The 211,565-nt window shown below is 38.5% G+C and overlaps 1 protein-coding gene and 1 long non-coding RNA gene across 7 annotated transcripts; one reads left to right on the forward strand and one right to left on the reverse strand.

The window, feature by feature from the left end:
• The first annotated feature begins 13,424 nt into the window (after positions 1-13,424).
• On the forward strand, positions 13,425-177,422 carry scfd1 (sec1 family domain containing 1). 3 transcript variants are annotated; one of them, XM_069916714.1, is made up of 25 exons: positions 13,425-13,578; positions 33,916-33,986; positions 36,751-36,839; positions 37,516-37,606; positions 37,732-37,854; positions 48,709-48,796; positions 51,086-51,175; positions 52,502-52,557; positions 56,206-56,291; positions 58,504-58,603; positions 82,107-82,246; positions 85,925-86,015; positions 89,424-89,497; positions 93,564-93,645; positions 97,315-97,411; positions 97,746-97,816; positions 103,663-103,742; positions 104,378-104,440; positions 113,353-113,428; positions 143,846-143,899; positions 159,646-159,698; positions 161,899-161,932; positions 172,012-172,077; positions 175,847-175,915; positions 177,157-177,422. In XM_069916714.1, the coding sequence occupies exons 1-25, from the start codon at positions 13,548-13,550 to the stop codon at positions 177,181-177,183; spliced, it is 1,902 nt and encodes a 633-aa protein (XP_069772815.1). In that variant the 5' UTR covers positions 13,425-13,547; the 3' UTR covers positions 177,184-177,422. The 3 variants fall into 3 exon arrangements, with proteins under 3 accessions (XP_069772815.1, XP_069772817.1, XP_069772816.1); XM_069916716.1 differs by lacking the exon at positions 13,425-13,578 and adding an exon at positions 13,715-13,934; XM_069916715.1 differs by lacking the exon at positions 13,425-13,578 and adding an exon at positions 32,838-32,956.
• LOC138753561 (uncharacterized) lies at positions 159,028-194,381 on the reverse strand. Of its 4 annotated transcripts, none has more exons than XR_011351253.1 (5): positions 194,269-194,381; positions 193,136-193,267; positions 180,955-181,072; positions 178,165-178,352; positions 159,028-160,485 (listed from the first exon to the last, which is right to left on the reverse strand). It is a non-coding gene; the product is annotated as an uncharacterized lncRNA (long non-coding RNA). The 4 variants fall into 4 exon arrangements; XR_011351254.1 differs by lacking the exon at positions 159,028-160,485 and adding an exon at positions 161,312-161,370; XR_011351255.1 differs by lacking the exon at positions 178,165-178,352.
• Between the last annotated feature and the right edge of the window lie 17,184 nt (positions 194,382-211,565).

The raw sequence follows: 211,565 nt of genomic DNA on the forward strand, positions 1-211,565 counted from the left end.
GCAGCCTGCAATAAATTCGTTTTTGCTCACTGAACTCAACCAGTCTGGTTGTGCAATCCTTCAGTTAGCAGTGTAGCTGCCGCTACAATTGGTGACCCTGACAGGTTCAAACGTCTTTGAATCCCACATGAACGACCCTTCGATCAACGCTATAGCCATTAAGCTTCCTGACTTCTGGGTTCAGGAGCCGGAGACCTCGTTCAGCCACGCAGAGGCTCCGTTTCACTTCCACCAGATTTCATCGGATTCGACCAAGTTTTACCGTGTGGTCGCCGCCCTGGACCAGGCCACTGCCAAACGACTGCTGCACCTCGTTCAGCACCCACCCGTGGAAGGTAAGTATGGGACCATCAAGCGGATGCTCACCTGTTTCCTCGGCCTCTCCAGGTGCTAGCGTGCCGCTCAGATGCTGCGCCTCAATGCTTTGGGGAACAACTGTAATTGAGTTGATGGATGAGATGCTCGTGTTCATGGATGATCACACCAACTGCCCACTCTTTGAGCGCATCTTCCTTAACCATCTGCCTGAAGACATCCGACTGTTACTCTCCCAGGAGAGCTTCGTCGACCCTAGGAAGATCGCTCAAAAGGCTCAGGAGCTATTGCTCGAACAATTCCCGGAGGGCTCAGCAGTCCAGCAGGTTATGAGTCACGGGCATGACCACCCCAAGCCTTCCTCTAGTGCTGCAGTGGAATACCCGGTCCCTGCAGGGGCCTCAAAGAGCATAGCCAGAAGCAAGTCATCCACTTCCGGCCTCTGCTTCTTCCATCAGTGCTGGGGAGCCAAGGCTTGGAAGTGTCAATCAGCCCTGCTCGTTCCAGGGAAACTAGCAGGCCAGCCACTGTAAATGGCTGTGGCGGCTGGCCAAGAACACATCCTTCTCTACCCTTGGGATTCAGTCAGGGACTGAAGCTTCCTCGTCGACACCAGGGCCCAGATCAGCGGCATCGTGCCCTCAGCCGTCGAGTCCCAGAACCAGCCAATTTGACGGAGATCTGAACGTATGGAGACCAGACCGTTCACTTCCAGATCAGCCAGCGGAAGTTCTCATGGAGGTTCACCGTTTTGTTCCTTCTAACTGCCATCCTGGATGTCAACTTCCTCCTCGCCCACAGACTCCTGGTCGACATTCGAGGTAGATGACTGGTAGATGCCCGTACCTTCCAATCCATTTGCCTCAATGCCTCCTGCACAGAGCAGCCACAGATTGACATGGTCAGCACGCCAAAGGATGAGTTTTAGCGTATCCTGGATGAGTTCCCATTCCTCCTCAAGCCACAGTTCTCTGCCACCTCACCACACCACGGGGTGTTTCATTACATCCCCACCCAAGGCATGCCAGTCCACGTCATGCCATGCAGGCTCCTGCCAAATAAGCTCCAGATAGCGAAGAAAGAGTTCTGACAGTCCTTGGGCCTCACCACTCCACCTGGTCCCAAAAGCCTCCGGCAGCTGGCACCCCTGCGGAGATTATCAACAACTTAATAACGCGACGGTACCTGACCGTTAACCGATCCTTCTCATCCAGGACTTTACGGCCAACCTGCATGGCGCAAGGGTATTCTCCAAGGTCAATCTGGTGTGCGGATATCACCAAATCCCGGTGCACCCAAAACGACCATCACCACCCCCTTCGGCTTGTTCGATTCCTATGCATGCCGTTCGGGCTCAAGAACGCCGCCCAAACCTTCCAGCGCCTAATGGGCACAGTGGGTAGGGATTTGAATTTCTTATTCATTTACCTGGATGACATTCTTGTCTCCAGCAGAGAACGGGCACAGCACAAGGCTCACCTGCGCACCCTCTTCTCCCGAATGGACGACTTCGGCTTAATGATCAATCCATCCAAATGCCAGTTCGGGAAAGAGTCCATACAGTTCCTGGGCCATACCATCACGGCTGAAGGAGCCATACCTGCCACTACGAAGGTCGCTGTAATCAGGGAGTTCCCATGCACAGACAACCTCAAGGGGCTACAGGAGTTTGTGGGTATGGTCAATTTCTATTACTGATTCATTCCAGGCACTGCCCGCATCATGCAGCCGCTCCTCGCCCTCATCACGGCCAAACACAAGACAGTCGCCTGGACTCCAGAGGCCAGCAGGGCATTCTAAGCCACGAAATATGCCCTCGCGAAGGCTACCCTGCTTGTCACCCATGCACCCACCTGTATTTGGCGCTCTCCGTCGATGCCTCTGCCACGGCAGTCGGCGCCGTCCTGGAGCAGCAGGTGAACGGACAGTGGAAACCACTGGCATACTTAAGCCGACTTCTTCACCGGCCAGAGCGCAAGTATAGCGCTTTCGATCGTGAGTTGCTGGGCATGTACCTGGCGGTGCGGCATTTCCACTATTTCTTGGAGGGGAGACCTTTCACCATTTTTACAGACCACAAACCCCTCACTCAGGCATTCATTATGGCAAGAAATCCCTGGTCGGCCCGCCAACAGCGTCACCTCTCCTTCACGTCAGAGTTCACTGACATTCGGCACAAGGCGGGAAAAGACAACGTGGTTGCCGACGCACTCTCACGACTGGCCATTTGTGCGCTAACTCCCGGACTCTACTTTGACCAGCTCGCCCGGGACCAGAAGTCCGACGAGGAGACGCGGGCCTTCAGGACTGCCATCATGGGCCTGTGGTTCCAGGACCTCCCAACCCCTCAAGGTGAGGGCACTGATCTGTGCGATGTCTCCATGGGCACCCCATGACCTGTGTTTTCCCAGCCGTGGCGCAGGTAAGTCTTCCACCATATCCATGACCTTTCCCACCTTTCGATCAGGACCACGGTCCGTATGGTGGCAGAACGTTTCGTCTGGCACGGGTTTCGGAGGCAGATTGCGGACTGGGCCAGAACCTGCACCCATTGCCAGCTTTCCAAGGTACAGAGGCACACCAGAGCACCCGTACAAGATTTCGAACACGTCCAGAACTGGTTTAGCCACATATATGTGGACATCGTCGGACCTTTACCTTTTTCCCGAGGTAACCGTTACCTTTTCACAGTGGTAGACCGCACCATTCGGCCCGAGGCCATCCAGATTCCTCCACAGACTCCTGCTCCCGAGCGCTTTTGAGCGGTTGGGTTGCCCGGTTTGGCGTCCTGAACCACCTCACCAGCGTTCAGGACGCCCAGTTCACCTCTGTGCTCTGGGCACAGCTCTGCAACAGGCTATGGATCGAGCTACGTCACACCATGGCCTATCACCCACAGGCCAGTGGGCTTGTTGAGCGATTGCACCATCACCTTATGTCGGCATTTATGGCCAGCCTCACCGGCCCCGACTGGGTGGACAAGCTGCCTTGGGTGCTCCTGGGCATCTGCTCGACAACCAAAGAAGACCTACAGGCGTCATCAGGTGAGCTGGTCTACTGTGCACAGCTAATCCTACCCAGTGAGTTTGTCAACACACCTCAATCCCCAGCAGTCACCGCACGGTCTACTTCCCTGCCTCCGGGCCCTGATGGACTTCTTCACACCTCCACCGCCGCTCAGATACTGCACATGGGCCTCTTGCGACCCAGCGAGCTGTAGTCCACAAAATACATTTTTATCAGGCCACAGCACCTCTACAAAGACCATACGAAGGGCCGTACAAAGTTGTCCAGCATTCAGGATCCACTTTCACACTGGACATCGGTGGTAAGGGGGAACTGTTTACGGTGGACAGATGAAAGTCAGCCCACCTCAACCCCACCGAACCAGTAGTTGTGGCCCAACCCAAGAAGCAAGGCCGCCCGGCAAAAAAGGACATTTTTGCGGTTCTGGGGGGTACTGTGTGGCAATACGCCATTAGGCAGGCGAACCGACCCTGCTTGTCACCCACACAGTGGGGCAGCTGGCCAAAATGGGGGTTTCATCCCAACCTTGGCACCGGGCTCGGAAGCCCATACTTAGGGACCCATGTGACGTCCCGGTGATGTCGGGGGGGCCCCCCAGCATGGTTCTCAGCCAGGTCTGGGCTGGAAGTATAAGACCAGCCAGGCAGCCTGCAATAAACAGCTTTTGCTCACTGAACTCAACCCATCTGGTTGTGCGATCCTTCAGTTAGCAGTGTAGCCGCCGCTACACAACCATACAGGTCCATATCAGTTAAATATAATGTACATTTGGATTAGTATGTCATAATAATAATAAATTGAATTATATTCCAATGTAAACATAGTGAAGAGTAAAAAAGAAAAAAAATAAAGATCTAACCCATCCACCAATCAAGGTTCAAATTGATATTCAAGCAGATTTAAAATCAAGCAATGGCCCTCGGAGATCCAATGAAACATACCCATTTACTGCATCCCCACACCTTGATCATTCCAAATATAAAAGTAAGCAATAAATCGACCCCAAGTCTTTTTGAAAGAGATCTTAATATAATGACTGATTTTTTTTAACTTAAAAAGGACATAATATCCAGTAACCATTGTATATGGGTATATCTCCATTTAAGCAATATTCCTTTTCTAGTAAGTAATGTAGAAAATGCTAAGACCTGTTTTTGGTTCGATGTTAAATATACGTTTACATCACCATAGAAGCCAAACATTGCAATCAACAGACATGATTCAAGATTGATCCCAAAAATGTTCTGAAAATAGCTGTCCAATATTCTGCTAAATTGGGACAAAACCAAAACATATTTATCAGAGGCTTCAAATCTTTTACATTTGTAACACGATGAGTTGATATCTGGATAGATTCGAGCGAGCTTAACTTTAGAAAAATGTACTCTATGACTCTATGAATCAAACCGCCTAATGAATCAAACCGCCTAATGAATCAAACCGCCTAATGAATCAAACCGCCTAATGCATAGAGATTAGTCGTGGATAAGAGCCAAAATTGAAATCCAATCTTCTTCTGAAATAGACATATTAAAATTGTTCACCCATTCAGTTTTGGTGCTAATTAAAGAATGTTTTTTCAATTCAATATTTTATAATATAAGGCAGATATTATACCTTTATGTACAAATTGTAATTCAAAACATTTGTATATGAAATTCATATCTGGAAGATATGGAAATACTGAACGTTTCAAAGGAATAAAATGTCTTATTTGATAATATCTAAATAAAAGTATCTGGCAGATTAAATTTCATCATCAATTGTAAAAATGCAAACTTTTGTTGGATAAAAAGATCATTAAAACTTTTAATTCCTAGACAATTCCATTCTTCATTGTTTACATCTAAAATGGCGGGTTGGATTAAATGGTCGAGAAGAATAGGACTAGTAAATATAAATCCCATAATTCCAAAGAAATTCCCAAATTGACTCCAAATTTTTAATTTATGTCTCATTTTTAAATTCTTTGTTAGTTTTGGAAATAGAAAGAGGTAAAGGTGAGCCCAATACAACCTGTAAGGAAGTATTCTTAAGGGATTTCTATTCTATTTTCATCCAAACGAGGCAGTAATCTCTTATCAAACTGTAAGAACAACAACATATTCCTCATGTTCACTGCCCAATAATTAAATCTAAAGTTAGGTAATGACAGTCCGCCATCATTTGTTGTGTTCTGAAGATAACTTACTGATGGTTTCTTTCCTTACCCTATGACATAATAAATGATTCCAATGTGTCAAAAAAGACTTAGAAATAACAATTGGTAATGATTGAAATAAATATAAAAATTTTGATAGGCCATATTAATTCAATTAAAATGAATAGCTTATCATAATTAGAGAACATGGTGACCATCCAGAAAGAATTGTTTTAGATTAAATAAAACTGAAATATTTTCTTTAGAGGTTTTTTAAATTCTTAGTTATCATAATACCTATGTATTTAAAATGATCTTTCACTATTTTAAAAGGTTAATTAGAATATAGAGTAAATGGGCCTTTAAATGGTCATCGTTCGCTCTTATGCAGATTAAGTTAATAGCGCGCGAATTTAATAAAGCATGTAAGTAAAGACAATATATTTAGAGTGGATACTTCTGGAGTGGACACAAAAAGTAAAAGGTCATCTGCATATACAGATGACCTATGTTCAATAGGCCCTCTAAACAAACCTCTAAAATATTAATTTGCTTATATAGCAACAGCTAGCAGCTCAACCACTAAATCAAAAAGCAGAAGACTTGTGGAGCATCCCTGTCATATGACTAGTAATTTAAAAAAACTTTAATTGTTGAGAATTAGTGAAAATTTATGGAATTGAAGACGCATATAAAAGTTTTTCCATTGAATAAAATCTAGTCCAAAATCAAATTTTACTGAAGTGGCAAATAGGTATTGTGACAGTTTGTTATATTTTATATTGTATATAGATATGTTTTAAAGGGAGATAAATTGTGGCAGGTTTTTTAGTGTAGGTCACATACAAACACTTCCAAACAGATCTCATTTAAAATGCCAGAGCTCTGCTCAAGCCACAGTCCATGCCTTTGCAAAAACTTTGAAGAATCCCTATAAGAACTTCACAAGTAGGTGTTACTTGGACATGCTGTGAAGTAATGCATTATTGTGCTGAAAGCAACAGATGAATGAACTCGGAAGATTATGTCCGGGAACTGCAGTCTGAGTGCAGTGGGCTGTTCTAAGAGGGTCATATGGTTTTTCTCTGTGACAGAGAGAATTCAGTTCAGCAGCAGCAACTGGGACTGGAACATGACAAGCTGGCAAGATTGTGGAAAGACCCATTAGTTCAGCCCTGTCAAAGCCCTTGTCCATACAAGAGGAGAGGACTGGCTGTATAATGTTTCCCTTGAAATAAGGGAAACAAAAAGGAACAATGGCGACCTGAAAGAAAGAGGTTATCATCAGGAGAACCCTGAAGGGAGCAAGTTTCATCAGCAAGACATTGGAGTGGCTGATTAAAAAGGAATCTGTTGTGTATGTCCTAGAACAACAAATCTCTCTCTGAAAACCGACAAGAACCTTCCTGAGCGGTAACCATTTACCTTTCAAGCACCAAAGCTTGGTGAACTTCATAAATATTAAATTCTGCGCACTGTATAAAAATTGCCTGCGACCAGTGAACTTGGAGGAATGAGAAATGAGATTGGACTGAAGCAAAGAACTTTTCTGAACATACATACACATGTGCTTAGAATTAGAAGGGGGTTAAGTTAATAGCAATAAGTTAAAGTTTGATCCTATTTTCATGTTTAAAGATCATTAAAAGTAACTTGTTTAAGTAACCATTTGTCTTTGTGAATTTTTATTGCATCTGGGTTTTGGGATCCTCTGGGCTCTTAACAGTATTCCCATTCTACTCTTTTAAACATTTTTTTCAGCGTCTAAGGAAATAATATTGTAGCGTGGTGCAATGAATAAAGAGCAACAAAACTGTTTAATGGAATCTTTGCAGGAGTTAAAATAATTACAGTTGGCACGCTATCACAATCACCCAACCTCTGAAGTCGCACACCTCCCGAGTCCTTTGTGCCCCCCTGCCACCAGGAACTCCTGGTCCTGCAGGGAGCCACAACTACGGATGCTGGTTTGATAATGGAATGGCACAGTTTACCACAATACATTAATTAGGGTGAGTAGGGGGAGAATGTATAATATTCATTAATCTAAGACTATTATAAGAATATCTATTTTTAATAAAACTTGTTTGGTTTAAATTTATTCTTGGTAAAACATTCTCTAATCTGTGCTAAAATTTTTGATAAAATCTTCATGTCCGCATTAAGTAAAGAAATTGTTCTGTTGGACGCATAATTATCAGGATCTTTCCCTTTTTTTAAATCACAGAATTGACAGCCGTGATATAAGGAGGTAATTTCTCTTTTTGAAATGAATCATTCAGTGCTAGGTTTAGTTGTGGAATAAGTTTCGAGAATCATTTCTAAAACACTGGAAATCCATTTGGACTGGTTATTTGCTGATTGTAGAGAGGCTATTGCTTTATGCAGTTCTTGTGAAATTTGAGCTTCCAAACTCTTGATTTTCCTGGGAAATCATTGGTATATCCACATGATCTTATAAAAAAAATCATTCATCAGATCATATTCATTGTTAAATTCAGAAGAGTGAAGCTTAAAATAGAAACCTAAAGATGTCATTTATTTTAGAATAGTCAGTGGTTATTGAACCATCATGGAGAGAAATCCTATTAATTTTTAAAAATCAAAATAGTTTTCAGTTGATTGGCTAGTAATTTGTCTAATTTCACTCCATAGATTTAAAAAAACAACCCTTAGTTCTCAATATCTGTTGTTCAATTGGACAAGTGGAAAGTAGATCAAATTTGGTTTTGAGTTTCCTTCTCTTAAATAACTCCAGGTCTCTATTCTGGGCAAATAGTAGGTTAATCTGATTGATCAAATCCATTCTTTCTCTCCTGGTCTTTTTGTTTATACCAAATGTATATGAAATAATTTGACCATGTAAGTAGGCTTTCAGGAATTTTTTTCTGCAAAACAATTGTCAAGAACTGGATGAGCTGACCTATTAAGAAGTAAAGCATGAAAATCTGCAGAGACTGTTGAAGTTAAAACAATGCTGGGGAAACTCAGCCAGTCAAGTAGAGTCCTTTACATAGTAAAGGCAAAAAGACATATCTGATGTTTCAGGCAAGAGTCCTTCATCAATACCTTGATAAAGCTGTTACAGAATGGGTTAATAAAATTATGATAAAATATATCTTAAAGGTGTTAAGATGGTGAGGTTTAGTTAGATCACATTTCACAAACAAACATCTCAGTGCCATGCAGGGATAAACTTCATGTTTCCAATGGGCTTTGCTGAGACAATGGGAGAGGACTTGAGATTTGCAAGGAAGTGTTAATGGACCAACAGGGGCCCAGGCTCAAGAACCGAACATGTTTTGCTATAAGACTAGTGACTGAAGTTTAAATGGCTGGTTGAAGGTTGCTGTTCCAAGAGGGGACATGTGGTTTTGCAGAGAGAAAACATTCATTCTTTGGGAGAGAGAGATTCAACAGCAGTTGGTGCAGACCTGCTACAAGTCTGGTTTTGAGTTCCAAGTTCAGCCTATTCTAAATCTCTATAGTCAATTTGCAGAGGCGGTTGCTGGTTAATGGGTTTCTCCTGAAATAGGAGACAAAGGACTATTTGTGGTAAACTGGAAGAAGAGATCTTTTGGAAAAACCCAAGGGGGGGGGGGAGGGGGAAAAGTTTCATAAGCAAGACACTTCAGTAGCTAATTGAAGGGGATCAGTTTGTGTATGTCCAACAAACAATTATTATCTCTGAAACCAACAGACCTTCCTCAGCAGTAATAATGCACCAGAGCCTGGCGAAGATAATAAATATTTAATTCTGCACACGGTATAGAAGATTGCCTGAAACCAGTGAACTTGGAATACACATGCACACAAATTAGGAGGAGTAAAGTAACAGTGGTAATTTAAATATTGATCTTATTATTCTGTGTTAAAATAAAACCAATTTTGTTTAAGTAGCCATTACCTTGGTGAATTTCTGTTGCTGCTGGTGTTGAGTCCTTGGGTCTCATAACAAAGGGGTCTTGCCCAAAATGTCACTTATGTATTTTTACCTTGGCTATATAAAGGACTCCGAATCATGGTTCCTCTACCGGCATCACCTACGGCTCCTAGAACGCTTCCATCAGCGCTGTCTCCGCTCCATCCTCAACATTCATTGGAATGACTTCATCAACATCGAAGTACTTGAGCTGGCAGAGTCCGCAAGCATCAAATCCACGCTGCTGAAGACCCAAATGCACTGGGTGGGTCAGGTCTCCAGAATGGAGGACCATCGCCTTCCCAAGATCGTGTTCTATGGCGAGCTCTCCACTGGACACCGGACAGAGGTGCACCAAAGAAGAGGTACAAGGACTGGTTAAAGAAATCTCTTGGTGCCTGCCACATTGACCACCGTCAGTGGGCTGATCTCACCTCCAACCATGCATCTTGGCGCCTCACAGTTCGGCGGGCTGCAACCTCCTTTGAAAAAGACCGCAGAGCCCATCTCACTGACAAAAGACAAAGGAGGAAAAACCCAACCCCAACCCACCAATTTTCCCTTGCAACCACTGCAACCATGCCTGCCTGTCCCGCATCGGACTTGTCAGTCACCAACGAGCCTGCAGCAGACATGGACATATCCCTCCATAAATCTTCGTCCGTGAAACCAAGCCAAAGAAAGAAAGATAAAGGACACTGCTTGACCTGCAAAGTTTCTCCAGCTTTGTGTTTTTACATCATCCCTTTAATGTTCAAATTATAAAGACATTTGTAATCTGTGATGCAATTTTTTTTAGTTATAGCTGGATGGAGTCTATTTACATCTGGATGTTGACCTAAATAATAAATGTAAAGAAATTGGATTTTTTTATTATACACCTGTTTTTCATGTTTCTTGCAAGATGATTTGAAGCTGGTTTCAGGAGTACAAATGGAAAGTCCAGAAGGATATTACATGTGCCACACTGAAATTTTACTTTCAACAGACATTTGTAAAGTAAAATAAGTAAATTCTGAAAATTTAAAATAAAATTAGAAAATGCTGGAGGTTAGAGAACATTTTTAAAAAAAAACCCAAGATAATGACTTAGATTGATGATCATTCATCAGAATTGAGAAAACAAGATTGTTTAAATTGCATTGAGGGAAGGGATGGTGGGAACAGTTGTTTTCAGTGTCATCTAAGAGAGGCAAATGAATGCTGATCAGTCAAGTTTTAAATGCATGAGGTCAAATGAGAGCAATGGTGTTTGAGGAACTAAATACTGAAACTGAGATGCAGAATACAACAGCTGCTGCAAATACTTAGCAGACTGGGCAGCATCTTAAAAGAGGAAAAAGTGAGTTAATGCCTTTGAACGTGGATGGTTTTGAAACAGCAAAGGAGTTGAAGACAAGTCAGAGTTGAAGTTCCTTTGCAGGACAAACAAAGGAATATAACTTTGTAAACATAACAAAAAAAGAATTTTGACAATGTCAAAATTTTAAGTGACAAGTTAGAAGGCTAAGGTCACCTTTTGGAAGAACTAGTTTTGTGTAGTTATGGAAGAGGCAGCAATCTATTTATTTTGAATATAGAGGAGAATGATGAAATGTAGATTCTCTTTATATTTAAGAAGACATCTCCAATACTGCCAGAACTCTGATTCATTGTCACTATAATTGTAGTATGGAAAGTGGCCATTTTGCCTATTGGATCTTTACTGATTCCTTGCAAAACCGTTCAAATTGGTTCTATTTCACTTGCTCACCATAGACTTGAAAATTCTTATTTTTCAGAACATATCAAGCTACCTTTTGATTGCTAAAATTAATATTTTCTCCACTTCTGACCATAGAAATGCATTCCACCTTCCAACATTTTGTTGTGTGTATTTTTTAATTTTTTGTGTCACTTGGTTTGGTTTTCCATTGTCATTTTTGTGCTTCATTCTTTGCCCTCTCCTTTGTCCATACTCAAATGACTTAGAACAGGAACAATGAAGGCTTTTCAAAGGGGAACTTCACTTGTTCAATCTACCCAGAAAATACAACTCTTGTCCTTGGATTGATCCTTCTGTGCATGCTTGCTAATGTCATTACATTTCATAAAGTGTGTCTCTCAACTATATTTCCTGTTGCAGCAGGAGGGTTTGAGTCAGTGGTGGGGGTAATAAGCAAGTAAGGTGATGGCCCTGGAGATAATGTCCTAGGGCCCCTAGAATGAGTTGATGCTCATTTTAAATTATTCATGACACACATTTTTGTGTAGTTTCTGGGAGGGTGAGGGTGGAACAGATGTTAAAGTGAATGGAAGCTGAGTTCAAGTTCAAGTACTTTTATTTGTTGCTTTAAAACCACAGCATAAATTGAACTAGTTCTCTTACACTTACAAACTACAATTACAAAAACTCCTTTTGATATATTAAAAAAAGTGTTACAATCCATTAATAGAGACTAGGCATGTTGCAATATCAATTAGACTTTTAGATCTTAAAATGTCCTCTAGCTCAAATTGTAGTTAATGATCACTCTGATCCAAAGAAGCCGCTGTGGCCTACTGCTGTGCCACCATCTAAAGCCAGGATTTCTGGCATCCACTGGACTTCCGATGTAAAAAGAGTCCTCCAACTTGTAGTGAAACCTCTGCCCAATTCAGGGATCCTCAGGACTATGAAGAGACTGAACCAGCACACGACCCGTCGCCAACTCCACCGCCAACTCTGACACTGAAGACTGTAGGCCCACAGCATCACACCAGTGGCTCTGTCTCCTCAGCTGTCCAGGCTGCAACAGATGCTCCACTCCCACATCCTGCTCAGCATCTTCTGGAGGTCTGCTTCTTGTTTGGTGATCTCTGACTTGCCTCACCTCTCTTATGAGCACCCCATTGTGAATTGAATGGAGACATTCTGCTCAGTAGTCACTAAATTCCTCATCGTGAAGGAGAGGACATCGTTAATGCTAAATGCCCTCCTTTCAACTGGAAGTACAAGTTAATTAGTGAAAACACAATGCTGGAGAAACTCAGGTCAAGCAGTTTCCTTTACACAGCAAAGGTAAAAATATATAAATTTTGGGCTGGAGCTCTTCATCAAGGAATGGAAAAATGTCGACAGGCATCCGAACAAAAATGATTGGTGGAGGAGGGAGGGGACAGCAGCGACCAACACTCTGTTTGCTCTAGACATAATTCCAAGACAAAACCAAGCTGTTGGGCACAATGCTGCAAATTCTGACTTCTAAAATGGAAACTCATCGTGTAGCGAATCTGAGGGAAACTAGTGGGCAGGGTTGGCCTTCCGCGTGAAGGAAAAGAAAACCTGTACATCACCCTATTTTTTGAACGTTGGGTACCCCCCCCCCCCCCCCAGCACTGTCTGGTTCAACTTGTTCCACCCCTTTTACCCCTCCCTTTCCTCTTTAGCCGCTTTCAGGTGCTCGGACGCAGATAATGCGCTGGCAGATGCGGCTGGGATGTTCAGGTGGCCGTGGAGAAGACGCCTTTCCGTCACCTGGACGTGCCAGCTGAAGGAGAGCCGCATCCGAGCGAACGCCGGCTCCTGTGGCTTTCAGGTGCTACCTGGTTTGGGTGGGTGGGGGGGGATTCTCCGAGCCGGAGATTATACCCACAGGAGGAGGGTTAGGTAAGTGCTCACCTGGCCGGGTTCTCCACTTTCAGGTGGCTCCCGAGAGCCGCATAGGGGTAGAATTATGTGGCTTTCCATCGGGGTGTTTTGGCCTTTTTAACTCTCCTCACTTTCCCCAACTCATCCACTCCCATGGTTTCTCCCTGCACCTTCTCCCACCTTTTGTCCAAAGCCAACCCTTGTTCCCTGTCGAGAAAGGGTCCCAAAGCGTGTCCCCCAGCATCCCGCTGCCCGAGTTCCCACTGCCTGTCGATGTCCCTCTCGAAATACTTCTGTCGCCCATTCAATCAGTTAAAGAGCGTCGGGCTGCTCTTACTTATTCCTTAAAGGGCTGTGATTTGTTATTTTAGTCGACATTGTTCGTGCTCCTCTCGTTGGCCAAGTTTCCATGATCTTCCCGTGACGACCCCGACACCGTTGGAGCCATCCCACCTTCCGCAGGTGCAGCGGAGCGCCGACCCCGCGGCTGCCACGTCATCTCGGACGACGTCAGACCCCGGGCTGGAGGCAAGATGGCGGCGTCCGTGCGGGAGAAGCAGATCGGTAAGTAGCCGCCTCATCAGCTCAAGGAGGGGTCTCGACCCCGGACTCTGACAATCTCAGCCGCGTTAACAGGTCACGCAGCGGTTCGGCGTGAGGAGGCAGTCCGCAGAGGGCGGGCTTTGATGTGCCTTCGGCTGCGGGGTCAGGCCCGAGGCTCTGCTGGTGTCGGGATGTGCGTGTATTTGGGGCAGAACTGCCCAGAGTTTCAAACTTTGAGATCGTTCCGTCTTGTGTTTGCCGTTGGTATCTCATCTCCGAAGGCAATTCTTCAGGAAGAGGCATCGTTTTCCCTAGAAGGCCGGTGTTTGTGTGGCAGTCGGAGCAACAAAATTGTCTCGCCTAGTTTCTGTATAAAAGTGAGTGTTGAAGGCACCAAAACGGACATTCGGCCACATTCTATCAATTTCGCAAAGAATTAGATTCAGTGACTTTTGAATAGGGTCTACTTAATCAATAAATATTGTACAAGGCTCACTCCGTTAAAAGTTCTGTTACACTAATTTTGGTAATAGGGTTTGGAGAAGGTCTCATCGAGTGTTTTTTTTTGGTCTGCCTGGTCACCAATGATGTTGGGGATGATGCACAATTGAAGAAAATTGCAGTCGAATGTTGACATTCAGTGTGTTAACAATGATGTCTGTGTTCTTCTCAGGCGAGATCGAGGATCATTTATTTTCCACGAAGGTCTTTTGCACTCTAGTTGGATAATCAGGCGAGCGTGGTACTAGATGATTGGCTCTCTGAAGTAAAAACACAAATCTACTGGAGGAACCCGGCAGGTCTCAAAACATCCACGGGACATAAAGATATGTAACCGATGTTTTGGGTCTGAGCCCTTCTTCGAAGTAGAGTAAAAATCAGGTAGGCGCCTGAATTAAAAGTGAATCACGAAAAACCGCAGAAGCTGCTATTGTAGTAAAAACACACCAAAATGCTGGAGGAGAAACTCATCTGGTCTTTCATCATCCTGAACCCTTTAAGGAATAAGCAAAGAAATACAGGAAATTTCAGAATTGAGACAGTGCTGTTGGGGAAGGAGTCCAGACGTGTTTATTGGATATAAGAGAAGTGAGAATTGATTGTCTGTGTGAAAGAAGACAGGGAAAAGGGAGCGAGACAAAACTGGGGGAGGGGGAGATGTGAGGTTTAATGAAAGCCAGAGAAGTCAATATTAATGCCATCTGGTTGGAGGGTGTCCATTTGGAAGATGAGGTGTTGTTCCTCCAATTTGCAAGTGCTGTTAGTCTGGCAGTGCATGAGACCATAGACAGATGTGGCCACCCATTTCAATTCCCCATCCTATTTCCTTTGCTGACATGTCTATCCATGGTCTCATGCACTACCAGACTGAGACAACCCACTAAATGAACACCATTTGTTTTGTTTGTCTGGACTCTTTCCTCCCCCCCCCCCCACCCCCCCCCCCCCCGCCACTGTTTCTTTTATGAGAGTTCCTGTCTTTCACTCATTCTGCGTATTCTTTGCTTATACTTTAAAGAAGAGCTCAGGCCCAAAACATCGACAATATATTTTGTACCCTATGGATGATGAAAGACTGGCTGAGTTCTTCCAGCTTTTTAGGGTGTTTTTGCCTGAATTAAAAGGCGGGGGAGAAGGGAAGAATAGACAGGAGCAGGAGTGCAGATGTTAATTGAATATGGATAGGAGGACAGGAGAGAGGAAATGTGAAAATTGATTGGAGGAGCAGGTGTTTTTGGCTCTCTGAAAGTAGAGCTGGAGACATCCGAAAAGATGAGGGATGTGTTTAATGGAAAATTGATGTTAATGCCATCCGTTTGGAGGGTGCCCAGATGAAATATGATGTTTTGCTCCTCCAGTTTGCAGATGGTCTCAGTCTGGCAGTGCATGAAACCATGGACAGATATGTCGTTAAAGGAATGGGGCAAGGAATTGAAATGGTGGCCACTGAGAGATCCACGCTATTGCGCTGGACAGAGCCGAGGTGTCAATAAAGTGGTCTCCCAGTCAGCATCCAGTATCTCCAATGTAGAAGAGACTACAATGGGAGCACTAGTTGCAGTAGATGACCCCTGCATGGATTGGTCCACATAGCCAATAGAAAGCCAGGCATAGCTGGGGCCTATGTTGGTACTCATGGGTACCCCTTGGATGTGGAAAATGCAGGATGAGTCAAAGGAGTTTATTGAAGGTGAGGGCAGGTTCTGTCAGCTAGATGGGGTGGTGGTAGAGGAGGATGTTTGAATTTGTTGTCAGGAAAGAAATAAAGGGCGATGGAGGTGTGCTGAGATTGGATGTCCATGGTAAAAATGAGGCAGTCAGGTTTAGGGAACTGTAAGTTGTTGAAGTGATGAAGGGCACATGAAATGTCAAGGATTTAGTTGGGGAAGGATTGGACCAGAATGGCAAAACTGAGTCGAGGTAAGTAGATACCAGTTTGGTGGGGCAGGAGCATGTGGAACCAATGAGTTTGTTGGGACAGTTGGGTTTGTGGATCTTGGGTAGAATCAGGCAGTGCATGGTTTGGAAACGTTGAGGTTAGACGCCAAGCGAGGGAGATGACCATAAGTGACGAGTTCAGAGAGCATATGTAAGACAGCGGTGTGATGAGATTTGGTGGGGTCCTCTTGGAGGGGTAAGAAAGAGCTGTCTGAGAGTATTTTTCTGGCTTCGGCCAGATAACATCGCACCAGACCACAACAGCACTAACCTTGTCTGTGAGTTTGATGGTGTGGTTGGAGTAGTTAGTGGAAAGAGAGTGGGGGGGGGGGGGGCTAGGTTTTTCGAGGGACTGAGATTGGACTGGATGAGAGGAATGATGAAGTTGATGTCTCTGCGACAATTGGAAATATAAAGATCCAGAGGAGGCATGAGGTTTCCAGAGAATGAAGATGCTTCAAAATAGGAAAAGGGGTCTGTAGTGAGGGGAGGGGGGGTAGGTGGAGAATCTTGGTTGTAGAAGTGGGCAAGGGGACAGAGCTGAAGGAAGATTTCATCTTCATGACAGGCATGGAACTGAGAATCAGAACTTATTATCTTGAAATTCAGAGTTTTGTAGGAGCATCATAGTGCAAACATTCATATTATCGCCATCTCAAGACATGACTATATAAAAAAAAATTAAAGTAATAATGAACAAAAAATAAGGCATTGTCTTTGGTTTATTGATTATTCATGAATCTGATGGCAGCGGGTAAGGATCTGCCCTTGTGCCATTGAATGCTTGTCTTTAGGTTCCTGTACCTTTTTTCCAATGGTGGCAGAATGAAGAGTGCATGGCCTGAGTGGTGGAGATCCTTGAGGATAGAGGCTGCTTTTTTAAGACATCACCTCTTATAGATGTCCTTGATGGAGCAAAGGCTTGTGCCTTTGATGCCGCAGGCTGAGATAACAACCCTCTGGAGTTTGTTTTTGTCCTGAAAGTTGTCGCCTCCATACCAGGCAGTGATGCAACCTAGCCAGAGTGCTCTCCGTGGTACACCTGTGATGTACCAAACTGCCTCAGTCACCTCACAAAGTATAGCCGCAGTGAGCCGCCTTTGTGATTGCTTCAATGTGGATGCTCTAGGACAGATCCTCGGAGATGTAGACACCATGAATTTGAAGTTCTTGATTCTCTCCACTACTGACCCCTCGATCAGGTCTGGCTGGTGTTCTCCTAACTTCTTCTTGAAGTCCACAATCAATCTTCTTGGTTTTGCTGACATTGAGTGTAAGGTTGTTGTCGCTACACCATTTAACGAGCTGATCTATCTCCCTCCTGGGCGCTTCCTTGTTGCCGTTTGTGATCCTGCCGACAACTGCGGTGTGGGCATAAGGAGTAGAGTAGTGGGCTAAGCACTTGGGGTGCGCCTGTGTTGATAATCAGTGAAGAGGAGATGTTTCCAATCCATACTGACTGTGGTCTTCTAATGGGGAAAGTTAAAAATCCTGTTGCATTGTGGGGTACAGAAGCCTAGAGTTTGTAGCTTCTTGACCGGGACTGAGGGAGTAATGGTATCGAAGGCTGAGCTGTAGTCTGTGAAGAGCAGCTGTATGTTTTAGTTGCTGTTTTTGAGGTGATCCAGAGTTGAGTGGAGAGCCACGGAGCAATTGTGACAATGGGCGAATTGTAGTGGGTCCAGATCTTTGTTTAAGGTATGTGTTAATTCTGGCCATGATCAGCCTCTCAAAGCATTTCATCACAGTAGAAGTTAGTTGTTGAGGCAGCCCACACTACTCTTCTTGGTACTGGGATGATTAATGCCCTTTTGAAGCTGGTTGGACCCTCTGACTGCCACAATGAGAGATGAAGATGCCCCTGAACACTCTAGTTAGTTGCTTGGCTGTCAGGGCCAAACACCTTGTGAGGGTTCACCTTCTTGAGTGATGTTTTTTTTTAAACTTCATTTATTCGTTCAAAAAACAAATAATATATGACATATATCAGCAATTAAACATGAACATTTTTTTTAATATAAAGAAAAAAAAGAAAAGAACCCCCCCTTCAGCCAATTCTCCTAAGGAGAGCCATAAAAAAAGAAAAAGGAAATAATATTAAAAAAAAGTTAAATATACATATTAAAATCTAATCAATATAAATTGAAATGTAAATATTCTGAGTATAACAACCACTTATTAATAAAAAATTATAATTATCATGCGAAACATACATAATTTTTCCATTATTAAACAATATTTCATCTTATTATGCCATCTATTAATATCAATCATATTTGTATCTTTCCACGTACTAGCAATACATTTTTTCGCTACAGATAAAGCTAAATATACAAAAGCAAGCTGGAATTTATCTAATCCCAAGCCTTTCAAAGGTTGCAAACTACCCATTAAAAATACTGTTGGATCTAAAACTATTTTAATCTTAAACAGATATTCTAAAAACGATTGAATTTTCTTCCAAAAAGATTGTATCTTCTTTCTTCTTCTTTGGCTTGGCTTCGCGGACGAAGATTTATGGAGGGGGTAAATGTCCACGTCAGCTGCAGGCTCGTTTGTGGCTGATAAGTCCGATGCGGGACAGGCAGACACGGTTGCAGGGGAAAATTGGTTGGTTGGGGTTGGGTGTTGGGTTTTTCCTCCTTTGTCTTTTGTCAGTGAGGTGGGCTCTGTGGTCTTCTTCAAAGGAGGTTGCTGCCCGCCGAACTGTGAGACGACAAGATGTACGGTTTGAGGCGATATCAGCCCACTGGCGGTGGTCAATGTGGCAGGCACCAAGAGGTTTCTTTAGGCGGTCCTTGTACCTCTTCTTTGGTGCACCTCTGTCACGGTGGCCAGTGGAGAGCTCGCCATATAACACGATCTTGGGAAGGCGATGGTCCTCCATTCTGGAGACGTGACCCACCCAGTGCAGCTGGATCTTCAGCAGCGTGGACTCGATGCTGTCGGCCTCTGCCATCTCGAGTACTTCGATGTTAGGGATGAAGGCGCTCCAATGAATGTTGAGGATGGAGCGAAGACAACGCTGGTGGAAGCGTTCTAGGAGCCGTAGGTGATGCCGGTAGAGGACCCATGATTCAGAGCCGAACAGGAGTGTGGGTATGACAACGGCTCTGTATACGCTTATCTTTGTGAGGTTTTTCAGTTGGTTGTTTTTCCAGACTCTTTTGTGTAGTCTTCCAAAGGCGCTATTTGCCTTGGCGAGTCTGTTGTCTATCTCGTTGTCGATCCTTGCATCTGATGAAATGGTGCAGCCGAGATAGGTAAACTGGTTGACCGTTTTCAGTTTTGTGTGCCCGATGGAGATGTGGGGGAGCTGGTAGTCATGGTGGGGAGCTGGCTGATGGAGGACCTCCGTTTTCTTCAGGCTGACTTCCAGGCCAAACATTTTGGCAGTTTCCGCAAAACAGGACGTCAAGCGCTGAAGAGCTGGCTCTGAATGGGCAACTATTGTATATGTATATATAACCAAACAGCATGAAAAAAAAGTTCCAACTGTATCACCACATCTAAAACACAAATCTGAATCATTAAAACCATATTTTAAAAATTTTTCAGGCGTCAAATATAATTAATGTACAAAATTGTAATTAATCATTGCACAACTTGCATTTATTAATCTAGTTACACTATCATAACAGATATCTACCAATCCTCTTCAGAAAAAGTAAAACCAATATCCGCTTCCCATTTAATTTTAGATCTATCCCAACCCTTTTTATCTATACTATCCTGTAATATTTGATACATAAATGAAATATAACCCTTCTCTGGTACCTTCATAAGAGAAGTCTCAAATTTAGTCATTTTAGGTAGAATCATATCTCTACCAAACGTACATTTTACCAAAGATCGAATTTGATAATAAAGAAATAACTTGTCAATACCAAAATCTTCCCTCATCTGATTAAAAGATAAAAACTTACCCTCTTTAAACAATCTCCCAAATTTTTCACACTTTTAAATCTCCAATGCAATAAACTTTGATTATGTATTGAAAAAGAAATAAGTTGATTATTATATAACGGAGTCAAAGCCAATAATTTACCCCTAGAACCTATCATTTTATTTTTATTTTTCCATAACTTAATTAAATGTTTTAGTAAAGGCACATTATATTGTTGTAACAAATTTATATTCCACCTAAACAAAAATTGATGTATTTCAAATTCAGAAATACTTGCCATCTCAATTTTAGCCCAACTAGGAGCCTGTACCAAATCCATCAATGAACTAATAAATTTAAGTTGAACTGCCTCATATTAATTTTGAAAATGTGGTAAACGTAATCCCCCTAACTCATATTTCTAAGTTAATTTATTCAAAGCTACTCTCGCAAATTTACCCCTCCATAAAAACTCCCTAACCATTTTATTTAAATCTCAAAAAAAAATTTGATCAAGTCAATACGGAATAGATTGAAACAAATATTGTATACGCGGAAAGATATTCATCTTAATTGTATTTATCCTTCCCATTAAATTAATAGGTAAATCTTTCCATTTAATCAAATCAGTTTTAATTTTTTTCATTAATGGAGCATAATTTAATTTATATAAAGATTGATAATTAACATTCAAAATTATACCCAGATATTTAATTCGATCAGTCCACTTCAAATTAATAATATTCTTATAAACTGAATAATCTCCTTCACTTACCAGTAATATTTCACTTTTTTCCCAATTAACTTTATATCCAGAAAGACATCCATATTGTATTAAACATTCCTTCAAATGCAAAAGTGACTGAGCTGGGTTTATTAAATACACCAATACGTCATCAGCAAATAAATTAATTTTATACTCCTCATCTAAAACTTTCATACCTTGTATCTGTGTATTTTGTCTTATCAACTGTGCTAAAGGTTCAATCACTAACGCAAACAAAGCTGGTGATAAAGGACAACCTTGACGAGTTGATCGAGTTAACTTAAAAGATTCCAAAATCAAGCCATTCATCAATACTCTTGAATGATGTTCTGACCCTCAGAGACAGATATCACAGGGTCCTCAGCTTTTTCAGATATTCTAATAAGCATTGTTTGGTTCTTCTTCTCAAAGCGGACATAGGTGTTCAGGTCATCAGGTAGTGAAGCATCACATTCATCTATAGTGTTCACCTTCAATTTGTAGGCTGTAATGACCTGCACTCCCTGCCATAGCTGGTGTGTATCTGCCTCTGTCTCTAGCTTCCTCCGGGATTGCTGCTTTGCTTCGGAGATGGCCTTCCGCAGGTTATACCTGAACTTCTTGTAAAGATCTCGATCCCCAGCCTTAAACACCCTTGTTCTTGCCCTCAACAGTTTGCAGATTCTCTGATTCATCCAGGGCTTCTGGTTGGGGAACACCCAGTATTTGTGCATGGACACACACTCATCCACGCAGGTCTTGATAAAGTTGGTGACATCTGTTCCATATTCATTCAAGTCTATGGATGAGTTCTTGAATATGTTCCAGTCCACTGATTCAAAGCAGTCCTGCAGACACTCCTTCACTTCCCTTTGGCCACACCTTCGCTGTCTTCACTACTGGTGCTATGGTCTTCAGACTCTACTTGTATGGTAGAGTACAAGTACAACTAGGTGATCAGACTTTCTGAAGTGTGGTCGTGGATTTTATTAAAAGTGGAAGAAAGGAAAAGAACTGAGTGGTTCCCAGAGATCAGATCTGAATATCAACACACAAGTGCTGGAAGAACTCAGCAGGTCTCCATTGTCCATAGGAGGTAAAGGTATATAACCGACTTTTTGTGCCTGAGCCCTTCTTCAGGGTATGAGTGGAAAACAGGCAGGTGTCTGAATTAAAAGTCTGGGGAGAAGGCTTGGGTGGCAGGAGGGTGGGGGAGCGACCGGGGTTCAAATCCATCACTGTCTGTAAGGAGTTTGTACATCCCCCCCGTGTCTGCGTGGGTTTCCTCTGGGTATTCCCGTTTTCCCGCCCACTGTTCAAAACTTACCAGGTGTATAGGTTAATTGGGCGACCCAGGCTCGTGAGGCAAACAGGCCTGTTACTGTTCTGTCTGTCTAAACTTAAGGGAAGAAAGGGCAAGGGAGGAGTACAGACCAAAAGACAAAAGGTGTTAATTGGATATGGATGGGACTTAGGCGAAAGGAAAGGTGAGAATTGTCCTGGATTGTCTTTGGCAAAGTTGGGGGAAAGGAGATACAGGTAGACCCCCCTACTTTCGATGGAGTTCCATTCCAGGACTTGCATCGTAAATTGAAATTATTGTAAGTTGAAACAATAGTGTCTCCTAACGGTTTTTTTAAAATTTAAATGTAAACACTGAAAACCTTTTATACAACACAATTTAAACTGGAAAAAAAAATTACTGCAATGCATACTACCAGTTTTTTAAATTTAAATTTTATTTAAACACTGAAAACTCAGATGCGCGGCCGGCCGGGGAGAAGATCTGCGGACGTAGGTTTGACACGTGGGTGGCCTGTCGAAGGATCTGGGGTTGGGAGCACAGATGGGTGGGTGGCCTGGGCGTTGGGTGGTTGGATGCGCAGGCGAGTGGTGCAAGGATCTGCAGTTGGGAGTTTGGAGGTGGGGGTGGCAGGGAAAGCGTCACTGCGTCGCATCACTCCGTCACGAATTGCAAGTAGGAAAAACATCAGAACTCGAAATCGATGGTACGGATTGTGATCACCATAACTTAGAAATATAAATCCGAACATTATAAGTCGGGGTCTATCTGTAGAAGGAAAAGAGAGAGAGAAACAGAACTAGAGGAAAGGAGACATGCCCTCCGTCAATAACTTCCAGTTCTCTGAACTCAACCGCCTCACTTTTACCAAGAACATTCAATCACTAAGCATCTTCATCCTCATAAAAAAGGCCTCAAATCCCTTTGTTTCTTTCTTGTCAATCGACTCAACTAGTCCCTCTCTACCACTATCCTCCTCCAGCTGACAGAACTTGTCCTCACCCTCAATAACTTTTCCTTTGACTCATCCCACTTTCTCCCAATCATAGAGCTAACTATGGGTACAAGCATGGGTCCCAGCTATCTCTACCTTTTTGTTTGCTACGTGGGCAGTCCATGCTACAAACCAACATAGGCAAGGCCCCTCAGCTCTTCCTCTGCTACATCAACGTCTACTTTGGTGCTGCCTCATGCAGCAATGATGAGCTCGTCAACTTCACCCACTTTGCTGCCAACTTGTACCCTGACCTCAAATTCACTTGGTCCATCTCGAGAAACACTCTCTATTTTCTCGATTTCACGGTGTCTTCATCTCAGGGAACAAGCTCTCAATAGACATCTTCAACAAATCCACAAACTCCCACAGCTACCTTGACTTCACCTCTTCACACCTTGTCCCCTGTAAGGATTTCACTCTTTTCTCTCAATTCCTCCATCTCTGTTGCATCTGCTCCTTGGACGAAATCTTCAATGCCAGATCATCAGAGATGTCGTCCTCCAAAAAACAGCTTCCCCTCTAACACCATCAACTTGGCTCTCACCCACACATCATCCATTACCCACACATTATCCATCTCCTACACATCATCCATTACCTACACAGCTTAACTGGCCCCGTCCGCCCCCCCACGTGAAAAAAAACAGGATTCCTCTTTTCCTCACCTACCACCCCACCAGCCTCCACATCCAGCACATTATCCTCAGCCATTTTACCACCTACTATGTTATCCCACCACCAGACACATCTTCTCCCGCTCCGCCTTTCACAGGGACCACTCCCTCCGTGACCGCAAGAAATGCTCCACTTGCACGCACATCTCCTCCGTCACCACCATTCGAGTCCAAATTCCCGTGCCGACACATCTGTCCTCCAACCAGAAGGAATTAACATTGACTTCTCTGGTTTCCATTAGCCCCCACCCAATCATCCATCCATCGGTCTCTCTCTCTCAGTCTCCTTTCCACCAGCTCTACTTCCACAGAACTAAAAACAACTCTCCCCCCCCCCCACCAGTCAATTCTCAACTTTTCTCTCGCGTCCCATCCATATTTGTTGGTCTGTACTCCTCCACTGCCCATTCTTCCCTTCATTTGCCTGCCTGTTTTTTCCTCATGTTGAAGAAGGGGTCAGGACTGAAATGCCGGTTATCTATTGTATCTTTACCTCCTATGGATGCTGTGAGACCTGCTGAGTTCCTCCAGAATTTGTATTGTTACTAGAATAAATATGTTTACAGATTTTCATGTTTCAGATGTCAGAATATGCCTGGAATAAAATATCTCCTTTCTATGCTATATATTTACACTGTGCAGACTCTGGATTGCGTCAAGCACTACTTTTGATGAATAACTTGTAAGAGTTGCTTGCACCAAGTTTGAATCAACTCCAAGTTATTTTGAACACTGAAGACTTAATTGAACAAACCTTGCAGGAGTTTTTAGTGATTGTGAGCAATATATTTCATTGAAAATTATAAATATAGATCAGGTCATTTTGAAAGGAATTAAATCATCAGTTTAATACAAAGTCCAGAGAAATTCAAATGGTGCCATGTTTCATGATTCTTTTTTTTTTTTGAAGACTTTATTTAAAATTTTATAACATGAATACAATAAAGAATTACATTTAAAGAAAAATAGAAAAAAAAAATTAAAAAAGGTATGATTACAATATTACATCAGAAAACTACACAAAATAACCCCCCCCCCCCGTTAATTGTAACACAATATTAATGGTCTAACTTAAAATTAGTCCAACCCTCCCCCCAAATAAAGAATGAAGAGTTAATAAAATTGACAATATTATATATGAAAAAAAATACCCACTTACAAAAAAGAGATAAAACTTAACCTAAAAAAAATTCTAACAACAACAAAAAAAAATTGTCACTACTAAAATATCACACTTAAACATATATTTAAATCAAACTTAAATGCATATAATTAGCAAACGGAGTCCACTTTAACTTATAAAAATAAATCTTATCCTGAATTGAAAAAGTTATCCTTTCCATAGTCAAACAAAATTTCATTTCCAAATACCACTTATCTAAAGTTAGTATATTTCTATCTTTCCAAGTAAGTGCTATACATTTCTTAGCCACAACTAAAGCTAAATAAATAAATGAAATCTGATAATCCTCTAAACCTAAATTGATTAATGATTCCATGTTCCCTAATAAAAATATATCGGGATCTAATACAAGATGGATATTATATAAACTGTTAAAAACAGATTGAATACCTTTCCAAAACTGTTGCAATCGATCACAAAGCCAAACAGTATGCAAAAAAGTATTGGCCATCTGATCACATTGAAAACAAGAATCCAAGTTACTAAAACCAAATTTTTTTAATTTCTCCAGCGTTAAATATAGCTGATGAATAAAATTATAATTAATCATCGCTAGTCTAGCATTAATTAATTTCCAAATACTATTCTGACAAATTTCCATCCAAGCTTCTTCAGCTATTTTGTGTCCTAAATCTTTTTCCCATTTCAACTTATCTTTATCCCAGTCTTTTTTACTATCAATTTCTTGTAAAATACAATACAAATCAGATATATATCCCTTTTTTGGTATTGAAAGTACATATTCTTCAAAACTAGATTCAGGCAATAAAATCATATGTCGACCACATAACTGTTTTACAAAAGATCTTAATTGATAATATACAAATATAGAATTTGCACTAATACCATATTTCCTTTGTAATTCGTCAAAGGAACAAAAACAACCCTCAGAAAAACAATCAGATACATTTTTTATTCCCTTCTTTTCCCATTGTTTCAAAGTGGCATTGGAGACCGTAAAAGGAACAAGTTGATTATTATATAATGGCAATCTTCCAGAATATATATTTTTAAGTCCCAATTTTTTAAGTTTACTTGTCCATAAATTCAATAAATGTTTCAATATTGGCACATCATAAGTTTGTAATAAATTTTTATTCCATCGAAACAAAAACTCATGAGGAATTTTTTCTAAAATAACCGCCATTTCTATCTTTACCCAACTAGGTGGGTCGTCCATATTCATTTGCACTAAGAAATTTGAATTGAGCTGCTTCATAATAATGCTGAAAATTCGGTAATCTTAAACCTCCAAATTGAAAATCCCACATCAATTTTCTCATTGCTACTCTCGGAAATTTTCCCTTCCATAAGAATTCTCTAATCGCTTTATATAAATCCTTAAAAAAACTTTTCTTAAAAAAAATAACGAATTGATTGAAACAAATATTGTATTCTAGGAAAAATATTCATTTTTATGGTATTAATCCTCCCTAGTAAACCCAAAGGTAGATCCCTCCACCTAATCAAATCTAATTTAATCCTTTTTATTAAAGGAAAATAATTAATTAAATATAATTCTTGAAATTCCGTATTAACATTAATTCCTAAATATTTAATTTGTGTAGTCCACTTCAAATTTGTAATATTTTTATATACTGAATAATCACCTTTACAAATTAGTAAAATTTCACTTTTAGCCCAATTTACTTTATAGCCAGATAATTGGCCATAAATTTCTAAACATTCTTGAATTGCAGGTAAAGAAATATCCGGATCCACCAAATATAATAAAACATCATCAGCAAATAAATTAATCTTATATTCCTCATTCAGAACTCTCATACCTTTAACATTTTCATTTTGACGTATTAATTGTGCTAAAGGTTCAATAACTATAGCAAATAAAGCAGGTGACAACAGACATCCTTGTCTAGTAGATCTTGTCAAACTAAAAGATTCTGAAATTTGGCCATTAACAGCAATTCTAGCCTTCGGGCTATTATATAAAGCCTTTATCAACCCAATAAATGAAGAACCAAAACAAAATTTCTCAAGTACTTTGAACAGAAACTTCCATTCCACTCTATCAAAAGCCTTTTCTGCATCCAATGAAACCACTATTGGATAATTCAACTGAAATTTAGATTTATTTATCAAGGTTATTAACTGTAAAATATTATCTGACGCATACCTGTTTTTTATAAATCCCCTGTGATCACCATGTATAATTTTAGGCAGATATTGAGCTAATCTATTAGCCATAATTTTAGCTACAATTTTATAATCTACATTTAACAACAAAATTGGTCTATAAGAAGAAACCTGTAAAGGGTCTTTATCTTTTTTTTGTATAACCGTAATTGTTACATTAGAATAAGACTCAGGTAATTGAAAAGTATTGTAAGTTTGTTGTAATACATCCTTATAAATAGAAGATACATCAGCATAAAAAACTTTATAAAACTCTATAGAAAACCCATCTTCACCAGGTGCCTTTCCATTCGGCATGTCTCTTATTGCCCTTTCTATTTCATCTTCTGTAAAAGGTTTATCTAACTCTTGTCTGTCTTCTTGATTCAATTGTGGCAAGTTAATATTTTCCAAGAAAGAATCTATTGCGTCTCCAGTTACATCTTTACATTCCGAAGTATACAATTGTTTATAGAAATTACAAAATTCCTCATTAATCTCCTTTTGATTAAAAGTAATACCTGATTTCTTTCTAATCGCTGGTACAATCCTAGATAATTGTTCCTTTTTTAATTGCCATGACAAAACTTTATGAGCTTTCTCACCCCATTCATAAAACTTATGCTTAGTTCGATTCATTAAACATTCAAACCGATATGTTTGTAATTCATTATATTTAAATTTTAAATTAGTTAACTGATTCTTTTGCGTTTTGGTAGCATGTTTTTGAAATTCTTTTTCAGTAGCAGTTATCTTTTCCTCTAAGTCTTCAATCTCTTTAATTCTCTCCTTCTTTACTTTAGAGGCATAACTGATAATTTGGCCTCGCAAAAAAGCTTTCATTGCATCCCATAAAACAAAATGACTAGAAACAGAATTACAGTTAATACCAATAAAAATTTCAATTTGCTGTTTTAAAAAACTAATAAATTCTGGTTTTTGCAATAGCATAGTATTAAATCTCCATCTTGAAGCTTTCTGAACATCTTGTGAACTCAAATATTCTAATAATAATAGTGAATGATCCAAACCCAATCTAGTCTTATACTCCACAGATGTAACCCTATCCTGCAAATGTGCTGATATTAAAAAATAATCAATTCTAGAAAAAGAATTATGTCGCGAGGAATAAAAAGAAAAATCTTTCTCTGTAGGATTAACTCTTCGCCAAATATCAATTAAATTCAAATCTGCCATCATATTAATCACTTGGATTGCCATCTTAGACTTCTTAATTACTCTTGGGTACTTATCCAATAAAGGCTCCAACACCACATTCAAATCTCCCCCAATCATCACATTAGAGTTCGATTGTCCAAGTAATAAAGACATATCCACAACAAAAGCTGTATCCTCAACATTAGGAGCATAAACATCAAGCAAAGTCCATGCCTCATTAAAGATTGTACAATTTAATTTTAATAATCTTCCACCATTTTTCTCTTCATTCTGTAACTGAAATGGTAGATTCTTATGTACCAAAATTGCCACACTTTTTGCCTTAGAATTAAACGAAGAATAAAAAACTTGCCCAACCCATTCACGTTTGAGTTTCAAATGTTCCTTATCTGTTAAATGAGTTTCCTGTAAAAAAGCAACATCAACTTTTAATTTTTTTAAATAAGCAAGTACTTTCTTATGCTTAATAGGATTATTTAAACCCTGAACATTAAGAGAAGCAAACTTCAATTTAGACATTTCTTACACTCAATAAAACACAACAAGAAACAAACAAAAAAAAGGAAAAAAAAGAGAGAAAAAGAAGAAAAAAAAAGAAACCCCCCAAAAAAGAAAAAAAAACCTTAATTCCCCTTTGAAATTACAAGCAAAAACTAAAAAAAAGTAAAAAAAAGTTATATATAAAAAAATTTAATTATTTAAAAAAAGATAATAAAAAAAGCTTCACTCCCGAACCCAAAAATTAAAAAGAAAAAAAAAACAAGTCGGAGGTCACAATTATCTCCTCCTGTTTAAATATTGGGTGTGAGATAACTCACACGCAGCTGATGACTTCTGGAAATTGGTGCCCACCCAGTTCCCTCTCCCAACTCCCATCACTATTTAAAATCTTCTCAACAAAAAATAATTAATCAACTTTGCCATTGCGACCACCGTTTCTTCCATTTCTTCCAGAAATCAGATTCCCTTCTTGCAGCTCTGCCCTCTTTGGAGACCGTGGAGGACTACGTCGTTCCTGGAATTGCGTAATTGAGAAAAATCCATAGCTTCTTTAGGATTATCAAAGAACTTTGATTGATATCCATCCTGAAAAATCTTCAGTACAACAGGGTATCTAAATGTTGCCTTATATCCTTTTTTCCACAATAATTCTTTCACAGAATTAAATTCATGTCGTTGAAACATAATTTCCTGACTCAAATCCGGATAGAAGAAAACACGATTACTCTGAACCATCAAAGGAGATCTGTTTTGCTGTGCATTTCTAATAGCCATACGTAAAATAGTCTCTCTATCACAGTAATTTAAACAGCGAACCAAAACAGGTCTTGGATTCTGTCCTGAAAAAGGTCTCCTTCTCAAAGCTCTATGAGCCCGTTCCAATATTAAACCTTCAGGAAACTTGTCTTGTCCCAACACTTGTGGAATCCATTCAGTAAAAAATTTTCTTGGATCTAGCCCTTCTATGCCTTCTGGCAAGCCAACAATTTTCACATTATTCCGTCTAGATTGGTTCTCCAAATAATCAACCTTTTTTACTAAATTTTTATTCTGAATCTGTAGCGTTTCAATTGTTTTATTCACAGCTTGCAATTGATCTTGTACATCAGATAATCCTTGATCACACATCTCAAGTCTTTCAATAATTTCGACTTTAAAAGCTCCATAATCAGCCATCTGTTGAGTATTGACATCCACCAATGCATTAATCTTAGAAATAAGATTATTCATAGAATCACCTAAATGCATCATTGAAGAAAATATCTTATGTTCAAGACTCTTGAAAAGTATATCAACATCAGTAGATCCAAACATAGTGGGATCCTGCTGTTCTTGTGGAATCAGAGGACCTTCTATCCCTTCTTTTAATTTAGTAGCTTTTCTTGCAGTTTGACTCCGTGTAAGAACCCCTGCCACAGACCCCCCCAGAAGTGTCAGGAGGCTGATGATCAGGGTTATCTTTGATCCAAGCCTCCTTTAAAAGCTTCGTTATGTCAGTATCTGGAAGAGCTGTTGTAACTGATGGTATAGCAGTCAAATAACAACTCTTTAACTCTCCAACTGGTGGCGCCCCAGCTAATTCAGCAGTCAAAGTCTCAGTAACAGTAGACGTTGTTTGAAATACTGGCATCCGGCCAGCCCTTTGTTCTAAAGACTGTTGAAAACGACCTTCAGAAAGACTTACGGATTCAGAGCGGAGCTCCAAGGCCAAATTCTTCGCTTTTCCTGGTTCCATTTCACGCTGAGTCGTGGCTTTTTGTAAACAAGCAGGCTCAGATAATTTCGGAAAATATAATTTTTTAACAATCTGTTGATGTTTCCATTTACTTTTTTTTAAAACAAATGTACCATTAGGTATTAATTCAACACCTCATACTATTTATAAACTTTTTTTTAAAGTTTTAACGGGCACTTAAAGACAAAACAATAAGTTAGAGTCAGGAGAGGACTGGAAGGCACGTCTGTTCCTTACGCCATCTTGCCACGCCCCCCCCCCTTTCATGACTCTTTAAGATCATAAGATGGCCTATCATGTACGCTATGCAAGGAACACACTTATGAGAGTTATGAACAAGCTATGGTGGTTTTCAAAACTAGCAAATCGGAGCAGACTATTTGCCTCACTCTTTTCTTTCCATACCCTGTTTTGCTCCTGGTTCCTTGAAATTTGCCATGGTCTCACTTGGCAAAGTATCTGAGCTTTGAACAGTGAGGTGCACAGGTGCACGTTGAAGGTAGAGGATTAACGGATTCCTGGAATAACTATTAGTTTATATATCAAATTCATCTTTTAATTTTACAATTTTGAAAAAAAAATCACTAAGCAGTTAATTTCCTGGCCGCATTGTTTTTTTTTAAACTAAGGTATTGGATCTTTATTGTGGTACATGAAAATGTCCATAAACCCTAAAATGGTAGCATGCTCTTCTTGAAAAATGATAAACTTTCCATTATTTTTTTAGAAATTTTCCTGCTGTTTATTATAAATACTGAAGAAATGTGTAATTTTTAAAAACCCTTAACTGCTTTATTTGGTATTGTTGGAGAGAGTGACATAACTTTAGCTGCATCTGATCTGTATGTATTAGCTTTTATTTCTTTTTTTTATACTTTATTTAAGAATTTTTAAACCACATCAAAATGTATAATTGATATTCTTCAGTTTGGCCTTAAAACCTTTAGCTATTGCATTTTGAGAATCTGAGAGCTTTTCTGGAATTTGTAGGAAGGAGACTGTTCATAAAGTCTCTTTTTATGCAGATGATCTTCTGCTTTTCATTTCCAACGCAGAAACTTATATTCCTTACATGTTATTCTTGCTTTTTCAATTTAGTCATTTTTCAGGTTATAAATTAAATCTTCATAAAAGTGAGCTTTTTTCTTTAGCTACCTTAGTACCTACTTATATTGATCTTCCTTTTAAGTTTGTGAGAAATCAATTCACTTGGCATTATAATTACAAAAAAAATTATAAACAACTATTTAAATGTACTTTACTAAAACAGGAGAAACAGTTATTGAAATTGTCACACCTTTCTTTGTCTTTAGTTGGACGAATTAATTCTATTAAAATGAGTATTTTACCTAAATTTTTATCTTTTTCAAGTTATACCAACCTTCATTCCTAATTTTTTTTATTCATTTGATTCAATTTTATTGATATACATAAGTAAGAATAAATGTCTTCATTTAAATAAAACCCAACTTCAAAAATCTAAAAGAAATTGAGGTTTGGCTCTTCCTAATTTCAGCTTCTACTATTGGGCAGTTACCATACATAATATCACATTTTGGACATATAATAATCGACTGGATTGCACAACATGGGTCACACTGGAGTTAAAATTGGCAAGAAAATTCTCTATTACTGCACTTCTTGAATATGCACTAACCTTTTTCTTTAATTAACTTAAATACATTAATTAATAATTGAGCAGTTAATGTGATGGATTATATATATTCTTTCTTTGGCTTCGCTTCGCAGACGAAGATTTATGGAGGGGTAATGTCCACGTCAGCTGTATGCTCGTTTGTGGCTGACAAGTCCGATGCGGGACAGGCAGGCACGGTTGCAGCGGTTGCAAGGGAAAATTGGTTGTTTGGGGTTGGGTGTTGGGTTTTTCCTCCTTTGTCTTTTGTCAGTGAGGTGGGCTCTGCGGTCTTCTTCAAAATATAGATATGTTTTTAAAGGGTATAGATTGTGGGAGTAGAGTAGGTCACAAACAAACACCAACACTTCACAAAACAGATCTCATTTAAAATGCAAGAACCTTGCTCAAACCAGACACTCTGGGACCAGGCCTTTGTAAAGACTATAAAAACTGCTTTGCTAAAGGTTTTCATAAGGAGGTACAAATAGAAGAACCTGAGATCAAGCGACTTCACAAGTAGGTGTTAATTGGTCATGCTGTGGAGTAATGGATTATTGTTTTGAAAGGGCTCAGAAGTTTGGGTCCAATGCTGCAATCTGTCTGGTTGCATTTTGCTGTTCTAAGGTTTTGCAAGCAGGAAGTGAGAAGAAACCAAACAGGCTTTCTCTAAGAGAGAGAGGGAACTGGTTTCTGCAAGCTGGCAGCTTGTTGAAAACCCATTTTGAAGGTGGGTTGTGAGTTCTGAGTTCAGCTTGTTGAAAACCCTTGTGGTCCATACAAGAGGAAATGACTGGCTAGAGTGCTTCACCTGAAATAAGGGAAATAAAAGGAACTCTGTGTTGACCTGCAGACGAAGAGCTTATCATTTGGAAAACACTGATGGGGCAAGTTTCTTTGGGAAGACACTGAAGTGCCAACGAGCAACAAATATCTCTCTGAAACCAACAAGAGCCTTCCTGAGCAGTAACCATTTAAGCACCAGAGCTTGGTAAAAATGAATGAATGTTAAATTCTATGCACAGTATAAGAATTCCCTGATACCGGTGAACTTGGAGGAGTGAGAAATGAGATTGGACTGTGAATCAAAGAACTTTTCTGAACTTGTGCACATTAAATACACGTGCTTAGAATTAGAAGGAGGTTAAGTTAAATTAATAGTAATAAGTTAAATTTTGATCCTGTTTTTATGTTTAAACAAAATTAAAAATGACATTTGTTGAAGTAACTATTTGTCTTGGTAAATTTCTATTGCTGCTGGGTTTTAGGGTCCTCTGGGCCAATAACATTAAACATACAGAATATACTGGATGTAGGCTTTTCAGACTTTATCAATAATTCTTGACTTAAACTTAGATCCTAATCCTTTAGTTGCTCTTTTCACCACTACTGGAGAGAACGGCATGACTTTAATGCCAACTGTACCCCAAATAATAACTTTTACTTCCCTTATGGCAAGACGTGCAATACTACTTAGATGGGAGGATGCTGCTCTGCCGATCTTGCTGAGTGGTTATGTGAAATTATGTCTAGCCTTAATTTAGAGAAAATCTGATGCTCTGTAACTGATAGAATATGAATTTTCAGAACTTCTATAACAGTAACAAATTCAATGATAATTTTATGTTCTCTTTTTGTGCTTCCTTTTTCTGAAGCACAGTACTAATCTTTTCACCTTACAATTCTAGTCGAGGTTGTGGGAATTGATATTATATAATAAAATACTTCATTTCATTCTTTAGTGTTTAGAAGTGATTAAGTGATATAGGTACTGATTATAATAGCTTTGTATAATGTGTTGTTACTTTGTGTACTTATTGTGTATTCCATAAACAGTGTGTTTATGTTTTATTATAAAATCAATAAAAATATTGAAAAAGAAAGAAGAAATTCTTTGAGATTTAGAGATAGTTTTCAGATTTCATTGGATATTTTTATTTTATTTTACAGCTGCTCTGAAACGAATGTTAAACTTTAACGTTATTCCTGTTAAAAACAGCGCCACTGAACCAGTATGGAAGGTGAGGGAATCTTTGGTGTGTCTTGATTACTGGCAAATGTTACAAAATCTAAAACATGCTCATCACTACAACTAGGTTTTCATTTTATTGCATCTTCAAACTCCATTCATGTCATCAGATTGACAAAAACAAAAGATTCAAATCGTGTCAGGTATGAAAAGCTTTGTTGAATGCAATAACCATATTTAATTAAAATTGCTCTTTTTCTAAATTTTAAAACTGTATCACTATAGATTAATAACTTTTTTTGGTGGTGGGAAAATTTTTTAAAAAGTGGTACAGTATATATTGACAATTGACAAAACCAAAACCATCAGTGTTCAAGCGTGTTACACTTTGGATTGCTAATGTTAATTAGTTAAAAAAATGTAAATTCTGGGGCTACTGAGCAGTTCAAAGCAGCCTCTAATTAATGTTTTGGGTAGGTGACTTGTTGTCAGAACTAGAAAACCTTAAAAGACAAAGTACTTTTCCATAGAAAGTGGAGATAGTTTTTTCTGTTTTTACAAGAGAGGATACAAATAACCTCCCAAGGATGTTGGGAAACATAGAGACTAATGCAAGGGAGGAACTGAAAGAAATCAGTATCTCTAAGGACATGGTCTTGGGGAAATTGATGGGATTGAAGGCAGATAAATCCCAAGGGCCTGATAATCTACATCCTATGGTACTTAAGGAAGTGGCCATTCAGATAGCAGATGCTTTAAGAATTATTTTCCAGAACTCAATAGACTCAAGATCAGTACCCATGGATTGGAGGGTAGCTAATGTTACCCCACTATTAAAAAAGGGTGGTAGAGAAAAAGCGGGGAATTATAGGCCGGTGAGCCTTACATCAGTAGTGGGCAAAATGATGGAATCCATTATTAAGGATGTAATAGCGGAGCATATGACTAGCAGAGAAGGGATCGGACGGAGTCAACATGGATTTACAAAAGGTAAATCGTGCTTGACAAATCTATTGGAATTCTTTGAGATGGTGACAGGTAAAATAGATGGGGGAGAGCCAGTGGATGTGGTGTACCTGGACTTCCAAAAGGCCTTCGATAAGGTCCTGCATAAACGACTGGCTTACAAAATCAAGGCTCATGGGATTGGGGGCAAAGTATTGATGTGGATTGAGAACTGGCTGGCAGGTAGAAGACAGGGAGTTGGGATAAATGGCTCATTTTCTGAATGGCAGGCGGTGACCAGTGGGGTGCCACAGGGATCTGTACTGGGACCCCAGCTGTTCACAATTTACATTAATGATCTGGATGAGGGGATTGGATGTAATATCTCCAAATTTGCAGATGACACTAAGCTAGGAGGGGTTGTGTGCACGGAAGAGGGGGTCAGGAAGCTCCAGTGTGATTTGGATAAATTGAGGGACTGGGCAGATACATGGCAAATGCACTACAATGTGGATAAATGTGAGGTTATCCACTTTGGTAATACAAACCGGAGGGCAGATTACTATTTGAATGGCAATAGATTAAGAGATGGGGAAGTGCAGAGAGACCTAGGGGTACTTGTACACCAGTCTCTGAAGGCGAGCATTCAGGTATAGCAGGCAGTTAAAAAGGCAAATGGTATGTTGGCCTTCATATCAAGAGGGTTTGAGTATAGGAACAAGGATACCTTACTGCAGCTGTACAGGGCCTTGGTGAGACCCCACCTGGAGTATTGTGTGCAGTTTAGGTCACCTTATCTAAAGAAGGATGTTCTTGCAATGGAGGGAGTGCAGAGGCGATTCACCAGGCTGATACCTGGAATGGCAGGAATGACTTATGAGGAAAGATTGCGCAAATTGGGATTGTACTCGCTGGAGTTTAGAAGATTGAGAGGGGATCTCATAGAGACCTATAAAATTCTGGCAGGACTGGACAGAATGGATGCAGATGGGATGTTTCCAATGATGGGAAAATCCAGAACCCGGGGCCATGGTTTGAGGATAATAGGCAAACCATTTAGGACCAAGATGAGGAGGAATTTCTTTACCCAGAGGGTGGTGAATCTGTGGAATTCATTGCCACAGAGGGCAGTAGAGGCAGGTTCATTAAATATATTTAAGAGGGAATTAGATATATTTCTTCAGTATAAGGGTATTAAAGGTTATGGAGAGAAGGCGGGGACGGGGTACTGAACTTTAAGATCAGCCATGATCTCGTTGAATGGCGGAGCAGGCTTGAAGGGTCGAATGACTTAATCCTGCTCCTATCTTCTATGTTTTTATGTTTTAAAAGGTTAAAGGGAAGATGTGTGACGACTTGGCAATTATTATGGTGATAGTGCTTCTGGGGTGGGGGGGTGGGGGGTCACCTGTAATCTAAAGTTTCCATCTCATCCCAGCCTGACCCCTGCTTTCAATCGACTGCATTGGTCTCATCTTTCAAAGAAGCACACAATGGCCTTCTGGAATCTCTTTTTTTTTCAGTGATTTGGATAATTATGCTGTTCCCACCTGAATGCTCTCTTGACTGATGTATTTCCATTTGTTTTGGATTATCATCCCACCAACCAAATAATGTTTCATGTTTTGTATCTTCATATTGCCCTTTCCTCCTCTTCCCCTTCTTTACATTTTTAAATTTTTTTATCAGTTGATTGATCTGAAATACTAGCTATTTATTTATCCATAGATGCTGCTTTACCTAGTTTTGGACTTTTTGAAATTCAGAAACTGCAGTCATTTACATTTGTATTAATATTAATTAAAAAGTAATTGCGGGATCCTGAAAGACAAGCCATGGTTTTAGCTCTAATATAATTGTTTCTTCTGTAGATACTGATTTATGACCGATTTGGGCAGGACATCATTTCACCGTTGTTGTCTGTTAAAGAGTTGAGAGACATGGGCATCACTTTGCACCTGTAAGAAAATATTAACCTTGGATATCTGAATTATAAAATAGAACATAATAGAGTGAGATATGTTTTAACAAAGTAATTTCTTTATGCTCAGAAATTTTAAATTAGCCTGCACTGTCCTTGTTCTTGATTCAATTTGTTTTGCAAATAGATCATTATATTTGCTTCAGCAATCGAAAATATTAACTTTTGGTCAGATTTGAATAGTTCTAAAAATGTTTACAGAAATTATATCAACCAGGCTTGGTTTTCCTGAAGCATGGGATGGTAATATTAAAATTAGTAATGTTTTAAGGATTCTCTTTTAATTTGATGTATATTAATCATTAATGTGTTTTGATTTTCTGGTTTGTGAACATAATGCATACACAATTAGAATTTGACATGCCACTTGCCTCCGCTTGGAATTGAATCTTTGCTTCACTACAATACAGACACTGATTACTTCCTGTCTACTGTTATCACTCTTAAACAACTACAAAGGTGTCATGAATCACTTCATTTATCACTGTACTTATAATTCATAAATCATTAGAAAACAGACCATAAACTTCAAACATTTTTGTAATGTTTAAATCAAGTTTGTTTTGTAGTGCTTTGTTTTTAAGAGGCCATGTTTTTTTGCTATATCAAGAAATTTAGCTTTACTTTGGTTTTAAATTGCAGTTATATTTTTCAGGTTGTTACACTCTGACAGAGATCCTATTCCAGATGTTCCAGCAATATACTTTGTAATGCCAACAGAAGAAAATGTTGACAGAGTATGCCAGGTAATTAACAGCTTTTGATTAAATCAGCTTTTATGTATCTTACATGGAAATTTAACTGATGTTAAGAATTTTACCTTTTATTTAAATATTTTTGATTTCAGTTTGTATTTTTTATTTGTTCGTAGGATCTTCGGAACCAGCTTTATGAGTCCTATTACTTAAATTTCATCTCAGCAATTTCAAGGAGTAAACTCGAAGATATTGCTAGTGCGGCTCTGAGTACAAATTCAGTTGCCCAAGTTGCCAAGGTTGGGTTATCTTATTTGCTCAGAAATTCATGCTTTGGTCTGATCTTTTTGCTTTTTATTTGCACTGGATGTAAAAAAAAAATATATATCTATATAGATATATATATAATTTTATGGATTTCAGCATATAAATTTGATTTTTCTATATTCACCCATTAGGATTGGTTATCTCAATATTTTCACTCTTTCAACACTTGGAAGATCTGGAGTCATGATCTGTTGAATTTGCCAAAATGAGAACTTTTTTATACATTTATACACATTTGGATATGACTCATGATCAGTGCATTTCATATAATTAGTTTGTAACTAATTTGATTCTAAGACGATTTTTAAAATGGACATGTGTTCAGTTCATCATTTGACTATATGTACAACCAGATGAAACAATATTTCACCAGACCATGGTGTACATACACATTACGTAAAGATATAATTTTAAGGCAGCTTGCCACATGATGACATGAGGTTAGACTGATAATCCCTGCTTTCCTTGAAAAAGTTGAGAAAAAGTGACAAAAGGTTATAAAAGTTACAGAAAATATATGAAAGAATTGTCTGAAGACACGTAGAAGACATTAACAATGCCGCGAAAGAAGGAGTCGCGCATGTGCAGAGCACAAAAAAAAGGAGGAAATTTTAAAAAAGATTCCAGTGACTAAGAATAAAACCTAGAAAAGCAAAGAACAAGAATGACCTACAATCAAGAAAAAAGTAGAAAAAGGTGCAGAAGCTTCTTTATCTTCTGGTGAATTAAAACCAATGTTAGATTTTTTTTTCCGACAGTCCATGGAAGTGTTAACTGATGAAGTAAGGAAGAATGGTGATAAGATGGAAAGATTTAATGCAACAGGGGGTCACTAGATTTGAAAGAGTGGATGGAAAAACTAAAGGGAATGAATTCGAGATTCAAAATCTGAAAGATCAAGTGAAGAAAACACAAGCAGAAGCTGTTGTAAAGTTAATGCAAATGATAGACATTTTGGAAAATTTCAGTAGATGGAACAATATCAAGATTGTTGGACTTAAAGAAGAAGGTCAAGAGTGGAAGAAGTTTCTGCAATGGTGGATACCGGAATCTTTGGGACAGGCTGCATTTCAAGGGGATTTGGAGATAGAACGAGCCTATAGGGCATTGAGACCTAAACCTCAGCCTGACCAAAGGTCTCGTTCAGTACTTGTCAGATTCCTTCGATATGAAGTAAGAGAGAAGATATTGGAGCTGGCTGCAAAACAAGCTAAAGAGAGACAATCACCTTTGATTTCTAATGGAAATAAGATTTTTAAAAATCCAGATACAAGTTTTGATTTGTTGAAAAAATGAAAGGAGTTCAATCCAGTTAAAGATATATTGTGGAAAAAAGGCTATGTCTTTGTTTTAAGATACCCAGCTGTTCTGAAAGGGAGGAATAGATTTTTTACTGAGCCTAATGAAACAAAAGTATATGCTGATTCACTGCCTGCTAAAGATCAGCAGATGGCTGTAGACCCCTGAATTTATTATATAACTGAGAGGTTTTGCTGTAACTAAAAATAATTATATTTCGAGAGGGTTAAAAAGGGGAGGAAGGTTTAACCTATACTGGGCATGATCTAATATACTGGATAAGATTAATGGATTAAAAGGTATATTGATAAGTTTATAGTAAGGGATGGTATGGTGTTTCGAGCGAGTTAGTGGGGAACGTGATGCTAAACACTATGCTGGGCACTAATGCGACTAGTTTTGCATCCCGTATACATCAGGGTGATAGAGATGGTTTAACATTACGTTTTTTATCTTTTGTTTTCTTTTTTCCTCCTTTCTTTTTTTTTGGTTTCTAGCCTGGGCTGTTTATAGATCCAAGATATTATGTGGCGAGGTTGGGTTGGTCGGGAAAATGGAGGTGGATGCTGGAGAAATATAGGTTTTAATTTGGATGTCTAATGGCAGGGAAATTGTCATTTATTAGCATTAATATTAATGGAATTCAGGTTATTGAATTATATAAAAAAACTAAGTGGATGTGGCTTTTATACAGGAAACTCATTTAACAGAAATAGAGCATACAAAATTAAAGAGAGACAGGGTAGGGGAGGTATTCTTTTCATTCAATTCTAAAGTTAGAGGTGTAGCGATATTAATAAATAAAAGTTTACCAATTGAAATATTGGATGTAATGACTGATAAAGTGGGGAGGTATGTGATGATAAATTGCAAAATATATTCTGAATGTTGGACTTCGATGAATGTATATGCACCAAATGTAGATGAGGGAGAATTTATACGTGATGTTTTTTTGCAGTTAGCTAATGCAAAAAGGAAAATAATTATGGAAGGAGACTTTAATTTTACTTTTAACTCCAAGTTGGAGAGATCAGGAGTAATTATGGTTAAAAATAAGGTGACAAAGGATGTGAAAAATTTTATGAATGAAATGAAACGTTGATAGTTGGTGAAAGATGCATCCTAATATTAGGGATTATTCATTTTATTCTTTATAGGCATAAAACATATTCCAGTAAAGATGTTTTTAATCGCCTCTCAACAACAGTCATAGTATTGAATATCAAGTGAGGATATTGTCTTTTTTTTAAATTATTTCTTGCACTATGATTCATATCAATAACAGCATTCACAAATGATCATCACTAATATATACACAGACATTTCCCCTCCCCCCCCTCCACCCCCCTTCTAAAACCAATAAATAATAAAACACATAAAACAAAGAAATAACAAAAATCAAAGAAGTCGTATTGTCCACTTTCACATATTTAAATCTAATTGTGCTCATAATCATGTAGTTTTAAGAGATGGAGGTTTGTGGTGGTCATTCTCTGACATATTTTATGTATGGTTCCCAAATCTGTTCGAATAATGTATATTTAGGATACTGGATATATTAATGAAACTACCAAACAATAAAACACCAGGTGAAGATGGATTCACTATTGAGTTTTATAAAGTTTTTAGGAATCTATTAATCCCTTCCCTCCTAGAAGTAATGAATCAGGTGGAAGAGACCCAAAACTTACCAGAATCATGTAAAACAGCAATAATCACAGTAATTCCGAAAGAGGGAAAAGACCCGCTATTACCAACGTCATACAGACCAATATCATTATTGAATACAGATTATAAATTAATAGCAAAATTATTAGCAAACAGGCTGAATGACTGTGTACCGAAACTAGTAAGGCAAGACCAAACTAGATTTGTTTAAAAAAAAAGACAGGCGGTTGATAATGTTTCTAAACTTATCAATTTAATTCTTGCAGCACAAATAAATAAAACGCCAATGGTAGTTGTTGCATTAGACGCAGAGAAAGCCTTCGATAGGGTAGAGTGGAATTATTTGTTTAAAGTGTTGCAGAAATTTAAACTACCGGAAAAATTTATTAACTGGATTAGAGCATTATATAATGAACTGTTAGCAAAGATAGTAATAAATGGATATGTATCAGATCACTTTAAATTAAACAGGTCAACAAGTCAGAGATGCCCATTATCCCCTTTACTGTTCGCTTTGGTTATTGAACCTCTGGTGCAGTTGATAAGGAAGGAAACTTTGATAAAAGGAATAAAAATAAAAGAAAGAATATAAAATCAGCTTATTTGCAGACAACATCATAGTATATTTAACAGAACCAGATAGGTCAATTAAAAAAACGACATATGAAACTGGAAGAGTATGGAGAGATATCAGGATAAAAGATTAACACCAATAAAAGCAAAGTGATGCCATTGAACAAATTTGATTATTCAGAATTCAAAAAAGAAACCCCTTTTAAATGGCAATCACAGGTGATACATTGCCTTGGTATCAGAATAGATAACAACCTAAAACATTTATACAAATTAAATTATGAACCATTAATTAAAAAATAATGCAGGAAGATTTAGAAAGTTGGAAAGAACTACCATTAACTTTAATAGGAAGAGTAAACTTTATTAAGATGAATGTGTTCCCACAAGTGCAATATCTATTCCAAATTTTATCAATTCCCCTGACAGAATTTTTTTGCAAATCTGAAGAAAATAGTAAGGAAATATTTATGGAAAGGTAAGAAATCAAAAATAGCACTATAAAAATTAACATGGAGTTACAAACAAGGGGGGGTGGCTACAGCTACCAAACTTCAAAAATTACTACAGGGAAGTGCAGTTATGGTACTTATCAGAGAGGAGAAAAAACAGACTGGACTTAGATAGAATTGGACAAATTGGGAGAAAATATCCCAGAACATATACTTTATAAATGGGATGAACAATTGGTGCAATACAACAATTCACCAGTACTACATCACATACTTAAATTATGGAAAAGAATACACCTGGAATAAAAAAAGATAAATTATCAAATACCAAAAATATTATTGACACAAAACCCAATAATCCCCTTTACAATAGATAATTTTTTTTTTCAAGGTATGGGATAGAAAAGGAATCAAGAAAATAGAAGATTGCTTTTTGGGAAATAATTTATTAACATTTGAGCAATTAAAAGATAAATATGGAATAACACAAGGTACAATGTTTACATATTACCAGTTGAAAACTTATTTTAAAAATAAATTGGGAAATAGCTTGAGATTACCAGAAAGTAGCAGCTATGAATATTTAATCACAGACACAAAGATAATTTAAAAAATTATTAACAACATGTCCATCAAATTGCAATATAAGGAAGAGAATGTGTAAACCGAAACAAAGTTGGGAAAAAGATTTAAACATAGAGATAAAGAACAAATCATGGGAGGAATTATGTATAGGAGCAATGAGGAACACAATAAATACTAGATTACATATGATACAATATAACTGGCTACATAGATTATATATTCTCAGAAATTAAAAGAGTGGTACCCAACAGAATCGGATAGATGCTTTCGCTGTAAACAAGAGACTGGAACAACATTACATGCAATTTGGACATGTTCAAAAGTAAAAACTTTCTGGGAAGAACTAAACCTAATATTAAACAAAATCACAAAAAAATAATATATCAAAAGATTCAAAAAAAATCCTGTTAAATAATATAAAATACAAAAAATTAGGACTAAAATTAGACAGAGCCCAAATTAGATTTATTATTATAGCACTAGCAGTAGCAAAAAAAAATGTATTATGCCAATCTGAAAAATGGAAACAAGCCTTAAAATACAACAGTGATATACAGAAATGAACAAGTGTACATACAATCTGAAATGCAAATATACATTATTCAAGCGAGGATATTGTCTGATCATTCACTTTTAGTTATGTCACTTTTATTGGAGGTTATAGATGGAGGTTTAATGTAGCATTGTTGAAAAGGAAAGATTTTTGTGATTTTGTAAGGCAACAATTTTTTTTGATGGGTCTGAATGAACATTCTGTAACTAATAAGTTTGTGGTATGGGATTCTTTGAAGGCTTATTTAAGAGGACAAATAATAAGTTATACGACCAAGGTTAAAAAATAATATATGTTTGGTTAATTCTTTGGAAAAGGAAATAATAAAGATGGAAGAAGAGTTACAAAATCGAGGGAATGTTGAACAAAGGTTGGATTTAAAGAAATTGAAGCTTAATACAATACAAACATATAGAGTAGAGAGGGATATAAGATAAACCCGACAAAAATAATATGAATTGGGAAATAGAGCACATAAAGTTTTAGCATGGCAAATAAAGGCTGAACAAATATTGAGAATATTAGTAATGGTAAAAGAAGATTACGTTTTGAAATTTTATAAATTATATAAACAGAATCTTTGAAAAATGGGGATAAATAAATGAATATTTGTCCAAAATCACTTTACCACAGTTAAGCATAGAAGAGAAGACAGAATTAACAAATCCATTTACAGAGTCATTTAAAACTGCATTAATAACAGTTATTCCAAAAAAAGGGAAGGACCCTTTGCTTACATCTCCATATAGACCAATCTCATTATTGAATACTGATTATAAAATTTTGTCCAAAGTAATAGCTAAGAGATTAACTAAATGTTTGCCTAAATTGATTAACATGGACCAAACAGGTTTTTATTAAAAATAGAAGATCAGCAGATAATATTGTTAGATTTTTAAGTTTAATAGATATGGCTTAGAAAAGAACAATATCATCAGTGGCCTTTGCTTTCGATGCAGAGAAGGCAATTGATAGATTAGAATGGGATTATTTATTTAAAATAATGAAGGTTTTTGGAATTCTGACAAATTTTATAAATTGGATAAGAGCATTACATAATTGTCCAAAAGCTAAGGTGATAGGCAAATATCAAAATATTTTTTGTTGGAAAGATCATCTAGACAAGGATGTCCATTTATCTCCTTTTTTATTTGCATTAGCTATAGAACCTTTATCCAAGGTGATTAGAAATGATAATGAGATTGAGGGTTATGCTATCGAGCATAAAATTAGTCTTTTTGCAGATGATGTAATATTGTATCTTACAAACCCCGAAGGTTCATTACAAAAGATAATGCAATTAAATATTTAGGGATCAATGTTGATAAGAATTTAAATAATTTATTTAAATTAAATGACATACCTTTATTGAGGAAAATTAAAGAAGATTTATTAAGGTGGAAAGATTTGCCATTTTCTTTAATAGGAAGGGTTAATTGTGTAAAGATGAATATCTTTCCTAGAAAACAATATCTTTTTCGGTCTTTACCAATTTTTGTACCAATAATATTTTTTCAGGATTTAAATAAAAGAGTAAGAAGATTTATTTGGAGGATAAAATGCTTAGGGTGGCATTGGAAAAATTAGCATGGAAATTTGATCAAGGGGGACTTCGAATGTCTAATGTTAAAAATTATTATAAAGGAGCTCAACTTAGATTTTTGTCCTCTTGCTATCATACTGATGAAAAGATTGCATGGGTGAAAATTGAAATGAATAAAATAGGAGAAAGTAATTCTGAGCTTATTTTATATAAATGGCATGAGGGGTTATTAAAAGGAAAATCTGATACACCATTTTTGAAGCATATATTCAAAGTATGGAATGGAGTACATGTAGAAAGGGGAATGAGGAAATATGGCTAAAATTATATTAAATCAAAAGTCTTTAATTCCTTTTACAGTTAATAACCATTATTTTGATGTTTGGTATAATTGTGGAATAAAAATATAAGGGATTGTTTTTTGGGATCTGTTTTTTTAAACTTTTGATCAATTGAAAGATAAGTATAATATACCACATATTACTTTTTTTTAAATTATCAACTTAAATCATTTTTTTTTAAATTGGGAGGAATTTTAAATTGCCAGAACAAAGTCCATTTGAATATCTAATAACGGATACATTTATTGAAAGATTTATTACTAATATGTATGTTAAATTACAAGAGACTACTTGGAAAAAGGATTTATTTAAATCTAAGTCTAGATGGGAAAAAGATTTAAATATGTAGATTCAAGATGAAGCATGGTCAAAATTATGTTATGAAAGTGTAACTAATACAATTAATGTTAGATATTAAATGGTACAATTTAATTTTTTACATCAATTATATTATACTCCATATAAATTACATGCACTTCATTCAAATTGTTCTGATCAATGTTTTAGATGTAATAAAGAAGTAGGATCTTTTTTGCATGCAGTTTGGGACTAGTTTTGAAGATGCAAATTTTGAAGAATCCCAGAATATTTTTATTAGGAGATATTTATCAAAATAAATGTATAGCTGTAACATGGAAATCTGGTGATATAGTGGGGTTGAATAGATGGCGAATGGAACTATTAAATTGTATATCATTAGAGAGAATAACATATAATTTACAAAGACAACCAGAAAAATATGATAATATTTTGAAACCCTACATGGATTTTATTGCTATGACTTTACCTGCAGCATCCACCACGCCCCCATCCAACCCGCCCTATTTAGATATGATTTAAGACTGTTATGTAAATTGTATTGTAATTAACTAAAAGATATAGGTTTATTAGACAGACTTTTTCTTTTCTTTTTTTTTCCTACTTTTTTGGGAGGAGGGGGTGGGTGGGGGGGAGAAAATATATAAAAATTGTATTATTTTTGCGTCGTAATTTTATTATTTTCATGTTATGGATAAATACTGTATATGTTTTGACACAAATGGAAAATAAAATTTTCAAAAAAAGATATAATTTTAAATAAATATTTTAGTGTAATTACTCAGTTGCAGAATACTGTTCATCAATTTCACAGTCTGCAGGAAGGAGCTATTTTGTAGCCTGGCAGTCCTGATTTTGAATCTTCCCAACCCTCTCCTTGATGAAAGTGGGTTAAAGAAGCTGTGTGCTAGATGGAAAGAGTCCTCTACAGTATAATTCTTTGAGTCCCATTTAAGCAGTGCTCCAGGTAAATGTCATCAGTAGAGAAAAGGAATACCCCACTGATCTTCTTGGCCATTTTGATGATCCTCTGTTTTGGATTCTGGTCCAATTCTTTGCAGCTATCATGCCATGCAATAAAGCAGCCAGACCGAACCCTCTCAATAGTGATCTTGTAAAATGTGGTGATCCTGAAAGATGTAAAAAGATAGGGGCACTACTGCGCCTTTCTAACTAATGAGGAGGTCCAATATAGGTCATCCTTACGAAGGAACGTTGTGCTCTCCTCTCTCTCTCCACTATAGAACCATAGATGTGTAATGAAGATGATTGAATTTCGTCCTCCTGAAGTTCACAGCCATCTTCTTTTCATCGCATCAGGATTTTAATTTTATTTAATGCAGCTGAGTTTCTGGTTATAATTGAAAGTTACTTCATGTTTTAAGTTTAGGTTTTTGTGAGATTTGTACAGATTAACCATTTTGATTAATATAACTGCAATCATAAAAACATAAGACATAGGATCAGCATGAGTCATTTGGCCAGTTGAGCATGTTCTGCCATTTAATAAGATCATGGGTGATCTGGCCATAGACTTTGCTCCATCTACCTGCCTTTTCCCTGTAATCCTTAATTCTTCGACTCTGAAAACTCTATCTTAAATATATTTAATAAGACAGCCTCGACTTGAGCAGAGAATTAAAGAGACTTACTGCTCTGGGGAATAACCGTTTGTCCTCATCTCCATCCTAAATCTATATTTTTAGACTGTGTCCCCACTTCCAGTCTTACTTACCTATCATCTGTAAGGTTTTATATGAAAAGAAAATTTTTGGGAACTTTTAAAAATATTTTTATTGATTTTTCACAAACTTGCATATTTAAAACTTTTATGGAATGCATAATAATAATGACAAATTAGGTAACTCTACAAACTATAAAACACATATAGTGCATCCATAATACAAAAATGCATGAAAAAGTAACCCCATCCCCAAACTAACATTGTATACCTAAAGAAAAAATGTACTTCATTCCTGAAATAAAACAGCAAGTATTAAAATTTGGAATTAATATTGTGTCTAGAGGTTATGAAAATAATTCAGGAATGGTCCCCACAGCATTTGAAACCTTATATTTGAGTTATTAATTGAAAAACAGATCTTTTCTAAATTTAAACGACATAATGTCCCTCAGCCATCGAGCATGAGTGGACGGGGCAGCATCCTTCCATCTCAACATTATTGCACGTCTAGCCAAGATAGAGACAAAAGACAGAGTATGACATTTAATTGGAGGTTAAAAATAATATAATCCTCTCCAGTTGTACCTAAAAAGCAACCAAAGGATTAGGGTCTAGATTTACATTAAGAATGAAGCACATCCCTCCAGTAATTTTCAAGGCTAGACCAGATCCAGAGTATATGAATCAAAGAAGCCTCTCCTATATTACATTTATCGCAACAAGAATTTGCATCTGAATAGATATGAGATAATTTGACTTTCCATTTCAATGAAATTGCTTGTCTGGCTATCAGCATGGTGAAGGCTAAAACTTTTTCCTGAGTTGCAGAGAGAAGTACATCTAGCTCATGTGAAAAACCAAACAAAGCAATGAAGGGACATGGTTCTATTTTGATCTTAAAAATCATTGATAAAGTTTGGAAAATGTCTTTACAAAATCTCTCTAAATTTAGCTGATAGCCAGACGAGCAATTTTATGGAAATGGAAAGATGACTCTTCACCTACCCATACACAGTAGTTACATGATGTAATGACCTCTTTAAGCTTGGAGAAAAATTAGATACAACATTAAAGATAGAAACTTTAAATTTGTAAAGATGTGGGCCATTCATAGAATATTATGATTGGAAGAATTACAAATTTTGAATATGCCAGCAATTCTCTGTCCAATCCACAATTTCCCTTTTACAAAGGCAACTTCGCTAGATTTAGTTTTTAGTTTATTTTTGATGAGTTTTTTCCTTTTTATTATTTTTAATTTGGATTAATTTGGCAAATATGGGTTTCAACATGTTTATCCTAGATTAATTCAATAACTTGTTTCTCATGTGAATTAAGGAACTGTCTAATGCAGTTCCATATGTATTTTTTTGTACTTGTATGTAGATGAGATGACTTGTTATGCAAGTTTATGTTAAACTCAATAAAAATATTTTAAAAGATCATTTGACTTTAGACTTACAACTTTAAATTGTAACAAACAATGATGGGCACATAAGGATGTAGTATTAACCATCTTAAAAAAATTAAATCCCAAGCTTCATTCAATAATGAAAGGTATAAATCCTGTTTCCAGGCATTTTTAATTTTAACTAGAGGGGCAGGTCTCAAACCCACCAACTTACCATAAATAATGGATAATAAAGCTTTGTGAGAATGTTATAGTCTAAATATCACATCAACATCAAGGGGAACTTTTTAAAGATTATTATTTTCCTTCTAAATCTTGCAGCGCACAAATTTTGCTAATCTTAATCATTTTTTAATTATGTGATTATGAAATCCTTTTCTGCTTTGTTTATTTTTGCAGTTATTTGATCAGTATTTAAACTTTATCACTTTGGAGGATGACATGTTCGTATTGTGCAATCAGAACAAGGAGCTTATTTCCTATCATGGTACTGTCTCCAACCTCTTGTATCTATATTGATATATGCATCAGATTCGAGCCTGCTTTCAATGATGGTTCAAAGTAATAAAATAATTAAATTATACTTTTAAACTACAGTTCCTATTTTGAAAGTTTACACAGTAGAATCCTTGGTATCTGGCACCTATGAGGATTGGTAGATGCCGGATAAGTGAATTTTCAGGATGCTTGAGATTACGTGCTGTGCAGATTGGCAAACTAACCACTAGGAGGCGTCAAATTTTAAAGTTCTTGTTTATTTTACCTACTATGCTATATGCTTGTGTAATGACCCCCCCCCCCCCAAATTTGGCCCCAAAATTGGAGTTTTTGTATGACCTGTGTAAAAGTCGAACCCCCCCCCCCCCCACCCTTTACTTATGGGCCCAAAGGTCTGCCCATCCAAGATTCCTACATCCTGACAGTGGACCCTCCCCCTGCTCCCCACCGGAGCTCAGGACGCCACGGCTGCCCGCCCATCCAAACTGCCAATTGTAATCCCAGCTACGGCTGTCTGCCCATCCAAACTCCCAATGCCCCAGCCATCCACCTATCCAAGTTCCTGACCGTAGATCCTTTCCCTGGCTCCTGATGCCTTGAATGACACAAGTACCTCCTGAGGTCAAAAGTTTGACTCGTGTATAAGTTGACCCCCCCCCCCACCCCGGCTGGATCAATTTTAGTATGAAAATTGATCCAGCCAATGAACCAATGGTACATTAGTTTGATTAATGAAAATGCTCTGCTATGTATTGACTTTTAAAACATGAAATATTATTGCAAATAATGTTTTTGAATGTTTAAAAAAACAAGCTATAAAATTACTGCCCAAAATTATTAAAATATTTCTATGATTTTGTGAAAAATATTTTGAAATGACCTTTTACACTAAGAGAAAAAGAAATCCCGAATTAAATGAAAATTGAGAATTGAAAAATCAAATCTAGCTTCCTAACATTTCAGTATTGCTCTTCGCTCTCTGGTATCTAAATTTAATCCATACTTATACTTTTCTGGTGCTTTGAAAAAATTAGTTCAATTGTGTGTTGAAATTTGAGCTGAGGGAGTCCAAGTGGAAACTCCAGTGCATTGCTAGGAGCATATTGCCTTTTTGTAGCTGGTAATTTTGGATGCTTTTGAAATTGAGGCCACTAGTCACTTCTTGGATAAATGTAAACCCAAGGGCTTTATTTCAGAGAGGGTGAAGAGAATTATCATAGTGCCATGGCTAATGTTTATTATTTCACCAACATGACTAAAACATTATTTTTCATCACTGTTTATTGCTTGTGGTGTGTATATTGTCCACTACATTTTCAATGATATGCAGTACTGTTCCAATTATCCAAAATGGTCCTATGTTGGATAAATGTTTTTTTCGGAGAACTTGTCATTTTTTTAAAAACAGCTCAGTAGCAACAGCAAATCACTTGTATCAATGTTTAAACAACAACAAACAACAAGGGAAGACTTTTTAAGCATTAAAATAATGTTTAGTTCTCACCAAAAAAATGCTGGCCGCAATGCTGCTGCCAATTCCCAACACATCCCCAATGCTGCCATTGATCCCTGGAGAGGCTTCCCGGGCTGGTGCAACACTCACGGCAAGCTGGCGGGCTCTTGTCTCCTTGGTCACTGGAGTTCCCGACGCTCTGAATCCTCCCCTAGGCCAACTGCGCACGGGGAGTCCAATGTGCGTTTGAGGTGGTAGGCTGAGGGGAAGGTTTGGAGTCGGTGTCAGGAGTTCCAGTGTGCTGAGGAAGAAGGGGAGGGGAGAGAATGCCACTGAGCCCGAGATCTCACTCCTGTCTGGAAGGCCGCTCTCCTTGATGATGCAGGGACACGGGATTCTTCTAACCGCTTGCGGCTGGGAGACAGTGGCACACAGTTTGAGAGGGATAGTTGGAGAGAAAAGTCAATAGGAGAAGGTAAAGAAGAAATGGAAAGAGAGAAGGGAGGGAGTTCTAATTTCTAATTTCAAGCAAAGTGAATTTTTTTCAACCTTTGAGGTCAGTTCAGCTCTGAAAAAATTTCAGGTAAATGAGAAATTCTGATTTGTTTCGGATATCCTCATTTATCCAAAATTTAATATTTTTTTAGGATAAATTAGGTTTTTGTTATGATTTTGATATGAAAAATATGATTTTTGGATAATCAGAGTTGCCCTATAATAGTGACTATATTTTGAAAGTACTTAAGTGATCGTTAAGTGCTTTGGGATTTCTTGTATTATGTAAGATGTGTACAATTTCTATCTTTTTCTTAAATCCTATTTCAGCAATCAATCGCCCTGATATCACAGATACAGAAATGGAAATAATAATGGACACTCTGGTGGATAGCCTTTTCTGCTTTTTTGTTACGATGGGTAAATATAGTTTAGCAATCCTTGTATTTGTTATCGCAAGTGTTGTAAGGCAGAGATGTATGATATTTTCTGAATAATATCTTCTTATGAATATTTTGGGTTGTCTATTGATGTAGTCTATAATCAGATGTATGCTTCATAAAAGGTTTTGCATAGCCTGGTCAGTTTTGAGGAAAAGAGGCCATTTGGAGATGCAATGCATCTTCAATAATAAAACTTACAAATTGCATTAACATATCTATTAATAGGAAGTTTGGACGAGTATTGAGTTAATTAAGGTTGAAGGTGAGCACATAAAGGGTGTACTCTCCAAAATTATCTTTGTGGAGGAAATCAGCATTTGGATACAATTGTCCTGCATAATCATTAGTAAAGCATATCAGTTGGGGGCAGGGGAGGAGAAGAAAACGTCCCCATAGAATCTAGATTCAGGCAAACTGTCCATTCTTGTTTGTATGAGTTATTGAACTTTTTCCCTATTCTATGAGGAAAGATGCAGTGACAATGCAAGACAGTTTGTGATTCTTGAATCAAAGCCTCCCTTAGATTTTGCATACCTAATTAAGGTCACCTCTATACAGTGGTTCTGCTCTCTTCTGTTCAGACCCATGGTCATTCAGCAGATTGATCAGCATTTGCATCAGCTCGAATTAACTCCACAGACTAGAGTCATATTCTTTGGTATTTTGCCCAAATGACTCACTATTCTCTTCAACAAACCTGATGGTGCAGAGAAGCCTCACAACATAGGAGTGGGCCCTTTGGCCCAACTCGTTGATGCCAGCCAAATATCCCATCTGTGTTAGTCCCATTTGCCTGCTTTTGACTCATAACCCTGTCATTTATCTGTCCTCTAAATGTTGTAATTGTGTCCACTTCTTCTAATAGCTTGTTCCATATCAACACTATCTGCTTGTGTGGAAAAGTTGCCCTCGAATCCATTTTCAGTTTTCCTCCTCCTGCCACATAAAACCTATGCTCTCAAGCTTTAGACACTCTGACCCTGGGGAAAGGACTGTGATTATCCACCTTATCCATGCCCCTCATGATTTTTCATACCTAATTAAGGTCACCTCTCAGCCTCCTATGCTTCAAGGAAAAAATGTCCTCGCGTATCCTGCCTATCTAGTTTTGAATATAGGGTGTAAAGGGTGCAGAGAAATATGTATTGATTGTGTAAACTGTATATTTTTGAAATTAAATATTTAAACTTAAGTTAATGATTTGGCCGGGGGTGAGTGGGGGGATGACAAGAACAAGACTCCCCCCTTACAAGTGAGGAAATGTTTTGAAAATCATGTAGTTTGATTGTCTTTCTTAAATTAGGTGCTGTTCCAATTATACGATGCCCTCGAGGGAATGCTGCTGACATGGTAGCAGTGGTAAGAAATATATTTTAATTTATTTTAGTTTACAAAACAAAAAAAAGATTCTTTTTAAAAACGAATGTGATAGGATCCATAGTGTATATCTCTTTAAGACTGTTTACTGTTTAGAAAGCCTTATTTCCTATCATTAAAGCAAATTAATTAATGCAAGCTGTCAAACTAAGGTTCCTCTTGCCACCTCACACTCATCAAATGTCACATGATGTAATAGAAAGTTCTTACAATAATAACATCTTTGCTGCAGCTTTAATTTAGAGTACCAAGTATAATATCATTCGGAATTGAACCACTGTATAGAGCCAAAGGAGGGAGCATTAAGGTCAGTAGCAAAAAAAATAATCGAAAGGGATAGATTCCATTTGGTAGATTTGTTCAAATCCAGTGTTATTTTTATGATCAAACTGTGTCTTGGTGGATAGAAAGCAGCAAATTGCTCTGCAGCTACTAATAAATCAATCACTTCAACAATTATTCTTGAGATTTGATGCCTTGTGTAAAACTGCACCAAGTAGCAGGACTTGCACTGTCACCTAATGCTTTTAAATACTGAGCAGAAAGCAAATCTCTATTTTATCTGGAAGTGGAGCACCTATAATAATGGGTAATAACAAATAATATATTCTCAGTCAATGAGTAGGTCGAGCAGCATCAGTGGGGGTGGGGGGGGGGGAAGAATGATTGATCGGAGCCCTCTTTAAAGATTCATTGGTCGAGAACATCTTATTTGTTCTTGAACAATGTTATCACTGGTACATTTCCAGAAAAAGTAGAGATCTGCTTTCTGCTCAGTATTTAAAAGCATTAGGTGACAGTGCAAGTAGTGCTATCTGGTGCAGTTTTACATAACGCATCAAACCGCAAGAGTACACTTCAAGTTTATTATCATCTGACTGTACGTACACAACCAGACGAAACAACGTTTTTCTGGACCACAGTGAATGCACGCCATACACAGCACAAATCACATATATGCATAAAGATATAATTTTTAAAATACATAAATATTTTGGGATAATTACTTGGTGGCAGTGTACTACTGTTCGTCTATCTCATAGCCCTTGAAAGAAGATATTTTGCAGCTTAGCAGTAATAATTTTGATGTTCCTGTACCTACTTCTTGATGGTAGTGGGTGAAAGGTGCGGTGTGCTGGAAGGAAAGGATCCTCTAAAATTCTTGGAGCCCTATTTAAGCAACATCCTGGTAAAATTATCAAAAGAGAAAAGGGAGACCCTGTGATTATGACTGTTTTGATGATCCTCTTGAAGGACTTAGTGTCTAATGCTGCTTGCAGCTGCAATACCACTCAACGATGCAGCCAGACATGACCCTCTCAATTGTGCTCCTGTAAAATGCCCTGCCCTTCTCAACCTCCTAGGAAAGTGTGGGCACTGCTACACCTTCCTAACTAATGAGATATTTGTGGGTTCAGGATAGGTCATCCTTTATATGCACACAAAGGATCTTATTGCTCACCATGGCAAAACCATTGATGTATAATGGAGAGAGGTGACCTTCGCCTTCCTGAAGCCCACAATCATCTCCTTTGTCTTGTACATGTTGAGACTTGCGTTGTGTACTCACACCATTTTACGAGTCTCCGAGTTCTCCTTTCTGTAAACCATATTGTTGCCAGTGAGGCAGCTACTGCTGTATCATCGGCAAACTTGATGATTGCATTTAAACTGAATCTTGCAGTGCAGTCGTGAATCAGCAGCATGAACAGTAGCATTGCTGAGCACTCTCCTGAGGTGTGCTAGTGCTCAGTGTGAAGGGATAAGATCTTGCCACCAATTTGAACTGACTGATCTTTCAGTCAAGAAGTCCAGAATCTAGTTACAGAGAAGGGTGTTGAGCAGCGAGGTCAGAATATCCACCATTCTCTGTGGTATTATTGTGTCGAACGTCAAGCTAATATCAAAGAGCGACAGTCTGGTGTAGGAGACATCATTTTGTAGGTGGGTCAGGACAGAATGGAAGGTCAAGCCAATAGCATTATTTGTGGACTGGTTTGGACTTTAGACTTTTTAAAAAAAAAAGACCAAAAGTTAGATCAGTTCCTAGATTTTAGCAATTTATAAAGTGCTTTATAGCTGTTGAATTACTTCTGAAAAGTGATTATGTTGTAATAAAGCTTGTTTTTCTGCCATGCATATGGTATGGGATCATTCTTCCTTTCTAATTGATCTTCAGATGTGGTGGGCTACCTCTTTGAACCAGTGTGAATTGTGTGGTGTTAAATTGGGAGTTTCACGTTCACTGAAACAGTGCAAGATTGGTGTTACATTACCAAGCTAGGACTTATGGATGTAAAATTTTGTTTTGCCTGATATAAATGTCCTTGCATTTTGACAGTTGGTTAAGAAATGAAATATTTTCAGATATAGAATGGTACAATATAATTTTAAACACCAGTAATATTTTACACCACAAAAGTTTAATAGATTAAATTCAGACATTCTGGATAAGTGTTTTCGATGTAAACAGGATAGAGGTACTTTTTTACATTTTACATGGACATGTCCCAAATTGAACTTTTTTTGGATTAATTTAATAGACTTTCTTCAACAGGTAATGTGTGTTAGACTCCAGAGAAATCCTATGCTATTTCTTTTGGGGGAAATTTCACGGATTAATCCAGATTTAAAGTTGGATTGGTTTCAAAAGGAATTTTTAAAGATTGCGCTGGCAGTTGCCAGAAAATCTGTAGCTGTTTCATGGAAATTGGACACAGATTTAGTATTAGATAGATGGCATGGTGAAATGTGAAGTTGTATACCTTTGGAAAAGATTACATATAATTTAAAGAATAAATATGAAAACCTTTTTGAGAATTTGGTTTCTATATAAACAAAAAATTGGTGTTATTACTTTATAAATACTTATATTTAGTGAATTGGTCGACTATGATTCGAGTTTTGTCACTCCCCAGCCTTACCTCACCTTAATAATGTTTTAATTTTTTACTTTTATTATTGTTTGATATTTTATATGTATGTATGTATATATATATATGTGTGTGTGTGTGTGTGTGTATATTTGTATGTATATAAATAAATATATATATATATATATATATATATCTATCTATTTATTTATTTATTTATTTATATACATACACTTAGATTTTGACCAAGTACTATATACCCTACGGTAGTCTTTTAGTTCATTATATATTTTGTATTTAGTAGTTATATTTATAGTTGTAGAGTTTAGCATAATTCAGATATAATTTAGTTATAAGGTAATATCCAGTATTGTTTATGCAATTAACCTATTTTATTGTTCTTTCTTTTTTCCCTCTATGAGGGAGGGAGTGGGTGGAGGGGGGGGAGGAAAAAATGATACAACAGCATGTATTGATTTTGATCTATAGTAATTTGGCTATGTTTATACTTTTTACATGTGCCAATAAAATAAAGTTTGGAAAAAAAACTTATTGAGATACAATAGGCCTGCATGATCCAATGTGCAATTTTAATATGCATCTTTATTTCTAATGAGTACACACTGCCCAAGCCTGTATTGCCTTCCTTACTACTAAGAGTAATAGTTTTGCAATGTTTTCCTTGCTTTCTGCTGTGTTTCGACAATTCAACAAAGATGTTACTACAATTCAAAATGACTAAAATTGGTTTTCCTAGAAATTGGATAAGAAGCTGCGGGAAAATCTGCGAGATGCCAGGAATAGTCTCTTCACAGGAGATACTCTTGGTGGAGGGCAATTCAGGTACAGTGTGATCAATTAACTCAATGCAAAATAAAATCCAGGGTTGTAAGAAAGTGCTTCTCTTCGATTTAGCACTGTATTAACAGGTTATGCAAAAGGAACCCTTTTACTGCATGCAGATGAGAACCCAATGCTGGCGCAGACACAGTTGTCAATGCTGTTATCCCACAGCTACAAGAACTCAAATTTGATGCCGACCTCTGGTACTGCTCTATGTGGGGCTTCCTTGTTATCTTAGTGACTACGAGAGTTTTCTGCGTGTGTCAATTTCCTCCTACCTGCCAAAAGCATGCTGTGAGATTAATTGCCTACTATAAATTACTCATTTAATGCATCCTAATGGTACAAGTTTCCCGGCAAGTGTGAGCGAGAATGTTACAATAGTGTAGGGAAATATGGAGAAAGATAATGGAACTAATGGAATTGTTCCCAGGTGAACCTCAATAGATCCATTGAACCAAATGGCTCCCACCTGTGATGATAAAGATCAGGCTGAGAAAATACTTTCAGACTGTCTTTATCAGATATTTCTAACTTATTTGGATTCTGACCAAGCAGCAATTCTTGATTCTGAGCTGTGGTAAAGTTTGATTACTGTATGGTAGATATCATTTATAAATGATATGAAACCTGTGTTTAATGTGAATGTTACAATTGGAAATCAGTATACTAACCCCCCCCCCCCCAAAAAAAAAATCCCACGCCATGCAACAAAGAGTAGTAGTTAAGAGCTGAATGCGACCCTGACCAGGTGTGCATATACTATTATGGTGTCCAATCGTCCCTCTGCATATGAGAGGAATACCTCTTAGAGAATTAGTGTAATAAACTGGAATAAGGACCTGATTTAAATATCTTCAAGTCAAGTTTATTGTCATCTGATTGTACAAGTAAAGCCTAACAAAATGACATTCTTCGATCCTCGGTGGAAAACATTAAGACAAACAATACATATGCAGGATGAGTATTTCATCAATATAAATAAATGTTGTTTCATGAAAATGAGAGTCTTGGATGGTTAGTGTGAGCAGTTCATTTGGTCGTTCAGCATTCCCACTGCCCATGGAAAGAAGCTATTCCTCAGCCTGGTGGTGCTGGCTCTGATACTCCTATATTTTTTCCCCTATGGGAGTAGCTGCTGAAAGATTCTGTGTGGAAGGGGTCCTCAATGATTTTGCACACCCTCTTCAGACAACGATCATTTCGATGGAGGGGCAGGGATACCCCAGTGATCCTCTCTGCCACTATGATAGTCCTGTAGATTAACCATTTCTCTGTAGCAAAAAGCCACTGTGATGAAGCTGGACAAGATGCTCTTGATCGAGCTCCTGTAGAAAGTTGACGTAATAGTGGCCATAAGCCTTTCCCGCCTCAGTCTTCTCAGGAAGTGGAGTCGCTGTTGCGTCTCACTGAGGAAATAATGAGTGTACGCTATAGGTCACGAGTTGATTGAACTCCAAGGAACTTGATGCTCTCCACTCTCTCGACGACAGAGTTGTCTGATATGTAGTGGAGGGTGGTCATTCCTGGTCCTCCTGAAGTCCAGGATCATCTCCTTCGACTTGTCCATGTTGAGACTCAGGTGGTTACTCTCGCACCATTTCAGGAGATTTTCCACTTCTTCTCACCTCTTCAAGACCAGTTCCATAAGGTAAATGGGCCTACTAATCTACTTTGCAGACACGAAGGAGCAGATATGTTCCTTTGGATTCTTTATCAAAGCTAACTAGTCCACTTCATTGGTATTCTGATAACATAAATGTAATTATATTTAATAAAGAATAGCAGGAAGTGCTTGAATAAAACCGAGAACAAACAAATAAATGTGGTTCATTGAATTAACAATTTCTTATGTTCTAGTTCAGCCTAAATTTTAGCTGTAACTTTATTGCACCATTTGTTTTAAGCTAAGTGGTCGGTCAGTCATTTTGTTTTTATTTTGAATACTAAGTGGTTTGTTAGTATAAATGTTAAAATGAGATTTCTCCAGCACAAGTTTAAAAACTAACATTATTAAATTTTGCATTAGATCATCTACAATTGAGAGTTCTCAAAATTTAAGTTTACCTCTGGAAAATGTTTGTACAAGGAATTTTCAAAAATACTGTATTGTGGCACGGAACCTTCGTTGACAAGCGTTGACAGTGGAAAAACTTTTGTTTTAATATAGCAATATCATATTTACTTCTAATATTTTTTGTTTCTGTTATAGTTTTCAAAGACCTTTATTAGTCCTTGTGGACAGGAATATAGATTTAGCTACTCCATTACATCATACATGGACATACCAAGCCCTCGTTCATGATGTCCTGGTAAGAAATTAACTGAAATTGTGCCAACAATTTGATTTGATCCTAATGATGATGCTGTTTAATGACAATTGTAATTCTCAGTTAAAGTTCAATGTTAATATTAACTCAAATCATGTTCAGGTTTTGCTAAAAACCTTGTCTGAAGGGCATATGCTGTGACTAATATGCATACAAGTTGGCAACTTGTACCAAGAGAAACAGCATAAGTTGCAAGTTAATGCATCTTAATGCCTAAAACATTCTGGTCTACTGGTCTCATGTTTAAGGTTCCCATTATTTTGATAATTTTCTCTCCATGGCATGGAGGGTTGTCTGCTATTTGACATTAGGCATGCTTTTAATTAACAAAGGAATCTTACTGGCCTCCAAAATGGACAGGTCAAGTCAAGTTTATTATCATCTCATTGCACAAGTACAATGCGACAAAACAGCTATCTCTGGTCCTCAGTGCAAACATGCAGACACAACACACAAAGACAAATAATACATATGCAGGATAATATAAATATTGTTTTGTGAATATGAGTTTCTTGGATTGTTATTGTGGGAAGAAGCTGCTTCTCAGTCTGGTGGTGCTGGCTGTGATGCTCCTGATGCGAGCAGCTGAATAATGCTGTGTGTGGCAGGGAAGGGGTCCTTAACAATTTTCCTGGTGGATCACATCAGGGGAGGGCAATTCCAGGAATTGTCTCTGCCACTCTTATGGTCTTGTAGATTGATCACCAATCCATTTCTCTGCAGCAACCATACTATACTGTGATGCTGCAGTCCACGATGCTCTCAATAGAGCTCCAACAGAAGTTTGACATAATAGTGGCTGGTAGCCTTTCCTGCTTCAGTCTTCTCAGGAGGCTTAGTTGACTTATATGCCAGTTATAACATAAAACAATTAAAATTAGGCTAAAAAATGGGGGGGGGGGGGGGGTCAACCTATCTGCCAGTCAGCTTGTGCACCAAAATAGACAATAAGGAGTAGAGCAAACACCAGGGCATGAATGACCTTCTCTTGCTTCTGTTCTTGAGTTCTAATAATTATGTTCTTCTGAAAGTCAGTATTATCCTACAATTACCAGTAGATGGTGTGATGCTACAGTGATTTTATTCATTACCGCGACATGCATTGAAAGACAAGTGAAGCATTCTTCGCTGGCTAGAAGACAACTTTTTTGAATTGCAATAGGGATTGTATGAAATTATTGGAAGATTATATATTGAATTGTTGAATTATAGTGGATGGTTGAGATAAGTTTATGGTTTTAAAGCTGATATTTTAAAAATAACTAATTTTCTGGAATAAATTCAGAGCTCTAGTAAGGAATAGGAGGCTGACTAAAACATAATTTTATAATAAATAGGTTCAAAGTGAGGACTTGTGGAGAATCAAGCTTGATCCCTCATTTGCTCAGTTCATGGTTGAACTTCTACCTTTTATGGTTTGCCCATGCCTTGAGAGCCCAAGTGTCTACTGGCCTCCGTCTTGAATTCAAAGTTCCAAGTTCAGATTTTATTGTCTGAATACTAATATGACATCACATACAACCCTGAGATTCTTTTCCTGCGGGTGAGACAGATTTTCTACTTATCAGTAGTGTATAAAATGTACTCAAGGAAGATATATATGCAAAAGAGAGAAATGTAAACAAAGAAAAAATTGTGCAATATAAAAAAATAAATATTTAATAATAATGAGCTGCTTGGTTTGGTGACATTGAGTGCAAAGTTGTTGTTAGTACGTCATTCAGCTAAGTTTTCAAACACCCTCCTGTATGCTAGGTCATTGCCCTTTTTATACTCCCACTACTGTCATCATCAGCAAATTTATGGATGGTGTTATTGTCATACCATGCCTCACAGTCAAACGTGTAAAGTGAGTAAACCAGGGGACTAAGAACATAGCCCTGTGACGCTCGGGCTCTGATGGATTCAAAACCTGATGAGACAAAAACTACTAGCACTTAAATCCCCTTGAAGTATAATTTCCTGTTGTCCTTTGTGGATGATGGATGTGATTGGCAGCTGTGAGAGTCAGTGGTCGGTTTGAAGGAAGCATGACTGAAGAGGTAATTGAGTTGGCGATGGGACAAGTGAAAGGTTGGGATAGGATGGTGCTTTGGCAGTGGCTGGGGAGGTGATAGATGCAGATAGCGATGATTAATTTATTATCGTACACTTAAATGCAATGTACTTTTGCATCAAAACACTTTTCTTGCTGCAGCTAAATAGGTATTTTTTAAAGATAAAATGGGGTAGGAAAGCTGAGCTGGTTTGTTGGGCTTAGAGGAGCACCCATCCTGGCGGATAGGCAGCCCTGATAATGGCATTGAGCTATTCTGTCTGATTTTTCAAAGGCTAAGATATTGGTCATCTACTGTTTAAAAAAAAATGGATGACTTATGCTGCAGCAGAGTTTATTTTTTTTTATACATTGAGTTGCAAGTATCGGTATTAAAGGCAATGCTAAGATAACGCTTTCATATTTGTCCTCAAGAAGATGCTTCAGAAATTTCCTTACATATTTATTTAATTCTTTTTAAAAAATCTTTTGTAGCAGTAATACAGGTAAAGTTTGAAAAACATATTGAATTCATGAAAATTTATTCATCTTTATACAATTAACCCAACTTATTAGTGTTATGGATAAAGTCATCCATTTTTAAAAATCTTCTTCAACTTTTTTAAGTAATGGAAAATAATTCAATTTATATATTTTTTAAAAATTATTAGCTACATGAATCCCTAAATATTTAATACTATCTTTTGGCCATTTAAATTGGGTATTTCTTTGACAATGACTGTAGTCTCCTATGTAAGAGGCATAATTTCACTTTTATCCCCATTTATTTTGTACACAGAAATCCTACCATATTTCTCCAAATTAAAGTGTAATTTCCACAGGGAAGTTTTTGGCTTTGTCAAATATATTAAAACATCTTAATATATTAACAAAGGATCCAAATGTAAACCTGGGAATTATAGGCCCGTGAGTCTGAGTGGTGTGTAAGTTGATGGAAAGTGTTCTGAGGGATGGTATTTACAAATATTTGGAGGTACAGGGATTGATAGGGAGTAATCAGCATGGTTTTGTTAGGGGTAGATCATGCTTGACAAACCTGATAGAGTTTTTTGAGAGGGTTGCAAAAAGGTTGATGAAGGGAAAGCTGTGGATGTTGTCTATTTAGACTTTAGTAAAGCTTTTGACAAAGTTCCCCACAGGAGGTTAGGAAAAAAGGTGGAGGCATTAGGTATAAATAAGGAGGTAGTGAAATGGATTCAGCAATGGTTGGATGGGAGGTGTCAGAGAGTAGTAGTAGAAAATTGTTTGTCCAATTGGAGGCTGGTGACTAGTGGAGTTCCTCAGGGATCGGTCCTGGGTCCACTATTGTTTGTTATATATATTAATGATCTGGAAGTAGGGGTGGAGATTTGGATAAGCAAGTTTGCGGATGATACAAAGATTGGTGATGTTGTGGACAGTGAGGAAGATTACTGTAGATTAAAAGGAGATTTAGGAAGGCTGGATCTTCAGCAGATCCAGCAGCGTGGATGGGTCACGTCTCCAGAATGGAGGACCATCGCCTTCCCAAGATCGTGTTATATGGCGAGCTCTCCACTGGCCACCGTGATAGAGGTGCACCAAAGAAAAGGTACAAGGACTGCCTAAAGAAATCTCTTGGTGCCTGCCACATTGACCACTGCCAGTGGGCTGATAACGCCTCAAACCGTGCATCTTGGCGCCTCACAGTTTGGCGGGCAGCAACCTCCTTTGAAGAACACCGCAGAGCCCACCTCACTGACAAAAGGCAAAGGAGGAAAAACCCAACACCCAACCCCAACCAACCAATTTTCCCCTGCAACCGCTGCAACCGTGTCTGCCTGTCCCGCATCGGACTTGTCAGCCACAAACGAGCCTGCAGCTGACGTGGACTTTTTACCCCCTCCATAAATCTTCGTCCGCGAAGCCAAGCCAAAGAAGGAAGAAGGAAGGCTGGAGGTGTGGGCTGAGAAATGGCTGATGGAATTTAATACAGATAAGTGTGAGGTGTTACATTTTGGAAAGTGTAAGGTAAAAACATCATGAGATGGGACCGGAGAAGGAGTCACCCAGTACTAAGGAGTAACAGAATGCAGATGTGACCTTGTACACTCAAGATAAGCTTTGCACTAACAAGAATGATGTCCAGCAGACTAACAGAGAAGGATAGCAACAGTTTATTCATTGGACAATGTAATGGTATGATAATTTACTAAGTACGTATCCTGAGGTATAAAAAAACACCACTTGCTGATAATGGCAGAATGCACCTTCTCCAACTAACATTGTTAGTTGCAAGTGTTACAATCCGGTAATAAAGAACAAAGAACCTTGATTTCGACTCAGTCTGGTGTCTGACTCACTCATTCATGAACAAAGCAGACCTAACAAAAGGCAAATCTAAATAGGTCATATGCATTAAATGGTTGGCTATTGAGATGTGCAGAGCAACAAAGGGATTTAGGAGTGATGGTAAATAGTACCCTCAAGGCTGATACTCAGGTAGATGGTGTGGTGAAGAAGGCATTTGGAATGTTGGCCTTCATAAATCGGAGTATTGAATTCAAGAGTAGGGAGGTTATGATGAAATTGTACAAGGCATTGGTGAGGGCAAATTTGGAGTACTGTGTACAGTTTTGTTCACCAAATTATAGGAAAGGTATAAACAAAATAGAGAGAGTGCAGAGAAGGTTCACGAGAATGTTGACAGGATTTCAAGGTTTGAGTTACAGGGAAAGGTTGTGCAGACTGGGGCTTTTTTCTCTGCAGCGTAGAAGATTGAGGGGGGACTTGATAGAGGTGTTTAAGATTTTAAAGGGGACAGACAGAGTAAATATGGATAGGCTTTTTCAATTAAGAGTGAGGGAGATTCAAACTAGAGGGCATGGTTTAAGATTGAAGGGGAAAATTATGGGGAACATGAGGGGAAATTTCTTTACGCAAAGGGTGGTAGGGATCTGGAATGAGCTTTCGGAAGACGTGGTTGAGGCGGGATCATTGGTTACATTTAAGGATAGACTGGATAGTTACATGGAGAGGAGAGGACTGGAGGGGTATGGTCAGTGGGACTTGAAGGGACTTGAAGGGTGGTCAGTGCTGGTCAGTGGGACTTGAAGGGTGGGGATTTGTTACGGCATGGACTAGTGGTGCCAAACTGGCATGTTCTGTGCTGTAAGTGGTTATATGGATATATCATATGCAAATAAACTAATTTTGTGCTCTTCTTGACCAACTTTAAATCCCTTGATTTCCAAATCACTCCTAATTACTTCTGCTAGTGACTCTATAGCTAATATAAACAAGTGTGGAGATAGGGGACATCTTTGTTTGCTTGATCTCATCGGTTTAAATAGTACATATTTGTCCATTAGTCACATCTATAGCTTTGGGGTCCTTATGTAGGGTCTTAATCCAATTTATAAACATTTGACTAAATCCAAATTTGTCCAGAACCTTAAATTTAAAAAAAATACAATTCCAATCGCTCAAAAACGTTTTCTGCATCTAAGGCAACAGCAACACTTGAATCTGGTGTGGTAAGGGTATTAGAAATATCGAAGATTGTGATGAACAAGGTCATTTGAACAATTGCATACAATATTGAATACCTAGTAACACATTGCTCTGTTATTTTCAATTGAGAGCATAATTAAGGGAAAAGTTAGGTTTATAAATGCAATTACCTATTTGTTGTGAGTTGGAAACTTATTAGGAGAGGAAATATCAAAAATTTCACTTCTGCAATATGCTTTTTATTGCAAAAAGGAACTATTAAACCAGGAGTGCATAAATTGAGAAAGAAATGGGAGTTAGATCTGAATGTTATAATTAATGAGCAAAGATGGTTAGTTCTTTGTCAAGATAATATGGTAAACATTATCAATGTAAGATATAGATTAGTTCAATATAATTTTTTTTTACATCAACTATATTTAACACCACAAAAATTGAATAGAATGAAATCTGATACATCAGATCAATGTTTTAGTTGTGAAGAGACAGGCATTTTCCTGCATTCAACTTGGTCATGTTCTAAAGTAAAACCTTTTTGGGTGGATCTACGAAATTTCTTAAAACAAGTTAAAGGTAGAGCATTGCCAGATTTATTTTTACTGGGAAATATAGAAGGAACAAGATGCAAATTAAAATGTTCAATATATCAAACGAAATTTGTTAAAATACTATTGGAAGTAGCAAGGAAATGTATGGCAGTGGCTTAGAAATCGAACTCCTATTTAGATATGGGAAGATGGAATGCAGAAATTCAAAGCTATAATTCCTTTAGAGAAAACTGCATACAATTTGAGAAATAAATGTCTTGTATATTTGTGAATTTGGAGCCCATATACATGATTTTTAGATGTAAATATGTTGAAATGTTCTTCCAGATCTGTGTTAACCTTCTTCCTTAAATGGAAAATGATCAGATAAAATCTGCTGAGTTCCAGTGTATTGGGAGTGGTGCTCCAGGAAATCCATGATACTATACTGTTTCTTTCTCTTTTTCATTTTTTTGTATACTAGATATAATTTTCCATATACATATGTATAATCTTTGACGTGGTGAGGGGTTGGGAGAGGGAGAAAAGGGGAGGGGTTATAACCATCATGTAATCAATGAACATTTCTTCAATTTAACCCCTCATTTTATTATATAATGATTTTTAAAAATTAAATAAAAGAGGCATCATCTTGAACTGCTATAGACATTGAACCAAAGGTAATCTCATGAATGAATCAGAAGTTCTAGTGCCTCTCAAGGAATCAAAAACATTTCCAAGATTGAATTGTCTCCTTCAGAATAGACAGTGCAGAATTCATTCTCTGCTGGGCCAGTAGTTAGTTTTGGCAAGTGTAATCGAGGAGCAATTTATAAGTTTCTGCAATGCATTGTGTCAACACAAAATTTTGTGGCCCTGGTGGATTCGTGCATGATGATCTGCTCCTTTGGTGTTTTAGATGCACATGTCCAGGCAAGTACTTTCCTTTCTTCTAATTTTTGCTTTCATAGATTTGGAAGTTTTTGTTTTGAAGTCAGGAAATGAGTTAATCGTCACTTGGATTCCAATTTGTTCTTCTAATATATTGTATTTATGTGGCTAATTCAAGCAAGTTTCTGATCCCAGGATGCTTTTTTGGAACTAAGCAATGATGATGATGTAATGATCATCAAAGGGAATTTTCTTTCATTAACACATGTAATATGCACTTTTTAAAATCATCTCATGAAGTAATTTCCAATTGTCAAAATCAAATGGTGTGGCTTGACAAACTGATTCTGCCTTGTGTTCAAGTAGTCAAATAGAATATTATTGACCTGAACCTTTGCTCCATTGCCCTCATCCCTAAAATTGTTCTTTCTGCTTTGACCTCAAGCTGTTAAAATACCATGACATATAATTTTGTAAGCAGATCTTTTGGTAGAGGAATGTGCTTGGATAAACATGAACTGTCCTTTGCTTGAATTTCTCTGTGCTCTGCTGTTTCTAAACAAAATAAGTACTAATAAGATAAACTACTTAGTAGACCATTCAAATAAATTTTTATAACCTCTGATTCCAAGAGCAAATAATTGTGATGGCAGTGGATGTACTTCATTTAGATTTTCATATGGCCTTTGATAAGCTATCTCATAAAAGTCTAGTTTAAAAGAAAAGTGGGGGGGTGGGTAGATACAGAGTTAGGACACAAGGAGCTGAGTGAATTCATAGCTAACTGCAGGATGGAAAGCAGAGAAACAGGATGAATGTTCACAATGGAAGGAGATGGTGATTTTTCACAAGAATCAATGCTGGATAGTTGCTGCAATTCATATATTATGTTAAGAATTATGTTAAGAAATTAGTGAGTGAAACCAAATTGTGGAATGCAAGGGCTGCTGTTGATAGTCCTTTGGAGGACTGCAGCAAATTGTAGGAGCCTATCAACACATTTAGAGAGTGGAAAAATAATTGAAAATGAAGTTACATACAGATAGAAATTAGAGTATATTTTCATAGGAGGAATTCAGAAACCATTTATTGCTTGAAACTTGAAAATATAGCAGATGAACCAAGAGATCTCAGAATGCCAGTATTCCAAGCACTAAATGTGGTGGCACAAGCAAGTAATCTTATTAAGATGCTTCAACCATTAATGGTGGACAATGAAAAAGTAATGTTTTTCCAGGACTTTAGCCCTGCCTTGGTCAAACAAAAAATATAATTTGATGAGGTAAAGAGACATCTGCAATCCAAAAACTTAAAATACTCAGTGACTTACCCAGTGAAGCTGAGAGTTGATTTCTCAGAAGGTAATCAAAGAATTTTCAAGAATGAAGAAGTGAAAGAATTTTTGTGAAAGCTGTGAAAAGATTAAAGTTACGAGATAAGAAGATAGAAAAGGCCATTTTAAAACAGGACTAACTGAAAAATGTATCTTTTTTCAATCTTGTAGTATTGAACTATGATATTTTTACTGCTGAAAGGGAAAAAAAATCACTGTACATAGAGAGCTCTGGAGAGAAAGGAAAGTGGAGCGGAAAGTGGCAGGGTGGGGACTCTGATCTAAGGGGGAAAATGTTGCAGGGAGAGGAGCAGTTTTTTTAAAATGGCGTTAAAGGGAGGGGTTCTTCAAATAATTCTGCGGGCCTCTTTTTGTGGGCTTCCAGGTTTTACTGCTTACATCACCATCAGAGCAAGTGATGTGTGTGTGTGTTTAAAGGGATAATGTTACTCAAAAGGGAAATGTTTCTTAAAATGGAAATGCTGCAGTATTATTTAAAAAGTCAGAAAGATTTTATTATTGTACAATATTTGAAAAATGGTATGGATAAAACACTGAAGTTTATTGGTCTTAATATTAACAGGTTAAATGGGTCAGTGAAAAGGAAAAGGGTCTTGGCATACTTAAAGAAATTAAAAGTACAGGAAACATATTTTACTAAATTGGAACATGATAAATTGAAAAGCAGATGGGTAGGACAAATAATATCGTCTTTTGGTTCAAAGCCAAGAGGAGTAGTGATTCTATTTAATAGAAGTACACCATATTAATAGAAGGCATGTCGGTTGACCAGGCTGGAAGGAATGTAATGGCACATTGTAAAATTTATTGAAAAGCATGGACACTATAAAAACAGAAAGATACACTAACTTATAAACAAAAGGAAATCAATGATATCTTTAGACAATATTACACAAAATTATACAAATCAGAACTATTAGGAGACGAGAATGAAATGGAAGAATTTCTGTTGAATGTTGAATTTCCAAAACTAGAAGAGAGAGAAAAGATAGAACTAGATACCCCCTTTACAAGAGAAAAAAATTGAAAAAGTCCTGGGTACCCTACAGGCTAATAAATCACAAGGGGAGGATGGATTCCCACCTGAGTTTTACAGACAAATCAAAGAATTACTAATGCCCCTATTAATGGATGTTCTGGACCAAGCAGTAGAGATGCAGACCCTCCCAGAATCATTCTCAAATGCTATTATAACAGCACTACCAATAAAAAAGGATCCATTAAAAATGTTGTCATATAGACCAATTTTGCTGTTAAATGCTGATTATAAGATACTAGCAAAAGTGTTGGCTAATGGATTAGGACAATATATATCAAAACTGATGTATACAGATCAGGTAGGATTTGTTAAAGGAAGACATTCCTCAAATAGTCTAGGAAGGTTATTTAATATAATACTTAAGACAAAATTTGAATAGAATCCAAGTATTATAGTTTGCTTGGATGTGAAAAAGCATTCGACTGTTTGGAATGGTCCGATCTATTTAAATACTAGAAAAAATATTGGCATAGGCAGAACATTTATAAACTGGACAAAAACTTTATATCGTAAACCACATGCTAAAATTTTCACCAATAGCCAGATGTCAGCAGTGTTTCCCATGAGTAGATCGAGTAGACCCCTTTCCCTAGCACTTTTTAAACTAACAAACAAATGAACAAACCGCTAGCAGAGATAATAAGAAGAGATTTGGATATGAAGGGCTTAAAAGTTGGTGAAGAACACAAAATTAGTCTATTTGGTGATGACGTGCTATTGAACCTATCAGATCTGGTTAAATATTTGGAAAAATTACAAGGAACACTAGAAAAATATGCAAGAGTATCTGGCTATAAAATACATATGGACAAAAGTGAGATAAATGTCATTGATGCATTTAAAAAGTGAAAGGTATCAAAAAGGAAGTAAATTTAAATGGAAGACAGATGGAATAAAATATCTTGGAATAGCAAATGACAACAATCTACAGAATTGATATAAACTAAATTGTGTTCTTCTTTTGGGGAAGATAGAAAAAGACCTGCAGAAATGAAGAGATTTACCGATTACTTTCGTGGGAAGGGTTAATTGCGTCAAAATGAAAGTAATGCAAAGACTACAATATTTTTTTGAATCGCTGCCTATTCCGTTACCTAAAAATTTTTAAAAATTATTAAATAATCTTATTAGACAGTTTCTATGGAATAACAAGGTACCAAGAATTATATTGGAAAAACTAATGGGCTGGAAGGACTTAGACTTCTGGATTTTAAAAAAAATACTACCTAGCTGCAGAGGCTAGATTTCTCACAGCTTTCTTTGTGGAAAATATTCCCCCCCCCACCCCAAATTCAAATGGGAATGTGCTCAATGGGGGAGTGGGAAGCAAAGGATTTTATCTATAAACGGAGTCTCAAATCACTAAAAATAAACAAAGATAATCCCATACAAATACATATGATTAGAACATGGCAGGAAATTAATTAATTTATAGGAAGAAAAAGTAGGGATATCAATAAAAGCTTCACTGTGTAAAAATGTGTTATTGCCTATGAACATTCAAGGCAATAGAATATTGAATTTGTGGAATGACAAAGACTGTTAAATTAAAGACTGTTATACAGAAGGAACTCTTATGTCCTTCAAATAACTAAAACATAGAGAGGCCAATAGGACCTTACTATTGTTTTCTCCAGCGAAGATCGTTCCTCAGAGACCAATGCTGACCCCACCTGAAAGTAGTGAAATGAAACGAATGGTATGGATTTATAACAAAAATGTATTATGCTCTCCAAAGCGAAAGTGCAAAACCAGGTTTAGAGGACAAGGGAAAGATGGGAGTCGGTCTTGGGGTAGTAATCTCAGAAAGAAGCTGGTCAGAGCGGCCTTCGTGGGTGACCCAAAGCTATATCTACTAAGCAATTTTATTGAAATAAGCAAATTAATTAAATATCAAATCTTATTTATAAAAATAGCACTGGTGGTAGCAAAAAAATGTATTGTGATCACTTGGGATCCGATTCCCTTCTACTTATAGCATGATGGACTGGTGAAATGAACAGCTATGAAAATACAATCACATATAATTTAAAGAATAAGTGTGACACTTTAGTAAAGATCTGGCAGTCATACCTGATCCACATCGAGGCCCAAATACAGTAACAAAGGAATATACATACCCAAAATATTCTATATAGTTAAAAGATGTGTAAGCTCTGATCTCTATGTGTAGAAGGGGGAAGGGAATGTTTTGTTTTTGTTGTTTGTAAGAAAATTTTAATATATTTGTGTTATTGAAGATTTTATTATGTATAGTTTTGAAAAAATCAAATATTTTAAAAAAAGAAATAAATAATAGATGTGGTCTCTTGTTTTAAATTCTGATTCTGAGAACCATTCCTGTGGCTCCTGAAAGTTCGGCTTTAAAAACAAAACTGTTGCTTTTTTCACTGAGGGCATTGTGCTATTGCAGATTTCTATCATTCTTATAAGCAGGATATGCAAAAATCCTTTTGAAAATATTGGCCTTGGAAACTATTCATCCCTTGAGTACTACATCTGTGAACACAAATATGTCACTTCATTAAAATCGTATGTGATTTGATGTGACTTCCTTTCATAAAACATTCTTTTAGGATATGTGAGTAATATTATCTATCTTTCTAAGCATGTATTTAGAAATTTACGGAGACAAATCTTGAGTTCTTAGCAATTTTAATGCATGTTCTCTCTTGAATTTCACTGATAACAACTAGTTGAAAAAAAGCATTTGTAGATTCTTTCACTGAAGAGATTGTAGGATTTTTCCATAAATACTTTGAGTGAGATAAATATCCAAAATATCTGTTAACTTTTATTTCTAAATAGACTTTATTTGCAAATATAGTGCAAATTTATATTCATAATGTATTGAGTTACTACAGCAGAGTGGAAGAACAGCACACACTTGATGCAGTTATAGACAAGACTGATTTATTGCACTCTTTGCCTTTCCTGCCGCTGGCTTATTTTCCTGTCATTATCAGCGGGAGTGATGTCAGCGGTGTTCTAGTCGCTGATTGGTCAATGTTCACATGTGCAGACAGTTGGCCGAGGAGAAAGGCCATTAGCTTGTGCGGGTCTTGTGCGATCACCGTGTTCGACCGCCATTTTGTGTATTGGGTGGCAAGCCATTACAATGTCATATTTATAAACTCATAAATATTTGTATACAAACAAAGGTAAATAGTGAAAAGACTCTTGATGTTAATGATGTCTATTAATATGTATGTTCAGTATTGTATCTTGTAGTGTTAACCATTTATAGTACCCCAACCTAAGGGTTAATCCCTCTTTCTGTTGTTTGAGGGGCTTCTCCACTGATCTTGGCCATTCAATGTCTGCTAGCAGAAGGATTGTACTCTGTGGTCATATTTTTAACTGCTTAAAACAATGACTTCACTGAGCTGTTAACCTATGATGGAAGTCTTTGTCCAGATAGAAGTCGGTGATTTCCATTGCCAGTAAACCTATGGTGGATATATGACCTATCCCCATCTCCCTTGCATGTCAATCAGTGGTCGTTCAACTGTCATTTTGCCTATAATATATATATAATATATTTATATATAAATTGTTGTTTTGATGCACATGCTGATGATATTGTGACAGATTAAAGATATGTTTTTGGGAGATAAATTGGGGCAGGTTTTTTAGTGTAGGTCACATAAAAACACTTTAAAACAGATCTTATTTAAAATATTAGAGCTCTGCTCATGCTAGACAGGCTGGCTCCAAGAGCCTTTGCAAAACTTTTGGAAAGTGCCCAAGAGACTTCATTAATGGATTGTTGTTTACAAAAAGGCAACAGATGAAAGAACTCATCGGAGCCATAGGCTGTCTGGAGTGGAACTTGCTGTTCCAAGATGGTCATGTGGTTTTGCAAGCGGAGAGAGAGAGAGAGAGAGAGAGAGAGTAAAGCAGGTTTTTCTCAGAGAGAGAGAGAGAGAGAGAGAGAGAGAGAGAGAGAGCATTGAGTTCTGCAGTGGTACAGTCAGTAGCAGCAGCTGGGACTGGAACAGGACAAGCTGGCAAGCTTATGGAAAAACCCCATTTGAAAGATGGGTTGTGAGTGCTTAGTTCAGCCTGGTCAAAGCCGCCCTTGCCGTTCATACAAGAGGAGAGAACTGGCTGCCTAATGTTTCACTTGAAATAAGAGAAACAAAAAGAAACTCTGTGGTGACCTGAAAGAAAGAGGTTATCATCTGGAGAACCCTGATGGGGCAGGTTTCTTTGGCAAGACACTGAAGTGGCTGGTTACAAGAAATCATTTGTAGGTGTCCAGCGAACAACAAATCTCTCTCTGAAAACTGACAAGAACTTTCCTGGGTGGTAGCCATTTACCTTTCAAGCACCAAAGCCTGGTGAAATTCATAAATATTCAATTCTGTGCACAGTATAAGATTGCCTGGAACCAGTAAACTTGGAGGAATGAGGTGAATGATTGGACTATTAAATCAAAGAACTTTACTATACATATACACATTACCTACACATTACATGTGCTTAGAATTAGAAAGGGTTATAACTGAAACATTACTATGATCTGACATTGGTTTTGGGGGTTTTTTGTCTAGAATAGATAACTTGTGCCTTTTACAGCTCTAGTAGAACTACTCTTTGCAGACGATGCCGCTTTAGTTGCCCATTCAGAGCCAGCTCTTCAGCGCTTGACGTCCTGCTTTGCGGAAACTGCCAAAATGTTTGGCCTGGAAGTCAGCCTGAAGAAAACTGAGGTCCTCCATCAGCCAGCTCCCCACCATGATTACCAGCCCCCCCACATCTCCATCGGGCACACAAAACTCAAAACGGTCAACCAGTTTACCTATCTCGGCTGCACCATTTCATCAGATGCAAGGATCGACAATAAGATAGACAACAGACTCGCCAAGGCAAATAGCGCCTTTGGAAGACTACACAAAAGAGTCTGGAAAAACAACCAACTGAAAAACCTCACAAAGATAAGCGTATACAGAGCCGTTGTCATACCCACACTCCTGTTCGACTCCGAATCATGGGTCCTCTACCGGCACCACCTACGGCTCCTAGAACGCTTCCACCAGCGTTGTCTCCGCTCCATGCTCAACATCCATTGGAGCGCTTACATCCCTAACGTCGAAGTACTCGAGATGGCAGAGGTCTCCAGAATGGAGGACCATCGCCTTCCCAAGATCGTGTTATATGGCGAGCTCTCCACTGGCCACCGTGACAGAGGTGCACCAAAGAAAAGGTACAAGGACTGCCTAAAGAAATCTCTTGGTGCCTGCCACATTGACCACCGCCAGTGGGCTGATATCGCCTCAAACCGTGCATCTTGGCGCCTCACAGTTTGGCGGGCAGCAACCTCCTTTGAAGAAGACCGCAGAGCCTACCTCACTGACAAAAGGCAGAGGAGGAAAAACCCAACACCCAACCCCAACCCACCAATTTTCCCCTGCAACCGCTGCAATCATGTCTGCCTGTCCCGCATCGGACTTGTCAGCCACAAACGAGCCTGCAGCTGACGTGGACTTTTTACCCCCTCCATAAATCTTCGTCCGCGAAGCCAAGCCAAAGAAGACATTGTATATTTTGGTTCAACCAAAGAGTATTCTTTCCTTAATATTGTTTCCCAATGTCATAAATAATTAAAGGACTCTACATTTGTTCATGAAATAGATCTCAAAGTAGCATCTGTATCCATGGAGTTATTTCAGATTGAAAATTATTTGAGTTTGTAAATAATTTACCGAGTTCCATTCTTTTCAAAAGTTAGTTGAAAAGTAACTTGGAACTTATATAATTATCCATTTTTCATAATTTGTTGAAGAAAGAGAGCTTGAATGGTCGGCACGCAGTTTAGGAATTCTGCCATATATGATGAGAGGGCTGTCATTCAATACGATTTCCTTGCCATACTCTTCACAAGCTGGAATGACTCAGGTCAGGCACTATCAATGGAGAGAAATGGTCAGTCAGCATCTTGGGTTGGGACTCACAACAGGTGATGATCTCTCATGGCATATCAGATTTTATCCTTCTGCACTAATTTAGATCATTGCAGATTAAAAAGTTCCCACTTACTTTCATCAGTATCGTCACCACTTGTTGCCCCCCCTGTCTCTCTTGTCTTCAACCAAGTTCCATCTGTTCTCCCCATCCTTCCTCCCTTTCTCTGCAAGTGAAAACATATATCCAACTTGCTTCCCTACTGATAAAAGATCATCGACCTAAAGCACTTTCTGAAAAACTTTTTTTTCTCCATTCAGGTGCAGCCTAATGTGACAGATCATAGATATGTTTTCGTGAGATAAATTGGGGCAGATTTTTTAGTGTAGGTCACATACAAACAATTTAAAATAGATCTTATTTAAAATACTGGAGCTCTGCTCATGCTAGACAGGCCGGCTCCAAGAGCCTTTGCAAAAGCTTTGGACGGTGCCCAAGAGACTTCACTAATGAATTGTTGTTTACAAAAAGGCAACAGATGAAATAACTTGTCGGAGCTGCAGGCTGTCTGGAGTGGAACTTGCTGTTCTAAGAGGGTCATGTGGTTTTGAGAGCAGAGAGAGAAACACTGTTTTTTTTCTCAGAGAAAGAGAGAGAGAATTGAGTTCTGCAGTGCTACAGTCAGCAGCAGGAGCTGGGACTGGAACAGGACAAGCTGGCAAGTTTGAGGAAAACCCCATTTGGAAGACTGGTTGTGAGTGCTTAGTTTAGCCTGGTCAAAGTCCTTGTGGCTCATACAAGAGGAGACGACTGGCTACCTAATGTTTCACTTGAAATAAGAGAAACAAAAAGGAACTCTGTGGTGACCTGAAAGAAAGAGGTTATCATCTGGAAAACCCTGAGGGGGCAAGTTTCTCACAAGACACTGAAGTGGCTGGTTACAAGGAATCAGTTGTGGGTGTCCAGCGAACAACAAATCTCTCTGAAAACCGACAAAATCCTTCCTGAGTGGTAACCATTTACCTTTCAAGCACCAAAGCCTGGTGAATTTGATAAATGTTAAATTCTGTGCACAGTATAAGAATTGCCTGCAACCAGTAAACTTGGAGGAATGAGAAGTGAGATTGGACTGTGCATCAAATAACTTTTCTGAACTTACACACACATGCGCTTAGAATTAGGAGGGGGTTAAGTTAGGTTAGTTAAGTTAATAGTAATAAGTTAAAGTTTGATCCTGTTTTCATGTTTAAAGATAATTAAAAGGAACTTTTGTTTAAATAACCATTTGTCTTGTTGAATATCTATTGCTGCTGGGTTTTGGGGTCCTCTTCGCATTACTTAGTCACAGTGTGGGCCACTTATAATACAGGTTTGCCGGTATATGAAGTTGATTCTGTACATCTAAAATAATACTTTATGAATGGACATTTGTGATCCAGAATTGTGAATAAACCACCAGTTGAGTTATAATTATTAATGAACAAGAGATGTTATGCAGTCACGTCATTTTATCTCTGTAGCTCACTTCTAATGAGTACCCAGCTTATCAAATCAGCAACTGTTTTTAAATATATTTGAGAGTGTGGGAAATCTCTGGAGATATGAGACAATCCAGTGAACTATTACAAAAGCACAGCTTTGATATTTAAAGGACTCTATTGAATGAAAGTTGTGTCTCAACATCTGCTAGGAATGTGAAGTGCTTGTCCAGATGAATGCTTAAGAGTAAGAAGACGTGATGTAGAAGATAATGACCAGTACCTTTTGGATAGAATAAAAAGCAGTGCAGTTCGTGAGCCTGGAACAAATGTTATCAATGCTCATTTGAAGGATATTAAAGCATTGAGGAGTGAAATTTAAAGCAAGGGATTATAGTAGCTAATGCAGAGTTATTGAAGACTATTGATAATTAATTTCCCTGGAATTGCTTTATTCTGCCCTCACCCCAACTTCCACCCCCATCCCCAGGCAATACTGGGACAGAGTCCCCTGGTCCCCATTTTCCACCCCACCAGCTACCATATCCTACCCACCTTCCTCTGACACTTTTGCCAATCTCAGAGCAATTGAATGGATGAACCACATAATATGTTTTATTTTCTCCAAAGAAGAGTTTGGCTTGGTGAGCCTTTGAACTTGTTCTTACATTTGCTTATACTGATAGAAAATAATGACACAATTAAATAATGATGAATGATTTGAAAGCCACATATATTGTATCTAAAACAAAAATGTTTTGAATTGATGTTAAAGACATGGTCCAATTATGACTGAAGCTCTTCCCTCCCTTCCCACAGTAACCTGTGGTATATCAGATCTGGTCCAGGGACTATCAATCTTAATGTTTTTAAGAAGATTGAACATTTTCTCTTCCTTAATCTCAACATTGTCCACCACACAAACCTATTCTACTCTCACCTCACCCTGTTCAAGATCCTTTTCTCTTGTGACTATTGAAGCAAAGTACTGTATTCATTTCAGACCTCCCCAACTTCCACCACCTCTAGGCACATATTGTGTCCTTTAACCTTAAGCGGCCCCACCTTCATTCTCATCATCCTTCTGTTCTTCTTTCTTCTTTCTTTCTTTCTTTGGCTTGGCTTCGCGGACGAAGATTTATGGAGGGGGTAAAAAGTCCACGTCAGCTGCAGGCTCGTTTGTGGCTGACAAGTCCGATGCGGGACAGGCAGACACGATTGCAGCGGTTGCAGGGGAAAATTGGTTGGTTGGGGTTGGGTGTTTCCTCCTTTGCCTTTTGTCAGTGAGGTGTGCTCTGCGCTCTTCTTCAAAGGAGGTTGCTGCCCGCCAAACTGTGAGGCGCCAAGATGCACGGTTTGAGGCGATATCAGCCCACTGGCGGTGGTCAATGTGGCAGGCACCAAGAGATTTCTTTAGGCAGTCCTTGTACCTTTTCTTTGGTGCACCTCTGTCACGGTGGCCAGTGGAGAGCTCGCCATATAACACGATCTTGGGAAGGCGATGGTCCTCCATTCTGGAGACGTGACCCATCCAGCGCAGCTGGATCTTCAGCAGCGTGGACTCGATGCTAAAATGCCTTGGGGTTCTTAATACTACTTGCCAAGGCCTTCTCGTGTCCCCGTCGAGCTCTCGTAAGTCCTTTCTTAAGTTCCTTCCTGGCTACCATCTAATTCTCATGAGCCCTTCCTGTTTCCAGTTTTCTAAATCTAGTGTATGCTTCTTTCTTCCTCTTAACTAGCTGCCTCACCTGTTTTGTCAATCTCTGTTCCCTTTTCCTACCCTCATTTCCTTGTCCCAGTGGGGCAAACCTATCCTGAACCCAGTGCAAATAGTTCCCAAACTTCCTTCACATTAGTTCTATGCTTTCTCCCTTCACCATCTATTTCCAATTTACTCTTGCTAGTTTCTGGCTCATTCCATCATTCCCCACTTAAACATTTTCCCATTTTGTCTGACTTCTGTCCTTATAGCTATGCTGAAGCCCAGAGAGTTGTAGTCACTTCCACTGAAATCCTCCCCCACTGAGAGGTCCACCACCTGACCAGGTGATATGCAGTTAATTGCAAATAAATTGCCTGTGAATTTTATACTTTGGCCATAAGACTTAGGAGCAGAATTTGGCCATTCAACCCAATGAATTGACCATTATTGATGGGAACTTATTTTGTTGTGGTTTTTCCTTGCTGCCTAATGCATTTCTGAGTGGAAACTCTGAAGCAAGTTAGCTTTTTAAAACCTGGGATGTTAAGAAATGTCCATTCAAAAATAAGTCATGGTAAAAATGCACTTGTTTTCATGTACAAAACAAACCATATTTGTCAGTCACTGTATTTAACTGGAAAATTAGTCATTTTCATGGACATTTGAAAGAATGTTGTGGTTTGAGCATGAGAGGTGCATCACTAGTTGAATTGCTCAAGGACTATTCTTAGCATTTTCTGACTGGCCATAAATCATTTTTTTTTTCCCGAGGACACGTGGATGATGATCAAAAATGACTAGTGGCAGGCAGCATCCTATCTAAACTGACTGTGGTTTTTGAGTTGAGCAATCAGTAAGTGTCAAATCCAGTACAATGAATGCTCTCAGGGTGGCCAATTTTTTTTTTAAAAAACAGTATTGTATTACAAGTGTTTTGATGTGTGAATCAAATAAGTTGCACTTTTCCAATGGCAACAAGTTAGTATTTTTTTTTAATGTTCCATTGCAAATAAAAGAAAGACTCATTGCCTAAAATCAAAATGGATTTCAGCCGAATACTTTACACTTTTACAGAGTTCAAATAACTGTCTGAAATATTCCCATCTTGGCTTTAATATTAAAAAAAAGATAATTAATGTTGAGTAATTAATCAAAATAGTTAAAGACAGTATATTTCTGCTTCATTCTCTGAATAAATTTAGGATAATTGAATGTCAAATGATTGTAAATCAACATTCTAAGTAGAATTTTTTATGACGTTGATTTGTCTCTGATCAAATTTAACTTGGATTGTAATTCACATGTTCTTGTCTAGAGCTTTGTCTGCAAAACACTTCTTATATCATTGGGCTTCTTCATCCCAAGTTACCTTGAAAAGTGAATGGAGGTCCTTCTGCAGTTGGTTTGTAGTTTCTTCAGGCGACTGCAGAAATCATTTTTTTTATTTTTTGTCATGTTGAATCACATCATTTATTAAATGGAATTTCATATCTTCCCATATATTTTGATTTTTTAACACTGCTACCATAAATTAGATTGATTAGACCTGCAGTGAAAAAAAATTCCATCATGTATTTCACTTTTTTGCGAATTTTTATAAGACGATGTATAATTGATATGTGACTCATATTCTGTATTGCATGATATAAAAGCTATATAATTAATTAATGTGCACTAGTGATCAGGACATAGGTTCAAATCTCCAGCTGTCTGTAAGGAATTTGTATGTTCTCCTGTGTCTGCATGGGTTTTCCCCAGGAGCTCCAGTTTCCCACAGCACTCATGGCATCATGAAGAAAGCCTCTACTTCCTCAGGAGTTTGCGGAGGAGCTAGTGGAGTTGTTCAAGTGAACCGGTACGGACTTGAAGGGCCGACATGGCCTGTTTCCGTGCTGTAAACAGTTATATGGTTAGTTATATGGTTATGTTGGCACTAAAGTAGAAATGTTGGTCGAAGAAGACAGAAGTTAACTGACATTGAAAATGAAGTTCAACTTCAGTAATGGATTTTTGAGATTTTTGCCAAGATGCAATATTTGGTTGTGGAAAATTATGCACTGCATGGATCTGTTAATCCTTCCTAATTTGTTTTAATATATTCAAATAACATGGATTACATTTTCTTTTTTGAGTCAAAACTTTTTTCTATGTTCTCTCTAGTAGAGGCTCTTGGATGAAACTCCTGTCTGCTGATTAAATAAAATGATGATCTGTTCTCAAACTTGTGGCTTATATTCAACGCAAACTAAGTAATCTCCTATAAGATGCACAAAATGATTCATTTTCCTTAGTTGTATGTCTACAGAATGGCAGGTTTTTCATTTCGATATGTAGTTCTTTGTTGGATAGCTAAAGTAAGGAATCTTCATGAGGGGGGAAAAAAAATCACTTTTAGTACCATTAGTCTGCATTGGATTTAAATCTGAATTTAAAGATTAAGCAACTCTTTGAGCTGTTTATTCCATCAAATTACATGTCATACCATTGACTGATTTGTCAAAGAATATCAAGCTGAAATGTGTTTTACAGGTTTTGTCATCCCATCCAAGCCACATGCTGGCTCGTCCACCATGATTGGAATTCCTTTGGGATGTGAAACCTCTGTGTATTCTTGCAACTGACTTCATCAGAGGTGTTGAGAGAAATTTGAAGTGATGGATTCTTACTAACCTTGAAATTTAATTTTCTTTCTGTCACAAATATTACATTGCTTCTACAAATAGTCTGTTGAGCAGTAAAGCAATTCAAATAGAAAGCACATCTTGAGACCCTCCTTCAGTTTTAAATAAAGGTAATTTTGTGATGTGGATTCCTTCATGATTTGTATATATTTTTAATCTTCTCTCCTGAAGAAACTGGTGTAGAATCATAAGTATTTGGTGATTTATTTGCCAATTAAGGTGAATGTCATATTTTGCTCCTGTGCAAACATGCAGAATGACAGTAGGAGTACTAAATTCAGAGAAGAAGCAATTTAACCCAGGGACAGTTTGAACAAATGTTGTATCCTAATCAGTAAACACATCACAAATAAATTAGACCTGTGTGGCAATACACTATCATGCAAATGTTCATACTCACTATATCTGAACTTTTATCTTTCCAAATGTAACTTTAGATTTTACTTGCATACTGAGTTAAGTACAGGTACATACATACCTTTCCAAATCGTAGTGCAGATAAGGTATACCAAATTGTGCCAATAGATTTAAAGAACACAAGAAATAGAAGCAGCATTAGGCCATGGGGTCCCTTGTCCTGCTCCAGGGCTCAATGAGTACAGGCTGATCTCTTTCTTTGACACAAGTTTCTGTATGAAATCTTAGCCACACTATCAATGCAAGGGTGACCCAGAACTAGTTTATTGTCACTTTAATTCTCTGTCCACTCATTCTGATCCCTACCTTCATTGTTCTAATAAAGCTAAAGGAATAGCATTTAATCTTCCATCTAAGTATGTAACCTTCCAGATTTAACAACAAATTCAACATTTTCAGATGTTTGTATTGGCACTGGTAGCTCCAATGCAACATCAATTCATCTTATTTTTCTCTCTCCACATAGACTGTTTGAAGTGTTGGGTACTTAAAATATTATCTTTTCTTCAGATTTCCACCAACAGTTCTGCATCTCACAGTTCCAGTGTGTTCTGTAGATTTTTCTCTCTCTCAAACTACCCTCATTTGTCTATTAAATAACATTCTCTCACCAGGATAATCTTGTTCTGCATCGTTTCAAGGATATTCTCTTTGTTCTCTCTGCAACTTAAACCCGTTTTTTTAAACTTTTCCAGCTGTGATGAAGTACCATGTTAAATCTCTATATATACTGTGATATTTGCTGAGTAAAACAATGCTGTTTTTCAAATTTACAACATATCGCAACATTGGGAAGCACGATTAGTGTAGCAGTTAGTCCATCACTGTTACTGAGCCAACGATTGGGACTTGGGTTTGAATCCTGCCACTGTAAGGAGTTTGTATGTTCTCCCCATGTCTGCATGGGTTTCACCCGGGGTTTCTGGTTTCTTCCCACTGTTTGAAACGTATCTGGGGTTTAGGTTAATTGGGTGTAAATTGGGTGGCACAGACTCGTGGACCAAAATGGACTGTTACCATGTTGTATATCTAAATTTAAAAAAATAAATTTAAACATATGCTGCTTTTATGTATAAAAAAACATTAGCCTCATATATTTGATTTTCATATATCCAAGCATACAAATTTGAAGCAAGAGTAACCACTTCGACTTTCAAGCCTGTTCTGCCATTGAATAAGATTAAAGCTAACTTGAATGTAATCTCAACTTCATGTTCTTGTCCACCTAGTAATATTAACCTTTTTGCTTATCAAATATCTTTGCAATCCTATCTGTGGGTATAGTTGAATCTTGAAACATCTTTTGTACTGTGGGATGCAAGTCTGTAAGTCCTAATGATTTGTCAGCTTGCAATTCTGTTATTTTCTTTTAGCTTCTTTAAATTGTATTTTTATTGGCTTCCCATTTTTTCCAGACCTGTAACTCTCTCTACAGTTTCCACAAGTTTTTTTCACATCTTTTGTAAAGGTAGACATAAAATATTAGTTTCACCTCTTTATTCTGCGATATAATTTCCTGTCTTCATTGAAAGGCCATATTAACTTTAGCTAATCTTTTCCTTTTTGCACATGTATAGATGATTTTGCAATTTATTTTTTCTTCTTCTCTAATTTTGTACATTTTCAGAGCTGTCAATTATCTCACTTTGGAGACTTCTAAAAAGTTCCCATTTCTCAGCCTTGCTCCTTTTGGCAACAAATAAGATTTTTCCTTTGTTCTAATATTACAATTAACTTCTCCTGATTCACTTTTCATTTTGGGTTTCAGTGTCTTGAAAGGGATAAATATTTGTTGTAAACTGTGCTGTCATTGTCATGTATTACCTGCCTGCTGTCATCCCATATAGAAAATGCAATCAAATCATGATCATTTTTCCTTAGTGGAATGCCAGTGGTGTCAGTTCATTCTACAAAGCCGAACCAATCAGCACATTATCCTAAGTGTATATGTTGCTTTTGCAGGACTTTCATTTGAATAGAGTGAATTTGGAAGAAACACAAGGAACAGAAAATTCGTCTGCAGGAACGAGACCAAAGAAAAAAACAAAAAGAACGTATGACCTTACAGCTGTTGATAATTTTTGGCAAAGGCACAAAGGCAGGTAATGCACTTCAGCTACCTATTTTATTTATTTCAGGAAGAAATATTGCCATTAATTTTTGCACTGCATTGCACATCACATAATTTGCATATTCTGTGATGGGCATATATAAACATATGTTATGAGCCCAGAGGACCCCAAAACCCAGCAGCAATAGAAATTCACCAAGACAAATGGTTACTTAAACAAAGGTTGCTTTAATTTTCTTTAAACTTAAAAACAGGATCAAACTTTAACTTATTACTATTAACCTAGCTTAATCCCTTTCTAATTCTAAGCACATGTAATGTGTACGTAATGTGTATATGTACAGTAATAGACTATTAAATTGGATTTAATAGTCCAATCATTCACTTCTTATTTCTCCAAGTTCACTGGTATCAGGCAATTCTTGTACCGTGCACAAAATTTAACATTTATGAACTTTCACCAGGCTCTGGTGCTTAAAGTTAAATAGTTGCTGCTCAGGAAGTTTCTTGTTGGTTTCAGAGAGAGATTTGTTGCTTGTTGGACATACACAAACTGATTTCCTCCAATCAGTCACTTCACTGTCTTGCCAAAGAAACTTGCCCCATCATGGGTTTTCCAAATGATAACCTCTTCTTCCAGTTTTAGTACAGAGTTCCTCTTGTTTCCCTTATTCCAGAAAAAACACTCTAGCCCACCATTTCCTCTTGTAAGGAATACAAGGGTTTTCAACAGGCTGAACTCAGAACTCACAACCCATCTTCAAAATGGGATTTCAACAAGCCTGCCAATTTGCCATGTTGCAGCCTCAAATTGCTACAGCTGAACTCTCTCTCTCTCTCTCTCCCCCTCGTTCTCTCTCTCTCCCTTTCTCTTTCTCTCCTCCCCCCCCCCCCCTCTCCTTGTAAAAGCCAGAACTCCTTGGATGGCTGCAAACACAATCCTTGGAAGATCTTTATCAGCACTTGAGCCAGACTCTTCCATTTGCACCTGCTTTTCAAGTTATTTCCCAAAGCATTTCCATTGTCTTTGCAAAATCGCTGGTGCCTGAATGTCTAGCTTCAGCCAAAGCTCTTGCATTTGAAATGAGATGTGTTTGTGAAGTGATCTCCACTAAATCCCCACAATCTGTCTCTTTTAAATACATATAATATATAATATAATATAACCCATTACACATAGCTGTAGATTTGTGGCCATTCTCATCACGATTTCAATGTTTCCTGTTTTACAAAAATTGGAATCCTTGTAATATTGTGCCCAACATGACGTTTCTGATATTTGAATAATAATTTAATATTTAATGATAACTTATCTAATACATTGGAGTTTATATCTCAAAACTTTTCAATTTACCTGTGAAAATTATAAATTAAATTATGATTATTTTCTTTTATGTTCTTTTATCTTTTACTACTTTGAAAGTTAGAATAATGTTTAGGCCGGTTCAACAATAACATCTTCTACAAATTTTCCGGCGATACCATGGTAGTGGGTTGTATAAAGGAAGGGGATGAGTCTGTGGCTGGTCCATTCATACAGGGCTGGACTGGTGGTTGGTTTAAAATGTTCCTTTGAAGGGTTTTTCTTTATGGGAGGGGCAGTGGGAGAGGGAGGGGGAGACATCACATGTTTGTAATTAGTTGGTGGATATTTGTATATAATTAAAGAAATGTATGATGCTGTTTCTTTTTGATGGAAAGTGATAAATAAAATATTCAAAAAAACAGGAAGGGGATGAGACAGAATACAGGAGGGAGATTGAAAACTGGGCAGAATGGTGAACCAACAACAACCTTACAAAAAAATGTCACCAAAACTAAGGAGCTGATTGTTGACTTCAGGCAAGGAAAGCCAGAGGTGTACAATCCAATGATCAATGGGGGATCAGAGGTGGAGAGGGTGAGCACATTTAGGTTCTTTGGAGTCACTATCTCAGAGGATCTTTCCTGGACCCAACACACCAAAGGCATTGCGAAGAAAGCACATCAGCGCCTCTACTTACTCAGGAATTTGCAGAGTTTGGATATGACATCAGAAACCCTGGAAAATTTCTACAGAGGTGTGGTGAAAAGTATGCTTACTGGTTGCATCATGGTCTGGTATGGGAACACCAATACCTCTGAACGCAAAGCCCTCCAAAAGGTAGTGGACGCAGCCCAGGACATCACAGGTAAAACTCTCCACATGATTGAGTACATCTACAGGGAACTCTGCTGTTGTAGGGCAATAGCAATCGTCAAAGACCCACACCACCCAGTACATGCTCTGTTCTCAATGCTGCTATCAGTAAAGAGGTTTCAGTGCCACAAACCTCACGCTACCAGGTTCAGGAACAGCTGCTACCCCTCCACATTCGACTCCTCAATGACAAACTCAATCATAGACTCATTTAAAGTCTTTTACTTGTGCACTTTATTGATTTACTTTCTCTTTGTATTGCACAGTCAGTTTGTTTACATTTGTTATCTGTTTAAGTTCTTTATTTTTTTACATGTTTACACTGTGTACGGTTTATTTTTTGCACTACCATTTAGTGGTAATTCTGCTGCACCTGCAGGAAAATAGGAATCTCAGGGTTGTATGTAATGTCATATATGTTCTCTGATAATAAATCTGAAATCTAATCTGGCGAGGTGGTCTACATGGAGCCCAAATTATCCATCATATCCTTGTTTGCCAAAGAATTAATTCCCATCCTAATCCCACCTGTTTTCAGATTTATTGTCAGAGTACATACATAATATGACATATAAACCTGAGATTCTTTTTTTCTGTGGGTGAGGCAGAATTACCACCAACTGGTAGTGGGAAAGAATATGTAAATTAAGAACTGCAAACAGATAACGAATGTAAACAGAGAGAATTTTAAAAATCAATAAAGTGCACAAGTAAGAGTCCTTAAATGAGTCTCTGATTGAGATTGTTGTTAAGGAGACTGATGGTGGAGGGATAGCAGCTGTACCTGAACCTGGTGGAGCAAGTCTTGTGGTACCTATACCTCTTTCCTGATGGCAGTAGCGAGAACTGAGTGTGTGCTGGGTGGTGTGGATTCTTGATGATTGCTGATCAGGAACCTAAGAATGCATCCTTGTGGTGCTCCAGTACTGATAGAAATTATGTAAATCTTCTTACCAGTCTTCACTGATTGTGGTTTGGAGATGAGGAAATACATGATCCAATTACACAGTGGAGTGTTGAGCCCCAGGTGTTGGAGTTTGCTGATCAGTTTTGAGGGGATGATGGTGTTGAATGCTGAACTATAGTCAATAAAGAGCATCCTGATATATGCGTCTGTGCTGTCCAGGTGTTCCAGGGCTTTGTGTCGAGCCAGTGAGATGGCATCCACCATGGACCTGTTGCTATGATAGGTGAACTGGAATGTATCCATGTCACCGCTCAGACAGGAGCTGATATGCTTCAACACCAGCTTTTCAATACACTTCATCATTGTTGATGTAAGTGCTACTGGTCGATAGTCATGAAGGCAGGTTACTACACCCTTCTTAGACACAATTGGACACTTAGTAGATTATGACACATCAAGTGCTTTTTAAACATTATATGGATTTTTTCACTATAGCACTTTCAAGCAATGAGTTCAAACCCTCACCACCCTCCTGGTTATTGTCCTAGCACTATTTTCATTCAAATTATAATCTTGTATTTCTAACTGATTGTTCTGTGAATCCTTGATCTTTTCTTATGCAGTCCCTTTCCAGAGGTAGCTGAATCAGTCCAGCAAGAACTAGATTCTTACAGGGCACAAGAGGATGAAGTAAAACACTTAAAGAGCATCATGGTAAGGAATGATACAATAATGTGAGCAGATAAATTAATTTTAAAAATGAAATTTTCTCTGCTGTTATATGCACAGTATTCAAGACAATAATGAGAGAATTAGGCCAAAATTGAAAACACCAAACCATTCATATGACAATAACTCATTTATTGTTGAATGTATAGGACAATGTACATACACACCTATTTTGGAATAACTGAAAAAGTATGCAAGGAGTAGGATTAGCAATTAAATATTACGGCTGATATCACATGAAAAATGTTAAAAGTATGTGAGAGCTTAAGGAAATGAAGAGTGCGAGGATTAAAAAAAAAAGTAACAAACCTAAAATCAAGATAAAACAGGGGCCTTCTGCTGTCTACCTAACAGTGTAATAGAAATAAAATTGGAACTGTGGAAGATGAATTGGAAAATGTATTGAAAGAGCAAATAGCAATGGCAAATTTCCTGAGAAACTAGCTTAATTGGAATTTATTTTGAGAGGCCGGAGACAGATGTCAATCAATTCACAGAGACAACAGTTTTCTGGCAAGGTTGTGTGAGGTAAGTGGAAGGCCATCAAAGGTGAAATTTTGAGATTACAGAGTTTGTATGTTCCTGTCAGTATTAAAGGCAAAGTTAACAGGCATAGGGAACCTTGGTTTTCAGAGATATTAGCGATCTAGTTCGGAAGAAGAGAGAGGTGTATAGGAGGTATAGCCAAAACGGAGCAAATAAGGTACTTGAGTATTAAAAAAAAATGCAAGAAAAAAATTCAAGAAATAAATCAGGAAGGCTAAAAGTAGACATGAGGTTGCTTTGGCAGACAATGTGAAGGAAAATCCTAAGGGGTTCTACAGGTATATTAAAAGGAAAGGGATAGTAAGGGACAAAATTGATCACCTTGAAGATTAGAGTGGCTGGCTATGTATGGAGCCAAAAGAGTTAGAGGAGATCTTGAATGTGTTTTTTGCATTAGTATTTACTCAGGAAACTGACACAGATTCAAGGAAAGTAAGGAAAAAAAAGTGAGGTCATGAAACCTATACAGAAGATGCTTTCTGACTTAAAGCAAATAAAGGTGGTTAAATCCCCAGGGCCTGACAATATATTCCCTCGGGCCTTGAATGGGGGAGGCTAGTGTAGAAATTTCAGGGGTTCCGGCAGAAATATTTAAAATGTCCTTAAGCCACAGATGTGGTGCAGGAGGATTGGAGGGTAGCTCATGTTGTTCCATTGTTTAAAAAAGGTTCCAAAAGTAACACAAGAAATTATAGGCCAGTGAGCCTATGAGATCGGACATACAATAATTTGGATAGCAAAGTCCTGATTTAGGATAATCAACATGGCATTCTGCTGGTAGATCGTGTTTAATCAATCTTATAGAGTTTCAAGAAGGTTACCGGGAAAGTTGATGAAGGAAAGGCTACTGGTTGTTGTCTACATGGACTTTAGTAAGGCCTTTGACAAGGTGCCATGTGGGAGGTTAGTCAAGAAAGTTCATAAGCTCAGTTTTCATAATGTAAACAGGATTTGATGTTGGCTATGCAGGAGAGTGGTGGTGGATGATGCTTCTCTGACTGGAGACCTGTAACGTGTGGTGTACCTCAGGGATCAGTTCTGGGACAATTGTTGTTTGTCACTGATATTAATGATCTGGATTATTAGTGGTAAATTGGATCAGCAAGTTTGCAGATGACACAAAGATTGGAAGTGTTATGAACAGCAAGGAAGGCTTTTAAAGCTTGCAGAAGGATCTTGACCAGCTGGTAAAAAGGGCTGAAAATGGCAGATGAAATTTAATGCAGACTAATGTAAGATGTTGCATCTTGGAAAGACAAACCAAGAAGGGACATGTACAGTAAATGGTAGGGTACTGAGGAGTGCAGTAGAACAGAGGGATCTGGAAATAGATACATAGTTCCATGAAAGTGGCATCACAGGTAGTGTTGTAAAGAGATTTTTTTGCATTTGCATTCATAAATCAATGTATTGAGTATAGGAGTTGGAATGTTATGCTAAAGTTGTACAAGACATTGGTGAAGCCAGATTTGGAGTATTATGTGCTGTTTTGGTCAACTAACTACAGGAAAGATGTTCAATAAGATGGAAAGATGTTCAATAAGATAGAAAGAGTTCAGAGTGAAGATTTGATGGGATGTTGCCCTGACTTCAGGAATTGAGTTACAGCAGTGGTTCTCAACCTTTTTCTTTCCACTCACATACCACTTTAAGCCATCCCTATGCCATGAGATTAGTAAGGGATGGCTTAAAGTGGTATTGGGTATAAACAAAACATTTGAAAACTACTGTTTTAATCATACCTAATTGACTTGTGATGTGCACGGTTTCATAACTCCAAAGGAAATGGGCCAATGACCACATTTCTCAAGCAAAATATTTCAGTAACAATTGGGTCTAGAGTAGTGGTTCTCAACCTTTTTTCCCCATTTACATACCACCTTAAGCAATCCCTTACTAATCACAGAGAACTAATGGCATAGGGATTACTTAAAGTGGTATGTGAGTGGAAAGAAAAAGGTTGAGAACCACTGAGTTACAGGAAAAGATAAAATAGGTTAGGACTTTTTTCCCCTGAATGAGGGGAGATTTGATAGAGGTATTTAAAATTATGAGGGGAATAAACAGAGTAAAAAGAGATAGGCTTTTTTCCACGGAGGGTAATTGAGATACAAACCAAAGAATATGGGTTAAGGGTGAAAGGGGAAAAGTTAAGGGGGATCATTAGGCGAACTTCACCCAGAGAGTGGTGGGAATGTGGAACGAGCCTCCAGCTGAAGTGGTGAATGCAGGTTCAATTTTAACATTTAAGAAAAATTTGAACAGATACATGGATGGTAGAGGTATGGAGGCCTGTGGACTGGGTGCATGTCAGTGGGACTAGGCAGAAAAATAGTTTGGCACAGACTAGAATAGCCAAAGAGCCTGTTTCTGTGCTGTAATCTTCTATGATTCTGATGTCAGTGAATTGTTAAATTTAAGAAAAAAGACTAGGACAGCAAATTTGGAATTTGTGTTACCTTTAGAAAGTTAGCTGAAACTCTTGTATTTACTCTTTGATAAATTAGATTAAAACAGTAGCTTTCAAACATTTTGTTTATACCCAATACCACTTTAAGCCATCCCTTACTAATCTCAGAGCACCTATGGCATCGGGATGGCTTAAAGTGGTATGTGAGTGGAAAGAAAAAGGTTGAGAACCACTGCTATAACTCATTTCCTGAAGTCCAGGCAACATCCCAACAAATCTTCACTCTGAACTCTTTCTATCTTAAGGTGGTCTCTTTTTTGGATGTCACACATTTCTCTTACTGACCTTCTGCCTTTCTTAATGGTTCAAATTTGTGCTGGGCTGCTTTTGATACGACTCTGGATTTATGCTCTCCACATTTGTGACTTTTTCCATAGGGGCTGGAAGGGGAGGATGATGGTGCTATTAGCATGCTTTCCGATAATACTGCAAAACTTACATCAGCAGTAAGGTGGGTATCAACATTGACAAGTATTTTGCAGAGTAATATAAAAAGTAAACTTAAAAAATAGTATGGAATTTATTTATTACTAAATGTGATTAACTTAACACCAGTATTGTAATGTTAAACAAGAGTTCACCATGACCAAGAGTTGGCTAAAATATCTCTATTGATTTCATTTGCTCCAAAAGAAACAATGAAGATCATGATTTTTGTCAGATTGCAACATTTCCTGGAATTCTATGCCCCTCAGTTATTTGCATGGCCAATCTGTTGTTGCAACCCTGCCGTCTATATGGAACATATTTGTTATATTCCAAGAGAGACAAAGAAGGGATGAGGATCCAAATGGAGAGTTCTGTTCTGGCGAGAAAACAATCTATTATTTGATTTGGAATGATAACATTTCCAAACGTAATGTTATTTCATGCTGTGTCAAATTTATTCTTCTCTTTGGTATTGAATGTCAGCTTCTGAGCTGCTGTTCACGTTCTCTGAAGGTTTAAAATCAAAATGAAATTAATTTGGCCAGAACTATCCAGGAAATGCCAACACTTAGACAGTCAATGCTGGCATTTGCAATCCACAAATGTCAGTGGGTTTGGAATTGATTAATGTCTTAAAAGTGCTTGTTGAATTCAACTGGCAGTTTCTTGGCGGTGGATCAAATTTGAATTCCTGTTGAAATCCAGTGCTGAAGCACAGATCTGCTGAATTCCCCAGCCATCTTTCCTGTGAGCTTGCACTGTTTGTGAGTCCAATCATTTGAATGGAGAAGAATGGCTGTGACAGAGAAGATCAAATATAAAGTACTTTACATTTTTTAAATTTACGCTTCCATGTTTTTAATCTTTTGGAAGTTTTTTAGTAATGCTATACTTTTTTACTATTTTTGTAAATAATTTACTGTTTAGTTGTTTTTGGAATCTTCTGCATATCAGAAACAATTGACACCTCAGATAGCTTACAAAGTTGGGAGTACGACTTTGCCAGTTTTGTTTCAGCCATTTTTCCAGCATGATTCATTCTGGCCCACCTATATCTCTGTGGAAAACTCTGCCACGACGTAGATCCAGCCATTTTTTGGGCCAGACCACCTGTCAGAAAGTCCACAAGATCTACAAATATCATTACAAATATTTTACATTTGTCATTTTGCATTTTGTGGTTCCTCACCCTTGGCTGCAAGTTCAGGCCCAATATTAAATTCTGGAATAAATATCCAAACATGAGATCTATTATCCATAGCAAATAATGATTTTCTATAGAATAGAGTGCAATAAATGAGCTTCAGGATCAATGTTGTATTTTTGAATATTTCAGTTTTTCATAAATGTGAATGCCTCTTTCATCTCCCATTCCACTCAAAGCAGTGAAAAGATATTAAAACCTTTTTCAACATGGAAGAAATTGAAATTTGGAAATGCAAGATTATTTTCAAATCAATAAATGTTTAACATAAATACTTAAAACAGTAGAGCTGTTAAAAGGAGGTTTGGTCAATATTGTTTCAAAGTTATCTGATTCAAATCTCAAATGGAGGTAACCAGCAAAAATTAAGTTGCAACAAATTGTCAGAAGCCTAGTGCAAATGAGACTTCAATTGAGTGGTAAAACTGAGGCAGTGAATATCAAAGGGACATTTAAAATAAACAACTTAGTGACCAATGATGTTTTTATTCATGGAGTCCTTCCTTTTTACCTGCATGTATTTGGGAGATGCAGTGAATTTGTAAATGAAAATTGAACAAATTGCATAAAGCTGTGTACAGAGTAAACAAGTGCACATAGCAAATATTGTTGTTTAAAATTAGACACTCTGGTTTTAAGAATGATGGAGTTCACAGAATAAGCTTGAGATGTTAGCGTAATTAGATGCTAAAAAATGGAGGCACTGCTGTAACGGGCAGTGCTGCAGTTGGTGCAGATCCACGTGGGGAGCAGAGACCACAGGATCCAACTGCCAAGTTTGACCACTGTCAGCTCCTTACAAGCTGTATAGGAGCTGATGGTAGTTTTATTTAAAATCCTATGTCTGCAAGGTCTGGACCCAAGATGACGGCACCAATGATTGGCAGCATCCACAAGGGTTTGCAGTCTGCAGGAAACCGGATGACTGGCGCAGGGCACCAGAAAACGGGGAGACATCCCGTTTGAGAAGGAGAAGCCGAAGAGACGATCAATAGAGAGGTGACCACGGTGGCGGATCAGTCAGGGGTTCTGAGGCTGAAGGACTACTGTGGGCTACTGGTGACTCGAGGCAAGGAAACCACAGAGAATGCAGGCTACTGTATACTGCGGTCAAGGTACTCGCACCAGGCTGTGGGCTGCTGGAGACTGGCTGAAATGGTATTGGAACCAGGTTGTGAGAGAGTGCCAAGGGCGTTGAAGGGTTTGTAATGGTATCGGAGCTTCAAATCTGGATAGTTTGGACAGGACTCTGTGTGGCTGTGGGAGCGCTGGAGGCGAATCCACAGACACTTGGTGACTCTGGGGGAACTCTCTTTGCTTCTCTTTCTCTGACTAAGAGGCACTTCAGGCAATTTCTGATGATGGCGAATCTGTCTGCCTTATAGCAGACAAAAGCAATTTCGTGTAATATGACACTTTTTATTACATGACAATAAATTGAATCTTGAACTTTAATTTGGCTTTCATGTTTTCGATGTCTTTGTGTGCCTTTGCAGAGCAAAAAAAGAAAAAAATATATTTGTATACTTTTTGTACATAACATAAGTAGCATCTTGAAACTTGGCTTTAAACTGAAAGGGTAAAATTTAAAATGAGAGGAGAAAGCTTTAAGAGTCCTGAAGGGCAGCTCTATACACAAAGGGTAATGGGTTTCTAAAACGAGCTGCCAGAGTAAGTGGTGGAGAGTACAACTGTGATTTGTAAATGACATTTGTATAATTTAGAAGACATTTAGACAGGTACGTGTTTAGGTAAAGTTCAGAAGGATATTTGTCGAACACAGAGAAATTAAACTAGTTTGAGTAGATGGATTTGCCTGCCTGGTCAAGTTGAGCTGAAGGGCCTGTTTCTGTGCTGTAAAACTCGTGTATGACTGTTTTGTGCATATAATATAAAATATTAATGAACTCAAATCCATAACCTTGCTTTCATAATGAAGCAATTTGAGATCCTGAAGAATATTCCACATAATTTTGAGAATTGTAACTTGTTTTAGAAGCTATTATGAATTTTTTATTGCTGGAGCAGAATATAGATAAATTGATTTGTGAATATTTTAAGACAAAGAATCCAACAAGATTTGAAAATATTTGGGTGATGTAAATGAGTCAATGGAAACTCTCAAAGTTTAGGAGGAAGAGAGAGCCCAACATTCTTAGTGGGAGGTGCAGAGCAAAAATTAATGAATGCCACATGATCATCTGGAACGTTTGCAGATATTAAAAGCCATATCTGAACATAATCATTATTAAACCTCATTGTCCTATCAAACATTTCTTCAACAGTTTATCTCCACGAAAACACATTATCCATCGCTCCCCCAATCACTTAGTTTGAATCATGAATTCCGCTTGTCTTTCTACAAATGTTTCCAAAACTGCATTTTCAGCATCTGCATTTTTTTTGTCTCTCAGAACCATATCTGTGTTTGACCTTTGATTAACTTTTCAACATTGTACATTTCTGCACCCACTCATTCTGCAACCTCAACTACAGATGAACTTTGTGTTATAACTCACTGTATCTCTTTCCTTCCTAAATTGCATAATTTTGGATTTCAAACATGTTGAATAAAATGAATATCTATACCGTCCACCAATATGTAATTTTGAATTTGTTTCATTTGTTCCTAATGCTACTTCTCAAGGCTACATTTTCATTATAATTTTTTATGATTTTGCTAAGGCTACTGTAGTCGGCTTATTAAATCCATTGAAAAATAATAATTGGTGATTTTTTTTGCACATTTCCAAGAAAATCTACATTTTAAGCTCCTGGAAAGAGTTGAATAACTATTATTTGTAGATTTCTTCTATAAAAAGTTGTTATGAGTGGTAATGAAGCTAAATTTTATAATTCCTTAATGTACAAATTTTCCTTAAAGCTCTCTCCCCGAATTGCTGCAGAAAAAAAGACTAATTGATCTTCATACCAATGTGGCAACAGCTGTCTTAGAACATATTAAGGTATGATATGTATTGCAATGTATCATTCAAGTAGTTTTTCACATAATGTCATTTTTAATTCCATCTTTGCTTGAGGTATTGCATCACTGGTTACCATCTGAAACTAAATATTATAGAATTTTAATGTACCTAAATAACCTATTTTAATGGCTATGTGATATATTCATAGAGAAATATTTTTAAAATATTTTGTATTGTTAAATATAAATATGTCAAGCAGAAACTGCTGAAAGTAAATGTATGCAATATTGACTGCCAGAGTACTTTGGAACGTAGTCCTCAAAAACATTTTGATGGTTCCTTATTTAATGTTAAATATGTATGATTTTCATTTTTGGTTCTGTGTGATCATGACACATGATTATGTCTTCGACCTGAACTGGCATTTCAATTCAAAAGGCTGCAAATGACTGGGTGGGCTTGAATCCACTGGCTCATTAAATTGAGGTTGAAGCATCCACTTGGGTGAGAATACAGGGAGATTTGCGTGTCATCCCTTCTCACTCCCAAAAGAATATTTGATATAATTGATCAGCAGTTAAATGATATAAATGAAATGATTATTGCATATCTTGTAAGATCGTAAAAACACAAGATTTAGGAGCAAGAGGAGACCAAACATCCCTTGAGTCTGCATGGTTGCACCACCGATCTACAAGATCATGGCAGACTTTCCAGCATGAAACCCTATCCCCTAATTCTCTGATGCCCAGAAATTTATCAATCTCTGCTTTGGATGGACGCAATAAGCTTCATCTCAAGTAGAAATGGCTCACTACCCCCTGAACAAATAAAATTCTCCTCTTTGTTGTCCAAGTGAGGGAGACTATTTCTGGCAACTGGTATAAGCTTATTTTGCATTGCCTCTGAATAAAAGATTATTTTTTCTTATTTCCCCATCTTCTTTGTACTGAATAACTTTATTGCCTTTGATTCAAACTGTGCAAGTTTTCTTGGCTGTTGCCATGATTACCTTTAAGACAATGAGAAGGAAGTTCATAACTTTGTTTCAATCTATTTTTCTGACGAAATGCCATTTATCATTTCAGTGTCCCACTGATACAAGCAGTTGATATGAGCAAATACGGTAATTTTCTGACTGAACAACAGTGTAGTTCCTTTCAACTGATTAATGCAGCTGTAGTATTAAGAGTACAGAACAGTTCGCATTGTATTAGATCATTTGCCAAGATTTTTCTCAAAAGGAAACAGAAATAAATCAAGTTAGGTTCTTGACAGCAAATTTGACAGAAAGAGTTTGGAAATTCTTTTCAAAACCTGGGAAATACTGAATTTACATGTTCGAGTGTACTGAAAATAAAAGCTGCAGTGTGGAAATATTGAGCAAACATTTCCATTTTGGAAGAAATTCTGAAAATACTCAATGCAAAATTTATGCTTTCAAGATCCAACTTTGAAAACTTGTAGAGACGCACAGGAGACTACGGCTGCTTGAATTTGAAGCTAAATACAAACGGCTAGGAACTCAGCAGGTCAAGCAGCATGAGTGGGGGAAAAATAAAGTTTTGTGCCAATACCCTTCTTCAAGAATATGAATGTGGAGAAGAGATGGTGGTGTAAAGGGGACAGGGTCCCATGTAGGATAGGTAAACCAAGGAAGGGTGAAGCATGAGGGACAGAGGCAGAGCATTGGCAGAAGGGAATGGGAGACAAGAAAAATAAAGGATCAAGTCAAAGAGGTGTGGGTGGATGGAAAAAAAGGGGGGGTGCAAGGAGAAAGGGAGATGAGCACAAGAAGAGTGAGGGCACTTATAATTTGAAATTAGAACATCCTGTGTTTATATATTGGGCTGTAGACTGCCCAGCAATATATGAGGCATTGTTCCTCTAGTCTATGGTAGGCTTCAATCTGGCAGTGAAAAAGATGAAGGGTGACAGGTTGGTATGAGAATGGGAAGGGGAATTGAAATGGTGGTAGCTCAGGAAGGCCATTGCATACAGAGCATCGATGCTTTGAGAAATTGTCCCAAAGACTGCGTTTGGTCTCACCGATTATAGAAGAGACCACCACAGAAGCACCAAACAAATTTTATGAAGTTGGAGACAGTGTATGTGAATCTTTGCCTCACATGGATAGGCTGTTTTGGACTCTGGGTGGTGTTGAGGGGGGAGGTGTAAGTGTTGCATTTCCTACAATTGGAGGGAAAAATATACAGGGTCACTGCTTTACATTAGCTTTTCTTCTCTACATTCCCAGTCTTGATGAAGGACTTCAACTCAAATCATTCACCATTCTTTTTTCTCTCATTGATGCTGCTCGACCTGCTAATTTCTTCCAGCAGATTGTGTTCAATTTGAAAACTACTAGACTATGATGTAACTGGATTATCAAAGAAAATAGTGGACTATGATGAATCTCTAATTCTGTTTTGAAAAATTGTTAAGTTTCCTCTGGGTTGAGTAATTAAAAGAATTTAACTTGTGAAATTTTTATGTTTTGTGATGATCCCTTCCTAACTCAGAACACTGGAACGTGGATAGGTTTAGTTTAGTTTAAGCATAACACCTTGTACAGTGAGAAGGATTATTCTGCGAACTCTCTTACAGGTTAATTCTACCAGTCATACAGTCATATAAAGTAGAAGGTGCAGAGCACAATTACAGAGTGTAGAGTTACAATTAAACAAGAAATATCAATTAGTACCAAGCAAGGGCACTGTTGTGGGGGGTCATTCAGAGCCTGATGGCTGCAGGGAAGAAACTGCTTAAGCCTGTTGTTGGGTGATTTTGTATACCTGATGGGAGGAGGGTGAAAAGAGTGTGTCTGGAAAGCGTTGGGTCCTTCAGAGTGTTGGCTTCCTTTCCTGGACAGCAGGAGTCACAGATGAATCCATGGACAGAAGGCAAGCTAGAGTGATGTTCTGAATCGCAGATGCAGGCAGTTTCCATACCACACTGTGATGCATCCAGCATGCATGCTTTTGACAGTGCAGCTGTCCAAGCTGAACTTCCTTGGTCTTCTAACAAAGTAAAGGCCTTGTGCTTTCTTGACTATTGCATCAACATGGTTTGAGATACTGGTCAGATCATTTGAGATATTGTTCTCAAGAACTTGAAGTTATCTACGGTTTACACTTCAGTGCCCTTGATGCAGACAGGGGTATGGACTCTGCTCCCTCTCCTGAAGTCAGTGATCATCTCTTTCATTTCATTGATGTGAAAATTGCCTTGGCATCTTGTCACTCATCTTTCAATCTCCTTCATCGTTGGAATATTGATTCTGGATGTAATGTATTTTATGTTCTGAACAGACTCAGAATGATATTGAGAAATATTTTACTTCAGGCAGCATGTATAATTTTCAATATCTTTTGAGGTTAACATTTTTGGATAGAGTAAAAACAGCAATGCTGAATTCATTGATTCTTTGAACTTTTTGATGGAAGCTCTATTTTTCTTCCAATTTCCTCATCTGTCTTTTATTCTTTTGTTTATTTTTCCATTACCCAACCATTTAATCAGTTGCATCTGCTGTATTAGATTTCTTTTGAAAAATGTAGTTATCTGCTTCTTGTTATTGGCATCATTTTCATCCATAATGTTGCTCATTTTTAAGTGAAAGTTTATCTGATATATAATTATTCTGACAAAACTACCAAATATGCCCTGTCAAAATTCTAAAGGTACAAATGATTTTATTCCTGTTAGACTCGAAAGCTGGACGTCTATTTTGAATATGAGGAAAAATTGATGAGCAAGTCCGCACTGGATAAATCCCTCCTGGATATGATCTCTGATCCTGACGGTAACTACTCCATTGAGAATTAAAGGCTGATTATCAAATCATGCATAGCTTTGGACAAAGTGTACAAGATATGCACATCAAAGTGCTGCCACATCTTATTGCAAAGTGCCATATATTGTTTTTGTTGATTTTTAACTTAAAATACATATTTATTTAGAAATTAATAACACTGTCTACATCCTATCATTGAGTAAATAAAGCTGAGAAATAAATTTGTCTTAACTTTTGAATCTTCATACTTATTATTTTAATAATAAGTTCTCATTCAAAGTATGTGAAATAGCAATTTATTTGTTCTCATTGTTCTGAAAAGTATTTTGCTTTCATTTTGTAGGAGGTACCCCTGAAGATAAAATGAGATTGTTTATCATTTATTACATCACTTCACCACAACCACCTTCAGAGGCAAGTTGTAACTTCTTGTTCAGTGACTAAAATTATTTTCCACTTTCATTTTGAAGAGTTTCTTAAAAGCTGGCAAATAATTTAGGTACTCCCATCTAATATTAAAATACAGCTTTTCTGTGTTCTTAGGCAAGTCATTCATGAAAAATTTGTTGCATTTTCACATTTAATAAATTATTTATGAAATGTAATTCCTATTGCCATGTAGGGTAACCTCCGTGTCCGATCTCCATTCCACATCACTAAATTAGTTCCACTTTTTAAACTGATTTTGGTGGTGTTGATTGAGAGTTGAATTTTAAGAACATCATCATTCTTCAAATATTGCGATGAGGTATTCATATCCATCAGAACAGAAAAGCAGGATTTTCTATTAATGCCTCATCAGAAAGACAACAGTGCAATGAAACATCAACTTAAACTGTGTGCTGAAGCCCTGGAGGAGGACTTAGTCTACAATATTCCCATTCAGAGGAGGCTGCTATTGTTGAGTGAAGCATAAGGTGATTCAACAGATATAAATAAAATGCCTATATTTATCCATACTTCTGAACCACTTCATTTGAAAATTGGAATCCAAGACCCAATGAGCGAGTTTAAAGATTTTCACCAACATAAGGGTGATTTTTCTATCCTTCTGATTCCATGATATGGTCATAATTCTGCACAAAACTTTTATTTGTTTATCTCTGTCAGATTGAAGAATAAATAAATTCAGGTCTAATTTGTTTGAATTTATATGGAAATAGTACCTATTTGTGTTATGTACCATTGGTTTAGCTAAGCTTTCAACAGAAACTGAGGAAGGTAGAAAGCGATTTTCTTTAACCATGGTGGTCTCAAATTAAGGGGAAAAAAATGCCCTTACACGTGCTAGCAAGTGGTTGTGGTATTTTGATATCATTGAAATATCTTAAAGTTAATGCAGTTCCTTCTATCAGTTTCATTTGTGCCAGATTGAACAAAAATTCCCATCTTAATACACTTATTTTTAAAATTTAGTAATATTTTTATTGAATTTTAAAAGAGTAAATAAAGCATATACAAAAATGTTTTAGAGTATACAACATAGATGTCAAAAATTAAAGAATGCAACAAAATTGTCAGACTTATAGAGCACATCCAAGTTGTAAAAGCACATCTTGTAATTTTATCCCAAGAAGCCCCTCACCTCTTTAGCCCCATCTATAAACTGGAATTCTATATTTAAAAGTGTGTTTTGTTCCTAGAGTAATAAAGTTGATGGAGGTCAGGTTTTATATTTAGAGAAGAGAAGAAAAAAAGGGAAAAGACAAAAAAAATGAATTTAAAAAAATCCTTAGTTTAACTAAGGTTCTGAAAATAATTCAGGATGGGTCCCCACACCATTTGAAACTTTTGGTTGGTATTACTGAATAGCGAATCTTTTCTAGATTTAAACAGGACGTAATATCTCTTGGCCACTGAGCATGGGTAGGTGGGGCAGCATCCCTCCATCTTATTCATACCGCACATCTGGCCAAAAGAGAGGCGAAGGATAGAGTGCAACATTTGACTGGAGTTGAATGAGCGTCCCCTTCTCCATATGGTACCAAAGAGAGCAACCAAAGGGTTGGGTTCTAGATTTAAATTGAGGATTAGGGAAACATCCATCCAGTATTTTTCGAGACTAGGAACGTCTGAATAAGGGAAACCTCACCTCTCCTACATCTGTCACAGCAGGAATCCACATTTGAGTAAATACAAGATAATTTGACTTTGGACATATGAGCATAGCCATTCATACAAGCCAGGGGAACAAAGGAGGCAACCAACCCTCCAAATTCGGTCAAAACAGAAGGGAAAATTTGGGCAAAGCCAGGGAGACAGCTTTGCTCGATCTCAACTTTCCCCTTTCCCTCACAGCCTCAGCCTTACTTGTCGTGCCATCCTGTCCTGCGGTCCTTTGGCTAAGTGGGCTTTATTCTTTAGTGCATGCGCGAGTGCCATCTATCACATGCGCGATGAGTTTGAGTACTGGGTCCGACAGACACATGCATGGTGGGCCTGCAGACGAAATGTTTAACGCAGCTGTGTAGTTGTGGCAGCATCCACAGTGTTTCATTTGACGTGACCCTCCTGCAGAACCTCATCGAGGCAGAGTCCACGAGCTGGCTGACCATCCCCTTGACATGACCACTTGTACCTTCCTGCTCAGTCTGGGGCCCCCACTTAACAAGATCTACATGACTGAGCTCATTAAGACATGCCTGTACAGCATGGTGGTCCTGCAGGCCACAACAGGCGGGCTGGGGACAGCAGAGTAGCAGGTTGGGGACGCTGTATATCAGGAGAACTTGCCTGCTCTCCAGTTCCTGCTGAGCGACATCCTCCTCCGAGAGCCAAGCCCAGCTGGGCTTCAGGCCATCTTCAAGCTTGCCAAGAGTTGGGTCATCTCCCTTAAGGAGTGGGAGCAGACCATAGATTGAAGCTGAGATCATGCCATCTTTTACCTAGATCGAGGACATGTAAATGTCATTTTATATTGCTGTTTCCTATGCAGCCTGATGTATTAGTGAACAAACAAATTGAAGCCACCTGTTTTCAAGAATGATCATGGCTGATTAAGTTGGACCTTGATGATGAGCAGATTGCAGTTACTGATTACTTGAGATGTTTGCAATATGTTTACTTGTTGAGAAAGTGACACAATCTCTCCCCTAAATTTGACCAGAAATAATAATTTATTAAGATAGCATCTCAAAACATTGTTGCAGATTAAAAGTGCTTTGTTATTTTGCATTGTAAAGGCTTTTCTTAATTAAAAGTTCAAATTCTTGATGAAATCAATATTTTAAATCTCTTTTGAAAACAATTTCTCACCTATCTTACCTGTGGAATGCAGATCTTAATTTTGCATCAAACAATTGCCAGTTCTTAATAAAAGTTTCATTGGATAAACGTAAAGCTGCAACTTTGTTCTCAAAATACTTCAATGTTCTATTTAGCATTCTTTTAAAATATCTTAAACTTCAGAACAATTATTTATCTTCATTGCTTTCAATACATGCTGGAGGTGGGAGTGCTTCAGATATTTCCTTTAGCATTATAATTTTCTGTAATATAATTTAAAAGATTTGTAAGTATGTTACTGTTTTGGTATGCCAAGTGAAATAAAGATACCATCACAAAATTGTCAAATTTTGGGATAAAAAATATTTTGCACAAATTTCCTTTTATAGATGTGTATGTGTATTCATGCCTTCTATCTTCCACTCTGCTAACTAATGGACCAGAGTTTTGCTGGTACTTGCTGGTAGCTTCATGTGGAGCCATCAGCATTTCTCAGCACAAATGTTGGTTAGTTTCAGGACTCTTGCTCAAGACACATGAAGGAGATTGCAGATGTTGGAACTTGGAGCCACAATCTTCACGAGAAACTCAGCTGGTTGAGCAGCATCAGTGAGAGAAAAAGAATTGATGATGTTTTGGGCCAGTCTTTATTAAGTCTAGTACTGCAAGGGAGAAATAGCTGGTATAATATGAACAAGGTGAGAGGGGATGGACAGAGAACAGTGGAGGGGTGGGGAAATGATAGAGGCAGGTACCAAGGAAAGGGGCAAATGAAAGGGGATCAGATGATAGATGACTCGTCCAGAATCATGGGTATATACAAAGGTTGTCAATGGTGGGATCTGATAATAAAGAATGTTAATAATGGTATGATGAGAGCTGTGTGTGGTCAGTTGACATCTTTCTGAATGTTTTACTTTACAGATCCATATTGTATTTGGGTCTGCAAGTTGTAGCATTGGTTCTATTAACAGCCAGTTTATAATGCTAATATAACAATAATTTTGTCTTAACTGAGGATATAGAACTTCCTAATACTTGCTTCTTTCCGTTTTCTTATACCATTGTTAGAATTTCTTCCAAATGTAACATGATTCAGCATGAATGTGATAGATACTGTAACTACAATATCAACTTATTGACAACTGATTACCAAAGTAAAATCAAATCTGTGAAATTGTCTTAAATCAGATTTGCAGATGAAAGAAATGGGAATTCCAGCTGGATAGTACTTCTCATGGTTAAGATTCTGACAAAAGTATCCTGGTAGAAAATGTAGTGTTCTTGACTTTGCTGCTGATGTCATAATTTCATCAGTCATTAATGCATTCAAGTCATTTAACTGACTGTGTTTTAATAGGAATATGTCTTCTTAAATATATAAGCAGGTGTTTTTATTTGAAAACTATGCATTTGTGCAAGGTTTTTCATTCATGGCATCATCCTTTTATTTAATGCTAAGAACCTGCTTCTTCTCACCAGAAAATGCAGTTATTATGATTTAACCTATTGTTTATGAACGCAATTAGCTGTTTGTTTGGAAAACAAACTTGCAGATTGCAAGCTCAATTGAAAATAGTTTCCAGAATGAAAGCCAGATGAAAGAAGATGTGTATGGTGCAGCCACACACAAAAATCTGGAATTTTCTATTTTACCAAGCCACTTGCCTGCCCAATGTATCTATTTTATTTTGAAAAATCCCAAACTTAATGCTAGGTCTATGGGATCATCAAGTAAAAACGATACTGTGGTTCATCGGGTTTAACCTTATGGAAAGCCATTTTATTTTGTTTTTACATCTCACCACTAGGGGGAGGTGATAACAATAGAATCACATATCTAAAAGATCTCCTTCCAGTAAGGATCATTTCTCTTTTTCCCCTTGATGTTTTCATTGCTTTGGTAACCAACCAGTGGGCAACTTTATTACATTTACAACCTGAAAGTTGCAAGATATAGAAAATAACTCTGTTTTAGCCATCTTTAGCATTCACCACAAATGATTGGAATGCTTGTGACAGATTGAAGATTTTGATGCTAGTTTTCTTCAGGAACCTTTCTCACTGTCAGCAGAGTTTGGCAAGCAGATTGTGTTTACATAAGAAGCAAATAGACTTCATTTATTCCATCTGGACTCTTCATGACCATATATTTCAAACTCCTTTCTTCCATAGAAGTAGATCCTGGCACATATAAACTTTCCTTATAGCTACAATTTTCTAGTCCTGGCAAAATATATTCATATATCTCTGCATTCTATCCAATGCAACCACATCTTTCCTGTAATAAGGTGGTCAAAATAGTTTATAGTGCTTCATTGTTTCATAGAGTCCAAACGTAAGATTTATGGAATGGCAATTAGAGAAAGATATTCTTTGTGCAGAGAAACTTAAAACAAAAATATTATTCTTATTCAAACTTAGATAGAATCTGTGCTCAGGTTCCAAGTGCATATAACGTCTGCCCACTGTTTCATGGTCGGTACACGACTGAACAAAAATGCTTCAAGATGTTATCTTTGTGTTAGTGAAATACCATAATATTTGTTTAATTGTTGTTAGATTTTGAATTATTAATTTAATAGTTTAAAAATTGATGTCATATTCCCTTTGCTTCTAAATACAGTACAGGTATTTGCAAGTCAATTTGAGTGGCTGCGTCTTGCTAAGTGCAGTTTTTGAAGGTCTCGAGCAGATGTTCTTATGTAAAAGCTCAGTCATTGAAATGTCATGTGACTCCTCCGTAGAGTGAGGAAGGACCTGTACTTGGCAATGGTGGAAATCCTGCCAAAGTCTATTGTAGCCTCCTGACCCACAAAGTTTGAAGGGAAATTGACCTTAATTGTCTGGGGTTCTTCATTGTATTCTTTATAATAATGCCTTTGTTTGGAATATTGCCGGGAAGTTTCAAAATTATTTCTTCCAATTTCCCTTCTCTTTTCAGGATGCTCACAAAATGTATTTGTAAAGTAAATCTGCGATGAATTGGAGTTCATTGTTCTTTGTCTCTTCAGTAATATTATTTATACCAGCAGGTTGACCTAGAGCAATATAAAAAAGTGCTTACTGACGCTGGGTGCAATTTGGCTCCATTAAATTACATCAAAAAATGGAAGTAAGTAAGATCAGCATTGACAATACTTTTATTATCAAGAGAACAAAAAATGTATTGGTAACACATGAAAGAAAACTACTGAAGAAAAATATTAAAAGTGAATGTGTTATAGTTTTAAACATATTCAATCAGTTGATTATCAAATAATTATGTCTGATTAATTATATTAGAATCGAAAACCAGATGAGAACTGAAAAGCTGAATATCAGACTTGAACCATTGGAGAATAAAGCACCAAATGAGTTCAAAGTTTCAAAAATATATTGTAATATTAATTACTCCAGCAAAGAGCAAACTTTAAAAAAACCTCAAAGGCTCATTTCTATGATTGGCAAAGCTGAAAAGAAAAACTTTTGGAAACACATTTTCTATTTAAATACAAAAGAAAAGCAATTTTTTATCTGGCACACTGTAAAATAATCCAATTGATGTGAAGTACAATTGGTTAAAGTTTGAGGCTTGTCTCTCATTAATTCATGTAACTAATGTAATTATCCAGCTTGTTCATAGATAAATCATTATAACAGTATTTGCCTTCTCAAACTACATTTGATTAATTTACAACTACCGGAAATTAGAGGAAAAATATTCTTTATGAGCTTAGATTCACTTCAATTACTTATCTTCATTTACAGAGCATTTACCAAAATGGCATCAACTCCTACTAACTTCGGAGGCAGTGGGCCAAAACCAATAAGGTACGTGCCATAACTACATAACAATTCTGCTGCAATTCTAGTCAATCACAGAGAGAAGTGTTTAAAATATTTTACTCAGGAAATATTGAGCTGATCAGTTTTCAGCTGCTGAAAATCTTAAATAAAAGCAGAAAATGCTGGAGATGGTCAGCAATAACCCCTTGACCTGAAGCATTCATCTGTTTTTGCTCCATTGATGTTGCCTGACTTTTGGGTACCTCCAGTATATTCTGTTTAAACTGTAATTTGATAATATATCTGTTCAAAATAAATGAACTATCCTCCTTACTGCATGGAGCAAATTAAAGAACAGAAATTGCTATTTGTTTTTTAATCTGTTCATTAGTTTGTTTCTCCATGTCTTATTCCATTCTTTATTACCCTTTTTTAAGACATTCAGCATGGTAACAGTTCATTTCAGCCCACAAGCTCATGCCATCCAATTACACCCAATTAACCTACAACCCCTGGCACATTTTGTATGCTGAGAGGAAATTCACGCCGACACAGGGAGAATGTGCAAACTCCTTACAGACAGCACGGGTTTTGAGCCCTGGTCCTGATTGCTGGTGCTTTAATGCCATTGCGCTAACTTCTATGTGAACTGTGCCACCCCTGAAGAATAATTCCTGTAAAATAATTCTACAACTGTGTAAGATTGGGGATTCTACACACAAAGTACCATCCTGTAAGTGTTTTCAGAACCCCTCCTTTGATTCAAAACATTAAAAATATTTTTTGTTACACGCAGGGTAGGGTGCATGGAACAAGTTGTCAGAGAAGGTAGTTGAGGCAGGTACTACTGAAATATTGATGCATGGATTTAAAGGGATATGGGCCAAATGCAGGCAAATGGGACTAATGCAAGTGCTGTTTCTTGGTCGGTGTGGGCAAGTTGGGCTGAAGGGTCCTTTTTCTATAGACGAATGGAAACCTCAAAATCAAGCTGATGGAACTTTTCAAGATAATGACCACGGTATCATGAAGAGCGTGTACACCTTGCTGTGCAAAACAAATACAACTTTTTCTTTCTCCACGATTATCATTGTCACTCTTCGGAACACTTTAATTAAAGTACACAACATTTAATATGTTTCTTGTATATCTTGGGGATAAGGGGATGCCTAAAACTGCATACAAAGCTCCAGACAGGCTCTCGATTTAAAAAAAAATTGCACAGATTAAAATTTAGTGCCTAGTTTGTTTTCTTTCTGCTTTTAACAAAATTATAATCCTAACATAGCACATCAGTTTGCTATTTTGCCACACCTTAATGCAATCTTCATTTTTAGTACCAAGTGAAACTAATACCCAAGTAGATATAAAAAAAAGTTAGTTGCATTTTCTGTCTTTTGAAGAATGGTTTTTTTGACTTTGAAATGAAGCAATGGGATTGAAATCATTAAATAAATTTGCCTTCTGTCTATTTTGATTGTTGCAGATATATTTCCTAAGTCTTGATTATGACTGTAAGAAGCCAAGTTGGAGCAAAGAGTTATCTAATTTTACAAAAACAGAAAAACAACAAAAATTCAAGTTGAACAACTCTGTAGCATAATTAGATTAAAAAAAACATTTTCTAACAGGCAATGCACAACTTATACACTTCAAGAAGTCACTTTGGGGAAGGTTGTTCATAGTTCTCCTATTTTTAGACATGTAAAGGAGCCAATTAAATAATGTGAACCTAATTGAAGTTTATGTGAACCTAATTGAAGTTTTCTTTGCATTATGCATCCAGTCTTGCAACAACAAGAAAACTGCAACCTTACATGTGCAATCTACTGAAAATGTGTATGCTAGGGAACAATTGGATTTGTATAGTATATTTTACCCATGCTGTAATATACTGTTGCTTAGTCTATTATGTTCTGTAGCTACTTAAGAATTTTGAGCAGATAGAAATACAAATACAGTACAACTCCAATTATCCGAATGGTTGGGACTGGGCCTATTTTGGATAAACAATATTTTCGGATAACTGGTCATTTTTTAAAAACCGCCCAGTAGCAACAGCAAATCACATGCAACAGTGTTTAAACAACAACAAACAACAAGGGAAGGCATTTTAAGCATGAAATAATGTTTTTCTCACAGGAAAAAAAACAACCTGAACAAAATAAGATAAATGCAACACCAAAAACTCGAAATTATACTTGGAGGTTTTTCCAGAATTCCAAATTTTTTTTCAACTTGTGTCGTCAATTTGGGAGGAGTCATGTGATGGAGTAGTGGCCAGTAGGGTAAAACCAGCCCTCTCCAGAAAAGAAGAAAAAAAAGTCAAGAAAAGACGAAGTTCAATAAATATAAAATATAAGAAATAAAAGATAAAGTTGCAGAGAAGAGAAAGAAGATGGCACTGAAGAAGGAAAAAGTAAAATCAACAGGAAAAAAAGAAGAAAAGACACCGGAAAAGAAAGGAGAAGGCCTTACCTGCCATGGTGGCGAAGAGTGGCCGATCTCCGAGGTTGGTGCCGGCCCTGCGGAGTCGCGACCTCCCCGATCGATGGACTGCAAAAACGTCTCTCTGAGCCAAACAGAAGTTCACAACTTCCGCAATCTAAGGTAAAGGAAAACACCGATGGGAAGGGGGCTCAGCCGAGGAGCAAGCAACCATGGCGCGACCAGCTGAGGGACACCCGACACCAGGGATCTCAGGTGGAAGATGAGGAAACTGGCAGGAGAGGGAATGAAGTACCAAGTCAGAAAGAAAGTGGACGGAGTGAACGGCAAGAGGAGCAACAGCAGGAGGCTCGACAGATGAGCAGCTCAGAAGGAGAGGACGAACAGCAAGAGGCCAAGCAAGAAGAGACCCGACAAAGTGAGACACACAACTCATCAGAAAAATCAGAAGAGACACAGATACAAAGAAGAGAAGAAGAAGACACAAACACAGGTACAGACACAGAAGAAGAGGAAGAAGACCAAGATCTTCATAGAGAAATAGAAGGTAAAACAGATGGACAGAATAGAGATAAAGCTTTTTTTGAAGAACAAATAAGAGCATTAAAAGAATGGTTGTCATTAGAATTTAGTGCAATTAAAAAAATGAAAAAAAACAGAAGATAAAATGCAAAGATTAGAAGTAGCCATGACAGAAATGGGGAAAAGAGTTGAAAATGTGGAAGAATGAGAAATTGCTGTAGAAATTGAAGTAAATGGCTTAAGATGAAAATTGGAAGAAAGTGATAAAAAAAAATTAAAGAGACACAAGAGTTGTTAGCTCAGAAAATTGATATGTTGGAAAATTATAGTAGGCGAAACAACATAAAAATAGTGGGCCTAAAGGAAGATGAAGAAGGCACAGAAGGAATTTATAAAAGAATGGATCCCGAAGGTCCTGGGAACGACAGAAATGCAGGAAGAAATGGAAATAGAAAGGGCACACAGAACACTAGCTCCGAAACCACAGATACATCAAAAACCAAGATCCATTTTAGTAAAATTTTTGAGATATACGACAAGAGAAAATATACTGGAGTGGGCAAGGAATAAAATTAGAGAAGACAATAAACCATTGGAATACAAGGGTCAAAAAATATTTTTTTACCCAGACCTAAGATTTGAACTCTTAAAGAAGAGGAAGGAGTTTAATACAGCAAAATCGATCCAATGGAAAAAAAGATTATAAATTCATGTTAAGATATCCAGCTGTGCTTAAAATATTTATCCCCAGGGAGCAAAACAGACTGTTCTCAGATCCAGAGGAAGCACAAGAATTTGCAGAACGCTTGCAGGATAGAAGAAGAGATGAAGAGATGTAAAAAGAATGAAGAACGGTGATAAAGTATATATAAAGATGTAAAAACAATGTATATGTAAAGAACTAAAGAAGGGAAGGAAAGAAGTAAGGGGAAAAAAGGGAGAACTTTGTTGTGTTAAAAAAAAAACGTGTTTTCTTGGGGGGTTTGTGGGGGGAGAGAATAACCGTCACTGCGAAATCAGTTGACACTTGCGAGCAGGATCGCAATCCACATGGAAAGGGGAGTTGCGGTTGCCCGGCAAGGGATAAGGGGCAACTCAGAGAGTGGGGGGGGGTGGGTATTTGGGGTTAAGGTAATATTGGATGTGGGAGTTGTTGGAGTATCTTATGTTTTAAATGTGTTGTCATACATTGAGTTTAAACGGGAAAACAGATGAAAATGGGGAAAAGGGGGATGGTGGTGGTAAGGAAGCGGAAATGAGGTGTAAACAGGATATGAGATGGCCACGTTGAACTATATGACTATAAACATTAATGGAATACATAACCAAATTAAAAGGAAGAGCCTATTAAATTTACTGAAAAAAGAAAAGATATAGCATTTGTGCAGGAAACGCATCTAACTGAAGTGCAACATAACAAATTAAAGAGAGACTGGGTAGGACACGTAGCGGCAGCATCATATAATTCAAAAGCTAGAGGTGTAGCTATATTAATTAATAAAAATGTACCAATCAAAATAGAGGAGAAAATAATAGATCCAGCAGGGAGGTATGTAATGATAAAGTGTCAGATATACTCAGAATTTTGGAATTTGCTCAATATATATGCACCTAATGAGGAGGATCAAAAGTTTATGCAGGATAATTTTTTTTTAAGATTGTAGATACACAAGGAAATATATTGATAGGAGGGGATTTTAACCTTAATTTGGATCCAATGTTGGATAAAACTGGACAAAAGACAAGTAAAAAGAATAAAGTGGCCAAATTTATGGTTAAATCAATGCAGGAAATGAAACTTATGGATATATGGAGGAGGCAGCACCCAAGAGGAAAGGAATACTCATATTATTCGAGTAGGTATAAAACGTACTCAAGGATTGATATGTTTTTGTTGTCTGCCCATATTCAAGGGAGAGTTAGGAAAACTGAATATAAAGCTAGATTACTATCTGATCATTCACCCCTGTTATTAGAAATAGAACTGGAGGACATCCCACCAAGAACATATAGATGGAGGTTAAACTCCATGCTACTTAAAAGGCAGGAATTTAGAAAGTTTATTGAATGCCAAATTAAAACATATTTTGAAATAAATATGGAATCAGTGAAAGACAAATTTATATTATGGGACGCAATGAAAGCGTTAGAGGGCAGATAATAAGTTATGTAACTAAGATGAGAAAGGACTACAATCAGGAAATAGAGCAGTTGGAAAGGGAGATAGTAAGTACAGAAAAATAACTAGCAACAAGGGAAGATACAACAAAAAGAAGAGAATTGGCGGACAAAAAAATAAAATTCGAAACATTACAAACGTACAAGGTGGAGAAGAACATAATGAAAATAAAGCAAAAGTATTACGAACTGGGAGAAAAAACACAAAATATTAACCTGGCAAATTAAAACAGAACAAGCTAAAAGAACTGTATTGGCATCAAGGAAAAATGACAAACAAATTACATATAACCCAATAGAGATTAATGAGAACTTTAAAGAATTTTATGAACAATTATACCAGACTGAGAACAAGGGGAAAGATGATAAAATAGAAGAGTTTTAAGCTAAAATTGAACTGCCGAAATTGCAAGAAGAGGAACAAAACAAACTGATAAAACCATTTGAAATAGAGGAAGTACAGGATGTATTAAAAAAGCTACTGAACAATAAAACGACTGGAGAGGATGGATTCCCAATAGAATTCTATAAAACATTTAAAGAGTTATTAATTCCTCCTCTGGAAGTAATGAACCAGATAGAAGAAACACAAAACTTGGCAGATTCATGTAAGACAGCAATAATTACAGTAATACCAAAGACGGGGAAGGATCCATTAACACCAGTATCATATAGACCAATATCATGACTTAATTCAGATGATTGGATAATAGCAAAATTATTAGCATACACATTGGTCAATTGTGTACCAAAAATTGTAAAACAAGATCAAACTGGATTTATTAAGAAAAGACGAACAGCGGATAATGTCTGTAAACTTATTAATCTAATTCATGCAGTTCAAGGAAATAAGAAGCCAACAGTGGCTGTTGCTTTAGACGCAGAAAAAGCCTTTGACAGAGTAGAATGGAATTATTTATTTAAAGTATTACAGAGGTTCAATCTATTAATTGGATTAAAGCATTATATAATGGACCATTGGTGAAGGTAACAATAAATGAATATGTATCAAACCAATTTCAATTAAGTAGGTCAACTAGACAGGGATGTCCATTATCCCCCTCATTGTTCACTTTAGCAATTGAACCATTGGTAGAACTGATAAGAAAAGAAAATAAAAGGGATAAAAATAGAGGCGAAAGAGTATAAAATCAGTTTATTTGCAGATGACATCATAGTATACTTAACAGAACCAGAAATATCAATAAAAGAATTACATAAGAAATTGAAGGAGTATGGAGAAATATCGGGGTACAAGATCAACGCAAATAAAAGTGAAGTGATGCCAATGAGTAACGCGGATTATACAGAATTTAAAAAAGAATCACCATTTAAATGGCAAACACAAACAATCCGATACCTAGGTATTAGGTTAGATAATAACTTAAGCCACCTGTACAAACTAAATTATCAGCCACTAATAAAAAAATTGCAGGAAGACTTAGAACATTGGAAAGAATTACTGCTAATGTTGATAGGGAGGGTAAATTGCATTAAAATGAATGTCTTCCCATGGATACAATACTTATTTCAATCGTTGCCAATTCCCTTAACATAGAAATTCTTTAATGAACTAAAGAGAATAATAAGGAAATTCCTGTGGAAGGGGAGGAAACCGAGGATAGTGTTATATAAATTAACAGAGAGGTACAACCAAGGTGGTTTGCAGTTACCAAACTTTAAAAATTATTATAGAGCAGCACAATTAAGGTATTTATCAAATTTTTACCAGACAAGGGAAAATCCAGATATGGACTAAGTTAGAACTAGATAAAATAGGGGAGAAGGTACCAGAACATATACTTTATAAGTAGGATGAGAAGCTGGTGCAATATAAAAACTCACCAGTACTGCATCATTTACTTAATACATGGAAGAAGATTCACTTAGAAAGGAAAAAAAACAAATTACCAAATACCAAAATTGTTATTGACACAAAACCTTTTACAATAGATAACCTTTAGAGAATGGGAGAGAAAAGGAATCAAAAGAATGGAAAATTGTTTTTTGGGAAATAATTTATTAACATTTGAACTCATGGTACAATGTTTGCATATCATCAACTGAAAGCTTATTTAAAGGATAAATTGGGAAACAGACTGAGATTACCAGAAGGAAGCATCTTTGAAAATGTGATTACAGACAAAAGATTTATAACAAACATCCACATTAAAATGCAAGATAAGGAAAATGATGAAATAAGCTATAAACCCAAACAAAAGTGGGAAAAGGATTTAAACATAAAGATAAAAAATGAAACATGGGAAAAGTTATGTTCTGGAACTATGAAGAATATAATAAGCAGAAGGTTACGCATGATACGGTATAATTGGTTACACAGGTTATATATCACGCCTTAAAAGTTAAAAGAATGGGATCCAACATTATCAGATAGATCTTTTCGCTGTAAGAAGGAAATGGGAACAACAGTACATGCAATTTGGCCATGTAAGAAAGTGAAAATGTTTTGGGAAGATATAAATCAGATATTAAATAAAATCACAAAATATAACATACCAAAAAATTCAGAGATCTTTCTTCTAAGTAATATAAGAAGTAAGGGATTAGGCCTCAAATTGGATAAAGCGCAAAAAAGATTTATTATGATAGCCTTAGCTGTAGCAAAAAAATGTATAATGTCAACTTGGAAAATGGAAGAGAGCCTGAGAATACAGCAATGGTACATGGAAATGAATAAATGTATTCCATTGGAAAAAATAACATATAATTAAAAAAAAATAAAGGCACATTATTTGAACAAATTTGGGAACTATACATGGAACATAACAGAGAGGGCTTGCCTCGGACCTTCACCCCCTAAAATGATAAGTTAAAACGATTTGATCCAGTGTGTAAAAGTAGATGACACATTTTTCTTGTTATTTTTCATTGTGCGATGACATTGTTTAATGGTTTTATTGTATTGTATATGTTGAATGTTTATTGATTTTGGAGGGGGGTGGGAAGGGGGGAGGGAGGGTAGGGGGGGGGGAAAGGGAGAAAATGCCACTGTGTATATTTAATGAGAAACATTTGTATATATTTTGGTTGATATGTTTCAGTGTGAAAAATAAAAAAATTATTTAAAAAAACCTGTGAAGTCAGTTCGGCTCCAAAAATATTTTGGATAACTGAGGATTTCGGATTGTTTTGGATATTCTCGTTTATCTGAAAATTTTCAGATGCAAAATGTTGACATTTTGCCTTCAAAATTTTTCGGATAAATTAGGATTTCTGATTTTCTGAAATCCTCAATTATCCAAAAAAAATTTGGAGATGAACAGAGTTTATTTCTGGATCCAAAAAAATTTGGATAACTGAGGATTTCAGATAATGTAGTGTACATCTATTTCAATATTTGAATTTATCATAACAGACAATTCAATTTTGCACAAAAATATCTAGCAAATTAATTGATTTTAATAAAAGAATATTTTATGATGTGTTCAACTAAATGTAAATTAAGGTTACTTTCAATCCTCTAGGTTATGGCTGCCTTTCAAATATGAGCAAAAAAAACGTTAGTGGAACATTCATACAACTGCAAAAAGAGCAGTCTTTGGGTGTAAGATTTAAAGCAGCTCCTGTGTCGTCACATATCTTTTGTGTTAATAACATTCAACCAAAACAAACTAGGATGTTTCAGAATTTTCTAAACTAACAATTAATTTTTACAAATATAGAAGATCCCAATGTTGTCTGTTATTTTCAGGGAGAAAACTGCAAGTAATAAATTTACTCTGTAATGTATAAAAGGTTTGCTGGGCAAATTGCAGACTAAAAAATGAATGCATGTTTCTTGCTTCCAGCTTGCTTTCACGTGTAATGAATACTGGATCACAGTTTGTGATGGAGGGAGTTAAGAACTTTGTGCTGAAGCAACAAGTGAGTACATTTATTTTAGTTAATCCAAGTGCAAACTGTCATGGTAGAATCAAAGCAATGTTAGGGTGCAGAATAACTAGTGAGACTTGAGTAAATTCTGTATTACACCCTCCACCTTCTGTGCTCAAATAACTGCAGTGTGTCCTATCTAAAGAATATGTAACAACAACTCATGTCTACTTTCAAATGGTTCCAAGACGCAGAATTTCTACTATCAAGAGCAGGAACTTTACAAGAACATCTAAAAGTTTCTCTTATTATTGCCAAGCCAATCTGAGCACTATTTCATATTTCCTATTTAGCAGCTTCATTAGAATGCTAACATCATAAATAAAATGCAAACATAGCTTTTTACCAAATCACTACATCCTGACGATGCAGTCATTCTGAATATGGAATTTTTGTTGCTTTGACACAAGGGTTATCAGGAGCTTTTATATATTTTTTTTAATTCAGCCTGAGTAATAATACTAACAGTGCTATTTGATGAACATGTAACTTTATTTGTCTACCTTAATATCAGTTTGTTCTAAACTTAAGGTTGTGGCACTGCTCAGATAGATAAAGACATCTTCATAGTATTATTAGTTAACATGATTTCTTTCATGGATAAACTACAGTTAAATTTAGATTTTTTTGCAACAACCTGAAAATGCAATAGAACTCCAACACTCCAAAGCTAGATGTGAGTTTGAACAGATTTTAAATCTAATCAAGTTTCTGTTTATTCAATAAAACTGAGAATCTAGCACTGTCTATATGGAGTTTGTACATTCTCCCCATGTTTGCATGGGTTTCCTCCCACCCTCCAAAAACATACAGGATTGTAGGTTAATTGGTATATTTGGGCATCACAAGTTGTTACCATGCTATATGTCTAAATTTATTTTTTTTAAAAGCCTGGATGCAAGGTGCAACCAAACCCTCTGCTCAGTGTGTTCATGTTCTACCTCTGAGTCATTGCTGAGCTCTGCAACACAGTGGAAGCATCTTATCTTAATCTCTGACTTGCACATTGCAAAGCAATCTTAAAGGTTAGAAATGAACAGGCCAGCAAGGATGAAATCATCAACAATTTTCTCTGCAACTGCCATCCAGATGTGAATATAATTTAGCCCAATATTATCACATATGTCCAAGATAGTATTGGGTAATATTACTGTTGTCCATTGTGAAACCTGGACAATATCAGAGGCTAAAGGCAGACCAGTTAGAAGTTCATAAAATTAGATTCAGATTTATTGTCAGAGTACATACATGACATCACATACAGCCCAGAAATACTTACATTTAATTCTATTTATTTATTTAGACATACACCATGGTAACAAGTCATTTCAGCCCACAAGTCTGCGTCATCTAACCTACCCCCAATTAACCTACATCCTTGGTACGATTTTGAATTGGGAGAGATGTGGAGATATCCATATCTAACAGATATGGAGAGGACATACAAACTCCTTACAGACAGTGCGGGTTTTGAACCCGGTCTGCTCCCAATTGCTGGTGCTGTAAAGGCGTGGCGCTAACAGCTGCGCCATCTGCGGGCAAGACAGAATTACCACTGTTTGCAGTGTACACATGTAAATAATGGTGCAATACAGAGAGGAAAGAAAAACAATAAATTTCAAAAGTAAGAGTTCTTAAATGAGTCCGTGATTGAGTTTATTGTTAAGGAGTCTGGTGGGGAGGTAGCAGCTGTTCCTGAACCTGATGATGTGAGTCTTGTGGCTCCTACACCTCTTTCCTGGTGGTAGCAGCGAGAATAGAGCATGTGCTAGGTGGTGTGGATCCTTGATGATTACTGATGCTGTTTGACAGCAGCATTCCCTGTAGATGTTCTTGATGGTGGGGAGGGTTTGCTTTTGATGTCCTGTGTCCACTACCTTTTGCAGGGCTTTATGCTTGGGGGTATTAGTGTCCCCATACCAGACCATGATGCAGCCGATCAACATACTTTCCACCGTAGATCTACAGAAATTTGCCAGGGTTTCTGATGTCCTACCAATCCTCCACAAACTTCTGAGGAAGTAGAGGCACTGACGTGCTTTTTTCACGATGCCAATTAGTTTTTTGGGTCCAGGAATGACTCCAAAGAACTTAAAGAGAGGCATGGATAGGGTACACAGTCATAATCTTTTTCCCAGGGTAAAAAAAAGTCGAAGCACAAGGGGAGATGCATTTAAGTTGAGAGGAAGAAAATGTAAAGATGTGTTGGACAGTTTTTTTTTACACAGAGAATTGTAAATGCCTGGAACAGGCTGCCAATGCTAGTAGTGGAAGGAGATACAGTAATTAGATTTAAGAGGCTTCCAGATGTAAAAATGAATATGCAGAGAATTATCTATCTTATGCTAATAGTAGAAATTTAGCATCATCTTTGAAGAAAATATCTTGGGCCGAAGCGCCTATTCCTGGGCTATATTTTCATGTGTAAACTTCTGGGAACTATGGGGATGCTAAGTGCGCTGCAATTTCTGAAGTTGAATTCTATGCCAGCACAGTTCCCATATATTTCTCATTATTTCTGAATTCCTTTATTGACCTTTGTTTGAAAGTATCACATGTTAGCTTGTTTCCAGCAAATAAGACTTCCTAAATATTTAGTTATTCCTGGACAATAACTGACAATTAACAGCCCTATCCAATACCACTTTGCTTCTTTTGGAATATAGTTCTGTCCATTGGTAAATAAAATGGAAGAGCTGGATATACTATGCTGGTTATGGACAGGAAGGAAGAGTTGTTGCTCTCTCTCGACAGGTACTGCCTGTATTTCCAGCATTTTGTGTTTATATTGGATATTTCAAACATCTGATTTGTTTTAGTGTCAGCCATAGAATGAAATAATAACACTTGTATTTTTTGAAATGTTTGAATAGTATCATAATCTTGTAATGGTATTATTATCAGATGCTAATGTGTATTAAAAGTGAGTGACTGAATGTAAATTAGTGTTAGTTTTATAGTTGATAAACAAAGGAAATGATCAGACCCCACCTGAAGCAGGCAAGCACATTGACTGTCTTGTTATGAAAAAATGTTCTAGCCGTTAAAAGTGGTTAATAAACAATTTTCAAATGATTGCTTTTTGGTTCTGAGTAAAAAATATTACAGTGAAAACTGTTATAAAATGATGGTAAACGTGGAATAAATTACAAATGTAAACGATTTAAATATAGCAATGATATATATGTAAATATAAAATTTTATATGCATATATATTTATCTGTCTGTGTCAATGAGATTAAGTTAATGGTGAAGGTGTGAGACTTTAGAACAGTGGTTCTCAACCTTTTTCTTTCCACTCACATATCACTTTAAGTATTCCCTATTCCATAGGCGCTCTGTGATTAATAAGGGATTGCTTAAGGTGGTATGTGGGTGGAAAGAAAAAGGTTGAAAGCCACTGTTTTAATCATCCCAAATTGACTTGTAATGCGCACGGTTTCATAACTCCAAAGGAATTGGGCCAATGACAATTTTTCTCAAGCAGCTTACTGATCACAGAGCACTTATGGCATAGGGAATACTTATAGTGGTATGTGAGTGGGAAGGAAAAGGTTGAGAACCACTGCTTTGGAACAAGATGATTGAATGTGACTGACCTATTTCTCAAATGCCTTGATTTGTTGTTCCTTATTTGCCCCTTTCTGTTGTATGTGATAAACCATTGTAGTGATAGTTATCTGCTCGTGTGCCCAATAAAGTGTGGGCATTAACACTCCACGCAGCAAAGTCTGCTTTCCAGTTGTATTGGATTCCATTGCCATTGGATCAAGATCTTGCTGTGTGAAGTCTGTTTTTGGTAGCATGCAACAGTTACTCATTGTTAGAAAAATTCACACACTGTCAACTTCCATTCCACAGTGAAAAGTTAAGGACTTGGTATGTCAGGACTCTTGTGGACAACCTGAGTGTCATTCCTCTGTCACAGCTCAGGAGCTCCGATACTTTGATATCAGTATTGTTGTACTGAATAAGATAATACAAGTGATAAAAGATTAGTTTAAAGAACAAGGCTTTGGCTGCAGCTTCTGATGGGGCAAGGAAATATCCATCACAAACATGCTGATCTAGCACCTTAGTGACTCACTCTGCAGAACTAGAAAAAGCCTTTTAACCTACTCGTTTACTCATAAAATCAATGGTCATCCAAGCATACACCCAATGGACAAAGCTAAGTAGAACTTGTAATCTTATCTTGAAAGTATCTTGACCTGCATCACACTGTCTATTCTGCTCTATCGTCTCCATCAACCTGGCCGCAAAATAACAGTGCCATCTCTACAATATGATCAACTTTAAAGGTGCCATGGACCCCACAATGGTAGTTCTTCTCTATTAGTGCCATATCCACATCCTGTCAACTTGCAGCATACAGGAATCTTAAAATGTCCACAAATTATGGTCTACTGTGATCGACTATAATTGATGCATAAAGAGACAAAGAAGAATCAAGATTGCCTTAGAAAAAATTACGGAAGATTGAAGAGCTAATTTAATGTGATCCATTCCTGAGTTCAAAGCTTCACTTTTACTTAAAAGGAAAATAAACTGCTTTGCAGGCCTTTTAAGACGGAGAGAGCGATCAAGCCGATAGCATCTAAGCTAAAGAAAAACTAGTGGATGGAGACAGCAGGGAGACTTGGCAGCAGCTATCTCACACATTTGCTGTTTAGTGCCATAAAAGCTGTCTCCCATGGTCTGACCGCTGAGAACCAGGAAATATGGGTGCATTTATCATTTATTTGGGCAGTCAACACCCATGAGAAGGAACTCTTCAAAGACCTTGTGTGGCTCTGGCTTTGACACAATCGACCTTGACTTCCTTACACCAACCTATTTGATTTGTCCTTGATGGCCCTGCTGACCAACAAAGTCAAGAAGGACACATTCCAACTGAAAAATTAAAAGGCTTTGGGAGCAAACAATATTCCTATTGAAATCTTCAAATTCAATGGTAAAGAGCTACAATCGCAAATTCACAGCCTCATCATCTGCATCTGTGAAGAGGATAAAATATTCCAGGAGACCTCGCAGATGCTGCAATCATGACAACGACTGTGAATTTTACAGAAGGGTCTGCTAGTTGTTCACCACAGAGAAAAATCACTGCTATGGTCTTCCTAAAGTGGCTGAAGAATTGTTCCCCAAATCACCATATGGATCCATGCATCTACAGGCACAGTGAACAACTGAATTGTTTTATTTACCACATGTATCAAAATACAACAGGAGGTTTTGTGGACTATCCAGGCAATCCATCTTGTACAGCAGGCAGTGCAATAGTAGCAACTAAAGAAGTTAATGAACAAATAAGAAAGCAGTGTCGGGAGTAGTCCATCAGTCGTCAAATGGTGAAGGGTATGAAGAAATGTACAAAAGCCATGCAGGGACAGAGAAAAGTGCAATTGTAAAAGATACTGCAAGGGCATCATCTTTTGCCAGTGTGCGATTCAGTCAAGAGTCTGATAACATTAGGAAAGAAGCTGTCTTTGAATACGGAGATTTATGTTCTCAGGTACCTGTATGTCTTATCTGATGGAAAGAAGAAGAGAGTGTGAATGGAGTGAGATGATCCCTTAAATATTTTAGCAGTTCCCTTGAGACAGCAAGAGGTAGGGATGGAGTCTGTGGAGGGGAAGATAGTTTTTGTGATATCCTGATCTACCTTTACCACTCTCTGCAGTTTCTTCTGGTCATGGACAAAACAGTTCCTGCACCAGGCTGTGATGAGTCTGAACAGAATATTTTCTGTGCTGCACCTGTAAAGTTTGGTAAGAAAGTAAAATCTCTGGGATGCTTTGATTGTAACATCAGTGTGGTAACACCACGGCAGGTTATTAGTGATATTCATTCCTAAGAACTTGAAGCTCTTCACCATCAGTACTGTTGAGATATTCTGGGATATGTGCTTCTCTCTGTTTTGAGAAATCAGTGACCAACTCAAGCAAAACCTCAGAGAGCAACATCAAGCAATGGCGAACAACTGTGGAATACACTCCTTAAATTCAGATACCAATAGAAATTAACCTCCATTTTACACTTGCTCGAGGCTAGGATTATGAAGGGTATGGATAGGATAGATGTAGGAAGGTTTTTTGAGCTGGCCGGGGAAACTAAAACGAGAGGACACAGTCTCAAGATTCGGGGGAGTAGATTTAGGACAGAGATGAGGAAAAATAGTTTTTCCCAGAGAGTAGTGAATGTTTGGAATTCTCTAACCAGGGAAGTGGTTGAGGCTGCCTCATTAAACATATTTAAAATTCGGTTAGATAAATTTTTACATGATAGAGGAATTAGGGGATATGGGGAGAAGGCAGGTAGGTGGAGTTAAGTCATAAATTAGATCAGCCATGATCGTATTGAATGGCGGAGCAGGCTCGATGGGCCATTTTTGGCCTACTCCTGTTCCTACTTCCTATGTTCCTATATTTCTAGTGTACAAGCCATGATGTTAAACGATATGTCTATAACTGAATTATTCTGACTGATGACTGGATTCAAATAAACCTGCATTTTTGTCCTAATGCTTAACTCTGTCTTCCTTTCTGCAATATTGCATAAAATAGAGAACAGTACAACACATAATTCCCAATATAGAGGTGTACTATATTTTTGCTACCAGCTCATGATACATATTCCATTATTCCCTGCATATTTAAATGTCTATCCAGAAAATTCTTAAATGCTACTACTAGATCTGCTTCTACCACGACTTCCAACAACCTGTTTCAGGAATTTGCCACTCTGTGTAAAATCTTCAAATGTTCCTCCCTCACTTGAAACACATGTCCTCTACTATGTGACATTTTTACCCTGGTAAAAATATTCCAATTACCCTATCAATACCTCTTATAATTTTATAAATAAAAAAATATATAAATAAATCAGTTTCCCCCCCCCCCCCCTCATTCATTCTGGTTCAAAATTAGTTTTCTAGCAATGAAGGAAAAATATTTCTATCTGCAGTATGTTTCAATAATTCCCATGGATTTCTTCCCAGACATTAATCCATTTGGTCATGTAATTTTACAAATAATTAGTCTCTTGAGAATAATTTGATGAAAGCTGAGACTTTGGAGAAGTGTCTCAATAAATGTTTTCAAAAATCCAAATGTAATCTCATTTAAAATAACTACAATAAGTAACATGAATCCTCAAAATACTTCTCTGAATGAAAATTGAACTTTTGTAAGCTTAAATAACAATAATGATTTTTATTTTGGTCAAATATTTACAATTCCAAACAAGAAGTGGAAATCATTTCAGCTGTGCAATTTATTTTCTAGTGGAGTTTGAATTTAAAAACTTCACAAGACTGCTGATTATGTTCAGGTAGAATTTGGATTTAATGATATAAATTATAAACGTAATTAGTTAAAATGTTTGCTTTAATATCAAAGCTAGATTTTTTAAACCTTTGTATCTGATTGAGCATTTATTCTCAATATTGGCTTCTCAATAAAGAAGCATTTTTGAAATGATATAATGCACTTGACAATGGTGCGTGCGTGTGATGTACTAAGCTGACATTGTCTCAAAATGGACCCGCCATAAACTTCTAATTATATTTCCATTCGTGAAAGTATGTGAATTACGTGTGATGTATTAGCTACTTTTGTCTTTGTACACAATGTGAGTGACAAATTTGGAAGGTGCCTTTGACGAAGCCTTGGTGATCTGCTGCAATAGATCCTACTCGTAGCTGTCATGTGTTGATTATAAAGGGATCACTTATTTCTCCAGTGAAGAAGCTTGTTGCATTCCTGACATAGCTGGAAGAAAGGCATGAGATGTGGGTATGAAGAGAAAATGTTGAGAGCAGAGAGGATAAGGATGGGTATTGCATTGTTAGGAAGTAGGAGAGTTGTTTCCTGGGCATAGAGGAAATGAGTAACCTTTGGCCATCAGGGGATTAAGGAGATGAAGTTATAGGAAATAGACGTTACAGTGGATGTTGGTCAGTCAGGAGAAGGAATGGTATTGCAATTGTTGGGAATGCAGGGTATTGTTGGGTATTGAGCCATCAGGAGATAAATATAGGCTATGAACTATCCTGTATCAATGTCATTACTTCAAATATCTAAAGTGCTCCACAGATTAGTTATGAATTCTTCAGACAGAATTAAAGAAAAGCAAATTAGATTTCTCAGTTACCTTACTATGATTTTATGTGCTAGTATTGGTAATGTGTTTTGTGTTTTAAGAACCTGGCTAATTGTTAACCTTTCACAATTGATGTTTATGTGGGATTTTGAATGTAAAACAAGGCACAGGGGCGTTCGTTCCCAACACCTCTAAATGAATGATACTCCCCACAGATATCTCATTTCCTGTGCAACTGACTTATTTGGGAATCGTACCATCAATCATAATCTGCCTTAATGACTATCGACCAATAACAATTATATCAACAATGATGAAGTGTTTTGAAAGGCTGGTGATGAAGCAGATCAGCTCCTGTCTGAGTGGTGACATGGATACATTCCAGTTCATCTATCGTAGTAACAGGTTTATGTAGATGCCACCTCACTGGCTTTACACAAAGACCTGGAACACCTAGACAGCAAAGATACATACATCAAGATCCTCTTTATCGACTACAGTTCGGCATTTAACGCCATCATTCCCTCAAAACTGATCAGCAAACTCAAAGACCTGGGAGTTAACACCCCACTGTGTAATTGGATCATGGATTTCCTCACCTCCAGCTCACAATCACTAAAGTTTGATAAGAACTTCTCCATCATCTCCAACAGTACCAGAGCACCACAAGGCTGTGTTTTTAGCCCCCTGCTTTATTCACTTTACATCTATGACAGTGTAACTCTTTACGACAATAACACCATCTACAAATTTGTTGATGATACCACGGTAGTGGGTTGTATAAAGGAAGGGGATGAGTCAGCGTACAGGATGGAGATTGAAAACTTGGCTGAATGGTGCACCAACAACAACCTTGTACTCAATGTCACCAAAACTGAGGAGCTGATTGTTGACCTCAGGAAAGGAAAGCCAGAGATATACAATCCATTGATCATTTGGGGATCAGAGATGGATAGGGTGATCAAATTTAAGTTCTTCAGAGTCACTATCTCGGAGGATCTTTCCTGGACCTAACGCACCAATGGCATTGTGAAGAAACCACATCAGCGCCTCTACTTACTCAGCAGTTTGCAGTGGTTTTTAGGAACCCTGGAAAATTTCTGCGGAGGTGTGGTGGAAGGTGTGCTGATCAGCTGCATCGTGGTCTGGTATGGGAACACCAATACCCCTGAGCATAAAGCCCTCCAAAAGGTAGTGACACAGCCCAGAACATCACAGGCAAAACCCTCCCCACTATTGAGTACATCGACAGGGAGCGTTGCTATCGGAGAGTAGTAGCAATCATCAAAGATCCTCACCACCCAGCACATGCTCGGTTCTCGCTGCTACCATTAGGAAATAGGTATAGGCGCCACAAGATTCACACCACCACGTTCCAGAACAGCTGCTACCTCTCCACATCAAACTCCTCAACAACAATCTCAATCGGTGACTCATTTAAGGACCCTTACTTGTGCACGTTATTGATTTTATTTTTGTCCTCTCTGTATTGCACAGTCAGTTTGCTTGCATTTGTTATATGTTTACAGTTCTTTGTTTACATGTTTTGCCCTGGGTACAGTTTATTTTTTGCACTACCAATTAGTGGTAATTTTGCCACATCCACAGCATAAAGAAATCTCAGGGTTGAATGTGATGTCATGTATGTACTCTGACAATAAATCTGAAATCTAAATCTACATTAGAAACCATCTGTGACATATCTGCGTCAGCTAACAATTTATAATAAAGTCTCATCTCATTAACTTTGACTAAAATAATGAAAATCTTCCTAAAATATAAATGTTTATTGGATATTGCAATTTATCAATGGAACAGTAGATTATGTTATCATTTGTATATTTCTTACAATCTTTTTTGACTTTAAGACTCAAATGATATGAATGTGGATTTCCACTAAGACAGTTCTTTGTGGCAACTTAATATTATGTTATGGATATGAAATGCTATTCTTGCCTTTTTTTGGTTCTTTAATGCTACAAGAAATATTACTTTGTCTTACTTCACCCTTGAATTATGAAATCTGAAGTTGATGGACATAAAATTTAATCTTCTGTTCCTTATAGCTATATTAACATAACAGTATTACTGTAACTAGAATGGAGCTAGTAATAAATCAATACATGATTATGTCTTACAGCTAGCCATATTTTTCACTGGTATAACACTCAAGTAATTCTAGATCTTGGTGTGTTGATGCATGAAACACAATATGAGCATGTAGTAAATTAAGCAGTCAGGAAAACAAATGGAATGTTACCTTTAATGTATCCATATTTCATTAAAAGGGATTTGAATGCAAAAGCAAGATACTCCATTTGTTTTCCATTAATCTTGCGAAGTCATCCTCTATTCAAAACAACCAGAACATATAACAACTTAATTTTCCATTTAGAAATTAAAACAATTGTTTTGCTGATGTTTTTGTATTACTAAGAAAGTTTCTTTTATTTAAAGTCCTATTCTTTGCAATTATGAGAATTTGCCAAGTTCCTAGATTGATTCATCCCAACTGGAGAGAAGTAAATAAGTGATCACAGTAAGTTTTGCTGAATATGGATTTAATTGTATTTCAGTCATTTGGTATCATTTTAAACAGAAGACCAAGATGTTTTGCTCTAATTAGAACACATTTGGTAACATGTAATTCAAATAGATAAACAATAATATTATAGTTATAAAATACAATGGAAACCCACATTATTTAAAGCAGTGGTTTTCAAAATGCCCCCCTAAACTCACATTCCATTTTAAGCAATCCCTATACCATAAGTGCTCCGTGATTAGCAAAGGATTGCTTAAGGTGGTATATGAATGGGAAGGGAAGGTTGAGAATCACTGCTCTAGACCCAATTGTTACCGAAATATTTTGCTTGAGAAAAATTGTCAGTGGCCCATTTCCTTTGGAGTTATGAAATTGTGTACATAATGAGTCCATGAGGTACAATTGAAGCAGTGGTTTTCAACCCTTTTTCTTTCCACTCATATACCACCTTAAACAAGTAAACACTTATGGCATAGGTAAAACATAGGATTCTGTTGAAACCGCGGTTAAGTGAAAAAACACAAAAATGCTGGAGAAACTCAGCAGGTCAAACAGTGCCTTTATGTGGTAAAGGTGAAGGTACATCACCAATGAAAATGTATGGCATAGGGATTACTTAAGGTGGAATGTGAGTTTAGTGGGGGGCAGTTTGAAAACCACTGATTTAAAGGGATGCTGTAGGGGTGTGGAGTATTCTTTCAATGTTACGATAAAATTGATTTGAAACATTTTTGTAACTTTATATTTGTAAATATGTAAATATTTAATTATTAAAAAGATCTAAACCGACTACCAAAAATGAGCTGTTTGGCAAGGAGATGTAAAAAGAATTCCTAATCAAATTAATAAATTACCTTATTGGTCGACACTTCTGCATTCATATCAAATCAGAGATTCTGAAAATAATTCATAAAGATCCCCACAGTGTTTGAAAATTTAAATTCAAATCAAAAATTAAGCATCTAATCTTATCTAAATTTAAACATGAAGTGACATCACGTAGCCATTGTGCTTGAGTAGGCAGAGCAACGTCCTTCCATCTGAGCAACATTGCTCACCTAGCGATAAGAGAAGTAAAAGCTAATACATGCAAATCAAATGTTGTTAGAGTTATGCCACTCTCCAACAAAACAAGGCAATTAAAGGATTATGCTTAAAATTAACTGAAATGCACAGAAAAAGTTTGAAATACTTCACTCCAGTATTTTCAAGGCTCTGGCATATGAATTTATGGAACATCTATCACAATGAGGAGATACATCTGCATAAAAACAAGATAATTTGACTTTGGACATGTGAGCTCTATGGACTACTTTAAAATGTAGGAGGAAGTGGCAAGCACATAAAATGAGATATTAACCAATTTAAAAATTGCATTACAAATTATAATAAAATAAATCACAGTGTATGACCAGTTCCTTTGTAAAAAAATTGTGATATGGAATATTATGAGGAGGGTGTTTTTTTTTCCTGGAACAGTATCTTCCAGAGATGTCTGTTGTACTGAAGTTGGTATGAATGCTGAAGGACAAATATAATGCAATTATTCCTAATATATTGATACTTGCAGAATGGCATATATCCCCATGAATAACTGCCTCAAAATTAAAATGACTATGTGTGCATACTTGAATGTGAAGCTCACTAACACAAAAGTCCAATTCACTTTGCCAGCCATTTGCTAACAAGTTTTTTATATTGTAATTCATATGGAGTCAGCAGTGGAGGCCACAGTTGGAGCAATTGTTCAGCATTTGGCATGAGCAATTGCCATAACTGCCTGTGAAGTATGTATTTCTTCAGACCTGATGCAGGAACAGCATTGTCATAATTTAAATGGTGAGGAATATCTATGGGATGCAAAGGTAAATATTGGGCCTTTTAAATTTGAGTTTTGATTTAATTAAATATTAATTTAATTTGCTCCCATTTGTCAATATGAATTTTAAGTTTTATATTTCTGAATGTATGCATATGTCAAACATGCAGAAATATTGTAGGTTTTTGAAAGTAGAAACAGCCAGCTAATCAAGAAAGTGTAAACTTCCCAGCCATTTCATGAATGTGCTTCCTCCCCCCTTTTTTTTCTGATGTGACAGTATTTCCATGCATGGGACTTCTTGTTCTGTAAGGTCTGACAGATGAGTATTGGTATGACTTCAGTCAAGAAATTTCCTCAGATGCCCATAAAAAGTATATTTGTATTTAGTCCATGGCAACCACAGATTTCTCACTGTTGACAGGACATTCTGGACCATTAATGGAGTATTGCTTGTCATAAATGAGCGCATGAACAGTTCTACAAATTAAAAAAAAAAGACATTTTACTTGCTACTTGACTCAACTTGAAAATGAACTTTGAATTTCCATCTTTTGCTTTCTGTTACCATATTTGCATGTTAATGCTTTTAACATTAACATTGTTTTTGTTCCAATGCTACCATTTAATTTTTATTTTAAAAATATTTTAATTGATTTTAATAAAGAACTTATATGAATAATACAGTTCAATAAAATGATAAAGATAATTACACAAAATTAATAAAACATTGTATTTCAAAAGTTTTAAATCATATTCATAATTAGTATTCCAAGTATTATATATTGTTTATATAAAAAAGAGCTAATAACAAAAAGTATAAGAAAAAACAAAGGAAAAAAGAAAAGAGAAAAAAAGGAATAAATAAATAACAAGAAAATAAAAATAATAAAAAGGAGAAAAACTCAAAACCGTGCAGATGCTACATATTAGTAATAAAAGAATAACGAAGGTAGAAAAAAAGTGAAAATGGAAAAGATAGGAGTCAGACAATTTAATTACATTGAAGTGATATTACAGAGTAAGAAAGTGAGTCATAAATGACCCCCATAACATCTGAAATCTTGTATCTGAGTTATTAAATGAATAACAAATCTTTTCCATATTCAAACAAGGAACAATGTCACAACCACTGATCATGAGTAGGCTGTGCAGCATCCTTCCATTTAAGTAAAATTGTGGGGCCACACCAGCAGCTTCACAGGAAGCGAGGGAGCGGAGATGTAGTGCTCCTGTGGGGTCCATCCGCTCAGTTGACTGCTGTCTGCTCCGCACTGGCTTTGAGTGGCCCGTTGAGTGGTTTTAGTTGAATCCCGCGACATAGGGCTGCATCCAAGATGGTGGTGCCTATTAATTGGCAGCAGCCATGAGGGGCTGCAGATTCCGGGGAAGTGAAGGATTGGAGCAGGGCACCAGAGGACGGGAAGATCACGCACCGTCAGAGGGAGAAGTGAAGGAGACGATCCATGGGGATGGTGTCTATGGCAGCGAACCAGTGAGGGGGCTCTGAGGCTGAGGGACCAGTGCTTGCGACGGGCTGTTGGCGACTTGAAACGAGGAACCCGTGGAACCTGAGGGCTGCTGGAGACTGCTTTCGGGAGACTCAGGCCGGGCTGCGGACAGCTGGAGGGTACTAGTATTGGAACCGGGATGCGAGGAGGTGCTGAGGGCACTGGAGGTTCCCTGACTATGTCAGAGGTTTGAATCTGGACCTTGGATCGCCAATGATTTGGACTGGACTCTGTGTGGCTACAGGGTCTGTGGAAACACTGGGGGTGAATCTATGGACACATGATTACTCTGCAGGGGTTCTCTTTTGCTTCTCTCCCTCTGACTGTGTCTGACTGTAGGAGGTGCTTAGGCAATTCCTATCGGTGGCTAATCTGTCTGCCTTACAGCAGGCAAAAAGAAATTTCATTTAATATGACTTATTCTTAGGACAATAATATGAGTCTTGACAATCGCATGCCTCGCCAAAAGAGATAGCATGAATCTGAACCAAAGACAAAGAACAATCCTTCCGTCCCATTATGCCAAAGAGGGTTTCAGTATTAAATCTACATTAAAAATTCTTGACAAAATATGGGAAAACCTTTCTCCAGTATTTTTCTGGACTAGGACAAGTCCAGAACATGTGAATTAATGATGCTTCTCCGCTCTTATACCTGTCACAACAGGGACTCCTATAAGAAATAAAGTGAGACAATTTAGCCTTAGACTTGTGTTATTAGACCTATTTTTGCAATTTGTTAACTATTCTTACAAACCACTTTTTGTTGCTTGTAAATCCATTTGATCATTATATTTGATATTAGATTGTCCACATCTGTGTAAATATGATGTTATCTTCATCAGGCTGCTGGAAACAGTTCATAGGAATGCTGAACAGAAGTATTTTTAGCATACTCTTCCTTTATTTAATGCTTATCTGTTTTCTATCTCTATTTTATTGACTAACTGTATTATGCACCCAAGCTCCTCTTGTGCAGGAAGCCTAGTTCCTGCTCTATTGTCTCTACTTCCAAGAACAGCAGACCACCCAAATTTTTGTGATGATAACTGATGGTGTAAACATTCATTCTCTTTTTATATTCTCTTAAAAATAAACATCTTCAAACCCTTTCATTCTGTAATATTTATATTTATTCTTTTTTATCTCTTGCCCTCGAAGAGTTTGTTGTATTCATAAGACCACCCTCCTGTTGTTTTGCTTATATCCACATTAATCTGCTTCCCTTCCTGGAGCCTGGTTCTAGCCAAGGTTGCAAATGGCTGAAAATCAAAATAAAACCTGCAGATGCCAAAATTGTAAAATAGCAGAAAATTTAAGAATCACTCAGCATATCAAATAGTATACGTGATAGAGAAAAAGAATTACTGTTTCAGATCATGGACTTTTCATCAAATTGCAGGAAGTCAAGGCCATGGTTTCTGAATGATTCCAATGTTTACAGAGCCGTTTGATTAATAGATTAGTGAAGGCTATTGGGGATAAAAAGCAAACAAAGGGCAAGTCAGAGCTGTTGATGAAACCTGAAGCCAAAAGAGATTATTGGAAAGGCCTCCAAATCAGATATTGTCTGTGCAGAGAGAAAACTTTAATTGATATTACATAGAGGATAGATAACCTTACAGCAGAACTCATAATTTCTGCTGCAGGCAGGGAAACGTGTAATCTTAAATTGTTGAATTTAATATTGAGTTTCAAGAACTAAAGTGCCGACGCAAAAGGTAGGAACTTCCTTGAATTTGGAATTTCTATAACAATACAGAGTAGGAACAAGCCTTTAGACCCATGATTTCTGCACTAAATGTGATGCCAAATTAAACTAAATCCATTCAGCCTGCACAATGCATACCTTTTATTACTTCCATATTCACGTTGGAATAAACATATTCATGGGAAGCCACGGGGGTGGGAGGTGGTGTAGAATTAAATCGGTCAGTAACTGGATGCTCTGGGTCATTTTTTGCAGACACAAAAAGGAGACGTAAAGCAATCAATGAATCGGCATTTTGTTTCTCCAGTTGAGAGGACCCATGTTATCAGCGGTGAAGGCAGTGTTGCAAAGAGTGATGTATATGGGTGTAGAAAGAGAGGATGTGGGGACCCTATCCTTGCTCTGTCTAAAAAAAATGGCAGTAGAGGTCAGTGAAATAATGTAATGCACATAATTTGAGTGCTCTGTTAACTATGGTTTGAAAAAGTCAGAGTTGAAGAAAAAGAGGGGATTTTTAAGGCACCTTGTGAACAATCTCATCATAAGATTATGGGAAAATAGAATGATGCTTATCCAGAAAGCAAGGAGGTAGGAAGTATAGTCAAGGTAACTGTGGGAGACTGTAGGCTTGTATTGATTGTGAACCTATCCCTCATGATGGCTACACAGAAATCCAGAAAAGGAAGAATTTGAGAAAGACCACATGAAATTAATGGCAGGATTAAAATTGGCAGCAAAAGTAAGATGATTTTTCTATTTTGTTGAAACACTGTTGCAACAGTCATTAGTGTGCTGGGAAAAGGTGAACAATGTCCCTTTGTCCAAGAAGAAATTCTCTTTTTTGATTTATTATTGTTCAACCTAAGGAAAGACTCCCCTCGAGTGTGACTTCCAGTCTTGCCACAGTACTGAAATGCATCAATCAGGATCTTAATTCCTTTAAGTGCCCCATCTGTTTTTTCCAACCCAGTCTTTCTTCCCAATACCATGTTACTATTCACCTGATGTAATTGCTTTGCCTCTTTTCACCCTTATCCATCAATGACAGCCAGCAAATCTGCCATGGTATTCATTTCTTATCCCTTACCATTACCTCTGCATCTATTGAGGATTTAGATTTAGTTTTCTGTGTCACCTGTATATGACTCCATGACAGAAAAATAATCCACAGGTACTCTGCCAAGACACATTGTTAATTCATCAATTCCAATTGCACCGTTTCAACTGTCATTAGCTAAATTCAAACTGCAATTGGTCTTAGACATTGAACAATGTCTCCTTGACCTGGAAGAAATTCTCTTTTTTGATCTATTATTGCTCAACCTAATTACAATGGACAGACATGTCAGCAACGGGTGGAGACACAGCATGCATGCTCTTCCTATTGGTGCTACGTGACATGCAGAGTTTCTCCAGAACATTTGTGTAATGCACTTGACCTCAGCATCTGCAGATTTCTTAACTGTTTGCAACAGGAGCTAAGATTTCATTCTTTTATCCTTTCAATCATAAGGACTCTGATTTTCCTCCAAATATCACCATTCTCATTCATGGTAACTTAATCGAGAGCATATGTCAAAAGGTAATGCTATTCCAAAGAAGGATCTTTAACTTGAAACATTCACTCAATTTTATTCTTCCACAGATGTCCTGCCTACCTACCTACCTGAGTGTTTCATGCACTTTTATTTAAATGCTATTAGGTCAGATGTCCCCCTCAGGTCTGTGGAATTATTTGATTTGCTTAATGTTCTTATTCCCAGGATGTTTTTACCAACAAGGTTGTAATAGTTTTCATTTCAGTTGTTAGAATGGGTTGGAATAAGACAAGAAAATCTTGTGTCACCAAAACAAACAGATCCATGCTATGACTAAGAGAAAAGAAAAATGTTGTTTGTCAGCTTGCTTACAATCTAACAACAAAAGAAATGAGTTGAAAGCAAACACCATCTTAATTAACTATTTCATGTGCAGACTGGATTTATTTTAAATTTTGTGAAACATGAAACTCTGCAGATGCTGTGGTTGTAATAAAAATACAGAAATGCTGGAGGAACTTAGCAGGTCTTGCAGCGTTCGGAGGAGGTAAAGATATATAACTGATGTTTTGGGCCTGAGCTGCCTTGAAGGTATGAGTAAAAAGCAGCCTGGTGCCTGAATTAAAAGGCTGGAGAGAAGACTGCTCCCTCTGTGACTCCCTCATCCACTCCTCCCTTCCCAGCAATCTCCCCCTTGGCACCCACCCCTGTGACCACTGAAGGTACTCCATGTGCCCACACCTTCTCCCTCACCACCTTCCAAGTGACTGGGAGATCAATTTATTGAGCACCTCAGCAATGTTCATCGCAATGTTGGAGATCTCCCAGTCTCCACCCATTCCCGACATGTCTGTCCATGGTCTCGTGCACTGCCAGACTGCCTGCAGAGTCCACCTGCAAATTGTAGGAATAGCATATCATATTCCATCTGGGCATGCTCCAACCGGATGGCATTCACATTGACTTATCTGTTTTCCATTAGCCTATTCCCCATGTTTCTTTCTTTCTTTCTCTCCCTCCCCTCCACCTGACTCCTTTTCCCTGCTTCCAGAGCTCTAAGCAAACTGTTCCTCCCCCAGTCAGTTCTCACCTTTACTCTCTCCTGTGTCCCATCCATATCCAATTAACACTTTTTGCCTGTTCTCCCCTCCCCAGCCTTTTAATTCTGATTTTTACTCATACCTTGAAGAGTTCAGGCCCGAAATGTTGGTTACATATCTTGGCCTCCAATAGAAGCTGCAAAACCTGCTGAGTTTTTTTCCAGCATTTCTGTGTTTTTATTATTTTAAAAAGTGTTAAGTTCAGGGCAACATTGCAAGTCTATATTTCCTTGGGTCGAAAACCTTGGCTAATTAAGTGTGGGAAGAATATTGTTGTGAAGCTTAAGTATTATCATGGCTCTTAGTTTAAAAAAAAAGGTTTTATTTGGAAAATAAGATTTACACTTGCATGATTATGAAAGGAATTAAATTGATTATTAAATTTGCTAGCTCTAGTGAAGTGCTTGGGTGCAAAAGTAATGTTAAATTAAAGGGATGTTAGGTTGAGTTTTCATGGTACAAGTGGGAATTTCCTGGAAACTTCTAATGTAGTAAGGCCATAAGAGCAGCCTACCGCAAGATTGTTTTACCCTGAAACTGATAACTGAATTTGTATACTGCTTCTGAAATGCCTCCACCAAAACCAATTGTGTAGTTTTATTCATTTAAACTATGTAAAAGGGAAGTCCATGATATTTTTATGAATTTACATCATAAAATCATGCACTTCCATCAATCACCTACCAGCTTCTATACTGCCCATTTTCCCTGCACTGCTGTACACTGGCAATTTTTCTTCCATCTCTTTCTTGATGAAGAGTCGAGTTCCAAAACATCGACCTGCGCCTTTTGTTGCTTGACTCGCTGAGTTCTTCCAGCATTCTTTTTTATTGTTCCTTTTTGTTTTGGCTTATTTGTCTTCAAATTCCATCTGCTATTTCTCTGCCAAAATTTCCAACTGATAAATAATCCTGTTGTATCTTTGGACAAGCTTCCTCACCATCCACAGCTCCTCCAATTTTTTTTTTAAAGTTATCTAGTAAATATATTGTCTTAGTGAAGTCAATCTACTTATAATGACTTTGTGGTTGATCTCAAACTCGCTTTGAATTCCTATCAGATCGCAAAAGTCTTTTATTTTCAGTTAAGTCGATTATCATTTGGACGAGCGACCATGGATTTTTATGGAGCAGAGTTTTTCTGTGTAGAAGTATCTATCTTCAATCCTGTAAAGTTTGAGCCCAGTTTTGGACCCAGGTCAAGCTGGACCAGCTCGTGAGAATAATTTCTCTCTATCCAGCCTTTTGCTTCTCCTCGCAATCTTTGATTAAATTGCCCCTTAACCTTCCAGTTCAAGGACTATTCCCTTGTCTAATAACTTCACCCTTGGAATTTAAATATCATCTTGAGAAGTCCACACTTCACTCGTTCCATGACATGCAAACGATGGCAGAAATGTGCTGAGTGCTTCAGGTGTTGTTTAGGAGAGGCTTTGTAGGGCTACACTGTAACTTGAATCCTTTTATATTTTAATCATCCAAAGTCCTTAATTTCATTGTTTAACTTCCTCTGTAACCAGTGCAACTTTGTGCCTTCATCTATCCTTTTTACAATGCCACATATTCAAGTTTGTTCAAGAGTTATGTGGCTAAACTGTAAGCATTTGATAGTTATTACATCAGATAATTTCTTAAAATTATAATATTGTAGTAATCCTTGAAGAGACTTCAGAGATATGCTGAGAAGGTGCATAACATTTTCTTAGTCAAGAAGAAAGAGATTTTACAAAGTCATAATTTCAAGGCATTAATGCCACGACAACGATCATGGCTAGTTGATCCCCGGTGCTCTTTAACTCGGTAGCCATCCACGCCGAGATCCAGAGCTTCCACAGCATGCACCCCCTCAGCTACGCCATCTACGACCTGGTGAACCAGCTGGAGGACGTGGGGCTGCAGAGCCAGATCCGGGAGCATGTCATCAGCATCGAAGGAGGGCCGGATGGGAGAAGAGGCAGCGCAAACTACTCGGGCCTGAGGCTTCGGGCCTACTCCAGGCCTAGCGCTGAGTTCAGCTGTTGACATCTGTTCACATCTCTTCCTCCTGGATTGCACCGAGTGGCCACGCTTGCAGTCCAGGCCGCTGGAAGGAGAGCGTTTTGGAGCTGGGGAGTGGAACGAGGGCAGGAAGGAGTCGGACCAGGATTCAATTACGGATGGAGCTCCCTCCTCCCAGGGATGCACCTGCTGCCTTGCAGGTTTTGCCTCTTCAGGCAAAGGCTAGGAGAAGGTAACTCTGACTTCAAATCCCCACGCTCAGCTAGCCCAGTCGTTAGTACCTGGAAAGGGCCCTAGCAATGGGCAAATAGGACATGTCAGTCTGGCAGCAGGGGCTGGGAGCTGTGACATAGCATGGGAAACAGTTTCCCTAGCAGTCTGCAACAGCAAACTCAGTGACCACTGCGGACAATCCCGCGTCACTCTGGCTGTTGTGCCTCACACTCTGCCAGGCCCAGTGGTGTGGGACCCAGAGGGATGCATTTATCCTGGGGAAGCACTCGCCTCCAAGTCCTTGCCCTGTCACATGGTGCCTAAAGCTCCATGGAAAATAGAACAAAAATTCTGTGAGGACAGAAGAGCTATAAGGCACCGTGTTCATCTTCGCTTGCGAAGGGATGGGCCATGATGCTGAATGGTACGTAGGGGAAAGTCATAAGAAAATAAAAAATGGCGATTTTTTTTTTAAAAATAAATTGAGGACAGCTATAATGTTAAAATAGTCAAATCAAAACTATTCCAAATAGAGAAAGCTTTGCTATTTATCCTGGAAACAGCTTTCAGGTGCAAGTATTGGGTTGAATGATTATCAAAGAGTAAAAACACAAACATGCTGGAGGAACTTAGCAGGTCTCACAGTGTTCAGAGAAGGTAATGATATATAACCAACGTTTAGTGTTTGGGTCCTTCTTCAAGGTATAAGTGAGTCGAGTGGACATTGGAGAGTTTGAACAAGTTTTCTGTCGAGAGTTTGGCTCCCGAGATGGAAGATGGAAAGAAACCAAGAGATCAAGAAAGGGGAGAGTGTTGCTCGAGATGGACCAAGTAAATTTGAGGTCAGCAGCAAAGTTGATAAAGTCAACGAGCTCATCATGGGTGCAAGAGGCAGCACCCAAAGTAGTAGTTGATGTAGTGGAAAAAGAGTTGAGGAGCCTTGCCTGTGTAGGCTTGTAGCATGGATTGTTCCACGTAGCCAGCGAAAAGACCAGGCAATACCCATGGCTACCCCTTTGACTTGGAGTAAATGGGATGAATCAAGGAAGTTATTGGGGTTGAAGACAAATTCCGCCACTTGGTGGAGGGTTAGGGTGGAAGGGGATTTTTCAAAGAGTATTGTAAATAGGTGTTCTGTAAATTTAGGACTCTTCCAAGCATAAAACTGCATTTGAGAAATTGAGCCCTATCCACTCCCTTAAGTTAATTACAAGTAGTCAGTCTGACACTTAATGTCTAATTTGCAATTGGGATGGCAAGCAAGCGATGAGAAACAAGAAAATTAGATGGGCAGGAGGGAGTCTTAGGTCAAACCAGTACTTGGTGTTTGCTTTTCAAGCTCCTCAACTCAGACACGGCTTTAGTTGTTGCACTGGTGAAAAACTACATCTCAAAAAAAATCTTAAATCAAACCTAACCATGGTTGAAGTCACAACTAATGCAATTCTGTGGGTTTATTGATTGAAACCAATGACTTTACAGCATTGCCACCAAAAGCCAACAGGCGGGCAAGTTTGTAAAGTGCACTGGGGAGAAAAATACCTTATTTGCCTTTCAGACAAGGTCAAAAATGTGTATCTGTTCATCAGCAGTTTGTAGCAGAGTGCATTGGCTGTAACAGTTAATTTCATTGCTGTTTTGACGAAGACTGAATTGAAAGTAAAATTACAGAAATGTGTTGGAGTATTCACAAGCTAATTTGATTGTTAATATGTTGCTTAACTTAAGAGATTGTATCTGGAATTCTAGAAACTCTGAAAAAGGCCATCAGAGCATCTTCTCTTGAAGGAAGTTGAGTGGGTGTCCATTTGGCTAACTGTAGTACATGGTTGTGTACAAGAATTCAGTTCCAAACAATCTCCAAGCAAAACACTTTATTCCAGACCACAGGTCAATAAATGAAATCTGTGAATAACTTCTTAACTTGATCACTTCCATTGATGAATCAAATGCAAATAATATATTTTTAGATTGCTTGCAAGAATGAAAGTGAACAATTTTCACATTTATAAATGAAAATAAATAGGTGTAAAATGTATTCTGTGGTTTGGAATAGGGAAAATCAGATATCGTATATTTCGGCGTACAAGTCAAGTTAAGAAACCCAAAAAAACTCTCAAAAATAGGGATTGACTTAATACACTGGATAGACTTAGAACTGATCAAAATCACTCTTGCTATCATCCTCTGAGGCAAAGATGGCACCAAGCATATCCATAGCATTTAAACCAGTGGTCCCCAAACATTTTAGACCATCAACCCATTCAGGGACCATGTGGTCCCTCATCGACCCTCAGGTATGGAATCCTAGCACTGGTTGGGTTGGTGGCTTTGGATGGGGTGGTTGGTGGCAGTATTGGACAGGACTATGATGGTAGCCCTGGATGGGGAGTGGAGGGAGGGCAGAGCTGGATGGGGGTGGAAGGAGTGGTGGCGCTGAACGGAGGTGGCGGTGCTGGACAGGAGGGGGGTTAGTGGTGGCGCTGGATGGAGTCGGGTGGCGATGCTAGACCGGGATGGGCGGGGTGGTGCTGGCAGCACTGGACGTACCTCACACCTCTTTCTGTTCTCCTGTTTCCTCTCAAATGCAGTCAACTACAGTATAGGGCAAAGCTTGGCTGCCACTGCCATAGGTGCTATATTAAATTGAGCCCCCCCTGACATTTATCGACCCCTTGGATGATCCCACCAATCCCTCGATAGCAACTATTTTGGAAACCCCCTAGTTTAAACAGTACCTGATGAGGCGATTTCAGTTTTGTCATCATGTCCCATAACAAATCATCTTCCGTGCCATCAATTGCACAAGAGATACCGTACTTTTTAAACAATTTTATCACAGTCTCTAACTTTGTCCCATGCCTTGAGCACGAATTTGCACAGAACATCAAGCAATGCAGCACGCATTGCCCCATCTTTAGTTAACAACTTTTCTGCACTCGGCATCCACGTATTCCATTTCTTGCACACATGGTCTTTGAATGGCTTGTTCAAGCAGACATCATGGACGTCAAACCACCCGGGATAACTGTATTTCAGTTAAATGGCTGCAAAATATATCCCAGACCAGCAAACTCTGCTCTTTTAAACTGCCTGGCCATCTGTTCCACACATTGATGATTGTTTAAACTAGTGGGGGGGTCTATCCATAGTTTTACACCATTTTCATCCATCCATCCTTTTTCATGAAAATATTCAAAAATAGCCACAGGAAATTTTATTTTAGGTTTCATTTTCCGTTTGAAGATGACCATGGGTCTTAACTTCTTCCCTTCGGCCATGTATAATAGCACCACAGTAAACCTGGTCCTTTCATGGCCTGTACTTCAGGTTTGCACATTTTTCCATTTTATCAGGTTGAAATTCATGGGGGTTTCATCCATGTTTCTGATATTTCCCAATGCAAATTTGTGTTTATGCCAGTTACGTATAATAAACTGATGAAAACCAAGATCTTTTGGTAGCTTCTGTGCACTTTTTGGTTTTTTGTCATAATACCAGATTTTCCAGTTTATGCACCAGCCTCTACTGTAGTCTCAAAATTTTTGGTGAGGTCTGGATGCGACTTTGTCCACTGCAGTGTAAATGGCCTTATTTTATTTCATGTGACTATGTAGCAACTCGCCTCTGTTCACGTACCTATTCTAAAGCGTGATTTCCAACTCTGGCCAGCGAATGATTCCTTTTTTTAGTGAACATTGCCTTTTTAGTATTTTTCTTTCTTCCTCCAATCTCTTACCAACTTCTCGTATGCATTAAATTTTCTTTCAGCAGCACAGGTTTTCTTGGCCATTTCTATCACTTTTAATTTAAAACTCACTTCATACTTTCGTCACGAGTTGCGTGTTTTGATGGACTCTCCATGATAGCAAGTCTCTCCAGCCAATGCCCAACAGATCAAACTACACAATCTTTGGTGGTCAATTTGTACTCCAGTCAATGGGCCAACTCAAGCATCAAGAAAATTGGGGTCGACTTATAAGATGGATACATCATAAAATCCTTAAAATGAGGCTGAACATGGGGGTTGACTTATATGCCAAAATCTATGGTTCTATACTTGGCACAAATAAGATTACTCTAAACCTCAACAACAAAATCACAAATTATCCATTGAAAAGTGAATGCTTTTGGGTAAAGAAAACATTGAGGTGAAAACTGAGTGAATTAATTTCAGAAGAAATTGATCTTTGATTATTCATGGGTAAATTAACCCATGAATAATCTGAGATAGCTCAAGTATTAGAAGGATTTCTGAAAAAAGAAGTTGCATGATTTTAAAATAAAAGCATTTGTTCATAAAAATAAATAGTATAAGATAACTTTGAGTAATATTATGTTTTGAATGCAGACATTGTTTCACTAGATTTAAAATAAGCAGTTTTTCTGCCAGTGCCGCAAAGACTGGAAAATTTTAGTGTCGTAACTACTGCCAGCATAAAACCAAAGAGGCATGAAACACTGATATCTTTGTAGGTTACTAAAGCACCTCTTTATGATATAATTATACAAGCAAATCCATTTGAGCACTGCATACAGCAGCTTTCCTTTTTATGCTCAAGTTTTAATTTTGAACCCAGTCTTCCAAATATATAAAAGTAACAGAACAGTCCATATATCTTTGAAAAATCTATTCCAGACAAGTAAATAAACTACCTTAATCTGCATATCTCTTAACTTAATCATTTCCATTGCTTAATCAGATGCAAATGATAGATTTTAGGTTTGTTTGCAAGAATGAAAATGGACAATTTTCATATTTAAACATGAAAAAAAATATTGTCAGTAATTATAACTGGTGGCTTGAGATAGAAAGAGTATTTTTTAAATTCTTGTAATAGAATGACTGTGTAGCCATCTATGACACATGAAACAAGGAAATTTGCTTTTAACAGTAATTCACACAATCATACCGATTTGCATGCAAGATGGCATTGTAAAGGGCATTCTGGAGAGCCTTTTAATTAGTAGCTTTAGAGTTGTTTGAGTTCAAGCGATGTTAAACTAAGCAATTGAGCCAATGTTCATTTTATTCTAATTTATTGAGCAAGAAAGGAGTCAGGGCGGTGAATCTGTGGAATTTGTTCCCAGAGACGGCAGTGGAACCCAATTCATTGTGTATACTATTGCAGAGGTTAATAGGATCTTGATAAGAAAGTGTCAAAGGTTATGAGGAGGTCAAGAGAATAGAGTTAAAATGAAAAATACATCCGTGATAATTTGAATGGTTGAGCAGACTCAATGTGTTGAATGGCCTAATTCTGCTCCTGTCTTATTATTTTAGTCTTTTTTGTAGTTAGTAATGTATATGATTTTTTTCCATTGCTATCTGGTTAATTAATTTGGACATTCTTGATTATTGATGTCAGTAAGAAATATCCAAGAAAAAATTGAACTTCGAAGCTATAGTATATATTTTGATCTTTGGGCCCATTCTGTCATTTAGTTGATATATGGTTGATCCTTGTTCTTTGTGCCCGAGGAAACCATCTGGTCTGGTCGGATTACCCAACCGAATATTAAAAATCTGTGCTGATCAACTTACCAATGTATTTACTGATATCTTCAACATCTCACTCTGGCAGAGTGTAGCACCCACTTGTTTCAAATAGACGTCAATTGTACTGGTGCCCAAGAAGTATGGTAACCTGCCTAAATGATTATCAACCAGTGGCACTCACATCAACAGTGTTGAAGTGTTTTGAAAGCCTGGTGTTGAAGCATATCGGCTTCTGTCTGAGTGGCAACATGATCTGTTCCAATTCACCTATCGTAGTAACAGGTCTTCAGTGGATGTCATCTCACTGGCTCTACACAAAGCGCTGGAACACCTGGACATTAAAGAGCATCCTGATGAATGCATCTTTCTCAACTACAGTTCGGCATTTAACAACATCATCCCCTCAAAATTGATCAGCAAGCTCCAAGATCTGAGACTCAACACCCTCCTGTGTAATTGGATCCTGGATTTCCTCCCCTCCAGACACAATCAGTAAGGATTGGTAAGAACATCTCCTCCACAATCTCCATCAGTTCCAGAGCACCACAGGGTTGCGTTCTTACCCCCCTGCTCTACTCACTTTACACCTATGTGTGGCTCGGTACAACAACAACATCTACAAATTTGCATACAGATGGGAGATTGGAAACATGGCTGAATGGTGCACCATCAACAACCTTGCACTCAATGTCACCAAAACTAAGGAGCTAATTGTTGACTTCAGGAAGGGAAAACCAGAGGTGCACAATCCATTGATCATTAGGGGATCAGAGGTGGAGTGGGTGAGCAAATTTAAGTTCCTGGGAGTCACTATTGGAGGATCTTTCCTGTTCCCAACACACTAATGGTATCATGAAGAAAGCATGGCAGCACCTCTACTTTTTCAGGAGTTTACAGAGGTTTGGTATGATATCGACAACCCTGGCAAATTTCTACAGATGTGTGGTGGAAAGTGTGCTGACTGGCAGCATCACAGTCTGATTATGAGTGTAATGCCTTCCAAAAGGTTGTGGACACAGCCCGGGACATCTCAGGAAAAACCCTCCCCACCATCAAGAACACCTACAGGCAACGCTGCTGTTGGAGAGCAACAACAATCATCAAGGAACCTCATCACCCAGCACAAGCCCTGTTCTTACTAATATCATAAGAACAGAGGTAGGTGCCACAACTCACACCACCAAGTTCAGAAACAGCTGCTACGCCTCCACCATAAGAATTTTCAACAATCAACTCAATCATGGACTCATTTAAGGACTTATTTGCACTTTATTTTTTTTCCTCTATGTATTGCATACAGTTTGTTTACGTTTCTTTATATGTTTACATTTTGGGCTGTGTACAGTTTATGTTTGCACTACCAATAAGTGATAATTCTGCCTTGTCCACAGGAAAAAAGATCTCAGGGTTTTATGTGATGTCATGTATGTACTCTGACAATCTTAAATCGAGTCATATTGCATGGAAAGAGTCCCATTTGCTCAAGTCCACAGCAAATAAATTGGCTATCTGAGCTGGCCTCATTTGCTTGTCCTAAGCCCATATCCCTCTTACCCCCTTCCTCAGCATGTATCTGTCCACATGTCTTTTAAATGTACCTGCCTCTACCACTTCCTCTAGCAGCTCCTTCCATGCCCCATACCCTCTGTGCAGAAAATGTTGTCCCTCAGGTCCCTTTTAAATCTTTCCACACTTATCTTAAACCTTTGGCTTCTAGTTTTATACTTTCCTACCATTCATCTTGTTTCTGGCCCTCAATATTTTGTATACCTCGAAATGGTCATTAAATTTTTTTTTAAATTAAATTTAGGCACCTACCTCTAACTGTTCCCACTTTCAGAAAATTGTATGCCAATACTTTTCGGTCTCTCCATTCTACAACCCTCTGCAGGTCCCTTCCATTTACTGTGCAAGTCCTGCCACGCTTTGACTTACCAAAATGCAACACTTCACACTTATCTGAAATAAACTTCATCTGCCATTCCTCGACCAACTGACTCAATGGGATTAAGATCCCATTGTGTTCTTAGAACACATTCATCTCTGTCACCTGTCTGATTATCTCAACAAAACATTCCTCATTGTCCACTAAGCCACCAGTTTTAGTGGCATCTGCAAAGTTACTAACTATGCCACTCACATTCTCATCCAAATTATTAATGTAAATGACAAACAACACCAATTCTTGTGACAGGCCTCCAGTCTTACAAACACAGTTTACCACCGTCCTCTGTCCCTAATATTTTTCAGTTTGATAATTCACCCTGGATCTTGTGAGCTGGCCTTTCACACCATCCCACGACGTAGAGCCTTGTCAAAGGCCTTGCTAAAGTCCGCATAGAAAACATCTAGCTCTCTGGACTCATCAGTCTGTTTGGTTAACTCTTTTATTTAAAAAAAAACTCTATCAAACTCCTGAGGTTAGATTTCTTACACACAAAGCCATGCTGACCTAATCAGTCCTTGCTTTACCAAATGCATGTACGTCCTGCCTCCCAAAATCCCCTTCAGTGTCTTACAACTGATGTTAAATCTGATTGAGCCAGAATTTATGTAGAAAGTTTCAAACTTTCTTTAAAAAATGTAAAGCAACTTTCACAATATTCCATTTCAAAAGCATGTGTTTATCATTTTATCTGTTGTATTAGAGTATTTTGAAAATCATAGTTAACATTCATAAATGAATAAAATAGAAGTTGCTTTATTTTTACACTGATGTTCCCTTCATTACTTTGCTATTATTTAATACAGTTTTGGAAATAAAATCCTGTTTGGGACATTAGAATTTCTTATTAATGTAGGCAGAGGAGGAGCTGGGAGATTCAAAACCAAATTGCTAAAGAGCTATCAATGATAAAATGGTGCAGCTGATGGAGGATATGCTATTATAATGTTATTATAAACTGGTAAAAGTGTGATAATGGTAAGCAAATATCAAAGATCTTTAGTCTACTTCTGATGTCTATATGGAATGAATTCATAAGATCATAAGATCACAAGACAAAGGAACAGAAGGCGGCCACTAGGCCCATCGGGCCTGTTCCGTAAGACTACACTAAGCTACTCTACACTAGTTCCAATTTCCGGCCTTTTTCCCCCATATCCCTTCATGCCCTCACTAATGAGGTACTTGTCTATTTCTTGTTTAAATACTCCCAGTGATCTGGCCTCCATTGCTGTGTGCGACAGCAAGTTCCACAGATCCACGACCCACTGGCTAAAGAAGTTCTTCCTAATCTCTGTTTTATACGGATAACCTCTCATTTTCAGACTATGACCCCTTGTCCTTGATTGTCCCACCAATGAAGCTTTTGAAAATAAAGACAAAGATCTTGATCAAATTTGGCAAAACCTATGAATTATATCACATGGCAGGATTTCGACAGCTAGATTAAAAACCAGGAAACATTGTTGCCTTTTGTTTCTTGAGAATAGAGGTTAATCATGAGTAACAACAGCTATTAGTAGTCAATCTATTCGACAATGACATAGAATGGTATCTACACAGAAGAGTTAACCTGATGTGGTATTACTATGTTTAATGTCAAAATATTTTGCTTCAGGTAGAAGTACCTGATCCAATATAACAGGATGAAGATTGAGAATTTGGTTGGATAGTGCTCGAACAACAATCAATCTCTCTAAGCCACCAAGTAGCTTATTGTTGAGGGAAAACAGACCTATATGTGTTGTTGGGACCAAGGTGAAAAGGTCTGAACTTTTAAGTTCCTAGTAGTCCTTCTTACAGAAGATCTTTCTTGGAGCCAGCACATTGAGGCAACCTTGACGAAGGCACTTGAGCCTCTACTTTCTTAGAGGTCTGAAAAGATTTGGCATGTTGCTGGATGCTCAATGAAAATTATACAGGTGAACCGTGTAAAGTATATTGACTGGTTACATCACAGTCTGGTTTGGAAATTCAAGTGCCCAGGAATACCGAAGGCAGCAAACAGTAGCTCTGACCAATGCAGACTCTCCCATCCATTGCAGACTTGTTTGTGAGGCATTGCCTCAAGAAAGCAGTCAAGGCTATTACCACCATCCTGTCATAACCTCTTCTCACTGCTACCTTTTGGACAGAAAGCACAGAAGCCTGAAGACCAACACCTCTAGGTTCAAGGACCGTTTCTTTCCAACACCGAGCAGACTTTTGAACTTCCCCCTTGTTACTCTCATAGACTGTATTATTTTCCGACCCACAAGTACCTGCTCGGCTGCAGCCAGTAAGAAATTTGGTGCATATATACATTGTACAATGTATAGGACGATAAACATTATTATCTTAGTTTTTGAGGCTTAATGAACTTGATGAATATTTTGCTGCCATTTTTTGTAGGTAATAATGATAAACTTTTGATTATCAACTTTTCAGAATCTGCCAGTGACTCGTATATTGGACAACCTAATAGAGATGAAATCAAATCCTGTGAGTAAACAAATATATTAGCCTTGAACAGAAATGATATGAATATCTGTACTTCAGCAAGAATCAGCACTTTTACGTAAGCTTGTCACATCACTTCTCTAGATTACCGAGACTGTCCAACTCCATGTTCTAACATAACATAACAACAATTACAGCACGGAAACAGGCCATTAGGCACTTCTAGTCCGCACCGAACCAAACACCCCTTTCTAGTCCCACCTCCCTGCACAATGCCCATAACCCTCCATCTTCTTCTCATCCATATACCTGTCCAACCTTTTCTTAAATAATACAATTGACTCCGCCGCCACTATTTCTCCCGGAAGATCATTCCACACAGCTACCACTCTCTGAGTAAAGAAGTTCCCCCTCATGTTACCTCTAAACCTCTGCCCCTTAATTCTTAACTCATGTCCTCTTGTTTTAAACTTTCCTCCTCTTAACGGAAATAGTCTATCCACATCCATTCTGTCTATCCCTTTCATAATCTTAAATACTTCTATCAAATCCCCTCTCAACCTTCTACGCTCCAAAGAATAAAGACCCAATCTGTCAAATCTCTCCCCATACTCCAGATGCTTAAACCCAGGCAACATTCTGGTAAACCTTCTCTGCACTCTCTCCACTCTGTTTATATCCTTCCTATAATTAGGCGACCAGAACTGCACACAGAACTCCAAATTAGGCCGCACCAACGTCTTATACAATCTCAACATCACCTCCCAACTCCTATATTCCATGCAATTTTTGTTTGTTTTTTTCTGACGACTTTTGGCTAACAAAAATCTGTTGAGTTCAATTTTGTAAAATCTGATTGAGCCAGAATTTGAAAATCTATGTAAAAAGTTTCAAACTTTCGACAAAAAAAAATGAGGCAACTTTTGCAATATTCCATTTCAAAAACATGTGTTTTTCATTTTATCTGTTATTAAAATACTTTGAGAATCATAGTTAACATCCATAAATGATTAAAAGCAAAGTTGCTTTATTTTTTCCTTTACAGTGCTTAGCTTTCTTACTTATCATAAGACTGAAGGGTGATATTCACAAAATGTTCGCTCTACAATCACAATTGAAATAATAAGCTTGGGAACCTTCTGTCAGTCCTAACCTATGGCAGGATCTGAGAACAGTTTTCCTGGTATAAACACCAGTGAATTCTATCAAGATCCAGTTGTCTGTCTGGACTTTAAGAGGGGTCCATGATGCAACACAACCAGGAACTGGCTTATGCAGCTTAGCCAGAGAGTTAAAGGCTTATGGATTTCTGCAGAAATCTGAAAACTCATTAGACACTTAGACTGAGAAATGTTGATAATTTGGTGTGGAATTGCCGCCAAGGGCTGGGGCAATGTCTGTAACTTGGGTAATGTTCAGGCTGACTGAGTGAGAAGCAGATTTAGGGTAGAATACTTGTCAGTCTGCAAGCTTTAATATTGAAGCCAAAGTAAAAGATTCTGATATTGGAAATCTGAACAAGAAGTAGAAAATGCTGAAAACACAAAATGAAAATGCAGTCAACATTTTGAGTTGAATTCTTTAGAACTTGGAATGAAGAAAAAATGAGATCATTTTAACTTGGAGATGGCATGCAGAAAGGCAGATGGTCAAAGGAAATATTACTGATAGGGCCAGTCCAGGATTACTGTGATAGTTTTGATGAAGATCCCCATCAGTTGTTTCCTCAACATCCTATCCATCTGTCCTCCACCACGTTCACATTTAAAACAACCTTGTTTCCTTACTTTCCCCGGTTCCGATGGTCTTTGACCTGAAACATTAAATCTGCTTCTTTCCCCCCCCCCCAAAATGCTGCCTAATCTACTGACTTTCCAGCATTTTCTAAAGAATATTGAATGTACCATATATAATTTATTCATTGAAGCATGCTACATTAACAAGGTGTTTTCCACTTGCCCTTGTCAGTTAGTGATGGGTGGATTTTGATTCAGTTATGATGAAGGATTAATAGCACTTTACAGTCAGTGTGATATGGAGAGTGAAGAAGGTTTGGAGATGGTGTCAAGTGGACATGGAGAGTTGCTGCAGTCCATTTTGTAATTAAGGCAATTCAAATCCACAGAGCTATGTGAATGAAATAAATAAATAAAGGGGCTGAATGGTGTCATCCAGGCTTCTTTATCCTTGGGGATTATGAGCTGAAGTCCTAATCATTGAGATAAATGGAGAACATTCACTACTTGTAACTAAATAACAGCTTATAATGTGATTCCATCTGTGAACTGGGAAAGAATAGAATGGCTTGTTTACAATTTGTGATGAAAATTTTGCTCTGAAATGAAATCTAAATTTTATAAATCGCATCCTTTCTTGAATTAGAAAAATAATAATTACAGGCTTATTGAGCAGGTCCTTGGTCAAATAAAAGTTCATTTCCTTTGACAATCAAAAGTAAGTCAAATAGACATCAATTTCCATAATAATAGTTTGGTGAATGTCTTCAAATAGATTAAAAGGAAAATTAATGGCAAATGGTTTATTCTGTGAGCAAGTATTGACTAGATTTGCCGAAATGTTTGCCTACATTGATAGGAAATATGGAATATGTTTTTAATTTGCTGAGGCACTTAACAATGACTTTAAATGTGGAAGTGCTTTCTGTTTCCTTTGAAGATGTAGTGGATTAAGTATATACTTAATTATTATTTTTCTAATTCAAGAAAGGATGCGATTTATAAAATTTAGATTTCAAGATAGAAATTACAAGATGTAGGGACCACCATTTTTCATTCTACCTTGTGTTTGGTGTGGTGACAATGAACTGCCTTGCCCAAAAACAGATAGAAGGATAAAGCAGTAGGTTTAACACAATGGTTCTCAACCTTTTTCTTTCCGCTCACACACCATCTGTGGTTAGAAAGGGATTACTTAAGGTGGTGTGCAAGTGAGGGGAAAAAAGGTTGAGAACCACTGATTTAACATCAGTGCTGAGGTAACTCACATCACCAATTACCTTGGAGAAAATTAAAAAATACTTTGACAAATAATGATGAGTTATCATGGACCAGAACATTTTGTACAGATAAAGAGTGAAAAAACTGTTTTATGTTCAATTAGAGGACAGTACACATTGATAGTCAAAGTTTTTTGACATGTATTGGTAACAATTTAAGGGCATGGAGAACAGTTGGAAGTTGAAATTGAACAAAATGAAGGTATCAAAAGGAGGGTGGTATTCAACATCAAGAGAATCACAGGCAGATGAATGGAAGAGTCCATGGCAGAAGAATTTCACTGTCTGGGCACTCAGCAGTGTTGTTTATTCTCATCTTAATAAAGGAAAGTGTAAAGTAAGACATCAAGTTATGATGTACCTCCATAAATTAATTTTGGGCCGATCTTGAAGCATTGTTTTCAATTTTAGGCACTGTTTTTAGTCAAGATACTGAAGCTTTGGAATAATTTCAGAAATGATTTACTAAGGTGAAAGATTATAGTGTTGGCATAGTTTTCTACTGAGCTTGAGGGCAAAGAGGGGGTTTGATAGATATGTTTTAAATAATGAAGGCTTTCAATTAATTAAATTTGCATAATGTCAATAAGGTCCATATGAGAGGCACAGATTGAAGATGTTCCTCAAAATGTCTCCAAAACCTCACATGCAATCAGTAGTTAGAATTTAGAATGCATAAGAGTTTCAGCCGCAAAAAAATCAATGTGATTTTGGGAAGTTTATCATGAGCGAGGCAAATCTTCTGTACGATAAGTTCTGTGGGGTTTTGCCGGTGGGAAGCTACCTCTGTGCTTTTTATTTATTCTCACCCCATAATTATTTTCTATTGTGCTTTGCTGCTGTTGTCAAAAATAATATGTGAAGCTGAGAAAGAGATACTTTTAGCTCACAACTTGCAGCAAGCATTTAATTGATTGCTAAATTCCATAGTATCCTACCCCTTTCCATCAGCACACAATTGGCAACAAAGGAGAATTGCTCAGTGACCTCCCAGAAACTTGCCCACAAAGCCCCAGTGCACTCTGTGGCCCAGATGTCCCTTTTTCCTAAGATAAGTTGCTATCTTCCATATACTATTGGAAAATTCTGGTTGTTCGGATCAGTAAGGCTGAATAACGAATCCTACTGAAGGATTTTGACAGGCAGCAAATCAGAAAGTAAAAGACTTCAATTTTTATATCTGTTTAAATATTAACCAAGAGAGAAATAGAGGCTGGGATATAAAAAATTTAAGTTTAAAGTTGATGTTCCATCATTGTTATACAAAATAAATGTTTTTTTTTTTAATTTTAAAATGCAGGGAATTTTAAAGTTACACTGGACAACAAAAGATTTTGTTTCCTGAATACTTTTGGATGTATTTTATGGATTTTGGGCTGCTGATCGCAAAACAAACCTATAACATACTTTTTTTAAAAAAAAGATATAACCTATTTTTGGGATTTCTAATCATATTTTGTCTTCTAGTATATTACCCACAAATCAAGCTGCTTTGAATAGTCCAAACATGTCTGGGCATGCACTCAGTGCAAGTGTTATGCAAATGTTGCTTTGTCAGGATAGATGCAGACAGGCTATAAAGGCAATTCACATGTACAGATGCTGTGCATTACAGATTGAATGTAGATGGAATGTTATTCAGGCAATAGCATTGTGAGTGTCCTTAACAATAGCATTTATTGTCTTCAGGAAAATTCAATGCAGCAGAAATGTCTCTTCAATGTTTCAACAGCTCCGATACATTCTGTTACATTTGTGGTTAATATACGCTTAAGGCTCAAAGATTCAGCATGACTGCACTTATTAAGAAAGCCTGTGAGGGGGGGGGGGGGGGGAGAACGTGGTGTGATGGCGTAGGTTGGAGACATGTAAATATGCCTCTCCCAGCAGAATTAATTAAAACCCGAATTTTAAAAACTTTTTGAAAGTTGAGAACTTTGAGATCAATTTGAAATGACATATGATGGCTACAAAGAAGACAGAGACTCAAAAAGGTAAGAAAATGACTATTACATATGTTAGTATAACTGAAGTTGGGCCTACCGTAACGATTCAGCCTCTGGATCAAGCTCCACTCCCTCCGAGGATGACCCAAGAGGCGATGGTGAAGATCCACATGACACCAGTGCCACTTCTCTGGGGAGAGGGGAAGATGGCTTTGGAGTTCAGAAGAAGGCTATTAAACTACAAATTGCTCAGGAACAACTGCACATGCACGGAAGTCCACACATGCGCACAATCGATAAATTGGTGTCTACATGGGGACTTACAGAATCCATTGAGCCCAGGTCTGCTAGCGTTGCTAGTCAGACCCGATTGCAGCCGTGGCCTTATTCAGAACCTGCACCCATTTATCTTCAGAGGAAGAGGATACTGAAAAGAAAGCAAGAATTTATTAAGAATTGGAGGGAGAGGGAGTGGAAGAAGAAGCCCAACTTACTTAAGGTATGGAGGATATAAAATTTGAACACCCTAAAGTTTCAGGGTGAGGAATTTAAAGCTTTGCAAATTTTAATTGTTAGTCTAGTAGAGAATTTGGTCAAACGTATGGATTCATAGTTTGGATCTTCTAAAAACGAATCTAAAATGCATTTTCAACTTTTGAGCAAAATATGCTGAAATTGTGGGGAAAATAAAGTCCAGAAAATTGAAGATGATATTCAAGATTATCAAGATGAAGTGGAACAATGCAAGGATACAGTTAATAAAATGGAAGATTCTTTTATGGCTTGGGAGCTTGAGCAAAGAAATTTTACAAAAAATTGATGTACTGAAGAATCATAGTCACAGAAATAATGTTTTAAGATTGTTGGGTGCCCTGAAGATTTTGAAGACTAATTCAGTACAATTTTTTCAAAGATGGATTCCAGAAATTAAGGTTCATGAAAATTTTTCTAATGGATTAGAATTGAACAGAGCACATAGAGCAAGTAGAAAGAAACCATTTCTGTGTCAAGAGCCAGGCTTGATTTTGATAAGGTTATCAAAATAAAGAAATGATATTAAGGCCCCTTGATAGTGGGAAGTAACTGTTTTCTTAATGTGGATTTAAATGTGTAAATTGTTAAAAGAAGAAAAGAAATCAGTTCTTTGGAAGAAAGGGTGCAAGTTTTCTTTCATTACCTGGCCATACTTAAAATGTTTTCTGGAGAAAATCAATCACAGTTTTTCAGTGATGAAGAAGAGGCTTTGAAATTTGCTAATTCTTTGCCAAATCTGAAACAAGATCAAACTTCAAGTTTCAGTCAGGCTACTCAACAGCTTTCGTTTCATTAAGATGGAAAGGCACAAGATGTGCATCAGTTCCTTAAACATCAAGAATCGGAGATTGATGATGATCAAGTGAAAAAGATCTTGAAAAAGCAGCTTATACTTGAATGAACTATCATTGAAGTTGTGTATAATCTGTTTGCCGGGGGCAGACTTTTTGTCTTCTTCCATAGCTGCATGCCACTTTGTGGTGAAGGCCACTTCCTGCACATTAGAGAGAATTCATACTTTTTTTTAACCGGTACTTTTTGGGTTTTTTTTTATCCTTCCTTTTTTCTTGGAGATGTCAAATTTATTTGCATATGTTTATAGAGTGGGGTTCCAGTGAGACGAGTGGCAAGAGATCTTTGATTCTTGGATTTGAATATGACGGGTAATAACGTATAAAATTTTGTATCTTTTAATATAAATGGGCTTAATAACCCAATTTAAAAGAGAGAATGTTTTGGCTTATATTAAAATACATACATCTCAAAAGAAAGGTGAAATGATGGTGGCGTTAGCTTGAGATGCTGAGAAGGCTTTTGATAGGTTGGAATGGAATTATTTAAGGTTTTAGAAAATTTGGTTTTGGATCCTTGTTTATTAATTTGATTACAACATTATATTAAAATCCTTCTGCCGAGGTTGTAACGAATGGGCAAATTCCTTCAGCTTTTTCATTGTCTTGATCAAGTAAACAAGAATGTCCATTATCCCCAGCTTTGTTTGTATTAGTAATTGAACAATTAGTAGAATTAATAAAACAGGATATTAGTATTAAGGGTATAAAAATAAGATTAATTTATTTGATGATGATATTTTGATTTATATGACAAATCCTATAAATTCTTTGTATTCAAGATTGAAAGAATATGGTGAAATATCAGGTTATAAAATTAATTGGAACAAAAGTGAAATTATGCCCTTGGTAATAATTGGTTCATATTCAGTGTGTAAAAAAAAAAAGTACCCAATTTAAATGGTCAGAAAATGAAAATTTTGGGGATAAGAATTGATAATAATTTAAACAATTTATAAAAATTAAATTATTTACCCTTATTTAATAAAATTAAGGATGATTTAAATAATTTGAATGACTTACCGATAACTTCAATGCGTAGAATAAATTGTATTAAAATAAATATTTTTCCAATGGTTCAATATCTTTTTCAGTCAATTCCTTGTGTTCTATCTCAATTTTTTTTTAAGGTCTTATGTTCAAGTATTAGGATGTTTTTGTTCTCTGATATTTTTGCCAAAGCCCTTTCCTGCTCACGGTGTTGAAGGCTTTGGTGAGGTCAACAAAGCTTGACGTCCTGTTTTGCGGAAACTGCCAAAATGTTTGGCCTGGAAGTCAGCCTGAAGAAAACGGAGGTCCTCCATCAGCCAGCTCCCCACCATGACTACCAGCCCCCCCACATCTCCATCGGGCACACAAAACTCAAAACGGTCAACCAGTTTACCTATCTCGGCTGCACCATTTCATCAAATGCAAGGATCGACAACGAGATAGACAACAGACTCTCCAAGGCAAATAGCGTCTTTGAAAGACTACACAAAAGAGTCTGGAAAAACAACCAACTGAAAAACCTCACAAAGATTAGCGTATACAGAGCCGTTGTCATACCCACACTCCTGTTCGGCTCCGAATCATGGGTCCTCTATCGGCATCACCTACGGCTCCTAGAACGCTTCCACCAGCGTTGTCTCCGCTCCATCCTCAACATTCATTGGAGCGCTTTCATCCCTAACGTCGAAGTACTCGAGATGGCAGAGGCCGACAGCATCGAGTCCACGCTGCTGAAGATCCAGCTGCGCTGGGTGGGTCACGTCTCCAGAATGGAGGACCATCACCTTCCCAAGATCGTGTTATATGGCGAGCTCTCCACTGGCCACCGTGACAGAGGTGCACCAAAGAAGAGGTACAAGGACTGCCTAAAGAAATCTCTTGGTGCCTGCCACATTGACCACCACCAGTGGGCTGATATCGCCTCAAACCGTGCATCTTGGCGCCTCACAGTTCGGCGGGCAGCAACTTCCTTTGAAGAAGACCACAGAGCCCACCTCACTGACAAAAGACAAAGGAGGAAAAACCCAACACCCAATCCCAACCAACCAATTTTCCCCTGCAACCGCTGCAACCGTGTCTGCCTGTCCCGCATTGGACTTGTCAGCCACAATCGAGCCTGCAGCTGACGTGGACATTTACCCCCTCCATAAATCTTCGTCCACGAAGCCAAGCCAAAGAAGGATGTTTTTATGGAAAGGAAAGATGTCTAGAGTTTGTTCAGAGAAATTAACTTGGAAGTTTGAATTAAGAGGTTTACACCTTGCTCATTTTAGGAATTATTGAAAAGCAGCCTAATTTAAATTTATTAATGGAATGTTTGATTGAGAGAAATCTTTAATTTGGGCCAAAGTGGAATTGAGTAAAATAGGTGAAGATCATATGTAGGATTTTATTTATAAATGGAATTCTAAATTATTAATAGGAATTAGAGATATTCCTATTTTGAGACATTTGATTGAATTATAGAATAAAATATAAGATAGGTGGGAAAGGTTTAATTTCCCAAAGAACACCTTTATATCAAAATAGACTTCCTTTTTCGATGAATAGTCGTCTTTTGAAGACTTGGAGTAAAATGGGGATAAAAAGTAGAAAGTTGTTTTGAAGCAGGTGAATTTATTACTTTTCAATGAATGTAGGAAAAATTAAATGTTCCAAATAATACTTTTTTTGTTATTATCAAGTTAAAGCCTTTTTGATTGATAAGTTAAGACATAATTTGAGATTACCTCGACAAAATGAATTAGAATTATTAATAATTAAGTGTGGTATGAATAAATTTATTTCAGAGATGTATAAATTACTTCAGAAAACAGCTCCTAGAATAAGAATTCATAAATCAAGATTATAATGGGAGGTTGATTTAGGTAGACAAATAGATGAAAATGATTGGAAGCAACTTTGTGAGGATAGTATGATGAAAATTATTAATGTAAGATATAAATTAGTTAAATATAATTTTTTACATAAATTATATTTAACTCCCCAAAAATTAAAAAGTTGAATTTATTAGTATCAGATTTATGTTTTAGATGTGATCCAGAAATTGGTTCATTTTGCTCATTCTACTTGGGAGTGTCCTAGACTAAAAGCTTTTTGGTTAGAAGTTATTTTTGTTGGGTGGTATTAAAGTGATTAGTCTTAGATTAAAATTAACTATGTATCAAATTGAATTTTAAGTTCAGCTTTAGCAATTTATAGAAAGTGCATTGCCCTTACTTGGAAATCAAATACATATTTAGGAATGGAGAGATGGCATGCTGAATTGCACCCTTGTATTCCACTTGAGAAAATAACATAATTTATGTAATAAATATAATTTCTTTTTGAGAATATGGAGCCCATACTCACAATGTGTTGGTTTGAAATTTCGAAGGACTCTCTGATACCACACTGGTATCCCTTAGCTCCAATATTATGTGTAGCAAAATGCTTTTTTTCTTGGCATTCTCCTTACCTTTATCTTTTTCTCTTGCGTAAGGATGGGTGGGGCGTATGGAGGGAGGTATTAGGCTTCATTTTTATATATATATATACACACACACACACACACACACACACACACACACACACACACACACACACACACACATCACATTTATATTATTATTACAATCTATGCATTTAATAATTGTAGATGTGGTTTTTAAAATTCTTAAATAAAATATTTAAAAAAAGAAAACCTGTGAGTTCTATTTCAGTTTTACCATTGGTGACAAATATAAATCGGCTCCTTGTAGCAGCATGCCGCTGCTGCAACAATCGGGCCGGCGCTCCAGGCAGCGAGCACAACGGCACTAGCCCCAGCAAGCAAACCGATGGCTAAGGCAGTGTAGGGGCCTGCATCCCCAACATAGTGCTGGCCACACTGCACAGCCAACAGAAAGGGACAGCGCACAGAGAAGAAGGTATTATCATGTAAGAATGTACCTGCGCGCAGGAAACCCACTATTGTTATGTGGGCAGTGACATCAGCAAATTGGGGGGGGGAAACAGCGGAAATGCAAACGGTATAAAAGTCAGGCTTCAGCCCCAATAAACCAGAATTATACTTGACTATACTCGTGTGTGTCTTTACTTCGAGTAGTGTGCGGCTACAATTGGTGACCCCAATGGTTTAGAAGGCTTCTAAACCCCAAAGATGAGTGAGCCGGCAGCAGTCCATGCAGTTGACCTGAAGCTGCCGACAAATCAGCAATGCATATGGTTCGACCAGGCTGAAGCACAGTTTCAGATCCGGCAGATCACAGCAGAATCCACCCGGTACTACCACATGGTGAGTACCCTGGACCAGGACACAGGAAGCCAGGTGGCCAATTTCATCCAGGGACCCCCGTCAGAAGGCACCTACACCACCTTCAAAGACTTACTCATTGAGACCCTTGGGCTCTTGGCACGAGAGAGGGGGCACATCTGCTCCACTTGGACAGGCTGGGGAATAGGCCCCCATCACCCCTGATGAACATTAAGTTGGCCCTCATTGGGAAGCATGAACCCTGCTTAATATTCGAGCAGGTGTTCCTAGAGCAACTACCTGAGGACATCCTATGGAACCAGAGTGCTCGGCATCCATGGGGCTCATCTCCAAACCCAACAGCCAGACCTGGACAGCCCACTGAAGGTACAGCAACCACACTAGGGAATTGAACCCCATGACCAGATGGGCTTCTATCACCAGCGATGGAATACCGGAGCCAACTGATGCTGACTGCTGTGCACTTTCCAGGGAAACACTGGGGCCGGCTGTCGCTGATGACCACGGCACTGGCCAAACGAGACAGCCTCCTGTACATGAGGAACCATCAATCCAGATGGCTATTCCTCGTGGAGTAGAGGTCAGTGACCTGCCCCCAATGGGGCAGGAAACCAGAAACAGGCAAGTGGACCCCATGCTGAGGCCAACAGCAGCACGATCGGGACATATGACACACGCAAGGTCCAGTTGCAGTTGGGAGGCAGCCTCTTCTCGTTGGTGTTCATGTTGGCAGCAGTGGAACAGCCACTCCTCAGACCAGACTTCCTGCGCTCCCACAGCCTGTTGGTGGACCTGAATGGTGGGAGACTGGTCCATGCACAGACTTTCCTTCTCAAGGACGCCAGGCTCTCGACCTGGACTCACTGCAGCAATCCACAGATGAGTACACCAAGATCCTGGCAGAGTTCCTGGCAGTACTTACCCCCAGTTCACCACAGAGATGCCTCGGCACGGAGTGCGGCATCACATCCTCACCCAAGGCTCACTGCTCCTCGCACAAGCTAGATGACTCCCCCCCCCTGGAGAAGCTCCAATTAGCAAAGGAGGAGTTCGAGAAGCTGGAAGAGCTTGGCATATTACAGCGGTCAGACAACACATGGGCTTCTTCCCTGCACGTGGTGCCCAAGGCCACTTGGGATTGGAGACCGTGTGGCGACTACTGCCGTTTCAACGAGACTACAATGCCAGATCATTACCCTGTGCCACACATCCAAACCTTTGCGGCCAACCTGCACGTGGAGAAGAACTTCTCAAAAGTGAAACTTGTGTGGATATACCATCAGATCCCAGTACATCCTGTTGACATCCCCAAGACCGCCGTCATCACCCCGTTCAGCTTGTTCAAATTCTTGCAAATGCCGTTTGGGTTGAAGAATGCTGCACAAACCTTTCAGTGGCTGATGGACGCAGTGGACTGAGATCTGGATAGAACCCCTTTGTCTACCTAGATGACATCCTCATGATGAGCAAAGACCGGCAAAATCACCTGGTGCACCTCCGCAACCTTTACACCCGGCTGAGCGAGTTCGGACTGACGATCAACCCAGCCAAATGCCAGTTCGGGTTGGACATCATAGATTTCCTGGGCCATAGGATAACCAAGGAAGGGGCCACACCACTACCCAGTAAGGTGGAGGCCATCCAAAAGTTTCCTGGCCCAGCATGACCAGGGGACAACAAGAGTACATGGGATTGATCAACTTTTGTCACAGGTTCATCTCCTCATCTGCCAGAATCATGTGTCCCTTGTTCGCCCAGATGGTGAGCAAGGCCAAAGACATAACATGGGACAAAAAGTTGACAGAGACTTTCATGAAGGCCAAGGAAGCCTTGGCAGGCTCCGCTCTTTTGGCACAGCCCAGGGCAGACGCTCCAACAGTCCTGATGGTGGACGCCTTAGGAATGGCAATCAGCAGTGTTCTGGAACAGCAGATTGAAGGGAGTTGGCAACCGCTGCCTTTCTTCACAAACATCTGAGGCCTCCAGAACTGAAGTACAGTGCTTTCGACAGGGAGTTACTGGTGCTGTACTTCAGTTTTGGAGGCCGCAGATGTTTGTTGAAGTGGTGGCATAACATCCACCACTTCTGGTACTTCCTTGAGGGCAGGACATTTGCAATCTTTACTGACCACATTTACAGTCTTTACCTTCGCCCTGGCCAAAATCTCGGACCCCTATTCAGCTCACCAACGTCATCTGTCATACATCTCAGAGTATACCACAGACTTGCGGCATGTCTCGGGCAAGGACAACGTGGTGACGGAAGCACTATCCAGGCAGAACATCCACGCACTATCGAAGGGAGTGGATTTCAAAGCACTAGCAAAGGTGCCGCAAGACAACGCGGAGATGCCCCAGTACAGGACAGCCATATCGGGACTGCAACTCCAGGTAATACCAACCTCCTGTGCAACATGGCTACCAGACAGGCCAGATCTATTGTCCCAATTTGGAGACAAGAAGTTTTCAATTCCATCCATGGCTGGCTCACCCATCCATCAGGACCATGGTCTAACTGGTGGCCAGCAAGTATGTGTGGCATAGTCTCCGGAAACAGGTCAGCAGGTGGGCAAAGGTGTGCATGCAGTACCAAACACCCAAGGTACAGCGGCATACCAAGACCCCACCACAGCTCTTGGAGCCCGTGGAGCGAAACATAGAAGATAGGAGCAGGAGTAGGTCATTCGACCCTTCGAGAAGATTTGACCACATCCACGTAAACATTGTGGGACCTCTACAGCCTATCACCCTCAATCAAATGGGCCGGTGGAGTGCTTCCTCAGGCACCTCAAATCCTCACTCATAACCAGACTACAGGGGCCCAACTGGGTAGATGAGCTACCATGAGCATTGCTGGGGATCAGCACAGCTCCCAAGGAGGACCTCAACACCTCTTCCGCTGAACTCGCTTACAGAGCTCCACTGGTGATTCCCAGGGAATTCGTACCATCTTCAGACAAGCAACAAGACCACACAGCAGCAGCTCCTCTGCAGGCTACAGGAATGAGTCAGCAACCTGGCCCCGTCTCCACCGACCAGGCACGGACAAATAAGAACCAATATACCCAAAGACCTGCAGGATTGTGAGTATGTTTTCATTTGCAGGGGTCCACACTCTCCACCGCTACAGAGGCCGTATGAGGGTCCATTCCGGTTATATGCAACAACGGTGCCACGCCTCGAGCTGGAGGTCTTCACTGCGGACAGGTTAAAGCTGGCACACCTGACCCGACACGCCCAGTCAAGACACCAGCGCCACGCAAGAGAGGCAGGCCACCAAAGCCTATAGAGACACTGCCTTTGGGCACCAAAGACAATACCGCCAGTTCTGGGGGGAGGCATATAGCGACATGCCACCATGGAAATCAGGCTTGTGTTCCGGGCGGCGAGCGAAACCAAGAGCCAGCGGCACTGGCCCCAGCAAGCAAATCAACAGCTACGGCAGCGTATGGGCCAGCATCCCCAACATGGCGCTGGCCCTGCTGCACAGCCAACAGTTGGGGACAGCGCACAGGAAAGAAGGTATTGTCATGCAAGAATGTACCCTCAGGCAGGAAACCCGCTATTGTTATGCAGGTGGTGACGTCAGCAAATGGGACAAACAGTGGGAACACAAACGGTATAAAAGTCAGGCTTCAGCCCCAATAAACCAGAGCTATACCTGGCTACACTCGTGTCTATGTCCTTACTTCGAGTAGGATGTGGCCACATCCTCACATTTGTTTTGCAATATGTGCAGTCAACCTGAGAACTTGGCTGAATATCATGCGCTTAAACATGTTAAAAGCGATAATTAGTTTAATGTGATACAGCAAATCTGAAATTATCTTTGTGTTCAGCTAGAGTTGTCTTTTTTTTTCCAGGAAGTAAATCTTCTGGGGGAAAAAAATTGTTGTCCAATGTTATGACTCAGGAAGAATTTTAGTTTGCTTTTTAGAGCCAGAGAAATGGTTCAATAATTGAACCATTTAGAATTTAGTTTTAGCATACCTTTTGCAAATGGCAGTTATAGTTTTTGGAGCAATATTGGTAAGCATAAAGTTAAAATTCATGTCAATTCACTGAACTTGCCTGGATTGACTTGCTGAGTCTGAAAGCAGCTGACCCTATGGGGAACAATGTATTACTAATAGTTCTGGGTTTCCAAGTTTAACTGCCCATATAAATACTTGGGTAATTGTAATGGTGATTATTGAAACCCACACCATTATTAAAATGAAATTCAGATCGTGAGATGTGCGAGTTAGAATATAATCCTGTATAATATAATTTTGATTTAAGTAAAGTACAAGCCGATTCTAGCTTGAAACCTGCGACACCCAATTAACCTACAACCTTCTATGTTTTTGAGCGTGGGATGAAACCAGATCATCCAGGAAAAATCCCATGCAGGTCACAGATGAATTTGAACCTGTGTCACTGGCACAGTAATAACGACACCTCAATCTTTCTAAGAGTTGGAACAATTGAAAAGTACATCTTTCAGCTTCCTTGAATCTACATTTGCAACATTCTGAGCTGTTCACATTTGAGCTTTGTTCTGGGGAATCTGAGGAAATGAGACAAAGTGAATTAAAATATTCTTTAATAAAACATAGCTAATGCTGATTTTGTCTGTTTAATTTCAGGTATTTATGTCCAACAGTTAGTTAGATGAGACCCATTTTGAATTAACTAACAGATTGGAACAGGTTTTGGATTAATGCTTCAACTTTTGGCGTATTATATAACCAAGGAAGTTTTTCTGAGAATATTATGAATTATTTTAGTTACGGTTTGTCAGTACTTCCATCTGTGGAATGAATTAAACATTGAATGCCAACAGAGTGAATGTGGTGCTTCAATGGGTGGTGACATGTAAATTTTCTTTCTTTAGCCATCTTTACAATTCTAGTTTTAAAGAAAATCTGTTCGTTAAATAGTCGGAAGGTTTAAATTTAATCAAAAAGGAAGCTGTGCTCAGTGATTTAAAACTTAATAATTCATGGTACATATGATTTAAGTGTATTGATAGCAAAATAGATAAGAACACGTCAATAAGCAGTTATTCTTGTCTCAAGGCACAATATTCCCACCTTCACCAGTCAAGATAATACAAAGCATTAATCATGCTTTGAAGTTGGATAAGTTTTTACAGAATTGTCTTGTAAAATAATTCTACTTTGAAACTAAAAGTATCTGTATTGCTTCTGTAGGAAACTGATGACTACAGATACTTTGATCCAAAAATGCTTCGTGGCAGTGAAAGGTAAGTAAGCTCTATGTCATTGTAAACTTAGTGGTTATGAGCTAGAGAGCTCCATGAGCATTAATTTCAAGAGGACTATATAAAAAGAAAAGATGTAATGTTGAGGCTTTATAAGACATTGGTCAGACCTCATTTGGACTTTCGTGAGCAGTTTTGGGCCCCATATCTGAGGAGGGATATGCTGGTGTTGGAGAGGGTCCAGTGGAGGTTTACAGAATGATTCTGGGGATGAGAGGCTACAAGTATGAGGAGTGTTTGGTGGTCTGTACTTGAGTTTAGAAGGATGAGGGGAATCCCATTGAAATCTACCAAATATTGAAAGCCTGAATAGGGAGGATGTTTCCAGTAGTGGGAGAGTTTTAGACCAAAGGGCAAAGAAGGACATCACTTCAAAACAGATGCAGAGGAATTTCCTGAGCCAAAGGTGGTAAATCTGTGGAGTTCTTTGATACAGCTATATAGTTAAGGCCACCATTGGGTAGGCCGTCATTGGGTAGATTTAAAGTGGTTGATAGATTCTTGATTAATAAGGATGTAAAAGGTTATAGGGAGAGGACTAGTGTACAGGGTTGAGGGGGGAAAATAAATCAGCCATGATTGAGTGGAGGAGCAGGCTCGATGGGCCAAAAGGCCAATTTCTGCTCTACTTCTGGCCTTCCAAGAAAGGAGTAGCAATGGAGAGCACTGACGGCGGACCACCACATGCCAAGCCATCTTCGGAATCCTCCTCAATCCCTCTTCCCATTGGTCAAAGTTCTTCTGGAATTATAGTATCAATTCCAATTATCTAGAAATGCAGTGGATATGATTATCACTCTAGGACAGATACAAGGAAGAGCAGCAGCCACTATAAATGAACTATTAAACCTCACTAAAGGTATCCACAAAAAAAAATCATAATCTTGTCCAAGATCATATCCTACAATGAAGTACTACCTTAAGAGAGCTGGAGAATAAACATCGTTGGAGGCAGTGCATTCTTGCTGAGAGACTCACAAAGTATCTTTGGAGGAGTAAAGCCTGCAATCATCAACAATTTATAATAACTGATATCTGTAAATCATTTTAAATGAGTTTTGGTTCAAAATTCTTGTGTATATAAACATATAAAAAATGTTACAATGCATTAAAAAGGATCTAAATTTTTGGCACTGTGCCAATTTAAAGAATTAAAGGAAGCAAATGTGGAGTTTTAAATTGTTTTACACATTTAAATTTATAAATATAGATTTAGGCCATTTTGGCCCACAAATCCATGCTGCCCAATTTACAACCAATTAACCTACATCTCCGGTACGTTTCGAACAGTGGGAGGAAACAAGATCCCCCCCAGGGAAAACCCACTCAGACCATAGGAGAACGCACAAACTCCTTACAGACAGTGCAGGATTCGAACCCCGGTCCCGATCGTTGGTGCTGTAAAAGTATTGCACTAACCACTATGCCAACTGTGCCGCCCTATTTTTGATAATTATGTCTAAAATATTTTAATAAATGAAATCCATCATTCTTCAACTGTTGCCACATGGGAGTATACAAAGGATTTTTTTTTAAGCTAAATGAGATTGGTACATTATTGAAACATGTTTGCTACAGTGCACTTGCTTTATTTTGTTCATTGGGCAAATAAGCTTCAGTATAAAATGTTCATCCGTCATTTATAATTGTATCTCTGGAACAGAAGATAAGCATCATAATTTGCATTCTACAATATGCACAAGAAATTATATTGAAAGCCAAGTGATGAATTAAAGTATAATTTATCTAACTAATTTTGAAAGTGCATATGAATTTAACCTTTTTTGGGCAATATACAAATTGTCTAAATGTTTCAAAATTTGGAAAACTTATGCCCTTCATGACAATTCTGAATATTAAAATTGCTAAGTATATTTCTATCCAATGCATTCCATTAAATATATTCAACTTCATGAAAAACATTTTTGATTTATTAAGATCTTTACTTTTGCTTCATCTTTCATTGAGTAGTGCAACATAAACATCTTCATAAAACAAAATGCTTTGCTCTACAACTACACGAGAAAACTGACAGCCAAAGTAAATATCGATGAAGTTCCATTTTAATGTAGTGTAATCTTGTAAGAATATATCTTCATTGCAACCATTTCATTTTTGATGACTTGGTATTGCCATTAGCCTTGTAGCTTTAGTCAATAACTTTGTTTGCCTTGCTTCACAGCTCTGTTCCAAGAAACAAAAATCCATTCCAAGAGGTATGTTGCTTTCATAGTTTGGACTACTTTTGCAAATAGTCTTAATGAATTCTGACTCAGCACAGAAAATACTGGAGAGGTGTCAGGATAGTTCTAGACAGTAAGTGGGACCACACTAAAGATATTAAGTTTGGATTTGCAGCTGGAAAGCCATTTCCAATGATAAAGTGATATGTTTTAAATCTGTAAATAAATATACTTAGGATATGTCTGTGTGCATAATGGAATATGTTTTTTACTGTCACTAAATATTTCAAAGCGCAGTTTATTTTCATTCTGTCATTGATTAAGGCTGCAATGGAGTTTAGTGCCTCAGTTTGGGATGTACCATCAAATTATTTAGGTGTCAACATTTTGGGGCTTAATTTTTTTCTAAAATAACTTCCAATCTTCTTTCACCTCTGAAATCTTGGATTACAGTAGAGCACAAATTAAATCAAGATGAAACCCAGTTTCTGTAAAGATGTTTTTGATGAGAACAATTTGCTCCAAATCTTTTGAGGAACTGATTCTCCAGTGTTTTCTCTTATCTTTATTTTGTAAAGAATTTGTATGTAGCTTGTTTAGTTCCCGAGAAAACAATAAAGTATATCTAAGATTTTGGCTATGAGACGAAAAAGTCTTCAAATTTTTGCAGAATTATTTCAAAATGCACTTTAGTTGAATTATCCTGGACCTGCCTGCTTCCCAAATGTGTTTCATGGTTCCTGTATACCCACGATGTCATGTGATGGGACAAGATAAACTAAACCCCTGAAGAAATGGGTTCAGAGCACCAACCAGGCATTAATTCCTTGCTCTATTATGCCTAAGCAATTTTGACAAGTTGCCAACAGCAAAAATGTTAATATTATTCAAATAGATATAAAATTTAAAAAATACATCTGTAACATGATTGATAGTACTTGGAAACTTGCGTGGAGCACAAACACGCTTGTATTAGCTTACAACTAACGACTGGTATCTACAATAGTCTTCAAATAAATTGGAGGTAAGGTGGGAAAACAAGGTTTATAGCAGGACTGATGGGGGCGGAGCCAAGAGGAGGGAACCAAGCCAAGAGGAGGGAACCGAGCCAAGAGGAGGGAACCGAGCCAAGAGGAGGGAACCGAGCCAAGAGGAGGGAACCGAGCCAAGAGGAGGGAACCGAGCCAAGAGGAGGGGACCGGTTGACTAATCTACCCATAGACAGTGAATTTCAGTTCACTGTATTCACCCCTTCCTTCAGAAGAGAACCTGCGAGTGAAAACAGAGACCACCTTCAGCAACACGAGCTTTTTACAATGATTTTCAAGTTGAGTCTGTCTGAGGGCATGGTTATTCTGGTTGAGTGCCTTAGAACTTTGCTCTTCCAGGACTTCCTGTGCCTCCTGTGAGTCTTGGATGCTGGGACTCAAAAGGGGACTTGGGATTTCAGGATCTGATGGTTGTGTGGTTGGAACCATGTTGTCCAGAACCCTGCACGGGGAATTTGGAGGTTCTCGGTCCTCGGAACGGATTGGTAGCTTGTGATATGCAGCTTTCAGGTCAATGGTCAATAGACCCAGTACTGCGCAATTTCATTCACTATGTCTGAGATTCAGGGGAGGGGGTATGCATCCAGGAGTGTGAAGCAATTAATAGTTTGGCTGTAGTCAATCACTAGCTTGGCTTTTTCTCCCCCTCTCATGACTACCACTTGGGCTCTCCATGAGCGGTTGTTAGGTTCAATTAATTTTTTTCTTTAAGCAGCCGCTGCGTTTCGGCTCTATTAAATTCTTGGTCCCCTGCACAGTTTCGCCTGCTCTTTGTGGATATCGGCTTGTTGTTGGGGGTTAAGTTCTGAAATGGGGTGGGGGGAGGGTTAAATATTCAGCGTGGAGAGACTACATATAGGTCTGGCATTTGGGAACTTCCGTTCCGCACCGTGATTGGGGTGAATGGCTCTGAGTACTCAATGGTCACGCTTTTCAGGCAACACAGGAAGTCTAGGCCACACAGAAGCACACAAATCCTCCAATACATACAATTGGAACTTACAACCCTGTTTTACAGTTAAGTGTACTGTACAATACCCATGAATAGTCACCGAATACAATTGCGACACTAGATAAATACGGTAATCCATTGGGTAAGCCTTTAAGTTGTACTGCCGAGCAGTCGCAGAGTTTATAGATCTCTCAGTTGAGCCAGTGTCTATTAACCAATCTGTCAGATGGCTGTTTACTCTCACCTACATCATCGAGTTATTCATCTGGTAGGGTTTATCCTGGTCAAGGGCAACTGATGCTAACGCTCCGGAAGCTGGATTGCTCTCCCTGTCGACGTCATCTTGATCTGAGGGCCAGGAAGATGGCCACCGTTCCTGTCATTGCTTCACTTCTGGTAGCGGTTCCCGCCATGAGGCGCAGTGAACAGCATGGAGAGGCAGGGACAGGGCGTACCATGGTTTGGGGGTTTCTCACACAGTCGCCTTCCTGGGATTCCCCTTGGCCCGACAGATTTTCGCACAGTGTCCCTTCTTACTGCATCCTGAACATTCAGTATCCTTCGCAGGGCATCTGGCACAGGGGTGTTTGGCCTGTCCACAAAAGTAGCATCCCTGGTTGTGTGTGGCTGCGATAGTCGGTACGGGTCAGCTGAGCTCTGCTGGCCTGGTCTTCTGATAAGACGCCACTTTCAGTCGAGAGGTCATCCACTCCTGGTTGGGCCTGTTCAAGAGATTCCGCCAGATCAAGGGTGCTGGCAAGGTCCTTCTTCCCCAACTCTAGCAGTCCCTGCCTCACGTACCTCGATCTCACTCCTGCCTTGAGTGTATCCCGAACTTGCTCTTCTTCTCCCACCCGGGCTGAGACCATCTTGTAGTGGCACTTTCTCGTCAGCATCCATAGTTCCAGAACATAGTTGTCCAGTGATTCACCTGGTCGTTGCCAACGTTGAGAGAGTCGGCATATCCCTTGGGACCGACTTGAGAGAGGAAGGCCAATCTCCAGAGGCTGTCGGAGTGGAAGACTTCCTGGGTGGCCGTTAGATAAGACTGGAAGCACTCCAACCAGCAGGTGAATTCTTCTGGGGACCTGGAGGGTTGACCTGGAGCATGCCTGGCTTCAATAGGGCTTTCCAGACATAAGCAAATAAAATTGTAACGTGATTTATAGTCCTTGGAGACTTGTGTGGAGCACAAACAGGCTTTTATTAGCTGACAATTAACGGCTGGTATCTACAATGGTCTTCAGGTAAATTGGAGGCAAGGTAGGAAAACAGGATTTATATTGGGACTGATGGGGGTGAAGCCAAGCGGAGGGGCCGGTCATCTAATCTACCCATAGACAGTGAATTCCAGTTCACTGCAACATCAAAGTAAAAATAAATATTCTGAACTGCTAAGTAAGTAAATACATTAACATGAAGTTAAATAGGTCAAAACTGCTTTCCTCCACAGCATCCGGGACTCTGTTCAAATGAGTGAGGTTTCTGATCCCACCCCTCCATCATAAATGTGTTAGCAGAATGTGAAATAATTCTGCTCCCTTCGATATGTCACTCAATTAAAAAGAGACAATAAATACAAGAAAAGATCAGTAATAAATATTCACAGTTATCCTAGTGCAAAAAAAGTGACGACAATAGTGCAGTGTAATCCTATGTAGTGTTGGAGCAGTCCCTGATTACTGTTGGAAAGAAACAGTTCTTGAACCTGAGGATGCTGGTCTTCAAGCTTCTGTACCTTCACCCGAAGTTGACAGTGAGAAGAGGTTGTGACTAGGGTGATGAGACTCCTTCGTGATGTTGGCTGCCTTCCTGAGGCTAGCACCTCACGTAGTTGTATTCAGTGGATAGATCGGAGCCTGTGATAGGTTTAGATATGTTTGTTATCTTCTAGAGCCATCTGCATTCCTGGGAAATTAAATTCCCAAACCAGGCTGTGATGCAACCTGTCAATATACTTTGCACAGTGCACCTGTAGAAGTTTGATAGAGCATCTTTTAAAAAGTAGAGCTGTGGTGAGCTTTCTTCATGATGTGCTGGATCTAGGAGAGGTCTTCTGACATATGGGCTCCCAGGAATTTAAAAGTTCTGACTATTTCCACAATCTTCCCAACAATGTGGACAGGTATGTGATCCCTCAGTCTCCCCTTGCTAAAAATCAACAATAATCTCCTTGGTCTTGCTGATGTTGAGAGCAAGATTGCTGTTCTGGCGCTGCCCAAGCAGATCCTCGATCTCAATTCTGTACTCTGACTCATTATTTACAGTTACTCAGTGAATGTTATGCACATTTGGATATTGGAGGAACCTGGAGCACATAGGATAAATGTGCCTCCAAGTTGTCGATATGAAACGCGAATGTGGGTTTTAATGTAGTTGAAGTTTGACTGTAGGCTTAAAAAATGAATATTATCAAAATAGTTACACAGGGGTATTGTCCCAAAGGTGAACGCTTCAGTACATCAACAATCCTTCTGAATTTTTCACAAATTGATGCTTAAGCACATTAATTTCCTATTTTGTTTTGAATTCTAATATCTGTAGAATTGTTGAGCCTTCTGTAATGTTTTTCTGAACCTGGTTCTTATCAAATTCCATCCCCAATATTGTTTATCTCCTTCTTTCTAATGATTAATTTGATTGCATTACACAACTTTTTAAATTTTAGTGCACAGAATAAAGCAGGTTCATAGAATGAAATAATACATAGCTTGTAATATTTTCTTTGTAAGGATATGTGTGAGAAGCATAAGACCTGTAAGGAGCTTTCAACGTTAAAATGTAATTCACTATTTGAATCATCTCAAGCCAAAGCTATCAGAGGTGAATGAATGGATTGTTACAGATATTTTTGAAGGAGGAGATAAATTCAGAAAGACTTCCAGAATCAGTTTGAAGTTTTGCAAGGCCAGCAAGGGACAATTGGAGAAATTTCTTCCAGATGTGGTGTACATTTTTGTGGTTACAATAAAGAGATCAAAGTTTGCACAAACAGTATTTCCAACTGTTACAAAATTATGTTAGTGATGAAAATCTCACACTCGAGCCTCAATTCTAAGACAGAATGCTGCAGTTTTGCATTGATCAGGAGAAGGAGGGACTGTGTTAAATCAATGAAAGATTCATGGCTGGGGGAGTTGATCATTTCTTTGCTAATCATAATTGTATTTTGGCTTATCCTTGATTTAATATCAAATATGCAAGATAACTGTTTAAATAGACAGTAGAGGGAAACAATCAAGATTTGGAGCAGGAGATGGCGATGATGCATATGGACTATATGATATACCAAGGAAAAAAACAGATGGACTATATGATATACCAAGGAAAAAACAGATGGACTATATGATATACCAAGGAAAAAAACAGATGGACTATATGATATACCAAGGAAAAAACAGATGGACTATATGATATACCAAGGAAAAAAACAGATGGACTATATGATATACCAAGGAAAAAAACAGATGGACTATATGATATACCAAGGAAAAAACAGATGGGCTATATGATATACCAAGGAAAAAACAGATGGACTATATGATATACCAAGGAAAAAACAGATGGACTATATGATATACCAAGGAAAAAACAGATGGGCTATATGATATACCAAGGAAAAAACAGATGGACTATATGATATACCAAGGAAAAAACAGATGGGCTATATGATATACCAAGGAAAAAACAGATGGACTATATGATATACCAAGGAAAAAACAGATGGACTATATGATATACCAAGGAAAAAACAGATGGGCTATATGATATACCAAGGAAAAAACAGATGGACTATATGATATACCAAGGAAAAAACAGATGGGCTATATGATATACCAAGGAAAAAACAGATGGACTATATGATATACCAAGGAAAAAACAGATGGGCTATATGATATACCAAGGAAAAAACAGATGGGCTATATGATATACCAAGGAAAAAACAGATGGACTATATGATATACCAAGGAAAAAACAGATGGACTATATGATATACCAAGGAAAAAACAGATGGAATATATGATATACCAAGGAAAAAACAGATGAAGAGGAATGGGTTAAAAAATTAATATCTGAGAACTTAGAAAGGAACATAGTTGGAGGATCGGGCAATTGTTGGAGATAATGAAGCTGGATTGGAATTTTTGGAAGTGACTGTTTCAAAATAGCAGGGGTCCACAATACAGTTTATCACTCTCAAGGCATTTAAAACAAAAGCTAATTAATGGAAATTAATTATGTTAGGAAAAAGCAGGCTTATGTTTTCATCCATTTGTTGTGTTATACCAAGCACAGGGAGAAGGGTTATTCTGAGAGCAGTTATCACTAACATTCATATAGCCATGTATAGATCAAATTTGCAGAGCACAGAGTTACAATCAAAAGAAAGATCAATTAGTATCAACCAAAGGCAACGAGATAGCACTGTGTGGAGTTCATTCAGGAGCCTGTCGACTGTGGGGAAGAAACTGTCTTTAGCCTGTTATTGCCTGCTTTTGCCTATTTAAGCCTTCTTCCCAATGGGAAGAAAGAAATGGGAGTATGTATAAAGTGTGATTGGTCCTTTGATATCTTGGGGGAGATGTAGATAGAGTCCATGGAGGAGAGGAAAGTTTGTGTAATGTTCTGAGCTGCATTGACTACCTTCTGTAGCACCATGCAACCTTGAGCGGAGCAGCTCTCATACATATGATACATCCAGTAAGTATGCTTTCTCTGGTGCACCTTTAGAACAATGGCTGAACTTCCTTTGTCTTGTAAGTAAAAGGCATTGGTGCACTTTCTTGACTGTCATATCAACATGCTTGGCCCAAGACAGGTCATTGGAAATGTTTTTTCCTGATGACTTGAAGCTGTTTTCTTTCCATTTCAGTGTCATTGATGTGTGTGGATTCTATCCTCTTTCCTGAAGTCAGCAATCATCTACTTTGTCTTATTGACATTGAGAGAGAGCTTGTTATCTTGGCTCCATGCCACTAGACTTTTAATCTCTTTCCTATATTCTGTCTCTTTGTTTAAAAATGTAGAAAACTAGTACATTATAACTAGATTCCATTCATTCAAAAATTGTCAAGAAACCAATCTTACACCTTTTTCCAGGCTACTAAATTTGCATTTTATTCCCTCACTATCAAAGATAATCCAATATTTTTGATTAGTATTTAACAATATACAGTGTTTTACATTGTGTACTTATTTTTGATGCCTATTTCAAAAAGAGCTTTTGCAATGAATTTGAGATTTAAAAAAATACTTTAAGTAGCTTTATGTAGCCAAGGAGATAAAACTGCTGGTCTGGTATTACTTACTAGAAAGATCTTTACATCCATTGTCTCTAATCTGGGATTATTAATTAATATGGAGATTAATTTGTTTTCTGTGTTAAATTTGAATTAGTTTGAATGCAGCTTTCTTTGTTACCTTTATTCACAATACATCATTAAACCACAAGGTTAAAGAAATATCTGATTAAGATATCAAATGATAGTCCTATCAGTCTTCTGTTTTATTTTCAAGGATTTATCAATCATTAAAGTTGACATCAAAATTCCCAAGTTGTCCAGTGGATAAAAGCATTATTTGCCTGAGTACAAGATGAGTCTCCCAAGTTCAAATTTCTTTGTTGGGTTCAATGACCTCTGTGAGAAGTTTAAATATTTTGCCATTGGCCTTAACATCTTTGACTAAGGAAGGCAACAAATCAGTATGGTTGTAGCTGTTGGTGACAGTTCATTTAATCTGTAGTATTACGAGCCCAGAGGACCCCAAAACCCAGCAGCAATAGATATTCACCAAGATAAAAGTTGCTTTTAATTACCTTTAAACATGAAAATAGAATCAAACTTTAACTTTATCTCTATTGACTTACTTAACCTAACTTAACCCCCTTCTAATTCTAAGCGGACGTGTATGTAATGTGTGTGCAAGTTCAGAAAAGTTTTTTGGTTCACAGTCCAATCTCACTTCTCATTCCTCTAAGTTCACTGGTTGCAGGCAATTCTTTTACTGTGCACAGAATTAAACATTTATAAAGTTCACCAGGCTTTGATGATTGAAAGGTAAATGGTTACCACTCAGGAAGGTTCTTGTCGGTTTTCAGAGAGAGATTTGTTGTTCCTTGTTAATCAACCACTTCAGTCTCTTGCTGATGAAACATGCTTCTTCAGGGTTCTCCAGATGATGACCTCTTTCTTCCAGGTCACCACAGAGCTTTTTGTTTCACTTATTCCAAGTGAAACATTAGACACCCAGTCCTCTCCTCTTGCATGAACCACAAGGGCTTTGACCAGGCTGTCTTACAAAATGGGGCATTCTACAAGCTTGTGAGCTTGTCCTGTTCCAGTCCCAGCTACTGGCTGTAACATCTCTGTTTCTCTCTCTCTCTCTCTCTCTCTGAGAGAAAGCCTGTTTGACTCTTTCTCTGCTTGCAAAACCACATGATCCTCTCAGAACAGCAAGTTCTCTTCCAGACAGCAGCGGCTCTGACATGCTCTTTCATCGGTTGCCTTTTGTAAACAACAATCCATTAGTGAAGTCTCTTTAGCACTGTTCAAAGATCTTACAAAAGCTCTGGAGCCAATACGTCTACCACGGGGCAGAGCTCCAGTATTTTAAATAAGATCTGTTTTAAAGTGTTTGTATGTGACCTACTCTAACAAGCCTTTCCAAATTTATCTCCAAAAAACATATCTATATATCTGTCACAGTAGCAAAATTTCTATACTTAATGTTAGATGAAAAACTGATCTACATTCATTCCATGGACACATTGCCCGTCAGCATTCCCTATTTAATGGAATTACACCCAAGTGTTAGCATTTAAAGGACGTAAATAATTGGAAGGAATAACATTATGTAGGAGGAACTTTAATAAAAATTTGGGGAAATAAGAGTGGCACATTGATTTATCTATTTGACAACATTAACAAAACTTTCATCCTTAAACACATTCCATGCTGACTCCAATTGTTAAAACTAGGAACTTGGGTACTAATAAATTCAGTTTGGAAGATTACAATCTGCTTTTCATTCAGAATGCTACAGTAATCTTTAAGAACAGTAATTCTTATGAAGGTATGAATGATTGAATTTTATCTTCATGACTAAAGTTGTGTATTATTGTTGCAAATTGTGTTGCTCTCAAATTTTTTTCACATTTTATATTTAAGCAATAATTGGAATTAATTGTATGAGTTTAATATAAAAACATATAGTCCTTGAAATATTCTTGCCATATCTGTGGGATGAGAAGAGATTTGTTGTTCCTTGTTAATCAGGTTGAAAAGTTACCATAGAACCATGAGAAGTGCAAGAGGCACTACAGAGGGTGCACAAGGCAAGAGAGACAGATGGAAACTCTGTCAGAGAGCAGAGGAGAACGTCAGGTTAGTTTTTCCTGGAATAGAAAGAAACAGCAGTGAATCCAAAAAAATAATTTTCACTTAAAAGCTGCAGATGCTGGAAACCTAAAACAAAACAGAAGTATTCAGCCGGTCAGGCCACATCATGGGAAGAGAAACAGAGTCAATATTTCAGGTTAAAGTCTCTTGATCAGAACAGCCTTGTCTCTCTTGCCTTGTTCATCCTCTGTGATGTGTCTTTCCCTTCTTGTCTGATAAATGTGTCAGCTTGTCTCTTTGTTCACCTTGATCCTCACATAGCTTTTAGCAATCGGTATAAACTTTATGTCAGGCAAAAGAGACTAGCATTTACAGGTGCTCCTCTAATTACAATGGTCCAACGATTTTTTTTTTCAAAGTTACGATGGTTCAAATCCATACTTTCAATTTCAAATTCCGATTTGTTCCCATTCTTGCAACATGTGATATGATGCTTTGTTTAGCATCCCCACCATTCTCACCATCCAACAATTAATTTTAGTTCAATGCTTCAAACGTTCTTCATGCCCAGTGTGCTTTCACTTGTGTATGTTGATAGATTTTTCAGTGTGGAATAAAGGAATTCAAAATTTAATTATAAAAAATGGTAGGTGCGGTATTCTTTATTGACTTATGGTGGTTTTGCTGGAATGTACCCTATCATAAGTTGAGGAAAACTTGTAAATATTCTGTCATGATCCAAAATTGAGTTTGAATATGTTTATTTTCTAGGCCATTGTCTTTGTTGTTGGTGGTGGAAATTATATTGAGTATCAAAACCTTGTTGACTACACAAAGGTAAGATAATATTTTATATTGGATAAGCATAAAATACTTAAAGATCTATTGTGAGTGAAGGGTTAGTACAGATAATCCTCAGGAGAAGCAATGGACATTGAAAATTCTACTCAAACAGAAGAATAAATTACAAACTGCATATTCATTATTTCCCCCAATGTAGATTAGCTCCGTCTACAAGTGCACTGTGCAGGCTACTCTGACAATGGTTCGTTCCCAAGTTGGAAAACCATACCATGGGGTGGGAGAATGGCACTTCCAAGATGCACCCTATTTCAAGTTGAAATGCATTGACTTTCCTTTATCATCATTGAGCCTTAGATCAATGACATTGTGGGTCAACCATCACGGACAAGCAGTTGGAAATCAAGAAAGTGGTTCATCACTCTCTTCTCAAGAGCATTAAGGAATGGACAATAAATTCTGAACTAGCCAACAATTCTCTGAACCTAAAAAAAATTAAACATAATATTAAAAGTTAGCTCTGATTATGTATTTTGTTTTGAATTATGAGTTCTGGACAAGCAGACAGAGGCAAGAATTGTAACCAATGTCTAAAATAGTCAACTGGTAAAGAATACATAGCTATCAAAGGCTTAGTTAAGTTGTGTTTAATTTTAGTTTGGAGATACAGCGTGCAAGACACGAGGCTGCACAATCCAAAAACACCCATGTGACCAGTTAACTTGCTAACCCCTTAAATATCTGTAATGTGGGAGGAAACCAGAGCACCCAGAAGAAACCCACGCAGACGTGGGGAGAACATATAACTCCTTTCAGACAGCACCGGATTTGAATCTGGGTTGTTGGCGCTGTAATAGCTGTGTGCTAACCACTACTCTCACCGTGCTGCCTTGCTAGATTGACTAAAATTCCAAAAGACCACATTCCCAGAAAATGCTGGAAAGATTTACCAGTTCATGCACTGTTTATGGTGAGAATGAATTAAACAGCATTTAAGGAATAGATCTCCAAAAATTTAAAATATAAATAAAAATGACCATCAATCACAGCAAAGTGAAATTTTAAGGTTTTATCTATGAACAACATGTAGCTTACCCTGAGGTTTTAGTACATTAGAAATATATTAAAAAACTGTTCGTCATGGAACTGATATTCTTCGTATAAATATTCCAGGAATGTCCAAATTACACTGTCTATTGAAGTATAAAACATTTGTATTGCAATTTAGGTTAATTATATTGCCAAAAACAAGCCAATTAAAGATTGACATATATTAGCTTAATCTGAATCATTAATCAATTAAAATAAACACTTTAAAGATTTGTTCATTTATTCCTTTCTCTCGATAATGTTGTTGTCTTTCTTCTGCAAGGTGCTAATTAATAGTGTTATTGACATAAGATGAATAAGTTTGTGGAGAATCATAGAATCAAACTTACAACTTGGTGCATGGTTTTCTGAGAGCTTGAGATTCATCCTGTAGTTATAGATTGAATAAACATTTGTTTTTCTTCGTATAGCATGATTTTGATTTTTTTTCGTATCCTGTGCCACAAAATTGTATCTCGCAGCACAGAAACAATGTGCTCACATGGAAGTGGTCTAGGATGAATCAAGGGCTAATAAGATATGAAGAGGGCTTTTTCAGAACTGATCTATTTAAAGATGGATGGGCAAGATTGTATCTTAAAAGTTTTAAGCCACAGCAAACATATTCACCAGCTTCACTTGAGTGACGATTACAGAACAAGAGTAGATCAATGCAAAATTAACTAACCTCAGTCATTTAATATTTCAAGATTATTTTCCTTTTATTATAATAGATAAAGCAAAAGTCATTAAATGCTTATTTAAATATGATTCTAAACCTCCATAAAAATATTTAAGGACATAAGTTAAGGTTATAAGTATCAGTTGATCTAAACAATCATGGAAAGCAATGTTGAAATCCACTCTTTAATGTTACAATCATGTCCTGAGGAAGAATGAGGAACGCAAATTAAAAAATATATACATGTAATCACAAGAGATCAAATGGAATAATTTAAAAAAAAATTCCAAATACAAAATAGGTAAAACGTGTGAAGAGTTAAACATAAATAAGAAAACCTTGGTTAGGCCGCACTTGAAGTATTATGCACATTACTGGTTCAGTAGCAGTTTTGGAAAGGGTACAGAAGAAAATGCTGTCTAGATTAGACTGCAGTGAGAAGTTGAACAAACTTGGTTTATTTTCTCTGAAGTATTGGATGTTGAGGTGAGATTTTATAGAAGTGCATTGGGTTCTGAGAGGCATGGGCAGCATACACAGTATTTGTCCCAGGTAAAAATATCATATGAGAGGACATGCATTTGAAGTGAAGGGGCATAAGTTTACAAGTGATGTCTGGGTCATTTTATTTTTGCACAAAGAGCAGTAGTTGCCTGGAATGGGTTACAGGAGTAGTGGTGGAAGCAGATATGACACGTAAATATGGAGAATAGAGAGAGGTGTGTCATGTGCAAGCGGGAGAGTTCTTATTTAATTTGAGCATAATCTTTGGTTAGATAGTGGGGGGTTGGGAGGTTGAAGGGCCTGTTCCTGTCTTGTGCTGTTGTAATCTCCTCAGACCTGCCCTGATGTTCGGAATGATCATGCTTTATCTGCCCTAGGCTTCATCGCCTTCTGTGCCAGTAAGCTCAAGCCCTCAATTCTCTGATCTTTCAAAAGCTTGCTCTTTAAATAACTCCAATGATCTACCTGGGTTAGAGATTTCCAGATATTTACCACCTTTGTGAGAAGTTCCTACACAAACATCTCAGTTTTAAATTACTGCACCTTGTTCACAATCCCAAAAGACTTTTGTGTTTTAAAAAGATAACAACCCCTCTCCCCCCCCCCACTACATTTTTCTACATTCCAAAGAATATTTGGTGCCCTGATGGCCAGCATGCTGCTGTTGGGCCGAAAGGCCTATTCCATGCTACCTAAACTCAAATATGGATCTGATTTATTTAGACATTTGTGATAGGACGACCCTCTCCTTAAAAAAAAGCAAGATGAGAAGAATTTAAGCAGTTAAGCTTATATTCAAATTCAGATTTAAAATCTGTTTCAATATTACTGTGGAAAATAAATATGACATTGGAGTTTATCTGTAGGAAAGTGTTTATCAATGTATTTCTCATTATTATTGTCATCCTTAGTTAGTTATGATGAGGTCATATGCTGACAAGCCCATCCCCACAACATTTAAACTCTGTGTAAAAGTGGGACATAGGAATATTGAATAGAAGATCTGGAGTTCAGGGATCGTTTGAAGATACCTGGTTCTGGTAATGTAAACAAGACTGTTGTGAAATCTGTCAACAATGAGATAATGGTAATGGGCTCTGATACAACAATGATTTCCTGAGCTGTGCTTCCCATTGCTACATTCCCACTAATATCTCTCATAAACTCAGTACCCATTTACCAAGTCCAATCCTTCATTGTTTATCTCAGTATCAACATACAGTATAGGATCTTTAGGGAAATGTGATCTCTTTATTAAGTTGTGTGCTTTACACATCAGAAAAAAGCAACTAATTACGCATAGATGCACAAAAAAGTTTTGAATGGCAGCATTGATCTGCAAGATGTGAAGAATTTCTTAATACGTGTCAGATCAATGAAATTCAAAGGGCATTCGTGACATAAAACACATCTAGTGTTTGTACAACAATGTTAACTGATTTTGTTTATTGGTTCTCAGCCATGACCTCATTTCGGATGTAGTTCTCCGCTTTATACTCTGGAATAAACTAGTTTTTTTTATTTATTCAGAATAAACCAGGTAAACATGTATTATATGGCTGCAGTGAGATCTTCAATGCTGGTCAGTTCCTGAAGCAGGTACTGTGTCTTTATTTGAAGCATTGTGTGATTCTCATTAAAAGAGTAGCAATTATGTGGTTGATGTAAACATTTCTCATTCTGAAGCAAAGATTCCAGTCTATGAATTATGCTTTCATAGTTAGACATGGTGACATGAACTGCACTTGAAGTTGATTAATTCTGGTTAATGAACCTGGTAAAATTTTCAACTAGTGTGCTATTATTGATGGTTAGTAGAAAGTTGGAATTCTCTTATTACAACTAATTAATCCTTCCTTGGAACTTACACAGATTTTATTTTGTCAGCCCAAACTTGATATGGTTTATCATAATTCAGCAATGTCTGAATCAAGAGAATTAACTCCATATCTTATTATGAAATGAAATTCTTCAGCCCAGAGATGAATGGGTCAAAATTATGTCACTGAACAAGTCCCTCGCACTGTTCAGGGCCCCAAATACTGGTGCACTACAAGCAGATCAACTTCCATTGTCAGAAGTTATTCCTGCCATTGGAGGCTTTTGCCAGTGATCTTCATTTTGTCCATTTTTTTGCACTATTGGATCACGTGCTACCTTGATGTCCAGTGTTCTTTCACTGCAAATATTGCCTGGTATGCAGAAAGAAAAGATTTAAGGGTAATCCCAAAATCTTCTTGAGAGAGCATAACATCCTCACTGACTCATGGGAATATTTGGCCAGAATACCACTCAAAATGAAGAGAGAAAATGTCAAATCAATTTGTCTGTGCAACCAGTGTCAGCATTTCCTGCTCAATCTATGGCAGAATCTACAGGTCCCACGTTGGCCACTTGGGGAGCTCTCAGAACAGGAAAATCCCTTGATTCCCAAGAAGAGGAGTTGACTTCTTCAGCAATGAAGCTGAGTGGTTTACCAAGATCCATGGCCTTTACTCTGCCTTGTTGATGACATATGAAGCAAACTGAATTGCCTGGACACCGTGCATAAGATATCCTTGGAAATAGGCTGTTTGCATTCAAATTGCTCACATGTATTCCAAGTCATGATGGAGGATGAGGTCATCCATAGATTGGATGTCCAATTATTCAGAATTTATGTTGTGTCTATTAATTGTGGGCTGCTAATTCTTCTTTTCAACTTTTTTTGGTGTTCTACAAGCATAATCTTTCATTCGGCTTAGAGTTGGTTATTCATTGCTAGGTGTGCCTTGGAGATGCTCCTACCAGGACAGTCTACTTTCAATATTCTAACTTAATATCTTTCTTCTTTTCTTCAGCTATCACAACTTGGATCTCAGAGTTAAGACACACCATTGTTTCTCCATATGCATCTTCATTGAAAGGTGGGAGAATGCAGAAGGCAAATTTTAATAAAGCAATGTCACGTCACACTTTATTTACATTATTTCTTATGCTTCTTGATAATCCTGTAATTCCACTTATTTGATCATTCTTTATGCATTTGAATGTGATGTCATTTTTATTATCAACTGTATATCATGTAACTGTGCAAATAATTGAAATAAATTTGAAAATCAAAATATTTAGCGTCAGTAATTGCCATAAATATGATTTGTGTCTGCTGTTTTAATTTGTGTTTTATCACCATTTAGAATGCATACTTTAAAAAATAAATACAGACTATAGGATGATATTGGGAGGGGTTCTTGCCTTGAGTATTTCACTTCCTAGTTTAAAAAAATATCATACTCTTAATGGCTTTCTCAATTGAAAAAGGCTGAACCTGAAAGGATCTTACTTGATTGTGGATCAAGATTTACCTTGCTATTTTTTCATCCACTAGATGGCAATTGCTTTCTCAAGAAGTAAAATACGTAATGCTGGAAAATCAGGCAATTTGGAACATAGATTCTGCACATCATGTCCTGGATACTATATACTAAGTTTTGAAATTGCCCAGGACCCAGGGAATCACCAAGTATTTTAATCTTTTTCTCTTAGTCTGTTTTGATCCATTTAATGAGCTCTTCTTGGTGGAAAAATTGGATACTGCTTCTCCACTTTAATGAGTTTTATACAGCTCATTGTGATGTTTTCACTCAGACTGCCTGAAATTTCCATTGATTTAAATATTTATTTATAAAATAGTCAAATTGTTGAAATAGCATTTATTTTAAAAAAAAATTGTTGGGTAAAATCAGCTGATCCAACAGCTCTGCTCATTTTTAGTCATGTTATTTTCATTGAATTTATTATTTTACAAAATCACATTCATTACCAAAAAGAGCCTTGTATTTCATTTATGGGTCATGGGCAGTACCTACCCTTAAATGGTGTTGAGAAGCCGGTGTTGAGTCACCTTCTCGAACTGCTGCTTTAATTCCTTTTGTGAAGGTGCTTTAGTTGGGATGTCTGGAATTTTGATCCAATACCAAACAATTAATGCTGATTATATTTACAAGTGATGGTGTGTGATTTGGAGGAGGTGGACTTCCCATTCATCCTTATTGTCCTGAGTGACAGAGGATTTAGGAAGTATAATTAAGGAAGCTTTAAGAAATTGCAGCCATTAATATTTTGGTGCAAAACTGTACCCATCCATATAGTTTATTATGACACAGGATATATTTGCCTGACACCCACACACAACACCTGGTTTGCCTACTCCTCCCCCAACTGCTTCGTCCACCCATTATCCTTACCTGGTTCCACGTTACCTTCCTTATCATATTCTGCATCTGCCTCTTCATGTTTTCATTTATCATCCTCCACCTCTGTCTCTACATATGGATCCATCTGCCCAATTTTTCTCTTTCCTTATCTATCCCCACCTATTCACTGTCATTGACTCCTAATTCACCCCTCCCCCACCAAGGGCCATCTGCTTATCTTCCTCCATTCCTGGTTCCATTATCGTTTTACAGCCCTTGATCCGCCCCTCCCTCTCACTTTATTATACAGTAAAACTCCAGTTATCAAGCAACTGGCAAAAAAAATGACATGCTCGTCATTTGTTTGCCAATCATGCAACATGCAATTTCAAGCAACCAGAAAAATCACTTATCTGGTATCTACCAATCCCCATCGATGCCAGATACTGGGGGTTTGCTCTCTTCACTATGCACTCAATTCTGATGCAGGGTCTCAACCCAAAACGTTAATTATTCCTTTGCCTCCACAGATGCTGCCAGGCTCACTGAATTCATACTGCTGATTTTTGCTAAAGGTTTATGGTATTGGATAGGATGTCAATTAAGTGGTCTGCTTTATTTTGGCTGGTGTCAAACTTCAATGCTGTTGAATCATCCATACTTCTGCCTTTGCAATGCAAATTTCTGTATCCCCTGTCCTTGCTGACTTGTATGCTCTCTTTTAAAGCAATTTCTTGATTTATTTTTATTCTAATTTTTTAATCCTCCACAGTCTCCTAGTCTTCATTCTGCTTAAATTATAATATCTCCAACCTCCTGATTGTCTCCAGTTTTGGCATCTTGCTAATTCCCAACTTTAATCTCTGCACCATTGGTCATCCCGCCCCCCTGCTGCCAAATTGTTGATCTGTGAAATTCCCTGCAGAAAGCACTCCATCTTTCTCTTCCTGCTATGATTCTCTTCAAAACTTTGGCCAGGTTTTTCAGTCACCTGCCGTTCTATCTTATCTTCAGTTTTTATTTAATAATATAGATGCCGTAAAGCTATTTTTTCTAGTTATTTAAGGAAAAGGAGAGTATTCCAACACATTCCTGGCTTGTGTTTTAACTTTGCTGGTAAGATGTTTTGAATTCTTGCCCATCTATTTAATGAGGTCACGCCCATAGTGGTTTCAGGTAGGTAGAGCCTGACATTGAACCTTCATGTGAAGTATTGATTGATTGAGATCCTCAGCCACTTTAGCTACTCTGCTGAGATGGGCTGTACATAATAAGGTTGGGGCTGGTGAATTTATAAACTGGGCCGGAGGTATGGATTTGTTTATTTTTTTAAAAGAGGGGTGCAGAGTGCTCTCATGTGGTGAAACTAAATTTAGGAAGACTACTGTAAGAAGCTTGGTAGTTTGACTGAAGGTGATAAGAGTGAGAAAGAAAGTCTGAGGATATGGTACAAATTGGAAAAAACAGGAGGAAGTTCAAATTGATGACATTTTGTTTAAATGCACAAAGCATGCATCTTATGGACAGAGTAAAGTCACAAATGGAAATAAACAGATGTGAGCTAATTGCCATCTTAGAATGTTATTTAAGAGCTTAAGACGTCGGTCAGTTGACCTCTTGCTCCACTTCAAAGGTTCCTTTGCAAAGGTTCTTTTTACTGTAATAGTACATTAAAAATATACATGATATTGTGTGATGCAAAGCAGGTAAAGAATCACCTTGAGTTTTGCCTGAACCCCTAACAATAGGAGAAAGAGAAGCAAAAGAGAACCCCTTCAGAGTCACTGAGTATGGATTCGCCTCCTGCGCTCCCGCAGTCTCTGCAATTGGCAACCCAAACTTCAGATCGAAGCCTCCTATACCATCAGGAAGCCATCATCGCCCAAGGCCCCTTTGGGGGCCCTTCTTGCCCTCAATGCCCTCTCAAATCCTGGTTCCTGCAGCCATTCTGGGTCGAAGAGTCACTGGTCCATTGCCGTGGTCACCATCCTGCAGGGTCGTTCACTGTGCCTCAATGGGGTGGGGGGAGCAGATTGGAGAGGGGGATGTTCTCATTTCTGGTTCCATCCACTGGTGCACTACTAGAGTCTGCTACCCCTTGTGGTTTGCTACCAAGCATAGGATCCACTATCTCGAGCGCAGACCTCTGTTGCAGGATTTTTTTTTAATGTCTCATTTAGCAGGCTTTTTCCCTTGTACTTCCAGTGTTTGTCGCTAGCTTAATTTTGTTTCTGTTCACTCTTTAGTATCAGGCTATTGGCAGGCAATTTGATGAAGTCAGTATCACTCTATGTCTTAGGGGTGTGATTAGACTTTCTAAGAGTTGATCATTATATCCACTTAGGCAGCACATCCTTGCCATTTGTCAACTTAGGACTGGATGTTGCCCATGTCTTGGGATCAGACAATTTAATTACATATGGCTACGCAAATAAAATTGAAAAGCACTTCATCTATTCTAACCTTGCAATGAAAATGTCATTGATTAAAGCAGAGTAAGATGTCTGGGCCTGTAACACTCCTAGGCTACTATTGTATTGCTTCAAATGACCCCAATTTCAATAAATTGTTCAATCAGCATCTGTGGAGAAACAAAAATAGCATATTGAGGTGGTGATCTTCCATCGGAACTAAAACATGAGCTCTGTTTCTTTCACTGCTATACCTGCTGAGTGATCCAGAATTTGAGTTTTTCAATTCAGATTTCCAATATCAATATTTTTATTTTGCTTTTTTTTAAAAAAATTCTCAGTTCTACTGTTTATCTGAAATTGAACGCAACCTTTTTCCTGAGAGACTGCTTATCATTGCTTCTTGGAGATGAGTTCCAAACTTGAATTCCACTGTAACTGGCATTAGAAACAATGGTTTCATGCCAGAAGTAAATCACAAAAATCTGCAGACACTGTGGATGAAGTAAAAACACAAATGCTGGAGAAACTCAGCAGGTCAAACAGTGTCCTTTATGTACCAAAGGTAAAAAATACGTAACAGACGTTTTGGGCTTGAGCCCTTCATCAAAGTATGAGAAAATGCTGCAGCCGTCCGAACAAAAGAGTGGGGGTGGGGGGTTAGCAAAGGCAGGAGAAAAGAGGGAGGGGAAAGCAGCAATGAGGGAGAGGAGGGACGGCTGAGTGAGTGGAATAACTGGAAAGACAGGAAAGGGGGAGGTGAAAGAAAAGGTGAGCAGGTTTAGTGGAAAGCAGTAAAGTCAATGTTCATGCCATCTGGCTGGAGGGTGCCCAGACACCAAAATAAGGTGTTGTTCCTCCAATTTGTGGGTGGTCTTGGTGGGACAGTACACAAGGCCATGGACAGATGTGAGCACGGGAGTGGCACTCAGAATTGAAATGGATGTCCACTGGTAACTTGTTGAGCACAGCGAGAAGGTGCTGAGCGAAGTGATTTCCCAAACTGAGGCAGGTCCCTCCAATGTAGAGAATGCCACAAAGGGACCACTGGATGCAGTAAGTAAGCCCTCTAGATGTACAAGTGAAGTACTGATTCACTTGAAAGGCCTGTTGGGGCCCCCGGATTGTGGTGAGGGAGGAAGTGTGGGCGCAGCTGTTGCACCTTGTGCGGGCATGGGGAAGGTACCAGAGGTGCGATGGGTGGGGATGGATGAGTGCACGAGGGAATCACGGAGGGAGCAGTCCCTGTGGAAGGCCGAGAGGGGAGGAGAAGGAAAAATATGACTGGTGGTGAGATCCTGGGGTAAGTGCCAGAAATTCTGACGGATAATGTGTTGGATGTGGAGGATGGTGGGCTGGTTGATGAGAATGAGGGGATTCTATGTTTGTTGCATCTGGGGCCAGGGCAGATGAGTGGAAAATGGAGGAGATGCAGGTGAGGGCTGAGTTGATAGTGGTGGAGGTGAAGCCATGTTTGTGGAAGAAGGCAGAGACTTTGAAATTGGGAGAAGGAGATGGAATCCTTGTAGGGTTTCAAGGTGTGAGGAAGTGTAGTCAAGGTGTGGGTGTTGGAGGGTTTGTAGTATGTTGGTGGAAATTTGTCTCCTGAGATGGAGAGATCCAGGAAGTGGAGTATGTTATCGGAGATGGACCAGATGAGTTTGAGATCAGGGTGGAAGTTGGACGCGAAGTGGATGAAGTTGACAAGCTCATCGCAGGTGCGTGAGGTAGCCCCGATGCAGTCTTTGATATACTAGTGAAAGAGTTGGGAGAGGTCTTACCTGTGTAGGCTTGCTGAATGGATTGCTTCACAAAGCCCACAAACAGGTAGGCATAGCTGGGACCCATGCAAGTACCCATGGATACTCCTTTGATTTGGAGGAAGTGGTATGAATTAAAGGAGAAGTTACTTAGAAAGAGGACAAGTTCTGCCAGGTGGAGAAGAGTGGTGGTAGAGGGTGACTGGTTAGGTCTTTGTCCAGGAAGAAGTAAAGTGTTTTCAGACCTTCTGTGTGGGGGATAGAGGTATAAAGGGATTGGGCATCCATCGTGAAGATGAGGTGGTCCGGTTTTGGGAATCTGATGTCGTTGAGAAGATAGAGGGCATGTGAAGTGTCATGGATGTATGTGAGAAGGGATTGGACCAGGGAGAAAAGATAGTTCATGTCAAGGTTGAAATAGCTAAACTGGAAATACCACTATCTGTGATGTGTAACATTTGAAAACTTTCTCATGGAAGAATGAGAAACATGGAAAATATGAAGCTTCTTGTGTGAAAAAGAACCAAGATATCACAACATGATGGCTCAGAACTTGTGTGGAGCCTCTTAAATTCAAACTTAGAGCACGTGGAATATAATGCAATGCACTGACATGGACTGAGAATTAATTTGCAAACAGAATAAATGGATCCTTCGAAGGTTAGGATATTGTGACTGGGAGATTACTGCAGGAATCTAATACAGTCCTTGCTATTCAGAATCTATATCAAATATTTGACCAAGGAGATCAAATTTAATATGTCCAAGTGTGATGTTACTAAACTAGTTGGGAATATAATTAAGATGGAAGATGTACAAGCTGAATGAGTGGATGAGAACATGACAGATAGAATACAAGTTGAGAGGAGTGAGGATATCCACTCTGCACATAACAGAAAGACAGCGAGGCACAAAGTAGTGTTGATGGTATATTGACCTTTATTGCAAGAGTTCTCGATTACAGGAGTAAGGGAGCACTATTGCAATGGTGCAGGGCCATGAGACTACATATGGTGTATTGTATACCATTTTGGTCTTCTAACCTAAGTAAAGATATACTTGCCATTGATCAGCAATTCACTCACTAGTCTGGTTCTAGGGATGGTAAGCTTGCCATATGAGGAGAGGTGAAAGTTAGACCTACATTCTCTAGAGATTGAAGACTGGGAGGTCAATGTAAGGCTTAAAAAAAATCCTAAAGTGCTTGACCAGTTGGATGAAGGGAGGCCACAGGCTATTTATAACTTAATTGAGACATTTCTTCACTCAGATTGGTGAAATCTCTGTCCCAGAGAGCTCTGGAAACACAATTCTTGTGTCTATTTGAAATGTACTTGCATGGATTTCTGGGCATAAATCTAGGAATGTGAAGAGAGTGTGAAGATTAGTATGGGGTAGATCAGGGGTGTCAAACTCAAATTCACGGAGGGCCAAAATTAAAAACTTGGACTAAGTCGAGGGACGAACTAAATATTTATTGAAAATTTTCAACAACATCTGCATGTTTTCTCTTCTTTCAACATATGTAATGTTAAACTTTTTCTTATTAAAATAAATGTTTAATAATAGTTTTGGATAAACTCTTTACAGAAGCATTAACAAATGAGAAATAAACTATTCAATAAATAATATTTCTCTATAGAGGATTTGTCAAATGTTGCTAGTGTGCTGTCGAATAGTAAAATCTGAGGGCTATTGAGAATGTGGGAGAAAAACATGATTCCTGAAACAATCAAATGGGTGACTGATTGTGGGCATGAACTCTAGCAGGGTTATTTGCCATGCCCTTTTTCCATTGGTACAGATATCCTTTGATTTACACACTTTTCAAGTTTTATACCTAATGAGCTTGTATCCAGGTGCAGGACCATTTTTAACCAGGAATATATTTATCACTGTGACATGAAACTATTGGAAGATAGTTTTATCCTGAGATTAAAGTTCATAATACTTACTCAGGCCTGTGTGCGGGAGGGCGGGGTTTGCGGGCAATCAGGTTGGACAACGACAGCGCGGGGGCATCGGCTCTCGCTGCAGGGCGGAATCTCGGCAGATCAGCGGCCCCGTCACCGTGAGTCGCGGGTCGGCCTGCAGCAGGGAGGGGGAATGGGCAACGGTCCTAGCGAGGTCAGGCCCCCCCTGAGTTTCTGCCGGACCCCCCTTGACCTGCTGAGTTTCTCCTGGACCCCCCTTGACCTGCTAAGTTTCTGCCGGACCCCACTTGACCTGATGAGTTTCTCCCGGACCTCCCTTGACCTGCTGAGTTTCTCCCAGACCCCCCTTGACCTGCTGTTTCTCCCGGACCCCCTTCCCTTGACCTTCTGAGTTTCTCCTGGACCCCTCCCCCTTGACCTGCTGAGTTTCTCTCAGACCCCCCTTTGACCTGCTGAGTTTCTCCCGGACCCCCCTTGACCTGCTGAGTTTCTGCCGGACCCCCCTTGACCTGCTGAGTTTCTACCGGACCCCCCTTGACCTGCTGAGTTTCTCCCTTCTGGTGTTTTTACAAGAACCACAGACTTTCGCTCATACATTGATGAGGGGGATCAAGGGACAAACATTGTCAGGTACCTCTCTGCTGGATAAAGGATACGGTTTAACCCGCTGAGTTTCTCCAGTGTTGGGTTTTCACGAGGTAGAGTCAAAGGGCCGAAGGGCCTGTTTCTGATCTGTAATGTTCTACGGACCCTGCTCTTCTTTCCGTGCCGGTGTCCCAGGACCTTTCCAAGGCAGTCTCCGCGGTCAGGACCACGCTGGGATCCCGGTCAGCGGTGGAGGAGCAGGTGAGCGTGGCTAATCCCGATCCAGCCCACGCCACTCCCGAGATTGGCGAGGGGTTCCACCCTACCTTCCCGACCAGCCTCGCTCTCCACGTGTACTCCGGGCACCCTCCGGTGGGAAGACGCAGGGCGGCCGGCGCCCCCATCGCCCGGCGGGGAGCCCCAGTCTTCCCTCCGGCGTCCCAACTCCATCTGCAGCTCCAAGAAACGCTGTGCCACCGGGGTTCTGGGCGCTGGGAAGCGGCCTTGGCTTCCCCTGACACCAGCCAGGCCGCGCTGCGGTAGGGGTGTGGGCGGGGGGACACGACAGCGTGTTTATAAAACCACCCACCACTACTTTTCAAGGACCAGGATTTTTCTCTCTCTCTCACCCTGGGACACAGCGGTTACTGTGCATGCGTTATACTGGCGCGGCGGCCAGCGGGCCACCTCTAATACATTTTTGATATGATCTTGTGGGCCAAATATAATTATATCGCGGGCCAGAGTTTGACATGTGTGGGGTAGATGATCAGCCATAATCCCATTGAAAGGTGGAGGAGACTTGAAGTTGGTGATGTACCTCTGCATTCTATTTATTAAAATGATATGTAACTAAAATATCTAGGTCTATTGGCTGTTTGCTGGCTGAAACAATCTGAGGGTTAAGCTATAATGCCCTATATGATGGATGGTCCTCAAAGGATGCAAATGGATTTGAGTGGATGAAAACAAACCCATAGTGTATCTTCTCCAAATCCTTCACAGGCAGTTTGGCACTTTCACCAGTGTTTGGTCTATAATGGCACTAACATTCAATTTTTTTTAAATGATAGCAATTTTAAAATTCTAAAGCAACTTATTTTTAACTTTCTTCATTGCAGTGTACTATCAACATTGGAAATTGAAAAGCTCATGGATCCCATTGGGATTAACCTGGTGCAGAATCTAACAGCAGATGACTCATCAAGTGAAGCTGAAATGTTATCAAATTTGTCCCATTGTCAGATAGAAGTGTCAAGACAGCTGAATAAAAGGTTAAAGTAATAGAATTTCTTTTAAAGAGCATCTCATGGAGAAAAGAGTGAATGTTTAGGAGGGGATTCCAGGCTAAATTAGCTTCCAGGATACTTGAATTACATAGTAAAAATCAGTAGATCCAGATCAAGATGATCCAAATGCAATGTATGCCTACAAATGGTATCGGGGTATACGATAAGATAGGAAAAGTCCGAAATAAATACTTTGCTTCAGCGTTCTCCAAGATGGATCTTGATCAGTGTGAGGTCAGAATAGGACAAGCTTGAAAAGGAGAAACATTCAAATAGTTAGGTCCCCGGGACCAGACGAGATATACCCCAGGAAGTGAGGCAAGTGGTTTCTGTGATGTTGGCAATTATCTTGGCATCATCCCTGGCCACAGGGGAGGTACTGAAGGATTGGAAAATGGCAAATGTGGTTCCCATGTTTAACAAAGGGAGATCCTGGGAATTATAGACTAGTGAATCATACATCAGTAATGGGAAAACTATTGGAGAGGATTCTTGGGGACAGGATTTACGAGCATTTAGAGAGGCATTTTCTTCTCAGGGATAGCCAGCTCTGAGAGGGACACATTATGCCTTTGAAGCCAAAGTGAGTGTTGTTGTGGAAATAACGAAACCAATGATGAAAGCAAAGTGTTAGAGATAACATTGATGGATTTTAGTAAGGCGTTCGACAAGTTTGCCCTTGCTTAGACAATCAGGAAGTAGTGTTCCATGGAATCCATTGAATCTTGGCTGTGTGCATTCAGATATGGCTTGCCTACAGAAAGCAGATGGTAGTGGTAGATGGAATGTTTTCTGCCTGGAGGTCAGTGACTAGTGGAGTTCTACAGGAATCTGTTCTGGGATGCCTACACTTTGTGATTTTTAGAAGTGACCTGCTCGAAGAAGTAGAAGAATGTGTCAGTAAGCTTCCAGATGATATAAAGGTTGGAGGTGTTGTGGATAATGTAGAAGGTTGTCGTGGATTGCCACAGGATATAAGATGCAGAGTAGGGTGGAAAGGGGCCAGATGGAGTACAATCTGTTGAAGTGATGCAGTTTGGAAGATTAAATTTGAGGGTGGTTAATGGCACAAGAACAGGGACCTTGGTGACTAAATCCCTAGATCTCTCAAGTTTGCTGTGCTGGTAGTTTGGGTAAGGTTTGGGGTGTGGTGGCCTTCATTAGTCAGGGGATTGAGTTCAAGAGCCATGAGGTAATGTTGCAACTATCTAAAACTCTGGTTAGATCCCTCTGAGAATATTGTGTTCAGTTCTGGTCGCCTCATTACAGGAAGGATGTGAACATTTGGAGCGGATGCAGAGATGAGATTTACCAGGATGTTGTCTGGATTGGAGAATGTGTTTTCTGAGGCAAGTTTAACAGATCTCTGGCTTTTCTTTTTAGAGAAAGGAACTTTCAATTTAGTCCAGAAAGGTGACTTAATAGAGGTATACAAGGTTCAGAGAGGCATAGATAGGGTGGACATCCAGCAAATTTTTTTCCCCAGGATGACTAGCAAATACCAGAGGACATCAGTATAAGGCAAGCGGAGAAAAATTTAGGTGAGTCGTCAGGAATATGTTTTCTTTTTAATATAGAGTAGTGGGTTCCTGGAATGCATTGTTGAAAGTGATGGTGGAGGCTGGTACAATTGGGACATTTCAAGTACTCTTAGACAAGCACGTGGAGGCAAGGAAAATGAGGTTATGGATATGAGGTGGGGAAGGTTTAGATTGGGGTGGGCAACCTATGGCCAGCAGACTGGCTGGATATGCAGTTTCCCCTCTCTGATGAGGCTCCTTCCCCCCCCCTTTGTGCGGCTCCTCCCACCCTACCCCATGTGTGCCTCCCCCAGTGCACGGATAGTGGCTGGTCATCTTGTTCACATCAGTCTTCTCAGGAAGTGCAGTTGGGCCTTCCTGATAAGTGAAATGTTCAGTATAGATCACTTCTTAAGTGGACTCTGGGGAACTTGGTTCTCTCTTCTCTCTCCATTACTGAGCTATTAATGTGTAGTGGAAAGCAGTTGTCCCTGGACCTCTTGCAGTCCACAATTAACTCCTTTGTCTTGTCTGTGTTGAAACTCAGGTTGTTATTCTCGCACCATTCCACCCATTTTTCCCACCTCTAGAGCAACATCATAGTTGCTGATGAGGCCTTCTACTGTCATCTGCAAACTTGATGACTGTTGGAGCTGCATCTAGTGTTGCATTTGTGAGTCAATAGCGTGAATGAGAGTGGGCTGAGATGCACCAGTGCTCAATATGATGGTGCTCAATGTTCTGCTGCCAACCCACATAGTCTGGTCTTTCTGTTGGGAAGCTCAGAATCCAGTTACTGGATCTTCATACATGGATAAATTTCCAGAAATTAAATTTATATAACTCTTATCCTTTTTTAATGAAAATGCCAAGGTAAATTCTGGAAATCTATAAAGCACTTACAATTATTGTGACTTTAGGGATGTTTAGTTGATGGTATTTAATGGTGTGCATTTAACATCACAAAGAGAAATCATGTCTTTTACCATGATATTAAGAGTTGTTTATTGCCCAATTAATGTTCTTTCATTAGCTTTAGGAACTCTAATTTTCCTAGAGTTCAATTTAATGCTGTAAACCATGAGGGCAAACCAGTATCTGGCACCAAAAACCATTTCCTGTCTGCAATGAAAGAAAACTCACTGGCTTGTTGTCTAACATCAAGGTTAATGAAAGGTTTGCTCTATTAGAATTTTCTGTAAGATCTATGCCCTCTCCATGAGAACCTTAATTTAGTATTAAACAAACTACTGTTACAACTGGGCACATGGCCATATTGTACTGATATATATTTATTCTGGAATACTGCTTTTCAAATGGCAATCTTAATCGGAGGACAGGTTTGTAAACTAAAAACATTGGACATTGATTCTCTTTCCAAGCTGTCTAAATGAGGGCAGAACAAGACCAGATCATTCTAACTTTACCAATGATTCCAATTGGAACTGTACGTGTTCAAACGTTGAAATTGAAATAACTAAATTCTTCACATCCACGCTAGTCTTACTGAGATGCCTCGATATGGGAGTTTCTCTTTGGACCCTGCATCGGATTCTCCTCTGATTCCAGCACTGAATTCGAGACCTCATATACTTCAATGGGGATTGTAAGGCAAAGATTAGGGGGAAAAATTACTTAATTATTTTGTTTTAGTTTGTGTTTCTTCACAATTATTTTTAAACCGTTTTAATTATTTTAATTTGGTTTAAAATCTGAAGAGGATTGAAGAGTTTTACAGCCTGCATTACCCCCCCCCCCCCCCCCCACCAAATCCCTACCTTTTTGCTGGCTGCGAAAAACCTATTGACATCATTTGGAAAGTGGTCCTCAACTCCTCATTATCCAAGGATCAGCTGCTGACCAGAACACATTTAAGTCGGGATTGGGTAGCACTTATGAAATTTGTGCTGTACACCATCAATTCAGGTGTTCCTGGGAGGAAATGAGTGGTGATTCCAGGGGAGTTGAGCCAATGGAAGCATTATTCATTCAATATAAGTTTCACAACTCACTCTCAAGTTCAATCCCTTGCATTCCAACATGTGCAGAGCAATTCATTTTACTAACGGTTGTAAACCTGATAAATCCAACACTACCATGATGACCATAAATCTTTGTTACTTTGGGAATCCACAACCAGGCTGCACAAGAAAAAAAATTGTTTATAATTTTGAATTTTATTAAATGATTTCAATCAGGCATCTGCTGTTCCAGTATCTGCATTTGAGGTAATTCTGAATTGTGAAATATTGTGACAAACCTCTGCTGGTGAATAATCCTTTCAAAAGTTGGGCAATGGCTAAGACTCAGTATCTATAATACCAGAATATTGAAGAGAGCCAAAGAAGAATATCCATGAATATATTGTTGCTTAAAGAGGAGGCAGAAATTACCAACAAAATCTCTTAATTGGAGCGACAGTATATTTGGTCCATTTTAATTCTGTAATATTTTATAAGAATTTTATATAATATTTAAAATGGTTTTATATCCTGGATCTTAGACAAAATATTGATAATGTTCTCTCATTGATTTGATGACATTATTCCCAATTCAATTATAAATAATAGATAATTATCTCCAAGATAGGTAACTTTATCAGTGTTAGGAGGACACTGGTTTAGTGGTCATGTTACTGAGCTAGTAGCCAAACTCCCTGGATCATTGGTCCAGGCAGCATGTTCAAAGCCCACCAAACCAACTGGGAGCATATTTAACTAATTAGACAAATCATACATTAAAACTGTAATGTCAGTAAAAGTGACAATAAAATCTTTTGTAAGACCTCAGATTCCTAGAGCTATTCTGTTCCATTCCATTCTTATAGCTATGCTGATGACCAGACATGCCACACCAATGCTTCTCTCTCTTCCATGGTTGCACAGGTCCCAATGCATCTGCCCCATTTCCTGCTCTCATCCCCTCCCCTCTCTGCCAGAAAAAGGAATTTGTCCAAGAACCATTAGCTTCTGAATACAACAGATCATTTTCTGTAATATTTACCACATTCACTAAGATTTCGGCATCTGTAAAATTCCAGCCCCAGACACATCTTTCCTTTCCCTTTCAGCATTGCAAAGAAACTATACCCTTCATGACTCCCTGGTTCATTCTTCCATCTCTCCCAATCACTTTATCTTACAGAGTGCAGTTGATACAGCACCTTGCCTTATCCCACCATCCAGAGATCAGAAAATCCCTTGCAGGTAAAGCAGCAAATCACCTGCACTTCTTCCAACTTGATACTTCATATTTGGTATGAATTATGTCATTTCCTCGACACAAGAGGAAATACCATTGGTCAGTACGGGCTCGTGGGCCAGAAGGGCCTGCTATAGTGCTGTATCTCTAATAATAATTTTTTAAAACTTAAGTAGATTTGGAAATCATTTTGTTAGACACCATGCTCATTTTCAAGGTTGATTTTGAGCTTCCAGATGCCTGTCACTTTTATTCTCCATCCAACAGCTATTGTGAATTATCTGCCTTTGGCCTTCAACAAAGCGCAATGCAAACTCAAAGAGTAATGCTTCATCTTCTGTTCCAGTGCGTTGCAGCCCTTGAAACTTCATATTGTTTTCAGTAATTTCAGGTAACCATATAACAATTACAGTACGGAAACAGGCCATCTCGGCCACTCTGGTCCGCACCAATTTAAGTGAACTCCACTAGTCCCACCTACCTGCTCCCTCTCCATAACCCTCCAATCCCCTCACATCCATGTACTTATCCAACCTTCTGGAAGGACAGCATGAAGATGCTCATGTGACCGAGCAAACAGAAGTCTTCAGTCAGGTTTCTAATATTACTCAGTCAGTGGAAGATTTCATCACCTCTCCCACCACTTTACATCACAATCTCATTTAAATGGATATGAATAACCTCAGCTGGGGTGACTTACTATTCACACAAACATGTTTAAGTCCCATGAGTTAAAATATTTATCGAATGAGCAGTCATGAATTGTTTTCTTTCCATTTTTATCTTCGCATAATTCAGAGCTCATTTCATTTGTAGACAAGTCTTCCCACTACAGCAGTCAACTGTCCATCGCAGAGGTCACCAACCTAAAAAAACGGACAAAACTCTGCCATTTCTGGGGGGGTGGTGGGGGTGGGGGGGGTTGCGTGTAGCGCCATTATGGCGGCATTGCTACTCCCAAGAGGCATTGAACCGGCCATGTGACATCGGTGCACGATTACAGCGCGTGATTCTGGCTTTTAAAAGGTTGCACGGGTGTTGCAGAGTAGATATGTTCGATTCACTCTTTTAAAAAAAACCCTTTTCTGATTATTTTGTCATGTCCACTGTGATTCCAGTGGCCAGAAACCCTTCAAAAGAACATTGATGGTGTGTGACGGCTTAATATTTGAGGCAGGCAAGAATTATGAGGACTTGTACCTGTCTTAGACATATGATAGGATTCTTGCCTTCTGCCCTCCTACAGAGTTTGTACCCAGTGTGTGATCCTCGACTTAGCTTCTTCTGGCCTTGTGTGGGGAGGCCAGTAGGCACATAAAGAGACACCACTAGCGTAGTCTGGCACCCTCATCATCAAGAAAAACAGAAGCAAGAGTGTCCATTCAAAGACACACAGGAGTAACTAGTCATTCGTGTTTGTGTCAGAACTGACCTGGTTGATACAGTCTGTGACATTAATTCTGTTTTTCTCTCTCTACAGATGGTGCCAGATTGGCTGAATATTTTCAACATTCTTATTACTAGATTAACAGCAACTTTTATGCTTTGGATTTCACTATTTCAGCATGTTTTTACTTGTTTCCATCATTCTACTCCAAATTATACTTGTTCAGACAAGCATTCATCATCTTTTAGACAATATCAACAGAATTCCTGTCACCTGGATGGATGATCTTGGTTTCAGTCCTACCACTGGCATTCACTTTCTGTGTTGAGGTGATCTTCCTTTGATGGCTGGAGTCACAATTTGGCCTGTTTCTCATGTTTCACATGGAACAGGTGGCCACAACTTCTCTGCCTTGTCCTCAAGCTTTTGAGGGTCAGTTCAGGATTGCTGAAGCTGAGATATTTTGCAAAATCCTATTTGCTTCATTTTGTAGATTGTGTTGATCTGTAACAGCACTGATTTACCACAGCATACAAACAAATAAAGAATATACTCACGCAAGCGCACTGTTACTCAAATGCATTGCATCGCTTACGTGGCCAGCACCACTCCCAACAAAGGTAAGTCGACAGCAGCATCCCCCACCTCTCAGTCTCTGAGAATTATGCAGAACCAATATTTTGCATGTCCTGAAGGTAGAGGTGGTTAAAGAAAAATGTATATTTTATAACCAGAAAATAAGGTAAAGGTTCCATTATTATTATGTAATACTATATTTTTTAGAATGTAACGTACATGAAATTCTTTGGCTTTTGTCTACCATAAGGCCACTTTGTCCATCCCTCCAAGTACTGACCAGGTCTGAGCCTGCTTAGCTTCTGAGATCAGACAATCTCATGCACATTCAGGCAATTAGGCAGGGTCATACTCTTGACAGGACAATATTCCCTCTTAATAAAACAGAAATTTGAAGATGTTGAAATGTTTCAATTCATAAACAATTGTGTAGTTTTTAATATATAAAGCATTAAAAAGGATTGCATTGTAGCTTTGATTTTAAATATTTTTCATGGTAAACAAAAGATATTTTCATGTTCTGCGCACTCCACTTTCAGTTTATTCTGTTCTTTTCAGATGTTGCCATTGATATTAAAATCCAGGTGAGAGTAGTTTAAATGCACTAATTGAAAGTTCAAGTTCAAATTTATTGTCAGAGAATATACATGACATCACATACAACCCTGAAATTCTTATTGCCTGCAGGCCAGGCAGAATTTCTACTTATCAGTAGTTCAAACTTTACTCAAGAAAAGGATACCATATTCAAAAGAGAGAAATGTAAACCATGAAAAAAATGTATGTAAACAAACTGGTGGGGAGAGATTTGCCTTTGTACTGGGCTCTACATCTGTCCACTACATTTTTATAGCACTTTCTGCTCTGTGGTATTGATGTTGCCATTCAGCACACTTTCCACTACACATCTGTGGAAGTTTGCCAAGGTTTACAATGTCATATCAAACCCCCGCAAACTCCTGAGGAAGTAGAAGCACTGAACGCTTTCTTCAAGACGCCATTAGTATGTTGGGTCCAACAAAGGTTCTCTGAGATAGTGACTCCCAAAAATGTATATTTTCTGACCACCTCCACCACCCCCTTGATCACTGGATTGTACAACCTTGGTTTTTACCTTCCAAAAGTCGACAACAGCTTCATGGTTTGGTAACATTAAATGAGAGATTGTGATGAGTGCACCATTCAGGAAATCTTCCTCCTGTAATATACTGATTCATCATCCCTTTGTTACACAGCCCACGACTGTGGTGTCATAAGCAAATTTATATATGGTGTTGTCATAGAGAGCCTGTGATGCTCTGTTACTGATGCAGATCATGGAGGAGATTGGGGATTGGAGGTGAGGAAATCCAGGATCCAATTACACACTGGGGTGTAGAGTCCTAGGTATTAGAATTTGCTGATCAGTTTTGAGGGGATGATGGTGTTGAATGTCAAACTATACCCAATAAGGAGCATCCTGAAGTTTGCATCCTTGCTATCCAGATGTTCCAGGGTTTTGTGTAGAGCTAGTGAGATGGTATCTGCCGTAGACATGTTGCTGCAGTAGGAAAATTGGAATCGATCCATGTCACAGCTCTGATAGGAGCTGGTATGCTCCAACACCAGCCTCTCAACATTTCATCACTGTGAATGTGAGTGCCACTGGTCAGTAGGCATTTAGGCAGGTTGCCATACTCTTCTTGGGCACCAGTACAGTTGAGGCCTGTTTGAAATACTGTAGATGAGTATCATACCATGTGGGAGTGAGACTGAAGATTTTTTTTTAATTTTTTACACAATAAACCATATTGACCAAAATACATACAGACATTTTTCTCTTGAATATATACAGTCATTTTCTCCCCTTTTCCCCCCTCCCTTCCCTCCCTCCCTCTCCCCCCTTCCCATTTATTCAAAGTTCAATCTATAAGATACATTAAATCCATTAAACAATGTTGTCACTTAATAAAATAAACAAGAAATTTTTATTTTTTACTTTTATATACTGAGTCAGTTCATTTTGTTGTCTTCTCCTGTCATTTTAGGTGGTGGAGGTTCATGGTAGGATTTCTCTATTGTATTTCATGTATGGTTCCCATATTTGTTCAAATATTGTGATTGATGATGAAAATATTGGCCAATTCGTCTGCACAGGTTTTCAGCTGGGTACTCTGTCCAGACTAGATGCTTTCATTAGGTTCACTCTCCTGAAGGCAGCCCCATATGACATTTTCTGATCCTGACAGTGGAGGATCTTTGGGGCATAGGGCTGCACAGTGGTTCTTGTTCTGGTGATCATATCAGGCATTTGGGAGTGAAGCTTTGCTGTCTCCTATTGCAGCAGATTTGGTTTTGTAGCTAATTTACCAGTAACTTACAACTTAGACCTGCAAAATCATTCCTTTGAATGTCCTATCTCTGTCATGTGACTCAGTAATGTGTGGATGCAGGGAGTTCAATTTGGATTGGTCTGGCAACAGTGCTGACCTTCTACCACTGTCTCAGTCTAGTTTTACAAGACTAGCTGGACTTGAACCAAAGATATCATGAAGACCATGGTGGACCAAGTAAAACACTTAAAAGAATAATAGAAGACACAAGTAGACCAGACTGAGGTGGGCACAAGTCTAAACAACCCCAATGGGAACATGAAATGTTTCAGAGGGGTTCTAGTGCCTATGGAGGAGAGTTGATTTTATGCAACTTTATCTAAGCTTAAAAGACCCTTGCTTAAATTTTCCTTCTGGCACAGTACAATTTTGCCCAGAGGTCCAGTTCATTATAATTGACTCCAGGTTGGTAGAATTTTTTTTAACTTAGACGTACAGCACAGTAACAGGCCATTTCAGCCCACAAGTCTGTGCAACTCAGTTTACACCTTATTAACCTACACTCCTGGTACATTTTGAACAATGGGAGGAAATCGGAGCCCCCAGAGAAACCCCATGCAGACACAGGGAGAACGTACAAACTCCTTACAGACAGCGAGGGATATGAACCCCAATCCTGCTACTGTAAAGATGTTGCACTAGAAGATTGATGATTTGGGATGCCATAAACTTGCACTTGAAATACAGTTCTGAAAATGGACTGAAGCTTGTTCATTTGAGTGTTCGCATGCCTTGCATTGAGCTGCTGCACCTAATTTGTTAAGTGAAGTATGTTGTCAGCTAGTACAACCTGACGAAACAGTGTTCTCTGGTCCTCAGTGCAAAACATGCAGACACATAGCCAGACAACACAAATAATACATATGCAGGATGTGTTTTATCTATACAAATAAATAAATATTTGCTTTGTGCAAATGAGTGTCTCGAATGGTTAGTGAGAGAAGGTCTTTTGATCATTCAGCCCGTGGGAAGAAACCGTTCCCCAGCCTGGTGGTGCAGGCTCTGATTCTTCTGTAAATCTTCCCTGACGGGAGCAAATAAAAGCTGTGTTGCTAGCAAAATGGAAAGGATGTCATTCTTCATTAAGAAAAGCAACAAAAAAATGTTTACAAAAGCAATAGATGTGGAAGCAACTGCAGACAAATCAAAGAATACAAATCACAGATTTCAGGCAATCAGAAATTTTCATAGGTATTTTGTACTTAATACTATGTTGACTGTAGCGACAAATAATAAATGGCTTTCTAGCACTGAGATCAAATGTTTTACTTTCTAATGGCCTATGGAAGGCCATCTCAGCAGCAAGGAGTCAATTCCGAAGAAGCTAGAGATAGTCATATACATCCGATCTTTGGCAGGGATTGCAGACCATTACATCCTACAAGGTGAAGCTGTGCTGAACACCATAAATGGCTGTGATGCCTAACTACCTGATGACCTGAACCCCTTTTATGCTAGCTTTGAAAATGTGAACCTGTAGAATCCCTGCAAGAGCTGATGATCATGTGATATCTGTCTCTGAAGCCAATATCAGAACATCCTTTGAGAGGGTAAACAATTGCAAGGCGTCAGGCCCTGATGGTGTACCTGTCATGGTACTTCAAATTTGTGCCAGCCAACTAGCTGGAGTGTTCATGGACATTTTCAATCTCTCATTGCTGCAGTTGGAAGTTCCCACCTGGTTCAAAGGGCATCAATTATACCAATGCCCAAGAAGTGCACAGCGAGCTGCATCAATGTCTATCGGCCAGTAGCACTCATATGATGAAATGCTTTAAGAGGTTAGTAATGACCAAAATTAACTTGCAGCCAAGGAAAGGTCTGGATCCACATACTGTAAATTGCTCCACAGCAGATGCAATATCAACCACTCTCCACTCAGCTCTGGATCACCTGGACAACAGCAACTCATTCATTGACTATAGCTCAGCTTTCAACATCATCATACCCTCAGTCCTGATCAAAAAACTCCAAACCCTGGGCCTCTGAAACTGAATCCTTGACTTCCTCATTGGAAGGCCACAGTCAGTACGAATTAGAAATGTCTCCTCACTGATGATACAAGTGTACCTCACGGATGTGTGCTTACCCCATTCCTCTACTCGCTCTACATCCATGACTAAGCACAATTCAAATGCCGTCTACAAATTTGCCTAGGGACACCATGGGCACACCAATGAGGAAGCATAAGGAGAGAGACGGATTAGTTTGTTGAGTGGTGTCACAACAACCACCTTGCATTCAATGTTAGCAAAACTAAGGATCTGATTGTGGACTTCAGGAGGGGGAAATCAGGAAATCGTGAATCAGTCCTTGTCGAGGAGTCAACAGTGGAAAGGGTTAAGAACCTCAATTCCCTTGGTGTCAACATCTCTGAAGATCTGTCCTGAGGCCTCCATGTCAATGCAATCATGAAGAAGGCTCGCCAGCGCCCATACATTGTAAGGAGTTTGAGGAGATTTGGTATGTCACCAAAGACTTGCAAATTTCTACAGGTGTGCCCTAAAGAGCATTCTGACTAGTTGCATCATTGTCTGGTATGGAGATGCCAATGCACAGGACCGGAAAAAAGACGAGAGTTGTGAACTTGGCCAGCGCCATCAGTCTTCACTCCATCGAGGACATCTACTGTTCAAGTGGCAGTAAATTAAGAAAGCATCCTTTATCCACCCAGCCTCTGCCCTCTTCACACTGTTACCATCGCACATGAGGTACAGGAGCCTGAAGACAAAAACCCAACTGCATAAGGACAGCTTCTTCCCTTCTGCCATCAGATTCTTGAATGGGCAATGAACCACAGACACTACCTCACTTATTCTTCTTTTGCACTACTTTATTGTAATTTATAGCAATATTGCATTGTTCATGACAATAAATTCTGATTCTTGCCTATGGATTGATAAGCAGTTTTTAAAAATGTGTTTATGAACTGTTTGGGTAAAGAATTACTATAATTAAAGAATGTTTATGGGCTAAATTATGATTTTTTTTTAATTGCTGAACAAAGACTAAAGATGAAGCCAGAGGATAAAAAAATAATTTCAGTAATAAACATGTATATCCTCAAATAGTTTTCATTGTTCTATTGAAGTAGCAAAAAATCTTTAGACCTATACATTACATTTTTTACTTTGTGTCCCTGTTGTATTGCAACTCATCCCATCGCTGCAATGCTGTTCCATCTGCTTGTCCTTCCACACAAACTCCATGCCAGCTGTCCCTATTGTCTGCCAATAGCCTCTTCTCCTGCCTCTTCAATTTGGTTCCCACCCCTTTGAATCTAATTTAAATGCCATTATTCCCTTTCTCCAACAGCAATAGCAAACCTTCCTGCCAGGATATTGGTTCCCCTGCTGTTCAGGTGCAACCCATCCCACTTGTACAGGTCACCCCTTTCCCAGAAAAGATTCCAATGATCCATGAACTTGAAACCTTGACCCCTGCACCATTTCCTCAGCCACTCATCTGTTTGCACTATCTTCCTATTCTGACCTTCCCTCACTCGTGGATCAGGAGTAATCCAGAGATTACCACCTTGGAGGTCCTGTTCTGCAGAATCTTTCCTAAACTTACTTTTCAGGGCCTCTACCCAACTCCTGCCTCTGTCTTTGGCACCATTATGTAGCACAACCTCTGTTGCTCCCCTTCAGCAACCACTCCACAACATCCTGAATCCTCTCAGGACCTGAGAGGCAACACACTATCCTGGTGTTTCTTAAACAGCTGCAGAACCTCCTTTTTATTCATTAATAGTTGAGTCCCATATGACTATTGCTGTATCTGACCGCCTTTCCCTTCTGAGGCTCAGAGCTGACCACAGTGCTGTTGGTCTGGCTTCTGCTTTGCCCAGATAGGTCATCCCCCCTCAGCAGACTCCAAAGAGATATACTTGCTCCTGAGGCCATAGGGATACCTTGCACTGACTGCCTGTTGCTTTTTCCTTTCCTTACTGTCACCCAGCTACCTGCCTCCTAGGTTTGAATGCATCCCTGTAACTCCTGTCTATCAGCTACTCAGACTCCTGAATGATCCTTATTTCATCAAACTTCAGCTCCAATTCCCTAAAATGGTTTGAAGGAGCTGCAGTTGGATGCACTTCTCACAGATGAAGTCATCAGAGATACTGTTGGTTTCAGTCCACATGTTTCAAGAGGAGCATGTCCAAGCCCTGGCTGCCATTCCCATTGTCTACAAAATAGAAAGCCTGTCCTTACCTCTGCCTCCTTGCAGAATCATTTTGTCCCCAACATGGTTGTCCTTACCTTAATCAACTCCGACAACACCATCTCAACCTCTGCTCACCAAAGCCTCAAAGATCTACTTCCACAGCGGCCTCACAAAGGCCATGAGCTTCCCTTCCTTTAATTATCTATAGATAATTAGCCGATGGAAAAATGTAAACAAAATGAAAGTCTTGAGCTTATGATCAATATAAGATTCATAAATACTCAGTAATGCAGTGGCGACCTCCAAACATTAGAAATGATACAGTCTTCTGGCAGTGTGTGTCAAAGGTTCTGAGCATTTATCAACTCTGTCTATAATACCCATGAGGAAAAACTGCAAAATTAGGTAACTTGTGTTGTCCTAAAATTTAATGTTTGTTGTTGAAGAAAGCTAATTACTTTTGTTTAAGGCTTCAAGCATGTCAAAACTGCCATTATGGGACATGAAGCCATTCCTGAGCAAGATCTGAAATGAGTTTATTTCTAAAAAGAATGTTGAAGTCAGTCATAATGTGTAAAGAATGTTAAAAACAGCTGCCCTGCCTATATAGCTCTGCTCAATTTTGATATGCAGGGTATTAACTTTCAACCAGTCCTGGGCATTCCTGCAAACAAACATATTTTGCATCTTAGGTTAAATGAAGTGAAGTGTGCGCACAATCTTTGGGAATGAAGTTAGTCTTTTCTTTTATTTCCCCCTTGGATCTCCTTAATGTTAGATTAAGATTGAAACTGAGTATTATTTTTGTATACTTTCAAAAGGTAACTTGATTGGACAAACAAATCAGTACAGCAGAGACACACAGTTAGATCAGCAACCTTGTGTTTCGATATTAATTCCTCCTTCTGCCGGTAACCTTTTCAGTGCAAATTTAGTGTGTTGCATCCAGTGTCCCTAGATATTTATTTATTGTCTTTATAGCCACACCAACAAATTGCTTGCCTGCTTTGTTCTCTGAATGCAGGCAGATCTCAGACAGGAGAGGGGATGTATGTGACAGGTTTATAACCTCAGTAATTAGCAGTCTGCTTTTCTGATTAGGCTGCGTGAAAGATCAGCGAGGAGCGAAATGGAAGATGGCATGCTTCAGAATAGTAACTTGCTGTGGTCTAACAGCTCGGTGCTAAGAGACAGAGTGGTATCTGAACCAGGCAAAACAGCCATTGGGATATATCTACTGATCCTAGGTGAGTGTAAACATTTTCTTTACCTAAAGTTTGGATTTGGTCAAATATTCTGCCGGAAATGATTTTTTTAAAAAAGCTTATATAATAGTAATACTAAATTCAGGTTAATTTCAGTCACAAAACCAGTCATAGTTAGAGTTCAAATCTAAATCTGCTGGAGGAACTCAGCTGGTCAAGCAGCATCAATGGGGGGAAAAGAATGGTCAGCATTTCAGGCCAGAACCCATCATCAAAACTGCAGAGTTCTTCCGGCAGATTGTATTTTGCTCCAGATTCTAGTATTTGCAGTCTCTTGTTCCATAATGACTGCATTGGTTTACAGCAAATTATAGTTAGAATGTAAGTAAATAATAACCCCAAAATGTCTGCCCTGGTAACCAATTTTAATTTTTGAAAAGCATAAAGCATCACCAGAATTGACCTGATGATCCAGAAGTTTGCATGTGAAGTTGTAAAAAAGTTGGAGATAAAGCTCATACAATGTCAAACTGCTAGTATTTGCTTTTTAAACATTCTCTATTTTTCATGAAACTACCAAAGACTTAAATTGTCAGTATTAATTTTCCATCTTAATATAGTTCCCCAAATATTCCTTTGTCCAAATTGATTCACTGCGAACCAAATTAATTTTCAAATCGACGCTGATAACAGTTTAACTTGTAAAAAGGTTTATGAAAATAGTAGCACTAATTACATGCAAAAAAAAAAGGCTCATGTGTGACAACATTCAAGGGATCGTGGATATTAGGTAGAAATAGATTAATTGTGCAGCGTAACCTTTTGATCAAAATTTTCAAGAAAAGCCCTGTGTTCCAAAATGGTTTGTTACACCATAGAATGTGGAAACATTGAACCCAAAGATCCCTGTCCTGAAGTTGCAAGTCTCTACTGGTCTGGCCCAAAGAATAATGCTGTTGGTTGGAGTGTTGATGGGCGATAAAGAATAATTCTCAATTAATTTAGACAAGAAACTATATATGAATCTTCAATCATTTCAAAACAAGAAAACTTCTCCCAGTTTGACAACTTGCTAATATGCAGTAGGAAAATTACCATTTGAGATTTCCGAAATAGGCCACAATACAAATGATAAAAACTTGCACTTAATTCTGCCTTGTAAATACAGTAAACACCACAGGAACACTGGAAGAAATACCAAGACAGATGGTGTAGAAAGCTTAACCAATTTGTGTAATTGAAATTGAAATGATCAAAGCTAATTAATCCTCTGTAGCTTTTGGTTCAAACCTCATTTCACTGGGCTAAATGTCCCCTTCAACATATCGTTTTATAATAACTTTTAAATGCACTTTCAAAGCATGAGTCTCATTACTCAAAGGAAAAAAGCACAAGTGAACAAGTTGAATTTTAAAAGCAATTGAATATTTGCTGATTCTTCAGTAATCACATGAGCCATCATCATTGTGGCTGTACATGCTTATTTGCTTATCAAACTAGGAAAAGATGACAAAAACAAAGAAAAAATACGGTAAGCAGGTAGTGCACAAGTAAAGCAGAAATGGGTCAGATTGAATACAGCCAGAAGGATGAAGGACCGGCATGTCATGATCTTGGGACATCTAAAAATGTTTTGAAACCAATGATGTATAATGGAATGAAAGACACTGTAAACCTAGGCACATCAGAGTGCCGTGAGACCACAATAGATAGGAGCAGAATTTAGCCATTCAGCCCATCAAGTTTTCTCCACCATTCAAATCATAGCTGATGCATTCTTCCTACCAACCCCATTTTCCTGCCTTCCCACCTCACCTTTAACCTTACTATTCAAGAGCCTATCAACCTTCAATTTAAATCTACTCAGTGACAGCCTGTGTAGCCATATGAGGCAACAAATTCCACAGATTCACCACCCTCTGGCTGAAGAAATTTCTCCTTGTCTCTTTTCTAAAGGGACATCCATTTATGCTGAATCTGTGTCCTCTGGTCCTAAACATTGTCTCCTCATCTGCTCTATCCATCCCTTTCAACATTAGTAATGTTTCAAAGAGATTCCCCCCATCCTTCCAAACTCCAGAGAGAACAGACAAGGAGCTTTCCAATGCTCCTTGTATGTTAACCCTCTCATCCCTGGTATAATTCTCATAATCCTCCTCTGGGCCGTCTCCAATGCCAGCATATAATTCCTTTGATAGGGGGCTCGCAACAGCAAATGTGGTCTGACAAACACCTTACATTTTTGCTTTTATATTTCAGTCCTCTAGAAATGAACTGGTGGTTTGATCAGTATACTCCATCATCTACAATTAAAGATGTCCCACCTCCTAAAGTAAGGAATCAATTTAGGACATAGAACAGTCCCATAAAGTTTGGGCCCTTCGGCCCAAAATGTGTTGCCGACTTATATAAACCTACTCCACATCCAGCTAACCTTCCAATCCTTGCATTACATAACTCTCCATTTTTCTCCATCCATGTGCTTATCCAAGAGACTTTTAAATGCTCCAATTGCATTAACCTCTACCATCACCTCCAGCAATGCATTGCAGTCACCCACCACTCTGTGTAAAAATAAAACGGTCTCTGATCTCTCCCCATACTTTTCTCCACTCACGTTAAATGGATGCCCTCTGGTATTTGTTACTGAAATCCCAGGATCAAGGGATCTGGCTGTCCACCCTATCTATGCCTCTGCTAATCTTGTATACCCTGTACCTAAATTAAGCTACCTCTCATCCTCTGTCATTCTAATCCTTGCTCAGCCTTTCTTTAAAAGACATATTCTCCCATCCAGGCAGCATCTTGGTAAGTCTCCTCTGCACCCTATAATGAGGCAATCAGAACTGAACACAACATTTCATGTGTGGTCTAACTAGAGTTTTATCAAGCTGCAACTTTACCATACTTGCGTGGTAACCTTGCGGGATCTATGGACTTGGACCCCAAGATCCCTCTGTTCCTCCACACTTAAGAATCCTGCATTAACCATGTACTCCATCTTCAAGTTCAATCTTCCAAAGATTGAACTCCATCTGCCATATCTCTGCCCAACTCTGCAGCCTGTTTGTATCCTGTTGTAACATACAGCAGCCTTCTGCACTATCCACAAAACCTCCAACCTTTGTGCCATCTGTCAAACTTACTGACCCTATCCCTCTACTTCTTCATTCAAATAATTTACTGAAGGAGTTCATTGATTTCAGTAGAAAAGCATAGCTGCATTTTAGAGCTTTTTGAGATTGGATGTTTTCATGTGTAATTAAAGTTTTCCATCTTACATTTTTAAGTTTAATTGTTTTTGAATGATTGTGCAAGTTTGCAAGCTTTATTAATCTGTGCAGATGGGTGCAGGTTACCCCTGCATCATTTCTTTCAACAGTTTTATAGTCTGGACTTGTCCTGGCCAAGCTTTGCCTCTCAATGGGGCAAGGGCTCACTGTGAAAAGGGGCTGACGACTGATGATCAGGCAGTTTCTTTCTGCAAATTCCCACCAAGAGAACAGCGGGGATATATTTCATTGATCAATGGTGAGCATTGGTGGCCCAGCACTAGTACTCATTTCTGAGCCTTCAATACTTACCGTGGCTGTCTCACAAAGATGATTGAAATAATCTTAATCTAGCCTCTAATGACCTTGGCGCACAGCTACAGTACTTTGTACTAAGCCCTTAATTCATGTGTCTAAATGTAGGGAGGAGGCACAAGTGATCTGATCTACACATGGATGATTTGAACATTGTAATAAAGCAGAAATAGAATTTACTTGTTAAAAAAATTATTTTAATGTATTTGGTAATTATTAGTGATTTTAACATTTTGCTTTGAGGAACATCTTTGTTCAGAGCTTGACCATAACACTGCCCTTTAATTTATATACTCCTTTAATCTTCCATTCCTCTCCCTTTCAAACATCTTTGCCCTTATTGTTTTCCAGTAAACACAGCAAACAGCACTTCATCTTCCAGGTAGGCAAATTGGATTCTCCTACACTAATCGTTTTCTTCTTCCTGCCGCTCTCCCTTTCTCTGCATCTGAAAACCTTCTTACCCAGAATCATTCCCAGTTTTGATGAAAGTCTTGTGTTCTGTTTCTATATCCAGTAATGTAATCTGACCTGCTGAAAGAATCCAGAATTTCATGATTTTATTATAAAAGTTTACATTTTATTCATTTAGTTTAAGAGCAATACAACTTATTGTGTCATTAATCTCTCCAGAACCAAAATTGAACCAAATTGCCCCATTGACAAAGTGGTAAGAACCACGAGCTTTCACCAGCAAGTTCCAGACCTGCATATCTGTGCATTGTAGCATGCAGCGCTGCTCCTCGACTCAGAGTCAAGTCCAGGGATGTTCCATTGGCGTCTGAGCTCAGAAACTCTATATGTTTCATATCTGTCCCTCAGCTTTTTGCCAGCCACAGCTGGTGTATCTAGTGAGCCCAGTCAATGATTATTTAAAATTGAGTCATAGTTATAGATGCCAACCAAAGTGCCTGCCAAGCTAGAGCCACTTGCCTGCTTTTGGCCCATATTCCTCTAAACCTTTCCTATTCATGAATCTGTCCAAATATATTTTAAATGTTGTAATTGTATCCTTCTCTACCACTTCCCCAACAACACATTCCATATAGCCACCATACCATGTGTGGAAAAAAGACTGTGACCTTGTGTATGCCCCTCGTGATTTTATAATGCTATATCAGGTTAACCCTCAGCCTCATTTGCTCCAGAGAAAACAGTCCCACTTCATAATTCCTGCATCCTTATGAATCTTTTCTACAGAAACTTCTAACTTAATCATATCCGTCCTATGGCAGGGCAACTAAAACACCACACAAGATTCCAGGTCTTGTCTCAATAATGCCCTCTACAGCTGCAACTTAACTCTTGTATAGAAGGCTCCATCTGATGAAAGCAAGTGTGCCATATACCGCCTTCACAACTTGGTCAAGCACTTTCCCAGTTGATCTACATTCTGTAGTAACCTTAGACAACTTTCTTCACTGTGCAGCGTGCTACTAATTTTGGTGACATCTGCAAACATCCTCATCATGTCACCAATGTCCTCATCAAAGTTGTTTGTATGTCAAACAGAGCAGACCCAGCACCAATCCCTACAGCACAAACACTGGTCACAGGCCTCCAATTTGAAAAATATTGCTCCTTCCACCAAGCCAATTTTATATTCAACTGGCTAATTCAGCCTGGACCCATGCAATCTTACCTTCCACATCAGCCTACTATGCAGAACCCTTATCAAAAGCCATGCTAAAGTCCATGAAGATAATCCTCTTGGACATTTCTTCATGGGATGTGATGCCCCATGTTCCAAGCCAGTTTTTGCCTCTCCAAATGCAGAGAGATCTTTTCTCTCATTCTCCCCTCCAGTATCTTTTCCACCACTAATGTTTGGCACATCAGCCTGTCATTCCTAGGCTTGTTCTTACAACCATTCTTAAATAAAATCACACTATTTCCATTCTTCTGGTAACTCTCATAGTTACGGACAGTATAAAAATTCTCTTGCAGGGCCCTAGCAATTTCTTTGTTTGATTCCCACATCATTTGTTCAGGGCCTGGAGACTTTATCCATCTTTATGCATCTCAATACTGTCAACACCTCTTGTAACATTGATGTTTCAGGACATCACTATTCTCTTCCCTGATTTTCTAAGCTTCCATGATCTTCTCCATAGTGAATACAGATAAGAAATATTCATTTAAGATCTTCTTCATCTCGCACAGCTCCACACATAGTTGACCAAATTGATCCTTAAGGTCCCTAATTACCCTTTGCTTTTAAGATACTTCGACTGAGGTATTGAGGTCACAGATCAGCTCAATGGCCAAAGCAAACCTTCCTGGTTATTTCTATTTCTATTCTTTGTGACATTAATTTCACAGTGATTGATTAGGAAATGTCGTCAACTCTTTCACTTAATTTGTTACCCAGTTGTTCTCACTGTAATGTTATGAGTTCATTTTTCAGCAATCAAGATTCCGAAGCATGTTGACAGCATGAGAGTAGAAGATATTTCCTCTTGTGAGGGAATCTGGAACTTGGGGTTGAGTTCAAAAGCAGGCTTGTTTTTATCTCCCAGGTCATGTCTTTTGAAGTTTTTTCTTAAATGGGCAGTGAAAGCAGAGTCTGTAAATATTTTTAAGGCAGAGGTAGATAGATTCCTGATAGCAAAGGGGTGAAAGATTCCACAAGTGGACTGGAATTAAGCTGTAATCAGGTCAACTATGGTCTTGTTGAAGGGCTGAGTACCTGTTGCTATTAAGGCTTACCAATGTAACATTAAAGAATCTATACCTATGCCATGAGCTGATTTGACACAGCAGTTTTTTTTTACTTTCAATGTTCATTGAAATCATAATTTTAATGAGAAAATAGTTTTTGGAGGAATCAAGAAGGAAAACATGGATTAAATTGTTTAATTCCTCACCTTTGTTCTTCATCTTAATTTAATGGGAGCTACAGTGGAACTTGGTGAAGTGCCCCACAGTCAGGATCACTATTCTTAACTATGATCCAGGGCCAGTAATACAAAGTGCTGAGGATAACTGGCCTTCTGCATTGAAAAGTCTGCCAACATATTCAGTAAAGTCTCACTTGAAAAGTTATCACTTTGGAAATATTCTGGCATGCATGGATAAGGACCATAGACTGAGCCAGAGTACCTTCAAGAAAGGAAATGAGAAATAGTGGGGAAGAAAGAATAAAAGCATTTGAGGGTAAAAGTACTTAGATATTGGTTTAATGTTGATTTAGCCTGAGGCTGTGCTCCAACTCTTCGTATATATTAACTAAAACAGTTGACATAAAGGCTGCTTTGTTTTAATTGTTCTGAGAAAGAACTTTTAGGTTATCGGTTAGTCATCTGCCATAGCTGCTTGCCTCGAATATGTTTACCCCAAAATGATCTCTGCTTGAATTTGGATGTATTGTTGGCATCCCAAGTAAATTCTAAGTCCAATCTTATCATACTCCTGGCATTCTTCCAATTTTAATGGCCTGTGGGAAGTCTATGAAAGAGAGCTGCTTGTGTTCCAGAATTTAATGCTTCCAGATATTCAATCAAATAGGAAGACTACTGAAAGTGCAAATACAGAAGAGGTATTCATTCACTGTCCATACACCATTTGAATTTGTCTGAATTTGTAGCTTTTCCACACAAAAGAGTACATGTCTTGATTGATAGCTTCACCTGCAAAGCAATGGAGTTACGTGGTATTTTAGATGAGTTGTTGAAAAATGAATTGCATTTAAATTGATTGAAAAGCAGTATTTTTCATATTTGTTGTTGAAACAATTTTTTGGTCATTTTTAAGGTTGCACAGCATAATTGCCCTTAAAGTGGTGGTGAGTACCTCCTTGAGCTGTTGGAGTCCTTCTGTGAAGGTATTCCCACTGTGCTTTTGGGTAAGGTTCTAGGATTTAGACCTCGTGATGTTGAAGGAGTTCTGATCATTTTCTGTGTCAAGGTAATGTATATCTTGGACAGGATGGCTTTACCACGTACCTGCTTACTATTAAAGATAGAGTATGATGTTAGATTTCTACTTTTACCATGTCTATGTTGAATAAGAATAATAAAAGTACTTTGAGATCCCAAGTTGCTGCTCGCCTGCTAAATATCTAACTAGTAAAGATAAAGAGATTTGTGGTTTCAACCCCTGGTATGAATTTCCTTTTGTTCAGCCTAGAGATGCAAATAGCAACCATTGGGTTGATACAAGAAATTGCACGTGGAGCAAAAACAAACTGCTGAGGATCGCAACATGTTGAGCAGCGTTTGTGGGGGAAGGGGGAAAGGAATCATCGACATTTTTGGACTAATGACAGATCTCAGTCTGAAGCATTGACAATTCCTTTCTCCCCCACTGCTGCGGCTCGCTCTGCTGAGTTACTCCAGCATTTGGTTTTCTTCATTGTTTGGTTGATAAGCCAAAGGTAGCCATTAGACACCGTCCCAGGCAGGAAGAAAGTTGCATTGAAAATAAACTATGTGAAGCATTTCTGTCGATCACAATAATATTTTAAATGTCGTCAAGGAAGCCCTGATACATCTGTAGACAAATGGATATCCAATGTTACAAGGCATTTAGTTTATTGTAAATGGATTACTTTTGCTGGACATTGATATCTAGAACTGTTCTCCCTTCCCCCATACAACATTCTCAAAACATTCAAACATAAATCAGTTTTGGAGATTTGTCACATTAATTACCTAAATGTATACAACTTGGGTTCAAAGGTTTACTCACTGACCTTTGGAAATATCATATCATATTTGCATCATGTTTTTCAAAGATGTGAAATAAAGAATAGAATTACTGAAAGTTAAAAGTACAACAAATCACAAATGATTGTGTGCTATAAATTTATTTAATTGTTATTCTCTCAACCTTCACGCAGTCTTCTTCTTGCTTCGAGTTATGTCCAATAGCTGCCCGTTGTCCTTTCATACCTCATTCAAATAATTATTTGTGTGGCCAAGCATAAGGAGTGGGAATAGTACCTAATAAGGAACAATCATCAAAAGTGTTATCACCCAACATGCATAATTTTATAGAATGATGAAAAAGGAACTGTGGCTGATTCTGCTCCTCATTGCTCTGTGGTATTAAGGTCAATTACAGCCAACGAGCCAAGATCAGCCATTTCAACCAGGAATAGAAACCAACAATTTCTTGGTCGTCATTCATTCCTTGATGAATATTTAGTGAGCTATCAGTTACAGTGAAGATGTAAATGTTTTTCATAGAATGTATTATTTTCACACTCCTTTGTTCTTTGCACAAGCCCTGAATAATGTCCACTAATGTTTTAAAAGTAAATGTCTAATACCATATGTGGTACGCTGAGGTAGCAGCTAGCAACACAAAACTCGAATAAAACATGCTTTATTCCAGTAAAAGTCTAAACACCAGTTCATGCCTTGGTGGCTGTGACCGGATTAGGAAGGGCCAGCTCAGGTCTACTTACGGGTCGGCTGATTGACAGCCAATCTGACTCCACCGTCAGCCCTTAGATGGTCTTCCTGCAGGTACAGAGATCGCCCCCTGCAGTAGGCTGGTGGTTGATTCACCACATTCACCCCCTTCTTAAAATTATCCTGGTGGGCTGGTGTGTGTGGAATAGTGCCAGGTGGTATTTACAAATTTAGACAGTCTGGCAGCTGTCAAAGTCTCTGGGACTGTCACAGGGTTGGCTCCTGGTCAAAGGTCAGCGAGGGTGTGGTTGCTGCCTGAGGGCTGGCTGGGTCCAGCATAATCATGGTGGGTAATGGCGTGGGCAGTGTGGTGTCTATCTGTATGTCTGCCTGTGGGGGGGGGCTGGCCGGGTAGGTGTGGTCCAAAAGGAGTGGGGTTCGTTGGAGGGGCAGAGGGTGTAGTTCGGCCCCCAGTTCCTGGGGGGGGCCAAGGGTACCCAAGGTGGGGAGGTTGGGTTAGGTGGTCGAGATGTTAGTGGGGTGGGGCCCGTGCTGGTGCCAGATCACGGCCACTGGGGTACCTGATGTAGGCATAGTTGTGGTTGGCTTGGAGGAAGAGCACCTGCCCAACCTGCAGGTCAGCCTTGTGGGCCCACACGTGTTTGCGTAGGAGCACCGGTCCTGGAGATGTGAGCCAAGCTGGGAGTGAGATTCCAGTTGTCTATTTCCTGGGGAATGAGAAAAAGTATGAGGGGTTTGATTGATAGCCGTACACAAGAGCGACCTAAAGGCAAGGAGTACCTCGGGGAGAGCCTCTTGCCAGTAGTCAACAGACCAGCCTTTGGACCTCAGGGCCAGCAGGACTGTCTTCCAGATCACCCCATTTTCACGCTCCACCTCCACCCTTGGGTTGTAACTAGTCGCAATGCCTTGCTCTACCAGGTGCTGGCGCAGCTCCTCACTCATGAATCCGGACCCCCGATCACTGTGAATGAATGCCGGGTATCTGAACATGGTGAAGATCTGTGTCAGAGCCCTAATAACGATTGTGGAGGTGTCAGGGCAAGGGATGGCGAAGCGAAAACGGGAGTATTCGTCTACGACCAAGAGGAAGTAGACGTTCTTGTTCGTGGAAGGCAGGGGGCACTTGGAGTCGATGCTAAGCTGTTTAAAGGGCCAAGTGGCCTTGATGATGTGGGTGGAAGAAGCGCAGTTTGCACTCCACACAGATCCTGCATGACTTGCTCATGGTCCGGGCTTCTTGTACGGTGAAGGAGAGGTTCCAGTACTTGATGAAATAGTACAGGCATATGACGCCCAGGTGATAAAGTGTGTCATGTAGTTGGTCATACTGCACCATGGGACAGGGCATCAGGGGAGCCGTTGAACTTCGGTCTGTATTAGATGTTGTAGCTGAATGTGGGCAGCTCGACTCTCCAGCGCAAGATCTTATTGTTCTTGATCTTGCCCTTATGGGTGATACTGAACATGAAAGCTGGTCGGTGAGGAGGTTGAACCTTGTGCCTGCCAGGTAGTGGCACCAGTAGTGGACCACTTCCATGAATGCCCGGGGCCTCCTTTTCAATGGCGGTGTGCCCGAGCTTGGAACTGTGGAGGGTCCTGGAGAAGAAGTTCATGGGTTGCCCCCCTCCCCCTTGGTTGAGGGTGGCTGCGAGGGCAAGGTCAGAGGCATCGCACTCCACCTGGAATGGGGTGTCCTAAT

Source organism: Narcine bancroftii, chromosome 2 (genome assembly GCF_036971445.1).
Source record: "Narcine bancroftii isolate sNarBan1 chromosome 2, sNarBan1.hap1, whole genome shotgun sequence".
In the NCBI taxonomy this organism is placed as follows: domain Eukaryota; kingdom Metazoa; phylum Chordata; class Chondrichthyes; order Torpediniformes; family Narcinidae; genus Narcine; species Narcine bancroftii.

Bases quoted from the DNA above. Each gene is read 5' to 3' on its own strand.
- scfd1 (XM_069916714.1), top strand. From the start codon at position 13,548: ATGGCGGCGTCCGTGCGGGAGAAGCAGATCG. The intron at 37,855-48,708 runs GTTGGGTTATCT...TTATTTTTGCAG, and splicing joins CAGTTGCCCAAGTTGCCAAG to TTATTTGATCAGTATTTAAA. The intron at 48,797-51,085 runs GTACTGTCTCCA...ATCCTATTTCAG, and splicing joins GGAGCTTATTTCCTATCATG to CAATCAATCGCCCTGATATC.